The 228,321-nt window shown below is 34.2% G+C and overlaps 27 protein-coding genes, 2 long non-coding RNA genes and 3 pseudogenes across 58 annotated transcripts; 17 read left to right on the plus strand and 15 right to left on the minus strand.

Annotated features, from left to right (window-relative positions):
- The first annotated feature begins 8,581 nt into the window (after positions 1-8,581).
- LOC111008189 (ARM repeat superfamily protein) lies at positions 8,582-13,565 on the plus strand. Of its 3 annotated transcripts, none has more exons than XM_022280795.2 (6): positions 8,582-9,308; positions 9,825-9,915; positions 10,105-10,290; positions 10,507-10,614; positions 11,098-12,221; positions 12,433-13,565. In XM_022280795.2, the coding sequence occupies exons 2-6, from the start codon at positions 9,844-9,846 to the stop codon at positions 13,202-13,204; spliced, it is 2,262 nt and encodes a 753-aa protein (XP_022136487.1). In that variant the 5' UTR covers positions 8,582-9,308; positions 9,825-9,843; the 3' UTR covers positions 13,205-13,565. The 3 variants fall into 3 exon arrangements, with proteins under 3 accessions (XP_022136487.1, XP_022136490.1, XP_087974689.1); XM_022280798.2 differs by having other exon boundaries at positions 8,583-9,308; positions 9,825-9,900; XM_088118563.1 differs by lacking the exon at positions 8,582-9,308 and adding an exon at positions 9,338-9,632 and having other exon boundaries at positions 9,825-9,900.
- Positions 13,566-13,755: 190 nt separating this feature from the next.
- Positions 13,756-16,948, minus strand: LOC111008190 (tubby-like F-box protein 5). The gene is made up of 5 exons (XM_088118564.1): positions 16,541-16,948; positions 15,572-15,977; positions 15,395-15,482; positions 14,780-14,909; positions 13,756-14,705 (listed from the first exon to the last, which is right to left on the minus strand). Exons 2-5 carry the CDS (start codon positions 15,932-15,934, stop codon positions 14,036-14,038), a joined length of 1,251 nt encoding a protein of 416 aa, XP_087974690.1. The 5' UTR covers positions 15,935-15,977; positions 16,541-16,948; the 3' UTR covers positions 13,756-14,035.
- Positions 16,949-20,961: 4,013 nt separating this feature from the next.
- Positions 20,962-21,577, minus strand: LOC148208437 (uncharacterized). The gene is made up of 2 exons (XR_015788316.1): positions 21,409-21,577; positions 20,962-21,322 (listed from the first exon to the last, which is right to left on the minus strand). It is a non-coding gene; the product is annotated as an uncharacterized LOC148208437 (long non-coding RNA).
- LOC111008449 (laccase-11) lies at positions 21,414-23,755 on the plus strand. The gene is made up of 6 exons (XM_022281164.2): positions 21,414-21,547; positions 21,664-21,815; positions 21,911-22,155; positions 22,247-22,375; positions 22,470-23,393; positions 23,494-23,755. The coding sequence occupies exons 1-6, from the start codon at positions 21,437-21,439 to the stop codon at positions 23,622-23,624; spliced, it is 1,692 nt and encodes a 563-aa protein (XP_022136856.1). The 5' UTR covers positions 21,414-21,436; the 3' UTR covers positions 23,625-23,755.
- A 77-nt stretch (positions 23,756-23,832) lies between these two features.
- Positions 23,833-26,342, minus strand: RUG2 (Regulator of chromosome condensation (RCC1) family protein). Its single transcript, XM_022281165.2, has 4 exons — positions 25,931-26,342; positions 25,075-25,291; positions 24,642-24,954; positions 23,833-24,558 (listed from the first exon to the last, which is right to left on the minus strand). Exons 1-4 carry the CDS (start codon positions 26,245-26,247, stop codon positions 24,074-24,076), a joined length of 1,332 nt encoding a protein of 443 aa, XP_022136857.1. The 5' UTR covers positions 26,248-26,342; the 3' UTR covers positions 23,833-24,073.
- A 734-nt stretch (positions 26,343-27,076) lies between these two features.
- PIN1AT (peptidylprolyl cis/trans isomerase, NIMA-interacting 1) lies at positions 27,077-29,237 on the plus strand. The gene is made up of 2 exons (XM_022281274.2): positions 27,077-27,519; positions 28,806-29,237. The coding sequence occupies exons 1-2, from the start codon at positions 27,276-27,278 to the stop codon at positions 28,928-28,930; spliced, it is 369 nt and encodes a 122-aa protein (XP_022136966.1). The 5' UTR covers positions 27,077-27,275; the 3' UTR covers positions 28,931-29,237.
- Positions 29,238-29,898: 661 nt separating this feature from the next.
- On the plus strand, positions 29,899-32,027 carry LOC111008465 (GDP-mannose 4,6 dehydratase 1). 2 transcript variants are annotated; one of them, XM_088118647.1, is made up of 2 exons: positions 29,899-31,311; positions 31,599-32,027. In XM_088118647.1, the coding sequence occupies exon 1, from the start codon at positions 30,165-30,167 to the stop codon at positions 31,278-31,280; it is 1,116 nt and encodes a 371-aa protein (XP_087974773.1). In that variant the 5' UTR covers positions 29,899-30,164; the 3' UTR covers positions 31,281-31,311; positions 31,599-32,027. The 2 variants fall into 2 exon arrangements, with proteins under 2 accessions (XP_087974773.1, XP_022136884.2); XM_022281192.2 differs by having other exon boundaries at positions 29,901-31,311; positions 31,623-32,027.
- On the minus strand, positions 31,980-35,544 carry LOC111008467 (uncharacterized). Its single transcript, XM_022281193.2, has 6 exons — positions 35,391-35,544; positions 35,220-35,303; positions 35,002-35,086; positions 34,025-34,113; positions 32,399-32,510; positions 31,980-32,290 (listed from the first exon to the last, which is right to left on the minus strand). The coding sequence occupies exons 1-6, from the start codon at positions 35,430-35,432 to the stop codon at positions 32,070-32,072; spliced, it is 633 nt and encodes a 210-aa protein (XP_022136885.1). The 5' UTR covers positions 35,433-35,544; the 3' UTR covers positions 31,980-32,069.
- A 956-nt stretch (positions 35,545-36,500) lies between these two features.
- Positions 36,501-39,612, minus strand: LOC111008530 (alpha/beta-Hydrolases superfamily protein). Of its 4 annotated transcripts, none has more exons than XM_022281272.2 (7): positions 39,373-39,612; positions 39,171-39,272; positions 38,890-39,028; positions 38,391-38,561; positions 37,476-37,716; positions 37,256-37,347; positions 36,501-36,944 (listed from the first exon to the last, which is right to left on the minus strand). In XM_022281272.2, exons 1-7 carry the CDS (start codon positions 39,473-39,475, stop codon positions 36,668-36,670), a joined length of 1,125 nt encoding a protein of 374 aa, XP_022136964.1. In that variant the 5' UTR covers positions 39,476-39,612; the 3' UTR covers positions 36,501-36,667. The 4 variants fall into 4 exon arrangements, with proteins under 4 accessions (XP_022136964.1, XP_087975386.1, XP_022136965.1 ...); XM_088119260.1 differs by having other exon boundaries at positions 39,114-39,272; XM_022281273.2 differs by lacking the exon at positions 39,171-39,272.
- A 2,697-nt stretch (positions 39,613-42,309) lies between these two features.
- LOC111008446 (Galactose mutarotase-like superfamily protein) lies at positions 42,310-46,246 on the minus strand. Of its 2 annotated transcripts, none has more exons than XM_088119214.1 (10): positions 46,049-46,246; positions 45,827-45,946; positions 45,519-45,632; positions 45,066-45,117; positions 44,534-44,671; positions 44,227-44,325; positions 44,041-44,138; positions 43,256-43,363; positions 43,068-43,149; positions 42,310-42,558 (listed from the first exon to the last, which is right to left on the minus strand). In XM_088119214.1, exons 1-10 carry the CDS (start codon positions 46,114-46,116, stop codon positions 42,550-42,552), a joined length of 888 nt encoding a protein of 295 aa, XP_087975340.1. In that variant the 5' UTR covers positions 46,117-46,246; the 3' UTR covers positions 42,310-42,549. The 2 variants fall into 2 exon arrangements, with proteins under 2 accessions (XP_087975340.1, XP_022136851.1); XM_022281159.2 differs by having other exon boundaries at positions 42,310-42,563; positions 46,049-46,244.
- Positions 46,247-48,347: 2,101 nt separating this feature from the next.
- On the minus strand, positions 48,348-51,009 carry LOC148208438 (uncharacterized; annotated as a pseudogene).
- A 4,192-nt stretch (positions 51,010-55,201) lies between these two features.
- On the plus strand, positions 55,202-66,097 carry LOC111008342 (FAD/NAD(P)-binding oxidoreductase family protein). 7 transcript variants are annotated; one of them, XR_002601095.2, is made up of 16 exons: positions 55,202-55,621; positions 55,732-55,893; positions 56,256-56,435; positions 56,715-56,772; positions 57,223-57,273; positions 58,928-59,010; positions 59,283-59,370; positions 61,385-61,426; positions 61,493-61,567; positions 61,710-61,778; positions 62,338-62,453; positions 62,944-63,056; positions 63,708-63,787; positions 64,697-64,798; positions 64,998-65,064; positions 65,619-65,693. XR_002601095.2 is itself a non-coding variant. In XM_022281001.2 (16 exons), exons 1-16 carry the CDS (start codon positions 55,365-55,367, stop codon positions 65,752-65,754), a joined length of 1,698 nt encoding a protein of 565 aa, XP_022136693.1. In that variant the 5' UTR covers positions 55,205-55,364; the 3' UTR covers positions 65,755-66,097. The 7 variants fall into 7 exon arrangements, 2 of the variants coding, with proteins under 2 accessions (XP_022136694.1, XP_022136693.1); XM_022281001.2 differs by lacking the exon at positions 64,697-64,798 and adding an exon at positions 64,558-64,678 and having other exon boundaries at positions 55,205-55,621; positions 65,619-66,097; XR_002601094.2 differs by lacking the exon at positions 65,619-65,693 and having other exon boundaries at positions 64,558-64,798; positions 64,998-65,045.
- An 808-nt stretch (positions 66,098-66,905) lies between these two features.
- On the plus strand, positions 66,906-70,099 carry LOC111008469 (DnaJ (DUF3353)). Of its 2 annotated transcripts, none has more exons than XM_022281195.2 (5): positions 66,906-67,065; positions 68,026-68,216; positions 68,296-68,399; positions 69,010-69,454; positions 69,650-70,099. In XM_022281195.2, the coding sequence occupies exons 2-5, from the start codon at positions 68,077-68,079 to the stop codon at positions 69,798-69,800; spliced, it is 840 nt and encodes a 279-aa protein (XP_022136887.1). In that variant the 5' UTR covers positions 66,906-67,065; positions 68,026-68,076; the 3' UTR covers positions 69,801-70,099. The 2 variants fall into 2 exon arrangements, with proteins under 2 accessions (XP_022136887.1, XP_022136888.1); XM_022281196.2 differs by having other exon boundaries at positions 68,299-68,399.
- Positions 70,100-70,838: 739 nt separating this feature from the next.
- On the minus strand, positions 70,839-77,244 carry LOC111008474 (putative serine protease EDA2). Its single transcript, XM_022281203.2, has 12 exons — positions 76,855-77,244; positions 76,491-76,616; positions 75,569-75,724; positions 75,005-75,184; positions 74,782-74,898; positions 74,643-74,696; positions 74,490-74,561; positions 73,435-73,640; positions 73,227-73,321; positions 73,068-73,142; positions 72,680-72,763; positions 70,839-71,328 (listed from the first exon to the last, which is right to left on the minus strand). The coding sequence occupies exons 1-12, from the start codon at positions 77,053-77,055 to the stop codon at positions 71,207-71,209; spliced, it is 1,488 nt and encodes a 495-aa protein (XP_022136895.1). The 5' UTR covers positions 77,056-77,244; the 3' UTR covers positions 70,839-71,206.
- A 1,295-nt stretch (positions 77,245-78,539) lies between these two features.
- Positions 78,540-84,908, minus strand: LOC111008473 (putative serine protease EDA2). Of its 2 annotated transcripts, XM_022281202.2 has the most exons (13): positions 84,508-84,908; positions 83,903-84,028; positions 82,837-82,992; positions 82,250-82,429; positions 81,984-82,100; positions 81,848-81,901; positions 81,695-81,766; positions 80,552-80,757; positions 80,344-80,438; positions 79,970-80,044; positions 79,610-79,693; positions 78,796-78,900; positions 78,540-78,690 (listed from the first exon to the last, which is right to left on the minus strand). In XM_022281202.2, the coding sequence occupies exons 1-13, from the start codon at positions 84,691-84,693 to the stop codon at positions 78,683-78,685; spliced, it is 1,464 nt and encodes a 487-aa protein (XP_022136894.1). In that variant the 5' UTR covers positions 84,694-84,908; the 3' UTR covers positions 78,540-78,682. The 2 variants fall into 2 exon arrangements, with proteins under 2 accessions (XP_022136894.1, XP_022136893.1); XM_022281201.2 differs by having other exon boundaries at positions 78,540-78,900; positions 84,508-84,907.
- A 3,995-nt stretch (positions 84,909-88,903) lies between these two features.
- LOC111008519 (B-box zinc finger protein 18) lies at positions 88,904-91,997 on the minus strand. Of its 2 annotated transcripts, none has more exons than XM_022281258.2 (5): positions 91,288-91,997; positions 90,293-90,389; positions 90,073-90,188; positions 89,745-89,990; positions 88,904-89,326 (listed from the first exon to the last, which is right to left on the minus strand). In XM_022281258.2, the coding sequence occupies exons 1-5, from the start codon at positions 91,378-91,380 to the stop codon at positions 89,318-89,320; spliced, it is 561 nt and encodes a 186-aa protein (XP_022136950.1). In that variant the 5' UTR covers positions 91,381-91,997; the 3' UTR covers positions 88,904-89,317. The 2 variants fall into 2 exon arrangements, with proteins under 2 accessions (XP_022136950.1, XP_022136951.1); XM_022281259.2 differs by lacking the exon at positions 91,288-91,997 and adding an exon at positions 90,871-91,279.
- A 3,705-nt stretch (positions 91,998-95,702) lies between these two features.
- On the plus strand, positions 95,703-100,246 carry LOC148208439 (cytochrome P450 CYP72A219-like; annotated as a pseudogene).
- Positions 100,247-110,418: 10,172 nt separating this feature from the next.
- On the plus strand, positions 110,419-118,314 carry LOC111008261 (kinesin-like protein KIN-7H). Of its 3 annotated transcripts, none has more exons than XM_022280903.2 (16): positions 110,419-110,643; positions 110,762-110,910; positions 111,072-111,202; positions 111,552-112,008; positions 112,258-112,347; positions 112,444-112,544; positions 112,634-112,747; positions 112,832-112,913; positions 112,995-113,062; positions 113,141-113,206; positions 113,285-113,409; positions 115,064-115,400; positions 115,970-116,074; positions 116,169-117,179; positions 117,420-117,745; positions 117,823-118,314. In XM_022280903.2, exons 4-16 carry the CDS (start codon positions 111,795-111,797, stop codon positions 118,148-118,150), a joined length of 2,967 nt encoding a protein of 988 aa, XP_022136595.1. In that variant the 5' UTR covers positions 110,419-110,643; positions 110,762-110,910; positions 111,072-111,202; positions 111,552-111,794; the 3' UTR covers positions 118,151-118,314. The 3 variants fall into 3 exon arrangements, with proteins under 3 accessions (XP_022136595.1, XP_022136594.1, XP_022136593.1); XM_022280902.2 differs by having other exon boundaries at positions 110,788-110,910; positions 111,539-112,008; XM_022280901.2 differs by having other exon boundaries at positions 110,788-110,910.
- Positions 118,315-119,996: 1,682 nt separating this feature from the next.
- LOC111008366 (uncharacterized) lies at positions 119,997-124,265 on the plus strand. The gene is made up of 8 exons (XM_022281034.2): positions 119,997-120,223; positions 120,325-120,346; positions 122,033-122,089; positions 122,177-122,258; positions 123,295-123,390; positions 123,475-123,599; positions 123,677-123,695; positions 123,772-124,265. Exons 1-8 carry the CDS (start codon positions 120,121-120,123, stop codon positions 123,994-123,996), a joined length of 729 nt encoding a protein of 242 aa, XP_022136726.1. The 5' UTR covers positions 119,997-120,120; the 3' UTR covers positions 123,997-124,265.
- A 695-nt stretch (positions 124,266-124,960) lies between these two features.
- On the minus strand, positions 124,961-126,140 carry LOC111008316 (DUF4228 domain protein). Its single transcript, XM_088117734.1, has one exon. The coding sequence runs from the start codon at positions 125,758-125,760 to the stop codon at positions 125,122-125,124; it is 639 nt and encodes a 212-aa protein (XP_087973860.1). The 5' UTR covers positions 125,761-126,140; the 3' UTR covers positions 124,961-125,121.
- Positions 126,141-128,066: 1,926 nt separating this feature from the next.
- LOC111008296 (uncharacterized) lies at positions 128,067-131,486 on the minus strand. 2 transcript variants are annotated; one of them, XM_088118899.1, is made up of 7 exons: positions 130,888-131,486; positions 130,558-130,720; positions 130,022-130,198; positions 129,828-129,911; positions 129,127-129,208; positions 128,988-129,041; positions 128,067-128,846 (listed from the first exon to the last, which is right to left on the minus strand). In XM_088118899.1, exons 1-7 carry the CDS (start codon positions 131,229-131,231, stop codon positions 128,401-128,403), a joined length of 1,350 nt encoding a protein of 449 aa, XP_087975025.1. In that variant the 5' UTR covers positions 131,232-131,486; the 3' UTR covers positions 128,067-128,400. The 2 variants fall into 2 exon arrangements, with proteins under 2 accessions (XP_087975025.1, XP_022136640.1); XM_022280948.2 differs by lacking the exon at positions 128,988-129,041 and having other exon boundaries at positions 130,888-131,482.
- A 7,957-nt stretch (positions 131,487-139,443) lies between these two features.
- On the plus strand, positions 139,444-143,424 carry LOC111008453 (uncharacterized). Of its 10 annotated transcripts, none has more exons than XM_088119221.1 (8): positions 139,444-139,660; positions 140,311-140,490; positions 140,577-141,071; positions 141,749-141,890; positions 142,008-142,144; positions 142,724-142,798; positions 142,883-142,951; positions 143,238-143,424. In XM_088119221.1, the coding sequence occupies exons 3-8, from the start codon at positions 140,868-140,870 to the stop codon at positions 143,301-143,303; spliced, it is 693 nt and encodes a 230-aa protein (XP_087975347.1). In that variant the 5' UTR covers positions 139,444-139,660; positions 140,311-140,490; positions 140,577-140,867; the 3' UTR covers positions 143,304-143,424. The 10 variants fall into 10 exon arrangements, with proteins under 10 accessions (XP_087975347.1, XP_022136860.1, XP_087975348.1 ...); XM_022281168.2 differs by having other exon boundaries at positions 140,594-141,071; XM_088119222.1 differs by having other exon boundaries at positions 140,400-140,490.
- A 2,492-nt stretch (positions 143,425-145,916) lies between these two features.
- Positions 145,917-151,811, plus strand: LOC111008274 (ARID/BRIGHT DNA-binding, ELM2 domain and myb-like DNA-binding domain-containing protein). The gene is made up of 2 exons (XM_022280917.2): positions 145,917-147,320; positions 150,232-151,811. Exons 1-2 carry the CDS (start codon positions 146,295-146,297, stop codon positions 151,120-151,122), a joined length of 1,917 nt encoding a protein of 638 aa, XP_022136609.1. The 5' UTR covers positions 145,917-146,294; the 3' UTR covers positions 151,123-151,811.
- A 1,250-nt stretch (positions 151,812-153,061) lies between these two features.
- On the minus strand, positions 153,062-156,472 carry LOC148208440 (uncharacterized). Its single transcript, XM_088128341.1, has 3 exons — positions 155,286-156,472; positions 153,622-154,167; positions 153,062-153,439 (listed from the first exon to the last, which is right to left on the minus strand). Exons 1-3 carry the CDS (start codon positions 156,150-156,152, stop codon positions 153,341-153,343), a joined length of 1,512 nt encoding a protein of 503 aa, XP_087984467.1. The 5' UTR covers positions 156,153-156,472; the 3' UTR covers positions 153,062-153,340.
- A 3,776-nt stretch (positions 156,473-160,248) lies between these two features.
- SP1L5 (SPIRAL1-like5) lies at positions 160,249-161,252 on the minus strand. The gene is made up of 2 exons (XM_022281099.2): positions 160,919-161,252; positions 160,249-160,693 (listed from the first exon to the last, which is right to left on the minus strand). The coding sequence occupies exons 1-2, from the start codon at positions 161,144-161,146 to the stop codon at positions 160,619-160,621; spliced, it is 303 nt and encodes a 100-aa protein (XP_022136791.2). The 5' UTR covers positions 161,147-161,252; the 3' UTR covers positions 160,249-160,618.
- An 8,464-nt stretch (positions 161,253-169,716) lies between these two features.
- LOC148208441 (subtilisin-like protease SBT3.4) lies at positions 169,717-176,607 on the plus strand (annotated as a pseudogene). Its single transcript, XR_015788559.1, has 10 exons — positions 169,717-169,915; positions 169,997-170,088; positions 170,162-170,258; positions 170,776-170,937; positions 171,087-171,740; positions 172,961-173,025; positions 174,595-174,839; positions 174,993-175,105; positions 175,721-175,913; positions 175,983-176,607. The product of XR_015788559.1 is annotated as a subtilisin-like protease SBT3.4 (transcript).
- LOC148208442 (uncharacterized) lies at positions 171,873-172,949 on the minus strand. The gene is made up of 2 exons (XR_015788560.1): positions 172,386-172,949; positions 171,873-172,105 (listed from the first exon to the last, which is right to left on the minus strand). It is a non-coding gene; the product is annotated as an uncharacterized LOC148208442 (long non-coding RNA).
- On the plus strand, positions 174,920-176,607 carry LOC148208443 (Subtilisin-like serine endopeptidase family protein). The gene is given in 4 exon segments (XM_088118722.1): positions 174,920-174,935; positions 174,993-175,105; positions 175,721-175,913; positions 175,955-176,607. Coding segments are annotated over 4 exon segments (897 nt in total). The 3' UTR covers positions 176,530-176,607.
- Positions 176,608-187,396: 10,789 nt separating this feature from the next.
- On the plus strand, positions 187,397-191,271 carry LOC148208444 (subtilisin-like protease SBT3.6). Its single transcript, XM_088118723.1, has 10 exons — positions 187,397-187,498; positions 187,635-187,726; positions 187,806-187,903; positions 188,294-188,455; positions 188,627-189,291; positions 189,406-189,470; positions 189,830-190,081; positions 190,175-190,289; positions 190,373-190,565; positions 190,648-191,271. Exons 1-10 carry the CDS (start codon positions 187,397-187,399, stop codon positions 191,199-191,201), a joined length of 2,298 nt encoding a protein of 765 aa, XP_087974849.1. The 3' UTR covers positions 191,202-191,271.
- Positions 191,272-198,337: 7,066 nt separating this feature from the next.
- LOC111008500 (subtilisin-like protease SBT3.6) lies at positions 198,338-202,193 on the plus strand. The gene is made up of 9 exons (XM_088119263.1): positions 198,338-198,558; positions 198,701-198,792; positions 198,869-198,966; positions 199,488-199,649; positions 199,794-200,455; positions 200,545-200,861; positions 200,972-201,092; positions 201,273-201,465; positions 201,547-202,193. The coding sequence occupies exons 1-9, from the start codon at positions 198,457-198,459 to the stop codon at positions 202,098-202,100; spliced, it is 2,301 nt and encodes a 766-aa protein (XP_087975389.1). The 5' UTR covers positions 198,338-198,456; the 3' UTR covers positions 202,101-202,193.
- Positions 202,194-211,862: 9,669 nt separating this feature from the next.
- On the plus strand, positions 211,863-218,154 carry LOC111025797 (subtilisin-like protease SBT3.6). Its single transcript, XM_088119264.1, has 10 exons — positions 211,863-212,072; positions 212,155-212,246; positions 212,327-212,424; positions 215,017-215,178; positions 215,330-215,988; positions 216,286-216,350; positions 216,607-216,858; positions 217,030-217,144; positions 217,228-217,420; positions 217,503-218,154. Exons 1-10 carry the CDS (start codon positions 211,971-211,973, stop codon positions 218,054-218,056), a joined length of 2,292 nt encoding a protein of 763 aa, XP_087975390.1. The 5' UTR covers positions 211,863-211,970; the 3' UTR covers positions 218,057-218,154.
- Positions 218,155-222,040: 3,886 nt separating this feature from the next.
- On the plus strand, positions 222,041-225,510 carry LOC111008315 (subtilisin-like protease SBT3.6). Its single transcript, XM_088118726.1, is given in 11 exon segments — positions 222,041-222,159; positions 222,243-222,334; positions 222,420-222,517; positions 223,042-223,184; positions 223,186-223,879; positions 223,975-224,116; positions 224,362-224,407; positions 224,409-224,477; positions 224,658-224,717; positions 224,720-224,852; positions 224,941-225,510. Coding segments are annotated over 11 exon segments (2,121 nt in total). The 5' UTR covers positions 222,041-222,057; the 3' UTR covers positions 225,483-225,510.
- The last annotated feature ends 2,811 nt before the right edge of the window (positions 225,511-228,321 follow it).

Here is a 228,321-nt window from a genome sequence, read left to right on the forward strand (position 1 = left end):
TTGAAATTTTATCTCAAAATCAATTGATAATGAAATGAGTAATTTATGTCTATTATAAACTTTTGTAAAATAATATATTATGGGAAAGAAACGTTGAAAGTGATTAGAAGAAAGATTATTTTAGTATATAATTTGAGCATAAACAGTGACTGAGCGAGATTGTTCCAGAATTCTTTGGTGGGTTTTTGACATCACAATTATGTTATTAGTTTTGAGGGACTCTTGTGCTTTATATTTTATGCCATAAATCCATTGCGTACATATTTAAAATATGAACAGTGGAAATTGGGAGTTGAGAAGAAAAATCGAATGAATATATATAATTTGAAGGTAAAATTAAAGTGATATAAATTACACCACCTTCGCATATAAACAGATATTAGATTTTGAATGTGGGCGTTCTTTTTTTTCTTCGTTTTTTTACAGTTGAAAATCGAACTCATCTATTCATTAGAGATAAGTGTCAATTATCGTGTACATGTGGACTTTCTTTTATTTTGGAAATGGATAAAAGGTTCATTAAACATGGTGTGATAATTTATTCTCATTTATTATCATTTATTCTATTAGACGTAATCCATGTTTTGTTAGGGGTAAAATTCCACCTTCCATGTGGTCACACCCAAGAAGCCACGTAGGCTATGGGCTCCGCCTAGTCACAAATAAGCCAAGGGATAAAGGCTTGCTTAGCCGGTCTAGGGGCATAATTGTCCGCGTCAGAACCCTGGGGAGAGAAGCCCAGACCATGCTTTGATTGGCGACGGAAGAATTGTTTGTCGCCGACAACTTTTGAGGACTCGCCGATACACTATGGTCGATGGTATGACCCAGATGTAAGAAAATACACCGTCGAGTATCTTTCGCCCATAAAAGGTGAACGAAAACCCTCCTACAAGCTACACGAACTTCTAGCACACAATTTTCTTACTCTTCCACACATTTTACTCTCATCCAAGTACTCATTTAGCATCAGAGAATGTTCTGACAAACATCATACCAGCGTTGAGTCTGATTGATTGCAGGGGATCACTATAACGAGAACATCTAAGTCACCCAAGATCTCGTCAACCCATCTCAACCAGGTATCAACACATGTATTTTTATTTTCTTTCTTATATCTGTGACCTCCTAATAATTAAAATTTAATTAAAAGAAGATTTCGTTAGAGAAAGACATTGATATTTCTTGTTAATCGCTTTTTCTTTTTTAGTAGAAAGAACATAATTGTTAGAGCGAACATATTTAAGTGGTAATTGACATATATTGCTGATAAAGAGATTGTGATCTGAGTTCAAACTCTCACCCTATTTGTTGTACTAAAAATAATAATAAATAAATAAAAAGAACGTAATTATATTTCTTTTTTGTTATTTTATTTTTATAAAAATAAAACAAAAATATATTTGGTAATCATTTTTTATTCCTTATTCACTAAAATTTTAGATTAAGAAAATATATTTTTTTAATTTTAAAAATAAATATTTAAATGTTTTGTATTGTATTATACGTTTCAAAAATAAAAATGATACAATTTATATTTTGAAGGAAAAAAAAACTTCAAACCGGTGAATAAGAGGCGTTAAATATCAGTTAAGTATTTTGGAAAGGATAGATATCTATTGTTAAATTTATACACTTCTACTTGTTTAAAAAATGTTAAATTACAGCTCACTTCTCGAACTTTCATAGTCAAATCTCTATTTAAATAAGTTCTCGAACTTTAATAGTTAAATCTCTATTTAATATCTCGATTTTTAAAGGTTTCAGTGATATATTCGAACTTTCAAGTTTGATTATAATAAATAATAATTGTGATGATTAATATTAATATTCAAGCATTGACATGAAATGTTAATTAGATTAAGATTGGTGATTGGACACAACGTGATTCAAGGGAGTAAGTTAATTGGATAATATTTATGCAAGTTCTATTCTCTCATGCCACATGCTATTGCATCATGTCAAATCATCATTTGTTAATAAAATCAATAGTATATGCTAATTGTGCATATCATGCTAAGGTAAGGTAAGACAAACATCTCTTTTCCTATTTTATATTAAAACTTGACTTGTTTTCAGTACAAGAGTTTTAAATATTTAAATCTCCGACCTAGAAGAATGGATTACCTCATGCAGCTGAAGGGTATATTTTTTGGAACATATATATTTGCTCATGGTCAATTATACGTGCATATTGTGGGGATAAATTTTAAAGTATGGTGGGTAATATTTTCTTTTTTATTTTTCTGTCTCCAATTTTTTAGAAATATAAGCATTGGATTACTGTATCTATTTCTTTTTTCTCGTTCTTAAAAACAAAATCAAGTTTTAGTTTATATATATATATATATATATAATTTACATAACATTTTTACTTTTTTTAATTGAAAATTTTAGAGAAACGAGAAACCAAATTCAGTTACCAAACGCAATTTTTTTCAATAAAAAAAAAGAAATAACAATGAACAATTAAATAGTTATCAAGTTCAATTTGTTTTTCTTTATTAAAAATAATAAATGAAAAATGAGAACCGTGAAATAACAAACGACGAAGCAGACGACCACGGGATTGTAAAACAAGCCATCGAAGGATATGTGGAGGAAGAGTATTAAGCCACACTCGATCATTTATTTCACATATATTACTTAATCAAATGATTTATGTACTAAAATTTGATTATTTTGAAAGATCTCATCAGCTATGATCAATTTCTTTACCAAAAAAGAGTGAGAATAGTTATTGTAAAATATTATCATTAAGATTGAATATTGAATATTTGTTTTCGTGGCAATTTATTTTTTATTTTGTTTTCAGCATAAATTTTCAAAAAGCTTTGGAAAATAGATAATGTAATTAAAAAAATAAGAAACACGTAGATGGTTTTAAAAAAATCAAAATAGCAGTTTATTTATTTATTTGAACTTGAATGGTTCAAAAAAATTGAGAAGTTATTAAAAAGCTAAGGAGATAATTGTTTTATCATCTAAGAATTCAAGTTGAGGTTGAGACGTTGATTTTGACTACCCAAGACTATGATTCATACCATCTTTTGTTTGAGCTTTCTCTTTCGCTTTCTTAACGGCTACTTCTATTTTCTTTAACCAGACTACTTCTATTTTGATAGTTCAAAAAGTTTTTCATATCTTACAAAAGTCACATACTTCATACTTGCAATTTGTGTAGCTGTGATCCCTTGAAATCGGCCCATGCGGAAGTTTGATCCATTCGCAACCAATTTTTTCAAATGTTTTATGTTATATTTGTTATGCATTTTAAAAATAAAAATGATAAAATAATATCTTTTATTTATAATTTGAAAAAAATCTGGAAACAAAAATTTGATTTTATTATTTTTTTAAAATTTCTAAACAATTTTAGAAATATTTATTAAAAATGAAAAATGAAAAACATGAACAGAAAACTTATGTTTTTTAAAAATTGAAAACAAAAAATAATAAACCAGGAATGGAAATGTTATTACTAAATAAGCTGTTAAAAATCATTTTGACAGCTTAGAAAATTTCGCCTATCTTACAAATCAAACATATTTGCGATTTTTCTTTCTTTGATCCTTTGAACTAAATTCACTAGTTTTTTTGCATTTTATTTATAACGCAAAATTTTAGAGTGAAACTGAATATAATATTACTTGGTTTTCATCTTTTAAAACTCAATTTTACTTATAGGTATTAACCTTTTATATTTAAATATTTATTCAACAACCCTGCTGAATTGAAATTGAATAAAAGATAGTGACATCACATTCAAATTTATTATTTTCTACAAGTTTGTTTTTTTATTGTTAAATATCTCCACCTACTGGATTAGAAAATGTTAAATTACATGCTAGTTCGTGGTTAAATCTCTATTTTGTCTCTAAAGTTTTAAAATTTTCAATTATGTTTTTAACTTTCAAATTTCATTATAATAATTCGTTATTGTGATTAATATTAATATTTAAATGTTGATATGAAATGTTAATTAGACTAAGAGCGGTGATTGGACGCAACATGACTCGAGGGAGTAAGCCAATTGAATAAAATAAGAGTGTAAATCATAGAAATAGAGGAGTAGACATGTATGATACCTTTTTAATTACATTTTTCTTCCTCTCCACTCTTATAATTTTATCCAAACTACCTATTCTCTTAGCTACAGGTTACCACATTATGTCAAATCAATTAATAAACTCACGCTGACATGTTTAATAGAGCCAAGTTAGATATTTTTCTAAGATTAATCTTTCAATATGGTCCTAGTAGCTTGATTAAATCTCTTAAAATGTCTGTCATTGTCAAATGTTGAACAATTTTCTTATATATGACACTTTGTTTGGACATTCTACGATAATATTTAATATAGGTTATATATATATGTAAAAACTAAATTAATTAATGGTACATATTAGGCTAAATATTCCAAATTCATCTCTTTTTTATCTTTTATCCAATTCAAACTTTTTTTAGTTAAACAAAAGTGGGATTCAAATACGTGAGTATTAATATTCATCAGTTTCATATTAAAATCAATCAGAAAGGACAGAAACACACATATCTATTATAAATCATTGTAAGGTTCATTTTCTTTATACCACAAAAACAAGACTCGTAACAAAAGATATTAAATTCCCTCTGTTTGTCTCTCTTTCAAAGCATTACGCACAATAAAGTGAGTCAATTAGGCACATGATGTGTAGGGAACCTCTCTTCGCCTCCTCGGCCGACGGCGCACGCAGCCTCTCACCAATATTATTCTCATTCTGACGCCACACTCAGGAGTGTCCTTTTATCGTATAGGGCTCCTCATTTTGCTTGATTGTCCAACAGAAAGAGCCAGAGGGGTGACTGGGAGAGAAGAGTTGTTCGACGCCATTGATTGGAGGCAGTGATGGTGCGCGTGGAGATCCAACAGTGGTGAAGGAAAGAGAGAGTAAAAAGGGTGAAGAAGTTGGTTGAGGCATTAATACAAACAGGTGGTGGGCAGAAGAGCATGGTGGGGTGTAGGGCTCCGCCAGCCAGTTGGGCCAACGTTACTTTCAAGAGGACAGACTTTGAACTCACTTTTTCCCCATTAACGCCACGCGACAGGGAAAGGGCAAGGATATATGCTGGGAAGTTTACTCTTGCATCTGTCTTTGTTTATTATTTTTTTTAATCTCAAATCAATATGAATTTATTTTTCTTCTCGTTTTCTTTTTTTTTATTTAATAATTAAAGTGCACAAATGTGTTAGTTTTAACCATGAGTATTGTTGAATTAAGAAATTGTTCAACTCTGCGAACGTCGGATTAGCAAGAAAGAACTAGATTGTGAGCTTAGAATGTCGAGCAGACGACATGCAAGACAGAGCGAACACTTCAATGCCAAATTTAGTGAATTGTCAAACTAAATTTGAGAGAGAATTTAGTGTTCGAGTACCTCAAAGTGGAACGGAATGGTTCTATTTATAAGCAAAATTCTCGACAGGTATTCCTGACAAGGCCTCAATGACTCTTTAAAATTGTCGTGAACTGCTGCGTGTTATCATGGAGTGTGTCGGGGATGGGGCTGAGTTGAGGTAGAGCAATCGGTCCAATCAGTAATATGGGAACATGATTATGAGCAGACTTGGTTAGCTCAGTCACCAAAGGAGATCGGTTCGGCACATAGGACGTGCCGATGCGATGGTACTTTTATTCACATTTATGAGCCCCGTGTAATGTTTTAGATCCATCAATCTCTTACCACATGTAAGTTGAAATTCCACCTCCAACAAGTAGAAATATTACATCAACTTTAGGACTTAAAAGTGATATAAATTCCTTTAAAAAAAAAGATATAAATTATGTCTTAAACCGTGGATTTTTTTTTTTAGTACAAACATGAAAACCATTGAGTTAGGTTTAGTTGGGTAAATGTTTAGCATTGTTAGCAACAGCTATAAATATCTATCCAAATTTGATAAAGGAAAATGGCGATTAAAAGATTTAAATTTTGATTGCAAAGGTTAAAATTATCTACATTTTGAGATCCATCACTAAAAATATCATGGTGAAAAATCTAATACTACATTAGCATGAAATTTTTTTTATACTATCATTGTTAACATAAAAGGCTAAAAGCAACATTTACTTAATAACATGTTAAGAGATGTGAATTGAAATAATAGGTACTGTCATGATACAAGCACTAAAAATTTGATAGCTATTCGACAATAAATGATTGACTAGATTTTTTTTTGGTTAATTTTATAATACTGATGATTCACATTGTTTTTCAGATTTTTAATAAAATTTTATTCTTATTTTACACTTTTTTTTTCTCTAGCTTCCCCAACTTGAATCCTATCTCTCCTCTCTTTCTTCCTCCTCCCATCACTCAAATCCCTTTCTTATTTTCCCTCTTTGAAAAATCTTAAATTACCTACAAACATGAGAATTATGACTGTTGATAAATTTGAGAGGTATTTATATATAAATAGAAAAAGTCAAAGTCAAAACGCTACAAAATAAAATTCAAATTCAAATATGATGTAAAATATAATAAGAAAAGTTATATTTTCACTATGCTTGAAAAATAAATTGAAACGTTGTGACATTTTTTTAGAATACAAATTAAACTTGTGCTATCCAATAAATTTTCTCTAAATTTTATATTGAGAATTAGCAATAAAAATAAACAATAGATTAGTGATTTCATTTCCTTTCTATTGAATAATGAAAAATAAAATGAAACAAATTTATTAAAGCCAACTACTCCCAATTTATTATTATTTTTTTAATATGGAAAGATTAACAAGTCAAGCATCAAAAATAAATCGGTTTACCAACTCTATGAAAGCCTAATAAAATTATTTTATGGTTAATCTAGAATATTACCTTATTAGTGTCGTAAATACAATCAAAATTTCGCATTGGCCAAATAAGAAGAAGATCGTAAGAGTACAAATGAGGGATAAAATCTCTATTGGTACGAGACCTTCTGAATTAAACAAAATTTTTTATTTGTTTGTGTCTACATTAGGGTAAATCACAACTCGACCCTACCAAATCATCTATCTTCTAGATTCGTGTGGTCAATTAAGTCTCAGTACATATTCTTTCCTAATGAAAATTTTTCTTATAAGAAAAGATTCCCCTTTCCCAATCAATTTTTTTTCCCATAAGTTAAGAAAAAGAATTGTCAAATTATATACTTTCTAAGAAATTTAATTAGGTACTATTATTAATATTGATCTGTGTGATGGGACAAGTATAGTTTACAAACAATTTGGCACACACATGTTCACGTAAAGAAATCACTGTTATTGGTCAACATGCAATTAGTAAAAATTGACATTTTTAGTAAAGCAGTTTGAATGTTCGAGTTATATGCTTTTAATTACCAATGAAACTTTTTTTAGTAGAACGTGTGTCGGGTGGAGGATCGAACTTACGACCTTTCAATTGGAGATATATACTAATTACCGTTGAGCTATGCTCGTTTTGACTTTTCAAAATTGACTTAACCAAACTAATGGTGAAGGATTATTTTAAAGAGAAGTAATTTTTCGTAGGATTTTGATTTTCTGTGACAATAATAAATAAGGCATAAGGAAGACATATTATATACACCTCATGTAGGGTATATTTTCTAAAATATATATATATATATATATATATATATATATATATATATATAAACGAGAATAGTTATTATAAAACATAATCATTAAGAACTGAATATTACGCCTTTCCTTCTTAGTTTGTTTTCATCACAATTTATTTAATATATTTTTCTTCTTTTTCAAAACACACTTAAATTATTAGTTAAATTAAAAAAAAACAAAAACATATTTTTAATTTCTAAAGTTTAGCACAAATTTTGTAAATGTTTTAAAAAACAGATAATGTAACAGAAACAAAATAGATTAAGATGCTTAAAATTTTTTACCATCATTTTCAACTCATTTGGATACATATAAAACTTAAGTATTTACGGTTGAGTAGTTATCTTTCTACTTACCTCATTAAAAAATTGACAGCTATTTTTATATATATTTTTTCTTTTATCTTTTTTCGTTGTCATTTCTTTAATTGTGATAAGTAGAAGATATCTACTGTCGGTAATTCGATAAGTACCTACATTTTATCTTTACGAATGCGGTAGGAGATTTCTTTTTTCTTTTCCATCCAAAAATTTTAAAATATGATGCAAAGATAGTGGGATATAATTTTATTTATTTGTTTAGAATTAGAGGGGTATACTTTTACTTTTATCACTTTGAATAATAGGAGTTTGTTTATTTATTCTAACTTGACTCTCAATCGAGGCGTTCATTAGCGGGTCAGTATTCGAAAGTTGATAGAAAAGGGGGAAGATCCTGTGTGTGATGGCACACCAAAGCATTATCTGAGAATTCAATTAGAGCCGTTGATTTTAATTACCTTTGACTCATCCACAGCGTATGTTTGTTCTACTTCAAGCAAATTAACGGATGACCCAGCAAGCAACGGAAACCAAGTTGACGAGTTCCGTCTCTGGTGGGTTTCTTGTACTGATTTTCAGCCTCAGTTTTTATTGGAAATTTTGAACGACATATGAATTGATTTGAAGTTGAACTTTCTTTTGGAATTAACTGCAATCATTTTGGCTTCGGCTGCTGTAGATACGCGAGAACTCTCTCTCTCTCTCTGTGGTTGTCCTTTTTCATGGCTATTTCCTGATATTTAAATTTTGAAGACTGTTGTTCGAGGGAATCATTTGCTGTTCATCTTTATTATGGGGGTTTGCTTTTAGTTGAGCTTTTTTCCACATACTTATCTTATTTTATTAGCACAGAGAGCTCTTTCGCTTTTTGCCCGCGGTGTGTAAAGAGCCAACGGTCCACTGTGGTAGGAAGATTCGGGTGCCGCGTTACGCTATTTTTATTAAGAAAGGGGTTTTCTGGGTTTTTTTTTCAATTCTCCTTCAAAGAGGTTGAAGAAGAAGAAGAAGATAAATCGCTTCGATCGGTGAAATCTGAGTTGGAATCATTTTGGACGGGTGGGGCTTTGAGGGAGATGATTTGGGTTATTGAGGCTGTTCCACTGTGCGGGTTTTTTCTTTTTCTCTTGAAGCTAGAACGAAGCGAAACAGCTTGGAAACTGTTTGAAATTGAGTGATTTTGAAGGAATTCTAGGAGTCAGAGGACTGAGTTTGCTGATTTTTTTGGAGGATATTTGATTAAGAATTTTCTAGCATTTAATTTTCATAAGGGCTTCTGGTGGATTTTTAAAGTCTCTCTATTTGCCTTCTCTCACAAACGGCAAGGGATTCTTCCATTTTGGTTCGAATTTCTGCATCTCAGAGTAAACTTCTCTCTCCAACTGTTTATGTTATAGTTACTTCATAATTTGTGTGCCATCTTTTCTTGAAACACAACCTTCATTTGGACTGTTGTGTTGTGGTGTGTTGTTAGTCAATGAGGATTAATTACATGGAGTTGGACTAAAATAACCTCCTGAATTTGGGTGATTATGGTGATTCCTGGCCCCGTTTGAACTTGTCAAAGTTCTTTCTTCTGTGGCCCTGGCTGAAAATTATGCTTTGATTCAGTAAACTGATCTAAATGAAGATTTGATCAACTAAATTCTAGCGTTCTTTTCCCGGGTGAAGGATATTCATGATATTAGGTTTGATTTATATTCTGTGATACTTGAGAAAATTCATGCAAAGAAGAACAACCAAAGGATTTTGATAAACTATTTGTTAAGCATACCTCTATGTCAAATCAGATGCACTATTCTTTGAAGTTCTATGATTGAAGCCTAATTTTCAATCTGTTGGCAATGCTTGTTACTGACTATTATTTTGATTTTTCTCAGAGTTGGTGGTCTCTCGTGAATGGGAACTGATACTACCGAAGACGTGGAAGCAGTTTCCAATATCCATTCCTTTAGGGTATCATTGAAATCTGTAATTTCATTTCCTTTTGTAATATATGGCTTATGTATTGAAATGTCATGGAGCAGAAGAAGTTAGAATTTGGATTATTTCCTTACAACTATGTTTCTTATCCAAAAAAATAATTAGTCTTTTGTTTTTAAGTTTTAGAATTTGGATCATATATCAAACTGTCTCGGTGTAATTCATTTGTCAATTTAGGTTCATTGTAAAATGTGTACTGAGCTAATGGAACTGGTTGGCCGGGTCTCGAAGATATTACCAGCGATTGAAGCAGCTCGGCCTGGAAGCCCGGAAGGAAGAGAGGCACTGTGCGACTTAAACAATGGAATAGAGAAAGCAGGGTTACTCCTACAGTATTGTCGAGAGTCTAGCAAACTTTATCTGGTGGGTATATCCTCTGAAAAGCAGACTTTTATGTGGTCTACCTTCTAAGATCCTCAATGATTAGATGGTTGATATTAGACCATCAAAATTAATCATTTATCAAGTTGGAATTAATTTAAATTTCAATCATTGAAAAAGGGTTTGGGTTACTCCTGCAGTATTGTCGATACAGGTTACTTAGCTAATTATCGGTGTTGATGCTAATATTTCTTTCAGGCATTAACTGGAGATAGGATCGTCTCTAGATGTCATAGAGTGAGGGCTTTGTTGCAGCGCAGTTTGCGTAAAATTAAACACATGGTTCCTGTCGCATTGGCTCGGGAGGTTTGTTGAATTCACTTTCTTCATTTCTTTTCTCTCTTATCCCCTTTTTGTGAAGAAAAGAGCCGCGCTGTTTTACCATTTTCATTCACAGAATTATGATATCTTGGTGCAAGAACCTGCTCACCGAATATCTCAGATTCTCAACTAGTATCATTAGCCATATTTGTCCATGCATTTATTTCATAGCAGCATACCAAATAGAATAGAATTGCTTGTCTTATTTTATGTAATTAAAATGGGAGTTTTCCTTGCCCTAAGGTGTGTCCCTATTGTATCCTGGAGTTGGCTTTGGGTGGGCAGAGCCTCTAGTGGGTTGAGCCATGAACACAATGCAAGGAGATATATCTTTTTGGAATATTATTACAATCAAGCTGTCTGAACTCAAATTACTTTTGACCCTTTAGCTGTGGCTGATTTCTCTTTTTATATATATTTTGTAACTCTACTCGGTTATTAGGATGACAATGAAATCATTATTTGCAGATCTCTCACGTAGCAGATGATCTTAGGGGTGCAAAGTTGATCCTTGACTCATCTGAAGAAGAGACTGGGAAGGCTATGCGACAATTACTGAAGCTAGGTGCTTCGGCTTCGGATGCACTGGAAAAGTCTGAAATCATGGCTCTTAAAATTGCTGCTTTGAGGCTTAATATTTCTTCATCCAAGGAAATGTTGATGGAGAAACGATCAATCAGAAAACTAGTAGATGATGTTGGTCATGGCGATCCCCTTAAAAAGAAGATTTTGATATACCTTCTATATCTTCTGAAGAAGCATGGAGACTTGATACTGCAAAAAATCAAGGAAGCTCAAGCGGATAGCTCTAGATGTAATGGATTTGGTGAAACTGAAGTTAACGTGAGATATAGGAAGAATGCTTCCCAAATTGATATAATACTCAATAGGGCCATCCCCCCAGGGGAATTTAAGTGCCCCATATCAATGAGATTGATGTATGATCCTGTTGTAATTGCATCTGGATTGACATATGAGAGGGTGTGGATTGAGAAGTGGTTTGAGGAGGGTCATGATACGTGCCCACAAAGCAAAATAAAACTAACCGATTTTTCGATGACTCCTAATGTAGATATGAAGAATTTAATCGATAAATGGTGCGTAAAGTTTGGAGTCACAATTCCAGACCCCAGTGTGGAACCAGAATGTCCTGAGGTTTGGGAGGATTCCATTGCTAGCTTTGGAAGTTCGATGAACGATATACGTTTACCCATCGATTTCAGCAATGTATCACTCGGAGGTCTTGATAATTGTTATTATCCAGATTCATTGAGCCTCAATGGTGGCAATGGATTGGCTTTCAAGTCTGGGCAGAGTAAAGATGATGATCCGCAAAGATTTCAATCTGATTCAAATGCTGAGGAAACAGAGTTGGAGTTTCCATCTAGCATAACTGAGCTTCCGTGGGAACCGAAATGCAAGGCGGTCGAAGATATGAAAAATTCCATTGTCAAAAATGGAGATGTTCCGACCTTATCTGATGCCGTCATGGATCAACTTGCCTTATTTTTAAAGGATGCATATGATCAGCAGGATTCCAAAGCCCTGAAAAATGGATGCGAGTTATTTCTGTTACTTGTTAGAAAAAGCAGGTAATTTTTCCTGATCTTTCGGCATCTTAGTATCTGCTAATGGTATTTTATGCTTTTATTTGCTTTCCAAATTCAAACCATTACTTTATCATAATTATATACTGATGCATCAGTCATGTTCTTTAGTTTCAAGCTCATACATTTGATATCCTTACTGATTTTCACATCCTTCACTGACTAGCGTGTAACGGATTGTTCAATCTTATTGCAGGTTCAACAAACTGAGTGTTCCTGAGAAGATTCTGACAACTTTGGCTAGTTTACTTCATTCAGAAGTGACTTATGAAGTTCTTGCTGTTCTGGAAGCGTTGTCCAGCCACCATAAATGTGGTTCTAACTTTGTCGCATCTGGTGTCCTCACTTCAGTGGCAGAGTTCCTCGACTCAGAGATCAAAGACTTGCAGGAATTCGCTATTAAAGCTTTTTATAATTTGTCCTCCAAGAGCAACATCTGCTCTGACATCGTATCTTTGGGGTGCATCCCAAAACTTGTTCCCTTGCTAAATGATGAGGTTCTCTCTGGAAAATGTATGTTTATTCTGAAAAATCTCTGCCACACTGAAGAGGCTAGGATTTCCATTATTGAAACCAATGGCTGCATTACCTCCATTGCTCAACGACTTGAAATGGGCAGTCTCGAAGACCAGGAGCATGCAGTTACTATTCTTCTTTCACTGTGCTCGCAACGAGTCGAATACTGCGAGTTAGTCATGGCAGAAGGTGTTATCCCTCCTCTCAACAATATCTCTGTCTATGGGAGTAAGGAGGGAAAAGCAGGTGCCTATGAATTGCTCCGACTTCTAAAAGACGCTCAGGATCAGGAGGAGCAACAATCTTGTGTGTCTGATCTTCCTTCCCCGAACGAGCCGAACGAGCCGGAGCCCCCCAGCTACTCAGAGCATAAGAAGCCTAGCAAGAAGTCTGGATTTCTTGGAATGAATATATCAATCTTCTCAAAGCACAGTCCACTAAAGAAGAAATAAATGTGGTCTCGAGCTTGTAAACGTTGTCTCGAGCTTGTTTTTTGACCTTGGAAAACTGCCGGAAGAACTGCATTTGATATTCCAAGTTGCTAGCAAGTTTCTGGTGATGGATTGATATATATTATATGTAATTAGTGTTAATAATCAGGTTTGTACATTTGTTTATCTTTAGGGGATTGTCCAATGATATTGCTTTCAGAAAGTAGCTTTTGGTTCGCCTATTCATTGGTAGTGTATTGAAACTTACTGATAAAACTCCTTGCCTTGGACTGACAGTGAGTTGTGTATAATTTTTGGAAGGTTGAGAGTTTTTTTTATGTAACTAAACAATAAATATTGTTTATTGTTTATTTATTTTTAATGATGTCTGAAGCCATAATTAAAGTATTGCGATATAGATTTAATCTATACGCCCTGTGGTACATTTTATAATTTATCTCTCATACATCTAATGGCATAAAATTACCAGTTACATTGTGACGGTTCTAGTAATTTATCCAAAAACACACATCTCGACTTTCAAAATGTGTGGCTGAACATTGGGACAGAGATGACCGAACAACCAAACAATAATGTTAAAACCATTTCCAATCAGAATGTCTCGTAAGAGGAAGTAACCATGAAGAAATCTACATAGATAATACAACGGATTGACATTTATAATAATGTATGCGTTTTAGAGCCAAGGAGATGATACAAATTACAAGTCAAGCCTCAGAATTAACCACTCTTGGCGACGATATCGATCACATAGCCATCTTCTCAGCTGTTGTTCTTCCCCAACAAGCTCCAGCATTTTCTTACTTTCCGATCACTACTCACAACATGATGTCATTCGCAGGCTGGCTTCGTGTCGAAGCTGCTCAAGCAGATTGCAAAGGCTTGGAAGGCAGAGAGCGGGTAGTGGTAATCCATGGTGAAGATGTCTTTTCCAATTTTTCCGAACTGAAGAAGTACCTTCTCTTGCTCTTCCACCGAAACATTATGGGATTGATCAACAGCTGCAACGAGTTGGAAGTTCTTAACAGATGCCACAGTCACACGGCCTCTGAAATTTAGGCACCAGCACTGCAGCTGCTCGTGCCATCTCGGTGCCTTGTTTTTAAGTACCAATGATTCATCCGACCCCTGAACTGCTGCTGGTTCTGATAGGCTCTTTGAGCCAAAGTCCTTGGATGGATCCTTTCTTATAGAATTGGATGTGGAAGAAAGGTGGTCGTCGATAGAGTATATGAACGATGTAGGTGTTGGGGCAGTGCCTCCCTCCTGAATTGAAGAGACTGGAATCGACTGCATGATGCACTGCATTCTCCGAGGACCTCTAGTACGAAGAACATTAAGTTCATAAGAAATTGTGCCTACACTGTAGTTACAGGCAGGTACTCTAGGAGAGACTTGCTTAGAGCGAAATCTACGGCTCGATCGACTATTTTGCCAAGCTGCAGGGTCACAAGGAGGTTGGCTGTCATAAATTGAGAACTTCGTGCCCAGGAAATTAGACCTACAAATATTGATGAAGTAAATTATCAAAAGAAGAATACAAAGACAAAAGTGTGCAAGTCTATTAAGGCTTACCTTAATTTACCAACATAGGTACTACTTGCTCGAGAAAAATCATCGGCAGCTAAAGATATGATGAAGTCGGTGCCAGCCGCTCGTCTGACCCTCTTGGCTGCTAACAACAATTTATCCTTCTCATCCTCCACTGTCAATCCAATGCTTGTCATTAGTCAAAAGCTAGCACGAGCATACATATTCCATAATTTTCTAAAATCTCATTTCCACCAATGCATTAATAAGTTCTCTATCAAGTATTAGTTTCGTTCTAGGAATTAATGACAGTATTACAAAGGTACATGGTTCAAAAAATGTAGTTGTCCAAAAGGATTCTAACGAATTGCCCAATTTCATCTATCTATAGCTGTTCTTCTTAAAAGAGGAAATTGCCAAGGAAATAAAGAAAAAGTAATGCTAGTTAAGCTAAATAATAGACAAAAACTCTATTGAATAGTAAACATTGAAAATTGGATTTCCTAGAACGATGATTGCAAATACCTTGCCATCTCTTTATATGCTAAGCAAAGCGACAACTCGGTTGTTTAAAACTCCTGGACAAGTCAAGCTTTTTTTTCTCTCCAAATTTATGAACAATAAGAAATTAAATGTGTGAAAAAGGAAGACATGACTTACAAGGTACCAAACCGAAGTACAGAAGGTAAGTCGAAGTTGCTCTGTCCCTTCTTATAAAGCACTGAAATGGAGACTCCCGAGGTCCAGGCTTTAATTGTAAAAAGAAAGATCAGAGACAGAGTTAGGAAATGAAAAGATTTGGCAAAAAAGAAGGGAAAATGGATAAAATCCCATTACCTGCTTTAACGAGATTGGAAATGTGAGCCTTCCACATTGCTCAGGTGTTCTGATAATCTCCTTTGTAATGGCCCTCCAAGACCTACAAACTGAAGCACAAAAAACAACTACAGCTCGAGCAGGCCATGAGGTTTCACTCTCTTCCACTCTCCGGATGATGTCTAAAAGCAATTCAGGGGGCAGATTTGCCCACCGGCCTTGCTGAATTATCTCCAATGGGGAAGGTTCTTGATCGGGTGCAATATGCGACATCGTGCGGTTTCGCCAATGCCTCCCAGTCCCCCCTTCTTCTCCTCGCTTTGAAATGCTTCCAATTCCATCTTTCATCTCTCGCAGCTCTCTAACAAAACTTTTAAGCGACATCTTTCAACAGCATAAGCAAGCACCCTTTGTGTCAAAATCAAACCTGCCAGTGACCACCAAAGTTGAATAACGAAGCGAACCATAAAAGGAAAGGAGCCAGTCTCATAAAGTGGAAAAAGCCCAAATGCGTGTTTTCACAACCAAACGTTGCACTATTTATTGAACTACAGCCTTTCATACAGCTTATTAACTTGAAAAATCAACGCTCTCTCTAAGTTAAAAGGTTTTCTGATTCCATAGACATGATTCGGCTATTCCATCATTAATAAGGTCATGGCCGATGACGCAAACAAGGACAGATCACAATCTCCTCTCTCTCAGCAACCTTGAAAGGAAAACTTCACGAAGCTTTCTCGGCTTCTTATGAATTTTTTCCTCCATTTCCAGACAACAACAGGACACCTTCGTAAATGTCGACTTAAAATTCGAGGTTAGGTCACAAATCCTCAGCAGGGATCCGGGAATCTTTCTAACCCCAGAAATTACGGTTTCGGTAACCTCTCACATAAAGATTAGCATTTACTCCATAAAACACCCCCCCCCCCCCCCCCCCCCCCCCCCCCCAACTATGAAAATGCCGCTAAAAATTTCGAAGGAGGAACCAACCTGTTCAAAGATCAAGGAGATCGATCACACAAAACTAGCTCAAACACAGAACTCCACTTCCACAATGCCCCCCGAAAACGATGCAGGAGGTTGTCAGGAAAGCAAAAACTTCCGGATCAGAAGAAGAACATGGATCAAGTCAGAGAAACACGGCCATACATGAAATCGTGAAACAAGCATCAATCACCAATTGAACTCCATCAAAATTCCAGATCCCGAGCTCGTCGCTACAAAGCCATCCGGAAGTGAAGAATTGGAGGAGAGGAGGACGGAGCGGGCGAGGCTCGACCAGCGAAGGAAAACGAGTGCTTGGCCACCACCAGAGGTCGAGAGCTTCAATCAGAAGACATGGCCCAGCATTCTCGAGCTTGAACGGATCCAGCCAATTTCTTGTTCAATTCTTCTTTTTTTTTTTTCCACTAATCTTTAATATTAAATTTCAATTTGTATCTCCTCTTTCGTACTTTTCAATATCCATAAATTTTATTTATATATTTTAATTATTCTTTTGGATTGTATCAAAATTTAAAGTATATAATCTGATTTTTCAATTTTTTTAAATTACAAAAAAAAAACCCTTCAACTTTTCCCTTTCTTTAAAAAATATTGGTATTTTTTTTTTCAAGTTTCAATATTATCTGTAAACTTTTCAAAAATACTCTAAGCAAACATTTGTTCATTTTTTTAATGAAAAATTGACGTGACAGAATTTATAACGACGTAGAAAAGTTTACATGAATTAAGTCTAAAAAAGGAAATGTAGAAGTAACAATTGTTTTTTAAAGCAAAATTGGGTAAACAACAAATAATCAAACTTTGTTAATAATGAAATAAGGAAATGTTTAGAGTAAAATTGGATAGACAACCTAGTCAAGCTTCTATGTTAATTGTCGAGTCAATTGTTCGTTCAAAATAATATTTTTTAAAAATATTTATGAAAATCAATAGTAGCATTGAATCTTTTGAAAAGTAGAAGTATTCTTTTAAACTAAGGTTCAAGGTGTTATAAACATAAAAATAAAAAAACAAGGTTCAGGTTTTTTTAAAAAAAATTTAGGAAAAGTTTTTAACGATTTTTGCCAAAGCTAGCGTCGATAATTGGTATAATACTTATAATTTAAAAAAATAGTAGAAAATTATTTCTTTTTTTTTTTCTGAGAGCTTTTGTTTGTGGGTCTAACCATATCCCTTAAAATTTATTCTTTTATTGAGTATTTTTTTATTGTATCAAATTGAAAATATTTAGTCTAATGTTTTATTTATCTTCTTGTCAAAAAAAATAGATTTTTTCTTTGTCAAATGTTTCTAAACGGTTTCAAAATTAACGTTTTAAACTATTTTTATTACTTGCAAATTTCAAAATGATAGGAAAATATATTTTTGTTTTATTTTTAAGAATTTGATTGTTAAGAAAAAGTTGTAGGATTGTAAATCCTAAGTGGCCATGACTATTAAGCTAGTGTCCCTTTTTGGTTGATTAAAATGATAACACTTAAATTGTGTTATTTCATTTTAGTTTATAAATTTATTAAATATCTATTATAGTCCGTTAATTTTAAATAAATAACTATTTTATTCTTATCATTAATTGTATAATGAATACATGACGTCAATTGGAGTAAGTGTATTAATAGGCTGACATATGTATGTATTCGAGCCACGTAGATGGATTGTAAATGACAAAATTAAAGTATCAAATTTGTTATTTTTCCTAAACTCACGTCCGATGTAAAACCAAAATAACTATTTAAAAAAAGTTAAATAGATATTTTAAAAGCTTAATACTATAATAGAATGAACTTGAAAGTTTCTGGATCAAAATAAAATTTTGACCATATTTATTTATTCTAGGTATTAAATAGAAAACAAAAGTGATATTTAAAACTCAATTTATTATACACCGTAAAATAAATCTAAAATACATTAGAATAACATATAAATATTTGTTTGTTTTGAAATATATTTTTTCAAATTTTAAATAAAAAACCTCTCTCCTCCTTTAAAAGAAAAAAATGAAGATTTATTTGTAAATATAAGTTTCGAACAGATTATTAGATTGATAAAAATAGGAAAGTTGTTATTATTAATTGGAAATTAGGAGAAGCGGATCTACTGCCATTCGCTCAGACTTCCCCAAAAGTCACACTTTAAATGGCACGTGTGGCTGTGGGCTAACTGGTCTAAGTATAAAATAAATTGTTGTAAAAAAATATAGTTTCTTCAAAATTAATTTCGAAAATATTGTAATTTTGAAATTATTATATCCTGGCAGATGATTTATACGCCTAATAATTAATTTCTTTTTATTTTTTTTGGTACAATATAGAATTTTTCAAGGGGAGTGTGTTAACCGTTAAACTATGTTCATAGCATTTAACAGTTATTTTTCTAGTATAATATATAAATTTAAATTTAGCCACTTTTTAAAAGTTTTTTCTCAAAATTTAGATACGACAAACATGATGGATTACCAAACATGTATATTTCTAAAAAAAAAAAAAAACAAACACAAAAAATAATAAACATAACCTTATCAAACGAGTCCTAAATTTTTTGTTTATCGCAGAATATATGAATTTTGTTTTCTATATTTAGAAATGAAGTGGTGACATTAATTAATGATCCGAACAACAATACTTTTTAAAATTTGTTTTTAAAATAATAATATTTTTAAAAAGTTCATGTGACTGTGAGTCAGTACGTAATTTAACCATATCCTATTATCCTCTTGTTTATTTATTTATTTTCTCCTTTTTTCCTCCTTAGCTGGCATCCATTCTATCTACATCAGGGGAGATATGAACGTCAAATCATAACCGTTGGATTGTTGTCCGAATCTTTTGTTTACCGAAATAGCACAGCCGTTTGATGACTCGTCCTCGGAACGTAACAATTATAACTATTAAGGGATAAAATGCAAAAAATTATTGGCCAGTTATACTATAGGATTTATCTTACCATTTAAATTGTAAAGTTTTTAAGATTATAAAAAATTGTGTTAATTTTTTATCAACTACAAATAATGAAAAATGTGATTGGATATTTATTTATTTTGTTGGAAAAAGGGGCTTAAATTAAAATTTTAATCATTCAGGTTTGAAGTTGTGTTTTATTTTGAAATATAAACTTAAAAAGATTACCATTTGAAAAATATCCCCATCACTTTTGAAGACAGTAAATAAGGAAGAGGGAAACGGGTGGCAAAAATGGGACAAATATATCGTTAAAGTTTAAATCTCACTTTAATCAATAAATTTATTTTATTTTAGTCTTTAAACTTTCAAGTTTATTCACTTTTGGCTAAATTTTCAAAATGTTTATTTTAATCTCTAAATTTTGAGTAGAGGGGAAAAAAAGGATCGTTTTAGTCGTTACATTTAATTTGATTAATAAATTAATAACATGACTTCGACTTTCCTCCCTAAATTTTCAAAAGATTTATATTAAACTTTTAGAAAGTAACTATTATGGTTCTTAATTACTTTTTATTTTGATTCTAATAAATTGATAACATGGCTTTAGGTACGTGTCAACGTCGACATGTATCCAAGCCATATAGGTCGATACCAAGTATTGAGTAAACGAATTTTAGGTAAAAAAATAATTTAACAACGACCAAAATAGTTATTTTTTTAAGTTGAAAGATTAAAATAGACATTATGAAATTTGAGATTTTAAAATGATTATTTCTTGACATTTCAAAGACAGAAAAAATAGAATCGAAAAAAAGTAACATCAAACATCAAATTGATCCATTTTTTAATTCATTTTTTAATTCAATTGTAACTTCTAAAAATTTAAATTGTCATTATATATATATATATATATATATATATATTGGGAGTGGGGTTAATGAGTTGTGAAAAGCAAAGTTGCAGTTCTAGGAAGAAGCTTAGAAAATAAGGGAGTCCATTCCCTAGATAAGCAATGTAGCCATGAATCAAGGGGAAAAGGGAAGAGGGAAAACAAGCTTTAAAGTAAACCCTAACTAATTTCCTCCTTTCAACCCTTCACTTTAAGGCTAAACATTTAAACACTTTATCATTAATCAACCTTAATTCAAGTGCTACATTACATATTACATATATATATATATATATATATATATATATATATATATATATATATATGGTATAGTAGGGTTTAATCTTTCCAAATTTTGTTCGGAAAAAACTTATATTTGTTAAACATTTTTAGAACATATGATTTGGATTATATTCAAATGCCAACATCAATATGCATCTAGCGGTATAAGAATTTGAACTTTCAACCGTATGAGAAGAAGTTATATGCCTTTTCTGTTAAGCTATACTCCCTTATAAATCATTATTGTAAAAGAATCAATAGAAATATAATTTATGAGCCAAAAATTGTAGCAACAGTTCAATTAATATCTCGAAAAATTGGAAATGAGAAACGAATGAGAAAAAAATATTTGCTTTTTCAATCTATAAATGAGAAACAATGAAGAATAATGTTACCAATGGCACCTATTTCTCAAAACATGAAAATGAGAAATGAAAAAACACCACCAGTTGTCTTCACATACTTCTCAGATTCAAATCCTTTTGTATGACACTGTAACTTTGTAATATATCAATAGAACATAAGTTCAAGTGAACATCAAGTCTTTAGCATTCGTCTTTGGTTTGGAAATCTCAGCCTCCAAGTCAGTCAAAGGCAAGGCAAGTCTCTATCAGTGATTCAGTATTTTGCTTGCAAGCTTTGGCTGTGGAGCCCCTTGGCACAATTCCAAGTTCCAACCAACTTGATCTGACAGACCTTCAAATCAGAGTAGTTTTCTAAACAGTATAAATACTTAAACATTGTTTGCATTCTATATCATACATCACCCGTACTTGCATTACCTCGAGAAAAAACCGTTGTCGAAAGACAATGGCCAGCTTGGTTTGCCTTGTTCATCATCTGGCCTTTCTCTTCTTTGCTTCTTGTTTTGGCTTAATCTCATTTTCTGCAGAAGCTGCCATAAAGAGATATCAGTTTGATGTGAGTTATTTACATTCATGCAATAGCTGTAAAATATAAATATGCACAGTAAGGTCTTGAATCTTGATTCAGTTCTACAATTTAACTGACTTTTCTTCCGAGGTTCTCTTTCTTAGGTTCAAGTGCAAAATGTAAGTAGATTATGCCATGCAAAACCAATTGTCACTGTAAATGGGAAGTTTCCGGGTCCAACCATATATGCACAAGAAGGAGATCGGGTTCTTGTCAACGTTACAAACCTTGCACAATATAACATGTCGATTCACTGGTAAGAGAGAAAGGACCTAACATAACACGAGTAAAATTTGACAAACTTTCTTCCATTACTTGGGTCATCCAAGTCTCCTTCTGCATATTCTACAGGCATGGACTGAAGCAGTATCGAAGCGGCTGGGCGGACGGCCCTGCTTACATTACACAATGTCCTATCCAGAGAGGGAGTAGCTATACCTATGATTTCAATGTCACGGGACAAAGAGGCACATTATGGTGGCATGCACACATTCTTTGGCTAAGGGCTACAGTTTATGGTGCAATTGTCATCTTGCCCAAGCAAGGAACTCCATATCCATTCCCACAGCCAAACAGAGAATTTGAAATTCTTCTGGGTTAGTTGAGAAAATTTACTTGAAATTATTATAGTGCTTGGATCATTGCAGGAAAATGAAAATAATGATGGAATTGATACCTCTGGTGCAGGAGAATGGTGGAATAAGGATGTAGAGGCAGTTGTCAACCAAGGATCCAGCATGGGCGTGCCACCAAATATGTCTGATGCTCACACAATCAATGGCAAGCCAGGGCCGCTCTTCCCTTGCTCGGAAAAACGTAAGCGATGTTACTTGGAGACAGCTTTTGACACCCAGTTTCAGGGAACAGAGCACTGATAATGACTTGGTTTTCCTCTTTGGTCCATTTTTAGATACTTTTGCTATGGAGGTTGAAGCAGGAAAGATTTACCTCCTGAGAATAATCAATGCTGCCCTCAACGACGAGCTTTTCTTTGCCATCGCCGGTCACAACCTGACGGTTGTAGAGGTCGATGCAGTTTACACAAAACCATTCACAACACAAGCTATACTAATTGCACCTGGACAGACCACAAATGTCTTGGTACAAGCCAACCAAGCGCCCAATAGATACTTCATGGCTTCCAGGCCATTCATGGACGTTCCGATTCCCGTGGACAACAAAACAGCCACCGGTATTCTCCAATACAAAGGCATCCCTAACACAATCCTCCCGATCCTTCCCCAGTTACCGGCCTCAAATGACACATCATTTGCTTTGAGCTATAACAAGAAGCTCAAAAGCTTAAACTCACCTCAATATCCTGCTAATGTTCCACTCAAAGTTGATAGAAAGCTCTTCTACACAATCGGTTTGGGCAAAAACGCTTGCCCCAGTTGTCTAAATGGAACCCAATTCGTTGCTTCATTAAACAACATCTCTTTTGTGATGCCCCAAATTGGTCTTCTTCAAGCTCATTACTTCAATATCAGTGGGGTATTTAGAACTGATTTCCCAGATAGACCTCCGACTCCATTCAACTATACTGGAGTACCACTGACTGCTAATTTGAGAACTGCAGTAGGCACAAGGCTTAGCAAGATTGCGTTCAATTCTACAGTTGAGCTGGTACTTCAGGACACTAATCTTCTCACTGTCGAGTCGCATCCATTCCACCTCCATGGCTACAACTTTTTCGTCGTTGGAACGGGAATTGGAAACTTCAATCCAGCCAAAGATCCAGCCAAGTACAATTTGGTCGATCCCGTCGAAAGAAACACAGTTGGAGTTCCCACTGGAGGATGGACTGCTATCCGATTTAGAGCCGATAATCCAGGTGCATATTAACTTTATAAAATGAACAAATTTTAAAATATGCCTTTTAAGAGTTATATATTGTTATAGCTCATTTTCTCATGTTGGTAATGAACGTGCAGGAGTCTGGTTCATGCATTGTCATCTCGAGGTCCATACAGGATGGGGTCTGAAAACAGCATTTGTGGTTGAAAACGGACCTGGAAAAGATCAAACGGTCCTTCCGCCACCAAAGGATCTTCCACCGTGCTAGCCTCCGTATCTGTCAACACAGCAACAAAAGGAGAAGAAAGAAAATGCAGTGTACTTTTTGTTCCTGCTCAAGTTGCAGGAAATTTCTTTAAAACTCAAAAATTATAATAAAATGCCAAAAATATTGTATATTGTGATCATTCTTCGGCAAGTTTATTCATTCATAAATTTAAATAAAATACATGTTTGAGAAACAGAAAAGAAATCAATTGCAAGAAGCTCAGTCAAATGAAGGCTTATTTTTAAAGAAAGGTTACATATCCAAGTTCTAAAATTAGAAAACACACTTGAAAACGAATATATAGTTGGGGTAAACTAGAGTCTAACTCAAGAAACACAAAAAAGCCCAATAAATTTCTTCTTTTTGTACAACTGGATGCAAGGAATCATAGTAAATACATTCTAAGAAGCAAACCGTAGAGAAATCTCTCAGCAACTGCCTAAACAACATCAATCAGCAACCAGGACTAGATTATGATCAAACCCTGACACAGCCTGCACAACATTGCAATTCTCAAGGCTGTCAAGAAAAATTGGCTCAGATTCATCACTGGAACTACCTAACCCAAGTCTACCATCCTTTCCGCATCCCCAAACCCACACTTCTCCCCTAGAGCCAAGAACAATGGAATGTGCACGACCTCCTGACACTGATACTGGTATTTCTCCTGCTAATTCTTCAATCGCCAATGGGATGCTGTTTGGTCCTTCTCTTCCAAGCTGAGGCGTCTGATTCCATCCCCATGAGATGACACTTACCACGTCTCTTATTTCTCTGTTGGAAGTATCTTGGCATAATGCCAGAGAATGACCAAGCCCTGCTGCTACAGATTTGACATGGAAACTTGTGTCAACTGGTAACAATCCCAAATCTTGCCTAGCTCTTCCCAATTGCCCATATATGTTGCTGCCACAGCTTAAGAGGGTGCCATCACCTGAGATTTTGATATTGGCATCAAACAAACACAGACAGATGATTCAATAGTAATATGAATGCGATTCACTCTAGTGTACTTACGGCAAAGAACCAAGGAATGATCAAGTCCACATGCAATGTCTACCACTTCAACACCAGTAAGGTCTTCCACAAAATGAGGTTCCCATATTATTGGCATATTTTTCTCGTCTTTCATTGATTCCAAAACCAACCTTTCGGCAAGTTCAATTTTTTGGAGTTTTTGGCCATTTGTAGACGTACATGAACTTGAATCCAAAGGAGACATCTTCAGCGTTCTACCAACATTTCCCAACCTACCATCAGCATAATAACCCCATCCAAACAATTTTCCGTCCTCACTACATGCAAGCGCATGTCCCCAACCAAACGAGACCTGCCAAGAATACAAAGTTCTTTTACATCAAAAGGTTTGAAATGGTAGTACAAGAGCTTATGCAATTATTTTATCCTGCTATTATTTTGAATTCTTAAATAAGAATATCGGCCAGCCAACCTTAACTATCTTTTCACCTTCAAGTGCTTGAACTCTGGAAGGTCTAACAGCCTCCATTACGTCTTTCCCAAGACCAAGCTGCCCACGCTTAGATTTCCCCCAAATCCACAGACTACCATCATCCCCAATAGCAGCTGAGACGACACCTGAGGCAGATGCTGATCGAACGTTTACTAGGTCCAGGCCTATCACTCTCTTTGGTACATTCCAAGAATCTCTGTCAGAAATGATTCAAGGAAATCAGCAACACAGCTTTAAATTTTAAACTGGCTATAACGAAATATAAGCTCTAATCCACAATATATAAAGCTAGTAAGAATTGTCTAAACACTAAGAGGTAAAAGGAGAGTTCTTTTCAGCTGATGCACTCACGCCCATCATGGCAAACGGCAACTATCAAAGCTGAAAATCTGCTAAAGATAAGAGACGACTGAATCTTAAATAAGTAAAATTTAAAACTGGTGAGGGGAAAAAGAACAAATGTCACAAAGAGCCATCGAATTTAAATTCTTGTGGTGTTTAAACGAAGCTTCCCCTCACAGATAAAGTAGTAGTTATCCACGAAAAAGAAAATAAACATAAATCAAATAAGTAAATAGACTAAAACTTAACAATATATATTGCTGCTTAATCTTCAATATATAACAATTATAACCGACGACAACAAATCTATGAACATTACAACATAAGATGCATTTCTTGGGCTTCATATTCCAATTTCAACTAGAACTTCTGAACATCAAACAATGAAACAACTTAAAACGGCGATCGCATTTCTCAACAGCAATAAGAAAACCAAAATGGATTAGGGAAGCATTCTAATCGTATTTGAGAGAGAGATGTAAAATCGAAGTACCTGGGGGAAGCAAAGCCCCTTCCAAGCTGCGCTTCGTGGTCTCTGCCCCAAGCCCAGAGATGGCCCTGCGAATCGACGGCGAGGGAGTGATAGTGCCCTGCGGCTACACTGGTAACATCGGGAGGAAGCCCCGGCACCGTGATGGGCTCGTAAGCGGCGCCACCGATGCCAGTGATCGAAGTGGGCAAGCCGATTGCGCCATGGCTACCATCTCCAAAGCTCATAACCGCCCCGCTGCAGATACATCTTCTTCCATAGGGGACGATTGAGACAGCCCTGCTCTGTCCCCGCGCCAGAATCCGAATTCCCCGAATCATCGTTCGCCATTATGGATTCTCAACTCTCAACTTTGTTTCTTCAAATTCAACTCCATCGTGCGGATCGACACCGAAAGCTCAAAGCCCACAGGCTTTAATTTCGAAATGGGTTAAATATTTATGCCCAATCCATTAAAAAGAACAAAAAAAAAAAAAAAGAAAAAAAAAGAGCATACAAAAATGTTAGATTCCTGCTTATTTCATCGCAGGTAAAATGATGGTATTTTTTAGTACTTAAGATTGCCTAAATATATTTAGGCAATCTTCTATTCTAAGCATAGAAGATAGTAAACTTTTATTTAGTTGCATTGATATCATGAACATTAGAAATAAAAAGGGAATAAATTTTCACCTTAACCATTTAAGCGTCAATTCACTTTTTTTTACATCAAAATCATTTTTTTTTTTATACTAAATCATCTAACCTTTATTAAATATCATATCATACCATAATCATAATCGAACAACATTAATAATTATTATTATATAAAAAGTCAATCTAAACATAATTAAATAGGTTAAATTAGGGTACCTATCTCCAATTGGCCGATAGTAAATTTGATTTTCTTACATAGAGACTTTAGACTTACTTTAACAAAATTTTTAATTTTTTAATATAATGTAAGAGTAGAGATTCGTACGATATCGTGTTTTAACCATTTGAGTAAGGTTGCATAATATTTTTATAATTGGAAATGGACAACCACAAGATATTTATCAACGTGAAAATGGACGGAGGAGATTGGATCACAAGCTGTACTCAACCGCAGTGGAAAAGTCTCACCTCAGTTTCGGGAAGTATCCAATAATATATAAATCTTCCACTTCTCTGGTACCCACCATTGTGAAGAGCTCGCCACTGTCTCCACCAATCCAAGCGAGAGGAAAAGCGAAGGCGGCGGCGGTACCGTTATCCGTCATCGGTTGCCAAAATAGATTCCGATCGGAAGCGAAAGAAATTGTCTTCTTCGATCTCATCCGCAGATCGAACTGCGAAGGACAAGCGTAGCAGCAGCAAGAAGAACAAGATGTCCTCTTCGACGGCCGCCGGTCAGGTTAGGGCATCGCACATACTCATAAAGCACCAGGGATCGCGGCGGCCTGCTTCATGGAAGGATCCGGAAGGCCGAATTATCAAGAACACCACTCGCGATAGCGCCGTCTCTCAGCTCACTGTGCTCCGAGACGATATCGTTTCCGGCAAGTCCAAGTTTGAGGACATTGCCTCTCGCATCTCTGACTGCAGCTCTGCCAAGCGTGGCGGCGATCTAGGTTCGCTAATTAACCTCCTTTCTTTTTCACTTGATTTTCTGATCGTTATGTAGAGTACTTGTTTGTTTTTATTCGCCATTTCATTGTTTGATTGCTGTAATTCTCATGTTATCATATATCGTGCCCTGAGCCCTAGACTTTAATTTTGAGAAACCTTTGTGTTTAGATTTCAGTTTAGGTAGTTGGAGATTTTATTTTTAGGTTTCAAACAGACGAATTTTATACATAGGTGAAGATTCTTTGTATCTCGCTTCGGTTTGATTAGAGATGTATGTCTATTTAGTATACGTATTTCTTCGTACAAGGGTTTGGAATTCATCCTGTTTTGCTTCTGATTGAAATTTCGTGGAATACGCTCGAATATGATCATATACTGCCACTCTCGTGTGCCATCAAGCTAGTTTTCGAGTTGTTCTGTGTATGGTTGAGGAGCTTTTATATATTTCAGTTTATTAGTGCTTGCTGACTTTTTGGAAACTTATTATCCTTCGTTGTTTATGCTCAACAATTATCACAAGACAATAAAAGATTTAACCATCTTCTTACTTTTTACTCTGCAACCAAGTTGTGTGATACCGTGATCAATATAATTAGTACAGTGGACCATTTTACTTGGAAACCAATTAAAGGATAGTTTAATCAGTGCTTAATTTTGACTATGTAGTGTAGGTTTCCTTTAAAACACCCATTCAATTGGTATGAACATTGAGACTTTGAGAGCGCCACTATCTGCCTGCTAGTGTGAATAAATTTTTGGTACAGCATCTAACATTTATAAATTCTATGAAATCTGTGAACGTATTTTACTTGTTACTGGTATTTCACTAAACTGGTACAGCAAACTCTTATATTTGATACAACAAATAATCTACAGTTAAATGGAAGCTTTAGAAATCAAAGGGAGGGGTGGAGAACTAGCAATGCCTAAACAATCCCAGTTTGATAGTAGTGGCTGCTAGTAATTTGTAGTTTTGTACTCTTGTCTGCCCCAACAAGCACAGTTGGTATAATCCCAAAGTGTAATGTGCTCGGTAGTTCCATAGCAGGGTTTTCTTTGGACGTTTCTAGATCATAAGGATATGTTATATGGCAGTTGATATTCTATTCTTGAAACTCAAATGGTTGAGGCATATATCTCTGACTAAAAGATTATGGATTTGAATCTCCATCCCTATATGTTGTTACTGAACTCAGAAAAATATATTCTACTCCTGCATTCATTTTTGTGTGGATTAAGATTTAGGATCTGATGCATCTAAATAAGCAACACAATAATGTTTCTGCAGGTCCTTTTGGACGTGGCCAGATGCAGAAACCTTTTGAAGAAGCAGCATTTGGCCTCAAGGTTGGAGAGATAAGTGAGATTGTGGATACTGACAGTGGAGTTCACATCATCAAGCGGACTGCTTAACTTCTCTCTTTAATTTCCTGGCTGTACTGGTGAAACATTTAATCCCATTGCCTTTCGGGCATGTCGACGTTGTTCAAGTGGATTTATTTCTGCTCCAGGCGACACGAATTTCTTACTATGATACTCTCTGATAATTCATGTTGTGATTTGCCTATAGCAGCTACTCTGCACTTTCAGTGACCTAAGAAAATTTTTAAAGTTCTATGCTTTTATGCCATTGAATTTTTGCCTTTGTAAACGTGACAACATTAACATTATAAGTGGTTGTGTTGTGGTTTGAATTGTTAGCGTCCATTATTATGCCTCACTTGTCTGCTCAATCTTTTTGGCTTATTGTGAATGATATGGAAAGGGTAGGAAATGGAGTTGGTACATTTTTGTTATTTCTCGAAATGATAGAAAGGGATTTCATATGAAATCAGAATTATGCCTTTTGTCAATATGTTTTTCTCATTTATGACCATTTAATTGGTATCTTTTGAAAATTAAAGTCTCACCTATGTTCATCATTAACATATTAATACCAGTGATTTCTACTTACAGTAGAGATCAATTCAGAAAAAGGTACTTATTGATCTCCCTTCATAAAGTTCTTCAATCATGAGTAAATCTTATGGGCTCAATTGGTAATGTTCCTATATCTCAAAATCGATGTATTTAAGTATGATAAAACAATATTTTCAAGAAAACAGAAATGTTACTGAACGAAAATTAATCAAATTAGTAAATCAATACTTTAGTTAATCAAATTAGTAAATCAATATTTTAGTTGTTAGCTGGGTTAGAACAATTTCTTGATTAGATTTTTTTTCTTTTCAAACTTTACACCAAAAAGAAAGGGAAAAAAAAGCCTCAAAATTTCCCCCACTAAACATCCTTACATTGCAAGTCATACACATTGGATCTAGCAATCAAATTTAAAAGACAAACAAACCAAAATCAAAGCAATCAAGGGAAAATGTTTATCAACTGGTTATTGACCATCAGATCAAGCCTTACAAGGAAAATAAATAAAATTGACCATACTGCCCTCCGTAGATTCTGAGGTGGCGCGTGTTTATTGGCTAGCCAGCTGTGAGAAGCAAGAAATGCGTGCGCACTCGATTCAAACCCTTCTCCAACGCGGCTATTAGACCTTCACCTTCCCCTCTCTCTTCCACATTCGTCGTTTCTCACTCCTCTCTCTCTCTCTTGATTTCTCTCAGATCCGACTGATCAATCGGGTTGATTCCCAATGGCATCCATGGCCGACGATACCAGATCCGCCTCCGACACCAACGGTGAAGCCGCCGCACCAGTGCAGAAGCGGCGGACGGCGTTAATTACCGGCATTACCGGCCAGGACGGTTCCTACCTGACTGAGTTCCTGCTCGACAAGGGCTACGAGGTCCATGGATTGATCCGGCGATCTTCCAACTTCAACACTCAGCGAATCAACCACATCTACATCGACCCGCACAATGCTCACAAGGCTCGAATGAAGCTTCACTACGCTGACCTCACCGACGCCTCCTCTCTCCGCCGATGGCTCGATACTATCCTCCCCGACGAGGTCTATAACCTCGCCGCCCAATCGCACGTCGCTGTTTCTTTCGAAATTCCGGATTATACGGCCGATGTTGTCGCCACTGGTGCCCTCCGTCTGCTTGAGGCGGTTCGATCTCATATCGCTGCCACTGGCCGGCATCATATCCGGTACTACCAAGCGGGATCGTCAGAAATGTTCGGGTCCACGCCGCCTCCCCAGTCGGAGACGACTCCATTTCATCCCCGATCCCCTTACGCCGCGGCGAAATGCGCCGCGCATTGGTACACCGTGAATTACCGCGAGGCGTACGGGCTGTTCGCCTGCAATGGCATACTTTTCAACCACGAATCGCCGCGGCGGGGGGAGAATTTCGTGACGCGGAAGATCACACGGGCTGTGGGGCGCATCAAAATAGGGCTGCAGAGCAAGTTGTTCTTGGGGAATCTGCAGGCGTCGAGGGATTGGGGTTTTGCCGGGGACTACGTTGAAGCCATGTGGATGATGCTGCAGCAGGACAAACCCGACGATTACGTGGTGGCGACGGAGGAGTCGCACACGGTGGAGGAGTTCTTGAAGGTGGCGTTTGAGTACGTCGGATTGAATTGGAAGGACCATGTGGTGATCGACAAGAGATACTTCCGGCCGGCGGAGGTCGATAATCTGAAGGGCGACGCAAGCAGAGCGAAGAAGGTGCTGGGATGGAAACCAAAGGTTGGATTTGAGAAGCTGGTGAAGATGATGGTGGATGAAGACGTTGAAATGGCCAAGCGGGAGAAGGTTCTGGTCGACGCCGGCTTTATGGATGCTCAGCAGCAACCTTGATCAGATCAGATAGAGCCGACCCCCTTCAACTGTATGCTGCAATTTTTCCCTACCGTAATGTGCTTCAAATGCCAATCCTTCTTGAATAGAGAATATAGTTTGATTTGCAGAGTTAATTATTTGTTCTCTTCTGTGTTATCTAAGCTTATACAAAGTTCTTTCCATCAGTTTTTGCATCTGTTCTCAACTCAACATGTGTTAACAACAAAAATATTATTAATAAACATACTTCACTGCTACGTTTTCTTCTGGGTGCTCCTCTTGGATCCTGATTTCATGTTTTAAAAAATGGAGTTTCTGACCCTTGTTTCTAACCAGACATTTAAAAACTTGGAAATTCAGGCCAAGTAGAGATTCTACTGAAGCACCGACACAATGAATGTGATTCTACTGAAAATGGGTCACATGGTGGATTCTAAAGGGCAAAGGAGAAGGCTACGTCGGTGGATGAAATGGCCTGAGGAAGGTTCTTAATATGGCTGTGGCCTCTGCCTGGGCGGCCGGTCGGCGGGTGGTGAGACTAGGGGGAGCCCACTCTTACAGGGGGGTGACACTGCTCTGCTGTAGGACAATTTTTTTAACAGCTCAATTTTGCTGCAAACTAGCAATTTTTTTGACAAGCTGCCCTTCTTATGTTTTCCACAATGTATGAATGCTGAAAAATAAAGTCAATATACATATATATGGGCAAGATCGGACTGATATCCAATGTTTCAAGTGGCATATATATCATCCTTTCATATGGAATACTTCGTCTTATTGAATTGCAAAATGATTTTGAATAATGAATCAATCTAATTTGGGTTCTTGGGGATGTGGATTTGTATTTGAATCTACTTGCGGAGAAGACGAGTTACAGGAGGACCTGGTGGCGACTACTAACGGCTTGATAGATGACCGGAGAGACTCTGGACCCTCTGAAGCAATTCTTCTGCATAATGCATCGCAGTTGCTGATAACCTCTGTCAATCTTCCCTTAAGCTCGCCAATTTCCACTTCCAGTGCGTGAACTACATTACACACATATTCAAAGGCAGATAATAGTTCATCTACTTTGTAAGACATCAGCGTTTATGAACGGATCTACTGGGAAAAACACGGTAATGGTGTATCGGTACCTTCTGAAAGATGTTGGGAAGCTGTCTTCACTGCTGAAACAGAAAAATTCAAGCGTTGAAGAAGTTTAACAGCCAAAGCATCGGTGACTTCAATCTTGTTTTCGATATCTTCCTACAATATAACAACCACCAGCAAATTAAATCCATGCACAACAATCCTTCCTATTCTTCTATTGGAAGACCAATTTAGGCTGCAAAAACATGCCAAGGGTGATAAATGCTTGTCAAGAACGATCCGGTTTTCTGATCAGCGAAAAAACTAAAATTTCAACAACAATAGTTGTAATTGGAAATTATGGTATTTTAGATATAACAGAGATGATTCGCAGCGAGCTTTTAGATTTATACTACTTTTTTCCTTTTTATTTGTAAATGGTAAACCAAAACTATCAACGACCGTGAAAATGAAAGTACAAGGTGCGACTGACAAAAAGCCATGCAAGAACATCATAAAGAAAAATAACAGTACCTGCAACCGTCCCACTGACATGTAGGGCCCCCAACTATTTACCATTAAAAAAATTGGAACTTCGAAAATTGAGATAGAATGGACACTAAGGAGACATGTTGAGCTGTCTAATGCTCCACGTCTCAAAGATTTCCTGTTGTAGTCCAACCAAATACTCCAAATTGAAGCCAATACAACCATTTTACATAAACTCATCCTTCCTCCCAAAAAAAGGAACTCTACCAAGAAAAACCTACCCGACTTTGTGATATATTCTAAAACAAAAGACAAAAAATGAGGCATCTCAACCTCTTATTAGAGATCATTAGGTTCATATGCCTATTTCTAAAAAAAAATATATATGATGCTAAGCCCAAGATTATAAAGAACCCACTACCAATGTTGAAGTCCAAACCTCCCTGAATAAAGTCAGAAATGACTTGCCCTTGAATAACCAACTAAAAATGACCTTCATAAGAGTCTAACCCCCCCAAATTCTCCTGAAGAGGATAGGGCATTGTCTTACACTGGAGAGGATGAGGTATTTTGAGAGAGAAAAGTACAATAAAATAGCAACTTCAAAACCCACTTCCTTTTTCCCTCTCTACAAAGGTAAAAGAGAATCCCTTGAAGAGGTAAAGATGACAAAGATACTGAAAGATCGATGAACTTCACACTAATTTTCAGAATTGAAGCGTACAATTATCATAAGAATGGTATATTGAAGGGTATTGGGCATACCAAACATTGTCCATTTTAAGGGAGCTCTAAATGAAGTCTAAAGGAAGAAAAGGCAAATAATAGCAACAGTACCAAACTCTATCAGGACAGGACAGCGTATTTGACTTGTTTAAGCGAGCTCTAAATGAAGACTAAAGGGAAAAAGATGTAAAAAATAGCAACAATGGCATCTTCTGTACACGCTTCAGCAGTAGTTCTGGATTTTGGTCTATCTATATTAGACAAGAAGTAATTATGAGGAATCAAACAAAAACAGTTGGAATAAGATATAATTTTGCAACTTCATGAACCAGCAAAACCTGAATGTAGTGATATGATGAGTTTGAAAGCAATTAATTGTTAAATGAAACAATACAGGAATCAAAGAAACGATGCTATAACTCAGAAGCATTTTCATTCACCATACAAAAAACAAAATATTTTTGAAAAAACCAAACCTGATTTTTGTTGATCTTTTGGACCTTTTCATCCTGCCAACTACGGTACATTGAGAAGAGCTCCAGAAGAATTTGGGGATCCACAGTACCTACCACATTGAATAATAAAAGAACAGTCGAGCCTCATCCTTTGCAAAAATATTGCAATGGCATAACGTGACACAGAAAAGGTCACAAGACAAACACTACACCCAAACTACACCGGAAGTCGTAAAACTGGAAAGAAGCCTACATTAGCAAAATGGTACCCTCATTCACATAAATTAAAAAATTATCAAATGATTGCAGGCTCATACTTGAATATGATATTCTACATAATGAAGAATTTTACAACTTGGATGAAGGCTGCATCATATCGTACAAACAGTTAAAAATTAGAGAAGGAAGTGATGCACTAAATTCTTTTTAAAGTCAACTTACCAACTCCAATATAGAAAATGAACCAATATATGCTAAATGCTCTTAGTTCATACATTTGTCTACAGCTACCTAGAGACCGAATTATCAATCCATCCCCAAAGTGTACACAGCGATCAGTATATGGAGCAATAGAAGACTGGCAGGCTGAACAGAAATTCTTGAGTTGTTATTATAACATCTACTACAACCCTCGATAGCTACCTGCACTTAATGTGATTTACAGACTGAGATGCTTAAGACCTAATAACCACTGTGTGCTTACGATTCTTAGTTGTTCAGAAACAACCATTATTCACTACTCTTTTGCCAAGCAAGTGTTCTAGGTGGTAGTGAGAGACTGATTATCACAATAATTGAAGTGATCATGCTTGTTAAATTCAACTGAGTTTCTCCCGTACCTCACTGAGCCATTTTTTTGATTCTCTACTGCTCAGATAGGTACAAAGTGTAGTTTGAAAATTTTAACAACTCATTATAATGAAACGAGAAAAGAAATTCCACTTTTTAGACCAAAATGCAAACTAAACAAACAATAAGTTCAATCCTAAGAATCCTACCAGCAGTTGTAGAAGAGGGCGGTTTCCTCACTAAGATATCTGTAAGGCTACCTTCCGTAGGGGGTGATTGCAATATTGGCGTTGTCTATAATACGAAATAAACCAAATAAAATTCCAAATTCAGATCCAAGTTCGCGTAACTCCAAAGAATGAGGCGTAAAAAATCCCTAGCTCTCCTACGGAAAGGGAATTTGAAGAAATATCAAAATTGAACTCACAATTTGAAGAGACTTGAGCCTCTCTAAGACGGGATCAACAGCTTCCGATCGCTCCGACACGGTGGAGATTACATCAGCTGGCCTCTTCAGGGGTAACACAAACATATTAAGAAAGGATAGAGAGAAGAGAAGTGATAAATGCAAAGAGTTAATGGAAAAACTAAGCAATACCGCTAACTGAGAGCTTGAGAGTGACGATTCAGAGGCTCCCATGGTCGTTTACTCTGCTCTCGGAGATAGTTTCCGATCAGTGGATGCAACCGAAGGGGATGAATAAGCCAGCGACTCGGAGAGTGTCTTTTGCCTACTCTTTAAACCGAACCGCGAACAAAAATCGGTTCGGCCCAACACTACCGGTTATTTCTTTATCTTTTTCTTTTCTTTACTTTAAAATTGAAAGGAATTGGGACCATCAAATTTTATTTAATGACTTGATTTCTAGAATCAGCCACCACATGTTCTAATTGCAAATTTGTAGAATGTTGGAGAAATATTCTTTCTTGATAAATTATAAATTCACTAATACCTCCATCCAGTTTTTAAATCTATAATTTACATCTACAGTATATTTAAGAGGAAAAAAAACTAAAAAGAGGGAACATTCCCTCGTTTAATAAATATTTTCTCTAAAATAATGAAGTTTCTTTTCAAATATTCAGTACACTTTAGTAATTTACACTATCTTATTACTTTAAAAATCATTTTTGTTATATAAAATCTGTGTTAAATTTATTACAAAAATTTATCACGGTTTCCTAAAAAATCATTATTAATAGCAATTACATATTAATTGATTTTTTTAATATACGAAGATAAAAAGTATAATTTTAAAGTATCAAATATTAATATATTGCCTCTTAAAAAAACAAAAAATAAAATAAAATTATAACATGTATTTTTTATTCAATACAATAAAAAAAATTATTTATACCATGCGTACGAAAATGTCAATTTCCAAGTTCCGAACAATTTTTAATTACATCTCTAAAAGCATTTAGTCTCTCATTGTCATTTACATCTCTAAAAGCATTTAGTCTCTCATTGTCATCAACACTATCATCTCATCTCTCCCGGCTTGTATATCATTTTGTCCAATTTTCCATTCCCTTTGGGAGATCGATTTGATAACGTTTTTGTTTATTGTTTCTCATTTTCTATTTTTAATTAAAAAAAATTGTATTTAATAACTAAAAAAACATATTTGCCAGTCATTTCTTGTTTCTTATTTTCTAAAATTTTAAATAAAAACTTGATTTCGTTGTATCCAAGATTTCTATACGGTTAGACAAACCTTCAAATTCTCATATCAACAACAACATGCATTCATTCTTCATGCAGAACTAACTTACTCTCTAGTTTCATATAAAGCATTTAAGTATAAAAAATCTGAAAATGTGCAGTTCAGTTACAAAAGTGAAGTGTGAGTACAATAAAATTTGAGAAGAATGTCAGAGTGTTGGAAGAGAGGGATGAGGTAGTTGTAGGGTTGATAGCCAATCCATCAAAGCAGAATTGACAAGCTCTGGAACTTCATCATGTGGGCAATGCCCTGCTTTCAAATTGACAAGAGTTGTATTGGGATACAGTTCTCTGATTCTGTTGGCCTTAGCAGGACCGACCCATGGATCTAATTCACCCCACAGCAACAACAGTGGGGAACGCAGCTCATCCAGTACACTGTTTAAAGTATATTTGCTTTGATTGAACATGAATCTTGTCATCAATCTGCACCACACAAAGAAATGACATGATTCATAACACACACCAATGTCGACCAATTTCACGTTTTCGGCAATTGTCGACAGAAGCAAGCATGTTGCCTCTTTTGTATTAAACTACTATTAGACCCAGAAGCTTTAAGTGGATATATTAGGGTGTTTCTAATCTTTTATATATATTCTTAACAATTTTCATGGACAAAAAACTATAGCAGGGAGTTCCGAGTCCAGAGTTCAGCAGGCCATTCCATTAAAAAAAATATATACTAATGTTATGGCGAAAAATGATGATGGAGATAGTGAGACGAGAAAAGGTACCTGTAGTAAACTTCTCTGGCATTCGGATCGGCTGCTGGCCTTGATATAGACTCTACCAGATAGTCATCCACATTTTCAGAATTTATGTATACCTGTGTAAGGGCAACAAAGATGAACCAAAGAAGGGAATCATTCATGATTTCTAGGATAATATTAGTTTTTGCCTTTACATGAATATGATCTCCAATAGTTTAAACAAAGAGCTTAGCCAGTCACTTACACTCTTCAAAACAGAAATAATTCTAGCCGGTTGTTTAGTTTGCCAGAAAAGAACTCCAAGAAATATCCGCTGGAAAAAATCTTTCAGTGGCTTCAGAATGAGCTTCTGGAAGCTGGTTTCTTCTGGTTGATCTGCCAACTTATTCACATCTCCAAACTGCCCAGCGGAGTTCAGTAATACAACTCCGCAAACTTGCTCAGGCAACCCCACTGCTGAAACCAAAGCAGTAAATCCTCCGAGGCTACGAAAGAACCACAAATCAGAGTCACTTCAAATATGACATCCATAATTAAAACCATCATTCTTCTCTACCCATACTTGTTAACAATGGACATGGGCAAATTTTCACCTTTTGTTTTGCAATCATAACAATAGATTAAAATATCAAAAAACAAACCATAATGAAGAAAGGAGCTAATTTTAACCATGGATCATTATGTACAGAAATATGAAGAAAGGAAACAACAGTATTACAAAACAGGTTAAGACTCGAGACGAGACTTGTTCATTAGATAGAGACATGCCAAGTTAAGACATATACTGAATCAGGCTAAAAATAGTTCGAAAAATATAAGTAGAAAGCTATTTTCATAACATCTCTCAAATTTTAAACAGCCCCCTACTCTTTCAAATCTTAAAAGATGTATGAACGTGAATTATATTTCCAAGGACTAAAATGCTAAATAGTTACACAATAATCAAAATGTGATGATAATGATGTAGAGTACACAGCATTTTATAAAGCAAGTCTAAACAGAAACGTTTAAACCATCCAATTAGTTTATTCTATTAAAAACTTATACTTGAGATTCATGTTACTTTAGAATTCAAAAACAACGATCGCCAAATTCCATACCATGAGACTGAACCTGAAAAAACATCACAAATACACACCAGTAACTCCAGATTTGATACCTGTTTCCAACTAAAACTGCAGGCTGTTTCACTATTTCCTTCATAAAATCGACAACTTGGTCCCTCCACACCATGGCATCATACTCAATAATTGCTTTGTCACTCCACCCAAATCCCAGCAAGTCTAAGGCATAGACCTTGTGCGTTTTAGCCAGCTCTGGTATGTTATACCTTCATGTAGGAAAAAAGAAAAGGATAAAATACCACAGGATCACTCAATTGACACCAAAAATGAAGAGATAGTTAATTTTCAGCAAGACTCAAAAGTTTAAGTTGTTAGGTTCATTTCATTTTTCAATACAATAATTCAGCACGACCTCGAATATTAATTTTACTTCAAAGCCCCCATACGTTGATTATAATATGAAATGGAAACAAAATGGTATGGAACTTGAAATTAAGCTATTAGGTTAAAGATAAACTTAGTCTTGTCTTGTTACAGCTTATTCATTAAAGTACAATGACAAAATGCAGACAGAAAAAGGCAAATAAGTCGGACCTCCAATGAAACACAGAAGCACCAAAACCATGAATAAGAACTATTGCAGGGCCTTCTCCTTGAACAACATAATGTATTTTGTGACCCCGCCATGTCCAGAAGTTATACCCCTCTGGTTTGAAAGGTAATCTTTCCATCCCTACAAAATTCAAAAACCAAAACTTAGCAAATCTGCATTTAATAAGCCAACACGTAGGAGGCAATTTTTCAATTCCTTTACTTACAAAACCAACAAAAGAGATCAAATACGAAGAACCAAGAATGGTCAAATAAACTATGACCTTCAGCAGGTTGGATAACCGCAGAAGAGCCCATGACTGAAACTCCAGAAGCCACAATTCCCCTAAAAGCAAAACTTCTCCTATTCATTACACATTTGCTTCCTCCAAGCACAAACCCCAACTCAAAAAATTCAGCATAAAAGTTTCCACAAATAGAAACGCAGAGAAAAAGAAAACAAAAAAGTACCCAATAAGCTCTTACTGTGTTGAAATGTTGTCCTCACGGGGACAGAACCCCGATTAGCAGTAGGGTTATAAAGCTCTGTCTTGAGCGACGGCGAAATGCCGCCGGGCGAGGAAATCATCGAGAGGGGAAAATAATAGAATCTACTACAATGTTGCAGATGCTAGAGAACACACGGCATTTGAGAAATTATAGAACCTGTACTATCTGTGGCTGGCGTGCATTTGCGAGTTGTGGCGAACTTCTGGCCAATGCTCCTTCAGATTTATACCTTTCAGTTCTTCTGAAGATTTTTTTACTTGAAGGGGCCACCAAGAAAATGACGGCTTCTTCGCAAGTACAAGTATTTTTGGAACCAGTTCTTCTGCGCCCCCTCCCATATAGTGGAAAATCCGAGGGAACTTGGCGAAGACGATGGAGCGAGACGTGGCTGATTATAGAAAGGTACCAAAATCAGAATGTACTCCAATTATAATTTGAGTACTTAATTTATTTTCCCTAAAAAAAGTATTGTATATTTTGTATTTGGTTTCCTTTATAGAAATTAACGCAGGTGCGAGCTCGCACGTTGTTAGTGAAAAAAAAAACTTCCTTATTAATGATTTTCTTCGTTTAATTATTACTTTCTAAAAATGAGTTTGAAATTTTGGCAAACTTTGAGAAGTTTTGACATTTAGAATTTTATAAATGTTTTTGGGTAAAATTTAAGGAATGACAGTAGATGTTGCTATATTGTAAATATATATGGTCACATGATTGTGATAACCATTTTTAAAAATTTGGTGTAATCGTTGAGATATTTTTATGTAATTCAAATTTTACACTCATATATATCAATATCAAACATCTTCACTACTAGATGTCTAACATTAGTTGATAGACCAATAGACGTCTATCAATTAATCAATAATAGACGTTTATTAATATCTATCAGTGAAAACGTCATATTCACTAATAGATGTGTAACACTGACATATCATGAAACAGATAAACTATTGTTAGTTTCAAAATTATTCTACATTTTTTTCCTTTTTACTATATTTTTGAATCTAGAATATTATTATTATATTTTAAAATAATTGATCCGTATTTTTATAGATAACGTAGATGGTGTTATTTATTGTCAAATTCGAAGAACCTAGAAGAGAGAAAGAAGGCTAGCAACATTATTGTTGTGCTTGTGTTGGTCAAAACAGCTTCGGCAATCAAGCAACAATGTAATATGTGAGCATTTAATAAAGGAAAATTTATTGTAATATGAGCATGTGTAGTCTATTTATTCACATTATCATTGTCTCATTATAAATAAATTTTTAATATTGTCAAATCGAGCATAGCTCAACGATAATTAGTATATATCTCTCGTAAATAGGTTGTTTCGATGCACGCCCTACATGTTGTACTAAAAAAAAAAAAATAATAATAATATTAATGGATCTCGTATCATTCTTAAATGACGTTGACATTACTTACCATAAAATTTCTAATGCTCTCACGGTATTAGAAATTTTCTCCTTCTCAACTTGAATAGAAAACATACATGTGCCAAAATAACCTTACATGCCCATGCTCGATATATGTTGTCTTGTTTACCTTTGGATCTGCCATCCAAAACCAAATCTCTTAACAAACATAGCGAATCATTAAACATATAGTACGATATAATCCTCATCTTTCCAACACATTATATGCAACATACACCTAATCATACATCGTGGAATTTTTTCTCTTTAAAAAAATACCTTAAGCATCATTAAAAATGATAGAGAGCCTAGTAGCTTAAAAAAATACTTGTAAACAAAGGGTAAAGGCACTTTCTGCTCTGAAGTTCATGAAGTTTCAAAAGTTACACTTTTACTCCTAAACGATCTATAAGAATCATTTGACAATTACTTGACCAATAAATAGAATGACATTGAGCTTATTCTTCGTTCCCTCTTTTCTTCCTCTGACGACCTTTGCCAGCATCATTATAAAGTCGAGATAGATAAATTAAGGCTTATTTGGTAGTGTTCTCATTTTCAATATTTTTAGAAACATAAATGTTTAATTACTTTTTTATGTTTCTTTTTCCCATTTTTTAAAACTATTGTTAAATTACGTAGAAACAACAAAATCAAATTTCTTATTCATAATTTCAACTTTTTTAAACTATTATTGACATAAAATGTATATTAAATATTAAATATATAATAAAAATGTGAATATTTAATTTAAAATTTAATTTAATTTAAAAACTTTACTTTTTATTTCAAAAGTTTAGAAAACGAAAATAAAAAAAATGGTTATCAAACTTGTTTACCTTTATCTTTTCAATAAACAAGAAATAATAAACTATTTTTATTTACTAAAAAAAGATAAACAAGAAACGAAAAACAAAAAGCAACAAATAAAAACTCCTTAAACAAACTACACAAACTAGAAACAAATTAGATCATTTTCAAATAAATATCCTAAACAGTTGATCAAATTAAATAATTTTCCACAAGACAAGAAATGATGGAAAAAACTCATTTCATGTTGTTTGATTGTAACCTTCCTTGTGTCAGTATCCTGTGGTCTTTTTTTCTTTCTTCTCTCGATTGAATTGTTATAAAAGTTTATTCTATTTCCTATCTGTTACAAGTAAGCGTTTTCGTTCTCTCTATGGGCATTTGGCTCATTGGTAAGTTTATATGGTATCTTGCTACAAAGTAAACCCATATTTAATAGGTGGCTTTGTTTGATCCCTAAATATGTGTCTTATAATCATACAAATTACACAAACTCAAGCTACAAACCAACAAAAGACCCAAATTCCGATAATTCATTCCTCTCCCAATCCAAACACAGCTCCACAAATCCAAGCTTCTCAATTCTATATATACAAACTTGAACTGATTAAAATTACAACACAAACATGAAACATCTCCTTAAATAAATGTAATTATAAATTTATCATTCATCAGAAAAAGCTTTCATAAAAGTACTTTTATTATATAATTATATTGTTCAAATGGATTTAGCCATGTGGTTTTTCTGAGCACAGTATCCTAAAAAAAAGTATTTCAGTGCCCCAAGCTTTCCAGATCTTGAATCAAAATATATGGTGATAACGAAGGAATCTAAATATCAGGGCGCTTGGTCTTACTCTCAACCAGGATTCAAGCAATTCTAAGATGCTGCAACGCTGTCCAAGACTGATCAGGCTCTAGCTCAACCTTTCTGATCTGTGTGGCTCCCCAGAAAAGAGGGGAAAAAAGAGTTTAATTAAGTGTTGCTTTTGAGTTTTGTGGTTGTTTAACGATGTGGGAGAGTGTGCTGGAATTTTTAATGAGATAGCTTTTGAAAAATAATTCAGTAATATAACACAGTTGATTTTTTAAGATAAAAAGTTTAAAAGCAATAAAAACAAAATTATTGAGGATAAAAATATTGTGAAGAAAAGTATCGGCCCTGTTTGGTAGAAGGCGGAGCCTCCACTATAAAGGTAAGCTCTTTCTTCATCAAAGGTAGAGCTCATTCTTCTTTGGTTCTCAAGGGAGATAGAGATTATCCTTGGAAAATTTTTGTTTTTGGTCAGTCAATTTTTACTCTAAATTTTTTATTTAACCAAATTAAACCTAGATTTAAACTAAGTAGTGCAAATATCTTTCATAAGGTTCATGTTTGAAGCACCATTAAACATAAATTCAGGTAATACTTAAAGAGACTTTTCCCAAATATCAAGTTACCTTGGCATTTTCAACACAAACGAAATCCCTGTAGCATGCTTCCATCTGCAAATGTGGGTTCCATAGCACAGCATCTGACCAACTGCATTGAAAATGAAAAACAGAATCATAAGTTATATACAAACAAAGAAAACTGACGACGTCCCTGCAAACACATACCAACCGAAGCATCAATAAATCCTACTCACTTTGTGTTTTTGATGAGTATGGTATCACCCAAGCCATTATCCAAACTCAACTCTCCAGGTGCATCAAGATAAACACAATCAACAAATCCAGGAAAACTGACGACGTCCCTGCATGGTTAAAAATTCCGGTAAGAAAATTGTAACAAACCTTTCCTATTTAATAACTTTCAAGTGTCGAGACCCGCTTACATACATTTTGACTAAACAATATGAGGTACCCCATTCGTTTCACGAATTCTAAGAAGAGAACATGAGGAAAATTGAGTAAGGGTGGAAGGAGTTGGTATGTGTCAGGACTCGGGAGAGGATATTTTGTAATATGGAAGTTGTGGTCTGAGGGCACTTTAGTCATTCTATTATACAGACTATGTATGCATATGGGGAGTGAAGTCACCGGCAATAGTCAGGCTGATGATGTCTGAAAACCTTCGTACTTTCTTTTTTCCTTCTTTTAATCAATGCATTGGTAGATAATCTCTCTCCTAATTGTTCTATCAAAATATTTGGTTAAAGAACTCAGGTAGGAGTTAAGACATCATGGATAATTAAAATTGATTATTTCCATTTCTTGAAAGATCAAGTTCCGAGTGAAGATAATTCCAATTAATTTCAAGACATAAATGAAATCTCTCGGACCACAGTTGTCACTCATGAAAGCAAAGCAGAAATTGCTTAGCACCAAGTAACAACTACAAGGAACAGCTCCAGAGGAATCTAGCTAGTAAACGAACAAGAGAATCTATATGCAATTTAATACAGTAGCTATTTAAAAGGACTACTTAAACCTTTCTTCCACACCCTCCAATGGATTGGTGGGATCTGGATCTTTGTTCAATGTTTTACAACCCTTCAATCCCTCAACTTCTACTCCAGTTATAGAGGCCTGTGTGACAATAGAAGGATTGAACCATACATATCAATGATAAGATTTATATTGAGAATACAACTCAAATGAGTTTTTGTGCTCTCACACGGAAGTACGTATGCAACGCTGTAGTAAATGAAAATGGCTTCTTGTCAGTATTCTTAATTATTAGCTCTGTTGAAAGGCTCTTCTCAGTAAGAATAATCTGCAAACAATTGAAAATAATTATTAAAACAACTGCTGATCACAGAGAGTCCGAGTTACATTTTGTAATCCACGAGGCAGAGATTCTCAGAACAAAAAAGTAAAACCCAAGCACAAACAAGCAACCTAATCATTTCTAATAGGCCCATTCAAAGTTTTTACAAGTTAAAATGTCGTTTATGTTTTTGGTAGAGCAAGTAGCAACTAACCTTGTACGTAGCTTGAAAACTGAAATCCCACATTGAACGACTATATGCATCATCCTTCAGTTCAAGAGTCACACCAGGATTGCCTTCAACGCTTTCGGAATCAAGGATGGACCAGTCCACATTCCTTGCAAATCCATGCTGTCAAGTATCACAGTCATAATCATCTCCAAGTCACATTAACTTAATGAACATGATAAAAAGTACAAAATAAAATAGAATAAAAGGTCAGTAGGAGTTAAAAAAAGAAATTTCACATTTCTTAATAATTAATATCCACGCTGTGCGTTTTCAGCTAGAGAATTGAAAGAATAAACATAACTTAACGACATGATTTTAGAAAACCATGCAATGATGAGATTTTTTTTTTTGAAAAGGAAACATTTAGATTGAGCAGAGATAACTAACATATTCTCACACTGGTAACTATAGAGCCAATAGCTCGTTTTACTAGAATGATTAATTCAATAGGCCCCAAAGAGACTAAAAGCACTACTCGCAGTAATAAAAACATACATGAAGTGAATCGTGATACCTGCTGTATAGGGCCAGGTCCAAATTGTGGGAAACAATGTGGAATGCCTCCACTATCATAAGAGGAACGTTGTCAGTATTTCAACAGACATATCTTTTTCAAGTAATTTAGGCCTTATGCTATTAATTAAACAGGAATCTCGGTCTTAAATAAATGCTACAAACAGATTCAACCTCTTGTCAATCTTTTGATCCAATCATGTGGGATTCGTCAATTTCCCTCCATTGCGCATTTTTTCTCTCATCATTAGTAGAGTATACAAAGCAAATCTGATTTAATTTTCTAGGAATACTGGACTCAACTATTAGACATTGAAATCGGAACATGTGGAGAAATATTACAGTTTCAAAGTTTCAATTCGTAATGGAAGAGGAAAGTCGGATGACGAACATTCTACCGATACATTAAGAAAATGAGAAAACGAAAAAGAATGAAAATCAGGCAGTAAGAAACCTGATTGGTTTTTTCTTGTTAAAAACAGCATCTGGGCGAACAAATAGGAGATCCTTGCCATTTGCGAGTTTCCAAGATGTAATGCATCCTCCGAACAAGTATACATCAGCCTCACTGAAAATCGATAAAATGTCATGTACGTTTCACAACTGCATTCTGAAAATCGATCAAATGTTATGTACGCTTCACAACTTCATTCCTAAGCACCACAATGCAATATGAAGTTTTAATTTGCAAAATGTCAAACAATTAGAAAAGTAGAAATCAAAAACCGTTCTGAAATTGAGGTGAAGATCGAAAATCCTCACCTACCACTCGTAGAAGTGAGCACAACTTTGGGTAAATTTCCTTCACCTTCAGTAACATTCATCCCCAAAGTAGCAAAATCTCCTCTCAGACTTGCAGCAGCAACTCCCTTATATTTGTGCCTGAACGCTCACAGTTTTGAAAGAGATTCCTCAAGGATATTCAAATGAACTTTCTCGCCAAAAAGCGATTACAAAAGAATCCACGCCGAAAAAGGAACTTACCGGTTAACTCGACGAAAGCACGGAGAATACTGAGTGGGGAGGGCGATTTTCATGGAAGAAATCGACATTCTTCTGTTTCCCGAATCTCGAAGAAGAAGATCGAAATTGCTTGATTTAATTTCTATGTCGCGGAATTAAAATTCGCCTCAAATCCATCTTACTTACAGTCGCTATGGTCGTTATCCATTCGTTCTATGGATTTATGGAATTAAATACGGATATTCTCTCCGTTTTCTACAATAAAAGCGTATCTGTATCTGTATTCTGTATCTGTATTCTGTGTTGGTCTTTTCTCTTTTTTTCCGCCTCTGAAACAAGTATTGGTATTGGTGTCAAGGAGAAATGTGGTTGTCCAAGGAGAGGTCACGATATTATGGACATGCATATGAACTACACGTTGATATTGATAGATATTTAGAATAAGTAATTACAGAAATTGTGAGTATTCGTGTAATTTTTTAATTAGTAAATAATATTTTAATTATAACTTAATTAGTCTATTTGATCATTTTTTTATCATCATATCTAAATATATAAGTAATATACAATGAAAATTTCGAAACAAAACCATACCTAGAAATTATTTGAATCAGTAATTTAAGGTTTAAAGTTGCTTGATTATATTTTGTTGATAATTTATAATCCAATCTAGTCTTTAGTTACATAATTGAACAAAATACGTTAAATATATATAAATAAAAGGATGTAATCTATACTATATTAAAAAGGTAAGAGGTAGGAAAAACATTTTTGGACACTTTTGCCCTTTACTAAATTTACAAATTACAAATTATACCATTAATATATTATTACAAATATTAAATTAATTATTAACTATTAATTATCCATACTATAAATGCATGGAATATAAAAGGTTAGAATGCAAAAAGCTTTCTAACAACCTAAAATTAATTTATTCTTTAATTAAAATTCATACTAGAATTTTAAGAGTTTTAGAATTTGAAAAGCTTTTGTAACGTTTTATCTTCTACTACTATAAAAATAGGTTTTCTTCTACATGTTTTTCACAAGTTTCAATACTTTTTTATTCTTAGTTCCTTCAAACATCTCTCAAAGATAATTCAATCATGAAAACATCTCGAGATATTTGTGACATATTCATTAAGTTGCAAAGGAGACATATGTTGAATCTACATATCTCGAATACTAGGTTTGTGACATTACCATTCCACAATTTTACAAAGTTGAATAATAGTATATGTCAAGCAATCTTCAAGAATGAGCATATTTACTCTAAAAGATGAGTGTATAGTAAGTATTTGGATTTTTTTTTTTGTTACTATTGTTATTTTTCTAATTAGTGTGTTTTTTATTTGGAATGTTTCTTTTTTTAGCAATTTTATTTAGTTTAGGATTTTGATTTTTCTTTTTGTTACTAATGTTTTTTTTTATTGTTTAGTGTACTTTTTTTATTTGGACTGTTTCTTTTTTGAGCAATTTTATTTAGAATATTTGTTTAAAATATAGATAATTACAATCTCATGTTTTTATTGTTGAAAAAAAAAACAATCACAGAAGTCAATACATAAAAAAATGTTTAATTAATAAATTAATTATAAACAATAATTTGTATAGAATCTTAAAAGGTGGAATATAAAACTTTTGGTCATTTTATTTTCTAATAATATAATTTGAAGAATTTTTCTTTAATAATTTTAATTATAATATAAAATTAAATCAACAAAATAATTTATATTTAATTAAAAAATTCAACAACTCTAAACAAATATCTAATAAACAAATAAAATATTAAAAAAATAAAATAAAGGACCTATGTTGAAATAATTTAAAAATAAAAATATTAAAATACCTATTTACTTTTTTATTAATATATAATTTTTTCCTTTACTTTTAATTTATTTATTTACAAAATATATCATTAACAATTAATTATAAATAGTATATTTAAAAAATAATTATAAATAGTACATTTTATTATTAGTAATTAGCTGTCAATAATAATAAATATATATAAAAATTAATCTTAATTATTTTTAAAAATAATTATACTTAAAATATTTTACATGAAATTATATAAAATTTAAGTTACCTTATAATTAAAAAAAAATTTACGTGCATGGCACGTGGTAATACACTAGTAATCATAAAAGCCTTGAAAATTAAAATTATTATACCCAAGTAGTGGTGATACAGAAAGTAGAACATGTAACTTTTTTAATACAAAAAAGATGACCTTGTATGATCTAATGAACTATATAAGAACTTCCCCGACCATAATTATTTTGTGTTGTGCTGCTCATAGCTCTCATACTCGATATTAATGAATTCTCATCATAATGTCTCGATTTCTATAGAATGAGTTACCAATAGCACCAATTTCATCACCACCCTCTCGAGATCCGTGGTCCTCGTCTTGGGTGACATTATCGAATCCAACCTCACATAAAAAATGACTTATTCCTGGATTATTTGAATGTCCTTCTTCGGTCTGGTTGTAAGCATTTTTGTCCCCTCCTCCACCACATGTTGTGTCATCATCATTTCCATCATCAGTACTGTCATTCTCATCATTGCTATTCTTTGCAATTTTGCGCTTCCTAATATATGGTCGACGAAGTATTTGTCGAATAACTTGTAACTCTTGTATATCGTAGCATGCTTCCTTACATATATTCAAATCACGCTCCACATAAAAGTTATATTCGTTATGTACACCTACCTCTTCACGAATTATTTGTTATACATTGATACCAACATTTGCAGCCATGTCTGAGACTGTAGGATCCAGATTGCCTAATTCATCATCAAGATGTGATGGTCGAACCCATTGAAAAAATGGGTCATCACTATCATCATTGGGGTCCGCTCTAACTTCCACAAAGTCAAGATAGTTTGTTTCTACTACTCTTTCATTATCAGCCTTCATGTCTCTAATCTTTAATTTCATGTTGTAGTAGTAGTAAACAAGTTTATGTAGTTTCTCGTAGGCTAGCCGATTACGTTGCTTTGTGAGCACTAAAGCAAACGTACTCCAATTTCGCTCACATGCAGATGATGAAGCTATTTGAGACAAAACTCGCATGACTAACTTACATATGGTAGGCGCACTAGTACCATACATGCTCCACCAGTCCCCGTAAAAACAAAATCAACAATAGTTAAAAATAATAATAGAAAAAAACTATACCATATATGTTAGAATTAGAAATAATTTAAAATTACAATAGTTTTTAATTCTACTTACATGCTACCATTTTTTTCCTTCATCCAATAGCAGCTCAATTACCAAAACTCTTTTTTTATCTCTAAAATATATGAGCTACATTCAAAATTAACATATTACGTAAATTCATATAACAAAAAATAAATATAATAAAATTGGTTTTATAATTACCTCTGATTCCAGAATCCCCAAAATTAAGACATGTTGGAAATAATTTATTATAAACTTGGTGTCCAGCCTGAAGTAAAATAGCATCCTCACCAATATTCATACCATATTGATGTTTTGGATTCAAAAAATGAGCTATGAATATGATTTGGTTAGTAACTTAGTATTCGATACTAAAGTATGTATGCTCATTAAAAATATATATATATTTACGTTAAACTAATAGAATTGACTTTAACTCCTTTCAACATAGTTCCCAAGTAGGGGTATTCTTTTATGATCAGCTTAAATATCTTAACTTGAACAAAATTATCATTGATGAAAGTTAATTATGGTCAATTTATTTGACTAACTCATTTTTCATATGGCTTTCCAAGTAGAGTTGTTCCCTTACGGTCAGCTTAAATATCTTAACCTAGATAGAACCATGTTTGGATAATATAGTAGAGCCAAATTATTCAAATTCAACACTCTAATACAGATAGATACCAATGAGTTATAATTAGAATGAAAAATTATCAGCAGCATGAAGAGGGTAAGATAGTGTCTTATCCCATCGGTTCTGAATTACCTTATTGACCCAACCTCTACCTCTGATCTGACAGATAATGTCTTATGGTCTTTAACCTGATTAGAAGCATCAACTGACTTTAAGTAAACAGTGGTACCTTTTTACAGTATACCATGAAATTAATGATAGATAATTTCGTTGGTCCAATCTATCCATCACACATGATAGTGCATCCGTAAGTTCCCCACTTTGATTTTTGTTTATTGACATATTCCTTCATCTCCTCAAACTCACGATCTAAATATTTTGTATGAATTTCATATGACATCGGCGTATCAATTCTCATACCTACAAAATATTAAAGTATTTCAAGGTCTATGCAAGTACAGTAGTATTAAAAAATTTGATCAACATAAGTTAATAGACTTACCAGTTTGTTGTGCTACAACTATCATATTTTTGAAATGATGAGATTTTGCTTTGTTGGCTGGGACATTATCATAAATGAAAAAACGCGAGATAAGACCACCCAATGTATGTTTAGGTCCCTCTTTGGTGAACATATTTTTTATTCTCTTCTGTCGAGAACCTACTGACTTGTAGTATGAAGGCTCACGCATACTACTCGACTTTTTGAATTGACTTGAGCCTTGACCCTGCTCAAATCCACCCCCACGAAGCTCTTACTCCACTTGTGCAGTATTTCTTGAAGTACGCATGACTTCACGAAAATGTTTTCTTTCTGTGGGGGTCAGTTCTTCTAGGTACATCTCAACATCTGACTCAGAATTATCTTAATTTTGATGACCTTTCAAGTTATCTTGTAGCCCATCTCGTATTTCTTTCATCTTTTTTGTTTCCTTTGCTTTAAAACTAGCTAGCATTTGTTGTCTAATTTCAGGTGGCACATTAGGACATGGTCTGGTATTTTTTTTTTTTGTCCTTACCATGATGTTTGAATCTAGTGATCTCACCCCTTTTAATCACCACATTGCAAAAGTTGCATATAGTTCCATATTGGTTCTCCTCAATTGGACGACAAAAAGTCCAAACAGAGCTTGCACGTCCCCCTCCCATCTATAATTGAAACAAAAGAAAAACACAAATATCAACAAAAATAATTTTAATATAAAATTATGTCTAGTATAATAGATAAATCACTATTTAAACTTACAAAAAATTATTTAACATTTGAAATAGTTAAATACATCCATAGTAAACTCTTAACACAAACTATAAATTACTAATATAATAAAATTAATAGTTAAAACCTAATAGAGATATTTTAGACGTGAATTAGGGAGAAAAAATGAGTGGTATTTTCATTATATCAGTAAGTTAAAAAACAAAAAGAAGAAAAAACTCCTCTAAATAGCAGATTGAAATATAAAACTCGTAAATTAACCACTAATACAGTGTGACTAAAAACTTGAACTAACTAAAAATAACAATGCAACTCTAATAAAATAGGTAACAAGCTTTTAAGTTTAGTTAATGAAATAACTTATACGGGAACAATGTAACTCTAATAAGATAGGTAACAAGGTTTTAATTTTAGTTAATGAAATAACTTATACGGGAATAATGTAACTCTAATAAGATAGGTAACACGCTTTCAACTTTAATTAATGAAACAAGTAATATACTATTAGAGATAGATAAAAATATTTCAACTTAAGAAACTAAGAAAGATAGGATAATTACCAACCTTGAATTTTGAGATTAAAGTGTGATTGAGTGAGTTTGGAAGAATAGTAAGAAAGAAAAGGAGAGTATTGAAAATCTATGAGAGAAATAATAAAGCAGAGCACGAGAATAAAAGAGAGGATTGAAAATTTGAGTTGGAGTGAGTGGTGCAGAGTAATTCAAAAGTAGGGGTATTTATAGTTGGTAAAAATAATAACAAATGTAAAATATATTTAAAAAATAAAAATAATTAAAGTGAATTAGAAATATGTCTGGGAGTTGTGTAAATTTGATTGGAAAATTTAATGGATGATTGATTTAGAAATATGTGAAAAAATTGTGTAGATGTAAATTTGAAAAGAAAAGTAGGTAAAAAAAATATAATAAAAATAATTTGAGTGAATTAGAAATGTGTTTGGAAGTTGTGTAAATTTGATTGGAAAGTTGGATGGATGATTTATTTAGAAATATGTGAGAAAATTGTGTAAATTTAAATTTGAAAAGAAAAGTAGGTAAAAAAATAAAATAAAAATAATTTGAGTGAATTAGAAATGTGTTTGGAAAGTTAAATGAATGATTGATTTAGAAATATGTTAGAAAATTGTGTAGATTTAAATTTGAAAAGAAAAGTAGCTAAAAAATAAAATTTTAAAAATATTTTGAGTGAATTAGGAATATGTTTGAAAGTTGTGAAAATTTGATTGGAAAGTTAAGATGGATGATTGATTTACAATTATGTTAGAAATTGCGTAGATTTAAATTTGAAAAGAAAGTAGGTAAAAAAAAAAAATAAAAATAATTTGAATAAATTAGAAATGTGTTTGGAAGTTGTGTAAATTTGATTGGGAAGTGAGATGGATGATAGATTTAGAAATATGTTTGGGTAGATTTAAATTTAAAAAGAAAAGTAGGTAAAAAATAAAATAAAAATAATTTGGTGAATTAAAAATGTGTTTAGAAATTGTGTAAATTTGATGGAGAGAAGATTATTTAGAAATATGTTTGAAAATTGTATAGATTTAAATTTGAAAAGTAAAGTAGGTAAAAGATAAAATAAAAATGATTTGAGTGGATTAAAAATATGTTGAAGTTGATTAGAAAATTGGATCCATGTTTGAAAATAGTGTAGATTTTAATATTAAAAAGAAAAGTAGATTTAATAATAGAAATTGAAAAAGAAGTAAAAAGTAAAAAAACAAGAAAGTAAAAAGTAAAAAACGACAAAAGTAAAAAGTAAAAAATGAGTTAGGGTAAAGGAAAAAGGAAAAAGGCAAAAAAGGCCAAAAAAAAAGAAAAAGAAAAGTAGAAAAAATGGGTGACTCGACAGAAATTCTTCTTATTTTCAAATTAGTTTTCAAGATAATTCCGACTGATTTTTAAAGTTAAAAAAAAAAAACTTTAAATGTTTAAAAACTTATCTTAGAGCCACATGGATTAGGAAACCTATTCTAACCTAAATTTTATTTCAATTACCATTCCCAATGATAAGAGTATCATCCATTATGTTCTTAATAAATATGCCAATGAGTTTGTCTTCTGTACTACCAACACCATAAATCCATAAATCTCAACATTTTTCTTTCTACCAAAACAACCTCAATCAAATCTCATATGGCTAATTGGAACGATCTTCCTATAGAACTAGCGGTAGTAATTGGAGGTTATTTAAGTACATATATCGATTATGTTCGATTTCGAACCGTTTGTAGTTTATGGAGAAATAATTTGTCCAAATGGCCCCAACATTTATGTTCACATCTTCCATGGCTAATGCTTCCTCACTATCACCCCAATCACCAAAATCTTCGAGGCTTCTACAACCCTTTAAACCACGAATTTTTTTACTTGAGTTCGTCTGAATCTAGGGACCAATTTTGTTGTGGCTCGTCTAATGGCTGGTTAGTGATTTTGGAGAATGGGCTCAATTTGAAACTCCTCAATCCTCTTACCAAGTCCCAAATCATTCTCCCTCCAATCTCTTCTTTTCCTGACATTGGAGAGTATGAGTATTCAATTGTCCATCCAACCATCAACAATTTTACCTTGAGCCAAGTTCTTGTTCATGTTGTTTATTTGGATAAAATCATCTTCTCGCATTGTTCACCTTCGTCGAATGATTTCGTAGCCGTTGCCATACACGGTAGATCTTCAAATCTGTCTTTTACCAAGTTTGGTGATGAAAAGTGGACAACCATTTGTGCATCTTCGTTACAACGTTTTCAAGATTGTATAATTTTCGATGGGAGAATTTATGTCATTGATACTCATGGGGAACTTACATTCTCTCATATCGACACTCCAACAAAGATGGTGAGTATGGGTTTAAGACGACCTAAGTTGATGGAAAAATCCAAGTTGTATTTGGTCAAAACGGATGATGATAAGTTGTTGCTGGTTGAAAGACTTTTAACAATTGAAGTCATTGAGGTTCAAGATTGGAATTGTTGTAACTACAAAACAACTGGGTTCAACATATTCAAATTAGTTTCGGGAATGAAAAGGTTTGAATGGCTCCAAATTACCAACTTGGATGAGTATACTATATTTTTGGGGTTGAATACTTCCATTTGCATCTCGTCGAGATGTTGCCCTAAATTAATGGGTAATCATATTTATTACACAGATGATCAAGCAGAACGACATATTCAAGACAACATTGGTAGCCATGATTTTGGCATATTTGACATTGCAAATAAAAGTTGTCGAAACATACTGGATGATTACGGTCCTCCCAATCTCTTTGCTTGGCCTCCTCCTATTTGGGTAACGTTTAATCCTTATTAATCTTCTTTTTCTTTTTAAATATTTATTGTCCCTGCACTTGATTGAGTGTAGTAAAATAAAGTTCTTCAATTTTGGGTAATTGCCTAATTACTTTAATGGTTTGATTTTGAATTATTACATGTATGGAGAATATGGAAGATAGAAAGAATGCTTAATTACTTATTATAAAACTAATAATTTTGGTATTTTAATAAACCTAAATTATATAGGCTCTTGATCCAACGATCTATTTACACTTGGTTCAACTAAATTGAAACAAATAGATTATTATACAATTATTTGTACAAATAACTTAATATTAACCATATTAGTATATATTGCAATGGTAAAATAAATCCACATTAACTTTAATCCAGTCATTTGGAGGTAGACCAAGGAGTTTCACAATTCCTAGAGCTACCGTGAGTCTCCGATTGCAAAGGGATTTCAAGAACGTATTGTTGAACTTGGTCGCATTCTTGTCCATCAAAATTGCTCAAATACTATTATAAATGAGTTCGAATTCTTCCGTATGTAACGCCTCTATCAAATGAAATAGTATCTCTTAAACCGATGGTTGAAAATTTCAAGCAAAGGAGAGTTAAAATCTTCCATTGTACTTTCAATGTTTTAAAAATCTCATTAAATCATTTCATAAAAAAAAAAAATAGAATTTAGTCACCATCATTTAATAAATTTTTAAAGGTCATAATTATAATTTTATCTCCAGTATAAAAAAATTATAACAGGAATAATAGAGGGGTAGTTACGTTACGTCTCTAAATAAGTAGTTAAACGATTTCAGCACCAAACCAACATCGATCGAAAATTATTCGAGGGCACTGGTTTATTCTGTATCAGTTGATTTTCATTATTCACACAGTATCTGGGTGGGCCCATCAATAACGACCTGAACTCGGACCTGAGCTTCGGTTCACTCCCACCTACTGATTCATCGGTTCATTGTCACACACTCGAAAAAAATGTGGCGGCGGAGTTTCAGCAGCGCCGCCGGATCTACGGCCTGCTTGAAGAATAAGAAATGGGACGCAGTGGTAATCGGCGGTGGCCACAACGGCCTCACCGCAGCCGCGTACCTAGCTCGGGGTGGTCTCTCCGTCGCAGTACTTGAGCGACGCCATGTTCTTGGCGGAGCCGCTGTGACCGAAGAGCTCTTCCCGGGCTTTAAATTTTCCCGATGCAGCTACCTACAGAGTCTCCTCCGCCCATCTGTCATCAAGTCGGTTTAACTGCTTTCATATTTAATTCGTGTGTTCGTTTTTCTTGATTTGGTCGAGTAATTGAGTTTACTTATCGATTATGTTTTGTACCACCTCTTACGGAAGTCAGGGAACTAGAGCTGGCGAGGCACGGATTGAAGCTTTTAAAGAGGAATCCATCGTCGTTTACGCCTTGTTTGGATGGACGATATCTTTTGTTAGGGCCTGATAAGGACATTAATTATTCAGAGATTTCCAAGTTTTCCAAACGAGACGCAGACGCTTATCCCAGGTGTTTTTCTTTGTTCATATCAAGCTGGACTTAATCCTTCCATCTTATTCATTTTGTTATTTTAGATATATTTTAATCGGCTAATGCAAAATCAAGTTGTTCTAATATAGTACTTATGTTATTTGAGCGAGAGTAGTGTACTTCCGAAACCACTTACATCATCCAGGAAAAAAATAATGGAAGAAACGTTTTGTTGCTTTAATCCTCTAAGGATAGCAAATAATTCATGTGCTTAGAACTTCGAATGCTACCTAAAATTGACTGACAAGAAGATGGGATCTATTGACATAGTTAAGTCAATAGTCCGATTACGTTTAATAGATTAAGTATAAACATCTTATAGTTTTGAATTTTTGGTGTAGATATGAGGCTCAATTAGAAAGATTCTGTAAATTCATGGATCTTCTTCTGGACTCACCCACGCCAGAAACCCTGCATGGTGTTTCATCCTTAAATTATCGGCTGAGGGATAAGTTAAAAAGTTCAGTTTTTTGGGCTAAATGTATTCGGAGTGGCCTTTCTTTGGGCCAAAAGGACTTGGTGTAAGAGCTCTATCTCTATCCTTTATTTCTACATGTTGATCTAATCTTGGTTTCTTGCAAAATGTTGAAACTTTTGTCAATTTATTATTGAACTTTGACTTTAAGAAGACTGCAATTTAGCAGTTTAGCCCATTAAAAAAATATATATATTTTTTGAAAATACAATTCACGAGCTGCCTTAACATCCTTTTTGATGTATGTTTCTTTTTAATAAGATCCATTTTAAGTATGTCTTTTTTTGAGAATATCATTTTTAAGTATGTTTTTTTTTTTTGGCAGAGACTTCATGGACCTTTTGTTTTCTCCAGCTTCAAAGGTTTTGAACAACTGGTTTGAGGTTGTCATCTGATTTTTGAATGGTTGCTCTGCTCTTACAAATTCTATGTATTTTTTTGGGATAAGTTGTAAAGTTCATATATTGAAAATTTAATTGTTCGATTTGTATTTGATATGAGAATGATCAACTCTCTTTCCCTCCAGGCTCCACCTATGCGGTTAATTTTCTATGTTGCAGTTAAAATTTAAACTATGTTCTTATTTCACATTTCTTAATTTTGATTATTTAAATATATTTTTCTCGTCTTTCCAGAGTTGCTGCCCGTTTTGGTTCCAATTTTTCAATTGACCATATACGAAATTGGAAATTATTTTTAGTCCTTGCTAATTCACTTCATAATCTAATAATGCTGTAAAGTTCACTTTGGTAGGAACTTTTTCTCTGTTTGATAGTTGATGCCTAAATTGCTTGTTTGTTGTCTCAACTCATCCTTCATCATAATTTTTTTAGGAAGATGTTCTGAAAGCTACACTTGCAACGGATGCTGTCATAGGGAGTGTGGTAAGAATTCTTATATGTCAACAACCTTTTTGTTTTTGGTATTGTTAATTTCACATGATCAGAATGTAATTGAAAAACTTCTAGTTTAAACTTGTGAAGTCTCATACTATCATGGCACCCATTCTCCAGGACTCCTTCGCTTCTTTTTAGCCATGACTACTTTTCTTTTTGCTTCCTGGTTTTCTTATGACTTCCTCTGGCCAGAACTATGCTGCTCGATTAACTCTTATTCAGAGAGATTCTCAATTGAGATAACTCCCAAACCTCACCTCCTCCTATTCTATTAATCATTTCCTCAAGGGAATCTCAGGTTCTTACTTGCTAACCTCGGTCTCTTATTAGCCATTTTCTTGAGCTAGAAATTATTTTTAGAGGATGTAGGATAGACTTATTTGAATTGGATGGAAGAAAAACCCTCAACAATTGCTTGCTTCATTATACCAACCAAATTCATGTTTCTGGAAAACATTTACAATTTAATCATTATGTACGTGAAAGAACTAACTACCCATTTTTTAAATTTAGAAAAGATTATTTGAACAGCATTTCTCATCAAAATTTTCTTCACCACTATTACTTTCAGTTAAACTCTATGAATTAGTATCGAGTCTAGTGGATGACAGGTAAACTATAGACTTCGATCTCTTTGACACCATGAATTAAATCCTTAGTATCCACCTACTTGGGATATCAAATACTATGTTAACTTTCTTGCTACCAAACAAGGTTTTTGAATGTCAATGTCAATGGAAATGTCGAGATATCAATTTTATGAAAATGTTGATGGAAATATTGATATGATATCGAAAATTCATAAAAATACAAAAAATTTATGAAAATACTTAAATTAACAAATGAGTATTTCCATTTTTAAACGAGTTAAAAATTCTTATTTTTGATATTATGTCCATATTAGTGATAATTTGTTGATATTTTTTATATTTCGTTGATCTTTTAGACATTATAAATATATATATATATATATATATATATATTTTTTTTTTTTTTTTCTTTTTGATGAGAAACTGCACTTTCATTGAGAGACATGAAAAAAGGAGATACAAAAAGAAACGGGCATACACAAAAAAAGCCTAGCGAAGGGAACCCTTGAAGAAACGGGCTCCAATCCAAAAGAATAAGACCTAATTGATAATTACAAAAGGCCTTAGTGACCGAACCCCAAACAGAAGTATGTTGATGAAAATATCGATTCACCTCTTACGTTGATGTTGAACTCATGAACATGCGATTGAAATTTAATACCCTACTATGAAATCCCATAGAGTTTGAAAAGAGCCAGTACATTGAGGTACTCTCCCAACTTTCTCACTCAGGAGTGAGAACATATAATACCACTATTTGCTCATATTAGTTGATGTACTATAGAGCTCAAGATCATTAACATTCTTACATTTTATCTCTCAACAGTCAGCTCTCATTTTCAAGTTTCAAATTTTCATTGTCAAGAGGCAGATATGAAGGATCGGTTACTTTTGCATGTTTTTGTCAGTTTGTTTGTTAATGGCTATTATATAATTAACTGACAATGGCTATTATATAATTGAACCAGAGGGACGTGCTTAATATTGTGAACTATACAGTATAAGAATTTGATCACTAACATCTATCTTTCTTACTTGATTTCGTATTGTAGGCCAGTGTGCATACACCAGGCAGTGGATATGTGCTACTTCATCATGTGATGGGTGAAACAGATGGTGATCGTGGTATTTGGTCGTACGTATCTCTGTTGTTGGTTTGACATGTAAATTCCACATATCAAAAGCCGTAAATTACCTGTCATTCCTATCCATTTTATGGAAAATTTAAAAGCATTGATTTTTCAAATGGCCAACTGACCCGTCCAATTTCATAAAGGCTGATATATGAATGATCACTCCTTTCCCCTGTCAAGGCTGATGTATGATTTAGTATAAGGTCGCAATTAAATTCTAATTTATGAAAATATTGTTCATTTAGGATGTAGTTTAAATCAAAGGTTCTGCCAGGTATGTCGAAGGTGGCATGGGCTCTGTATCAATGGCGATTGCTAATGCAGCAAGGGAAGCAGGTGCTCATATTATCACAAATGCTGAGGTACAATTACTCTGTTTTCTTTCTGTAATTTTTTCTTTGAACACGCAAACTTTTTCATTCAAATTTGAATTTGAGGCAATGGATACTTTGTAATCCAGTAATTACTCTTCGTTCTTTTAATTAACTTCTCATTAATAAAAGTATTGAGCCGAATACAATACTTATTGTATATCATTTTGCTAGTTATATAAAATTCAAAATTGAATGATTATTGAAAAATTACAAACTCAAAAAAAGAGATTACTAGAAAACTTGCCAATTACAATATGCAACATATAATATTACCAGAAAAACTGCAAAAAGTATTGAATTTACACATGAAGAAGCTACTTGAAATTAGTCAAACCAACAAACCCATGGAATTGAAGTTTTAATCATGCTTTCCCTCACGGTGTTTGTTTTGTCTTTGTAGACGTTTTTTTTTTTTTGGATAAGAAACATTATATTGACAGAAGGCGTAGAGCCTCAAAATAACAGCTAAGGGCAAGGGGAAGAGGGTTTCCCCTCCCAAAAACTAATGAAGAATAGCTCTCCAATCTTGCATAATCGTAAATCGATGAGAGGCTATAATGCTTTCCCTCACGGTGTTTGTTTTGTCTTTGTAGACATGTTGAAAGTTTGCTCTATAGGAGTTCTGCCTATAATCACTTCAAAACCAAAAGATTGATAACTCTGAGTTAACATGCCTTCTTCCCTGATTTTTTTTCTCGGTTTCTCATTGTTTGAAGTTTAATCATGGTTATACTAATGGATATTAGCAGTTGCAAGAAGTTCCTCTTCTTCTTTTCCCATATATATACAGTAAACAGACTTTCATTAGGAAGATGAAAGAACAAAATTCTAGGAAAGACCTACTAGAAGACGGGTTTGAGCGAAGGAAGGGGAATACCTTGCAAGACAATTATAAAACCAGCCTCAAGATTTAGCCACAAAAAATAAAGAATAATTACAAAATAAATTGGAATTTTGAACCCAACGAGAAGTATTTGAAAAAAGCCACATCTTATACATTCTCCTTAGAAATAGATTGATGTGGCTTTTTTCAATACTTGGGATGGAAGAGGGACAGATGCCCTTCACAAGAAATATATCTCTTATAAAGAAGTATCTCTTATATGTAGAAGAAAGATGTTCTCAGCGAACTCATCCTTCTTCTTACCGTTATATCCAATCTTTTGGTCCTTGCGAAAGAAAGAATTCGGGATAGTTGTGCTGCAGACTAGATAGATTCCTACTTTCTAAGGATTGGATGGATATGGTTCTCCAAGCTAAACAACCTTTGGGTCCTGGAATTACGTCTGGTCATTGCTAGTTTGTCTAGATTTTTATCTTGTTAAGTGAGATCCAAGTCCGTTCAGGTTTGAAAATATGTTGCTCCTCGCGGCTCCTTCAAGCCTCTTTTCTTTCGTGGGAGATTCTCTGGTCTCCCAGAAATAGAATTGGGATGGTTTTCGCTTGATGAGAAAGCTGAAATCTCTTGAAGGTTTCTTTAAAAGAGTATGTGTTTTGAAGGTGTGCCTAGGGCGAGGCATTAGGACCCCTTGTACTTTGAACACAGCCATGGTGCCACCTTGGCAGTTGGCACGCTGTTGCCACGAGGCAAAGCAAGCACCTGGTTGAAGGCACATCTTTTTTTTTCCCTCTATTTTTTAAAATGGTTTTAAAGACCCACGAATCTTAAGTTTTTAACCCAACAGGTGCAAAAAACCCTGAAGGCTAATTTTTAAAGTCGTCAAATGATTATTTGGCTATTGTTAGGCTCTTCTTTTGTAGTTATTTGGGCAAGGTTCCCTCCACCCCTGACCCCTAGGATGTTCTTTTGTGGCCTTTCTTATAAATATATCTCTCTGTTTCTTATTTAAAATAAAAAACAAAGGAGCAAATTATTAATCTGGCTTTTGTTGTCCTCTTCGTAATAAAAATCGCAGATATGCATATAATTCACAATAATTTATAAAATTGCTTGCTGTTACAAGTTTTGTTTTTTGTTTTTTGTTCTTCTTTTCTTTGTTAGGTGTCAGAATTGATGGTTCAGGACTCTGGCAGAATAGAAGGGGTCAGTATCTGTATCCTGTTGATTTTGAAGTATTGATCAGAAAGTGATGACGCTGAAATTATATAGGTTCTTCTAGCCGATGGGACATATGTGAAAGCTTCAACTGTTCTGTCAAATGCAACGCCTTATAAAACGTTTATGGTATGCAATGTAAATTTTGTAAGATTTTAATTCTGCTTGTAAAAGGTGCGGTCACATTAGCACTTTATAAATTGTAATAGCCTGTCGAATTTGACCACAAATTTCAGAATATCAATTGCATTTTGTGCTTTTATGCACCCAGGAACTAATGCCTAGTGATATGCTTCCTGATGAGTTTCTTCGTGCTATTAAACATGCTGATTACGGATCTGTAAGATCTCTTTCTTTCTTTCCTTTTTTTTTTTTTTTAAATTTTTATTTCCCCCTGATTCTTCTCTATTTGAGAGTTCTGTATATTTTTGAGCATTGTTTGCCAGGAATGTTATTGGTCAAATTGGTTTTTCATTGTTTGCTATGATTGTAGTTGGGTTTAATTGTAACAACTTTTTAAGTTTGAGGGTAGAATCATAATAACCTTATAGTTCAGGTGTGATTTTAGATTTTATTTATTATTAATATTTATTGTTTATTATTTGTTTGATAACTGGGAGTCGGAGTTGCGTAATAATCATTATGTTTCATGGGTCGTTTTGCATTTTTCAAGTTGCTACTAATGAAATTATTACAATAGAATTTGATGTTAACAACTTTTTAAGTTTAGGGGTAGTTGCTCAAATTAAAAGTTGAAATTGAGATTATACCAACCTCTTTCATGGGTGGTTTTTTTCACTTTCCCCAACATTTTATTACTTATAAGTGAATTTTTTGCTTCTTCTCAAGAAAATTGATTCAATCTCACTTGATGCATTTTTTGTCATCCAACAAAACAGGCAACTACCAAAATTAACTTAGCAGTTGAGAGAATACCCCATTTTCGTTGTTGTAAGTTGAGTCCAACTGAAGCGGGACATCAGCTTGTAGGTACCATTCATATTGGTTCAGAAAGGTATGTTAGAGTAGCCTGTCATCTAGTTATCAGCTTCTATTTTAAATTTGGGGAAGTGGTGGAAACTGATAATCTTCTAGTTTATGCTCAAATAACCGCCAATAATACAGGATGATACATTAAATTAGTATTTGACTACTTCAAAGAATTCTCTTCTTAGACGGCAAGTGTAAGCAAAATATTCAGATTGTGAAGGGAACTGTTGCACGTCATTTCTTCTTTCCTCTTTATCCTTGCCACTGACATTAAGTTGTACTGAAAAGATGAGAGATTGATGTAGCTATCTAAAACGTGAGCAGTTTTTAGATAATACATTTGCTAGTGTTGGTTATCTCAGTGTAATGTCTTCTTGCTGGTCAGTTTTTTTGGTAATTAACAATTCGGCATCCAACTTCACCATGCAGGATAGAATGCTTTTCTTTCAGTGTCATGCAACATAGCATGTAGTTCCTTACAACTTCAGTAGTTAAACCTTGTGTTTCTGATTTAGTATGGAGGAGATTGATTCGGCTTGTCAAGATGCTGTGAATGGCGTACCGTCTAAAAGACCCGTTATTGAGATGACAATCCCCTCAATACTGGACAAGACAATATCTCCTCCAGGTTTACAACATATTTAGTTCGTTCTACTTGAGACATTTATATATATTTGTATACTGCATTCTTCCAAAGGCGTATGCTTATTCTATTAACTTTTATTGTTGGTGCGACCAAACTGGAGAAAAGAAAAATATCTATAGTGCCTTTTAATAATTTTTAAAAAACATTGCACAAACTACCCTTGAACTATGACTCTCTCTACTTTTTTTTTTTTTTTTTTTGAGAGATGAGATGGTTGATGTACAGTACAATTAGAGATGGTTGATGTATTATGGGATATTTACTGTTGGTTGTTAATTGCACCTTCAACTTGTTATGTAAAGTAACATTTATAGTGAGTTTGAAAAGAGTACTTTCAACTTTCAAGCACTAATTAGGTGCTTCTCCAAGAGCACGTCCACGGCTTTCCTTTTTTGTTGTGTTCTTAAGGTTCTGATGATTACCTAACCAAACACTAAAAATTTTGGAAAATGCTTTTAATGGCTGAAGGTACCTTTCACCCTTTCAAAAGTCATCTCAATTTCATTCTTACTATTTGGTGATCTGTTAGCTATGCATACTTAACTAGGATATGACCTTCCATCTATGTGATAAGCAGTTTGAATTTATCTACAGCATATTGTGACTGAATTGATGGAGTCTTTCGTCTTGTAGGCAAGCACGTGATCAATTTATTTATTCAGTATACTCCATATAAACCCTCTGATGGTTCTTGGGAAGATCCTGTTTACAGGGTGAGTTCAATTCTAGAATGAATTTGAAGCTGTTTACTTTTTGCACTGTAGTGAGCATTGATATTTTGTAGAGTTCCCTGTTTTGGTACCTATGCTTTCTTTCATCTCTCTTCCAATTACTCGCTCAACACATACCATAATTCATATATATGCCAGTTTGATGGCTCCATGGAAATCCTATTTATAGGGTAAGCTTGGTTGAAGATATCTTGGATTCTGTGCTTGTAGGTTTAATTTGCATTATATTAACTTGTGTGAAACTTGTTTCTAATCATCTTTATTCCCATCGAGAAATAGAACTGACTAATCCTAAGGCAAAGGGTCGAGAAACTCAACGCCACTATTCTTGAACAACTTGGAATTGAGCATTCCTTCTTTTCGCACTTCCTTGCCCGGGAAGGTGGATCAAAGAAAGGTAGCTTGCTTCTCTCCTGAACTGATGGCAGCTTATGTAGTGGTAGGCCTGCCGGTGATAAGTTGGAAGAAGGTGAGGATGACGTCAAGTCATCATGCCCTGGGCGATGTTCCGACTCGCCAGTCATTATGGATCTAATGACATGGCGAGGCAAAGATAAGAAAACGCGAAGCGTTCTCTTGGTTTCCTTTCATTCCCTTGTTTCGTCGTGGCACACCCCACACACAAGCACCACCTGGCTTAGGGGACCAGAAAACGCCTTTCGTTTTCCCCCCTTCGTCGGCCCTTGCGTGAATTATTTAATTTCATTAATTTTGGTGCATATTATCCAGCTTATTGAGTTCTCTCTCAACAGGAATCGTTTGCTCAAAGATGTTTTGCCTTGATAGATGACTACGCCCCTGGCTTCAGTTCATCAATTATTGGCTATGACATGTTAACTCCTCCTGATCTTGAAAGAGAAATTGGTCTGACAGGTAAAATAACTTCTGCAGGAATCGAGTAATTTGGAAACAAGCTGGACTGACGTAGTTTCCTGATTAATTCATCTATAGTCTTCAACTCTTCCTCGTGGAAAAGTTTAGTAAAATTACTTCGTAAGTATTTTAGTAAAGAGTACCTAATAAAATAACAAATCCTTTAAATTTTTGTTCTTGGAGTAGTACTTTGTTGCGCTTAAATTGCTTCTCACAGAGCACTTAAAATGCTTCTAAAGTTTTCCAGAAGCACCGGCCTCGACAATTGTTGACTGGAAAGTGTTTTAACTTCGAATTGTGTCAAAATTTCCTTTTGCAGGAGGGAATATCTTTCATGGCTCCATGGGGTTGGATTCGCTCTTCCTTTTGCGGCCAGTTAAAGGATGGTAAGTCAGTCAGTCATTCTTATAAGATCATGGGGACTAATTTCTGAAGAAAAATTTAGAAATGGGAAACCTTAAATTTTTACCTAAACTTAGGTGGGTAAGTCAATTTGAACCACCTCTAATTTCATCCATTTGAATCCTCAACTTGCAAATTAGAATTAATAAACTAAATTTAAAAATTACATATGAATCAACCAATAAATTATACAACTTTCAACTAACAAAATACTCAGATCATGTAAAGAAATACCCAAATCCAATCAGGAAAATCTAATCCATCCACAAAACAGAGCAAATAAAAATGCTCAATATTTAGCTACAAAATATCAAAATTCAACTAATTAAAAGGATTTTGTACCTATAAAAATAGTCTCATCCAACTATAAATGTTCATAGCTAGCCACAACTTGATAGTTGACTTATTTAAGTATATAGTTTGAATTGCAACATTTATTTAAGTTCGAACAATTAATGTTAAAGGTACTCACCCGTCCAATTTAGGGTATATTTAGAAATTTGTGTTTTGAAATTTGTGGTGGGGCTTGTAAAATCAGGTCAAACTACAGAAGTCCAGTTGGAGGGCTGTACTTGTGTGGAAGTGGCGCCCATCCTGGAGGTGGTGTGATGGGGGCACCTGGTCGTAATGCAGCACTCGTGGTTCTTCAAGATTTGAAAACACGACTTAGCTGAGCTCATTAACATATACAAAGCAGACCATCATTTATCCAAAATCTCACCCTCTTTTCTTGTGCGCTGAGTTGCTATGTGAACACTGTGAAGGGACAAAAATGGCTGATGTTAGGGTGTAGTTCGGAATCACTTTTTGGGAGGGTGGGAAGTGTTTTCAGTCGAAACGACCATGGATTAGTTAAGCGAAAAAATTTCAGTATTACGGTAGTACCATATTCCCTTTGAGCAGACTATGAATAATTTTTAATGTTGATGAATTTCACATCATTCTTAATATGATGTTGACATGACAAATAGTGAATGGAAGAGTATTCATGCTCTCGTAATACCTAAATTTTTTTCATTCGTTGAGTGGTTGCTGGGGTTCATAAAAAAAAAATAAATGGATTTGAAATGAGTTCAAACCAGGTGGTTGCTCATCTAGCAATCACCAACTGGTTGCTCATCTAGCAATAACATTTGTGATTTTGAAAGCTTGCATTATAAATTTGACTAAAATTTGTTGTCTTGATTATCAATTTTGAATTCACCATTTGTTCAAGTCAAATTGGGTTGTCTTGATTATCAATTTTGAATTTACTTATTTTTCAAAACTTAACACATTCTTAGCGCATGTCTTTTTTTTTTTTTTAATTTTTTTGATACAAAATGCATGTCTTAATTGTAGAGTAAAATTATAATGTGAACATAAATCAACTAGTTAAAGTAATATTTACTTTTCTATTTTTTTAATTTTTTTGATACAAAATGTATGTCTTAATTGTAGAGTAAAATTATAATGTGAACTTAAATCAACTAGTTAAGGTAATATTTACTTTCTAAAATTGAAAATTTTAATATTTCTACTTTAGAAAATGATTAAGGATTTTTTGGTTGGCCATATATTCAATCTTTATAGAAATTTTTGCTTTAGTTTTCCTGATAAATATCGAAATCATTTGCTACCACCTTAACCTTTAAATAATATTTAATAAACTTCAAAATGACCAGAATAAACAATCTTTACAATAAATAAATAAAAGATACACCTACCAAAATATTATTTAAACCAAAAACACGACAAGTTTTTGAAAATCACATCTAAAAATTGTAATATTAAAATATGATTTTAATTAATTAATTATTTATTTATTTAATTGTCACAGACTTTCATAATTGGGTTCTCATTTTACTGAAAGCAGGGTTTACGGGTATAGTAGCGCACGCGAAAAGGTCTAGGTCAGCGTCTTCCCTATCCTTAACCAGAGCATTTGAGATCGACCCAATTGAAGGTTTGGCTCATCGGACCCGCCCTGCGCTTTCACCCATGAGGTTCTTCTTCCAAATTTTCTTATGTTTTGAGTTTCATTTCGTTTCGTGTGCTTTTTCGAGGTTGGTTTTGGGTGTTGAACTATGAGAATTTGTCAATTGAAGTTCTGCTGTAATTTATTACTGTTTCATCATGTTTCGCATTAGTCTTGCTCTTTTGTAGTCATAGAATTAGTTAGCGTTGTATAGCATTTCCTTTGATTGGTTGATTCTTAACTTTATTTTCTGGCTCATTTGTTTGACCCTGAAAGTGGAGCGAATTTTTTAGGAACATTTGATTGCGGGTTGAAAATTTCGAAAGGGCAACCAAGGGAGGATATAAAAACAGATATTTTTTTTGTTCTACTTACCTCTCTTTGCATTTTCATTTCTTCAAACAATTTTGGAGACCGAGAAAGAGGGTGTCTTACTGACGATTGGGAAAATAAAGTTGGGTCAATTTCTTATTTTGCAGAAAGGGATAAAACACCTATGTGTACTAAATCAACTAAACCAAACGTCTGATCCCTTTTCTTATTATTTTCCCCAAACTGTAGTGTTTTGGGGAAATTAAGTCTCTCTAACAAACCAAATGAATGAGGGAATTGTTTGGCTCCTCGGCATTTGATATAAGAAATTTGGTCGGGTATTTAGTTAGCCAACATGGACCACGGGCTAACTTCATTATACAACATATTTAACCTCTGCTGCTCAATAGAACAGCCTGGAAGCTTCAAGATATGCTTTAATAGCCTTGTTTCTCCATGGCTAAATAATGGAAAATAATCTATGTAGCTACCGATTCTATATCTTGTTGACTGGTGCCTAAACTCTGCTAATCCTAATTTATGGCTGATGGTTGGATTCTTATAAGTTATAGTTATAGAACGATATTTTCCTTTTTATTTTGCTCAACCTTTACGGATTCTGTTTGTTAATCTTATTTAAAGGTATATTTGATACACTGATTTAAAAAAATTGCAGCTGCTGATTCTGTAGCTCAGAGAATAAGCATATTAAGGACAGAGATTTTATATGATGATTTTGTCGGGGTTGAGTGGCAAACCCTCAAAATGTTGTCTTCTGAGACCTAGTCCCAGGATTCCACGTGAGCTGGTCTCATCTTTTCCCAATGGGAAATTTAGAGAGAGTACTGATTTGCAATATCTCAAAAGGTTCGGATCACTAATACACATTACTGATCTGATGTCATCTTTCCAATTCATCATTCATTTACCTTGGTTTTTAATGTAGAAGTTACTGGACGGGTCCTCTTAGACACAGAAGTCTCCAAATTCAACGCAATACTAAGTGTGCATTTGATGCTTCCTCCGGAGATTTTGCAAATGAGTCTGCCGGTAATGTTCTTATTCCCACTTTGAAATGGTATAGATAATTAGCTGTGTGGCTTGGCTTGAAATGGAGCATCAAAAGTTGGGTTCTGTCTAATGTGCAACTTGACATTGTCAACACATTGCCTGATTAGATGGTTGAAATCTTTCTGTTGCACATCAAAGAAGCTTAGATTTATTTTACAAAATCCTTGGGTTAAATTATTGGATCTAAAAGCTCAGGGATCAAATAAATATGAAAGGTAAATATTCATGACAAAAATGTAATTTGAAAATTTATTTATATAAACTATTGGCGTGCAATGTCTATATAGGTTAAAAACTTTGATCCTCGGGACCAGAAACATGGATTATCAATCTTAAAATGGGGAAATTACAATGGTAGGATCATAACATACGATTTTAATGCAACATCGCGTTAAATTAGTAACAAGTTTAATAAATCTGCTCATTGATATATCGATAATGTACGACTGTATTAAACAAGCTTTGCATTCCATTTTGACCCGAGCATCTTGTTGATTTATTCATTAACACACTTTCCTTCGCGATTCTTGTTCACAAATTAGCTTAGTTCATCTCTGAGCTTCCTTCTCGACTTTCTCTGCTGGTGCAGCCATATTCCCTCGAATTCATGTAAGGGATCCATACAAAAGGCTCGGTATAAGTAGGGAGGCATCTGAGGATGAAATTCAAGCTGCCAGGAACTTCCTTATTCATAGATATGCAGGGCACAAAGAAAGTGTTGATGCTATTGAATCAGCTCATGACAAAATTATCATGCAAAAGTTTTATGACAGAAAGAACCCGAAAATTGACATCAAGAAAAAGGTCAGAGAAGTCAATCAGTCTCGAGTCGTGCAGGCTATAAAGAGCAGGTTCCAAACACCATCCACAAAGTTCATAATCAAGTCATCTATTGCATTTTTAGTTCTTGGCGTTCTCACCATTTTCTTTCCAACTGAAGAAGGCCCAACCCTTCAGGTTGCCATATCCCTCATAGCTACTGTATATCTTATATACGATCGTCTGAAGAGCAAATTACGAGCATTCCTTTATGGGTATGTCTAGAATATTCATCTCGTTTCTTTTTTGAACTTTATGATAGAAGATAAATATTAACGGAGTACGAACTGTATTTTTTTGTTGAGTGGCTGGTTACTCTTATTATTTCCTTCAACTGCATATAGAACAGAATTTAATGGTATCTGATAAGATAACTGGGTTTGATTTATGTGCGTTTTTCAATGGTGCAGGGCTGGAGCTTTTATATTCTCATGGCTGTTGGGAACCTTTTTGATGGTATCTGTGATCCCCCCTTTAATAAAAGGATTGAGAGGATTTGAAGTAACTACTTCATTAATAACCTACATCTTACTCTGGATTTCATCCACTTATTTAAAGTAGCAAAGCAAAGGTTTTCTTCTATTTTGAAAGTCCAATTTTGCTGCGGCAGAGCTTCTGATTCCCTACTGTTCTGCTTCCGTAGGCCTTGGGTTGGTCTATGGAGGGAATGATATGCTGAAATTGAAAGGGTTCTTTGTTTCAGAGTTGAAGGATGTAAAACCATTACAGATGGAAACTGTAGGTTAGCTGTTTGTTATTATCTGTATTTCATCTTTTGTTGCAATGATAATCCTTCTTGTGCAGAATTTTTGTAAGCGCGAAGCGTATGGAGGTGCTAAGGCCGTTTAATTTTTTTTCAAGTTCATCATGGAGATTCAAACCTCCAATCGTGTGGTCAAAGCTACATTTAGGTGCCTCGAGTTAAATCAACAAAGTGTGTACTATAATTGTAATGATGCTCTTGAGTATAGGAGAATAAAGCTTCAACCTCCATAAAAAATAAAAAAATAAAAAAATTCTAGTTCTTGGTGAATGGGTGAATATAGGAGAGCAGAAGCATCGACTTCCAACTATAAAAAAAAAAAAAAAAAAAATCTAGTTCTTGTTGGATTAATATTTTCCCCTATACTTTTTGACTGATTTAATTTTTGTACTTCTAGAGTATTAATTTTTTGTCCCCTATACATTTTGATTGATTTAATTTTTGCACTTCTAGAGTGATAATGACGAGACTTTAATATTAATTTCCTAAACAAAGTTCCTAATATTAATTTCTTCAATAAAAGACATGTTTATGTATGTGTTTCACTTTATAATTAATAAAATAATTAACGAATGATTTTTATATCAAAATTTGGGACTAACCATCAATAATCTTGATTAAAAAAATTAATATAGTACAATTAGAAATATTGTTAACATTGAAAAAGTTCAAAATTTTCTTGAATTCTCTCATAGACGACAATATGAATTTTAATTTATAAGTATATAGAACGATTCTATAAAGGGATAATATAGAATTAACTATCTAATTGTTTACAATTAGTTACAAGTACCAAGTCAGATATTACACATGTCAAATGATTACTGGCAAGAAAATGGATCAATTAAAAGTCCATCCATTATTTAAATATGCTAAGATAATTACACAAACCCACCCACACAATTTGTTATCCTTGGCTGCAGAAGGTGAGAGGAGAGTAGGTGACACGTCCTCAATGGAGCAATTTAACGTCTGTTTTACAGATAATACATACAGATTTTTTTTTTTTTTTTTTTTTTTTTTGATATCTGTGAGTGTCCAGACCAACTTACGTGTACCTCGACTAATTTCATGGAGTTGAAACCCGAACTTGAGAGCTTCGTTGTTGTCCGGGCCTCGCCTGACCCTTAATACATACAGATTATGATTAAGACAAAGTGTGATTAGCAGTCAGAGTTGAGCTTGAGGGCTTCGTTGTTGAGCTTCATACATATTGCCTACCAGTTTTGGGTTGGCTACACTCTGATAACCAAAGGTCTATCTTTTCCACTAACTGCTGCCTAACTTTCTGAACTGCATCAGGGGAGGTACAGTTATGAGCATCACCTGAAGGGGGAGAGAAAGATCAGATAAAGAGGATATAATATGGCAACAAATGGCAGGGAGGAATAAATAGACTGTATTGTATGTAGGTTCGGTTCGGTTTGTTTTGTTTAGATGATTAGTGTTCATCTATTGTTAATAATGTATATAAAAGATTAAATACATTCTAACGTACCCACTTAAATTTTTATGTTTTAGATTTAGTTGTAATTTCACATGGTGTTGGAGTAGAAAGTCCTAAATTAAACTTCCTACAATGTCATTTCGAACCTATTAATATCTAAATCTACATGTGGAGAGGAGGGTTAATAATATATCGCATTCAGTCACATACTCCCAAGTTTATTCCGACCAAAGAGTGTTTTTTTAGCCCAACAAATATTGGGTGAGAGGTCGAACGTTTAACCTTAAAAAGGTATAGTGACCGATAGATTTTACTTGAGTTGTCTAAACCTTAGGGGAGTATAAGTACTCGAATGTGTAGATGACAAAATGTTGGCCGAAAAGAAAAGCAGGGAATGGATACTGACCATTAGAAATTAATAATAGCAACTAATAAAGGAGTGACATCAAACGGTCGAACGTTGTAGCTTAGAAACCAAATCTCAAGGAATCTAATAAAAGGGGTTTCTTGGAATTTAAATACCTAAGAGAAGCAACCGAAATACATAATATTTCATAAGAGGAGAGGGAGAGGGAGATAAAGCATTATCTTCTGGTGTAGAGTCCGTAAATGGTGGGGAGAAATTGATGATCCTCTTGAATTGGTCATTAGCTTAATAGTTTGTAATTCCTACTTGGGAATTGGGATATCTCTAAATAAGTAAAGGGTACCTATTGGCTACCATATCTTTTCTCTCTCCCACAAAAACCCCAAGAGAGAGAGTACTGCTTGAAAGAGCAGGCTGTTGGACGATTCAAAACTAATGTAGTCTTTGAGGATCCAAATACCAAATACGTGGCCACTTCAGAACGATAAAGATAAGATGCAAGTGCAGAAAAATGCATGCAAAACTTGATCCAACAGTAGAGGAAAAAAGAGAGGCTTTTTCAAAGTGCATTTTGGGCTTCACATTTGCACCATAAATTTAGAAGTCAAAATTCATATAAACAAACATTTGATTTACTTAGGATCGTCAACCTGGCATTGGATTAATGGCCTCCCTCTTCCTCCACTCCCATAAAGGTTGGAGGTATAGTGAGATGGAGAATGGAGATTGACTTCCAGAAATCTCAATGCTCGAAATTCGATTTGATGATTTGTATACAGAGGGAAGAGGAGCATAACAGTAGATCTTTTCTTAATAATGAGAAATAATTTGAAAGAAGTGAGTCGACCGCTAGAACTACATACCTTCAATATTTAGTGGCGATTGAGGACATCCTCGCAAATCAGTTCCATGGCCACAGTTGTGACATGTTATGAGGAACGATGGCACTGAGTTAAGATTAAAACTATATATTAAAAAAAGGTAAGAAATTGTAAATAACATTGTGAATGATAGGCCTAACAAATTCAGTATCAGCACTACTTCAAATTACAATGGCATTCATTTACGTAAAATCTTTTTTGATATAATTTTAAAAAATCAATGAAAATCTTTAGATGCAGCAAAAGGTCTACCAGGCACACCCACAAAGCAATTCAGAGTAATTAACCTGGCCTAAGATCACTTCAGGGCTGGAAAGTTCACATAACCTAAAGGAATGAGTATTAAGGGTCAAAATAATTCAAAACTCACTGTCTGGAGATGATTCTTGCTTGGATGCATGGCGCCAAGGATCCTGCAAACCATTTGTAAAAAATATTTTTGAACCTGCAAAAGAAATTATTTTTTCATAAGACATGTAAAATAAGACTGAACTGTGTCATCGCCAAGAAAAGAATCCCAAGTACGCACCAGCAATTCTTGTGCCTCCATAGTAAATATTTGTGGCAGCTACATCAGGATAAATTCCCTCTCCAAAAACATTCTTGCAGAGATCCAGATGATATCTGTCATTATGTGAGCTATTCATAAATCACAGCAGAAAAAACAGTACACGGAAATGTGATAGGAATTCACTGCTAAAAGCATGGAATCCATGAAGAGGAGATTAGAAGGATACTTTGTATCAACTTTGGAGGATCGAATGCTATCATTTGCTGGTGAAACCTGGAAATATGCAACTTCGGTGCAAACTTGAAACCACCACAACCTGTCAGCACTATCTCCACCTGGAGTGGTGTTTTTTAAGTGTTTCTGATTGTAAGTCTTAACATTAGTACCAAAACTTCCGATGAAATAATCTTTAACATATTTGGCATAGGCATCCTGCAAGAGGAAATATGTGTGATTCAAAGTGTAAGGTTTCTGAGAAAAAGTTTATAAATATAACCTGTATGTTATGTGCAAGCATGCATGTTTTGAACAGAGAAGAAACGAGTAGATTATCCTTAAAACTTAATGGATACGTTTGGCTCAACTTTAGGTTAAGCCTTCAAGCAACAATTTTCTATAGACCAACCAAAAATTTCACCTATGCTAGGAGGGATAAACAGGGGAATTTATTGGGGGAGGGGAACAGAGTTTGATGGATGTCTGGGGATAGAAACGAGTATATCAAGGTTAGTGATAGGCAAGCAGAAGTTAATAACTAAATTGGGAGAGAGATGGCCCCTTCGAAAGGCCATCACTTTTCTTGTACTTTAAACTCGTTTCTTTTCTTTTTTTTAAAAAAATAATATTGTACTGTTAGCCTGAAAACAAATTATTTGGTAGTAGAGCAGTAAGTCCCAATGGCAGAGAAGAAAACGGAGGCATGTGCAGGAGTCTCCAAGTAGCAGTTTGAGATGCAACACTTTACCTGGGATGGAGAGTACATTTAAACACCTCAGGAAGATCGTGGCCATGGTTTTGCTTATGCTAGATAACACACAATGGTTCATTTCCTGGCTTCTTTTTTAGGCTTATTATAAAAGAATTTCATAATATTCCTTCTTGATTTTTAAGGATTGACATCTAATTGCACTTTGTTACCTCTAAAATTTTAGTTCTTGTCCAATTTATTGCTCATTCTTACTTCTAATACGTAATATATTTCCTCCATTATTATAAGGAAACAAAACACACTATAAACAAATAAAGCATATAGGTGAGAACTAAGAATAAAGGAAGCCATACCACTAAATCATTTCCAGCATTCTTTGCTTCAACAAGAGGAGAGCACAATCTATCTGGATTTCCATACTGAAACTGCACAGTTTTATCAAATAAAGATAACCAACAACGAGAATTGAAATTTCTTACAAAAAGGCTTAAAAAATTGAAAATTACCGCCATAACAGCAGCATCTGCCAGGAAATAAAAGAAATCTCCATCTATTTCCATCTGCGAACACAGGCTAGATATCAGCAGCCAAATATGAGACTGAAAATACAGTGTACTATTATAGATGATTAAATGGAAGGTAAACCTCTGCTGCACCAAACAATGCCTTCACTTCTTTTTTGTTTGTTACAAACCTTTGTTCAACAAGTCGATTAGTTTCTTGTAAAGCAGCCTTGCACTTTGGACCAGCAGACTCGCCAACCTGCATAATATATTTGACAACACAGGATGTTATTCTTGCACAGAATATAATGGTGATCGAATCAAAAGGCAAGAATATTGTAACCAAAAACATCATAATTTGACACCTGTTGGTCAAATTCAGTGAAGTTATAGACAGCAAGAACGACTGCAGAACTTGCGAGACTTCCACAAGTTAAGTGAGGGAACTTAAGTCGAAACCATGCACTAAGAGCTCCAGGATATGAGACGCCAAAAAAGAACCACATATTTTCACCCTTTTTGTTCAGCTTAAGATTTAAGGAATCCTGCAAGTATATCACCAACAGAAAAGCATCAATTTACATACGATTTGAGCAAAAAATAAATCAACTACTATTCTCAATAACAGAATGTAATGTGCTTAAAATGCATGTGGACGCAAAACACTAGGCCAGTGAAGTCATTTGTTGTTAAGAAATAAATGATGCCTTCAGTAGTGAAGTGTGCAATCCAATTTCATGTTTTTCTTTCCTTTCTATTATTCCCTTTAATTTCAAAAGAAGATATAGTTTCACTTTAGATTACGAGTCGTTTGACACATGCAAACAAATAAGTAACTCAATCTGATTTTTAAATCACGTAATTAGGAGAAGGAAAAAGAGCTTTACCTTCTAATTGATGATATAGTGATAAATTGGATTAATAGTTACCTGGTAATACTGACGGAAAGCAGCCAAATCAAACAAAGCTTGCTTGGATGAAAGATATCTCAAGTTATTTGTTGTCAATGACTTGAAAGGGGAACTCTTCCCATAGTAGCGATGCTCAAGAGAAACAATGGCTGCTCCGAACTTCTTTGCCAAAACCTGCATAACATAAATAAGCAGGAAAAAGAAAAGAGATGACTTCTTCGAGTAACATAAGAAACTTGAAAAGATGATAGATTTCTCTCTTAATCTTCTCTCACTCACTCACTTTCTCTCTATCTTACTCTATATCTATCTACAAGCACTCCTAAAATCTATACGAACAACACCCTCCTCCTTTTCTCTAGGACATTTCTACAAGCACAGTTCATAATTTTGAACAAGACATGCGTACAAGGACTCCTAAAATCTACACGAAAAACACTCTCCTTTCTCTGGTACATTTATACAAGCACAGTTAATAATTTTGAACAAGACACGCATACAAGGACTCCAAAAATATACACGAAAAACACCCTCCTTTCTCTGGCACATTTCTACAAACATTCACCAGTTCATAATTTTGAACAGGATGAGGTTGAAAGTGCATTTTACACTCTTCGAATTGCAATAAACAGACTCTGGCACCGGAGTGGATTATTTTAAGAGAAAACAAAGAACAAAATCACCAAAAAGGGAAGAAAATTCTAGAAAACTCCACCCTGAGTCATAAATAGTCAAGCTCCTAGCGTCATACGAGTATCTGACTGCAAAATCTACATCTCCTTGGCTGCCAGTGTAATACACTCCAACTGAACTAGAATTCTCTATTAATTATGTAAACCACCCACAAATACCACGTCTGCAGATCAACCCTGAATTATCATTCCAACAGAAATTATAAACACGTCACTTCAGATATGATTGGAGATATTGTGGAACTTACTGTTAGGTAATCGTTGGCTATCCCATTGCATGTGCCTTCACCACAGATTTTTAAAAATATCGGTCCATCTGGTAACCGAAAGTGGTCAAGGAATTCAAAATAGCGCTGCTGAAACTTATTGCGGTTCTGCACCCAAGATGAGTAAATTGATTAAATTGTAAAAATACAGAAATTGAAAGATATGTTCCTTACAGGTCAAAACTTAAGCTAACACCACTTATTTGAAGTATATAGTGAATTCCTCCAGTTCATTTCAAACAAACTTGAATCAAGCTAAGTACAGTACACAGAACAACTATCCGTAGTAATGTGACGAAGCCCAATCGAAATAGAAACTAAGACTTGACAGAGAAGGCGATTTTACATATGGAGAGAAGTGATCGAGCGTCTGGGGAAACCAAAACTCCTTCTGGGTTAAGAACTTGCTGCTTGTAGTTGTAGACAATCGCTGAAGCATCAAATGGGCGTTTACGAAGGGCGACGAGGAAACCGCCACCGCCGTCACCAGCAACCACAGCCGAGCAACCGCCACGGCCTTCCCCATTCTTGATGGTATCGACACCATTTCCAACTGAAATAACAAATTGTGAGTTTCTCATCCAAACAAGCACATAGATATGTATATATATTCTTGCTCTCCTCCACGAAATTATCGATGTGCATGCTGATTTTGTCCTTCCCTCTTCTTGTATCCATTTGTGTCCAACTTTCACCGAATACATGTGACTTAACTGGCTGAGAGACATGGTCGGCGTATCGTAAGAGAAAGTATTGGTTAAATTACATTTGTTAAATTCACGAGTTCAGTTGAAAGTTGGGATTTTGGATCCCTTTTTAATTGCATTCAAACTTTTGACTCATTTTCTCAAAATTCTTATTTGTAACTCTCCTCATTTTAATTTTGAAAATTTGGGGTTTTTAAATTTTGACCGTTTCCTAAAAAAAAATTTTATTTGTAACTCATTCTCAAATATGAAAAAAAAAAAATCTAACATTTTAATTTAAGAATCAATTACGAATTGAGATTAACAATACAAGACAAAATCTATTAAAAATTCTCCAATAACTAACAGAATACACCAAAAATCTCCAATAACCAAACCAAAAGCAGAAGGTCGAATTGATTGATGAGTAAATTCAGCGAAAACTCGAAATTAGCCTAGCAGAATGAGACCAAAACATGTACAAGAGAATAAACCGATACTTCGAGAGAGAGAGATAAGTCTTACTGAAAGTCGCTCGAGAGGTGGAGCAATTTTCTACCTTAGCAGAAACCTCATCAACGTTCATACAAAAAATTTAAAAAAAAAGAACGAAATTACAAGAATCCTGACCCGAGATTGCACAATCCTGTCTCAGATAGCAATAAATTCTACCCCAATCCGGGATTGTAAAATACTAATTAATAATATTTTAGATTAAACTAAATATTTAGTTGGTAAACTTACCAATATATTAAAAAAGATGTCGAGGTTGTTAGTTCGATCCCCCACCACCACCCCCCTTGTTGTACTAAAAAAACACATATTACACACACCATATGTCACTTCTCTTTGATTAATGTCAGTTCATGATATCGTAGCACAATGCATGTTACAAATGAGAGCTGCATGACAGCATTTTAATCAAAGGATAACACACAGAAAAAGAGAATATTAAGTAAAAGTTAGGCTTCTAAACCTATTGTTTAACACAAAATAACCCTATCATCCCGAATCACACTATATGATAGAGCTTACAAATACCAAAAACAAAGAAAAGACCTCTATACGAAGTGAATTCTCACATGCATCACAACGGTGAACCTTACTAAAATACACATTAAAGTTCGAGACCAAAATGGGATATCAGTTACAAATGTGATCGGCAATTGCTTCGTACATTCTCTTATTAACTCTATCATATCACAACATGAATTTTAATTTATAAAATGTATAGAATAAACATAAAATGATTCTATGAAAAGCAAAGTATAAGATTAGATTTCTAATGGTTCATAATTGGTTAACAAAATTATCAGATCACACATTACAAATATCAAATAACTAGTGCACAGAAAAGGGAAATATGATTGTATAAAATTCTACGTACTATTTAAATATGCTAAGAAAATTACACAAATGCACACAGTCTGTGATACTCGGTTGCATCAAGAGTGAGCAATGTAGGATGATATGTCCTCAATGGAGCAATTAACCATCTGTTTTAAGGATAATACATACAGATTATGATTAGAAAAAATGTAATTTAGCAGCCATAGTCAAGCATGAGGGCTTGGCCGTTGAGCTTCAAACATATTGCCTACCAGTTGTGGGTTGGCTGCACTCTGACAGCCAAAGGTCCATCTTTTCCACTAACTGCTGCCTAACTTTCTGAACTGCATCAGGGGAGGAACAGTTCTGAGCATCACCTGAAGAGGGAAACAGAGAGATCAGATTCAGATGATGCAATGTAGCAAAAAAATGGAAATGAACAAGTATATTTTTTTATAGATTTGGTTCAGTTCCCTCTTATATGACCCTACCGTTAGGCATTAATAATATATATAAAAGATTAAATATATCATTTAAAAATTTATCCGCTTGAGTTTTTTAGTAGAGTTTTAACATAATATCGAAATAGGAGATTGATTCTGGATTCAAATCGCTACAATGTCATTTTTACTTCAATTGATAATAGTGAGCCCACAAGGGAGTATTGATAGTATCTGTCACGGGTTCAGTAAGCATTCTAAAAAAATGAGTCTGAATTTAAGCATTCTAAAAATAATGGTTAGAATTAAATGTGGGGAATAGAGCAAGCAATGACCATGTCCAAACTGCCTCAAAAAGATAAAGATAGGTGCAAAACTTGATCCAACCGGGTGGGAATGCCTTTTTAAAGTGAATTATAGGGTTCACATTTGCACCATAAGTTTGAAAGTCAAATTTTCATATAAGAAAACATTTGATTGATTTAGGATCGTCGGTGTGGCATTGGACTAATGGCCTCTTCTTCCTCCTACCCCAAAGAGGTTGGATGTCTATGGAGATTGACTCCCAGAAAACCCAATGCTTGATCAAATTCAATTTCATATGTGCGGAAGGAAGAGTAGGATATAACGGTAGATCTTTACATACCTTCGATATTTAGTTGAGATTGAGGACATCCTCGCAAATCAGTTCCATGGCCACAATTGTGACATGTTATGAGGTACGATGGCACTGAGTTTTGAGAAAGAAAAAAAAAAGTAAGAACGGAAAAAAGAAAGAGGAATTGTAAATAACATGATGAATGAATGTCCCGAATAAATCCAATATCAGCACTAGTTTAAATTATAACGGCATGTTCATTACGTAAAATCTTTTTTGTATTATTTAACAAAATCGATGAAAATCTTTAGATGCCAACTCTACCAGGAAAACACACAAAGCAATCAAGAGTAATTAACCTAGCCTAAGATCACCGAGTATTGCGGTCAAAAGAATTCAAAAACTCACTGTCTGGAGATGATATTTGCTTTGATGCATGGCGCCAAGGGTCCTGCGAGCTATTTATAAAAACTATTTTTGAACCTGCAAAAGCAAATTTTGTTTTCATGAGACATGAAAAATAAGACCGGAAACAGTGTCATTGCCCTTATTTACGGCAAAACGAGCAGTTGGCTACTGAAAGGTTCAGCTTATCCACACGTAAAAAGCTTTGCATATTATGTTGAACTGGCCATAGAGTGCTTTGATTTGAATTACACTAAGAAAAATAATGAATTACAGGGATGAGGCTAAGGTGACTGACTTCTCAAACATAAGAGCATAGAATCCATTGTATAATAAACTGAAGTAGAGGTGGCCAGAGAAGAAGTCCAGGTACGCACCAGCAATTTTTGTGCCTCCATAATAAATATTTGTGGTGGCTACATCAGGATAGATGCCCTCTCCAAAAACATTCTTGCAGAGATCCAGATGATATCTGTCATTACGTTAGCTATTTATACATCGCAACAAAAAAGAGAACAGTGGAAATGTGATAGAAAATCACTGATGAAAAGCATGGAATCCATGAAGAGGAGACCGGAAGAATACTTTGCATCGACTTTGGAGGATCGAATGCTATCATTTGCCTGTGCAACCTGGAAATATGCAACTTCAGTACAAACTTGAAACCACCACAACCGGTCAGCACTATCTTCACCCAGTGTGGTGTTTTTTAAGTGTTTCTGATTGTAAGTCTGAACATTAGTACCGAAACTTCCAAGGTAATAATCTTTAACATATTTGGCATAGGCATCCTGCAGGAGAAAATATGTGGCACTCAAAGTGTAAGATATCTTAGAAAAAAAAATGATAATATAACCTGTATGTATGTGCGAACATGCATGTTAACAAAGAAGAAATCCGTAGATTATCCTCGAAACAGGTCCTCTGAGAGGACAATGCTCTATAGCAGGGATATGGGGGATCATTGGGTTGATTTTCTGATTTGTTGAAGGATAACTTGTTTGATATCTTTTGCCCAACTTTTTGGTTAAAATCATCAAGCAACAAGTTTCCTTTTCAATAAATATAGACCGCCCACATTTGGCACCAATGCTAGGAGGGATAGAAGGGAAATTTATATTGTGTGATAGGAACAGAGTTTGATAAGGATGTTTGGGGAAAGAAACAGGTATATCAAGGACTAAATTTGAGAAACTATCGTAAACCGTCACTGGAAGATTTTGCATGTTGTAAAAGAAATGAAGGAACAGAACTATTTTATATTGCACCATCATGGTTATTCAATGGTTGTATACGGAAGGAGAGGAAAATAATAAGTTTCTGATGAAAGAGTGGAAGATACATTTTTGGAGTGGCACAAGGTCCACTTTCTGGCTACGTGTTGTGCGTTAAACTTTATAAAGAGTTCATTATGTTCCTTAATTCTTGACTTTGAAGGATGGGATGTTTAATTGCACTTCATCAAGGAAATGAATGGCAAAATTTCTGAGGGAAAAGTGAAAAGCTAATTTTAGAGTGGCACAAGGTTCATTTCGTGGCTTCTTTTCAAGGCTTATTGATATTGGACATCTAATTGCTGCACTTCATTACCTCTAAAATTTTAGTTTTTATCCAATTCCTGCTGCACATCCTAATTTTTAAAGTGTAATATATGTCCTCCATTTTCATTGGGAAACAAAACACGCAATAAGCAAATAAAGTTAGAACTGAGAAGAAAGACATCAATACCACTAAGTCATTTCCCGCATTCTTTGCTTCAACAAGAGGAGAGCACAATGTATCTGGATTTCCATATTGAAACTGCACATTTTTTACAAATAAAGATAACCAATACTGAAAATTTAAAAATCTTACATTAAGGCATCCAAAACTGAAAATTACCGCTATGACAGCCGCATCCGCTAGTAAATAAAAGAAATCTCCATCTATTTCCAGCTGCAAACACAGGCTAGATATCAGCAATCAAATATGAAGACTGCCAATATAACTGTTATAGATGATTAAATGTAAAGTCAACCTCTGCCGCACCAAACAATGCCTTCACTTCGTATCTGTTCTTTGCAAACTTTTGTTCAATAAGTCGATTGGTTTCTTGTAAAGCAGCCTTGCACTCCGGACCAGCAGACTCGCCAATCTTCATATACAAGACAACACAGGATAATGTTCAAAGGAACACATTTAAAAAAAGTTCGAGAGACTAGAATGTTATTCTTGCACATAACCTGAAGGTGGTCGAATCAAAGAGCAGAAAGCATATAACCAATAACATCATATTTGAATCACCTGTTGGTCAAATTCAGTAAAGTTATAGACAGCAAGAACAACAGCAGAACTTGCAAGACTTCCACATGTTAAATGAGGGAACTTAAGTCGAAACCATGCACTAAGAGCTCCAGGATATGAGACACCAAAAAAGAACCACGGGTTTTCACCCTTTTTGTTCAGCTTCAGATTTAAGGAATCCTGCAAGTAGATAACCAACAGACATGCATTAATTTACATGCAATTCAAGAAAAAAGTAAAGCAGTGACTATTCTCAAAAACAGAATGGTAATGTACTGAACATACTGTGGACCCAAAACACTATGCTAGTGAAGTCATTAATTGTTAAGAAATAAATGATACCTTCAGTAGTGAAGTGTGAAAATCCAATGTTTTTCTTTTCTATAATTCCCTTTCTTTTTTCAAAAGAAGATATGATTTCACTTTAGATTGCGGGTCATTTAACACATGCAAACAAAGAAGTAATTCAATCTGATTTTTCAATAACAGAATTTGAATATGAACTATATTTCAACTCTTCCAATGAGAAGGAGAAGTAGCTTCACCTTCTCACTGCTGATATAGTTATAAATTGGCCTAATAGTTACCTGGTAATACTGACGGAAAACAGCCAAATCAAACAAAGCTTGCTTGGATGAAAGATATCTCAAGTTATTTGTCGTTAATGACTTGAAAGGGGAACTCTTCCCATAGTAACGATGCTCAAGAGAAACAATGGCTGCTCCGAACTTCTTTGCCAAAACCTGCATAACATAAATGAGCAAGAAAAAATAGATATGACCTCTTTGAGTAACAAAAGAAACTTGAAAAGATGATAGATTTCTCTCTTATTCTTCTCTCACTTTCTCTATCTTGCTCTTCTCTATATATCTATCTATCTATCTATAAGCACTCCTAAAATCTAGATGAAGAACACCCTCCTTTCTCTGATACATTTTTACAAGAATCCACTATTTCACAATTGTGAACAAAAAATGCATGCAGGCTTTCCTAAAATCTATATTAACAACACCCTCGTCCTTTCTCAGGTACAATTTTACAAATATTCACCGAAGTTCATAATTTTGAACAATACATGCATACAAGCACTTCTAAAATCTATATGACCAACACCCTTCTTTCTTAGACATAAGTACAAACATCCACCACTATCATAATTGTGACCAAAACATGCATATAAGCACCCTGAGATCTAGATCCATGACACCCTCCTTTCTCATATACATTTTAACAAACGTTCACCACTTCATAATTTTGGGGTTACACACCCCTTTTTGTAATTTCACTCGTTAATGAAATTGTTTCTTACAAAAAAATATATATATATTTGATCAGGAAGTGGTTAAAAGTGCATTTTGCATTCCTCGAATTGTGAATAAACGGGCGTTAGAACTGAAGAGTATCTGAACTTTTAAATACAGAAGGAAGAATAAAATCACCAAAGTGCGAAGCAAATTCTAGATAAATTCCACCGTGAGTCATAAATAATCGAGCTCCAGGAATACTTTCCAACTGAACTATAATACTTCATTAATTAATGTAAACCACCCATAAATAACATGTCTGCAGATCGACCCTCATATTATCATTCCAACACAAACAAAATCATAAACACATCTCTTCAGATATGAATGGAGATATTGTTGAACGTACACCAAGATAATCATTGCTTATCCCAGAGCATGGGCCTTCACCGCATATTTTTAAAAATATCGGTCCATCTGATACCCGGAAGTAGTCAAGGAACTCATAATAGCGCTGCTGAAACTTGGCGCGGTTCTGCATATATTAGCACCCAGGAGTATGCATAATTGGATTAAATTGAACTAGTGAGCATTAAATTCACAAGTACAAGAAATTCTAAAAGAATTTAATGACAAATTGCTACTGTTGTATAGTGACTGTATAATTCAATACAGATGAATTGATATATGACATTATTTAGTAGGGGGGTCAAAAAGAAGCAAATAAAAAATTCTCGTTTTCGTTGCAATAAATTACCCTAGATCATCTTCATACCGACTAACAAATACAAAAATTGAAAAATACGATCCTTATAGGTTAAAACTTTAGCCTAGGCCACTCTTCCTCAAATTCAATTGGTCTGAAGACATTTCAAACAAACCCGATTGAATGGAGAACTAGGAGCCAAACTAAGTAGGCACGATGCACAGAACAATTATCCCGAGTCAAATTCAGCAGTCATTGAATGTGATAAAGCCAATTGAAACGGAATCTGAAAGAGAGAGCGATTTTACATAAGGAGAGAAGTGATCGAGGGTCTGATCAAACCAAAGCTCCGTCCGGTTTAAGACCTTGCTGCTTGAAGACAACTGGTGAAGTACGGAGCGAGGTGTCACATGACCGTTGGTGAAGGCCGGCGAAGACACCGCCACCGCCGTCACCGCCAACCACAATCGAGCAACTGTCACGATCTTCCTCATTCTAATTTCGCGATTGTATCGATACAGATTCGAAGTTCTAACTGAATCAACAATTTGTGCTCTTAACTTTCAAACATACATAGAAATTCCTGCACTCTCTAGTCTTTCAAAATTATTCACGTGAATTGTGAACGCAGACGGCACAACTTTTATCCTTTTTTTCAGTTTTTTCCTGAAAAAACCACCTGTTGAATCTCATGCTCTAGTACTCAAATTTGTATAATTTCTTTTTAAGTAAAATATGCTCAGTTGGCGATTATTATAACTCTGTTAATTTTGCATTAATCGAAAATTTTTAATAATTTCAATGGGTGGACTCACTGAAAATCCTCTTTCCCAAGGCTCCAACTTGTCTTTGGGAATTTTTTTCCTAAACCTTCGATTCAATGGAAGAAGTATTCTAGCACGAGTTCATCATTCAACAACTCTCGCGAATAAACTACCACTCGCTTAAATTGATAAGTTGAATAAATTTAATTCATTTATAAATATTCGACATTTATTTACGTAATAGTTCATTTATATTATAAATCCATTTCAACATGGATCTAACATTTGAAGATTTTATTCTTTAGCATTTGTTCGAGCTTCATAACGGGTGTTATCCCTACCTGCATTGTAATGATTTCTATAAGTTTGGGTTATTTATATATATATTATAGTTTTATGAGTTTTTTTCTCTCCAAACAAGAATAATATTTTTCATGCATCTGTGCAGTTAAAAAATGAATTTAAGGACGAAATATTGAAAAGAAGTTCAACCTCCATTTGGCATAAAGAACGGTAGTTAAAGAAAATAAGTTAAAAGGTTGCGATTTGAAATTTAAGAAAATTTTTAAAATTTTTTATCTTGTTTGAAACAAAAATCTTCTTTGATGCTCGCCAGACTTGTAGCTTGATGAAGTTATTCGATTTGTAGTTTAATGAAATTCATAGCCTAGTGAAGTCTTCGACTTGCATCTTGATAAAGTTCTCTAACTTACAACTTGTTGAAGTTTTTCGATTATTAAACTTGATGAAGTTTTTCAGATTGTGCAATATGATGAAGTTGCTTTTTGTTTGATGAAGAGAAGATCCAATTTTTGAAGTTTTGTAGTCTTCGATTATGCTTGTGAATGATTAAATTTGTGATCAGACAAAAAATATAATTTTGTCATTTTATTTAAATTGACGAGTAACTTAATAATTAGATAAAATTTATTATTAACACCCCTATTGGAAAGAAAAATAAAATAAAATAAAAGGTTTATTGGCATAAAATAAAAGGTTTCTAATTAGTTGTTGTTGGATCACAGGGACTCATGAATCGGGGTACCTCAACCAACGAGAGAGGAGGGAAGATGGGCCAGGTAAATGGGCCGAGCCCTGCTCGACGCCGAGCAGGGGTCGGAACCTAGTCCTGGTTGGCTCGATCTTCCTTTCGTCGTTGCTTGGTTGGGCTTCTTTGGTCTGTAGAGGCCTATTTCTTTTGATCGATTTCTATTTCACTAACACCTTTTTTTCAACAAACTTTTTTCTCTAATACATTTTAAGAAAATGACACCCAAACTATTGTATATCAAAAGGAAAAGTTAATTTTTTTTTGTTAAAAAAAAAAGGAAAAGTTAACTTTTATTAATATATTATATACTATCAAGATATTTACCATCATATACTTTTAAAATTTCAATTTCAACATGTGTCATCCTCTAAAATTTACAAAAGCGTCTGAATAAAAATGTCATTATAATTTTTTTTTAGTCGGCAAAATTGCTGCAACTTAATTTAACAAGTCTCACAATTGTTGTTTATGCATTTCTCAAAGTTGTCACAGAAAGAGTTATAATAACAAAGGTCAAAAATAAGGTTGTATAAATTTCCAAAAAAAAAAAAAAAACAACAACAACATTAGACCAACCCACAACAAAATAAAAAATTATAAAATTAGAAGCACAACAACTTTTCTAAGCAAACTAAATTATTAAGATGAATAACAATAATATAATAAAGAGAAAAAATTGCAACTAACAAAAATTGAAGGAAAAAAAAACAAACTGTACTTAAAAAAGCCAAAAAAAAAGAAAAATAGAAAAACAAGATGGTGATAAACATTGCTATTTTGTTTTTATTTAAAAAAGAACTCTGCTTATTTACCAACTTTCTTTCGTTCTCCTAGTATATTCTAGAAAACGATATTTCAAGCCCTAGCCAAAATGTGAAAACTAAAATAAAATAGTTTTCACCTTCTTTTTACTTTTAAATTTTGATCAAGGCATTTCTCATAGTCTAAAATCATAGGGAATGACTCATCTAATAAAAAAGTAAATTAGAAAATTCTTTGAATACTTAGCAAACAAGCAAAATGTTTCCTCCAAGTCAAGCAAGACTTATTTCTAAGTATTCAATTCTACGAACTTGTTCTTTTGATTGACTTCAAAGTCACATTATATATGATCAAGGTCCAAATTTTAGAGGTGTATCACACAATTTTTTTTAGTACAACAAATGTGGGACGAGAGATTTTTGCCCCTATATCTCAGGTATACACACTGTTCTCATACCCGTAGATTTGAACCCAAGACCTCAAGTATATTCCTTAAGGTCCTAAGCTATCCGAACTATCCCTCAAAGACTGGGCTGAGAGATTGGATTTTCGATTTTTAGAACTGAACAACATGCTTTAATCGTTGAGCTAAACTCATATTAGCATCTATCACACAATTATATAATATAAAAATTATATTGTAATTTATATATTACATTACTAAAATTTGGAATTACATAAATATATTAACACTTCGGATCATAATTCACTCTTCTTGTTTCCATTTTTGGATAAGGATCACAATTAACACCAAATCAATAAATCCTATATTTTAATTTTTTAAGAAAAAAATCATTTTAGTCCTAACTTTGAGCTGGAAATTAAGGAGGCACTTGAATCAAACTCGATAAGTTAAATAAAGATGTGACTGATTGATTTAATCTTATAAGTAAAGTTACATAATAATTTAATTTATTTTAGTACAACAAATGTAGGGTAGAGATTTGAACTTCCGACTTCAAGAGAATGAACAAATGTCCTGACTACCGAACCATGCTCAAATTGACACATAATAATTTAACTTTGGTTTTAACCGACCAATATCAATTTTTTCACCCACTTAAAAACGGCCTAATTGGCATTTAAAATTTTAATTTGTATTTAATAGATTCTTGACTTAGTAGATTTTACAAATACTCCATGAAATTAGCTTAATCAAAAGCTAAGGTTTAAGAAACAATTTCATAAGAATATTTTCAAACTATCTTACCATTGCAAATTAAAGATTAAAATTTCCACTCTAATCCCTTACGAACTATAATCAAATGATATGTAAAAGTTATATGCCTGAATATATTAACACTACTATTTATAAATTAATAACCACAGTAGCAGAAATTTTTCATTCATTCTAAAATATAGATTTAGATTTATCGCGAGAACTTACAAAGGAGAAAGGGGAAAAATAAACACTTGATTTCTTTTTTACTAACATGTGGGGGAGATCGAACTCACAATCTTTTGAATTGGAGATATATGTCAATTAAATGACTTCCAAAAAAAAAAAATCACAATAACATTTTATAAAAGTGTAACAAGACCTTTGAAACAAACCTGAAATTTAATTTCAGTCGGAGAATCAAAACAAATTTTAGACTAAATATTATGTTTGAGTCATAGGTGAATTTCAATTGAGTTTGGTATGTTTTAGCATTTTTCAATGTACTCACTCGTTTTGGTAAATGTTAAAATTGACATGTCATAAATCTATATAGCATAATACTTACGGAATTAGCCAATATTTAGAATTGGGGAGGGGGAATTCTAATTTATCCTCCAAATTTCTAAGAAATGGATAGAAATTTCATGATAACCTTTCTTTCTCTTTTAAATTTAAAGTATCATATCACGTAAGTTTATCGTTATCCGCTATAAGCATGCATAGACTACTTGAAAGCCGTTAAAGACTTAGAATACGATGGATTAAATTAAAATTATTTAAATAATAGTAACTAAATTAAGAGGAAAAAAAACCTTAGGAACCAAAAACATATATTTAGCTTAAATTTTAATTAATCACTCGTCTAAATATCCTTTCATGATTTTTTTTTTTTTTTGAACGGAAAAAATATTTTGAAGACAGTTGCAAAACAAACCATGGGGCAATGAAACAAGACAGAACAGCAATGAATAAAGGCAAGCTTCTTCTATCCATTTTAGTTCTCACCTGAACTACCGAAGTAAAATCGAAGCAGCCGCTTTTTCCAACCAAATACAGAAGAAGGGGTACATCCTTAATTTTACACCACCCGCCCCTCCCAGCAATTACTGTTGGGTCTCTGTCTCTAAAGTTGTAATATTACAGCACCTGCAAATGTGTTGCTTCTTATCTTATCTTTTGCTTTCAAACCGATCCAACCACTTCTCTACGATATTAAACAAGCTCGACACCATGCGTGTTCGCGCCCGAGACCGAAACAAGCAATGTACGCTTCCCACCAGGAGCAACCGCGACAAGTTCTGCTTCGAATTGGAAGCGAGAGGAAGTTTGGATGTGATTGTGTCAATGGGTTATTGAGATTTGTGCTTCGTAGTTCTTGATCATAGATCCTGAAAAAGAAAACTGAGTTACTCAAATACTATACGGATATATGTCTCGAGAAATAGCGTCGTGTATCTGCTAAGATATTACTTCAAATATGGATACCAGCAAGCATAACAGGTTTGACTAAGTGCAACTATATTTGCAACATTAGTAAAAACAGTAGTTGATCATGTGATACTTTATAACAGAGAAGGATAAGAACATGCTAGCCATTCAATTGGCATTAGTTATCATTTCAATGGTAACTCAGTTGGTTTCATCTGATTTGCAAGTTGTAGCTCCATATTAAAGACAATTGGGCTTAGGAATTGAAACCATTACATGTTTTGGAATCTCCAAACGAATAAACGATGTTAGCGTATGTATATAAACAGTTGATAGTTGAACACTATGGAGGAAGAGATGAGAGAAATGCATTTGAACCTGATTATTAGCAGCCTGCCCATGGACCCTTTGAGGCTTCATATTCAGATCAATCATTTTCGTATCAGTCTCGGCATGACCATCATCGTTAGCCTCTTGAACAGGTGATAGCCGGTGATGATTTTGCTTATTGTCTTCCACTGTCACTTTATGCGTTGGTGGCTGACTATGTCTATTACTTATCTCATTGGAAACATTAGCATGTGGACACGGATCCTCCAGATTTATAGGTTTGTCCCCTGGAAACTGAAAAAAAACAAGTAGTTCAAAATCGGATTCTTACGTATCGATAAAATACACGAGGTCATAATGCAGTCTATCAACCAACCTCAACCCTCTGCCTTAGCAAAAGGTATCTTTTATGTGTCCTTTTCCCTCCAACATGAACGATCATATCACATTGTAAACAAAGGGAACTGCCATCGATCTCACAGTAAAAGAAAGCTACATGCAATTTCCAAGGCGAAAAATAAATTTTTCATACCATCCCAAATCACAATACATGACAGAGCCAACAAGTACCAAAACCAAAAGGAAAGAATCCATACCAGGTGCATTCTCGCATATATCACAACGGGGTGCGTCACTGGGATTTGCAAGGCCAACTCTTACATGTCGACTCGCAAGTTTATTGCACATATGAACCTATCATACACAGTTAGAACACACGATGAACTCGAAATCCAGTCTTTTTGTTTGAAACATTTATGAAATTTACTAGGACAGTAGGTCAGTTTTCTGAACACACAAGAACTCAGCAAGCAAGAGAGAATGAGAAAGATGGCATAAAACTGAGAGAGAACTATAATACAGCCACACCAAATATCAATCTACTATTCTTAAATTTTGAGAAGGTAATCAGTAATACGCCCGGGCTATGCTTCGACAACAGCCACACGACTGATGTCCCAACACTGAAACTAAGTGCCAAAGATCAATAAAATTTATCATCCAAGCTGACAATCCTCGTGTTGGAAACTCAACAGAACTGCCAAAAGGTACTTGTTTTCTGTAAACTCAATGAGTGTTTGGCGTTATGCTTCATATTGATTATGTTTCTTCAATAAGAAAAGCCACTTGGTGTGACAGTCAACATCAGTAATTTTGTCCTTTAAACATAGATTACCGAGTAAGATCCATGGCAATGCAGATAGGGAGCAGATTTCTTTCCAAATTGACAGCAACAAAAGCCATCCTCCAAAGTTTCTTAGCAGCAAGTGAAGTGAAATTTCGCAGCAAATTGAAGTAAGAGACCCCCTCCTCAAGTACAAGATCCACCAGCATTACAACAAACAAATGCAGGCAAATTTCCAAGGATAACCCAAAACTTTAAAGAGCCAATAATCCACGACTCAATTATCATCCACCAGATTCTCATCGCCATAGCCCCAGCAGAATAGAAGTGAAGTAGTCACAATCAAGATAGCGCAAAATTAACCCAGGTAAGGAAGATGGGCAGAAATCAAGAGCAACAAAAAGAACGAAGAGGGGAAAACAAAAGAAGAAGAAGAAGAAAGAAATAAAGAGAAGAGAAGAGAAATACCTTCTCGTCGCAGGCGCGGCAAAGGGCGGCCTCGTCAGCAGCGCAAAAGACGATAGCGGCAGCGCTTTCACAAGCGTCACAAAGTGTTCTCATAATTTGAAGCTCCCAAATAAACCAAACCCACTCTCATTTCCTCTCCCAGCAAAATCAACCGCACAACAACAACGCCTTCATATCATACAATATCCCCGTCTCACCCACGAAAAAAGAAAAAACCCCAACCAAATAAATTTGCCCCAAATAAACCAAACCCCCCAACAAATCAAACACCCAAAACCCCCAAAAACGCAACTAAAAAATAGCAACAACGACAACAAGTTCCTAAGCTTTCCAAGACCAATTTATAGCTCCATTACAGATGGGGGGGCTCGACGTTTGACAACGAAAACGATGATGGTAATGAATAGGAAGAGGAGAGAGAGAGAAGGGAGAAGGGGGATTGAAATTGGGAATTTTGATGTATGGGGTAGGATTAGCGGGGCCTGGGGGTGTAAAAGGAGATTCGAGAAGGCAATTGGTGAATCAGAAACAATAATAAATCTGAAGAACAGAACATGGCAGCCAATGAAAAGGAGAAAAAGGGTAGTAAATGGATTTGATTTTGATTTTTTTTCTTTTGAGGAGGGGTTTGGTGTTTGTCAACTTAGCACTGAAGAGGGAAAGCGGAGTGGATGACCACAAGTTCTGTAAGATGGGAAGAGTGGGGGAGTGGAAAACGAAATGAATGGCCTTTCTCGGATTATTCTCACCCACCAGTTACATATCTGACGCGGGTCCCAAACTTTTCTTCGTTTTGTATTGTTTATTGCGAGAGTCTCTGAAGGAAGATGGATGGTTGGTTGAGGCCGGCCTTTGGCGATGGATGTCGCCATTTTCTTTCCTCTGCACGTGGCGCCCGCTTCATCCCCAACATTCTCGTTTGTGGTTCAGATCAATCCCACTCCCACGGTTCAATCCAAGAGCCGTGCTACGTCCTACTTCCTATTCTCTCTTTAAGTCTTATATATAATCTCTTTGCTTTGTCTCTCATTCTTATGAGAGGGGAGCATATGAACTTAAGAAATCGAACCGATTGATCAAAACCAACCGAAAATAAGTTGGTTGGTTAATTTTTGGGATATGCAGTTTGATTGTCGATTCTGAAAAATCAGTATTGATTAGTTGGTCGATCGACAATCATAAACCCATCGACATCGACATCGATCGATTGATTATATTATAATTTTTTAAAATGCTACATTTTACTATTTTATAATTATATTAAATAGTTTGGACTTGTTTTATTTGGATCAAGACTACTCCATATTTTACATTTGGATAAGAACTAATATGTATTCGCAACGATTCTGGCATTTTATCGGGGGCGGGCTATCGGTTTATCCCTTTTCCTCACTCGCCTTTTCTTGCTGAACTTCTAACAATTCGAGAGGGTCTCCATTTCGCAATGTCTCTTGGCTACTCTAAATTAATTGTGGAATTCAACTCCCTCACGACTATCTCTCTCCTTCGTGGTGATTTAGAAACCCTCAAATCTGAGTAGGTGTGGATACATGACATTCGTGCTTTGATTCTCCAATTAGAAGATTGCAGGTTCATGCATGTACACGGGGAAGGAAATCAATCAACTGACATTTTAGCAAAACAGGGTCTCTATAGTTCATCTTCATCCTCTTTAACCTATAATTTTCCTCTCTGACTTCTTCGTATCTCAGAATGGGAAAGACGCTCTCTTGTTGCCTCCATGGCTCTTGTTTCATAAATGAAAGTACTATTTTCTAAAAAAAAAAAAGAACTAATATATATTAGTATAGTATTAGTCAAATATTTATTTTGAATTTTGTTAGGACGTGTATTACTTTTCTATAATAATGAAAAATACTGTATAGAATAAAATTTAAATGAAAGTAATAATGAAAATTGAAAAACACTATATAATATATGGTATATACGATAAAATTTGAATAAAAAACATGAAAGGAATCGAATTAATTAAAAAAAACGTATTTGAAAAGTAAATAAATATAAATCATTGTCGTTTTAACCGACAAACCAACCGAGTTGATCGGTTGACACACACTGAAACAAAAAAAAAATTCCGATTTTCAAGACAGTGTTGGTTTTCATCGATGGGGTTGGCCAAAAATTGACCTCGACCCATCCATGATTCGCCCTAATTCTTATTTGATAATTTTTCAACATACTTTAATTGCACCATCACAACATTTGTTTTTTTTCCTTTTGCTTTTTCTGTTCTTCAAGTATTTTTGAAAATTTTCAGTTGTTTGATATAATAATTTGTTTGTGATTTCATAGGATCGTGGTACGAATGGAGTTTAAGGTCGGGTCAAGGTCAATTAATTTAAGGGTGGAGAATGGAGTTTAAGGTCGGGTCAAGGTCAATTAATTTAAGGGTGGAGAAAAATAGGGAATGTATGTAAAACTAACGATTGGATCTCTCTTAGAGTTACAACGAGCAAGACCAACATTCAAAGTTACTATCTATAAACTTTTCTGATAGAAAGTTGTGATTTTCTATATGGTATCTACAAATTCTCAATTTTTCATTTGGCTATCTTTTTAAAAGCCAATCTAAATATAGTTAACTGGTTAAGACATATATGTTTGGTCAGTTCGAATTTCACTCACGTACTGTTGAACTAAATAAAACTTTTAAAGTAGTAAATATATTAAATGTGCTTATGAGACTAAGTTGTGGATGATCACGTCATATTTTTGTATTTTATTTAACACTATTATAAAAAAAAGTCACAAATATATTTTAATTCAATACTATACAATTATGTTGTATATGATACTACCAAAACAAGCATAACTCAGCGATAATTGACATATATTTTAAAATAAGAGGTTGTGAGTTCGAAACCTCACCCCACATATTGTACTAAAAAAATATGATATTGATTTTTTAGTACAACAAACGTGTGAATGGAGGACTGAACCTCCAACTTTTGAGGGATGAGATGATGTTTTAACCGCTGAACTATACTTATAACTAAATAATGATCGAAAAGTATTTTTAATTGAGTTATTAATTATATTTCCCAAGGTTGTTTGCCTAAGTATCTAGATCATATGTTGAAGATGAAGAAAATAAAATGTGTTTGAAATTAATTTGATGATGAGTTTTCATCACAAAGTGTTGAGATTTCTTATTTATCACTTTCTTTGTCCTCCAAATTCCAATGTTAGAAGAATCTGGTGGGTGGGCCTAAAGTAACAGCAGTCCAATGCATGATTGGGCTTAAGAAAGTAACCCACCAGTCCAAACTGGGAGACAAACGAGTAGTATTGGGCTTGGGTAACCTTGGGTAAAAGATAAATTTTGAGCTATATTATTTTTTTTTATTATTATTATAAGTATAGGGTGAAGATTTAAACCTACACTTATTAAATATTTGGAGCTAAAACCTAGAATTTGAATGTATGGATAATAAATATATGTGTTTGGATGGATAGTAAAATTAATTTCATGGGGAATATCTGGGAAATTAAAATCCAAGAATTTGAATGTATGAGAACAATAAATGTATGTGTTTGGATAATTAGTAGAATTAATATATGAGAATTAAATGTATATGTTTGTTCTGCATGTTTTTTTTTTTTTTTGGATTTAAATAATATGTTTCAAATCCTCCTCCCACATCCACAAATTTTTAACAAAATTGGATAAAATAAAGAGAGATTTGCAAAAATATGAGTACATCTAAAAATGATAGGCGAAAACAAGAAATGAAGTCAACCTGAGCTTAGCTCCACAGGTATATATATGTCTTTGATCGGAAAGTCATGAGTTTTAATCATCCACTAATTATTTTACTAAAAAAAAGAAAAAACAAGAAATGAAAAAAGATGTGCTCATCTTAGCCAAAAAATGATCCTGCGAGCTCCAAAATTGTAAGTAGAATGAAGTCCCCCACTTCATCTACAACTGCACTGACTTTTTCTCTGCAACATGCATAGTTTTTATGGTTTTGTTTTTGTTTTACTCAAAAGACATCATATCAATAGAGATAATTCTTTTTTCTTAGATACCATAAGTCATTTTCTTCCCTAAACGATATGAGACTTTGTTTGCATTTCTCTTACAAATCTAATAGAAACGCCATAGATATGGTGTGGACATACCCAATCTATGGTGTCTGCCACCGTTCTCTGTCAGCCATTCATAAAAATGCGTTGGCTGCACATGCAGCATTCCTTCTCTCATATTTGATAGATACCAATATTTTTCCTTTCTAATAAGCCAAAGCCTTTGACAGTATTTTCTGCCGCTAACAAATGGCAGAAAGTTGTATTAACACCAAAAAATTTATTTGAAGCCATAACACTATCTCCTTTTTATTATTATTTATTTTTTCCAGAATATCTCTATTTTTCTTAATTATTTAAATCAATTAAAGAGGGTGATCGGAACCAAGCTGTGCTTCAAAACTCTCTCAAATAATTTGATATTTGTTCTTCCTTGTGCATGGAGATGATGTCAGTTGTTTGGATTTGGGTGGTGGTTTTGGTGAGCTTAGTTGTATTATTATGGGGATGGAAGTGTTGTGAACTGGATTTGGGTGAGGCCAAAGAAGCTTGAGAAGTTGCTCAGAGACCAAGGCTTCGCCGGAAATTCTTACCGGATTTTCTATGGCGACTTGAAGCCGATCATCAGCCATGTCGGAGCAAGCGAACTCGAAGCCGATGAACATCTCCCATGATAATTGCTCCATGTACCATCCCTTTCGAATATCAAATCATACTAAACTATGGTAATTTACGTCTCTTTATCTTTTTAACCCATCTGGCGGATGCCAATGGATTCTTTGTAAAAATAACATTTAGGTGTTTACGAGCTCCTACTTACTAACATTAATTAGGATGGATAAAACTTGATAAATATTAAAAAAAAATTAGACAACTATTTATTAAACTTTCCCTCTTTTCGTTGAATTCATATCTGAATTGTCATTTTTTTTAATAGTGATCTTATTTACCAGTAAGTACCTAAATCTTTTATCCTTCTTTAAGTAAACGAAGAGGGATGTTTAAGTAACTTTTCTCGAGAAGTTACCCCACTCTTCATGGTGGATCATGTGGATCTATTTCAATGAGTAGTTCTAAGATTTCTTCTCAGAGAGAATTTAGGATGTGAACAAAGAGAGAAATGATTTTCTTTTGAGCATGGATGATACAAGTCATGGGATCCTTTAGTTAAGAAGAATAATATTTTTGGTGCTTACCCCTAAGTCTCTTCCAATTTTTCTTTTTTTTAAGAAAAATCTAGTTTCTCTCTTAGTTGTCTATGTCTATCATTTTGATATACTCTACAGTCATGCCATTTAGTTTCTAGTATACTATGATGATAGTCATACGACTATTTAGCGTCTGATATATATTGATATATCTGAAAGTCATATCATTTGTTTTTTTTTATATCATTGATATACGTCAAAGTCATACCATTGATATACCAAAAATATTAGTCTTTTTTACACCATTGATATACCTCAAAGTCATACCATTTGTTTTTAATTTACCATTGATATATCTTATAAAAATTATCGATATATATGTATCATGATATACCATTGATATATTATTGAACCTTTGATATATCATTGATATACATTATTTAATTACTGATATATATGATGTGGGCTGATATACATCATTGATATACATGATTTCATATATAATTGATATACTTGATATGAATGTCGATATACCAATAATATACTAATTGGAATGTTGATATGGTAGGTTTTACTCCAAAAGGTTTAATTTGCAATTATGAGTTTAAAGTTCAATTTTAATCGAAATTATAAATTTTAGATAACATGATAGAAAATTTTTTCTTAATCTGAATGAAATTGTTCAAATAATGACTCTTTATATACTTTTTATTATTTAGGACAAAAAGATATACTTTTTATTATTTAGGACAAAAAGATGTCATTAGGAGGTTAATCTAATAAAACTTCGGCCTAAGAACAATAACAGAAACTCCATAACGTACAGAAAACTAAACCATACATTAGTTATAACTACTAATAGTGAACTTATACAAATTTACTAATGCTTAATCTTAACAAGCCTAGTTAAAAGAATTATATTTTTGATCATTAGTCTAAGTTGTGATGAATACCTAAATTTGATGAAATTTACTAGGAAAATAAAATAATTCTTCACAAACACATTTTTTAAGTACTGTGAATAAAGGGATATCATAACAACTTTTATTATATGTTTTGGAAACGATGAAATCATAGTAAACATTATCAATTTGATGTACATTGACGTACTTCAAATTAAGTATTATCAAGTATATATAATGATTTATACTTCATATAAGAGGTATTTTATAACTAATATATTTTGATGTACTTCATACAAGATATATTAGTAGGTACTTCATATAAGGTAAATAAATTATAACTAAATATACCTACCTTATATGAATTATAACTAAATATACATAGTATGCAGTACATCAGGGTATATTAATATATCTTGACGTATATCTTTGATATATGAAGTAATGATAAATGATACGATATCAAAAATAAATGTATCTAGTATGAAGTATATGGTATATCAGTTAATTGATGTACCTTATATTATAATACATTAAGGTAAATCCATCATAATGATATACCTAATATGAATGTTGATATACCAATGATATATATCTTCAAACAAAAAAATATACTAGGATATAACTGATTTGATATATCATTGATATATCTGAAAATGTAAAAGGATAACAAAAAAATTTCAAAAATCAAATTTCAAAATTTTTGTCATTTTTATGAAACTCAGATGTTGTTACTATATCGGTGAATAGGACAAATATTTTAGATTCTCATTACAAATTTCCTATAAAAATTAACAATTAATATAAATGATTGAGAGAAAATATTTTTATTTTTTCAAAAAAATTAGCAGTAAGTTTCTTTTAGTGGTGGTAAGTAGGAAAATGCCCACCAACCGTTAAACACATCAATATTATTCTATTAAAATTATTTTAAATCATTCAATATGAAATATAATTAATCCTATATTTCTTTCTTCTTACAAAAAATATATATATATATATATATTTTTTTTGTGAACTAACATATATATTATGTTTGAGGATATATGAAATATGTGAGAATTTTATTGTTGAAGGTAAGAATTCATTCACGTGGTTTGGCCCGTATCCAAGAGTGTACATCATGGACCCAGGCCAAACTTAAACACATATTTTCTCTAGTTGATGATGTTCCAAAGCCAAATGTAAACCCCACGATCAAGCTAATTTTAGAAGGAATTGTAAGCTACCATAGAGCAAAATGGGCCAAACACAAGAAGATAATTGGCCCTGCATTTCATTTCTTAAGGTTGAAGGTATGAACATTATTAATTATTGTTATATTATTCTTTTGGAGTAATTAAATTTGTTGAATTCTAATGAGTAATAGTCACCCTTAAATCCACGTATAGGACATGTTACCAACATTCTTTGACACATGTAACAAGATGGTTAGCCAATGGGAAAGATTAGTTTCGACAAACGGGTCGTGCGAGTTGGATGTGATGCCTTATTTACACAATCTAATGGCCGATATCATCTCTCGAACGACATGTGGGAGTAGTTATGAGGAAGGACAAACGATCTTCCAACTTTTAAAAGAATTGACGTCTCTGATAATTAAATCAACATATGAGTCTAATATTTCAGGATGGAGGTACATAAAATTAATCATTTTCTAATTTAAAATTTCTCTTTCCCATGTCAGCTATTATTATTATTATTATTATTATTATTATTATTTTGTGTAGGTTTGTACCAACCAAGTCAAACAATGAAATGAAAAGATTAGACAGAGAAATACACCGTTTGATTTTGGGTATCATAAAAAAAAGGCAAAAAGGCATAGAGAAAGGTGAGTTAGTAGGACAAGGAGATTTATTAAGTCTTCTCCTGCATCGAATTTAAATGAAATTCGAGAACATGACAATAATAAAGATGTTGGAATAAGTTTAGAAGATGCAGTTAAAGAATGCAAGATTGTTCATCTGGTTGGCCAAAAAACCACAGCATCGTTACTAGTTTGGACGATGGTTCTGTTGAGTTCACGTACGGAATGATAAGAGCGAACCAGAGTAGAGGTCCTTCAAGTCTTTGGAAACAATGAGCCAGATTATGATGGTTTAATTCGCAAAGTCGTTAGTCAAATTATTTCATGATATTTAATTATTATTGTTTATCTTTTAAATTGTGTTTTCAGTTAAAAAAGTGTAGTCTATAAGTGAAAAATAAAACATTAATAGTCAAGGTTTGAATCTCCATGATGCATTGTTGAACTAAAAACAAGAAGAATATATTGTACAAGATCTTGAGAAATGATGTGACTTTTATGTTAATATTCCTAATTGGCGATAAGATAGAGTAACTCATGTATCTTATAGACCTTGTTAGGTCCTTCAGTTTTTTCGACGTGTGATCCTTAACATCTTACAATATACTATAGGTGACTGTGATTTTGAACAAGGTTCTACGACTATACCCACCCATTAGTATGCTGGAACGTATTTTTAAAAAGGAGACAAAACTTGGAGAATTTATAATGCCAAGAGGAGTATTCCTGGACATACCAATTATCCTAATCCATCGTGATCGTGAAATATGGGGTGAGGATGCAAATGAGTTCAAGCCGGAGAGATTCTCAGAGGGAGTTTGTAATGCAGCAAAAGTTCAACCTGCTTTCTTCCCACGTGGATGGGGTCCTCGAATGTGCATGGGCCAAAACTTCTCTATGATGGAGGGAAAAATGCTATTATCTTTAGTTATCCGATCTTTTCATTTGAGATTTCTCCATCATATACTCATGCTCCCATCGCATGGAGCTCATATCCTCTTTCACAAATTGTAATTGTAGTTAGAAATATTGTGATAGATGTGACTTGATTTTAGAGTTACTTTCTAGATGCAATTTGTGAGGTTGCCCAAAGGGGACAGGTTTCATGGCTCCATTTTAGGTTTTGGGATATGGCTTGAATCTCATTATCTGTGGTTAGAGTTAAAATAAAAGGGACAAATTCAATTTTCCATATGTGTTTTTATTTTATTTTAGGTCTGATTCAGTAACTATTTTATTTTTGATTTGTGTTGTTTTTAGAATTAGATCGGTAAACATTACTTTCATCTATGTATTTCTTTATTTTGCACTAACATTAGTTACAACGTGTTTACAAGAAAGGTTATGACAATTTTTTTTTTTAATACAACACGTTGGGGAGATGATTCGAACTCACAACCATTTGGTTGGAGGTATATACTAATTATCGCTGAGCTATACTCGCTTTAGCAGGTTACGATAAAATTGAATTTGAAATTTTATTGTCACATTTTGTTAGTTGGAATTTTTTATAATATATATATATATATATATTTTCATTTTTGGATAGAGAATTTTTATGATATCTCTTTAGTTGATTCATAGAAAATTTTCTTGGGTTGGTTTTAAAAAGATATTAGTTAGTTATTCAAATTTAGAGATAAAATTGATCTCGTCATAAAAAAAAAAAAAAAGATCAATTTGATAAAACTGAAAAATTAAGGTTAAAATTGACTTTTATATATATATATATATATATTAAGGAAAAGATGATAAATTAATTGATCGAAGAAGATGCCACTTGGGCTCCAGGATGAAGGGTGTCACTCTTTACAAGATTTGAAAGTCGACCAATGATACGTGGCTGATTTGTTGAATAAAATTGACTTATATTAATCAACCAAGTACAAGAATAAAAATAAATTTTCTCTCAAAAAAAAAAAAAAATAGTTCATGAACATGATCGTATCTACTTGATTTCTAAACTATAAAACATGTTACCTAAACTTTAGATTGGGAATTTCAATAACTTCCAGTGCGCCTCAACACCATTACTTAAATGTTAATGTGAATTTATGTGAACTAGCAAGTAACGTCCGACACAAAAAAATATGTAATTGAATAAAACAAATATGAACGGGCTAAAATACACTAATAGAAATATTCTTCCCATATTTTGATTATCTTCTTCTAATTATTATTATTTTTAACATCTTTTTTTTTCCAACACGTTTTTTTGTCTAATAATATGATAATCATATACTCGTTCAGCATGTTGTATAATATGTTGGTATATACTAAACCATTATAAAAAATTAGAGGTATAAATATACTTTTAATGGTATGATAATAGTTTTTTTTATCTAACTACAGTATGTTAATAATATACCTTTTAGTGGTATATAGTAAATTATTAGCATATACTCTTCCTAAGATTTTGAGTTTTTCATAAGATTCGAGTTCATAGAGACAATAAAAAATAATTACATAAAATTCAAAACATGTAAACTAACATAACCAATAATCAATAACCAACTACAGCTCGTGTATGATGATATGAGCTCCATATTGAGGCCGAGTAGTCATAATAAAGGTAGGAGCATGAACATGCGAGGAAGGAAACTCAAATGAGAAGCATACTATTTTATCCTCCATCATCACAAAGTTCTGTCCCATGCATATTCGAAGGTCCCATGCAAATGGGAGGAAAGAAATCAGGTTGAACTTTTGATACTTTAAAAATTCATTTACTCAATTTTTCTGGTTTAAATTCATCTGCATGCATCCTCACCCCATATCTCACGACCACGATGGATTAAAATAACTGGTATACGCAATATTATTTAAATCTTAAATCTCCAACTCTGGTTTCCTTTTGAACAACAGGATTTATAATATTTGATGGTGAGTATAGCCTTGTAACCTAAAATCATGATTACATGTGATGATTGTAAAACTCACTTGCGTCAATGGTATAAAAAACAAATTAAGTACAAAAAAAGCCGATATAATTCAACTTACAACTTTTAAGCAACTTAAATCACCAAAAGTTGGATCCTCATTGCCAAACACTTGTAGCACCTCTGTTCTTACTCGATCTTGACATTCCTTGAATAAACTCAAATAAAGCATCATCGAAACTAGTAAGGTAACAATGGTTTCTTGGCCAGCAAGATAGAAAACATGATCTCATTCCATCACCTTTATTGTTTCCATGTTCTTCAATTTTTCCTTAGATTCGATTCTAGGAGAATGCCTAATAAATCACCTTATGCACCCAACTCACATTTCTGCATAGCATTTTACCTTTTGTTTATGATACCCAAAAGCAAAGTGTTTATTTCTCTATCTATTTTCTTCATTGGCACAAACCTACACAAAGTTATCTTGTCAAAGCTTAATCGAAACAAAATTATAATGAGAGCCAGTGTAAATGTTGAAAATAAGTAAACTTATTTAATTTACACTAATAATTTTTAAGAACAAATCTTTTAGTTCTACTTCCATCTTGGAATATAAACGAGAGTTGCAGCTTCAACTATCAAACCAGTCCAATTCTTTTAAGGGTTTGAAAATCATTTGTCCTTTGTAGCTATTCCCACGTACAGTTCAAGAAATGGAATCAACTATTAGATTGGGTAGGCATCACATCTATCTTACACTACCCTTCTTTTGAAATCAATCTTTCTCATTCACTAACCATCTAATTACAAGTGTGAATGAATCTTGGTACCATATACTCCATGCATGTCAACTCAAAAGTATGACTTACAAGATTACAACAATTTAACTCGAAAAAATTTTCGATCAAAAACTTTAAATTTCTTTTTTTTTGAATGAGATTAGACATATACCTTCAACTCACATGTGTGAACTTTTACCTACAATTCTCTTGCATATTTTACAATTAGGGTTCTAAATATCGAGAACCATGTCGACTCTTTTTTTAATTATTTTATAAATAAAGAGGTTCCAACAAAAAAGAAACAAAATTTTTTAATTTGGTTTTAAAAAAATCCCTATCCGCAAAAGAAAATTTAACCAAAGATTTCTCATTTGCGCAAGTGCAAGTTACTCGAATCCACCCGTCCCATTGAGGAGACGGCAACAACAGCGCACGTGTGGAAAGATATCTGTAAAACCATAAGAGACAACCACGAGCAACCAAAGGTCCAAAGCATTTCCAACAACTTATTTAGTTTAGATTGCAATTGCATTCAACAATTCAAATTATATATTCAATTTGACTTTTATCTTCTTGGCTTCTAAATTTCTCATTAGTTTTTAACTTCTCTACGCATCCTCCGAACATGTTCCTAAATCAATCATCCATTCCAACTTTCTAATCAAATTTAAACAATTTCTAAATACATTTTTAATTCATTCAACAACTATTCTTTAACTTTTCATTAATTTCCATTATTTCGTTCCCACGATTCATCACGACGACATTTCTATAAGTATATTTCTTATATGTTTAAATATGATGGTCAAAAGTGATAAATTATAATCGAATTAAACTCTCATTTACTAATTCAAAAAATTTATATCAGTGTCCACAATTTTCGTGATTTTTACTGAAATATTCGTTGACATGTTCATAACGACATTTCTATAAATATATTTCTTATATATTTAGATATGATGGTAAAAAAGATTGATTATTGGTTAATTAAGCTATAATTAAAATCTTATTTACTAATTCAAAAAATTTGCATAAATATCCGCAATATCCGTGATTCTTTCTAAAATATTTGTCGACATCGACATGTCCGTAAAATTAGGATCTCGACATTTCCATCGACATCCGACATTTAGAACATTGGTTATAATCTCATTTCATTTTTATTAAAATAAAAATGAAAATATATATTATAAATTATATAATATGGTAAAATAATTATTCTACAAAATTTATAATATATTTTTTAATTAATTAATTAATATTATTTTAGATTAAAATAAATATTTAGTCATTAACTACAATAATTTGTAAATATATTACTAAACAGCTCGAACAAATTTTTAAAGTAGAGTTGAATGTTAAAATCTGGTACCAAATACATATCTAAAAATATAAAAAATATGGAATATTATGTTCTTCATGAGATCCCTTTTTTTTCATATCACCAACTAAACGCGTTCTAAATTTTTCTACATGAAACTAAATTTTAATAGTTTTAAAGGATGTATTCCGATACATAGGAAAATTTAGTCCTCTCGAGAACATGAAAGAGTTTTTTTTTTTTTTTTCCGGCTCAAAATCAATAACATTATTTATCCGTCTTTATTCCTTAATAATAATAATAATAATATAACATTGGTGAAACTTTGCAAATGATACGTCTCCATTTGCACATCTATCAATCATTTTCAAAGATGAACTCAGAATTGTATTGATAAACTGTATACAGCACTGCCATCCAAGATTAAACAATGCGCAAATCACTTTAAAAAGTATAGTTTAGTAACTTGTAACATGATTAGTTTCTAATTAATTAAAAGACCAAGGCTCAAAATTTGCTTATTAACTAAGGTAGGTTTTTTTAGAAAGTGAAAATAGCATTGTCTAATAGATTTACTTATTAACTTAATGCATAATCAGAGAGATGATTTCTAATATATGCATGACCAAGTCGCTTCTAGAAAAAAAGTATGGTTAATCACCCCTTTCTCCATTCCATTAAAAGTTAAGATCCAAAATGATAAGCAATCAGCAATTTCTTTTATAGGGATGGAAAACTTCTTTGTGACCGCAAGAACTTGCTACGATTGGCTATTCAAATTACGTTAACTTTAAGTAGACTTGGTGAGAGAAATACCAACTAGTCTCTCAAATATTTGATGGTTAGATGTGGATGTGAAAGAATCATAAATCACCAAATAAATTCTACCTCTAGTGAAGTTGCCAACATGAGTTTAGTTCAGTGATAATTGGTACTCTTCTTTGGTCGAGAGATAATAAGTTCTTCGAATCCTCCACTCCACTCTCATTTATTGTACTAAAAAATTAGAAAAAAAAATCTTCTGTTTCTTGAATAAAATTGACAAATTCAATTTATATTCTAGCAAATTTAAAGTTTCAATCCTAGAAAATAATCTACTTTTAAAGATCCAATTATTACGAAAAAAAAATAGAGATTATTTTAACTAGCACAAAGATATTAAGTTAGGTACTGCAGCAAACTTTTTGTTACAGCCATCTATATATCTGTTGGAAAACAATATCTCATTTCTGCTGTAGGAATAACTAAAAAATAATCGAGAAGTTAAAAGAAAATTAAAAAAAAAAACATAAGAATGTGTATGGAAACTCCAAAATGAAAGAAAGAACTACAGTCCACCAAAAAGAAAATTTTATTATGCGAAAAATATTAGAATCACACATAATTTTGTTTTCGACCTGTAATTACATAAATTAAAATACTCTTTCAGCTTTATATGCCATTCAGAATTAGAAAGGAATAAAACCAAAAGTCATTAAATTCAGTGTGCGTGGATATTTGCTCTTTTAATATTTTTTCCAAAAAATCTAACAATATCTAAGAAATTCCTGTCGATTTGATAATATAGTGAAATATATTGGATTTAAAATACCGCATGCTATAAACTACTAACAGAAGAAAAGGGAAAAAAACATCTTATTAAAAGTCAATGATTTTTCACAATTTAAAAAATGAGAAAAAAGAAAATAAAACTATATGGCTCCGAAATGCTAAATCAATTCGAATCCTAATATTAAAATATAATTTTAAAATAAAAACATGCATAATAGATAAAACAAAAGAAGGATGTTTGGAAGAAATGAGGGAAAAAAAAAAGAAAAAAGAACAAACTCGAATTTCAACTTTCATCGAATCATATTTTGTCGGCAATGATTGAAAAAGGGAAGCCAGAAAGAAAAATAGAAATAAATAAATAAATAAATGTGGAGGATGGTGGGTCATGCATGTGCAGCTCACAGCGGCATGGACACATGCATGAGGTGGCCGGGTCGCTCGCTTTTATTATTTATTATTCATTATTTAAAAAATTTAATCTCATCATTTATATTTTAACACTTTAAACTTAGTTATCTCAGTAATAAAATTGATTGATGATATACTTCCATTTTCTAATACTTGGTGAAATTTTAAAAAAGAAAAAAGATAAACAAGAGAATAAGACTCAAAATTTATACCAATCACTTGGAAATTTGGAGGAGGAATTATAAATTTTCATCTTTTTACTTTTTCATCATCTAAATCATACTTATTATATTAAAAAAAATTGAATAAAAAATTTGTCCCTTCTAAAGGATAACTTTACTCCACAACTTAAATGTCGCTTCAATATGTACCCATATCAATATTTTAATAGACGCATATATAAAGTCATGTTATTCGTCTATTAAATAGCTAACAACGGAATAATATAATAATTAAATAAAATATGTTATCAGGTAGAATTGAGATGTCACTGCAATGTAAGTCTCATTCAACTATGTGAGTATGGTTAAAGAATTACTATTAGAGATAGAGAGCATTGGTTTCGGGGGCTGAGCGCACTTGGATGAGATATCGAAGGATAGCCAGCATGTAGGGTGCTGCGATATGCCACAAAGAATTGTCTAAGGTGTCGCCACGCCCCCCATCTACAGCATATAAATGGGGAGGGACAATGTTGGTGGTCCCCCAAAGGCAAGACATGGCATGCCGCCTCCTTGTGTGCGCCTCTTGTCACAACCATACTAGTAGAGAGTAGGTTGTGACGCCCACGTAGTGTGCAAGTGTCAGCGACAAGCATATGTCGCCCATCGGGCCATGTCAAGGGCCGAGAGTGAAGTGTCGTGATGCGACCAAGGAGGATGGTGCATCACCTATCACACCATATGGATGTACTCAAGAATGCCTAGAGAAAGCATATGCAGAATGCAAAGCGAAGGCGACGTCAGTGGTGTCGGTGACAAGCTCAACGGGGGCCAGTTGGGGCCCCGGGCCACGACCCTAGAAGTTGGGGTTCCGTCGAGAGTTTGGACGAGCGGCTTTAAAGTTCGATGCATATAAGTGAGATATGTAAGCACGCCAAGTTTCGTGTCAATCGGAGTTCAAACGTGCACTCTACGTTGGCGAGTGACTCCTCGCCACTTTCGACGTTCATGCCTGCCAAGTCAAGTTTGCCTTAGAATGTACCTTAGGAGGAGGCATGGTGTTGGCTCTCCACCACCCCTGGGCCATGTCAGGGCCTAAGTGAGCCACCCCATGGCACATGCGTGTGTCATGGCGAGGGCGAGCGTCTACAAGACGAGTGTCTTGGGCGACTTCCGTCGAGGATAGAAAACTCGAGGACAGTGTCGGGCGGCACGGGTGTGCCGGCATTGCGCCTCGGTCCATGTGTCGGAGGTTGCACCACGGGGGTCCCTATGCGGTACGGTATGCTCGAACGACACGGCACGAACGCAAGAGTCGTCGTACCACGATAGTGTCTGGATGGCTGGATGTCCGGAAGGTCCCGATCATTAAGACAAGCACATGGGTCGGTTCTCGGTATGCGTGCCCAAGTGAGCAGCGAAGCCCGATGACATCCCGACGCTCGGGGTGACATCCTAAAGTACCGGTGGGCACCCGGTAAGTGAGAAAAAGCTAGTCTTGGCCCGGTAAGCGGCAAGACTCATCCCGGCAGTACCCGGTTAGGTCGTTTAGCCCGTTATTGACTAGTTTCTCGGCAGGAATGGTCTTAGAGGCGTCCGATGGGCCCGATAAGCTAGTTCTGACATAGTTAAGCGGCAGGAATGTCCCGGTTGTACCCAGTTGGCGTTTTAAGCTCGTTCTGGCCTCGTTATAGGTCAGAACTCATCCCGGTAAGGTCCTGGCTCATCGTAGGAGCGGGACGGTCGAGTGACCGAGAACCAAGATGGTTGAAAACAAGTTGCGACGTCGCGTTCAGAAGACCTTGGCTTAGAGTAGAGGCAAGGTAGAGTCGTGGGACTTGGCCTAGTGTAGAGGCAAGCCGGCTAGAGTCGCGTTAGAGTTTAAATGCACGTACGGGCGACGTGCATTGCCGAGTCAAGTGAGAATTCCGCTGTAAGTGAAGCTCGGTCGAGGAAGAAAGAACCTCGCCTAAGGTCCGACGAAGCCACAAAGGGGCGTGAAAAGTGGATTGGAGCTAGAGTTCCTCGTAAGGCTGGCCATGGTCCAGCTTAGATCATGCCGCTGCACGGTTGAAAAATGTACGACCGTGACACCTCTCACATTCGAACATGCTCACTCTTTCTCCATATATATAAGGAAGAGAGTAACCCTAATCGAGATAAGCTGACTTTTCTATACAACTGCTTGCAAGAATTCGGTACACACTCTCAAGTGGGTACTGTTCTTACCCTTGATATTATTGTCCTTCTACTCTATTTGCTCTGTATATTAGATATCCAATAAATGAATTAAATTTACCCAACCCATCAGCTTAAGTTTTTGGGTTGAGTGGTGGTTTATTCATCCTTAAGATGATATCAGAGCGGGAGATCCTGTATTCGAATCCATGCGTAGTCGTTTCCTCCCCATTTTATATCCATCCTTAAGACTATATACCTGACATCAACACAATATTTTAAAAGTTCAAAAATAATCACAAAATGATACTAGAAGTTTTGGTCTTCTTATTTTTAGTTTGGGTTAATTTTGGTCTCTATATTTTAAAATGTCAATTTTCCTCACATTCATATACTTTCAAAACATCTATTTTGATCCTTATAATTTTAAAAAATGACTATTTTGATCTTTGTTTTTTTTTAGTTTGGGTTAATTTTGGTCTCTATATTTTAAAATGTCAATTTTCCTCACATTCATATACTTTCAAAACATCTATTTTGATCCTTATAATTTTAAAAAATGACTATTTTGATCTTTGTTTACAAAATTTTAACATAAATTTTATGCAAAATAAAAACTCTTTAATACAACAAATTTATGGTTATGTTCCAAGAAATTTAGCGAGTAAGGTATGATATTAAAATTATTATAAAAAGAAATTAAGAGAATAAAATAATCATATTTTAAAAATAGAATACTAAATTAAACCTTTTAAAGTACAAGAGTTAAATTAAGAAGATGTAGTCTTAAAAAGAATAAAATTAGTACAAAACAAAACCCGAGATTTAAGACATTTTCTTCTTTATTCTCTCTCAGACAACTAGAAAGGCCAATGGATGGTTGGGATTGTCGGGTGTCTGTGGCCGTGCACGTGGGTTGCGTGGCCCAAACGTACATCTTTTTTCTCTAGTCAAAGTTGTCCCCACACTCTCTATTATAAACTTACAATTGCTTGCTCTTTTTTCCCCTTTGCTTCGCAATATGGTGGAAAATCTATTTAAAGACCCTCTCCCCTCTTCGCTCTTCCTCTACTTGCTTGATTTTTGTAATAAACGTGTCAAACGAATGGAAAAAATAAACAAACTATATGTATATGTATACAATAATTTAGAATGATGAAACCAATAATTTCATATGTCCTTCCCAAAAAAATTTAAAATTAAAATTAAATAAACGTTTAGGTTGAAATATATTAAATACATAATATTTTCTTTTAAAATTTGATCAATTTAATGTATAAATTCTAAAAAGTTTCTAAGCTCATGTTGGCAAAGTAACCAATAGGTTTAAGCTCCAATAGACTCTAGTTGCATATTAATTAGAATTAGAGAAGATTTTGGTATACAAATAGGGATGATATCTAAATTTTGTGAGAAAAAAAAAAATCTACACGAGCTCAATCCTGAAGTAAATAGCATGATATTGAGAGACCTAAAGTTTAAGTTAGCTATATAGTATCTCAAGTTTAAAAGTTAAATGAATTACTTTAAAATGTCTCATTTATTGTTGGTTATGGCTTCTAACCATAATCAATTAAATTAAAAGGATAGGCCAAAACGAACTTAACTCACTAGTAATTGACATATATTTTCAAGAGGATCGAACTCATAACTTTTTGATTGTAGATAGATGCGAATTATCTCTATATCTCACCATTTATTTATAGAATAATTATTGGGCGAAAATTAAATCTTCTCATTCAGACATATGTTGAGCTATTATATATTTAATTTGAAGGAAAAAGATTGCTAGTAGCTTGAGTCTTGAAAATAGGATAAACTAAAAAAATATTTGGAAAGGTTGAAGTGGTAAATTGACAAAAAAGCAAGCAACTGATTCAACCCCTTGGCGCGGCCGTTTTAATTCGAAAGGGCTAATAATAATAATATTTTACGGCAGATTAGCACCAAACCCAGAAGTAGACGCCATAACCTCTCTCTGTATCTGCTCTCGTCTCCACCTCAGAAACAAAAAGCTTCTGTCCCCCAAATCGACAGAAAAATCTCCAAATCCAGATCCAGAACATGCCATTGCCCTTGCCCGGAGTGAGATTGCGCTCATTTTCAGCAACAGTGCCGCACAGATTCTGATCTGCGTTCTCTAGATTTGACGTCTTTTCAGTTCAGTTCCACTCAACTTTCACTGCTTTCATTTCCTGCTTATTTACGTTTCTCTTTTACTTTTTCCACTTCCCGATTCCGTTTTTCTCTTGTTTCGCATTATAATTCCTGTTTACAGTTTCTGCTTTCCGAATTGTGGCGCAGGATCGGTTCGGTCCGGGCAGAATTACTTCACAGGGAACTGAATGTTTCTACTCGGTCTCTTGCGCTGAAATGGTCGAGTTTGACTTCAAGGTTTTCGATTCGGTTTGAATTGCGTCACTGTAGGTATGCGGCATTGCGTGATCTTAGATTCTATTATACACGTTTAGTGTTGCAGGAAATCAGTGGAACATTTCGTTTATTTTACCTCTATTCTGGTAACATTGTTTCAATTTTGTTATGATTTTCCTATCGGTTTTTATATTCTGTTGTGATTTTGTTAATAGCGCCAAATTTGGGATAAATTGTGAGACTGCTAGAAGAGAAGAAACTGAATTCCTAACTTCTTTATTGGAATCGAATGCCGAACTTCCTCTGCGTCGCAATGAGTATCGAGGTTGTGAAGAATCTTGCCAAGGTTGTAAACATTCCTTGAAGTTGATTGCCGATTATTCGGAGCTGAGATGAAAGTTCATGTACAATTATTTTTATAATTTGGAAAATGATTTAATATGAATGGGAGACTCGGAGTCTTCTTTGACAGACTGTTAACATGGACCATTATCAGAAAACTCCAAAATGTTTGTGTAATATAATAAATCGACGGCTGGTTGTTTGTGATCCTGAGTATGCATATGTTCTGTCGTTTTTTGCTAATAATAAAAAAGACAAAGAATTTTAGATTCATGCTTCTGACGAGAACACTGAAAAAAGATGTTTGCGAATTTGCTCTGATCGTCTGACCCATGATTAGTTTGTTGATGCAGATCATTGAGGAGGCAAGGCAGTGAGGTTCTGTCGGCCCTACTGCTTCTTTGGTCCTAACAACACTTGGTGCATCGTGAATCTAAATTTCAAATCAGTAGAAAGTACTGTTGGTAGCTGAAGGAAGAGACGCCGAGGAATGCTGTCAATTTGCACTAATAGATCTCTTTAAGAATGGTCTTAGACTCTTAATTTCTGAGTTACATAAGGTTTACGGCTTTGAAGCCGAGAGGAGACGGCGAGAAATGGGAGCTGTCGGTGAGGACGAGCTAATAATGGAAGAGACAAGTGGGCGTGAAGAGAGAATTTTGGTATCAGTTCGTCTGCGCCCTTTGAACGAGAAGGAGGTTTCAAGGAATGACGTCTCGGAATGGGAATGCATTAACGATAACACTGTCATATGCAGGAATGCGCTTTCGGTTGCTGACCGCTCCTTGTATCCATCTGTGTATACATTTGGTAAGTCCACGCTCTTGTTAAAAAAAAAAAAAGAGACCAATTTTTATCTACTTTTTCCATGAATTCTCTGTTCTGGATTTTAATTTTTCATTACCCATCATTTTGAGACTTCCGAAACAGGGGGCTCTTGAATCTTCCCCAATTTATGGCCGCAGTGACGGCCCTGCTTTAGCTGTGATCCTGAATATCTATTTTTGTCTGTTCTTTGCTCTCTCGCCGCCATTTGCTTCTATGAACGGCTGGCTATAGACAGGGTATTTGGTAGCGATTGCACAACAAGGAAGGTCTACGAGGAGGGCGCCAAGGAAGTTGCTCTTTCTGTTGTCAGTGGAGTTAACTGTATGGACGAACCTGAACCACTTTTTCCTCTTTGTATTCGATTATATAACGTGAACTTCATATTCATTTTCTTTTCCACTGGATTTTTCCGTACAGCAACTATTTTTGCTTATGGACAAACAAGTAGCGGGAAAACGTACACCATGAGTGGAATTACCGAGTTTACTATAGCAGATATATATGATTACATAGAAAAGGTAAGGATAAATAGTGTCAATAAATGGTTCGGCATAAATTTTTTCCTTTTTTCTGGACTAATTTTACTATTCTTCTACTTTTTGTTAAGCACCCGGAGAGAGAATTTCTTTTGAAGTTTTCTGCCATAGAGATATATAATGAATCTGTGAGGGACCTCCTTGGCATAGATAGTACTCCTCTCAGACTCCTGGACGATCCAGAGGTGAATAATCATTTCCGACTTTTCTCACCCTTCTCTCTTAGTATGTCCATTTCATGATCTTTGATTTTTAAGTTATTTTGATAGAGGGGAACCACGGTTGAGAAACTCACAGAGGAAACTCTGACGAACTGGAATCATTTTAAACAACTTTTATCTATTTGCGAAGGTATTGAGAGTATCAAATCTTCTTGCCTTTACAGGATCGAGTTTTGTTTGGTTACATGATGTTATTGATATATTTTTGCAGCTCAGAGGCAGATTGGGGAGACATCTTTGAATGAAGCAAGCTCCAGATCTCATCAGATTCTTAGATTGGTATTGATATTGTTGTCTTTGCTGTAGTCAATTCTGATATTTACTTTAGAAATACCGTTGAGTATTCCTTCATTTCAGACAATTGAGAGCTCAGCTCGTGAATTTTTAGGCAACGACAAGTCAAGTTCTCTCACAGCTACTGTGGTATAAACACTTGATTTTGGGATAGATTTGATTTAATTGGTGAATAGATCAACAAAATGAAATAATTCTTCGATGCAGAATTTTGTTGATCTTGCTGGAAGTGAACGTGCATCTCAGTCGTTATCAGCTGGTACACGTCTCAAAGAAGGTTGTCACATAAATCGTAGTTTGCTTACTCTTGGGACTGTTATTCGTAAGCTCAGGTACTTTGTGCTATTTGCCTCTTTCTACTTTTGTGTTAAGCATATAATTTTCTTTATTCGCTGCGGTTTAATGTGCATGTGATAATTGATTTGTTTATAATGTCATTTCTATTGGTCCGTCCAAATATTTCTGAATTTTCTATAGAGTGAAGAAATTAGAACTGTTTGGTCCCTTGACCTTAGAGGAGACAGCAACTTGTCATTTACCATAGTTTCTTAATTTCTCAGAGTTTAAACTCAACCTTTCTTCTTGTTTCCTTTGTCACTGCAAATTTATGGTCAAATTTTTGAAGGGTTACAGATGATATGGTAATTGAGACAGAAAGGAGTGTACTGTTCTCTTGCCTAAATAAGAAAGAATGTACAAAACTCGAACTATTCGACAGGTCTGAACACTCCCCCACCCTCATCCTATAGAGAGGATTGTACTGTTCTATTGCCTAAATAAGAAAGAATGTACAAAACTCAAACTATTCGACAGGTCCGAACACTCCCCCTCCATCATCCTATAGAGAGGATTGTACTGTTCTCTTGCCTAAATAAGAAAGAATGTACAAAACTCAAACTATTTGACAGGTCCGAACACTCCCCCTCCATCATCCTATAGAGAGGATTGTACTTCTTGGTGGTGTTCTAGGCATAGAAAATTCTTTTGTAATTACAGCCTCTCGTCGATTATGCAAGATTGAAGTGCTTTACTTCATTAGTTTTTGGGGGGGGGGGGAGCCCTCTTCCCCCTGCCCTTAGGCTGTATTTTGTCTATGCTTTTTTCTATATATTAAGTTTCTTATAAAAAAAAAAGTATGTAAAAAACTCAAACTATTCGACAGGTCTGAACACTGCCCCTCCCTCATCCTATAGAGAGGATTGTACTGTTCTATTGCCTAAATAAGAAAGAATGTACAAAAACTCAAACTATACAGACAGGTCCGAACACTCCCCCGCCCTCATCCTTACATCACTAACTATATTTTGACAGAACTAACTATTTCAGGGGGACCACCTATCCTACCTTTTCGAAAGATACCCAAGTCTAGCTTAACTAATAGGAAGTGCACATTAAAACACCACTTTGTTCTAGAATATGGAAATTTTACTAAACTGCTTCCCAACTCTATCCAAATTGCCTTGCCCCAAGCTTCACCTTGGCTCAGGGTGGAAACTGGAAAGAAGGAAAATATTGGCGCATTAGGTCATAGGGATCCCAGGATGCTTCCTTTGGATCTTGTCCCTCAATTGGATTAGTACCTTTGCATTATTTAACTCCTCCCATTTATGCAAAGGTCACCATTTTGTCCCTGGCCATGCACAACTTAATTGCCTCCGTCTTAGCCAATTCAGATGAGTGATTTACCTTGAAGAATCATTCCACTTGGAAAATTTATCCATGGGATGGCACACATTGAGTATTTCTTATTCCCAAATCAGATGAAGGTTCACTGAGTTAATTGAAAACTAATGGTAGGGACTCTTTAAAGATTTTTTATAGTATAAGGTTGGACCTCTAAAATGGTAAAGATTTGAAAAGAGAATAGGTAGCCAAGTTAAGTAACAAAAGTAGTATTTTAACCTAGTCTTTTATACAAGCTCCTAATTACATTTTCCTCTTATATTTTGGTTCTTACTGACATGTATAATTCCTTGTTGGATGCAGTAAGGGAAGAAATGGACATATTCCTTTCAGGGATTCGAAGTTAACTCGTATATTGCAATCTTCCTTGGGAGGCAATGCTAGAACCGCAATCATCTGTACAATGAGCCCTGCACGAATCCATGTTGAGCAATCAAGAAACACACTATTTTTTGCAAGTTGTGCTAAAGAAGTTGTAACTAATGCTCAGGTGAATGTAGTTGTATCTGATAAGGCACTAGTAAAACAGTTGCAAAGAGAATTGGCTAGATTGGAAAGCGAGTTAAGAAGTTCCGGACATACTTCTGTTACTCCCGATTCTACTTTATTAATTAGAGAAAAAGATCTCCAGATTGAAAAGGTAATTTTCTTTCCTTTATTTATTTTTAAAATTTTTATCTTTTTTAACTTTATAATTTGTTCAATTTTAGCAGATGTGGATAATTTTAATTCATATTCTAGTTTGACTTTGATCAAATTATATCAATTAGATGGTGCCAGTGACATGCATATAGCTCTCTTCAAAAAAATATATATCTAAGTAAAAACTGACTTGGTACTGTAGCTATCTGATGTTGCTGCATCGTCCATTTTTGGTTATTGCTATTCTATTTCTTCTGGGACAGGCTTTTTCACTGTAAGACAAAATTTGCTCCCCAAAACCATGTCGAATAAAAAATGACATTGTGTTTTGTGGTCAGAGGCATCCAACTTTTTCCACGGGCATAATTAGAAACTGAAACTATATGATTAGGTTTGTAATTGTATTTATTCACCCTTTTATTGATATATGTTTTCTGCTGCCATTGAAATGCTTCTCTAACTTTTACTTTCTTGGAGGGCATTGGAGTGTCCTATATATCGAGGTAGGACCGTGGGAACTTGATCTAAGTTATTCTTTTGCTCTTCCTTATTTGTTCCATCATGCAGCTAAAGAAGGCCTTAAGAGAACTTACCTTGGAACGAGATTATGCTCAATCTCAGGTTAAGGATCTACTTAAAATGGTTGAAGATGATAAACCTTTAATGCCATCGGTATGGATATTCTATATTTTGAATAGTCTCCCATTGTGCTTTCATAAAACGAAGCTTCTGTATTTGATGTATAGTTATTTGCATCTTCTTTCAGACAGAATTGGATGATCACTACCCAAGATTACGGGTGCAGTCTTCATGGGACTTAGAGAATCACCCAGCTGAGACAACAGTGATGACAGATTCTCGAATCCTGGGTGATGTTGCTGGATCTTTTGATGCATCTCAAGATTCTGGTGGACATAGCAGTAGGTCTGATGATAATTTTATGCATCTTGTTGAATTTGAAAAGAATTCCCTGCAAGGTAAATCCCCTCCACGAGTAGCAGCAACGGTTCCTTCTTTGGTTGATACTCAACTACATATGGAGGAGATAGAAGAACTGTCCTGTGATAACTCTGAGGATCTCTGCAAGGAAGTTCGATGTATTGAGATGGAAGAATCAAGTATAGATAGATACTTAGTTTCAACCATGTCAGGTTCTAGCCCAGAAAGATACATTGATTCGACCACACAGTCTCCTATAGCAAACACAACAACCTCTAGATTGAAAGTAGCTGATAACGAGCACAGTAAAAAATGTAAATTAGAATCATCCCCTTCAGTAGAAGATAATAAGTCTAACAACTTCAGTCCCTTTTATGTGGTCCCATCTCCGGAGAAGCCTTCTCCATGGATGATGGAGAAAGATATCTGTACCTCTGGAGGATTACAGTTAACTAGGAGTAGAAGTTGTAAAGCCAGTCTTATGAGAACCATATCTATAGAGAACATCAAGGAAATCCAGGGCACACCACCAATTTGCTTTGGAAAAGACTTCATAGGGAGACCTGAGGGCTTCCAAATAAAACTTGCTGCATTGCGATACAATATTGAGACGGAGAATTCGTCACAAACTTGTTCTCAAACTTCCCAGAAGAGCACTTCTAAAGGCGCGCCCGGTGAACAGAATGTTGATGTGTCAGAAGACGAGAAAAGTGATGTTACTTCAGCTATTGAACCAGAACAAAACCGGATATCCAACCTCCACAGTGAAAATCAACTTCTCAACGCAACAAAGCCGATATCCAACCTCGAATCTGAAAATCATCTTCTTGATGCAGCGGTGAGTGCTTTGTTTGGTTTATACATCTTTCGCAATAATCTAATATATTGATGCTAAATTTTTACTCATACAAGTCATGGGTGCAAGCCAGGCCATTATAGAACCAAAAGCTACTGACTGCAGCTTATATTTTTGTGGAAATCTTAGAATAAGGATCAGATCAGTTTGCTTTCTTCCGAGCTTTCCTATTCGAATGTTTTCTAGAGGGTTTTCATTTAGCAAGTTTGTCTTGCATTCTAGATGCTTGGGGCTAAACCAAATCCCCTTGAATCCGATGAGAAGAATGTGGAAGATATCGGCATGGATCCAACCCAAAATGACATGAGAAGCGATTCAAAATGGCCTTCAGAATTCAGAAGACTTCAAACAGACATCATTGAGTTGTGGCATGTTTGTAACGTCTCATTGGTTCATAGAACCTACTTTTTCCTTCTATTTAAAGGCGGCGATCCAGCTGATTCTATCTATATGGAGGTAGAGTTCAGGAGGCTGTCCTTCCTCAGAGACACATTCTCTCAGGAAAATCAAACCGTAGAAAATGGCCAAACTTTGACAGCAGCATTGAGGTAAGCTATTTATAATTTCAATCTATAACTTCCATATGTTCTATTGAAATCCACAAACCCCTTCTATGATGTCACAGTATGAAGGCTCTCCGCCGGGAGAGGCAGATGTTGAGCAGACAAATGCGGAAGAGGCTCTCAGAAAAACAAAGAGAGACCCTGCTCGTAGAATGGGGCATTAGTTTGAATTCTAACCACCGGAGGTTGCAGTTGGCTCATCTTTTGTGGAATGATACAAAAGATATGGATCACATAGGAAGGAGCGCAGCCATTGTTGCTAAACTTGTTAACTACGTAGAACCAGAGCAAGCCTTCAAAGAGATGTTTGGCCTCAATTTCACTCCACGCCGCGGTGCTCGAGGAACCACCTCGTTGGAGACGAAGCATCAACCTTGTCTTATAATGTAAGCTTCTCGCTAATCATCTTTGTACAGATTACGTGTTGTTACTCAATCGGTGTATTTCTTTGTTCTTCCTTGGATATTTCTACCTTTTCTCGACCCGGTCTGATTATAATTTAATTGCAAGGATTATGTAAACTTGTGAATTTCTAATGGAATGCGACTTTATTAGTTTTTTTTTTTAATTTTTTTAATTTTTAAGTTTTAGTTTAAAACGAACAACTTAAATCAATTTTTGCAGGCAATGTATATCAATTTTGTACTTATTTTTATCTTTTATTCAATTTTCGCTAAATCTTTGTGAACTCATAGATTCCGGTAAAAGCCTAGTTTTGTACAAAACTATGCTCGGTCAATGTACATAATCGACTGTTGAATAGATATTTTAAAATTCATAAATTAAAAAAAAAAAACCTTTTAGTGTCAAATCTGCAACTAACTCAAAAAAAAAATTGAAATAATAGTAAAAATTGCAATGTTAATTCAAGTTTAGTCGAAATTATCGCATTTATCTGTTCAAGGTCTAATTTGACGAAATTGAACTAACTAATTGGTAGTCAGAGTTTGGTTTTGCAAAATGCAGCCTCACATCTAATTGTTTAGTGTATTAAAAAAAAATCTACCGCAATTAGCGTGACAAATAAGAAGGATAAATATAGAAAAGATATTTTTTTTTGTTTTAAGAAAACTAAAAAATAGTCAAATTTTCATAAGTTACAAGTATGACCATTGTTCCAGGTAAAAGTAAATTGATACCCTTATAAAGAGTTTATGACTAAATTTATAAATTAACTTTAATTTTAGTTAAATAGAATCAATGTTTAAAATAGGACATTTAAATGAATCATTTTATTTTCTAAAGTATTTGCACATAGGTTTAAACTTTCTTTTGATGTCTAAGCTTCAAATTTATTCCATTCTAGTTTTCCATCAATGCTTGCCTCAACCAATCTATGCATCAAAACATGTTTATGTCATCACGAGTCATAGGATTAATTGGTTAAAAGTAAAATAATGGTAAGGACAAAATCAATATTAAAAAAAAAGTTCAAGCAAGTACTCCTATTATATAATAAACATTTTGATCAAAATATAATACAATTAAAAATTTTATGATTGAAATAGACGAACAAAAACAGAAATAAAATAGCAGAAAAATAAAGAAGAAAACGTGCAGAAAGCTAAGAAGAAGTAAAACAGAAATTGCTTAACATGAAAGGAAAAAAAATTGAAAAAAAAAAACAGTCAACATACTTAAAAGAAAATGCAAATTTACGATTCATATATATTTTTTAACACAAAAGAGTTGGAGATTCGAACCTACGAATTTTATAAGTCTCTAAATTCAATCAATTATGCTCGGTCAATTTAGAAATTTAAATTGAATGGTATAGAATAATACAAAATTAAAATAAATAATTTCTTATGAAAAAATGGTTATATAGTACAAATTGTATAAAATATATTTTCTAATCTAAATCTAAACAGGTAAAAAAGAAACAAAATAATAATCACGGTCAACCTGGATTATAATTTGTACATAAATGTTAAATTTCAACCCAATGGACAATTAAAAATGCTTGTTCTAAATGCTCTAAACTCTAAACTAAAGCGTTGAATTTCTGTTCCTTTTATTTGATTTGATTTACTTATATTATTTATTTTATTTTTTGTATCAGTTATTACCCAATTGCTGTTTTATTTGGGTGCTAATTTTGAATATTTTATCTAAAAAATATGTTAAATTTGATATTACAGTTGTACCAACCTAACTGGTTTGGAAATTCCGCTTGCACGATGGTGGGCCATCTCCCCCGCCTCCAAAGTTCAAAGTTCAAAGTTCTCTTCTACGCTTAAAAACCTCTTTTTCCCAATTCCGATATACTTCTTCTGCAGGCCTACTTCTCATACTTCCAAGATTTTTCGAGGAAAATTTAGAGCCGATTCAGCTTCTTTGAAGATCCTGGTGGTGCAGCCATGTCTATGCAGCAGCAAAACCTTGATAAGATGCAACTCCGCCAGAACTATCGTAATCTCTGGCACTCTGACCTAATGCGTACCATCCAGGCTGACCCTCCTTGTACGTTCTCGCTTCTTCAATCACTCTTTGGTTTCGAATGTTTTTGCTGATCTGCGCGTGAGTTTGTTTAATTTCTGATGAGGGTGAATGCTTGATTGCAGATTGCTGCCTTTCGTTTTGGTGGTAAGTGCGATGGGGGTTTTCTTTTCTTTTTTCTATTGTTTTGTTATCCTTATAGTTCTGCTTGGAATTTACTCATGGATCTGCTTTGTTCGCCTAGTTCAGTCATCTGTCTCCATTGTGCTATTTGCTTGCTGTCTTGTTCGAGGGTTTTGACTTGCCTCCTTTCTGATTGAGGGGGTCTTCTTGCATTTTCTCTTCGAGATCTTGATTTCAAGTGAAATGTCGAGGCGTTTACTTGTGTTTCTTTGCGTTGACTTAGTCAATCATGTTTCTTAAAATTGAACTATACATCAGCTGGTTATGAATGCACCGATCGAATTTTGTAAATCTGGCGTGTCTTGTGTGACTGTTGACATGGGCGATGATATTTCTGCTCCTAGGTATAAACTGCATACAGATGGATGAGATTGGATGAACCAGCCTAAGAATGCAACTCATTAATTATACAGTTTAGAAGGGCCAGTATCTACAAATCGATACTTGAGCGAATTGAATTTAATGGTCTCAATCAAAGATCATCCCTATTAGCATTAGTTGAATCCTTGCTAGGAAGTGCCATCGTGTGCCCAGAAAATGGTTAGGAAGATGGATTTAGTGGAATATATTGTCGAAGTTAAAGATGATTGTTGAGGGTTCTTATTGGCAGAGGTGGAGTTGTCATCAGTCTATGGTGTTCGTACTATTGTTCAAGTGGTGGCTCATTCTAACACCCCATGGTTAATCAATAGAAATCCTAAAGTCTATGGTACTTCTACAGAATAGGTTGCTGATGGTTTTGTTGAGTTTGACCTTCTACCCAAATGGTATTACACCAAGTTTTGTGGTCTTCCCGTTTTCAACTTTAAGTCTTCTTTGTTTGCATTACTCCAAATTTTGTGGTCTTCCTGTTTTTGGCATTAAGTCTACTTTGTTTGCATTACTCCAAATTTTGTGGTTTCCTATTTTTGACATTGAGTTTACTTTGTTTGCATTGACCAAAAGATGATGATGTGACTAGTGAATTTGAAAGCTTGGTTGGTTTGTCGAGTGTCGGATTTTTGGCTGGCACTTTAAGGTGGTCCGTTGGTCTTCCGAAAACTTATTGCTTTGTTCAAGGCTCAAGCTTTTGGTAAAGAAAGGAAACCAACGGATCCCCATTTAGTAAAGAAAGGAAAATTTAAAGAAAAAGCTTTTGGTTCTCCTTTGTTCAAGCTTCTCACTCAAAGTGCACCCCTTTGTAGTAATTTGATGTTGTTCCATCACGTGAATAAATAGTGCACATAATTTAAGAATAAAGTATAAGAGCCTGGGGTTTTAAAAATGAGCTATTCATGCCTTAGCATTGCTAGCATACCATGTATGGTCGATGACCGGGATGCTTTTACGTTGCATGTATCTTTTGCGTGCATGTATCAGTCTCTCTTTTATTTTTTTTTTCACTTATTTATTTTAAATACTATACATATCCTAGATGCCAAACAAGATCAATTTCCAAGTTCCATATGTTAGTTTATGCAAAATAAGTTTGTGCCAAGATCTCTTTTCTTGTACATCCCAGAGATGTAATCCCTTATTTCCGTATTTGTATCAGTTAGAAATAATTAATTTTCTATTTTTTCTATTAGTTATCATCAATAGATTGTCACAGCTAATTTTTAAGAGCCAGAACATGGGTTTCATGTTGTCACTTTATCTTTTTTCTTGTAGTGGGCCTTGTGTATCATATTTGCTTCGTAAAAGAGCTCTATATAATGACATGTCAAGGTAACTAATTTTGTTTTAGTGACTTTCTAAAAGGTTAGAAAGTGAATTGATTTTGTTGAGTCATTTTCATGTTTTCTTTTTCCACAGATATGTATGCTGTGCAGGCTATATGCCTTGTAGTGGCAGGTGTGGAGAAAGTAAATGCCCTGAATTTTGCCTTTGCACAGAGGTACAAAATATTTCAGTTGTAATGTTTTTAATTACTGAGTATCAGTTATTGATTTAATTCTTTCCTTTGAATGTATTTTTATCAATATATCTTATGGTTTTCTAGAACATGGTGAATGCATACATTAATCAATGCTACAATTTTCAATGTTTGTTTCCATTAGGAAGTCAAGAAAACAAAACTATTTACCCCTTTTGTATTGGAGCTGTGTGTGGGTGTAGTCCTTTCCTATCAATTACTGTGTAGAAATTACTGTAACTTGTAATGTAACCTTGGTAATGAGCTAGGATTTGGTAGTTGGGCTGGTTAGGTGATTTCTGTTGCATTGGCTAAAGCTTTCCTCTCTTTCTCTCGTTCCTCTTTCTGGGTTACTTCCCTGTGGCGTCCTCCTTTGCTTAGGTGGGGAGTTCTAGTGTGGATTTGGAAGTAGGAGCTTTAAAATGACACTATATACTAAGGTTTGAATAGCAGTCGTGGTTGTGCAGTCTAAAAGGAATTGGGGGTCACTTGTGTAGACTGTGAGGTGGATATGGATATCCCTCTACTCAAAGGTATGCTGCTTTGGTTGAACTGTTGAAGGATGGGAAATATATGTAGGGAGATTCCTCCCTTGGTGAAAACCTTTTTTATGGATAGATGCTAGAGAGAGATCTATCTAACCAATACTTTATTATTTTTTTCCGAGTAAAAACTAATACTTCTGTAGCCATACAATTATGTCTTCTGAGTTCTGATACCTATTTTAGAAAAGTGCAAGTCGTCAATGGTGTTGCAGAATTTTGAAGGCAGGACTCTTGGTGAAACTAATTAGATTTAGAAATGTTTATAAATATTTTACATATATAATAAATGTTTATAAATAAAAAATAAAAGACTGACAATTGTATTCAGAGGAACTATGAATAATTCTGCCATAGTAATGATCAAAAGCACCTATTTCTGCATATTATGTGACTTAAGACCTGTAGATACTCCAAATTTATTCTTGCTTTCAGCATCCATTGTTAACTTGAGACCTGTTGATTTGATCTTCAAGGTTTTCCTCTGCTTTGGAAATTCAGTGGCCTCAACTCGGTTTTTGTTGCAAGATGAATTCAATATACAGACAACACAATGCGACAATTGCATTATCGTATGTGCCATTAGTGCCGTTTCTCAATTTTTTTTATATAATTCCCAGTGCCCTCTACTTATTATGTGTTCTAAAATTATTCAGGGTTTTATGTTCTGTCTACAACAATTAGCATGTATATTTTCCATCATTGCACTGATAGTAGGAAGTGAAGAAATCCAAGAGGCTTCTCAACTGCTCTCTTGTTTGGCTAATATGGTGTATTGCACGTAAGTATGTCCTTCCAAATCCTGCTTATTATTCTCTGTCGCGGTGCTCAAGATCCTAATATCTCTTCTTTCAACAGGGTCTGCGCATGTATGCAGGTAAGCAATGAAAGGATGCTTCAGCTATCAAAATTTAAATGTTAGATCATTAGCAGCTAACTGGGTTGATTTGCAGACTCAACACAAAATCGAGATGGACAAGAGAGATGGCATGTTTGGGCCGCAAGTAATGGCAGTTCCTCCTGTTCAACAAATGTCTCGAATCGATCAAGCGGTTCCTCCAGCAGTCGGATATCCACCACAACCTGCGTATGGGCAGCAGTATGGTTATCCTCAGCCTCAAGGCTATCCCGCAGCGGGCTATCCGCAACCAGCTTATCCCCCCTCTGGATATAGGTAAAGTCAGTACCGTTCCACAGATACCTGTGTTATCCACTGTGATGCAATGTGATTTGTCTATGCCATGTTCATATTTTGTGATTTTCTTCCGAGTTTGTTGCTCTCACCTGTATGTGTTGATTTGTGTAATGATCAGTTCAGGGCATAATGTGAAGTTGGTTGAAGAATGACTTGGATGTGTTAACTTTCTTTAATTTGGAATTGTTCTGAGGGGTTGCATACTATTGAGTTATTGGCGAAAATGGAAGTATTCCTCTTTTTTTTTTTTAATGTGAATTTGTGGCACACATTTATTTCGCTAACATTAGTGCTACCCAGTTTTCCTCAACCTGCAATTATTCTGTTATTCTTATGGAGAAAATACAATAATTGTGCAAACAATGAATCAATGGATAATTATTAAATCCAAACAAGATAATGATCTTTCAGCTAACGCATGCATTCTAATTATAAAGAGAATGCAATTTTAGGTGATGATGCATTGATTTCAGAATGCGAACCATAGGAAATTATTTTTCTGGACATATAATAATAATAATGTTTAACAATATTATTGTTTGGTTGAAAATGGGGAATTGCGAATTTTGATAACTGGGATTCACGGTGGCTAGTTCTATGCTAGTAGCTTTTGTGGATAGAGGGTTAAATGATTACTTTATTTGAATCTTGTGAGTTAAGACTGACTAAACTTTGATGCCTTCTGAATCTTTCTACCCATTACTTGACTTTGCCTACCATATTTTTTACTATTTTTTTTATTCTTTTTACCTTATTTATCACTCTAGAAAAAAACATATAAATAATGACAAGTCTCTATTAGTTTTAGAATATCAAGTTGAGGTCAAAATCAGTTTTCTCATGGGAAAAATAAATTTGGGATATGTGAAGAAATGTTGACACCATAATTATTCAGATTTCATCTCGACCAAACGGACCATAGAATGCTATGAACAGCACTATGAACGTACTTTGAACAACAATGAATCATATTTGATACTTCAGTCGAAGGAATACATATTTTGAAAACTAAGAATTAAAAAAAATAATAATACACCCTGTACTCTGCTAAAATAGAATTTAAAGCTATTAGATAAGAACTTGTATGTACTGTTAAATCAAATGAAATCTAGCCCAAAAAGGCGCCATTTTTGGAGGAAGAACTGGGAGTGGCATTGGTGGACAAACTCCAGTGGTCGGAAAACGGCATGGAAGAGAAGCTACTGGTGGTGGTGGTTCCACATTTGGCCACAGTCCTTACGCTCTCAATCAGCTCCTGCGTGTGGCCTTCCTCCTCCAATATCTCCACCAACCGTTTCGGACTGATCACCAATTTCACCTTCCAAATCTCACCGCTCCTCGAAAACACCTCCGTCTGCGACCGCTTCAGAATCCCCTGGTAGTCCAACGACATTCTGTAAGGCGCCATCGCCGCCGCCTCCGGTACGCTGTTCGATCTCACGTGCCCCTCACGCACCCTCATAATCTCCCTCTCCCTCTCCCTCTCCCTCTCGCTCTCGCTCTCGCTCTCGCTTCCCCTGTTTCGGGGGAGCAAGTAATAGGACTTTCCGGGCACAAGCTCCTCCTGGTGGGGCAGCGGGTTCCAGAACAGATCGTGGCTCCGGAATATCCCGTACCCGGGGAACTCGTCGGCGATGCACCCGACGGTGATCGGAGAACCCAACTCCATGATCCCCCCGTTGGCGGTTATGACTTTGATCTTCCCCTGAATCTGGCCGGAGCCACCGCCGAATAAGCAGTTGCCCATTGAGGAGCTCTGTTTCTGGCAGGGACTGGAGAATGTATCTTTTTGGGGAAGACAAATTGGAAAAGATCAGGGGAGTGTCGGTGGTGGGTTTTCGGCACTAAATTAAATGGAATTGAATTGAATGGTGGATTTGGATTATAGAGCTACAGCTGTGTGGGGTTGGGATGGAGTGGAAACAAAAAGAAAGATGTAAAAGAAAAAGGAAGAGAAAACAGAGTGGGATTCGGATTGGAGAGCAGACCAGAAGCAGAAAACGGAGTAATGGTGTCTGTGGACTGTTGGTTTTGTTTAGTGCGATGGGAAAGTGGCCAGTTCATATTCATGTTCATACGCGCAAACTCGTATTTAATTGGGGTTTTCTGTTCTCCAACTGCTTCATGTACAACTACAAGTTGTTTTCTTTTAATTAATAATTGAAATTTTAAAGTTCAAATATTCGACTTTGATTTATTTTTGTCATGTGACTTTAAAAAACGATTATTTTGATGTCTTGTCACAATTTTAACGGACACTACAATCGGTATATTTCTTTCTATGTAACTACTACTTTATATTAAAGAATTTTCATTGTGTGTAGAATTTATGTTAGCGTTTTAGAAAATATGGATAAAAAGAATCATTTTTTTAATACATAGATCAAAACAAAAAATTTTGAAAGTATAGGAACTAAAATTAACCAAACTTAAAAATACTGGGACCAAAATAAATCAAAGCCGAAAGTATATAGACCAATACAATAACGTCATTGTTTATCATTTTTTTTTATTTTGAAAACACAGTTATTTGGTAATCTATAGTTTTTTTTTTAATACAACAATACATCAAGATATTTTAATTAGAGATAAGTATCTTAACCAGTTGAATTAAATTCAGATTGGATAGCTTCCCTCTTAAATTATATTATGGTCCAAAATTTGAAAGTAAAATAGAATATACTTTGAAAGGGCTAAAACAAGGTTATTTAGATTTTTTTTTTTTTTTTAATGAAGAAGATCGATTATTAGGAGTGAGAAAGAATAATTAGTTCTGAGGTCAATTTGATGTATTTTGTTATTTTGTTAATTGAATTAACATTGGAGTTGAATATGTAATTAGATTCATGAAGTAAAGTAAAATAAGGAGTCAAGATTTTGGATGATTCTTTGGTGCAACTTTATGTAACCTCAAAATCCAACTGGTGGGACCCGCATGTTGGGCACTTAATTTAATGCGAATTGACCAACTTTTGGTCAAATTTCTGTGCCACAAAGTTCCAATTAAGCGAAGACATTTTTTAAAGACGTATACTTATGAATCATAGGTTAAATTATTTTAAAATAAATAATATTTAATACTTCCCAAATCTATTTAATATTTTTTTCAAAATTCATGACATGTTAGACACAGAATTAAACTATTTATGTCATTTTAAAAACTAAACTTGTTAGACTCAAAATAAAAATGAGAGAGACAAATTTGTAACATATCAAAAGCAAGTCTCTTGTTTCATGTTATGTTAAATTACCCCATTAATTCAATCAATGTCATGTATCAACTTTTAAATAGCAACGTTAATTATATTATTGGATAAAATACATTTTTGATCCTTGAAGTTTGGAGTAAGTGTCCATTTTATCCCTGAAATTTCGAAAAAAAAATAATTTAGGGACGCAAATTTACAAAATGGTTATGTTCCTTAAATGCTTTGACCGTTAATTGACCAAAGTTAAGATTTAATATCTCCTTTTCATCACTGTCGTCATCATCGTCGATGTTGTCCCTCGTCGAATCTTTGCTGGCTGGCGACATCAATGTTGGAGGAGGGAGAAGAGAGAGGAAGATGGAAATTCCGATCACATAAAAATATTATTAAATTAATATATTTTACTAGAATACTTGATCAGCAATATACAATCAACAACTATACACCATACCATCTACTTAGGAACCATTTAAAATTATTTAACAAATTTTAAAGACAAAACATTCCTTTCGGGACTCGGGACTCTAAGGACCAAATAAATACATATTCCAAACTTTAAGATTAAAAGTATATTCTGCCCCCGAGTTGAGAATTAATATGTAATTCAAACTTTATAGGGTTTAAAAACACCCCAACACAAACAATTTTGTGATCCAGCCTTTTATTTTATAATACTTATGGTAGTGCTAGGATAGCTTCTTCCAAAAATATTTTCCTTTTTAGAGGAGAAACTTCAAAATTTTTAAATTTTTTCCTCCCTCATAGTTTTGATTCTATGCTTTTTCTTCCTTTTTGCAGTCAAGCACACAAAATATGTTTAAAGGCTAAATAGACTCACGAAATATATTCAAAATACCTTCACTCTGCTTGTTGGATTTATGCTGTACCATAGCAGTGAGGTGGTTACAAATACCAAAAATTTCTGCCCAACTGAGAATGAGATTCACATCTGCCATTATCATCTTCAGTGAAGGATGAGGCACAAAGTTTTGATCCTACACACTCTGATTGCTGCTTAAAGACATTTAATTTCTATGTGCGAAAGCCCCGACAAAGTCGATCTTCTTCCGTCCACCTGGGTGGTATAGACATTCTATTCTCTTTCTAATCCGGGGTGAACACGAAAGAAAAATATAAACAAGAAGAGTAGAGCAAATAAGCAGGTTATAAGCATCACTTCACAATCTCCTCCCGATCTTGGCGAATCGTCTGCCTATTCCAAATATGACCGCCTTTGTTAATAGTCCTCGGTCAATAGTGCAGGCTAGAACAATAGCTCCACCAACCACAAGCAGTTTGGGAATGTTCTTCCCAACTGGTTTTTCATTTGAGTTTGAACTTTGATCCTCCAATGAATCATTATGAGTGCTATCTTCCAGAGATCTCAAGTAGTCTACATTAACTTTGGTGTTGATCTGAGCCATGAACACGCAATGTGGTATGGTTGATCTTAATCCTCTCTCTTTTTGGTATGCTCGTAGCCCGGGATCGATCTTTTTAACAGTTCCCCACATTCCCTGCCGAACTCCAAGCTTAGCAATTTCCCAAGGAATGCCCATATCTTCGTAGTGAAACAGCAGAACTTCGCATGCAGTTAACTGTCCATCACCCTTTCTTGATTCAACTGTAAAAGAAAGGAAACTCACTCTTAATCACATCTTAAAAGGGCTGCTGCTGTGAAGAAAAAGCAACTAACTTCTGACTAGAAAAGAAGGATGGAAGAGGAAAGGTAAAGAGATTCTGAAATATTTTAGGGCCCCATTACATTTTCTTTCAATTCCAAGGACAGCTACTTTGCAACCCCCCAACCAACCTTCATCTAGATGAAATGAAAGAACAACATGACAGCATGCGGTGCCAAAACCCTAATGATGGTTAAATAATACAGGTAAGAATTTAGTTACCTGCACGGATACGCCAGCTTGAATAGTATAAATCAACTCGTCTGGGTTTGTTGCGTCTGGGTACAGAGGAACATGGTACACTCTAAACAAAGAGAAACAAACCAATGAATTATTGCCAGAATAGTGATTAGGAAAAAAATTGTGGCAGAACAACAGCAGTTAGGACTACTTTTCCAAATATATCTACAGACCTGTTCATGAGGGCAACGCAACAATTTATTTTGTAGGAGTGACAGCAAGTCAAGAGGAATGATGATAACTAAAATGTCTCGTGCATCACATTTACTGGTTTACTAATGAACTTGGACCGAATAAAACCTGATTGTAATATCAATACAAACATACCCTTTTTGGGTCAACAGACAGATTGTAATTTCATTCGTCATAAATATAGTGATCTTATTCTAAACTTTTCACAACATCAAAAAGGAACAATGCTTTCTGTTATCACACACACACACAAAAAAAAAATAAAAAATAAAAAGGAAGGAACAATGCTTTTAGTTATCACACAGATCATAACCCTGGGGGGTGGAACACAGATGGGCTAATGTAAGAACCAAACTTCAAATATTTGAGACGGCATCAGTTTAATCAGAAAAATAGTAAAATTCAAAGAGAAAAGAAACATAAGAATAACTTGAAAAGAAACCAGGGGAACAAGCACAAGATATCAGGCTAGGGATGACTACTCATTATACCTTTGTGACACAGTAATATGATCGTCCTGCTTCCCAAATTCGTCGCCCAATTATGTATTCTCTGTCACTACAGAAGAAAGGAAACTGAACCACCAAAGAAAAAGGAAATGGTAAACAAAACAGTAATCACCACTGAAATAAAAAAAGAAAAAAAAAATCCAAGGAACAAATTATAAAGAAAACAGCTGCCTCACCTTGCGCACCCAATGGACTACCATTGTTCCTGTTGTTGGGCATTCTGCTAAAGCTTTAGCAGAAATAAGCATGTCATCCCATTTTGACCGAAAATCATCATCCCAAAAGAAATCCCTCACCATCTCCGGAGTTGCATTTTCATACACTGTTCTACTTCTATATTGTGGAGGACCAGTCTGGTAAGACCACACACGCCAAAGCAAAATAATACAGTATGTTACTAAGTGTTATGGGCAGCAAAAGGAACAGAAATAGGACTTGGATAAAATCAAGGCTGATAAAACAATGTTAGACAGTAAGACTGCAGTGATCATTTGGAACAAAATGAGTTGAATAGGGAATTCAGTTTACATAAATTTCACACTAATTCTATGATTTAAGTATATATAATTCAACTTAATTGGTAAGCAAACAGCTGCACATAAATTTCAACATTATTTTTCACCTAAATTATGAAGATAAAACCAATTTTTTAATCCCTTAAATCGTATCACCAAAGTTCCATTGAGATCATTGTGTTGCAAAGGGATGATACCTCAGGATCTCTTCTCCATGCTTGATAACCCATATTCGAAGTAGAACGATCCATCATTTGAATCCATGCTGGACCTCCATCTTTCTCTTCAACTAGCTTATATATATACTCCAAATCATTTCCATTCACAAGTTTCAATTTGTCCACTTCAAGTTCTGACAAACTGGTGAAAAACAGAATCAGATGTTAGAAATGATTAATAATGGATGAACAAAGTTTCAACTTCATCCCACCAAGTATCAATAACTATACTTCACCAGCTAAATTTACTCTGTTTAGAAAAGGGGGAAAAATCAACTGTACTATTGCTTGTAAGAACAACTAAAGAACCTGGAGTCGGAATGGGAGCTTGGCGGCGGAGGGGAACTTTCCTTCTCATCTTTTCCATCGAAGGTGGTAGATATGCAGCTGGGCATCGGAAAACTCAAGGAATTGAAGCTCGGGAAAGATCCCAACAACGAAAAAGATGTCGATGAGGGCTTAGAATCATCAGAAACTGAAGAATCCAACATTTCTCTTCCCAAATTAGCCCATTTCGGCTTCCACGTCCACCCAACCAAAACCCCAACAACAACCGCAACCCAAAGAGGAGCAATAAAGATCATAAGCTCGCCAAGTACATCAACAATTCTGGGTCTCCCCAAAATCTCCGCCAAAACCGAAATCAAAGCCATACCCAATCGAAGAAAGAAAAAGATGAAACAAAATAAAAAGAAAAACCCTCAAATCCAATCAAATAGATGGGCGTCAAAGCACATAGATTACTCGAGGGTTTCAAGAGAGGAAGAGAAAAACAGAAAAAAAAGAATAGGGAGGCCTTAATTCGAAATGGATTCCAATGATTAGAACAAGGTAGTGGGAAGTATAAAATGAATTAAAAAAAGGGGAAGAATAAGAAGTAGATGGACGATTAGATTTAGATATAGTTTGTGAGTATGAGAATAGAAATTGGAAGAAGAGATAAGGAAGAAGACAAAAACTTGAGAAGGGTTGTGGATAAGGATTCGAAGATAGCGGTAGCGGAGGATGCCCTTAAGATTGCCGTAGGCCCAAACAATTTTGGGTCTTTTATTTCTTGCTTCCACGAGTGGTAGACGCAGCACACTGAGGAGCTCCTCAAAATATTTTCATTTTAAGTTTAGATATATTTTTGTTTCTCGTTTCCGCTACCTACTTCTAAAACGAACTCTCGAAATATTTATGTTAGTCTCTGTAAATTATTTTCATCGTTCATTTTTATTTTTATCTCATTTTTATTATAATTTTGGTATGGTATTTCATTCACAAATTTTTTTTTTAAATATATTCATAAAGATTTTTATTGAGTATAATTTTATGTTAAAATATTTGCAAATAAATACCATTTTATCCGGAACAAAATTAGATATTTTAAAAATATAGAGAAATATAATAATCAAAATAAATATTTTAAAAGTATGAATATCAAAATAAAAAATCAAAAGATCTGAGACGAAAATAATATTTAAACTTATCTTTTATTTTTACAAATTTTCTTATGGTTGTTAATAGATGATATGCTTAAATAATATTGCATATGATATGAGGCTATTCTCTCTTCTGGGGAAGTATCTTCCAAAACTTCTTCGAAAATGACAATCTCAACCTTGTCAATAAACTCTCCAAAAAGAAAAAAAAAATGTCAATAAACACTATTTAAATATCTATTTTTTTTTAGTTTCATAAATTAAAAATCTCCTCACTAGTTCTGTTGTAATAATAATAATAAATAAATTAATCGATTTTAGTCATAACTTTCAAATGATCTATTTTAATTTGTAAACTTAAAAAATCAATTATTTTAGTATTTAAACTTTTCTAATTTTTATTTTAATCTTTAAATTTTCAGAAATGGTTTTATTTTATTATTCTATACTTAACATTTGAGTTAATTAATACTTGTCCAAACACATGTATTGAGAGAGTCTACGTTATCGTTAACAAGAACTTAGTTCAACGATAATTGACATCTGTCTCTGACCAAGAGGTTATAAGTTCTAATCCCTTACTCTCACTTGCACAGTCCCAACACCCATGAATTCAATATTTATTATATATGTTATGAAACAAATTGAAAATAAGAACATATTTTTAATGTTTCCAAAGTGAAATCAATAAACATAAATAATTAAAAAAAAAACTTAGGTCTCTTAGTAAAATTGAAAACAAAAAACGAAAACAAATCGTATACATGTTTATGACATTTGGGGCGGATGCTATCCATAAATCAATTTAGATCGTGGAGCCTAATCATCCAATAGACTTGGTTTAAGTTTAAGTTGAAGCTCAAGAGAAGTTGTAGTCTAAATTTAAGATAAGGAAGTACTAATTAAGGGCATGTGGGTTATGTACCTTAAGAGTTGTGTCATCGCATAAGTATGTTAAGTGCAAAAGACCTATAATACTAAGCTATAACACTAGCTTGATTGAGTACCTATCTCTAGACTGTCTCATAGTGTGTGTATATATATACAATTTAATACAACAATATGTGAGATGCGGATTCAAACTCGTCGGATCTTATCGAATTTTGGTGCCTTTAACTAGTTGAGCTAAGTTTGGATTGACACGTGAGTGAGGGTGTTCAAAAAACCTGGTGATCCAAACAACCCAATCCCTAGGTTGGTTGAAAATTTTAAAAACCGAAAATTCGGTTCAGTTCGTTGGTTAAATAACATTTTGGTCGGTTCACCCCGAATCAAACCAAACTCATTCAATTAAAAAAAAAAATACATACATACCTACTATAATTAGGGCTTTGTTTTCTTTCTTGCCTCCCTCTCCCTCTCCCTCTCCCCCTACCCCCTCCCCTTATGTCTCCCCCTTCGTCTCCCTCCACACCCTCTCCACTTACTATACCGATAACCCTTAAATCGTTGCAACCTTAGATCCACCATTGAAAGCGCTCTAATATCCATGAATATCGACTTTCTTCGTGAAACCTTCCCTCTTCTCCTCCTTTCCTCTCCTGATTTCATCACCTCACTCATCGATCTCTCTCACGCCATTGTGTCTCACGATTCTTATCTCTCTCTCGAACTCGTTGCTTTCAGTCTTTCTCGATCTCACTTTCTCTTACCTCTCTCAACCCGGTGACCTAACCCGACCAAACTTGAAAATCTTAAATTGGGTTGGGTTGGATTGACTATTGTGTTCGGTTCAATCGGTTCCTTGATCTGATGGGTTGGTTCAGAAAACTTCCCAAACCCAACCTAACTCAACCCGCGAACACCCTTACACGTGAGAGTAATATTCAATCTATAAACAAAAGCTTTCAACAACTTGCCATCATTAGGTGTTAAGTAAAAAATATTAGTAACATAATAATAGTTTTGGAGCTTGATTTGTTTTGAGAAAATAAAGATTAGAAAAACAAATTTCCTTTGAGTGGTTTGGACCAAAGGTTAGACAAATTTGAGGAAGTGCGTCAAGATCTCTATGGTTTTTTTTTCCCTTAATAATCTTCATTATTTTAGTAGAATCTCCATAGTTTTAGTTTTTGCAAAGAACAACATGTGTTAGAAGTTTCTCACGTGACTCTACTAAAAAACGTGTTTCACAATGTGGCAAAAGTGAACAATTAAAAGTAGGATTGATGAAAGTTTTGTCAAATATGTCCAACAACTTTATTTATGACAATAAAGTGTGTGTACAATGCAACTTAATTCTTATTCAAGTGAGATTATTCATCACCTAAGCTATATTTAGTATTTTATAGTTTTTTTAATACAATATATGGGGTGGGGGATCGAACTCGCAACCTATTTGTTGGAGATATATGTCAATTACTGTTGAATTATGCTCGTTTTAGCAGTATTTGATAGTCAGTAACGAATAAAAGTAACTATCTCCAAATCTCAAAGATGATAACAAGTTTCAAAGTCTAAAAAAATAGGAATATAACCTCCATAAGAGAATATCATAAGAAAAATATGATTGTATGGCTCCAACACCCGCGTGAATGATGATCAAATAATATTTATATTTATGTTTCGTAAAAAATTGGAAAGGGAAACAAGAAACTTGTTTTGATTGTTTCCAAAATTTCTATACAATTTTAAGAATGTTTTATGATCCATTTGATAACATTCTAGTTTACTGTTTTTGTTTCCTCATTTTTAATAAAGATAAATATAATTACACGGTTTGGACGCCTATGCATTCAATAATGATAAAACAATATTTTTATTTATGCTTTAGAAAAAATTGGAAACGGAAACCAGAAACAAAAGAAAAAAAAATTTGATTCTATTGCTTCCAAAATTTTATACAATTTTGAGAAATATTTCAAAAATGAGAAACAAAAACATAAATAGTTGTCTTTAGATTTTTTTCATAAAATTAGAAATGAAAGACAAAAAAAAATATAAACGTTAACAAATGAGTCCATAATTAATTGGAAATATTAGATTTCTTAATAAAATTTGGAAACGTAAACGTCACTAATCCATAAATTCCATTTTGTCACCAATTTTAGTTGAGGAAGAAATTTTAATTGGTGGGCCAAGTGAAAGGCAAGGGCAAGAAGCAAACAAGAAAGCTCGTGGAAAACACAGAGGTAGTTTGATTTTGGAGAAAAGACAAAAGAAAGAGGATACCTTAATGATCATTGATATGCAATTAAATTCATTAAACTTTTTTATTTCACTGCATTCCAAAATGTTTGTGCCCTTTAATTTGAAAATATTTATCACTGCATTCTACTTTTTTTTTAATTAATTTATTGTATTCTATGCATGACACAAATGTTAGTATAAATTTTTAATTTATTTCAAATTTTTAGTACTATAAAACTTATAACCTTTGAGTGGAAATAGATGTTCAACCATGTTTAAGTTGGCAGTATAATATTTTATTTTGTTATTCTAATAAGTGAAATAGTCATCTTTATTAACTATCTTGCAAAAATAACTTTAATAAACTCAACATTTTTAATTATTATTCATTATTAAATAAGTATCAATATGGAATTTTGTTTTAACGGTCAAAATAAATATTAAATGCGATATTGGGACTCTTTTCATATATATATATTTGAATACATGATATGATTTAATTTGAATTATTTTAGTATTAGTTTTGTCTCAAATTATGATTGGGATATAATTTAGAATGTGATTTAGATTTCCAATTCATTGATTTAGGTATCTAAATTTATTTGATTAAGATATTACTTGTTTTAGTTTTGTATCAGAGTTTAGGGAGCCTAGTGCCGATTTGAAGTTGGCCGAAGCTTGTTGTTGTTGCCGTAGACCACTCCTCCACTAGCATTAATAAGTGGAAGGGTGGTTGGTTTGTTTGTGATTCGATGATGGGTTTGTGTGCTGATGTTGCTTGACTTGATCCTTGTTGGATTTTTTTTTCTTTTTAAATCGGTTGATTTTCATTCGTATTCGAGTTCGTGGTCCCTCGTACCAGAAAATCGAGTTCGTGGTCCCTCGTACCAGAAAATCGAGTTCGTGGTCTCTCGTATTAGAAAATCAAGTTGGTGGTTTCTCGTGTCAGAAAAATGAGTTCGAGATATGGTCATCTTGATTGTGTTATGATTTGCATTTATGACCAGCATTCTCCAGCTCGAGAAGAGATATGATTGATATAATTTAGTATTGATTTGTATTAGATATCCAATTATGATTTGGATATAATTTAGGATATAATTTAGATTTTCAATTCCTTGATTTAGGTATCTAAATTTATTTGATTAAGATATTACAATTTTAGTCGTATTAAATGGATGGGTCGAGTTGTATTAAATTTGAGGATTTCAATCAATAAAATTGTTTGGTTATTCTAACTATTTTCAAATATTTTGAATTTATAGATCTAAAATGCTTAATCACGTGCAACGACAAAAGTAGTTTAAATGATATAAACTTTGTAATTTCCCCTTTTTCTTTCTCCGTTGGTATGGTTGGATAATATATTTTAATTGTGAAATCTTGAAAATAAGATTATAATTTTCAAAATAATTTTAAGATAAGTAACAACCACCCTACTCTCACGTCTTTAAAAAAAAAAAAAAAATCAACCCACCCTACTTCATGGGAAATTGAGATTTTTGACCCTTTCAATAACCACTTTGGACTTTTGACCCCCTTTTGATTTTTACTATTTATGACTCCTCCACCTCAGATTTCTGACCCCTCCCCTTATTTTGCTTTGTAAAATTACCAAGTTACCCTCAATTTAAAAAAAGAATCAAACTCAGCCCTCCCCTCCTTTCCATCCCTGTCTCGGTCCTTCCCCTCCCTTATTCACTATCTCGTTGTCCATCACAGTCTTCATCCCGGTCTCTCCCTCACAACCAGAAAGTTCATCTCCGTCGTTTCTTCTTCGTCTCCCTCACTTCGTCTCTATCAGAGCTTTCCCCTTTCCCTAATTGAGGTAATTTTTCTTTCGAACTCGCGATCTTATTGTGAATGATTTTCTACCTTTTTTTTCTTCGTTCTTTGCGTGGGTGTGAATGATTTCAACCTTCGGCTCTATCTGAAGTAGCCAAGATTATTATGAAGTTTGATTTATTGTTGCTTCCATTGTTTTGTTTTAATTTTTGACTTTCAGGGTTCCATCTCGGCTTTAAGCCCGGTGGATTTAGGACCGGGATGAAACCCTGAAAGTCCATTGGGATGGACTTTCTGGATTCCATCTCGGGCCTCATCCCGATTCGAAATAGACCGGGATGAAGACCGAGATGGAATCCAGAAAGAAGGATGGACTTTCTAGAATCCATCTTGGGACTCATCCCGGTTCGAAATGGACCGGGACAAGGCCCGAGATAGAATCCAGAAAGTCTTTTTGGATTCCATCTCGGGCCTCGTCCCGGTCCATTTCGAACCGGGATGAGTCCCAAGATGGATTCCAGAAAGTCCATCCTTCTTTCTGGATTCCATCTCGGTCTTCATCCCGGTCTATTTCGAATCGGGATGAGGCCCGAGATGGAATCCAGAAAGTCCATCCCAATGGACTTTCAGGGTTTCATCCCGGTCCTAAATCCACCGGGCTTAAAGCCGAGATGGAACCCTGAAAGTCAAAAATTAAAACAAAACAATGGAAGCAACAATAAATCAAACTTCATAATAACCTTGGCTACTTCAGATAGAGCCGAAGGTTGAAATCATTAACACCCACGCAAAGAACGAAGAGAAAAAAGGTAGAAAATCATTCACAATAAGATCGCGAGTTCGAAAGAAAAATTACCTCAATTAGGGAAAGGGGAAAGCTCTGATAGAGACGAAGTGAGGGAGACGAAGAAGAAACGACGGAGATGAACTTTCTGGTTGTGAGGGAGAGACCGGGATGAAGACTGTGATGGACAACGAGATAGTGAATAAGGGAGGGGAAGGACCGAGACAGGGATGGAAAGGAGGGGAGGGCTGAGTTTGATTCTTTTTTTAAATTGAGGGTAACTTGGTAATTTTACAAAGCAAAATAAGGGGAGGGGTCAGAAATCTGGGGTGGAGGGGTCATAAATAGTTAAAAATCAAAAGGGGATCAAAAGTCCAAAATGGTTATTGAAAGGGGTAAAAAATCCTAATTTCCCCTTCAGAGGTGATTTAAATAAGTTTTTATATATAAAATAAAATAATAATTTTTTTTACAACAATTTGAGATAATAGGTGATCAATTTCCGATTCTGAGCACATATCAATTATGCTATACCAATTAAATTCGTTAAATTGCTCGTTTCTTTTATACTTCAATTGCTTGTAAATATAAATGCAATAGTCTCCTAAAAAAATTAACTCAAAAGGTAATTAATATTTTAGGTAATTTTTAATTTGATACTTAACCTTTACCAACTTGTATGTATTAAAAATCATCAATTAGATTATTCAATACAAAATTGTTAAAATTGGTTAAGAAAAAAGTTGATGTTTCAGTTTTATGTTAATTTATACATGAAACTTAATCCGTCCATTAACAAAATTTAATTATCGTCCATCATATGTACTAACATAGACTTAACTCAAATGTAGAGGTTATGAGTTAGAGTTTTCTACTCTCACTTGCTTCCACAGTACCTATTGTATTAAAAAAACAAAAACTATCCATCACAGATTTTCAAAGAAGTTAATTAAAAAATTTTAAAACATTAAGGATCTAATTAAAAGTGGTGTAGAAATTAGAAATTAGATAGATTCAGACAAGGTTAAAAAACACATTTAGTTGTTGTACTTTCACCAAAGTAACAATTTACTCCCTGAACTTCAGTTTTTAATGATTTAGTTAATGTACTTCTCTAAACTAACAATTTAGTCCATGAACTTTAATTTGTAACGATTTAGTCTCTGTAGTTTAAAATTTGTAACAATTTAGTCCCTATCGTAAAAAATTTTATCAAAATTAAATATCAAATTTTATCATATAACAATTTAATCTTTCTAATTCATAAACATATTTAGTACCTTTTTAATTTATCAATCTATACATACAAGGAACTTAACAAAAAAAAGTTTGGACTAAATCGTTACCAACTTTAAATTATAAAGACAAAATTATTATATATCAAAATTTAAGGGATAAATTGTTACCAATTTAAAAATATCAAGACTAAATCGTTATAAATTAAAGTTTAGAAACTAAATTGTTAGTTGAACGTTACAACTAAAACTAAAACTAAAACTAAAAGTGTTTTTTCACCGTCGGACAATTACGAGTAAACTGCTGCTCCCACCCCCACAACACACGACAGGGACAAGCAGGATCATTGGTTGGCTCCGGCTCAGCCAGCCGAGCCACAGGCTCAGACAAAGCCGCCACCGGCTACACCCGGTGAAACCGGTTTCAAAAAGTGTGGCCGTACGGCATTTGGCAGCCTGGCAGGTCGCTTCCTTGGCAGTTAGCAAGCATTTAGTGTGTGCCTTCTTCTCTCTCTCTCTGCACATTTCGATGCTTCATTCTCTAACAGAGCTCTGTTTCCTTGTCCCATTGATCACTCTCTTTTCCACACTTCTTCTTCTTCTTCTTCTTCTTCCCCCTTTTTCCACCTCCAAATTCCACCTCTTATTCCCTTCTGAATCTCTGCTTCTCTGTGTTTCTCTCATCTTTTCCACCTCCCATTGCGCTTCCATTCAACCTCCTCCAGGTAATCTAATCGCCCCGCATTTAGTGCTTTCTTTGTAATGTTGCCTGTCTCTGCTGCATCGATTAATCCATTTCAATGAGTTTTGTCGCTGATCGCGATTCTGTAACTTTATTTTTCTTGGGTTCTATCCTTTTTTTAACTGTTCCCCTAAAATCAAAATTAGATTTGTATTAACGGGTATTTCTGCTTTACCATATATGGGGCAAATGCAAACTTTGATTAGAAATGTTTTCTTCCGTGGACTTCGGTGTCTTGGAATTTAATTTCCAAATTCAGGATTTGAGATTTCTATTAGATTCCGCGCAGAGAATAAGTGACTTGAAAAAAAAAAAAGAATTCGATTTTAGGTAATGGAGGTGAGGTTTCGGAAGGAATTAAAAACATTATTTTCATCTTCTTCTGTCAGAAAAACATATGTTCCATATTCCAATTGAGCTTCTAACTGTTTCCATTCTTGGCTTATCTTTTGGAAATATTTTAATAATTATATGATTTCATTTTTTGATTTCATATGCTAAGGTTAGGGAATGTAAGCTGTTGGACAATCATATTTGCAAATCCATAGAAATTTCTCCAGTTTTTATATGGTCTATTTGCTTCAAATTTATTTTTGGCTTTCGGGCATCAATGCAATGCCTATATGATGTCAGCATGTGATTTCTACTCGAGAGATTTCAAAGAAGAGCCTATTAATGAGCACCAATCTTATCCTGTCTTGCCATGCTTCATTTATTATCAGTAGAATATGCCCGTGAAGTATAGATATTGGCTGCACTTCTCCGACGCTAACGGCATTTATCATTTCCTGATGTTGTTCGTGTAGACCCCAGGTACTACTCCACGATAATTTCTCTTCCCCCCGAGAAAAAAAGAGAGAACACTAGAAATCACTTTCCCATTTTCTGATACTGTTCAGCTTTTGTCTTTTACTAGATATAATATACTTCATGACATCAACATCTCTGAAGTTAGATTCCACTGATGCAAGAAAAATCCATAATGCCCTACTGATCAGCAAAAGGGGGTTGTTGGTTATTATTGCTCCAGTTGAGCATGAAATATTGCACTATGTGGACCACAGGGCTTTGGGTATTTTGGCTGCATTGTTGAAGTCTTCTGTTCTTGCTTCTTGGTTTGGTTAGGTGCTATTTAAATTATACTTGCTTCGTTACTACCTGGAGGAAAGACGCTTAATAACTTTCAAAGAATGATGGAACCAGAGTTTTGTTCTTCTAGAATACAGTCTCCTTTCCGCGAGGAGAGTGGGGATGAAGAGCTTTCAGTTCTTCCAAGGCACACTAAAGTTATTGTCACTGGAAATAACAGAACGAAGTCTGTTTTATTGGGATTGCAAGGCGTAGTTAAGAAGGCTGTTGGTCTTGGAGGCTGGCACTGGCTGGTATTCACATTTGTATCCTCTCTTTTCCCTCTGTTCTTTCTGTCTCTTAAGCTGTGTATTATGCATTTTTCTGTCTGCATGTTTGCTAATTTGTCGTGAAAGTTACACCAAAAGTCATTACAGTGAATTAACCATGATTGTGGAAATGCTACTATCTAGTTTTAGCTTATAGCTCTTTAAGCTTAGAAGTTTGTAACTGGAAGGAATTTATGGATAATGTAGTTTTTCAGATATATTGGGATTGGCTGCTATCTTTGTGCGTGTTGCATTTTGATAATATTTACTATTAGTATCGTCGGCTGTGTCATTTTATCTGGGTGAATTTTGATCAGAGGCTTGGAGACTTTGATTTTGTTTAAAGGGTTGGTTGGAATTTCTTGCGGCTTACAATTTTTTTTTTTTTTAACAAGAAACAACTTTTCATTGTAGATGAAAAGATGCAAAGTGTTCAAGGATACAGCCTCCAAAAGGAGAAAAGCAAAAACCAACTACCATCTTAAGAAAAAATGCCAAAACAATTCCCCCCAGAAGAAAAAACCAAAAAAATACAAAAAACGAGCCAAAATACCAACAAACTAACCAGAACTAGAGATAACACTAGCTTTGCTGTTCTATTGTTAGGTTTTCAAAAATTAGATCTTGATTATAAAGGAGTTTGTTTGGCTATGCTGGACTTTTTTCCATGCAAGGTTTTGAAAAATGGGGTTGAAGTGAAGCTACAAAGGAATGCATTGAGTGTGCTGGAACATCCCACAGGAAACGAGAATGATGATCATGATTTTGACAACTCGAGTTGTAGCTCGGACATTGGTGAGAAGGACAATGATTTCTGTAAGTCACATTTCTCTTGAAAATGATGGACATGGGCCTCCCTTCGGTTTTTATTGCTTTTTTAAAGCTAACGTTGTGTTGAAGACTATTACTATAAGTGTCACCTTTCATGGGCAGCTAGCAGCATTGTTTTCCACAAGCTTAGCAAACATAAAGTGAGGCAGATAAGGCCATGGGCTCCATCTTCATCGGCAAAGTTGACAACAGGTCGGGGCAGCTATGGAGAAATTCAGTCAATTCACGTGCCAAAGCTGGTGAGAAATCTGAAAACTATTTAAACTTTTAGGTTAAATTACATGTTTAGTCTAGAACATTTTCAAAAGCTTCTTGTCGAACCGGATTCTAAACCGGATTCTAAAAGCTTAAAAGTTTAATCCCTTAACTTAAAAAGTTTTAATTGCATCATAAACTTTTAATTTTAGTTCTAATAAACTAACATCATTATTGAAATGTTGACTTAACATATTAATTGGACCAATAGGTGACGATTTGACATGACACGACACAAGAGAGATCTATTGAATGGTTTTTAAATGAATCTTTTGGCTTGTCCGTCTTTATTTTATCTACTTGGCCTATTCTCTCTTATACTACATGTTATAATGTTGTTCGAATCATTACTTAGTATCATATGTTATTCAAGAGCGACTTGTTAAAATCAAAATCAAAAGTTCAGAGATTGATCACTTCTTGAAGATCATAATTAAACAAATACCACCATCAAAATTTGGGACAAAACTTGTATAGTAGCGAACTTCTTATATTCCTCAAATGTAAAGTTTGTGATTTTGGACCAATGATAAAGTTTTTTCTTGAATGTTTGGATTGTACAGCGGGTCAAACTGGGGAAACTAGGAACAGAGTCTTTGTGGAGATATATCAGGCACTTCAACCTTGTGGGTATCACTGTAATCTTCAACTTTAATCATTTTCTTTCCCTGCAAGCTTCATTGGATCAACTCGATTCAATGGTTTCAAATTTTAAATTCCAGGTGAATAGCATTTCAAATGCTTCAAGGGACCAAGTCCTTCATGTTGTGCAGCGACATTTTGCTTTACAGGTCTCTCTCTTTGTTGTTTGTCTGTCAAATTATAAAATAATAATATTTAGGTACTCACTAATGAGTAGTATGTAGCAAGTAGGATATCTTACTACTTATCACTATTAAACAATTGACAACTATTTATTATATTTTCTCTCATCCTTTATGCATTCATCTCTTTTAGTTGTCAATTTTTTTAATAATGCTAAATAGGAGATACCTATTCATGGGAAATACCTAAATATTATTCATTGTGAAGTACTTTTTGAAAATATATATTTGTTTGTGTCTTTGTGCGATACAGACAAATTTGAACGAGGCATCGGTGATGACTGAATTCATTCGTGCAGTAAAGAGACGAAGGGAGTGAGTCACTGATATTGAAATTAGAAGTGATGCAAGTAAATGTATGTTTTGTATAGTAATTATGCAAATTAACTATAACCTGTAGACTTCTAACTTCTAACAATCTAACATTGATTTGATATCTATTTATTCTCTCCATGTAATTCTATCTGCTTTTGCTAATCTAAGCCATAGCTTCGATTAAGGTAACTTTCCTTAATTTGAATGGTAATACTTTAAAAATCAACTATTTCTATTCTACCATTAAGCATTCTTTAAAATTGTCAAATAATGAGAATCATCCAAATATGTTACAACTCACAAATTTTGGAAAAACTGTCTCCCTTTGGGAAGTCTTTTGTTCTCGACTTTTTTGAGATGTTTTTGAAGTCTTAGAGAATTGGAATTGGCATATTTATAATAATTGTCCAAAAGATCATTCATTATATAAAATTTTTAATTGTATATTCAAGTTTATTCTAGATTCTTAGGGATTTGCCACAATAAGATTGGCTTTTTTTTAGAGTACAAGTGGAGATAGGGGATTCGAATTCATGACCTATTGATCAGAGATATGTGTCAATTAGTTAAGCTCGTGTTGGCAACAAGATCTTTAAAATAATAATAAGATAAGGATTTGAATGTTTATTTTGGTGGGGCGAGGATGGGGAGGAAGAAATTTTATTTCACCGTATTCTGAAATAGGATAGAGGATGAGATACTTTTCAATCTCCACCCACCACTCAACTCACCATATATCTCCGATCTAAAAAATTATGGATTTGAATATTCACCTTGTAGTATTAGAAAAATAGAAAAACAAAACCATTATGTTGAAAAATTTGTTCAATGTATTTGACATTTAATGTTTTAATTTATATAATTATATAGATACTACTAAAGTACATGCTATGTACATTTAAACAATACAAATAATTTCAATGACATTAAATTATAATTAAAAATATTTATTTACTTAATTAAATCTTCAATTACTAACCGCTTAGCTAAAGACATTTGATTTTTTAAATTTCTGCAGGATATTTGTTGCACTGAAAAAAATAATAAAAAACTTAAAAATTGTCAAATATGATAATTTGGAAAGAAAAAAAAATTATGGTTGGCAATTGTTGTTCCTTGGAAATTTTATAATTATTTGATTCATAAAAACTGGAGATTTAAATATGATTTTTGTGGTTTAAAGTTTAATATCTATTTCATTTTGAAACAAAATTTGAAAATTTAAGTACTAGTATAGACATGAGCACATGCTTGCCTCGAGAATTTAGGCATTCCATTTCTTGTTTGGAATAAGTATCTATTTAGTCTTTAAAATTGTAAAAATGGTACTTTTGATCCATAAAATAGTTCTAAATAGTGTTTAAGATGCTTTGATTGTTACTAACGTTAAAATGATGGGGGATTTCTAATATGATAAAATATATTTATTTAGTAATATTTTTCTATGGTGATTGGATTTTTTGTCCCCTCGACTCTTCTCCTCCTTCCCTCGTTCTCTTTCTCCCTTTCTCCAACGGACTTTGCTGTTGCTGTTACCGATCCTTTCGTTTTTTGTTCCCATCTTTTTTCCGTTCCTCTCGTCCATATCTCATTCCTCTTTCATATTCGAACAAGGAAGCATTATTTGTTCCATATTTGATTAAGAACACGTTCCTCCCTCTGTAAGAGAGTGAGGCTCTTCAACAATGACGATGGCTTTTAGCATCACCGACTAAAGAGGAGATAAATGGGGGCAACGACAAGGTTCGTTAGAAAATGGGAGGACGAGAAGAAGAGAGATGAGAAGAGTGGAAAGTCTAATCACAATTAAACTTTTTTATTAAATCAATATATTTTACCAAATTAGTAATATGCCTTCAATAACGTAATCATGATCAAAGCATCCTCCGGATCATTTGAACCACTTTATAAATCTTATGGACCAAAAGTACAACTTTTTAAACTTCAAAGCATCTTAGGGATCACTTAGAACCACTCTATAACTCTTAAAGACCAAAAGTACAACTTTTTAAACTTACACCTACTTCAAATTTCATAACAAAAAAATGTAATTTGCCCTGATATTAAGTAAAAGAAGTAATAATAAATATAAAATATTATAAATTTTGTTTTAATTTTTCTTTAAATTTAATCTTTTTGTTCATAACTAACATAAATATAAATATTTTAAATAATTACTAATTATTTTTTTAGAAAAAGTGAATCATATAAAAAGAAATTATAATTCTGATAGGAGGAAAAAAGTTATTATTTCAAATTTCATAATTTTATTTGTACATTTATATAGAAAATTTAATCATACTTCTTACCGAATAAACTAGTATATGTTTTTTTTTTTTGACATGACTAGTATATGTTAATACATATCAATAAGCCTTTGCAAAAAAAAAAAAAAATCAATAACATTAGTAATTTCAAAATATGAAAATTTGTCAAAGATAATTGGATTTGTTAAGTTAATAATTTAGTTTATTTATAAATCATCAAAATTACTTGTAAATATTTTCTACTAAATTTGATCCGCCACTAGACAGAGATCCTAATTGAGACCTGGAGCCATGATCACCCACATGTAATTTGTTGTGTAATAATTATAAAAATTCAAAGCACTATAATGTATTTGTATATGCGCTGCAAATTCTTAATGAGGGAAACCAAGCTCGGGAGACCACCTGCGTTGCGTTGTGTTTTTCCCCTGCTTGGTTTGCGTTACGTTGCCCCCCACTTCCCATTTTTGAAGTAATAAAGTTCATGTTTTTCAAACCACCCATCGAGTTCAATCTGCGTCTTCACAACGAGTAGCAGAAAATGGAGTCCCAGATTTCGGAAACGAGGTAGAGCCGTTGAGTTTTGGGTTTTCTCCCTCCTTTGCCCTAATCTTGTGCTATTTTCTACTTGCTTCATTTGTATGTTTAACGAGAACGAAAAAAAGAAAAAAACAATAGGGAAGCGTGAAGTGCGAATTGGGTTTGATTTCTAAAGTGGGTTCGAGTTCATGGGGAGATGGCCTATTTCATCCAATGCTTCCATTTTAGATTGCAGCAAAGATATTGACCCTTCGTATTCCAGTAATGGCTGTTGCATTGCCCCTGATTGTTTGGTAGAGGAAAGTTATGCGAGTGTTGATTATGGTGATTGCAAAGCAGCACTTAGATGCTCCTTTGAGAAAATTCTTTCGTTTTTTCTGAAGGAAATTGGTCGGAGAGGGATTGTTAGGCCGGTGCCAGCACTGCTTGGTGAAGGGGGATCTTTGGATTTGTTTGAATTGTTCATGGTAGTCAGAGATAAAGGTGGTTATCAAGTGGTTTCAGAAAAGGAATTATGGTCCTCAGTGGTTGTGGAATTAGGGTTGGATCTTGAGCTGTCTGCTTCGGTGAAATTGGTTTATTCCAAGTACTTAAGTGAGCTGGAGAAATGGCTTATGGTGAGATGCGGAGGTAAAAAACTGGAAAATGGGAACTCTGATTATCACTGCGAGAAAAGTTTTCCTTTTTCTTCGGAATTGGCGGCAAAGATCAAGGGTATGTTATACGGTGTGCTAAAACAAAAGAGCTTATATGATGAATGTTCTGGATTCATATCTAGCAAACAGATTGGGAACATCAATGTTGCTTCCGCTGCAGTGGAGAAGAAAATAAAATTACCTGAAGTAAACAAGAAAGAACCTGATCTAAATGGGAGTGTTACCCAAAGTCAAGAAAAGCTAAGCAAGACACCTCAGGATGATGACGGAATAGAACATATCCGTGTTAATGAAGATTGTAGAAGTTTGGCTTCTGTTAATGTTGAAACCAAGACAGACTCTTGCGAGAGTTGTCGAGAATCGTTATTACGAATGTTGAAGTGGGCGAGACAGATTGCAAAGTATCCTGCAGATCCATCAAATGGTACAATACCGGGGCCATCCAAGTGGAAAGAGTATACTAGCAACAATACATTCTGGCTTCAAGTAGTCAGGGCTAAGGATGCACTTCTAATTAGGAAGGATGTTGAAGAAAACAATGAGAAACGTCTGTTGCAGGTAGATTTCACCCATTTATTCTGCTTGTCAGCCGGTTCTTTCTCCCCCCTTCCCCTTTTCTCCTGGACGATGAATATGCATACTTGGATTCTTGCTTTGGGCTGCAATTATATGCGCAAACTGACCTATGCAGGTATTATGATCTTTGGCTTTCTTTTTCAGGATAGATGTTTCCTGATTACAGTCAGCGCCCTTTTCATTCGTATATAAAGTGGGAAAAGTTTCCTCTTGCTATTAGAACCTCGGGCCTCCATCCTCGAAAGAAAGCAGCACACTTCTCCTACTATGTCATCCCATCTTGCGTCCTACTTGATAACATGATGGATGCAGTAAAGAAAACTTAGATCTTTGTTATTGGAGTTGTAATTCATTAGTTATAAAGTCTTCATTGTCATGTTGTGTAGGGTAGTCTATGCTCATGGTGGGCGGGAGTTTTGCGGCTGCTAGGAGGATTTCAAATTTATGTGAAGGATGTTATCTTTTAGAACTAAGCTTAAGGCATGAGTAAAAATGCATTTGGGAATTTTAGGGTTAGGGAGGTGGATTTTGGACAGAATTTTGGAGCTAGGACCGAAAGGAGGAGAATTTCATATGAGGTTTCTGAGGAGGATAGAAGAAGGCTCAAGAGACTGTTGGAGGAGCTGCATAGTAGTGAGAGGTCTAGCTGGAAAATATCAAAGTCAAGTGGATTTAGGATGGTAATGCTAATAGTAGCAGAGGAATAGATGTTTTAAAAGGCTTTTAGGCGTAAAATGTTTTATAAGGCTTCTGAGGCTAATGGCTCATATCACCTTGAGGCTTACACCTCGCCTCTTCAAGAGGAAAAACCTCAAGGCCACCTTTAGCCTCTTTTATTTTATTTTTTACCTTTATTTTATTTTATTTTTCTTCTGAATACAACATATGGAGGTAGAGATTTGAACTCACGACTTTTTGGTCGGAGAGAGGTGTCTTAATTAGTTGAGCTATACTCAGGTTGGCAAGGCCATTTAGCCTTTTAAAATATTAACCTAGAAAATGTGAGTAAGGTTGAAGATGGCTTGTCTTGGAGGATGATATGGAAAGTAAGTTTACTATTATTATTATCATTATTTCTAATGTTTATAACCTTTTAATAAGGAGTAGGCTGTCCTTTAACGTATGGAGTGGGCCCTTGAGACAGGGAGGGTTGTCTTGGTTTTCTTCGATGTATGAAACTACATTTACCATGTGCCTACATTAGAGTGAGTTACTTCTGTCTTCGGTATAAGATCCTTGCTCTGGTGTTGGTTGGTAAGATAGGTCACGGACAATATGGCATTCCGGTATCTGGGGATATTTGTTAAAGGTAGACAAGTGTTGGATGAAGCTCTTATGGCAGATGACGGCTCTATGGTGAGCATCACTTTGAACATTTCATTTGAGTAAACTGTAAACTTATGACCATACATGGATTAGAACTCCCTTGGTAGGATCCTAGGATGAAGGGCTGCTGTGGTGATTGGTAGTGTACGCCTGGAGATGGGGATGTGTCTTACATCCTGATCCTCTAACGTTTGTATTTTCCTTCATGGAACATTGTGTTTAGATATTTAGGCTTGTTAGATAGGGGACCTTTCTCTCCTTTTCCTCCTTCCATTTGCCTGTGGATGGTCTTAATCATCTATTTGGAAGGTTCTAGAGGAATCTTGTCGATAATTTTTAGGTTGGTGAAGGCTGAGCGAACCAATTCCACCTTCCATACATTGATTCTCCATCCTGTTATGGAAGAGATTGATCAAGTCGAAGAAAGCCTTCTCTAAAGAAGGAGGCTTACTCTTATCCAATTGATGTTTCTCATATGCCCATTTTTTAAATATGTATTTTTAGAACTCCTATTGCCATTGTCCTTGGAAGTTCATTTTCTCAGGCTTTTGTCCTCTTTGTTTTTGGAGGATGGAGAGTAATGTTTGTTTTTAGGACAAGTGATCTGGCGGAAGCCCATGATCAAACTCTTTCCCCTAGTCTTTTCACACCTTTTCTTGACTGTTGGTTTCTCTTTTAATTATTATTATTTTACATATATGTTTTTTTATATGAAACAAAAAACAACACATTTCATTAATATAAGGAAATATATAAAATGGGAGACAAGCCTTGGGATTTGCAATCCCAGGTAAGATCGGTTCAGGATTATGGGTCCTCACTTCTTTCTCTCATTAAAAACCGTGCATGATACTTTCATCTCGCACGGCTCTAAGCTAAGTGATAAAAGAAAGAACTTATATGATTTCCTTTTTTGATTACCTTCCTCACGAATCTATAACAACACAACTAAGAAGGTTACAGGGATGTTACAAGAAAGCTCTCCAGTTAACTAGAATGTGAAAAATTGAATAGAAACTAACTTAATGGGGCTTTCCCATGTGTACTAAATGTATGTTACTAGATATAAATATCTATGTTGGCTTTTAACTTTGGAGCTTATCAAGTAAAACAACCCCAGTTTAGACGCACACCAGATACCTGATATTTCCATAACTGTGTAACTATAAATTTTTGTGTTGGATCTTTCATAAATCTTTTATTTTCCTTTTTGAAAATTTGGGACACATTGTGAGCCTGTTTTATTCAATGACGAAGCATGCTCAAACACTTGTTTTATTTGAGTATGTATGCCCTTTATTAACCTAAACATTATAAGTTATGTTTATATAATTAAATTTATCTCTTAACCTTTTCATCCATAACTTTGTTTTCCAACATGTCAACGTGGCTATTCTAGTGTCATATTTTTTTTGAGTGTAAGTGCCTATGTGCTTGCTTCATAGGTTGGAGAGCATAATTTTTAGATGCGAAGAAAGAAGCTTATATTTCAATGGATTCTTTGTTTAAACTAAATTAAATGAACTACTGAGTTTGAGAAAAAAAAGATTTTGGTTTAAACTTGCAGAAGAAAGTAAAGGTGCATCCATCCATTTATGAGGATAATATTGATAATCATCACCTCTCTACAGAAAGGATCAGATGCAGCAAAAGATTTAATGCTTTGGTCAAGTCTATATTGGTCTCGTGTAATAGTTCATGCCCAACCGTAGGAAGTAATTTGATCAGTAGTCCAACCACAGAAATTGGGAAGGGGCTCGATAAGCAAGCATTTATGAATGGTGACTTACCATCTGAAAGGATAGACACTCAGCAGAACGAAGATTCAGTCGAGAAGCCAGTTCTCGTGGGTTCTTCATTTCAAGCAGTTGTACCTGAATGGACTGGTGAAATTTCCGAAAGCGACTCCAAATGGCTAGGGACACGATCGTGGACTTTCCAACATGAAAACAGTAATTCTGTGAGCGACAGAAATCCCATTGGCAGAGGGAGACCGGATTCATGTAGGTGTTGGTACCCAGGTTCTGTTGAGTGCTTTAGATTTCACATCGCAGAGGCGAGGTTGAGATTAAAGCTTGAACTTGGTTTGGCATTCTATGAGTGGAGATTTCATCATATGGGGGAGGAAATATCTCTGCAGTGGACAACTGAGGAGGAAAAGACATTTAAGGAGTTGGCAAAGTCAAGTTTCAACTCCCAGAGTAAGTGCTTTTGGAACTATTCAATGAAGTGGTTTCCAATGAAATCAAGGAAAAACTTGATAAGCTACTACTTCAACGTGTTTGTTCTACGGCAGAGAAGCTACCAGAATCGCGTGACTCCAAATAGCGTCGATAGTGATGATGACGAGGTAGAGTTCGGTTGCCTAAGTGGTGATTTTGGGGGTAAGGCAATGCAAGTTTTAGGCACAAAATCTCTAGAATGTTCCGAAAACAAACAGTGCACAGATGTGGAATAGTGGAGTTGAATCTATGGAGACTCAGAAAAGTTTGAAGAAAAGGAGAGAATTGAAGAATGAAGTCTAAAACTCGAGCATTTCTTCCTCATATTAACTTTTCTCAACACGCTGCAGGCTGCAGCAGCATCTGTAGTATCCAAACAGGAGAAGAAAAGAACACCCAATTTTGATGAGAGCTCCGAGATACGTTTTAGCTGTACAATACCGATATGGGTGCAATACGTTACGGACTACTGTATTTATTTTTATTTTTATTATTTTTTTTTGGGATTTGTATGCTATCGGCTGGGAAGAAATAGGAGGAGAAAAGAGAGGCATTGGCCCATTTGTTTGTCCTGAAAATGTAAACGTGTGGAACTCAATGGTGATAGTTCTTGGCTTAGAGTTTGGAGTTTGTGGTAGTCATATGAAGTGAAAATTTTGTTGAGAGTAAAACTAGTTATGTACTTTAATTGTTACACAATTACAGTATCGGTTGGATGCTCAAAATTGTTCTTGCGAGTTTTTTTAGCAGGCAACTTCAGAATCCAGGTGCAGGCAACTTCGGTTGGATCTTTTTACTCTCTCAAAGTTGCATTGCAGGAGATAGTCTTTGGAAGAGATTGAGTATTGATTAATTAGCACCTTAAAAGTAGGTTGTTTGTATACTTGGTACTAAATAAATAATATATATATAGTTTTCATCATCATTTGATTTTGGTCTTTATTTCATTTTCAAGAGTCAATTAATTTTTTTCTCATGGTTATTTTGATGTCAATTATTTAATTAATAGATACATATTAATATGTTAATAGGGACATACATGGAAGTCAATAGGTTGGTTGATGCTGGTAGAATATAACAAGACAAATGTCAAAAATTTTGATGGGTGGCAAAATTGGTTGTCATACTCGCAAAATGAGTAGAAAAGTAATTTGTAAATATGTATTTTTTTCTTTTAGATCTTTCGCGTGTAAGTTATATTTTTTATCCTGTATATCACTAATATACTATTTTTACACTTGATAGAAGCTATTGTCGATAAACTTGTATTAGTGATAGACCATATCATTATGATGATGAGTATCGTAGAAAAACATAGCGAAATTAAGGAAATAAGAATTTGTAACCCAATCCAAATGGTAGTAGGATACTCTTAAGATAGTTTTTTTTTTTCGTAGAACATGTGGAGTGAAGATAAAACTCACAACTTCTGGAGTGGAGATAAAACTCATAAATTGCTGAGTTATGTTTATTTTACCTTTCTATAGTGTTTAAGATAACACGAATATGATGAATTACTAACATGTGAATACACACTTTAAATACATGACTCGATACCTAAAAAAGAGGAGGAGAAAAATTTTGAGGGTAGATTACTCTTTTCCTTGTGTATTTCAAAATAAAAAATAACCACATATTTATAGACTTTTGTAGTCATTCAAATTAATAATCAAGTCTTTTCCAATAGAGTTGTGTTTTTTGATAAAATATGTATCTAAAGTTGTGTAAAACAACACACTATCTCACGAAAAGATGTGATTCTTTATTTATTATTAAAACTTTTATTCATAGAAAATGAAAGTTAAATAATTATTAATATATTATTTTTATTCTAGTGATATAACATATTAGTAATAAAGGTCAAAACATATTAGTAATAGACAAGACGATGTGATCATGTTTAGACTCCCTATATTCACTAATAGTGTCTCATCGATGGAATCACTGATATGATCATGTTTAGATATGTTGCTGGACGTTTTCAACTTTTCATCATTTTTGTTAGACAGGGTTAGAAATTGTGATATAGTTGCAACTTTTTTAAATTTGTCCTAATTAATTTGCTTATTTTGAACCAGATGGCTCTATAAATATTTATATATTTCTTAATCTTAATACAGACCTTAAACATTGCGTTGCATTGAATTGTTTCCCATGAATCACAATACAGTGCAATTAAAATCAAGCAACAATTAATAAAAACCAAGTTAATTAGCAATCTAAAACTTTCAACTTAGAGATTACCAATGCATTAACAGTTGAGCTAGTTGGCCTCAATTTTTTCTAATAAAATGGATATGAAACGAAGCAGAAAATGAATAATAAAAAATGTATAGTTGAGTGAATATATGGGTGTTGAAAATCAAGGCATTCGAGCGGGTCAGGTTTGGTTTTAAAATTTGAGGGTCGGGGCAAAAGGGTCTTAAATTAATTCAATGGAATTAAAAAAAAAAATTACTCACTGATCTCCCCTTCTCTGCAGGCACCCACGTCCACACCCAACACTCCTTCCTCCTCCATCCCCACCACTCTACAGCAATCCCTTCTCGGAGCCTGACAACAACAACCACCAACAAATCCGTTATAATTAATTTCATCTAATAATAAAAGAAAAATACTTAGCTTCTCGTCTATGTCCTCGGCAGGAGTCGAAGTATTTTCTATTTTTCAAAATAGCGATGAGTACCTATCCACGAAGAGTCAAGTATTTTTCTATAATAAAATATGCTACTCACCGCATCCCAACGGCGTGGGTTGGGTTTCTTGAAAACGAGGACGAGGCGGAGGCGAGCAGGATCGGGCATGTTCCACTTGCAAAAGGGAGCAGCCTCAGGCTCAGTGATCAAGTAGTGGCTGACCGTGACCCCGGCGGAGGAGTTGAAAGTGGCGTTGGTGAAGTAGAAGACGAAGGGCTTCTGGCAGGGGTTGCGGGTGACGGCGCGCGTGTTGAAGGCGTATCCACTGTAATCCGCTTTCTTGTACCAGTTCAGGAATGTTCTGGAGGGCATTTCCAATTCTCGCGGCGTGAAAATGCCTCGGAATATCTGCACCGCGAACCCCCACGACACCGATATGCTCCACCCCCTGCCTCGGTCGTAGCAGATGGATTGCTGCATCAGCGCCGCCGAGTCCAGCCGCGCCGGAATCAACAGCCGCCGCAGGGCCTCCACCCTCGTGGCGCCCGGGAAGATGGGCTCCACCACGTCCAGGTGGTGGAGTGATACCAATGGCGTCACTGGATGCGCCGCCAGTAGCCCCAATAGGCTGCCGTAAACGTCGTACTATTACCGCCCACAACACAACACACTGCGTTCGTTAGTCTTAACAAATACAAAAGTTTTTAGTAAAAAATTTAACAATTTTTTTCAAAAATATTTATTTTGCTACATTTTGTAGTTGGGTGCTGACCCTAGACTAACATATTTTTCCTTGTGCCTATCCTCTTCTGATGTCATAATTTTTCATGTTACGTCAAAATTCAGAGAAGGTAGTTAGATCTTTTTGGAAGTAAGGGATTAAATAAACAGTAACAACAAAAGCCTTTTTTTAAGGAAAAGTACTCATTCATTAACACACGAAAAATGGAAAAACATTGTCAAAGTAAACCTTTATTACATGGGTGAAGCTTAACAGAACTTTTGGATAAGGATAACTTTCCTGTCAAAAAAAAGATTTCATCCTTGTACTTTTTCTGACATTTCATCTTGTATTTTCTTTTCTATCTAATCTATATATTTTTACTAAAATAACGATTTAATTCCAAACTTTAGTTTATAATGATTTAATTTCTATAGTTTAAAATTTTGTAATAATTTAGTCTATGAAAAATTTTAATAAAATTAAGTGACAAAGTTTTATCATATAACAATTTGGTCATTGATTTATCAATTTATATATAAGAAATTTAACAAAAAAAAATAAAAAAAATCACGATAAGAATTAAATCGTTACAAATTTTAAATTACAGATACTTTATTACATATCAAAGTTCAATATAAATATTAAATTGTTACAAATATTTTTCTTCACATAACTTTTATCTTCGGTGGTGGAGAGAGAACTTTATTTTTTAAAAGAAAATATCTAGGAAAACACTCCTCTCCCCACCATCATACATGATTCTGACCATTAGAAAAGATTTGACAGTTCATTATTTTTATTAATTTTTTTTTTCTATTTTTACATTTCTGGAAGTGAAGTATTTTATTTTTCTATCAAATTTTGGATAAGTCTAGCGTAAAAGAGAAAAAAGAAATAAGACGAAACTAGTGACCTCACTTGACCAAAACAACGACACTACCTACCAAATATTCCAGTTTTCAAAAATTCATCAAAAAACCAAAACCGAAACCAAGCGAATAATTAAAAAAAAAAAAAAAAAAGTAAGCATAAAACACACCTGGTGAAAGCCGAGTTCCTTAGTGAGTGGGACACCGAGTTCCGCCATACACGCCTGCATCCGATCATCGGAGCCGTAAAGCCCCGGGTACCTCTGCAAGCACCGGTCTTGCATTTTCTCCACCGCCTCCGCCAGCGCATAGCTAATGGCAAAACCTCCTCCGCCGTACGCCATCCCGTACGACAGATGAATGTTCTGCAAGTGGCTCTCCGACGAGCTCCCGATGTAATAAAATTGCCGGTGGTCGTATTTCCTCAGAACCCTCACCAAATTCTCCCTCACAAACACCGTGTCGTCGTCCCCCATCACCACCCACCGCACGTTCTCCACCCCCAGCCGCACCGTCTCCGACACGATCCGAGATATCCGAATCGCCGACCGCCGCCCCTGCCTGTTCCTGTACGGGAACCCCGCCGTGTCGCCGGAGACCATCACCGGCGGCAGCGATTCATCCGGCTCCGTCCTTACCGGCTCGTCCACCCACACCACGGCCCGCATTTCCTCCGGATTGAACCACAGCTTTATGTACTCCTTCCTCTGTTCCCACAGCTTCGCCGACGCCGCGATTCCGAACACTATGTCGCCGATTTCTGTTTCCCCGTTGGGTTTCCGCTGGAAATTGGGGACCATCCGATTTCTGACGAACAGGGGCGACGGCGGCGGTGGAGGGGACGCGGTGAATTTCTGCTGTTGCGAGTTTGTGGAGAAGGGCTCGTCGGGGCAGGGGCCGTCGGAAAAGGCGAGCTTCAGAATGTAGGCGAGATAAGTAACCGCGACGAATAGGATGAGGAAGACCAAGAGTTTGGGCAGCGTTCGGGATTGTCCGACGGCGACGGCGGCCGGAGGGGGCTTCTCTGGATCTTTCATTTCGGGGAAATCAAGAAATTGAATCGAATTTGTGGCTGAATCAGAGCTGCTTCCCCATTGTGGAACGATGAAGATTGGAATGGATTTCTCTGTTTTTTTGTTTTTCTTGTTCTCATTTTTGTTTTGGTTTCAGAGAGAGAGAGGGGAATTGTGAAACGTGGAGGAATGTGGAAGAGTTATGGATTATTGTAGAGACATGTCAAATTTTGGTTCTGAATTTTGAGTTTTGGGAGTATGTGATTCATCACTAAGGTCGGTTTTCTTGGTGCTGGCGATTCTTGTCAGTGGTAAAATTTCAAGGCTTGGGACGCGAACAGGATTGGACTAAACGGTCGGTAAAAGTTGAAAATAAATTTGAAAGATTTTTTTTCTTTTGGGAAATTGTAATATATAAATGAGTTTAGATTTTGATCCTCTCTTTATTTGGTATACGAAATTTGATATTAATTTTTTCAAAATACAATAGCCGTATAAAATTTTAATTATTTATACAAGTGTGACATAATTACTTGGGCTGATTCTTCTCATCGGATTCTACTGAATTTGCTTGGATTTGTCACATTAGTGCTTGAAAGTCTGCTCGTTGTTGTGGTGATTGGTTGGGATAGGTCGGTCGCGTTCTGTCTTCTTACGTGCTTTGAAAGGTGAGGTTTATTATCGTTGTACTACATGGTCGGGAAGTTGCTTGATTTCGGGGGTGAGATCTTTTTTTTTTTTTAATATAATTTGCCTTTATAATTTTTTTTAATTATTTACTTTAAATAAAATTAATAAAATTTCAAAATATTTTTAATTTAAAAAATGAAAGTTAAAAAGAATAAAAGAAAATAAGATTTAAAAATAATAAAATTTCAAAATGTTTTTTAATTAAAAAAATTAAAATGAAAAGAATAAAAGAAAAATGAGAATTAAAAAACGTTGGCGTGGTACAAGGGTCAAGATTATGCATGCCCAGGAGCAGAAAAGAACAGGTGAAGAACTTCTTTGCGAACAAGTGTTGACAATATATTTTATTTTACTTAATTTCAGAGGGGCATGCCCAGCGCAGACCCGCCACTAGCATTTTTCATTTCGTGATTTAGATTCAGAGCACGAATCTGTATATTAATCTATTTGGATCTTAGTTCGTAATGGCATTTTTATGAATTTTGACGATAGAATTTCTCTGTGAATGAAAAAGAGGTGCTGTCTCACCTAGTTGGCTCCCGCAAGGTAACGACTTTAAACTCAATCAAAGAACGTTCTTCTCCGAAGTATGAGTCAAAGAAAATGCTGTATGTATCGATCTCAACAAGTACTGCTTTCTAAGAAGGGCTTGATTTGGAAGAAGAAAATGAAATACGAACAACTGTACTGGTCGTAATAGATCAAATTCATGCTAGTTCTTGCTCTAGTATGAAAGTTCCACATATCAGGGAAGGACGACGTACCATGATACTTTCTATTTTGTCGAGTCCAACTTTAGTCTCTGGTTTGATGGTTGTATGTGCATCAATATCAACAACATGGTGTGACCGATTAAGTTGGGTTGATTTTGTCAGAAAAGAAAGTCGGTTTCGGGGGTTCATTGATTAGTAAACTTCTGGTGCTAGTAAGGTTGTGACCATATGGTCATCCGTCTCTGGTTTGCCCCCTATAAGATTCTCAGTAAACTCGGGTTCGAGGAGTTGCGTGTTCCTCGAGTCAGGAGGTTAATAAGACGTGAATAAGAAACCAAGAAAAGATTGGAAAAAATTTGTAAATCAAAATGACGAACTCAACCGAAGAACTAAAATTGAAACAAGACCAGAATTTGAAAGAAGAAGAACAGAAAACTCGTTAACGCTATCCACTACGGGTTAGCGACATAGAGTGCAAATAAAAGTTTATCGGGACATTTGCTTCGACAATTGAATCTAAAATATATAATATTATACCGAGGTGAAAATATGAAAAGATGTATTATAACATATCGCATTAGTTAGCAGAGTTAAAAGCCCTTTTTAGAAAGGGAACACATTTTACAATATAATCTTTCAATTCTAAGTTAAATCTTCAGAAGCCAGAAATATTAAACGAACAAATTTACAAGATCTTCGGTATATATTCCAAATACAGTTTTTGAATTACGACAAATTTTGCCTCCTTCCATGGACAAATTAATGAAGAGAATCGAGTACAAACAAATGTAAAGAAAACAGAAAAAATTGTTTACTTGTTTATTAATTGTAATGGGACATAGCTTGTTGGCTCTTTACTTACATTCTCCGCAGAAGGTTGAGTTTCATCATTATTTTCATTCTCTCTTTTTTAAAACAGCACTTTTGAATGTTAAAAAAACTCACGACTGTTTCTCTCTACATATGATTTCACAAACTTTTGTAATAATATAGCAATAATATTCTATTTGTGTGTGTAAACACAAAATGTAGACAATATAAGTAATGTTTGGGCCATTATCCTACCATTTATTTCTTTGTTTCTAATGCGTTATTAAACAAAAGTCAAATGAATTTATGGCTACATTTCAAGAAATTAGGGAGTGAAGAGTTATGTTAAAATTATGATCAAAGAGATAATGAAAATGAAAGGATCAAAATTATCACTTTTAAAAATAAATGAATCAAAATATACGTTTTGAAAGTACACAGACTAAAATGAACCAGAGTAAAAAGCATAGATATATCAAAATTAACTTTTTGAAAGTACAAGAACTAATTTTGTGATCATAAAAAAAGCGTGTTGATTAATGGAAATAAAGCAGTTAACAATGATACGAGACTCTCCAAAATATACAATTAACTTTAATTTACAACATAGAATCTTGAATATTATTAGACATCTTCTTTATATGCCAAGTCTAACAAAATAATATGTAATGCTTTAAGAAATGTGTCCACAAAACACTACACATGTAAACTAAAGGGGGGTGCCCATTGATGTATTTCTTATTTAAATAAGTACCCAACAGTGCTATTTTAATGCATCATACAAAGAATTATTTTTTTTTTCTTTTTCAAATAGGTAGGTGAGTAACATACCAAAGAAGAGGCTATATAAAAATACTCTAATAGAAAAAATTAGGGAGCATGGGATGAATTCATATATCTAAAAATCGAGCTTAATTATATTTAGCATGTCAGTTTACTTTTTTTTTTTTTAGTACAACATGTGGGGTAAGAGATCGAACTTACAACCTCATGATTGGAGGTATATGCCAATTACCGTTGAGTTATGCTCGTTTTGGTGTATGTCAGTTTACTTAATCACAAAATTTGTATAACCCACCACTATCACTACACATTAATGTTTATAAATTCCAAACAAGTAAACTAAGCACAGATTCAATACTTTGAAATTAAATTTATTTCTTCTGTCCCAATTCAAACTCAAGCCATCTGAAACCATAACTTCCAATGTGAATCTCAAACTATACCACCTGGTTTAAGTGAGACTTACCTCAAAAGCAGGTAGAATGGTACAATTTTCAACACATTTATAAACCTAGTAAACCAATTACCAAATGATGAATTTTTGTTCATTTTTCTCAATTAATAACTTCATAATCAGATTCCGAGAACAAAATATTTTCAACTTTGACAAATTTTCCCCGACGATTAGGCCTCTGCTTCACACAACAAACTTTCTCAAACAGGAGAATAAAAACTAATATTTCATTATTTTCGTTCTGACTTTTAACCCTTCCACACAGATAACCTATAACAAATCTATAACCCCTCATGTTTGAAATCCAAACTATTATATATATTGAAAAACATGAACATTTGATCCAATAATACTTTTCATCAAAATCGATATAATATATGGGAGAAGACAAAGAGATTATTAATTCAGTTCTATGTAGGCAAGTGGAGAGAATTGAACAACAATGAAGTGATCTTCCGAGTGCTTTTGTTTAAGCCTTCATTCTTTTTTCTTTTGTTTGTGTATGTTTCTCACATACATCAATTAAGTGATCTTCCTTCCAAAAAAAATAAAAGAAGAATTGGACATCCATTTGAAAGTGGGTTTAATATATATAATCTAAGCCTGGGCAAAAAATATCTTTAAGAACAATCCTTAATAAAAGATCTGAGAATTAGAGAAACAAAAGGGAGAAAAAAGACAGTAAAAAATACTCCCATTTGTTTATTTCCTTACTGTACGACTTTACATAATAAAACTATAAGTCATGATGATATTCAATACATATTATATATATCTACTAGAAGCATCAGATTGTTTTAATATATATTCCACAAACTATACTGCACCAAAGTATACACATCAGCTACACACAAATCCAAAGCTAGCTATATGTTCTTTTGGGTACATAATAATTGTGTACCCTTTTTTATTTAGAAACCACACAATACACATACTAAGAAAAAGCACACCCTTAGAAATTGCCTTCAAGTTTCAATATATAAAGTTAGCTAGACAGTAAATCTGAAGAAATAAATGCTCTGATCATATGAATATATGAATCACTTATCTCCAAACAGGTACCCTAGCGATGAATCACCACCCGGAGCAGATTTCACCTTGGTTGATGGACGATCCTGATTCACCACAAACATACATACAAATATCGTTAACAAATTTGTGTTACGACGGTCCTCCGTTTGGGATGATTCAAAGATTCTAGCCCCATCCATGATATTTCTTTAAAAGAAAGTTTTAAAGAAAGTTGTATGAGATCCTGCTAAATTGGACCTCTTTTTAACCTAATTTGAAATTTGGAATAAGATAACAAACAACGAAATTCTTTTGAAATCCTCACGTACCGTTAAGAAGTTTCCGGAGTTTTGGCCGTGAGCGCGAGGGTAATTGTTGGAGACGAGTTGTTTTGGAGAGGGAGAAGGATTATTACTTTGATCATCAGGGCTAATATCAATTCCATAAGGAGGAGGAAGAATCACTCGAGAAACCTGAGGCTTTGTGGGCTGATCATCGTTTCCAAACAGATAGCCTAAGGAGCTTCTTCCACCGCCATAGCTTCCACCTCTACTCATGATATTGGCTTCTGGCTCGATCTGAAGCTTGCAAAAATGGCAGACAACCAAAAGAAAAAGAAGCCCTAATAGTGTTTATGATTATGATGCCTTTTATTAGTGTGTGTAGTGAATATACATTTATAAATGTGATTTGGGGTTTCTTTTTTCTTCCTTTTTCGTGGTTGATATGATATGATTTGTAGTTGAGTGGTCTATTCACTGTTCAAATTTTTCTGTGCAGATTTTCTTTTGTAACTTTAATACTTCTCCCTCTTGTCTGTAAATTGTCCTTGCAAAAATTTTGGCTAATTAAGTGAATTAATGAGCAGACAGTCTATATATATATATATAATGTATTTATTTATATTTATGCACGTGTTTGGTGAAAATGATCTTCAAGAAATTAAATCATTTTTAATTAATTTTTGTATTATGATTCTACAAATCTAAAAGTATCTAAAAGTTTCTATAGATACCTCTGTAACTACAACACTCTCAAAATACATCATTATTCAATATATTTATTATTATTATTATTATTTTTGTCTTCTCCATGTTTTTTATTATCTCTTTTACTTTTTTAAGAGCAATTGGCAAAAGTGTTATTTTCTTCGTTTTGGTATATATTAGGCAGTTTTTTTGGAATTTATTTTTATGTCATTTTTTTAAAATATTCTTTAAGAGTACTTAGTGGGTTGTTTGTTATAATTTGGAGCTCTATCAATGTGACAAAAACACTCATGACAATAAAGTTTAATAATATTTTAAAATAGTTAGTTAAAGAGATAATATAACTATTCGTAATAATTTGTGGATAATAATAAAAAAATTAATCAACAATTATCAAAATTTGACTCAAGTAACACTCAAGTTATTTTCTTAGGAAGTATGATATAAGGCGTGTTAATTACCTCACGTTGATGGTAAAAGTGATTAATCATTTAATTGCCTCATAGATGAGAGAAGAAAAAACCCCACCTCTTGAACTAATCTTTAAAATTAAGAGAAATTAGTACTATTGGTATTAGTATTAAGATAGTGTTGTTTAGAGAATTTGGATTAAAATTTAATTAGTATGTCAATTGTGATTGTCCATTTCTCAAAACATACCCATAAAAATGCAATTAAAAGTCGATAGTTCGGTCTCCCGTTATGTACTGTGTGGTTTAAATAAAAAAAGAAAAAAAATACATCAATAGCATATATGTATATTTTTTATTATTACCTAAATTTTAATCTTTTAAGGGCATACTTCTTTTTGATACCGAGTTAATTACCTTTATTAATATTCATGAGTTCTATCTCAAAACCAATTGGTCATGAGAGAAGTAGCTCATGTCTATTATAAACCTATGCCGAAGTCCATTTTTTGTGGATCCTTAACATGTCTTCTAAGATCGTGGCTTTTTTGCCTCATCAATCTTGATCGGATCTAATTTCTTTGGACCGGAAGCTCATTTGAGTGTTTTGGGCTCTGATACCATATTAGTATTCATGGGTTCCATCTCAAAATCAATTGATCATGAGAAGAGTAGTCATGTCTATTATAAACCTATGCAATATCCCTTTTATGTGGAATCCTTATTAACAACCTTCACCTATGTTTCGAGCCTTACATTAAACACATCATTTTCATCTCGGTCTAGACTTGTTTCGATTAAAAATCGTCTCAAAAAATCTCTTGAAGATTTCAAATTGTGTCTTCAGCAATCCTAGGATAATCAAAGTTTTGCTACACTAATTTTAAACAAGGGATGTATACAGAAATACAGCATATATTTTGGGAAACACAGGAGATCACACATTACATCATCAGTAGGTTAGTTCTAATAACCCCTCAGCTAATTAAATGGAAAAACACAAACCAAACAGTGGCTTTTGTCTAATTTCTAAACAAATTGGTGCTAATTAATTAAGTTGGTCGGATGTCATTACGTTGAGTAGGTTTAATCTGATAAATCAATCGTTTTAAAGCCACAACATGCTCTGTTTCAATTGTAACCGTACAACAAATCAGTCGCAATTAAAAAAAAAGGGGCTAATTACAAATTAATCTCCAATATAATATATATAAAACCTAAATTTCTAGTTACGTTACTAGATATATGTGTAATGTGTGTGTCTATATTATCAACTCCAAAACGAGTGAAAATTTTCTGCACACAACTGAGAGTCCATATATTTCCCACTAATCAGTTATTTCAACTGAAAATATAGGCTGGATTTTGAAAAGAAAAAAAAAAGTTTTTAAATTTTTGTTGGGGAGCTATTTCAAATATATTCCCTTCTTTTACTTTTGGGAATTTGATAAAGGACAGTTTATTATGGTCACTCGAAAACTTAGGGACTTAATTCGGTTGGTTCTTTTGCAAGATCTCGTTTTAGAGTCTAATATAATTTTCTAATTTTCTTACCCTCTATTTAAAATATGTTTTCGAGAGAGGTGGAAAAGTAATAAAATAGTTATCAAAGGACGTGGAAAGGTAATAAACAAGGCAATAAATCTTAATTAATTAGTTGGGTGCATCAACGGCAACAACATCTTCATTAGTACGAGACTTCTCGAAAAAATTAAAAATGAATTCGTGGATTTTGACCTAAAATGGACAAAATGTCATATATCATTGTAAAATTAACTATTTGTCTTCACAAGATTATTATTCATATTCCTCAAAACTATATACCATCACTTTAATTTTTAGTAAAAAGGTGGGTTGGTCTGCATGATCTTTAGCTTGGTGATGTTAATTGCTACCCGGGTTAGGTGGGTTGGGACTAAATCATGTTATTTAACCACTAAAGCAAAGATTAATTTAATTAGGGTTAAATAAAAAATAATGAAGGGAGTTTTTATGGGTATGTAACCAATTTAAACATAACTCAATTGATTAAATAATTTATTTTATCGGAGTTCAAATCTCGGCCTCCTCACGTTGTTGAACATCAACTTTAAAAGAAAAATAGAAAGGTGTGTGAGAATAAAAGCTTGGTTGGTATAGTGGCGCCAATTGGTCCCATTGATGAGTCGCATGCCTCTCAGGAAAAATAATGAAGCCAAAAGGAAGAAGGGGGTGACCCCACACGTGCGGGTCACACGTTGCAAAAGATTGGATTGGAGGATTCTTGTAGGCCAAACAAAATCCTTTGTTCAAATCCATGGTCTGTATTTTTCATGTCATTCAAACCCCACTTGTTTTATTTAGGGTGATTAAAAAAATAATAATGTTGATAAATTTTGCATTTTCTGTAATGATTGCTTCCTATGTCACCTTTTTAATTTCATATTTTTGTGCATGTGTATGGCTTCCATATAAAACTTGTTCTACACTAACTTTTATATATATATATGTTTGAAAAAAAATTATATATATAAATAAAGAGTGCGGTTAAATTTTAATTTTCACATTTACTGAATTAAATTGATTAAGTGAATATGCATTTATCAGTGGTTGACGGATGTTTGATTTTGAAAATTATTTTCGTATTATGTGATTCAAAATTCTGCCAAAGCAAATATACAGCTTAACTGTAATTGACATATATCTTCAATCAAAAGAATTCTGAATAAAAAAACATTTTAATTATGTCTTCAGTATTTTCAAATTTGAATTTGAATTTGAAATTTTAAAATGCAGAATTACAAAATTTTTGGATAAATATATTGTTGTATGTTATAAACTCATTTCATTTTTGTTAAAATTAAAACATATAAAATATAATATATTATAAATTATACAACATGGTAAAATAATGATTATACAAAATTTATAACAAAAATGCTAATAAATTAATTAATATTATTTTAGATGAAACTTGCTAACTAACTTACAAATAGATTGCTAACCACACGTTAAGAACTTTTTAAAATTAAGATCCAATTTATAAATTTGCTACACATCTAAAAATACATAAAATAAAGAAAAATCCCTTAGAAACATAAATTTGAAAGCCGAACAAACTCAAACTTATTATTAAATTTAAAACAATTTCAATTACCAAAAATTATATATATAGTTATATTTATTTTAATTTCAGTTCATTCAATAATTCTTTATGATTATTATTCAACAACTCCTTAAGATAACTTTTTAAGTTTTTTTAGTATAATTTTCTACCATATAAATAAACATAGATTTACATACTTTGATTCAAAGGTTAAAAAATAGGTAAATAAATGTTTAATATTTAAATTTTTTTGTTATACAAAATTTTGAACTAGTGACCCAAATAATCCGAACCAATTCAACTCAAATACCTCAACCTAACTCATGAGCACTCCAACGAAGACACAACACATATATAATTTAGTCATTATATTAATTTTATACTTCCCTCCTTTTAAATCATGAAAATGAGATGAAAAGAAAGTACAAAGTCCAGCTGTACATATAAAATCACTTTGTTTGATCACAGTGTGAATTATTAATGTGAAGAAGATTTGAACGAGTGGAAATTGGGAGATAGCCATTAATGAAACTCTGTCCATATTCAGAAATTAATATTCATTTGGACAAGGAAAAAAGCATGCTCAAAACAACCTCAAACAGTTCACACACATGCACATCAGACTAATAAATGTCAAATTAATTACAAGTTTACAATGCAACACAGTTCAATATTATGTCTAATAATTTTGTAGAAGGCTTTTCAATTTTGTATTGAATAGATCTCAACTTCAAAATATCTAACAAATTCTCGAACTTTTAAAATTTAGGTAATACATTAGACAACATTTTTCAAAATTTAAAGAACCCGCCAAACACAAAATTTAAAGGCGCCTACAAGTCCTACTTGACACAAAATTCAATCCAAATTTTTTTTTTTAAAATTTTGAATAGATCTCAAACCTATTAAATACAAAAAAATAAAAGTTAAAACATCTTTATTCGACATGTTTACAGAGGCTCGAAAGGTTCCAAATCTAGGCGCTTGATCCTTTGGAGCAATGCAGTAGGCTCAATCCTTTGACACCTTTGGTTGGAACGCAAAATAATCGAATTTTTGACAACAGTAAGAAGTCGATTATCCATCTTTGGGGACATTAAAGTTGCAGCTCCTCTCTGTTCCTCTAAATTAAAGCTCTTTTGTTATTAGAATGTATCTCCTATATTTTTAAATTGGGAAACCTTCCTTTAGCTTTCTTTTTCGCTTTGGAAAGCACGACCTCTTTAGCTTCCCTTTTGTATGTATGTTTCTCACATACTCAATAAATTGATGGTATCTTTTTCTTTAAAAAAAGGGACATATTTACATATACTTATTATCACAAAATTAAAAGTTCAAAATCCATATATTAAGATTTATTAGACTCTTAATTTTTGTATATATGTAGTTAATGCACTTATTTGTTATTGAATGTCAAGGAAACAGAGAGAGAGAGGCCCAAACGAAAAGGAAAGATGGAAGATAAAAGAGCAGTAGTGCACACTTGGGCCAAATACTTCCACTTGGCACGAGCCATCATTTTTAGAACAAATTTAAAAGCACACAGATTCTCAGTTCTCACTCATTCACATAGGGCATGACAGCCACATTTTTCTCTTCTTTTTGTTTGTTTTGTTTTGTTTGTGTATTAGTGATTATATTTACTGTCTCTCGTTTTGAGAGGTTCCACTTAGTTTATGGTGGAGAACCCTTCATCCATATTTCTCCCAAATCAAATGGGAGTAATGAACAGTCAGCCTCGTCCCATAGAAAAGTGGAAATGCCCAATTAATTTATTGGACTTCGCCATCCCCTTTAATTTCTTTGTGGGGAGTGAAGTCCGTGCATCTTCAGGATGACGTAGTCAACAATAGTTTATTTTTAGGATATGTATGTTCGTTAAAAAATGTCGTAGGTTTAAATCGGATGACGTAGTCAACAATAGTTTATTTTTAGGATATGTATGATATGTATGTTCGTTAAAAAATGTCGTAGGTTTAAATCCCTACCTATATTATTGCACTCAATAAAAGAAAAAGAAAATCTAAACTACAATATAAAAATTTTAGGTTTCATGTTGTCTGGAAGACAAAGTAGGGATAGAAAAGCTAACACTTTAGTGAACTAAAACATTAGTCTGAACTCCTTTCTGTCATATATCTCTCACACACTCTAAAAAGTAGCGTTGTTGTGCTCTTCTCTATCTCACTTCTCCTTGTTCGGCTACCCACGACTCACATAGTAATACACTTCTAAAGAAATGGAAAAGCGTTATTTGAATATAAAATGTCAAGGCTTTATTGTCAATTTTAATAGTTAAATGAGTATCCGGTCCAAAAATGTGATTTTGGCCAAAATTAGTGAGTCCAAAAGTACCACCATCTCAAGGGAACATGCTAAGGATCCGATATTAAAAAGATATATAAAAGATCTTAATAAGGGTTTAAAATTGACATGAACTACTTCTCTTATTGTCAATTAGGTACTGTTATCTTAGTGGTATGGTGTTCCAAAATTGGAGGACACAATTTCTAAGTCATGTACCATTATTTTTTTTAAAAGGTCATAAGGAGTAGAATATTGGGATTAAGTTATTATGTCCTTATAAGAAATAAGATATTTGACTTTCTGGGCCTTAGATAACCAAAGTCCAACTTTTGTCCCAAGAAGAAGATAGAGAGAAATTAGAAAGAAATAGTTATGTACATAATCATTTTCAACATTGATAGGAGGTTGTTCTGTGGTCCAATTTATGTGAAATTTTGACAGCATGTTCACGATACGAAAGTCTTAAATCTGAACGGTGGAGATTTCTTTTGGAGCTGCCTACCGTTAGATATATTGGGTAGTTTGATGCACCTTTAAGGGGAGATGTTTCTAATTTTCTTCTCCAGTTTTTTCCTATATGTTTGGTGACATTTATTACCTGAAGATATCTATTATTGTATGTCTTTAGTTGCTGGGGAGATCTGATGTAGACTATATTATTGATTATAGTGGACATTTTGATTTCGGTCTGTGGTTTTTTACTCTTCACCTTGAGGAAATTTTTTACGTTAAAATTGTTTGTGTCCTATGCTTGCTTGAATTATTATTTTACTTTTGTAGAAGACTGGACATAGTTCAAAGATTGAAACGAACTAGTATAATTAATGTGATGTTAAACTTTTCTACCCTACTTATATGTCTTTAACATGTGGAAGAGAAAAATCAAATAGTTCTCTAATCGATTGATCTATAATTTTTCCATCATTTCGGAGTCAAAATATGTTAAGGAGGCATAAAATAACCCTTTTCTCTTATTGTGACTTTATCAACTTTATGCAATTTTCTTAAATTCATTTGTCATATCTCTGTCCTTTCTGATCCAGCTTTTTCAATGTCCCATGAAGACACATTATTAAATCATACCACTAGACAGTGAGTTCCAAAGGTAAGTAGAAAAAAAAAAGTTTGTTCAAAGAAAATTAATACAAGATAAACCGAACATAAATATTTAAACCATCTATATTAACATGTTTATGACTCATTCAACACGACCAAGTGCGATACGTTTTCATGAAAATTACGTTCCATATTTCAATTTACTCAAAACTCAAAAAATGACATCCAACCTAATTGTGAATTTTAAACTAGAGATTATATCTTCTATGTTGTTTTAAGTAATCCAATTCAAACTCATAACTCTTGACTTTATAGAGTAGTAGACTTTCATATTTTCACAATCGTATAATATCATTAATTTTAGATCAAAATTCTTATAGGTAAAAGTCTCGTACCAATAGATTAAGCAGTTGTCCTGATCACTTATATATCAGTAATCTTTTTCTGTGTAATCGACGTTGTGGGCATTATTCGCACCTCTAAAAACTTCAACTTTCAGCTTTCTTATAATAATTGACTTTACTACATGCCACACAATGTTTTGCTCCTAGGCTCCACCACCTGCATAGGATACTTATCATGAGTGTGACAAAAGTTGTATTGGGATTCAGAGGTGGGAAACTTGTAAACGAAGAACCACAAATATCTTTATTCAAACTTTCTTAAAATAATCTTAAATTAGGTTAAATTATCAATTTGGTACGTATAAACGAGCTTAGTTTTAATGTGAATCTATAGTTTTAAAAATTTCAATTAATTTAGTTCATAGTTCATATAATTTGAATTGAGTTTCAGTTTTATCCTTATCGTTCTAAAAACTCCAATATAGTCTCTATAATTGGGTTAAACTTGACAAAATCATGCACAAACTATCCTTACCCACTCGAAATAATCCTAACTCATGTTCTCATTTATTTTTTACTCAATTATAGAATCTAATATACATAGCCAGACATAAAACACCCACCCATTATAGTAATTGCACAGGTAAAATATAGACTATTTGTGATGTTTTAGCAAACCCCATAAGAATCAAATTGTCCCTAGGAACTCATTGAAAACAAAATTCGAACAGGATCGATCGAGAATATTATGTTAAGGATAACGGTACCATCGTACCTTAAATGGTATGATATCGAGACTTTACTTTTTGTTTCACCCAAAAAGCCTCTCGGAGATAATTGTCCTTACCTATGTATCATGGATCATTATCTCCACGTGGGATTTGTTTGCACCCTTGCAACCCAAACATATATGAAAAACTAGGTACATGCAGGTCCCATCAACTCTTTCTATAAGCTCACAGGCAGCCAGTTCTTCATCACTTGAAATTTGATTCCTTTCAGATCTTTCAGGAAACAGATGCCGGGTGACAACATGGGGAAATCTCATTTCATTGTTGGTTTTATGGCATTTTATGCTTTGTTTTCAATGTTCGCCCACAAACCCACGGCAGAAGCTGATGACCAGAATCGCAAGGTACATATTACCCATGAAGTTGGCCCATATTCTACATTAAAAAATTTTACCAATTCCATCACTTGATAATTATCTCTTCAGGTTCACATCGTTTATTTGGGAGGAAAGCAACACGAAGATACTAAATTGACAACTAAGTCTCACCATGAATTATTGGCCACTGTATTGGGAAGGTAATTAATCTTGGGCTCAAAATTTTTATGAAAAAAAGTAGTGTTAATTATATTATGATATTTGATAATGAAGCAAGGAGAAGTCGTGGGAATCAATGGTGTACAGCTATAGACATGGCTTTTCCGGGTTTGCAGCAAGCTTACCAAGTCTCAGGCTCAAAAGCTAGCTGGTATATATATATATATATATATATATATATATATATATATATATATATATATATAAATTATAATTTTGTTCTTTAAACTTCCAAAATTTTAGTTTCTATATTTTAAAATAAAATTTAATAGGTCTAAAAAGTTGATGATAAGTTTAAGTTGTGTCTATCTAATCAATCAATTTATCAAAATGAGTTTAGTTCAATGATAATTTGTACATATTTTCAATCAAAAGATCGTGAGTTCGATCTCCACCAGGTATTAAAAAAATCTAATCAACTTATTTTATATATATTTGTATTAGGTGGTGTAAGAGCATTAAATTAATAACAATAATGAATTAAAACAATATTGAAATTTTAAGGAGTCTATATTAGAATCTAATTCAAGCATTGGGTATAATAATTCTAAAAGCTCGTAGATTTATTAAAAACTGTATTAAGAACTAAATAGGAAACTAAACTTATACTTTAATGTACCTAACTAAAACAAACAATTTCTTCTGGTACCAACGAATGGAAACTTCAGAAATGGCGGTTGTGGTTCGTGTTCTTCCAAATTCGCTTTACAAAATGCAGACTACAAGAAGTTGGGATTTCCTGGGCCTCTCAACTTCTCGCTCTCAATCCTCCAACCTTCTTCATCGCAGTAAAATGGGGGAAGATGTCATTATAGGCGTCGTTGATTCAGGTACAAAAACAAATTACTTTTGTCCTTATTCAATACCTATTCTATTTCTATCTCGACCCCATTTAAAAAATTGAATGTATCATTATTATTTTTTAAAAAAAAATTGTAAAATCTAAATGTTTTTTTTTTTATTTATTTTTAATAATCAGGAATCTGGCCGGATTCGGAAGCTTTTGGAGATGAAGGACTGGGGCCGGTGCCATCACGATGGAAAGGCAAGTGCAGGAGCAGAATTCAACTCCACAAACTGCAACAGAAAAATCATAGGCGCGCGTTGGTACAATAAAGGCTTCATCGCCGACTTCGGGCGCGAGGCACTGGCGAACGAGTACTTATCCGCAAGAGACTTAAGCGGACACGGAACCCACGCCGCCAGCACAGCCGCAGCCTCCTTGGTGCCGGACGTCAGCTACGGGGGCCTCGGCGCCGGCACGGTGAGGGGCGGCGCACCACGCGCGCGCTTGGCCATATACAAGGCATTGTGGTCGGCGACGGGGATAGGGTCGACGGCGGACATATTGAAGGCCATTGACGAGGCCATTCACAATGGCGTGGATGTGCTGTCTCTGTCGCTGGCGGGTGGGCTGCCTATTTTTCCCGAGTTCAGCGAGGAGAGCGGGGTTGCGATTGGGTCGTTTCATGCCATCGCGAGGGGCATTTCTGTGGTGTGTGCGGGTGGGAATGATGGCCCCAATAAGCAGACCATTGTCAACACTGCGCCTTGGATTTTCACCGTGGCTGCCTCTACAATGGATAGGGCTTTTCTTTCCTCCATTACTCTTGGAGATAATGCCAATTATTTGGTAAGCCCGTGTGAACTCAACCTAACTCTCAGGTTGGATATAATTTAGATGCCTGCTGGTAAATAGATATATTTTTACTTGCCACTATTTTTTTTTTGGAAAAAGATCACTTCATTATATATGGAGAACATACAACAAAAGAGGGAAGATTAAATAAAAGCTCTCCAATTTAGAGAAATTATAGAAGGATCATGATTACAAAATAAAAAGATTTTGATGAACAAAGAGATGCACATAGAATAATGTCTTCCCAGATGTTGGTCAAAGATTTTCTTTATCTAAAAATATGCGACTGTTTCCTCTCGAGCCAAAATCCATGATTCTTCTAGGCGAGAAAGACCAAATTTCATGATCCCCGTCCCATGCTTCAAAATCAGATAAATCTTTCCTGTTAGAAAGAGCATAAAATATGGGAAAAAGCAGGTAAAGAGGGCCTTTTTCCAGTCCAATTAGAAAAGGTTATCTCTTCCGTTGCCAATCCGCCACTGAATATGATTGCTGAAAGAATCTTTCTGTTTCAGAATATAGAACCAGGGGGATTTTGAACTTTCATATCTACTATATGAATGTATAATATCAAAAGCCTTAGTAGAGTATTTAGGAAATATAAGAGAAAACCAGAGACTATCTTTTTCAGTTAAATACCTCCATATCCATTTACTGAGAAGGGCCGAATTTGTAGCTGCAATGTTCCCAATGTCGAGGCCTTCACTGTCTTTTGGCACGGTGACAATATCCCAGCGGACTAAGTGGGAACTTTTGGAATTTTCACCCTCTCCCCATAGAAAATTACGCATCAATCTCTCTATATTTTTACACGCTGCTATAGGGACTTTGAAGACAGATAAGTAATAAATAGGGAGGTTACTTGCCACTATTAAACAATTGACACTGAAATAAGATAAATGCATGAAGAAATGTTAAGGATAAGGGACCACACTCGTGAGGTTTCGTTTTTGGTATCACCAAATAAAGACCTCATTTCCTTGGAGATTGTGTACTTAGCGTATATATCTAAGATCTTCCATTTCCTTAACTAATGTGAGATTTCGATTGTATTTCAAATTATTCTCACTTCAATCAAAAGATCATCGGTGAGATTTGATCCCACATTTAGCAAGAAGAAGTAAAAAAATATAACGAATAGTTGTCAAATTAAAAGGTTGTTGAAAGATGCCCACTTGATGAAGTTTATGGCTTTTTTTTCTTTTTCTGTATAGGGCCAAAGTTTGTTCTCTGCCAAAAAGGACGTTGCCGGCAATTTGGTGTGTTCCACGACCGGAAGGTTGGTTTTCATGAAAATTTTTGGGATAAGACATAAGTGCTTATGATTCTTCAGAAAATTACAACTCTTTATTTTATTTTTTTATTTATTAGTGTCTGGGTCAATTTAAGAAATAGATATAATATAGGGGTAGTTACAAATATGACAAAAAAATTTAAGGAAATAACGAATTTAGCCTCTACATTTTAGATTTGCAAATATAGCAAAAATTTTAGGAAAAACGAAGGTCCAATAATAAAATGTCAAATTTACCCTCGTAGCATTGATATACCATTGATATAGCGCGCGCATATATATACATATATACACACATATACTTGATATACATTTGATTTACTACTGATATATTATTGATATAACTATGAGATCTACTAATATATCTTCTTATATAATTATATTATTTACTATTTATTGATTTACCACTAATATATGTATAATATATTATTGATATGCCTTTGATATACCACTGATATAATACTGATATACAGTTGATTTACTTTTGATATATCTATGATATTTACCAATATAACTTTTAATATGGTTTACTACTGATACACGTATGATATAACTATGATTTCTACTGATATAAATTTTTATATGATTATATAATTTACCATTGATTTACCATGCTGATATAACACTTATATATCTGTGATATATACTTGATATGTTTTAAGTTACCACTTATATAACTATGATATGTACTAATATAACTTCTCATATGATTATATGATTTAACACTTGTATAACTTTGATACATCCATGATATATACTTAATACGTCTCTAATTTACCATTGATATAACCATGATATCTAACATTGATGAATCTGTGATCTATATCTGATGTATATCAGTGGCACAGATGAACATAAAATGTACATCAGAGATACATCGAATATATATCATATAAGATATGTATAGGTATATCATTACAAATATATTTAGTATATCATAAATTAGAGATACATTAGATGTATATTAGATGTATAATACGTACATCTGATGTATATCAGAGATAGATCGGATGTACATCAGATGTAGATAAGAAGTATATCAGAGATATATCGGGCGTATATCAGATATACATCCATTGGGCTTATATCAGATATACATTAGGTGTGTACCAGATATCACAAGGGTAAAACTGGAATAATAAAAATTTCGAAAATAAAAATTCAAATATTTTGTCATATTTACAAAATAGAAGAGTGGTTGACATTTTTGTAAATATATATAAAAGTTTAGGTGCCCAATACAATTTTCCTATAATATAATATAATATTGTAGGTTGGTAGTTAGATTTGAAATCACTGTCTCTAAATTCTTTTGAATATTTTTAGCGTCTTTTGGACCAATGACTGGCTGAAGATGGTTATGGATTTATCTTTCTTAATTATAGATTTTTTTAATGGTAATAAACAGGAGAATCTACTTATATCAATAGCCCAAGTTGCATCCCATTTTAATATCCAAGAGCATTTTTTTTTGTTGGTTGTCAGTTTTAGTGATTTAACTTTTGAATAGAAATTATTTTCTACTTTTATTAGTTGTTGAGGGTGGTGATGCAGGTTATGTTCATGCGATGGGATTTCGGGTAATGGCATTCTCTGGTTCTATGCTTCGATAAATTAGCGAATGCGGCGACTACATTAACAGCAGTTGCAGCGGTGGAAGCAGCAAACGGGATTGGGATAATCGTGGCCGGCCAACACGACGACATCTTGTTTCCATGTGGTCAAGCTCATCACTTTCCATGCATCGTAGTAGATCCTGACGTGGCCACTAAAATTTTTTACTACGCCTCGGACGCCACGTATGATGAACAAACACATTTTTCCTCCTAATCTAATAATGGAATAATATTGATCACTCAATTTTTGTTTGCAAACTTAAATGAATGTGGTATGTGGTATATATGGTAAGGTAATTAGTTCTGTTTTTGATTTTGTTGTTTGATCTTGTGAAGTAATCCACGGTGAGGGTGGGGCGCGCAACAACGTCGTGGGGAAGCATATGTCAACCAACATAGCAGTTTTCTCATCTAGAGGTCCTAATTCTGCTTCTCCCGCAATTCTCAAGGTACCTTCTTTATCATCCATATTATTTATGTGCCTAAGATTATAGTAATAAAAGTTAGGCCCTTCACTTTTATTGAAGAGTCTCTAGCTAGTTCCTAAACTTCTAATGAATTTCAATTATACCCATTTTTCTTTCATATATATATATATATCCTTTAATTTTCCTTTTAATTTTGATTTTAATATAAGGTCCTACCCTAAAAGAAAGAATATTTTATATACTTAAAGTGTCAGTATTCATCTGTGTGATCACCCCTAAAATTTTAACCGTTTTGTTTAGAAAATCTCTTTTTCTATATTCTTACTTCCCCTAAAAAATTTAATATTAATCAACAAAATGATAAGCAATAACCATTAAACAGTAATTTTATTTATTTATTTTTAATAATGTTTCGTTGTAAACTTATTCAAAATATATATCAACCCCAAATTATTTATATGAAAACGAAAAATTATAGGTCCACGACCACCTATGCCACCTTACACTTCCTCAATTGCCTTGCTGGCATCATGTCTGTTCGATCTACGATTTTTCAAACATTTTTATTTGAAATAGTTTATATTCCCGACAAAAAACTAAGACATTTAATAAATTTTGATCGGTGTTGGTGAGCAGCCATACATAGCCGCGCCTGGATCCAACATTCTAGCTGCCATTTCACGGCACCACATCTTCAGCGTCAAAGAGTTCGCGTTCGATTCAGGAACTTCCATGGCCACACCTCATATCTCTGGCATTGTGGCTCTCCTTAAATCCGTGCATCCCACTTGGTCACCCGCCGCCATTAAATCAGCCCTCATCACCACTGGTAATTAACATCCATTCCAATTTTATGATGCTCATGAACTTTAGAATTACCACCCTTTTTAAAATGCAGCACAAGAAAAAGACCACTGGGGGCGCCCATTTTGGCTGATGGCTCTCCTCCCAAGTTGGCCGACCCATTTGACTACGGCGGCGGATTGGTGAACCCCAACGCCGCTGCAGACCCAGGTCTAATCTACGATCTAGCCATTGTAGACTATGTCAAGTACTACCTGTGCGGCATGGGGTATAAGACCTCACATATTTCTCAATTAATGCAGCAGAAAACAGAGTGCCCGTCACAGAGGTTATCGGTGTCGGATTTGCCGAGCATTACAGTACCAGCTCTAAGAAACTCCACCACCGTGACTCGTACGGTGACGAATGTGGGAAATTCGAGCTCGGTGTACAGGGCAGTGATCCGAGCCCCATCAGGGACGAGGGTGAGTGTGGAGCCCCAGGTGCCGGTGTTCAACCCCGAAGTGAAGAAGATTTTGTTCAAGGTTACCATTTCTGATGCGCTCCATATGAATTACGGCTACTCTTTTTGAAACTTAATTTGGAGCGATGGAGTGCATCTCGTCAAAACTCCCTTGTCTGTTCAAACTGATCTCCTTTGACCCTGCGTCACCATAATATGACTGGAGGAATTAAATAATATATATATGAAAGAAGTGGTTATTGTCTTGTTATGTTAACGAGTGGAATTAAATAATGTAAAACTTAATCTCAGTATTACTCAATCCAATATCAATCTGATTACTAATTCATCGGCCACAACTATGAACTGTACTGATGAACTGTAACAGTTGAAGATAACTTGTAAAGAAAGAAGAAAGAATCGACACCAGAAATTATAGTGGTTAGATCCAAATTGATCTATGATGTTTAATAAAAGTATAAGGAACAGAGTACAGCTCAGAGAATACCATCTCTAAATCAAATATCGAATAACAATGCACTCTCAAGATAATTAAACGTAACAGGGATTTCTCCACACTACTAGGTTTTTGTGACATAATAAACAGGAAAAAAAACGTTGAAACTTATAAAAAATGTCACCATAGGTAAAAAACGAATTTTTGGAGTTAAAAAAATGGTGTTTTTCGGATTTTTTTTCATAATATTTTTTAACCGTCACGAAACGTTGGATGAAAACTATGTTTCTGGTGATGATTTTTTAACGTCAATGTTTGGGGATAAAAATACCCTGGACACGTGGAGGACGCTCATTGGTGTTTAAAAAATAAAAGAAGTATTACAGGTCCACCTCAAACTGTCCGAGGAGACTGGATTCGCCCATAAACAAGGCTATGTGTAAAAAGCCCTGGTTTGACCTAGAAGGGTTCGATCTGCTCAAACTCGACAGGTTTGACATGAAAAAGACAAAGGTAACTGTCGGTCGTGAGCACTGTCGGACCCGCCACCTATAAATAGAGGGTCTCATTTCACAGTCAGGTATTGAATCTCACCTCGAACTTAATATTGAGTCCGACCTGAACAGACTTGAGCATCGGAGAGTTTGCCCTTGTGTGCAGGTTCACTCTTGAAGTCACGTCGAGTCGGGGACCGAGTTCGAGCTTGGTTCGTTAAATAACATTGTGCAATTCTTTGCATAAACAGTCACAAAAGGGTGAGGTGCATTTTTGGCCGGAAAAGACAACCTTTTCCGTACTTTTTTTTAAACTTTTTGTGAAGTTTTTTTAACCATCTCAAAAATTTGGAAAAAAACATGTTTACCATGACGTTTAAAAAACATCACGAAAGGGAGAGACACGCGTTTTTGGCGGAAAAAGATGGAGTTGTCCATGTTACTGACTTTTCGTGATACTTTTTAAAGGTTATATGAAAACTTGAAAAACTAGATTTTTCATGACGTTTAAGAGGCACGTTTTGATAGGAAGAGACGGAGCTTTTCGAATTTTGAAAACTATCATGACATTTAAAAAATGTCACAAAAAGATAAAGACACGTTTTTGGAGTGAAAAAACAAAGTATTTTGGAAATTTTGGATTTTCGTGATGTTTTTTAAAAGTCATGAAAAGTTGAAAACTACATTTTTCGCGTGGTGCGTTTTTTTTTGTCGGAAAAGAGTTTTTTTTAAAAGATTTTTTACCTTTAGTGGAGTTTTTTAAACATTATAAAAGTTGGAAATTACATTTTTTGTGACATTTAAGGTGAGATGCATTTTTTGCGCGAAAATACGTAACTTTCTGGATATTTTTTCTTTTCGTGATGTTCAAGTGAAGCTATTTTTTGGCGGGAAAACATGAAGACTTACGAAATCGCTATCATTGGGGATGTTTTTTAAACGTCTCGAAATGGTGAGTTGTGTTTTTGGCGAAAAAATATTTATCTATTTATGTTCACTTTTTGTTGTCAATTTATGAAAATTTTTAAACGTCACGAAAAGTAAATATGAAACAACATATATTTGCAGATGCAAAATTTTTGGTACTTTATACGATTTTTTAATGTCACAAAAGGTCATAAAATTTCGGGATTTCATGGCAATTAAAAGAACGTCACGAAAGGTTTCATGACAATTTTTCCATTTTCAAATACTTTATTTCTTTATTTAGATCTTTTTGTTTGTGGATTTTTTGAGTTTTTCTTGTATTATGGGGTTCTTAATGAATTTTTGTTGGTTTGCTTAGCTTCAAATCAGTCCCCTATATGTCTTCCGGCCTATCTTTAATGTCATATGTTTTCATCGTAAACTACTGTTGATCAAGAATTTGACCAAGCCCATGAAGGTCGATAACGATGAACTGACTCTCTGGATGAGCTGAGACGAATGCAAGTGAATGTCCTGCAAAACAAAGCAAGGACTCCGATGCTCAAGTCAGTAGTTGGCCGATTTATACTCTAGAGAGAATATAATTACACGTACTTGAAAATGAGGTGGGAGGTCTCTATTTATAGGTTAAGTTTCTGATAGGACTTCATACAGGCTTCTAACGACTCTCCGACATCTTGAGAATCGTGACGTATTGTTGTGGACTCTGTTAGAGGTTTGTACATATTGAAGCTAACTCAGACGATCGAGGTATGATCAGTTGTTGGTCGACTCAGTTGGTATCTCAGACGGTCAAGGTATGAGACTAAGGTCAGCTAAGCATGAAATGTACTGCGATTTCCAGTAGTTTGACTCGATCTCCACAAAATTCCGAGCTGTCGTCACTTTTGTATATGAGTCGGGTGTGAATCATTATGCTGACTCATCGCTGTTGAGGCTATCAATGTACATTGAATTAAGTTTTTAATTTATATCTTCAAGTTCTTCTTTACTATGATTTTTTGTTATATTTCGTGCTTAAGTTATTTAATTTTAATTTTGTTCGGGTTAGTTTATGTAAATTAAATTTCTAGATTTTATGAAAGGGATTTAAATTCAAATTTTGATTTAAATATTAACCCAAAATAGTTGAAATTTTTATTTTTTTACTCTTTCATTATATCTATATATTTTGAAAGCAAAATTATTTATAGATTTTTTTCCTCCAATAAAAAAAATTTAATTAAAGCTTAAAAATTGAAAAAATTTTGGAGAAAAGAAATTAGTATTTTTTAATTGAATTTATAAATTAGAAAACAAAGAGAGAATTTAAAACCTTCATCTATCCCTCGTGTTTTCATCCAAGCTCTCCCCTGAGCATGTCCATCTACCTTCACCTTCACCTGGCGGAGGTAGCTTGCTTCTCTTCTCGTAGGCTACCAACACATGTGACATAAATAAGGAAGGCTACCAGCACATGTGACACAAATAAGTGGGAGAGACAGAATTCGAATCTATGTTGAAAAACTTCAAATGATTCACAGTGTGTCGCTTTTGACCATTCGGCCACTCTCCCCTTCTCGGACCGAGGTCTCCCGGCGTCCAGCTCTTCTGGAGAGGTCTAGTCTGATTTGAGAAGTGTTAATTCGGTTTGTCTTGACTTCATTCAAGAACGTCGCTGCCCCTAGAATCTCGAGATCAATGTCCCACCGAGGGAAAGAGTTTGAGCTTGATGCGCCTAAACCTCGAACCATCTTGACCTCAGTTAAGTCCGGGAAGCCGCTTACCGTCCGTCCACTCATCCCGCTAAGAAAGAAGAAGATCGAGACCATTTTTTTTTAGACAAAGGACTTGACTTCTATCAGGTCAGCGTCGAGGAAGAATACCCCTTCAGTCACAATGGTGTGGGGCGTCAGAGGTTGTTGCCTCATGGCCAACTCGAAGGGGCTGAAGTTCAAGGTAGAGCTTTTTGGTTGTTAAGTTATTGCAGTGCACGCCCACCAAAATTTCTATCTCCCTGATCGCGCTGGCCATCATCCATCTCGCCCAATATCGTTACTCAACCCGCTGACAGTGGCAACAACTTAAGTCCGACGAGACTTGCAGCTACACTGCTTCTCTATTATTAACGATTAACAGGTTCTTTCTCCCTCTATTTCTTTTGGGTTTTCTGCCTCCATCTATTTCAGGTATCTCTTTCCTCCATCTCTGATTTCGTCAGAGCTTAGAGTTAGGGCTTGACAAAATCAAATTAGGGCAAAAAAGGGGTTGTTGGTTGGGTGAGAAGTTTTTTTTTTTTTTTGTCTAGAAATGAAAATGGAAATTAAGCACGAGGAATATAGAAAGGGGATGGAAAGAATAGATGAGGGATAGTAAAGAGTTTCCCAAAAAAGTACGCAAATGAAGGGGAAGATACGACAAAGCAGATGAATGATTTAGAAAGAAAAGTAGAGTTAATAAAAGAATGGAAGGGATGAAGTTTTGTTGTACAATTGGGAAATTAAAAGAAAAGTGGAGAAAAAGCCAGACAATTAGTGCACTTTAAGTCCAACTCCAATTGTTAACTTTTTTTTGTCATTAGTTTTTGCTAACTTCACTTTACTCTTTGTTTGTCCCAAACATGGACACAGACCAAAAGCTTCATCACACACTCCATGATTTCTAAGGACTCGTTTGATAACGTTTCTGTTTCTTTATTTTTAACGAAAAATATTTTATGTATAGTTCAAAATACATATAGGACATTAAGGAAACGACATTTTTGGTTGAAAGTGGTTTAATTTTGATTTTAGAGACATATTATTGAACGATGATTTGAGTTTAGTTTCGTTCAATGTGATTCTCAAACTTTTGAGTTTCCAATCGTAGCCTTTTAAGATAAGATCCATTTATTTTGGAACTATTGCAGCCTTTAAAACAAGACTCCTTAATTTGATGCACATACATGAAAATTGAAAACATAAGCATCAATCAAACAACTTATTATTTAACTTGATCTCTCGAATTTATTCTAAAGAAGGTGACAAATGATGCATCCTTTATTGTACATAAGATTCATAATTGAATCAAATGTAATAAAGAGTTTATTGGAAAGGAAAACATTAAACAAAAGCAACATGGATATAGATCTATATTGTAAGTAAATCTATTTCCTTTATGAAAAATCTACGAAGACAATGAACTAGTATAAATGCAAATTACAATAACAAATCCTCTTGAAGAATTCTTTTACTTCCCTTTGTTTTCAATCCTTCTTCCAAAAGTAAACGAAAATTGTAACACTTGGATATAATCATTTTACCTCCAAGATTTGCCTTTCTGCAACAGTCAGTCAATAAGGCACTCACTTCTACAGTGCTAAGGAAATTAGCTAATCTTAACGTGATAATGCTTAGAGAAATCTGGACATCTTAGAATCTAAAACAATACCAATAAGATTTCACTTACGTCTATCCGTCCATACAAAGTCAAATTGGAATACCTTAGCTTGTAGAAGAACATATACAAGAAAAAGCATTAAGTATTCTCAAGAGACTACACATGTAATTAATCTTTATCTTTAGTGAAACTTGAAAGCCTATAGAAAATAGGACATGATCCAATTGAAATGATAAAGATATATAAATTTTGGTACATTCTTTTATTTTCTCTACTTTCGGTGAAATTACAAGTAAATCCAGCTGCCAAATTTGTATATATATATTTTTGCTTACACAACGTTGGAGTTCAAGGTTTTACATATCGATGAATTCTCACTCTTGTTGGACATGTTTTTTTGGACTTTAGGCTGCCTTATATTATCCTACTCATTTAAACTCACTCCTAACAAAACAGAAAAAACTTGTAAGTTGCTATTATCTATTTCCTTGGTCATCCATTTTAATGTATAGTAGTTATAAACATCCAATTAATATGAATATTGAAAATTTCTGGTAGGATTAGTAGTTTTGTCGGAGGTATTATTTTGAAGTTCTTAATTCAGTTTATATTCAGCGCATACGTGGTAACCCATTATGTTTCTATTTGAATTATATATTTTGTATGTATAATAGGATTTCACAATCATGTCTTATATTCGAACACTACACCCACCCCCTTCCCCCACCATAGTCTAAAATGTGCTCATTTGAATTATATGTGTACACATTTTGTTTTAATGTTATTGTTTATGTCAAATTTGTGAGAATTTTGGAGTAATGAACTTTTGGAGTTTGTTGTAAACATGGTAGAGATAGATGTTGATGGCTTTTTAGAATTTGTTTTAACTGTCATAGTCATTTGAAAGCTCTATTCTATTTTTCATATTTCATATTTGAGAGTTCAATTCTAACTTGTCAAGTAATATTCCTAGATTGTCCATGATTGCTAATGTGTAATAGGTATTGGTACATATAAGGTTAAGAATTATATGTTTCACTGGTATAATTGAGTTTTACTATCATATTTGATTTAAAACACCCTGAATTGCAAATAACGAGTGACCCCCAACCCCCCAAAACAATTATAAGTTGTAGTTGAAGGATGAAGTTGTTATAGGAGGTAACATCGAACAATATACTTCTAAATGTTGTTTATGTGTTTATGTCTGATTTTATGTTTTGATGTAGTCTTAACGTGAGACGAGTTAACTCTCGCGTGACAAACTTGAATATCCATGCTTCACAAAAGTTCTATAATTTTTTTAGCTATTTTATTTATTTATTCAACTATTACTTCAAATTCTGGGGAACCAAATTTTCTTTGTCCCGGCATCTCCCTGCATCCTCCACGACCCAACCGCGCCACCGTCTAGTTCTGAGCTATTTAGAAGAGTGTAGACTATCTCTATAGACTAACACGAGTCCTTTCAGCATGCGTTATCCAAAGATTGCTTCAATCCAAGCACGCTTAACTTTGGAGTTCATACGATTGAGTTATTGAAAAGGAAGGTGCACCTTATCAGTGTAGGTAGTGACTATCATTTCTTTTAAGCCTTTCTTGACTATTCCTCCATGATCTTAGGATCCCTCTCATTCAGATGTGATATCGGTTCATTCATGTATCCATTCTTTCTACTCGAGCGTCACAACTACATGAATATATTAATATGGTATTAGAGCTCATCACTCAAACCAACATCCAATCCTACATTAAAAAGATAAATGACTCCCTGCAAAGTAAAATTCTTATAGTGTTTATTAGACTTTGGAATCCCCTTTAATTTCATTTTGGGGAGTGAAGTACTCCCCTGCATAGCCAATAGTAATTTGATTTTAGTGAGATTGTTTTCTAAATTATAGTCAATTAATTAGAGCATGGTAAAAAAAAAAAACATCTTCAACCAAAAGATTTAGAGGTTGGAATCATTGGCCTGTCAAGAATTTTATGTTTGGCACAAATGCATATAAATATTTGGGGTATGGCAAAAACATTTTGCAAAATATAGTAAAATATTAAAAAAAAATGGAGTCCCAAGTAAGTAAATCTCAAAATTACTCTTTATTTAGCCAAAAAAAAAAAAACACGGAGGTCCAGTAGCCTAGACGTGTGAGATGTTGGGTTCAATTTCCCTCAGATTTCCCATGTCTGATATATACTTGATATACCTATATTTATCATTGATATATCACTGATATACCACTGATGTAACACTTAAATAACTATGATATTTACTAATATAATTTCTTATATTTTTATATGGTTTACTATTTATTGATTTACCATTGATATATATGTCTGATACATACTTGATAAACCTCATATACACAACTGATATATAACTGATATACCACTAATATAATAGATATCTACTAATATAACTTTTTATATGATTATATGATTTACCATTTATTGATTTACTACTTATACATATTTGATATACTGTTTATATACTACTGATGTACTACTGTATATAATTGATTTACTTCTGATATGATTATATGATTTACCATTGATATATCGCTGATATATGTCTGATATATACTTGATATACATTTGATTTACCACTGATATAACTTTTTATATGATCATATGATTTATCATTTAATTGATTTACTACTGATATACCAGTAATACATAACTCATGTATACTTGATATACGTTGGATGTACTATTGATATACAATTGATAGACTTCTGATATAATTAGAATATCTACTGGAATAACTTATGATATCATTATATGATATACCATTGATTTAACCATTGATATACGTATGATATATCCTTAATATACCTCTGTTTTACCACTGATATTTCTCTGATATAACTACGATATCTATTGATATAGTTTTAATGCCCATAAAATTCTCTCTTTCGATAGACTCAGAGCACAAATCTGCTAAGTTCTAAATTTGATATCAGTTATAGTAACTAATCAATATCAATATAACATAAATAGTAGTGATAATCAATCAACCTAGATGATATTGGTATATCGATGCCAATTGGAGGCTGTGTGTGCATTTTGTTGGGGTATGGTGATGATTAAAGACACATCCTCAATTGGTTCTTCATCCTGATCTTGGTCCAAGAGGGACAAAATTTGGTTGTATGATTATTAGTGTTTCAATTCTAGGCCTTCTTCACTTATCATGTATTCATTAATTTGGGTATCATTGTTTTGCTTTGAGATCTTTTCAAATAGATCGATTTAGATACGCACAGGATGTATGTGCAAAGGTGAAGAGAAAACAAAAATAAAGAGAGAGAATGGAGGATGAGGAGCCTTAACAGAGGGAGCCAACAAAAAAACACAGAGTTGTGGTAAAAATTTAATGGAAAATTGAAGCCCGTAGATATTTTATTGCATTTGAATGTGGCCAACACAACAAAAAAGTGTCCAACTTATATATATATAATTTATACTGATCAACAAATAGAAACGATAAACTACAATTTAAAACTCTGAAATTTTTGAAAAATTGAATCCTAGATTGTGAATCAGAATTCCAACAAAGAAGAAGAAACTCAACTTTCACGAATCTACTGAAGATGGCGAACTAGAAAGAACAAACGCGAAAGAGAAAGATGTGTTGAAGAAGAATCAATTAAATGAAGGAGAATTGTGCGAGATCTGCTGAAGACCCGAAAGAAGAAGAAATTAAATGAAGAAGAATCAATTGTGAATGAAGAAGAACCTGAAAGCTAATGTTGTGAACGAAAATAAGAAAGAGCGTGAAGAAGAAAGACCGCAAAGAATGACCTAAATGCGAATAAGGAGATTACAATGAGATCTGGAACAAAGGATAAAATTGGAATTCGAATATAATAATTATGATATAATTTTGTCATATTTGCAAATTAAAAAAGAGGGTGACATTTGTTTAAATATGACAAAGAATTTTGCCACCCAATACAATTTCTTACAATTTCTCTAAATATTTTTAAGTCTGAACTTTGTCATAGGCATGAATTTACATGTCAACTTAAGCATGACTCAATTGTTTAAATCATTAAAAGTTCGTGAATTCGAATCTCTATATCCATATGGTGTTGTACTAAAAAAATATCAACTTGTACCTTACTCGGGGGCACGTGCCCTCTGGTCCTTTCGTGAATCCACCTGCTTTGGAATCAATCTCTTTGTTGAAATCAAAAAAATAAAATTTTTCTAGACCTACAATATAAAAGTTTTAGGCTTCCTCTTCGAACAATTTTGACCGTGTAAAAAAAGCACGTTTTTTTAAGAAAGCTTTAGACCCTGTCAAGAATAACCAATCTATCTATAATTCTCTCTAATAAACATTCTATCTTGGAGATGATATAAATTTCTTGGTCAATATAGGTGTTAAACATAAAATAATATTCTTTTATATATAAATCTGTCTTTAATATTATCAACTTTCTGCATTCTCTTCAATTCAGCCATCATACATCTCTGTCATCTCCCCACATGATTCAATGTCCCACGAAGATAAATTATTATTAAATTAGACCACTAAACGGTAAACTCCAAAGGAAGGATGGCAAATTAAAATAAAGTTGCTCAAGAAAATTCATTTATACAACAGATCGAACCTAAAATATTACCATTTGTGTCTCATTCAACGCGAGAAAGTCCAATATGTTAACCACTTTCCATATTTAAAATTACTCAAAACTAGCTCAATACTGATATCAAACCACAATTTAATCAATTTTAAACACGAGATAATTAGCGATCAAATTCAAATTCGTGACTCTTTGACTTTGTGATATAGCAGACTTTCATGTTTGGTCAACTTTGGCCTGAGTAAAAGGTCTATTAAGGATAACGATATCCTAACTATTTTTACAATGGTATGATATTTGTCTATTTTAGACATAATTTTCATCGGCCGCTTTACTTTTGGTTTCACCAAAATGCCTCATATTGAAGGAACTAAATAAATTTTGTAAACCCTATAGAAGAAGAATGTCCTAATCTATATATCCAAGATCTTTCTTTTATTTAGCCAATGCGAGACTTTAGTCGCATTTCCAACCGTCTTATACCAATAGATATAGTTATAAAATTTTATCGTGTTTAAAAGGACGTGAGACATTTTTCGTACCCTAAAAAACTTCACGGTCTTAGGACTCTTCAATGTTTTGTCCCTAAGCTCCACCATTCACAATACGATACGTATCAAGAATGGACCAAAGTTGGATTGGGGTTAATAGAGATGGAGAAACTAAAACCACAATCATTCAAACTTTCTTAATATAATTTAAGATTAAGTTATCAATTTGGTGTTGAGGTTAGTTTTAATGTGGGTCCCATAGTATTAAAAATTTAAATTTAGTAGTGACGTGTATTGAGATTAGATTTAATTTGATCCCCATAATTTTAAAAGTTTCAATCCTAATTTCTACAGTTGGGTTAAACTTCAGAAATGGTAAATACCTCGAGAATCTACTCCTTTTCTTTGTCGTCATGTAAATAAGAAACATGAAAATATCGTAAGTTCTGCACTGGTGATTAGGTCTGGACGATTTGTGATGTTTGAACAAACCTAGAATAATCAAATTCTACAATAGGGATTCATGGAAAAAAAAATTTGGACAGGATCAATCGAGAATATTAGAATATTAATTACCAAATGGGTATGCAGTCCCATTAACTCTTTCTATAAAAACCAAACAACATATATGTTTCTATCCATGATCTACCTCACAGCCAATCGGTTCTCTCCAACTAGTTTCTATTTCTTCATCACTTGAAATTTGATTCCTTTCAAATCTTTCAGAAAACAGAGGCCGGGTGACAACATGGGGAAATCTCATTTCATTGTTGGTTTTATGGCATTTTATGCTTTGTTTTCACTGTTCGCCTTCAAACCCATGGCAGAAGCTGATGATCAAAATCGCAAGGTACCATAACTTCCCATCACGCCCCATTATATCTTTATTGCACTTTTTGTGGAATTTAGCTAGATTTTAAAGAAGTTGCACCTATTGTATGCATTAAATTTTACCAAATTCCGTCACTTGATAATTATCTCTTCAGGTTCACATCGTTTATTTAGGAGAAAGGCAACACGAAGATACTAAATTGACAACTGAGTCTCACCATGAAATGTTGGCCACTGTATTGGGAAGGTAATTAATCTACGCTCAGAATTTTTTTAATAGAAAAAAAGGTTTAGTGTTAATTATATTATGATATTTGATAATGAAGCAAGGAGAAGTCGTGGGAATCAATGGTGTACAGTTATAGACATGGCTTTTCTGGGTTTGCAGCCAAGCTTACCAATTCTCAGGCTCGAGAGCTAGCTGGTAAATATACTAATATAAATGTAAACCTAAGGAATTTTAGAAGAAACTTCCAAAAGTTGTCTATTTAGACTCACTTTTTAAAATATTGTGTTAATTATAATATTAGTTATTAAAAAATTTATAATTATTCAACTTCCAATTTTGTATGGTGAACTAATTCAGGTTCATATATTTGATGATAGTGTTACGACGTTAAATCAACGAAATTAATTAATAACAATTGATTGAATTAAAACAATATCAAAATTTTCCAGAAACAATACCCACATAATTATGAAAGATTATATATTTATTAAAATCCAGAAAATTAAAGAAGTAAACTTATAATATTTAACCTACATTACTAACACAAACAATTTGTGGTGGCACGACTAATGAATTGCACTTCAGAAATGGCGGGTGTGGTTCGAGTTCTTCCAAGCACGATTTACAAAATGCAGACTACAAGAAGTTGGAATTTCCTTGGCCTCTCATCTTCTCCCTCTCAATCCTCCAACCTTCTTCATCGCAGTAAAATGGGCGAAGATGTAATTATAGGCGTCCTAGATACAGGTACTAACTCTCCCTCCTTCGAAACAAAAGAACGGAGAACCTATTTCTCAAATTGACTACTCATATTTTCATTTAAAGAGGGTCATGACAAGATAGGTTCTCACCAGTCAAAGTATTTTCACGAAACAAATTAGATAGAAAATTGTGAAGTTTAATTTTTATTTGAATTAGGAATCTGGCCGGAGTCGGAAGCTTTCAGAGATGAAGGAATGGGGTGGGTGCCATCAAGATGGAAAGGCAAGTGCGTGTCAGGAGAAGCATTCAACTCCACAAACTGCAACAGAAAAATCATAGGCGCGCGTTGGTACAATAAAGGCTTCATTGCTGACATTGGGCAGGCGGCACTGGCGAACGAGTACTCATCCGCAAGGGACTTCAACGGACACGGAACGCACACCGCCAGCACAGCCGCAGGCTCTTTTGTGCCGAACGTGAACTACCAGGGCCTCGGCGCCGGCACGGTGCGGGGCGGCTCCCCACGCTCGCGCTTGGCCATATACAAGGTTTTGTGGTCGGGCAGTGGGGGAGGGAGCGGATCGACGGCGGACATATTGAAGGCGATCGACGAGGCGATTAACGACGGCGTGGATGTGCTGTCTCTGTCGCTGGGGAGTGGTGTGCCTTTGTTTCCTGAGTATAGCCAAAATGATGGAATTGCAATTGGGGCGTTTCATGCAACTGCGAGGGGCATTACTGTGGTGTGTTCGGGTGGGAATGATGGCCCCAATAAGCAGACCATTCTCAACACTGCGCCCTGGATTTTCACTGTGGCTGCCTCTACAATTGATAGAGCTTTTCTTGCTCCCGTTACTCTTGGAGATAACACCACTCATTTGGTATGCCTATATATATATATTTGAAACTAAGTATTTTTCCTAAATGAACTTGTATCGGAATTAAGGTTAATTTGTATTAAAATTAGTTTATGGTTTTTTTTTTTTTTTTGATAGGGCCAAAGCTTCTTTGCCGGCAAAAATGACATTGTTGGCAAGTTGGTGTGTTCGGCCACTGGAAGGTTGGTTTTCATCAACATTCTTCTTTTTTTCATATGAAATACTTGGTTCTTTCTTAATAATGGGAGTTAATTCCTCCTTATAATCATTAAATATATAAGACTGAGAGAAAAGAATGTAAAAATAATTTTTTTTAAAAAATAATGAGTATCGTGATAAAGAGGAAGTTGCTCTTACTCGTAGGGAGCCCATTATTTTTCTTTTTCAGCTGTTTAATTCAAGAAAATTGGAAATTAATTAATTAGAAATTATAAGAAAACAATGTATATAGTTTTAAACGATCTTATTTGAATTATTCTTTCTCATTAGTCATGAAGTTTGAAAAGTAATTATTTTGGTTGTTTGGGTGGTCTGATTGCAGGTTGTGTTCATGCAATGACATTTTGGGGAACGACACTTCTCTGAGTGGAAACATAGTTCTGTGCTTCAATAAATTAGCAGATGCCGAGACGACAGGAAAAGCGGTTGCGGCGGTGAGACAAGCAAATGGGAGTGGGATAATCGTGGCTGGCCAACACGACGACATCTTGTTCCCATGTGGTGCTGACTTTCCATGCATCGTACTAGATCCTGATGTTGGTACTAAATTTTTTCACTACCTCTTGGACACCAGGTAATTTAATTAATTCATCATTTTAATACTAAATGAATGTGTTATAGCAACGTAAATTTTGTTTTTGATTTCGTATTGTGTGATTTTGTGAAGTAATGCAACGGTGAGGATAGGGCGTGCAAGAACCATCGTGGGGAAGCCTATATCAACCAATGTAGCTTTTTTCTCATCTAGAGGTCCTAATTCTGCCTCTCCCGCAATTCTAAAGGTATATTTTTCTTTTCTTTTGATTCCAATAAGTTCCACCATTATAATAGTTAAATTGATTTTGAGATACGTGTTGGAGAGCAGCCGGATATAGCAGCGCCAGGGTCCAACATTCTAGCTGCCATTTCACCGCACAATGGCTTTAGTGACAAAGGGTTCGCATTCCTATCAGGAACTTCCATGGCCGCACCTCATATCTCTGGCATTGTGGCTCTCCTTAAATCCTTGCATCCCACTTGGTCACCCGCCGCCATTAGATCAGCCATCAGCACCACTGGTAATACATACATTTCACTTTTATATAATAAAAGAGAAGAATTTAAAAATGGTTAACCACCGTTTTCATTTTCACAATTCAGCACGGGTAAAAGGCCCTTCAGGGGCGCCCATTTTGGCTGAGAGCTCTCCTCCCAAGCTGGCCGACCCATTTGACTACGGCAGCGGATTGGTGAACCCCAACGCCGCCGCAGACCCAGGTCTCATCTACGATCTAGCCATTGAAGACTATGTCAAATACTACCTGTGCGGGATGGGGTATAAGAATTCAGACATTTCTCAACTAACAGAGCAGAAAACAGAGTGCCTGTCACAGAGGTCTTCCGTGTTGGATTTGAATTTGCCCAGCATTACAGTACCAGCTCTCAGAAACTCCACCACAGTGACTCGGACGGTGACGAATGTGGGAAATTCGAGCTCGGTGTACAGGGCAGTGATCCGGGCCCCATATGGCACGAAGGTGAATGTGGAGCCTTCGATGTTGGCATTTAACCCCAAAGTGAAGAAGATTTCGTTTAAGGTTACCATTTCCGCTTCGATCCATAGGAACTATGGGTATTCTTTTGGAAGCCTAATTTGGAGCGATGGAGTGCATCACGTCAAAATTCCCTTGTCTGTTCGAACTGATCTTCTTTGATATTTTGTGGTGTGTGTCTACATCATTATGATTTTTTCTTACACGTATTTTCCTATGTACACATGCTATTTATTATGTACGAATAAAATGATTATTGTCTATTTATTATTAATTATGTATGAATAAAATGATTATAATCATATTTATGTTGTACCATTCTTCCCTTGATTAATTACGAATCTATTGAACCTCGCTGTGGAATAAATTGTCAATTCTCGCTCATTGAATAAAATGTCAATTTTAGGTGGAATCCAGATTCGAACTTGATTAAAAGTGTGCAATATAAATTTAGGTTAGTGATAATTGGTACCTTCTCCGATCCGATCGACCACGTAATCATTAAAGTGATAGATATAATGACACTGAACCCGTTAGAGTTGAAATTAAATGTTTAAGAGTCCTTTTTTTGGAATACAATAAATTATGAATTCATGGCTGGATTACAATAAATTATGAATTCAACCCGTTGATGTAAACTTACCATTTTTCTTTTTTTCTTTCTTTTTTAAATTGTAAAGTTACTAATTCAATAACCAATTAGAAACTTTAATATTTACTAAAATTTATCTCTAATTTTCAACTTTTTAGAAATATAAAATATTTAATAGCTATTCTTATTTCTCATTAATAGGTTTCTTAAAATCATATAAGAATTTTAGAAACAATAAAATTAAAATTAAGTTTATGTTATTTCTAATTTTTTAAAAAATATAAATAAAAGTCTTATTTTATCATAATAAATATTTAATTTTAAAATTTAATATTTTCATATTAAGTACACTTTTCATTTTTGAAATATATTAATAAAAACACACTTTTAATTTTTGAAGAACGAAAAACAAAAAATAGTCATCAATATAGCAAAATGTCACTCCAACGTTTCAATGGAATGGAAACTCGTTTTTCCAGAAAGGCAACGATAAATCGTCGACCACTGAATTTATAGGCGACATATGGTAAAATTGAAAAAATGAAGCAAAAAGAATTATGGATTAGTACATAGATAGTCTATTTAGAAATCATAATTATGTGAACGGATGGAAAAGTATAGAATTTACACTTTTTTGAAACAATCCATAATTAGATGGTACCCATAACATAAATTACTAGTCTATCCTTAGGATCTATCTCAACATTAAATAATTATTAAAATTTACAATTGTTAAATTAGGGGTCAAATCCCTTGAAATGTGCTAATCATACTTTCCAAAATTAAAAAATCCTAAAACCCAAAAACCCATCCATTTTCGAAACTCACCCCTTTCTTCTTCATTGTTTTTCTTTTCTCCTGCGACCGTCGATTTTCCTTCCTCCGACCTTCCGTTCCTCTTCTCCGACCCCATCTGCCTTCCTCTCCAGCCGGCTCCACTTTTCTTAGTCGGCTCCGCTTTTCTTTGTCGTAAGAGCATTTCATCTCCGGCCGCCTTCGAAAAGAGATTTCTGTTGGTTCTTATTCTCCGGTCGTTTATGCCGGCCTTCGTCTCCGGCTAACGTTTGCCTGCCTTCATCTCCGACCACCTCCATTTTTTCAGTAGCCAAAGCAGTTCATCTCCAGATTGAAAGGTTTGCATTCCAACGGATGTTTTCAATTTCTAATTTGGTGTGAAATATTGTATATGTGAGGATATATCGTATAGTGATTTGATTAGGATATATGAATATACATATATATACTATAGTGATTTTAAATGTATATATATGGATTTATAAGTGGATATAACTCAACTTTTATACAAGATATATGTTTATCGAGACGATGTTTCTTATGATAATAATTTATGGAATTAGATCTTTTATATTTAAAAAAACTAATAACTATAATAAATATAAATACAATAAATAAAAGTAAAATCAGAACTAAAATCAGAAATCTAAAACTGTAAAATTAGAAAAATTAACATTTGCGTAAACAAATTTCTAAAACACCATTAGAAGACATTCTCCCGAACAATTATACTTTTAGAGGGCCAATTTAAGCCCAGAAGCCCAATACCTGTAAGCCCATTGAAGTGATACAAAGAGTTGGCATAAGAGAGTATATTTATAGACATGTTTTCTTCTACATGATTTAGTCGATGCGGGACAAAATTCTTTTATTTATTAATTTCAAAATTTATTAAACTTTAATTTTTTGATTCAAATCATTTCCATTAATTTTATCGACTCATAATTTTAGATATGATGGTTAAAAGTTATCAGTTATATATATAACATAACTAAGATACAATTAAAGTTTTGTTTACTAATTCAAACAAATTTCATAAATTTCTACAGTTTCCATGATTTTCTCGAAATTTCCATCGACATCGACATTTCGAGCTTTGGTCGTAACTAATTTACTTTGATATACTTCAAACTAGGTAAATAAGTTGTAACTGATATACCTTGATGTATTATATTCTATACTAGGTGTTTATGCAAAAACAATGAGTGAGGTATGATCTGGTCAATGTATGATCGTTCGGAGAGCTTGAGTGTCCATGGAAAGGAATGACCAGCTCAGAGGTCAAAGTAGGCTGACTGTAATGAAGCTCGAAGACCATAATGTGAGGAAATACCTGCACAAAGGAACAAACACTCCAACGACGCTCAAGTCAGTTTTGAACCTGACCTTAGTATGTGGACTTAGCTAGAATACGATACATGACTGAAGAGTGAAGTGTTCTATTTATAGGTTCGGGTACCAAACAAGGAATCCGATCGACTATTGAGCATGTCGGGATTAAGGTCGCCCTGTTGGAAGTAGCTATTTCAATTCATATGCTTGTCATTTGGAATTTGGCTAAGTATGGAAAGTCGTTCCTCTTTTGAATAATCTTCAAGAAGACCTTCATGTCGCCATTTAGGGAAGACCTTTAGGTCGACCACCAGGAAATACCTTCAGGCCGGTCTTCAGAGAAGACCTTCAAGTTGGCCACTAGAGAAGACTTTCAGGTCGGCCTTTAAGGAAGGTCCTGATGAGGTCGATCCTCAACGAAGATCTTCAAGTCGACCACTAGGGAAGACCTTCTAAATTGGACATCTCTCTGTCCTGCATGTGGTAGTACAATTTTCACTCCCAAATACTAGGTATATATATCAACTATAACTGATATACCGTGATATATTGCAACTAAGGATACATAAGTTAACTTCTACGATATACCTTGATTTACTACATAATATATATATTAGTTAATTAATATTCTAATATCAAATATAATCATTACCACATATTTGGAGAATCCGAAAAGATTGTAATGTTTTCAAATATAGAAAAATTTTATCTACCTATTACGAATATCAATTAAATAATTACAGAATAATATCTTATCTTATTACGAGGATTTATAATTTTCTATTAAAATGCCCGAAATGATAATATTTAAGGGACAACTTGACATATGGCAAAAAAGCTAAGAAAATAAGCAAAATAGCAACAAGGTTTGAGTTTTTCAAATATAGCATTTCTTTTGCAAAAAAACGGGGGCCGACATTCTAAATTACAAATATACCCTGCAGGCCCGAACTAACAATAAATTATTTCTGATATACTAATGATTAACAGATATACTCCTGATATATATGTGATATATGTTTGATATACATATGGTATGAAATTGATTTACTTCTGATATAACTATGATATCTACTACTATAGGTGACATAAAATTGATTGACTTCTGATATACTATTGATTTACTTATGATATAACTATGATTGACAGATATAATCCTGATATATATGTGATATATGTTTCATATATATGTGATACGAAATTGATTTACTTCTGATATAACTATGATATATACTATTATAGGTGATATAAAATTGATTGACTTTTAATATACTATTTATTTACTTATGATATAACTATGATTGACAAATATACTCCTCATATATATGTGATATATGTTTGATATACCTATGATATGAAATTGATTTACTCCTGATATAACTATGATATCTACTACTATAGATGATATAGAACTAATTGACTTCTTATATACTATTGATTTACTTCTGATATAACTACGATTAACATATATACTCTTGATATATATGTGATATATGTTTGATATACATATGATAAGAAATTGATTTACTTCTTATATAACTATGATATCTACCAATTATTTCGAACATATTACCTCTAATATATGTTTTATGATATACTACTAATATATGAAATAAATCTTTTTTTCAGATAAAAGCAATGGTACAAATATGAAAAATGAAATTAAAAAACATCGTCGAAAATGTTGATGTCGTTCATCCCAAAAGACAACATAAACCAACGCCAAAAATGTTGTCTATAGAAAAACGGAAAGTTTCAAAGATAGTATCTCTTAAAACACGACAATTACCAAGAACGAAGGTTGATGTCTCAAGCTTTTACCTAAATATTATACAAGAATGAAACTTACGCTTTTCTAGATTGTTGGAACTTATGCTTCTTCTTTTATAGAATTTTGAGAATGACATTGTTAGTCTACTTTTGGTTTATGCTATTGGTTCGTTTTGATGTTTAAACCTTTAAGTTTTTGGTTGAAGGACTTTACTACTGATTTGATGTTGATGTTGATGTTGATGTTGATACCCAAGAATGATATTTAAACACTTTAAGAATGACATTGTTGCTGCTTTTATTTTGATCTTTAAAACTTTAAATAAAACTTAATTATACTATTGATATATGTACGATGTATACTTGATATATCACTGATATATTATTGATATACAGAAAAACCCTAAGTTTCTATTTACCTCTAATTTCTAATTGATTTCTCATTCACAGTAATTTCGAAAATCACCATTGACGTTCACATTCACGTTCCTTTCAAGTTTTCTTTCTCATTTTCAGTAAGTATCAAATTTTTTTCTCATTTTCCATGCATGCCAATACCTACTAATTTCTAATTCATAAAAAAATACAAGACAAAAGGTTAAAGTAGGTAAAATAGTGATTTACTATTATACAACTGATATAGAACTGATTGACTTTTGATATACTATTGATTTACTTCTGATATACTAATGTTGTCAGATATACTCCTGATATATATGTGATATATGTTTGATATATAATAATGAAGCGATAACTGAAAATGGTAATTTGGGAATATTGAAAATTTTAAAATTAGTTTTTAGAAAAAAAAAATGCTATATCTGAAAATATCAAAAAGCATGACATGCTTTTTAATTGGGACTATATATCTTAATAACTCAAGTTTATGTTCAGTCATATAAATGTACATAACAGTAACTTCCCATTTCTCACTTATCCACAGAATCAACCCATGCCCCTCATCTTTCACCCTCTCCATCTTTTCTTGTGTATTGTGATAATGTTTATTATATATCTTTGTCAAAAAAGTTGTGTCCTGAATTGAATTTATGGAAGGTACAACGTGATTGATTTAGTCAATTGAGGCCATTATTAAACTACTTTGATTGTTGGATAATCTTGTTTGTAAATGTTCTACTCTAAGTTATTGAAATGGTCTACACAAGTGACCCATTATTTTTTGAAAAAAAGGGTCATTATTCTTAGTCCTTCCTCCATTCTCAATTTTTTCTCTTCAACTTTCACTATCCTTTGAGAGGTTGGCAGTTGGTTCTTTGAACAGAACCTTTCAACCCTTCTTTCTCCCAATTGTTCAAATGTATTAGAAGAGCAAACCTCTGCAATAATATAGACAACGAAATCTACCCAATTTTAATCCACTTCGCCATCCCCTTTAATTTCTTCTAAGAAAAGTGAAACTTCGGGCATCATTATCTTTGATGTAGTCAATTAGTATTAAATTTTAGTCAAATTGTTCTAGACATTCATTTCGTCCCGAACATAATTTAATTGATTAATATATATATATATGTATTACACAAATTAGAGATCAAATCTCCAAACTATAGCATAAATGCTTTAGCTTAACAATTTTGATTGTGAATTAAAAGAAAAAAATGAGTGTTTTTTAGAAAACCTTGACACTGTAAGAACCTCCAAGTCAATAATTATCTCTCTAATAAACAATTTATCTTGACATATTCAATGATATAACTTTCTTGTTCAACATACGTGGTAAAAACATGTGTCTTTACCAACTTTAGGCAATAATTTTCATAAATTCATCATCATATATCTGTCCTCTCCCTAGCTTTTTCAACATTCCCATGAAAAAAATTAATAAAGTTAGACTGCTAGCTGAACACGAGCAGTAGACTAACATAAAATCAAATACCATGTATATATTATCATTGTGTCTCATTCAACGGGACTGAGTCCAATAGGTTCCCTTGTATTCAATTCATATGAATCTTGATTTGGCTAGAAACGACATACTTTTGTATATATTTTCACAATGGTATAATGTTGTCAACTATTTTATATATCCATGATCTTTGTCTTATTTATTTGACGTCAACTTTTTTATATATCCATGATCTTTGTCTTATTTATTTGACGTCAGATCATCGACGAATTTTAAAAAGACATCACCTTTTAACTCCTTATAATAATTAATTTCCCTACTTGTGTCCCTAGACTCCCCACTCTCCATACACACTACCATATTTAGGGCTTTTGGCGTTGAAAAAAGTTGTGCTCCGCAAGAAAAAAATGTGACCCAAAGTTGTATGGGAGTTTAGAGATGAGAGACTTGTAAACAAAAAATCACAACTATTAGGTTAAGTTATCAATTTGATCCCTATAGATTGAGCTTTGTTCAACATGGATCCTATGATTTAACAATTTTTAATTTAGTCCATATAATTTGAGTTGAGTTTTAATTTAACTTTTATTATCTACATCTCCCCTATAATTTGATTAAACTTCACAAATTGTGCACAAAATGTCTTTACCCACTCTTAATTACACTCATTTTTTCGTTAATTTTTTACTCAATCGTAAGCTCTCTAATACGTACAATTAGCTAGAGATAAAACACCGTCTCATTGCCATGTAAATAAAAAAGGTTGGAAACATAGGAAAAAGGCTACCATATGTGATGTGTATTTGACCAAATCCACTCAAATCAAATTGTAGTGTAGGGACCCATTGAAACAAAATTCAAACATGGATCAATCGAGAATATTACAATATTAAGAAATGTGTTGTGCAGTCCCATCAACTCTAATTTCTATAAAAACCACATATCTGTTTTCTACCCATGTAGCTCACAGCCAATCCGTTGTGTCCAATAGCTGCTCTTTCTTTATCACTTCAAATTTGGCTCCTTTTCAGATCTTACAGAAAACAGAGGCCGGGTGCCAAAACATGGGGAAATCTGGTTTCATTGTTGCTTTTGTGTCATTTTATGCATTGTTTTCAATGTTTTCCTACAAACCCATGGCAGAAGCTGATGACCAAAATCGCAAGGTACATATATAATATATGGCCCCATGACTCCCTTTAGATATTTGTTGCTTCTTGTGGAATTTAGCTTTTGAAGAAGTTTGCCCCATAGTATTATACAATTAAATATTTTACCAATTCGATCACTTGATAATTATCTCTTCAGGTTCACATCGTTTACTTGGGAGAAAGGCAACACGATGATACTAAATTGACAACTGAGTCTCACCATGAATTGCTGGCCACTATATTGGGAAGGTAAATAATCTAGGCTTAGAATTTTTTATAGAAATTATTTTTTGTGTTATTTATATTATGATTTTTTATAATGAAGCAAGGAGAAATCGAGGGAATCAATGGTGTACAGCTATAGACATGGCTTTTCTGGGTTTGCAGCCAAGCTTACCAAGTCTCACGCTCAAAAGCTAGCTGGTAAATATATTAATATATAAGAAAACATAATGAATTAATTTGAGAAGAAACTTTCAAATATTTCTATTTAAGTCCTGTGTCTAAACTCTTGTCCCTATATTTAACAAGATTAGGTAGATTTCTTATGTACTTTTAAGATCATATTGTTCATCTCATTCTCTGTTTTAAAAAGTTTGTAGTATGTATCTTTAAATTTTTGGATCTTAAAACAGTTTCTGATAAATCCTTAACTTTCTCAATGGTGGCTTTTTTAGATTTACAAATCTCACTTGACTTCAATTTTTAGATTAGATTAGCTGAGTTTTTTTTAGCTCCATATTATATTAATATTCCTAGAATTTCATACCGTATCAATATTTATAAATTTTTATTAAATCTCTTATATTTTTATGTATGCTTACCAATAGTTTCAAAGTATTATATTAAAATTAATTCAGAAAATCAAAGAAGTAAACTTATAATTTAAGCCTTCATCACTAAAACAAAAAATTTGGGGTGGGTACGAACGAATTAAATTTCAGAAATGGCGGGCGTGGTTCGAGTTCTTCCAAGCACGATTTACAAAATGCAGACTACAAGAAGTTGGGATTTCCTGGGGCTCTCATCTTCTCCCTCACAATCCTCCAACCTTCTTCATCGCGGTAAAATGGGCGAAGATGTCGTTATAGGCGTCGTTGATACAGGTAAAAAAAAAAAAAAAAAAAAAATTCTTTACTCCTTATTCAATACCTATTCTATTTCTATCTCGACCCCATTTAAAAAATTGAATGTATCATTATTAATTTTTTTAAAATTGTAAAATCTAAATGTTTTTTTTTAATAAACAGGAATCTGGCCGGAGTCGGAAGCTTTCAGAGATGAAGGAATGGGGCCGGTGCCATCACGATGGAAAGGCAAGTGCGAATCAGGAACAGAATTCAACTCCACAAACTGCAACAGAAAAATCATAGGCGCGCGTTGGTACAATAAAGGCTTCATTGTTGACGTGGGGCAGGAGGCACTGGCGAACGAGTATTTATCCGCACGAGATTTCCAGGGACATGGAACCCACGTGGCCAGCACAGCCGCAGGCTCTTTTGTGCCGAACGTGAACTACCAGGGCCTCGGCGCCGGCACGGTGAGGGGCGGCGCCCCACGCGCGCGCTTGGCCATATACAAGGCATTTTGGTCGGCGGCGGGGCAAGGGTCGGCAGCGGACATATTGATGGCTATTGACCAAGCCATTCACGACGGCGTGGATGTGTTGTCTCTGTCGCTGACGGTTGGCCGGGTGCCTATTTCCCCTGAGTTCAGCGAGGACAGCGTGGTGGCGATTGGGTCGTTTCATGCGACTGCGAGGGGAATCTCTGTGGTGTGTGCGGGTGGGAATGATGGCCCCAATAAGCAGACCATTCTCAACACTGCGCCTTGGATTTTCACCGTGGCTGCCTCTACAATGGATAGGGCTTTTGTTTCTTCAATTACTCTCGGAGATGATACCACTCATTTGGTAAATCCTTACAGTTATAGCACTGTTAGATTTAAGGTCGATTTATTTGCATTAAAAAGTTTAACGCTTTTCTTTCCCCTTTTTTATAGGGCCAAAGCTTGTTCACTGCCAAAAATGACATTGGTGGCAATTTGGTGTGTTCCAACAGTTTGTGTTCATGTGAGGGCATTTTGAGGAACGACACATCTCTGAGTGGAAATGTGGTTCTGTGCTTCAGTAAATTAGCGAATGTGGCGACTCTATTGGTAGCGGCAGCGACGGTGGAAGCAGCAAACGGGACCGGGATAATTGTTGCCGGCCAACACGACGACATCTTTGTTCCATGTGGTCAAGCTCGTCACTTTCCATGCATCGTAGTGGATCCTGACGTTGCCACTAAAATTTATCATTACTTCTGGGATGTCACGTATGATAACATTTTCCTCCTAATTAGATGCCTAATTATGGAATAATATTCACTCAATTTTTGGTTTCAAACTTGAATGAATAGTAAGTTTTGTTTTTGATTTTGTGAAGTAATCCAACGGTAACGGTGAGGCTGGGGCGCGCAACAACAGTCGTGGGGAAGCCTATATCTACCAACATAGCATTTTTCTCATCTAGAGGTCCTAATTCTGCTTCTCCCGCAATTCTCAAGGTACCTCCTTTCTTATTGTACTATTCTCATTCCTAAATTTTATAAAGAATTTCATTTATTCCCTTCAATTGTGTCTTTTCTCTTTTTCATTTTAATATACGTTCCTATCATAATTAAAAACCATAATATAGTTAAATATGTTGAGGGGTAAACTAACTCGGATTTGGTGATGGTGAGCAGCCAGACATAGCAGCGCCTGGATCCAACATTCTAGCAGCCGTTCCACCGCACCACCGCTTTAGCGACAAAGGATTCGCGTTCGATTCAGGAACTTCCATGGCCGCACCTCATATCTCCGGCATTGTGGCTCTCCTTAAATCCATGCATCCCACTTGGTCACCCGCCGCCATTAGATCAGCCATCAGCACCACTGGTAATACATAATTTCAATTTTATTTAATAAAAGAAAAGACTTTAAAAATGGTTAACCACCATTTTCATTTTCACAATGCAGCACGGGTAAAAGGCCCTTCAGGGGCGCCCATTTTGGCTGAAAGCTCTCCTCCCAAGCTGGCCGATCCATTTGACTACGGCGGCGGATTGGTGAACCCCAACGCCGCCGCAGACCCAGGTCTAATCTACGATCTAGCCATTGCAGACTACGTCAAGTACTACCTGTGCGGGATGGGGTATAAGAATTCAGATATTTCTCAACTGACAGAGCAGAAAACATTGTGCCCTTCAGAGAGGTCGTCGGTGTTGGATTTGAACTTGCCAAGCATTACAATACCAGCTCTCAGAAACTCCACCACTGTGACTCGAACGGTGACGAATGTGGGAAATTTGAGCTCGGTGTACAGGGCAGTGATCCGGGCCCCATATGGCACGAAGGTGAATGCGGAGCCTTCGATGTTGGCCTTTAACCCCACAGTGAAGAAGATTTCGTTTAAGGTTACCATTTCCGCTTCGATCCATAGGAACTATGGGTATTCGTTTGGAAGCTTAATTTGGAGCGATGGAGTGCATCACGTCAAAATTCCCTTATCTGTTCGAACTGATCTCCTTTGATCTTTTGCTGTGCGTCTACGTCAAGCGAAAGTATTTTCCTATATATATACACGATATTTATTATGTATGAATAAAGTGATTATTTCCTATTTTTATGTTTATGTTGTGTCATTAAACCTCATGGAATAAAATGTTATTTTTGAAATGGACTGGATTGAAACTAAATCCAAACTTAAACGTGATCACAAATGTAATTTATACTATTTATTATGTGAGAGAAGGAAAGTAATTGGTTGGGGAAACTTTTAAAGTCATCAAGAAATTTATATATAATTTTTTTTTCAATTAAATCTTATGGGACGCAAATTCCAGGCTATAGGGCTGCAGGTGGAGGTGCCACCCACTAATTTTAGTTTTGGTTTCATCTAAAAGATCTCATACTAATGGAGATAATTGTCCCTCTCTTATATACCCATGATCATTCCCGTCCTTAGTCAATGTGGGACTTTGTTTGCAATCACCTTACAAACACAACAATCCTCCTCTCGAACAAAGTACCACCCGAGCCTCCTCTCAAGTAGTCACTCATACGTCTATTCTCGGAATCCAAAAATGAGCGCTTGTTCTTATCCAAGACTCAAGAATGCAACACAACCTTGATAAAGCACACCCACGGATTACACTATGACCACACCTTCCGAGACTTCCACTTCTTTGTTCGGCAGTCGATGATTCACCAACACAGCTAGTTTGAGACCATGACTCTGATACCACTTGTAAAAATTAATATACCTAGAATTGAAACTGATTACCAAAAACAGAGAAGAAATAGAACAATCAGAAGCAACACCATGGTTCCACCAATTTATTGTACATCTACTATCCAAACAAATCTTCAAACCTTTGTTCAAATTGTGTAAGAACACTGCATCAAGAACACCCACACTACAAGAAATCTTAGTTTTAATGTCGGACAAAAAAAAAATGCGGAGGAAATGATGTCGCACAAGAAAAACACGGAGACAACCATGACGGACACACTAAAAAACAAGCCCAATTTTAATTTCAAATTTTTTTAAGTATCCATGTCGGGCCTAGCCCGACATTGTAATTTTAATTTTAATGGTGGGCCTGGCCCGCCATGAAAAGTGCCCAATTTTAACCCTAAATTAAAATTTTCACCCAAAATTTTTACACCCGAAATTTTTTGCCTCCCCAGCTCCCTTTGTCAGCGAACCCTCTCTAGCCTCTCGTGAAACCGGCGCAAACCTTGTTCCATTGCTGTGGGAAGGGGAGCAAAAGACTACTTACGGGAGGCGCGAGCGAGACTCAACGGTGAGGAGCAATTTTCGACGGCCAAGAGCAACAATCTACAGCGGTGACCTTCGATTCGGTGGCAGGGAGCGAATATACGGCAGCGGCGACAATATCGAAGGTTTTTTTCATCTTCCCTTATATTCGCTTGTTTTCATCTTCTTCTAATTTGATCGGTAATTTTCTTCTGGTTTGAGTTTGGATTATTTATCGATTTGGCTCTTTTTCATCAAGAATGAGTTTGAGTTTCTACTTTAAGTTTGAGTTTGTGTGGTGGGTAAATGAAATTTGCTCCACATCTGAGTTTGTGTAGTATATATATATGTAGAACAATTTCTCTTCTCTTTACCTTTTTAGTTCTACAGATTTTGTTGCTCCTCGGTTCTTGAAAAGTAGAAGAAGAAGAAAAAAAATAAATGCAGAGCCTCAAAATTTGGATTTGAATAGGTAGTCCAATCATGTCTGATTTTTCAATCTGGTTTCATTTTCCCCCAAAATATAAAAGACAAAATCTGAAGTTTGGTCTTTCAATGTGGTGGGAGGGGTTTGTGTAGCCAAATATTAGAAAGTCGTGAAACTCTTGTTTTCTGCCGAAAAATATTACTGGGAAACTGACATTTACGGGCTCTCATGTGGGAAACATGTAATATAGCAATATGCTTTTGAGTTTTGATTTTATTGCACGTCTTAGTTAAAATGCTCTGGCACCCTGATATACTTGCCTTTTGTTTCCAACTTTCTGATCATCTGTCTATTTTTCTGATCTCTGTGTGTTTGTGTAACTATTTTGGTTAATTTTTTTTCTTGGAAGAATCAATCTGAATTCTTAGGTGATTTATGCAAAGAATGAATTGAACCATCTATAACTGTGGAATGTTTCTCTTATATAGAACAGGTTGAGAGCCCTAGCATAGACTGGTCATGTGGTCTAACAATTCAATTCAATACAGTACAACTCAATGCCCAAAATTAATGAATACACACTTTGTCTTGACCTCTGCGTGTGGAAGAGTCTTAATTAATGGTCAAAGGTATTGAATTTCCTTTAATTAATTGTTATGTGCATAATTTGAGATAATTCTATATACTCTCGTGATAAATAAATAATAATAATTGATTTCTCAAGGATTTCTTAAAAGAATATCCAACTCTGTGTTTTTTTTATATGGAAAGAGCATAAATTTTTTAAGAAAATATTTATGATGTTTGAATGCGAAAGTGATTTTTGCATATTGAAGTTGTAAAGGGAGAATCATAAACACGTAAGTGCCTTGAACTCTTATAATTGAAATTTTTATAATTATGTTATTCTAATGTTTCAAATTATTTAGATCATTGAAAATGTGGCAAGCAAAACATTCTACTCAACAATCTTGCAGTAGTACAATTTGGAAACCTGTGAAGGTAAATTTGCATAACTCATATCAATGTCGCAGTAAATCCTTTGTATAACTCGTAATTTTGTTATTTTTCAAATTTTCTATATGTAGTGTCCTCGACAACCAGCTTTTATCGAGTGTGGGTACTATTTGCAAAAGTATATACGAGAAATAGTGCAGAACCCTCATACTCCTATTACTGAACTACCTTTATGTGTTTATATATGATTTGTCATTATATTAGTATTATCTTTCTTTTTCTTTTTTTGTAGTTTAATACAAAAAGTGCCTATCAACAAGAAGAAATCGACGAAGTTCGAATAGAATGGACATCTTTTGTTGGACGATTTGTGTAGTACCTATGGATTCATTAGTTGTGTTTCTTTGATATAAGTATTTGGTTCAGACTACTTTCTGTGTAGTAATTGGTAGATTAGAAATACTTTGTCTTGTTTTTAATATGTAGAAGTTTGAAGTTTGAAGTTTGAAATGTATTGCATAACATATTAGTTTTGAATAATTATAGAAATATTTGACTGGATGATGCTGAAATCTGGATTCTTATGCTGAATGTAGTTTTGTTGGAGGGACAGGCGGTCCCATTTGTTCTTGTGTGGAAGGGTGTTTATATAGAAGTGTTTGTTTTGTTTATAACCATGCTGGTTTTGAGTTATTCTAAAAGTGGAGAGGTTTTGTTGAAATTTGTACTTTTGATTATTTGTGTTTTGAGTTTAAGGTTAGTTTTTGAGTTAAGTTGGAAGGAGATATATTGATGGGTTAGTTTTGAGTTATATTCTATAGTGGGGAGGTCATGATGAAATTTGTACTTACTCTTGATTGTTTGTGTTTTTGTTAAGCTTTTATAGAATAGGTTGGAATTGAGAGATATATTGTTGGCTAGTTTTGAGTTATTCTAAAAGTGGAGAGGTTATGTTGAAATTTGTACTTTTTGATTATTTGTGTTTTGAGTCTAAGGTTAGTTATTGAGTTGTGTTTTAGAAGATTATGATGTTGCACCATGCAAGAACCGCACCCTCACAAACTCAAGAAATTCAAATGGATTATAATAGTCAAATTTGTGCAATATAGACATAGATAAAATCTACCCAATTTTAATCGACTTCGCCATCCCTTTAATTTCTTTTGTGAAGAATGAATTTGGTGCATGGTCATCCTTGATGTAGTCAATTAATAGTAAATTTTAGTAAAATTATTCTAGATATTTTATTTCTTAAACTACTTTCTGAACCTAGCTCAATCCATTAAAACATATATTTTCAAACAAGAATTAGAGGATAGAAGCTTAATAATTTTGATAGCGAATTAAACAAAATTTTGCAAGTCTTTTTTAGAGAGCTTGGACAGTGATGGCAAACAAAGTCTCATATTGATTAGGGGAGGGAATGATCATGGGTATATAAGAGAGGACAATTATCTCCATTGGAATGAGGTCTTTTGGGTGAAACCAAAAGTAAAGGCTCGCATGATTCTTGTGCTATCAATTTTGTGCAATTCGGTAATTGAATTGATGAAAATTTGAAGTTTATATTCTCTGTTGGTGAGAATTTACTGAACTTATTTGGATCCAGAAAGATTATTTTCCTGTTTTATGGTTCTGTGCTTTGTGCGTGGTTTCTTTTTGCGCGCGTTCCGACCACAGTGTACATCGGCTTTGTGCATGCATGATCATGGGGAAATTGGTTAAGGTGTTGTTTTCGTCACTTATGTGTGCCAGTTTTGTTAACCATTAATAATTATTATAATTATTACTATTGTTATCGCCCATATTCAATGCAGTGAGCAAAGGTTTCTTTCTTCAGAAGAGACTAGGAGGGACGACATTTTTTTTCTTTCTTTCTTCTCCCTTTTAGTTGTTACTAGTGCGTAAAGTGAATTAATTTTTGTCACCCCCGTTTATAAGTGTATTTGGATATATATTGAGCGATGAAACTGCATTATTTTTATATTCTGCATGATGTTGTTTCGTAATATATATTTTTAAATTCAAAAAATTCATAAATTCAAATTTTGGTGAGTTTAATTTTATGGTTAATAGGTTTCTGAGCATGTGAATAATAAATCGACCCAAAGATAGGTTTGTTATTTGTCATGCGTTTATTGTCAATATTTGATCACTACGCCAAGATTTCCACTTACAGTCGATATTATTGTCCAAAGACTTGATGTTAATGTTGTGTTAGGTATCTTGTGAAGGGATTAACCATTATTTGAATTTTAGGATTATTATTATGACTCATTGTTAAATATTAACAATTACAGATATGAGCATTATTGTATATTTAACTTCTTTTTCTTATCAGCTACTATTGGTACAATTTCTGCTATTCTCAACAATATTCCTATTCTTAATGGTTCCACCTTCAAAGATTGGAAAGAAAATATAGTTGCATATTTAGGCAGCATGGATCTGGACCTTGCATTTAGGATGAAACAACCCTCTCCTCCTTCACCTGAGAGTTCTCTTAATGATAGGAGTCTCTTTGAGAAGTGGGATTGTTCAAACCGCTTAAGTCTATTGATCATAAAGCGCGGTCTTCCTAATGCATTTAGGGGTGCGTTATTCAAAGGAATAACAAATGCCAAAGATTTCCTAGCTGAAATAGAAAAATATTTTGCTAAAAACTATAAGGTTGAAATGAGCATGCTTTTGCAAAGCCTAATTTCAATGAAGTATAAGGGCCAAGGGGAGCACATTATGGACATGTCTCATCTTGGGTCAGAACTAAAGGCACTTAAGGTAGAGCTATCTGATGGGTCGCTCGTGCACTTAGTTTGGCAAGCATCACCAAAGACAAAGAAAATAAAATTCTACAACTTCTAAAGGTCCAGTTCTCAACTTTTGTGGACATATAAAGAAGATTTGTACCAAGTTTCATGCCTAGAGTGTAAAGAAAATGTACACCTCTTATTTGGTCTGTTCTTCAGGACATCCAACTTCAGTACCTTGAAACACGTCATGGTGAGATTTTGGTGCAATTACTCACATAAGTGTTTCCCTGCAGGATTGCCTAAGTTACCGAAAGCCAATTTATGCTAAAACACACATCTTTGTTGGTGGTGGCAAGTCGGTAACAATAGAGGCCATGGGCATTTCTTGCTGTTCTTAAGTACCTATTTTATTTGAATTTTAAAGACACCTTTTGTTGTACTATCTGTAACCAAACTTTTGTTTGTGTTTTCTATGTTCATAAATATTGTTATTAAATATTTTGGTAACAGTTTTTTTGTTTAGTCTTTGAATTCAAATATTGTTGGCATGGTTTTCTTGATGCTTTTGCAACTAGAATAGACCAAAATAAAGTGTTTAGCAACCTCTAATGGGTATAAGTTTTTATGATCCCACACTTAAGGAATTTTCGGATGTTGAGTTTGGGGGGAGAAATAAGGGTAAAAACGTTGTCCTTTGTAAGGAGGAATTAGTTTCTATTCCTATTGTTGCTTTTTGCAGTGTGCAAGTTTCTATATTTGTCACTGAAGATTAAACATATCAGGATTTTAAACTAGACAATGTTGAACAATTCCTACTACCGATGAGGTAGTTGGTCCTCATGAGCAAACTCAACAACCTCCAGAATTAATGTCCTTTGAGATGGTCCACTATATAAAGATCAGAAATATCTATTTTTGATAATTTCATTACCTTTCTTAAGGAACAATGAGAATCATATATGATACTATATAAATGTCATCAAGTTATTATCTGGTTAGGTCTTGAGATAAAAATTGTTGATAATTGTGCGTATCACAAGTTCAGTGGGAGTAAGCATAAAGGATATTAAAGTAATTTTTTGACGTCCTTGTCACTAAGAAAACAAACTTAATCTTAGTTAATGCCCAAAACAATCTAGAAGTTGAGAAAATGGAAAAAGGTTCCTTGTTCACCTGCAAGGAAACTAATGTAAGCTTAAGTATGTGTACATGTGTGGTATTGTGTACATTGTTGGGATGTTATACTTAAGTAACCCTGATATGGATATTTTTGGTAAGCAGCCAAATGGGGTATTGTAAAGAACAAAAATTATATGCTCACATATAAGAGATCAGATCAATTTGAGATCATTTGGTATTCCGGCTCTTATTTGATGGATGCAAAATTGTGGTAGATCCACCTTAAGATATATTAAATGGTATCTAATCCCATGGAATCTAGCTACAAGTTTTTTGTCACATGGCTGCAAATTGTAGAGGGTGTTGAAAGACCACTTGAATTTACTGTGACACGGTAAATAAGCTATATTCGATTAACATTAGAAATTCATAAATTTCTAATTGTGAAAGAAAGAGTGCATAGTATACACAAATCTATAGAGTATATTGGGACACGCTCCATAAAAGCAGATCTGCTTGTAAAAGCATTACCACCCCTAGGTCTTTCATCTTTCGTGAGCATATGACTTATATGAGTGTTACTGGAAATGAGAAAATTATGTTTCAGTGGGAGTTTGTATTGCTCTAGGATTTATTTTGGACATATTTATTATGTGTTTTGGATTCTGATCAGAAATATGAAAATTAAGTTCATTATACTTTGTCCAATTAGGTTAAAGATTTTGGTCTCACTAAAGTAAGGAAGGACTAGTTGGAAATAGGCATGTATAGATCACATTTCATGTAATTTTCATATTGTACATCCATGGTTTGATCTGTGTCATTTAGTTATATTGGTATTTGTGACCAATGATGGGTTTAGTTGCATTTCATTGCAACGAAAACCTCTTTGATCCTTACTAATGTAACTAATGGACAAAATTGTTTAAGTTTACTCCTTTTTACGATAGCAATTTTGGAGCGCATAAAGTCAAACACATTTGTTAGGTTACATATGTGGCCCACTGGGAGATTGTTGGAATTTTCAATAGCATAGGACCACACATGTATTAATTTAATGTGTTTTTGCTATTTAATTAGATCGAGATAAGTGATCTAATTATGTGTAAGTTTTGGTTTAACAGAGTAATTATAAAATGACTATGGACAAAATGTATTGATACCATGAAATAATTTCCAATTTGATGAGGGGTCAAATTACAAATATGAAAACGTTGTGACCAGTGGTTTTTGGTTGATTACATAGGGGTTATGGTCCCCAAGTTAGATCTTCTTCACGTCAGTTTTCTCTTATCCCTTCATAGAGAATCTTCTCCCTGTTCTACTAATATACAAAGTAAAACCAGAGGAAAACGTGATTCATCTAGACTTGGAAGATCAAACCTGTCAATCCGCATTCAATTATGGATCAAGGTACGCTTCCGCTTCTTAAATGTTAATTCTCTTGAATTGAAATGGGAAATCGATCCATGGCTTTTAAGTTTTGGATTTCTTTTTTTCCAACATAAGAACCTCCAAGTCAATAATTATCTATCTTGACATATTCAATGATATAACTTTCTTGTTGGATATACGTGTTAAAAAAATGTGTCTTTATCAACTTTATGCAATTTTCTTAAATTCATCCATCATATCTCTTGTCCTCTCTCTAGCTTTTCCAACGTCCCACACGAAGAAAATTAATGAATTAGGCCGCTAGATGAACACGAACAGTAGACAGTGAAAGAGCTGCCCAAGAAAATTCATACAATGAGGCGAACATAAATTAATTAATACCCTGTAAATATTATCATTTATGTCTCATTCAACGCTGCTAAATCCAAGTTGTTCCCTTCAATTTAATTCATGACTCTTCACTTTGTCTGCATATACTTTCTTATTTCCACAATAGTATAGAGACAGCATGCTTTTATATTTCCACAATAATATGATATATTATCAAATATATTTTTATATATTCGTAATTTTTCCCTATTGGAACTTAAAAAAAAATCACCTTTTATAATAATTAAGTTGCTTACTTGCCACACACAATGTTTTGTCCATAAGGTCCCCACTCCTACACTACAAAATTTTTGGGTTCTTTTTCCAAGATTCGAAAAAAGTTGCTCTCAACGAAAGAAAATGTGACCCAATGTTGTATTGGGGTTTGGAGACTTGTAAACAAAGAACCGCAACTAGTAATATTCAAACTATTTTCTATATATATATTAGAGATAATTATTTTTTAAAAAATATTACCTACAATAGAAATGTATAAGAAACAAAAATTAAAGATACAGAAGTCCGAATTATTTACTTTAACGAAATACAAAGGAAAAAAAGAGAGGTTTTAAACAAAATTAAAATTTATATAAAAATAGTTTTTAATGAGTTTTGTCAATTATTTAGACTTTAAAAAATTAAATTAAAATTTATATAAAATAAGAGTAATCGAATCTCGAAAATTTGACGATTGATAGGGAAGAATTTTTTTTTTTTTTTTTTTTTGTAGAGGTACCATATAAATTGAAAATAAAACCAAGCCAGGAAGTTACCAGTAACAATATTAGACCAAATAGAAGACATATATTTGTATAAATTTAAAATAATTTATTTTAGGTCCAGAACAGTATGCGGTGTAACTGCACCAACGATAAAAGTTCTTTTATAAAATTATGGTTTTAACATTCCATCGATATATATCTTTTCTTTATAACAAAATTTAACATATTTGTATAAAGAAAATTTCCAAACTTTTCTATAAAAATGACATAAAATCCTAAATTGTATGATTTTTTCCTTCATTTTAAAAAGGCAACATATTAATATAACGAGAATTGTTTCAGAGGTAAAAACGAGCATAGTTCAGTGCTAATTGACATATATATCTAACTAAAATATTGTGAGTTTGATCCTCATCCCCACATGTTGCATTAAAAAAATAGCACACCGAAGTGCTTAAAAAAAACCTTAATTATACGGGCTCCAACACGGCCTGGCAGCGGAGACTGCAAGAATTTCATACAAAAAGGCTTAAAAACATAATAAAATGCTATCAATTTTCAACTCAAACCAAACTGTACTGTAGGGGGTCAGGATTTCGGGAAATTTATAAATTAATTGTTCTGTGTTTCTGGTATCAAATATGGTAGGGTACGCGGTTGTCTCGTAAAATTAAGGAAGATGTGCATAAATGGGCTCGAACACGATATTTATATATAAAATAAAAAAATAATCAATATTATAATATAGCAAAATGGGTCTTCAGTCCCATCAGCTCTTTCTATAAAACCACAGATGTTTGTACCCCATGTATCTCACAGCCACTCCGTTCTGTCGAATGGTTGTTCTTTCTTCATCACTTTAAATTTGGTTCCTTTCAGAAAACATAGGGTGGGTGACAAACATGGGGAAATCTCATTTCATTGCTGCATTTGTGTCATTCTATGCATTGTTTTCAATGTTTTCATGCAAATCCATGGCAGAAGCTGATGACCAGAATCGCAAGGTACATATTACCCATGGAGTTGGCCCATATTCTACATTAAAAAATTTGACCAATTCCATCACTTGATAATTTTTCTCTTCAGGTTCACATCGTTTACTTGGGAGAAACTCAACACGAAGATAGTAAACTGACAACTGAGACTCACCATGAATTACTGGCCACTGTATTGGGAAGGTAATTAATCTACGCTCAGAATTTTTAATTGAAAAAAAAAAAGTTTAGTGTTAATTATATTATGATTTTTGATAATGAAGCAAGGAGAAGTCGTGGGAATCAATGGTGTACAGCTATAGGCATGGCTTTTCTGGGTTTGCAGCCAAGCTTACCAATTCTCAGGCTCAAAAGCTAGCTGGTAAAATATATTAATGTATATAAAAACCTAATGAATTAATTTGAGAATAAACTTTCAAAAGATTTCTATTTAGTCCCTCTGTCTAAACTCTTGTCCCTATATTTAAAACGATTTGGTAGATTTCTTATGTACTTTTAAGATCATATTGTTCATCTAATTCTCTGTTTTTCAAAAAGTGCGTAATGTGCCTTTAAATTTTTTAGGGGATATGTAATCGTTAGCATATAAGTTTTCTATATTTAACAAAATAGCATGCATTTTTTATATTTTCAGATATAGCATTTTTTTGAAAATCCTGATTTTAAAATTTTAAGTATTCTCAAATTACCCTTTTCAGTTATCGCTTCGTTATTATATATCAAACATATATCACATATATATCAGGAGTATATCTAACAACATTAGTATATCAGAAGTAAATCAATAGTATATCAAAAGTCAATCAGTTCTATATCAGTTGTATAATAGTAAATCACTATTTTACCTGCTTTAACCCTTTGTCTTGTATTTTTTTGATCAATTAGAAATTAGTAGGTATTGGCATGCATGGAAAATGAGAAAAAAATTTGATACTTACTGAAAATGAGAAAGAAAACTTGAAAGGAACGTGAATGTGAATGTCAATGGTGACTTTCGAAATTACTGTGAATGATAAATCAATTAGAAATTAGAGGTAAATAGAAACTTAGGGTTTTTCTGTATATCAATAATATATCAGTGATATATCAAATATACATTGTACAGATATCAATAGTACAATTAAGTTTTATTTAAAGTTTTAAAGATCAAAATGAAAGCAGCAACAATGTCATTCTTAAAAGGTTTAAATATCATTCTTGGGTATCAACATCAACATCAAATCAGCAGCAAAGTCCTTCAACCAAAAACTTAAAGGTTTAAACATCAAAACGAACTAGTAGCATAAACCAAAAGTAGACTAACAATGTCATTCTTAAAATTCTATAAAAGAAGAAGCATAAGTTCCATAAGCATAAGTTCCAACAGTCTAGAAAAGCGTAAGTTTCATTCTTGTATAATCGTTAGGTAAAAGCTTGAGACATCAATCTTCATTATTGGTGATTGTCGTGTTTTCGGAGATACTATCTTTGAAGCTTTTCATTTTTCCAAAGACAACACTTTTGGCGTTGGTTTATGTTGTCTTTTGGGACGAACGACATCAACATTTTCGACGATGCTTTTTTATTTCATTTTTTGTGTTTGTACCATTGCTTTTATCTGATAAAAAATTATTTCATATATTAGTATATGATAAAACATATATTAGAGGTAATATATTCGAAATAATTGGTAGATATCATAGTTATATAAGAAGTAAATCAATCTCATATCATATGTATATCGAACATATATCAAATATATATCAAGAGTATATATGTTAATCATAGTTATATTAGAAGTAAATCAATAGTATATAAGAAGTCAATCAGTTCTATATCACCTATAGTAGTAGATATCATAGTTATATCAGAAGTAAATCAATTTCATATCATATGTATATCAAACATATATCACATATATAAGAGAAGTATATCTGTTAATCATAGTTATATCATAAGTAAATCAATAGTATATCAAAAGTCAATCAGTTCTATATCACCTATAGTAGTATATATCATAGTTATATTAGAAGTAAATCAATTTCATATCAAATATATATGAAATATATATCACATTTATATCAAGAGTATATCTGTCAATCATAGTTATATCATAAGTAAATCAATAGTATATCAGAAGTCAATCAATTCTATGTCACATATAGTAGTAGATATCATAGTTATATCAGAAGTAAATCAATTTCATACCATATGTATATCAAACATATATCACATGTATATCAGGAGTATATCTGTCAATCATTAGTATATCAGAAGTCAATCAGAAGTAATTTATTATTGGTTCGAGTCTGCAGGGTATATTTGTAATTTATAATGTGGGCCTCCGTTTTTTTGCCAGCTATATTTGAAAAACTCAAACTTGTTGCTATTTTGCTTATTTTCCTAACTTTTTTTGTCATATCTCAAGTTGCCCCAATTTTTTAATCTTTCCTAATAAATCTTTTAACCGCCTTAGGATGGTTGCTTTTTTAGGCTTACTAATCTTGGTTTGTTGGAAAAATTTACTCACCACTAATATTTTCTCCTTCCATAATTTGGTAGTAAAACCTAAGCCACACACAATAATAAGAGATAGAGTATTGTCTATGTTTTCATGGCTCTGATATCACTTGTTGAGGAAACGGTACCCCTCGGTTCCATCCAAGAGGCTTCATATCAAGAGATAATTGTCCTCTCTATACTCATGATCATTCACTTCTCTATCCAATGTGGAACTTTGTTTGCACTCCTTACAAACCCAACAAAAATAAATTGAATTAAGAGAGAAATAGTTCATTTATATTATAAATTTTTATTAAGCCTCTTGTATTTTCAACTCTTGATATATGCTTAGTAATAGTTTTAAAGTATTATATTAAAATTAATTCAGAAAATTAAAGAAGTAAACTTGTAATTTAAGCCTTCATCACTAAAAAAAAACAATTTGTGGTGGTACGAACGAATTGAACTTCAGAAATGGCGGGCGTGGTTCGAGTTCTTCCAAATTCGCTTTACAAAATGCAGACTACAAGAAGTTGGGATTTCCTTGGGCTCTCAACTTCTCCCTCACAATCCTCCAACCTTCTTCATCGCGGTAAAATGGGCGAACATGTCATTATAGGCGTCCTTGATTCAGGTACAACTCTCCCTCTCGTGAAAACTAACAGCTCATTATTTGTATTTTTACGCTAATTAGTTGTCAGACATTTAAGAATGTTCCGAGTCGGAAGCTTTTCACGAAACAAATTAGAAAGAAAATTGTGAAGTTTAATTCTTGTTTGAATCAGGAATCTGGCCGGAGTCGGAAGCTTTCAGAGATGAAGGAATGGGGCCGGTGCCATCACGATGGAAAGGCAAGTGCGAATCAGGAGAAGAATTCAACTCCACAAACTGCAACAGAAAAATCATAGGCGCGCGTTGGTACAATAAAGGCTTAATTGCTGACGGGGGGCAGCAGGCACTGGCGAACGAGTACTTATCCGCAAGAGACTTCCAAGGACACGGAACCCATGTCGCCAGCACAGCCGCAGGCTCTTTTGTGCCGAACGTGAACTACCAGGGCCTCGGCGCCGGCACGGTGCGGGGCGGCGCCCCACGCGCGTGCTTGGCCATATATAAGGTGCTGTGGTCGGAGGGGGCAGGGTCGGGAGCGGACATATTAATGGCCATGGACGATGCCATTCACGACGGCGTGGATGTGTTGTCTCTGTCGCTCAGGTTTGGTGGGGTGCCTATTTCCCCTGAGTTTAGCGAGGACAGCGTGGTGGCGATTGGGGCGTTTCATGCGACTGCGAGGGGAATTTCTGTGGTGTGTGCGGGTGGAAATGATGGCCCCGATAAGCAGACCATTGTCAACACTGCGCCTTGGATTTTCACTGTGGCTGCCTCTACAATTGATAGAGCTTTTCTTGCGCCCGTTACTCTTGGAGATAACACCACTCATTTGGTATGCCTATATATACATATATAGTCTCATCAAGTTAAAATACTCTGGGTCATTATCGGTAAGGGCCTATCTAATACTAACTACCATGGTATGTTTGACAAAATTAATAGAAAATAAATGTTAAAGCAGATAATTTTTCTTTTTGAAAAATGATGAGCTGCATTGCATGGTAGTGATAGAGATAACTTGTTAACGGTAGTAACTTTAAGTATATTTCCTAAATAAACTTGTATCAGATTTAAGGTTTAATTTGCATTAAAATTAATTTATGGTCTTTTTTTTCATTTTTTTTTATAGGGCCAAAGCTTCTTTGCCGGAGAAAATGACATTGTCGGCAAGTTGGTGTGTTCCACCCGTAGAAGGTTAGTTTTCATCGACATTCTCCCATTTTTCATTGAAAATGAGCAACTTTTCCCTTACGACCATTAAACCTATGAGAGATAAATGCAAAAATGATTTTTAAAATTTTTTTTTCTATAATGAGTAATAGGAATCTAATTAATTAGAAATTAAAAACACCACATCTTCCGATTTGATCTTATTTCACTTATTCTTTCTCATTAATCATTGAGTTTGAATAATAATTCTTTGGTTTTGTTGGCGGTGGTGTGATTGCAGGTTGTGTTCATGCAAGGACATTTTGGGGAACGACACTTCGCTGAGTGGAAACATAGTTCTCTGCTTTAATAAATTAGTAGATCTTGAGATGACACAAAAGGCGGTTGTGGCGGTGAGACAAGCAAATGGGAACGGGATAATCGTGGCCGGCCAACACGACGACATCTTGTTCCCATGTGGTGCTGACTTTCCATGCATCGTACTAGATCCTGATGTTGGTACTAAATTTTTTCACTACCACTTGGACACCAGGTAATTTAATTAATTCATCATTTTAATACTAAAGGAATGTGTTATGCATACGGGATGTCACGTATGATAACATTTTCCTCCTACTTAGATGCCTAATGGAATAATATTCACTCAATTTTTGGTTTCAAACAAAAATGAATAGTAGTAAGTTTTGTTTTTGATTTTGTGAAGTAATCCAATGGTGAGGATAGGGCGTGCAACAACCATCGTGGGGAAGCCTATATCAACCAATGTAGCTTTTTTCTCATCTAGAGGTCCTAATTCTGCCTCTCCCGCAATTCTAAAGGTATATTTTTCTTTTCTTTTGATTCCAATAAGTTCCACCATTATAATAGTTAAATTGATTTTGAGATGCGTGTTGGAGAGCAGCCGGATATAGCAGCGCCAGGGTCCAACATTCTAGCTGCCATTTCACCGCGCAACCCCTTTAGCGACAAAGGATTCGCATTCCAATCAGGAACTTCCATGGCCGCACCTCATATCTCTGGCATCGTGGCACTCCTTAAATCCTTGCATCCCACTTGGTCACCCGCCGCCATTAGATCAGCCCTCAGCACCACTGGTAATACATATATTTCAATTTTATATAATAAAAGAGAAGACTTTATAAATGGTTAACCACCATTTTCATTTTCACAATGCAGCACGGGTAAAAGGCCCTTCAGGGGCGCCCATTTTGGCTGAGAGCTCACCTCCCAAGCTGGCCGACCCATTTGACTACGGCGGCGGATTGGTGAACCCCAACGCCGCCGCAGACCCAGGTCTCATCTACGATCTAGCCATTGCAGACTATGTCAAATACTACTTGTGCGGCATGGGGTATAAGAATTCAGATATTTCTCAACTAACAGAGCAGAAAACAGAGTGCCCTTCACAGAGGTCGTCGGTGTTGGATTTGAATTTACCGAGCATTACAGTACCAGCTCTCAGAAACTCCACCACGGTGACTCGGACGGTGACGAATGTGGGAAATTCGAGCTCGGTGTACAGGGCAGTGATCCGGGCCCCATATGGCACGAAGGTGAATGTGGAGCCTTCGATGTTGGCCTTTAACCCCACAGTGAAGAAGATTTCGTTTAAGGTTACCATTTCCGCTTCGATCCATAGGAACTATGGGTATTTGTTTGGAAGCTTAATTTGGAGCGATGGAGTGCATCACGTCAAAATTCCCTTGTCTGTTCGAACTGATCTCCTTTGATCTTTTGCTGTGTGTCTATGTAAGCCAAAGTATTTTCCTATATATATACACGATATTTATTATGTATGAATAAAGTGATTATTTCCTATTTTTATGTTCATGTTGTGTCATTGAACCTCATGGAATAAAATGTTATTTTTGAAATGGACTGGATTGAAACTAATTCCAAACTTAAACGTGATCACAAATGTAATTTATACTATTTATTATGTGAGAGAAGGAAAGTAATTAGTTATGGAAACTTTTAAACCCATCAAGAAATTTATATATAAAAAGATTTTTTCAATTAAATTTTATTGTTATAAATTTATTATTGGGTTGGTGCATGAGCACAAGGAATTTCATACCAATCCCAAAACACATGGCTGCACCTTTTAGAGTTCAACTTTTCAAAATACTTATTAATTTTATCAAGTAATTAATACTTCACACCCCGAGAAGAAAAATTAATGGACTATAAAAGAAAAAAAGAAGATTAGAAATCATTAACATAAAGCAATTACCAAGTTTCGTGATTCATCACATTGTTTACCCGCAACCTAATACATAGAGGTCAAGAGAATATATTTTGCTTAGTATGAAGTAAATCAAAGTATATTAGCTAATATAGATTAGCTCAAAATATATCAGCTACTAATATATACCAATAGCAGATAAATCTGAAAATATAATTGGAATAATAAAATACGAAGAAAAAACGGGACAATTGCAATATACGAAAAAATTTAAGGAAATAACAAATTTAGCACCTACATTTTAGTTTTTCAAATATAACATTCTTTTTGGGAAAAAACGGAGGTCTAAATAATAAAATGTCAAATTTACCTCGTAGCACTGATATATATATATACCTCTAATTTACTATTGATATACAACTGATATAATTTCTAATATGATTATATGATTTACTATTTATTGGTGTACCACTTATGTACATGTGATATATACTTGATATGCCTCTGATATACCATTAATATAATATTGATATACAATTTTGTGTATTAGTAATTTATGAATAAACTATTTATTCAATAAAGAGTTATCTTATTATTTCTTTGCATTACTCATATTCCAATAAACTAAGATCCAAGGTTATTTAATGTAACTGGAATAGTAGATATTTGATATATAGTATATATGTAATATACAATATATATATTTGATATACAATATATATTTAATATACAATGTATATTTTTTATATATAGTAAATATTTGATATACAAGTGGATAATGTTCCAGTAATAACCTAAATGTTCTATAGTACATGGATAAGGTTGGGTACCTTATCCGGGTAACACTATGAATACGGCCCACTGTATAATAGTTACAAACGACTTTATCCAGGTCGTTCATGTACAGACATGTAAGTGGGGTATTCTATACAATGAGTTTATATAAGACCGGACCGTGAAATAATTAATCATTTGCTCTAACACCGTTAGTCAATAGATTGTTATCTCATAAGATGATCAAGTAACTCGATCTTAATCTTAAGCGAGTTATGGACTCCTGCTAATAAGGGATCGTCCTTTGATTTGTATGGGTGAGAGTGGCCAGGGTTGCCGATTCAATAATCCTACCATTTTGGGGACAAGACCGAGTGGGGAGCTGGGAATATAACTACACAAGATAAGATTCACCCCTTCCCAACTTTAGGGAAGTATATGAGTGTTCCCTTACATGCTGACTCTGGACTTGAACAAGGGGCCCCACCCTCTGATCACTGGCCTAAGAGGGACTTTCGGTTCTTGGTCGGACCAAAACCAGGTTGTTCATTAGATGAGCAGTGGTATTTAAGGAGCAAGATGTAACTCAGGGGTAAAACGGTAATTTGACCCAGCTAGAGTTAGGAGCACTCGTAAAGGATTGACTTGCCGTTAATGGTCGTACATCCTTGGACACGAAAATATTCTGTAGTGAGAAGAGTGCAGTTGCGGGTGTTTAGTGGAGTGACCCGCAATTAACGAATGTTGATTAACTCGGTTAAATGAGTTTGACTGATTAATCTCGTATCTTTGGAGCTTCTGATCTGTACGTCCATTAGGTCCCCTTGCTAGCTGACAATGGGTAAAACCAGGATCAAGATTTTGAGAGAATTTGAAATGTTCAAATTATATATCAGGAAATATGTATAATGTATATATTATGATACATTATATATATAGTTTATTTTTTTAATAAAGATTCAATAATTAAACTACATGTTAGCAGAGAAATATCTAAATAGGATTCAAATAATTAAAACATCTTGAGGTAAAGCGTGATGCACCCATCTGGGGGTTATCCGCTGTCTCTCCCTCTACTAGAAGGTGAAGACTTACAGAGTCAGGGATGTTATAACCTATACGAAGGGGATCTAGGTAGTTCTCGTGTATTTTAGAGGGGTACTCATTCCCCTTGTTTGAGGTGGAAGCATTGTTATTACTTCCCTCCTCTTCCGAGGCCCTGAAATTCTCTACCTCCTATAACTCATCATTTAACCTATTTACTAAGTCCTCACTAGAGGTAAATCTGCTAGGGACGAGGTGCCCGCCGGTTCTGATCTAACCTATCAGACGAGCTACTACTGGAACTAGACATGACACGAAACGGAAACAAAAGATATTACGAGGGAAAAAGACTGACCTAGAACGAAGTTTCGAGTTGCTCAGGCCGGACTCAAGTATTTCTCAGAAACAAAAGGCGTGAAAGACGGAGTTGGATCTTGAAAATTATCTGTGGTAAAGCAAAAATTCATCCTAACCTTACACGTGTCATCGAGTTAAAGGTTCAGATCGGATATGGTATACCAAGCGTCAGAGCACTCAATTACTCTGACATGCCGACTATTTGTCTTCTCCAATGGTTATATTATTTCATCTCGATCTGGGAAGTCACCACTTAGGGAGATTTTCAAACCCAGCAAAAACTTATCTACCAAGTCTAAAAATGTTTAAAAAATTACCTACAATAGATGAAGAGCTAAAAGATATCAACGTCTAAATTATATACTTTAATAAAATATAAAGAAAAAAAGAGTTTTTTATAAAATTAAAAATAATATAAAATTGGTTTTAAAGAGTTTTGTCTGACTTATTTAGACTTTTAAAATATTAAATTAAAAATTATATAAAATAAGAGTAATCGAATCTCGAAAATGTGGTGATTTATAGACAAGAAAAAAATATATTTGTATTTATAGTGAAAAAAGTCCACATAAAACGGTAACATGTAAATTGAAAATAAACCAAAGCCTTCAAGTTACCAGTAACAATTAGACCAAAGAGACCATAAACATATTTGTATAAATTTAAAATAATTTATTTTAGATTCAAAACAGCAGGAGATGTGGCTGCACCAAGAATGAAATTACTTTTGTAAAACTATGGTTTGAATATCCCATAAACCTATTTCTTTTATTTTTTAAAAAAATTGACATATTTGTACATAGAATCATTAATTGTATGATTTTTCTCTCCTTTTTCAAAAACCGACATATTAACATAATGAGAATAGGAATAATAGCACACCAAAGCTGGGTTAAAAAAAAAAAAAAAAAAAACCTTAACCATACTGCCAATATGAAGCTCGAACACGGGCTGGCAGGGGACACTGTAAGAAGAATTCATACAAAAAGCTTAAAAACATAATAAAATGCTATCAATTTTACACTCAAACCAAACAGTACTGTAGGAACCATTGAAACAAAATTCAAACAGCATCTTGGAAAATATTATGAATTAAATATTTTAGGGTCGAGCAACTATTCCATAAAATTAGTCGAGGTGTGCATAAAGAACAGTTACTCGGTACAAGAGGGTACTAGAAAATTAAAAAATCAATATATTAATATTGCAAAATGGGTCCGCAGTCCCATCATCTCTTTCAATAAAAACCGCACATGTTTCTACCCCATGTATCTCACAGCCTATCCGTTCTGTCCATTGGTTGTTCTTCCTCCATCACTTTAAATTTGGTTCCTTTCAGATCTTTCAGAAAACAGAGGGCGGGTGACAAACATGGGGAAATCTCATTTCATTGTTGCATTTGTGTCATTTTATGCATTGTTTTCAATGTTTTCATGTAAAGCCATGGCAGAAGCTGATGACCAGAATCGCAAGGTTCAAATATTACCCATGGAGTTGGCCCATATTCTACATTAAAAAATTTGACCAATTCCATCACTTGATAATTATCTCTTCAGGTTCACATCGTTTACTTGGGAGAAACTCAACACGAAGAGAGTAAATTGACAACTGAGTCTCACCATGAATTACTGTCCACTGTACTGGGAAGGTAATTAATCTACAGCTCAGAATTTTTAATGAAAAAAAAAAAAAAAGGTTTAGTGTTAATTATATTATGATATTTGATAATGAAGCAAGGAGAAGTCGTGGGAATCAATGGTGTACAGCTATAGACATGGCTTTTCTGGGTTTGCAGCCAAGCTTACCAAGTCTCACGCTCAAAAGCTAGCTGGTAAATATACTAATATAAATGTAAACCTAATGAATTAATTTGAGAATAAACTTTCAAAAGATTTCTATTTGGTCCATCTTGTCCCTATATTTAAAAAGATTAGGTAAATTTCTTATGTACTTTTAAGATCATATTGTTCATCTCATTCTATGTTTTAAAAAGTTTGTAATGTGTCTTTAAATTTTTGGATCTTAAAAAAGTTTATGAAAAATTCTTAACTTGAGAAATTGTAGCTTTTTTAGGCTAACTAATCTGAGTTGAATTCAATTTTTGGATAACTAAATTTTTTGAATTCTAATACCATATCAATATTCATAAAATCTGTTTTCAAAATAAGGGAAGAATAACTCATATATATTATAAATCTTTGTTAGGTTTCTTATATTTTCAACCTGTATGCTTAAGAATAGTTTTAAAAGTATTATATTAAAATTAATTCAGAAAATTAAAGAAGTAAACTTTTAATTTAAGCCTTCATCACTAAAACAAACAATTTGTGGTGGTACGAACGAATTGAACTTCAGAAATGGCGGGCGTGGTTCGAGTTCTTCCAAATTCGATTTACAAAATGCAGACTACAAGAAGTTGGGATTTCCTGGGGCTCTCAACTTCTCCCTCACAATCCTCCAACCTTCTTCATCGCGGTAAAATGGGCGAAGATGTCATTTAAAAAATTGAATGTATCAGGAATCTGGCCGGAGTCGTAAGCTTTTGGAGATGAAGGAATGGGACGGGTGCCATCAAGATGGAAAGGCAAGTGCGAATCAGGAGAAGAATTCAACTCCACAAACTGCAACAGAAAAATCATAAGCGCGCGTTGGTACAATAAAGGCTTCATTGCTGACGTGGGACAGGAGGCACTGGCGGAGGAGAACTCATCCGCAAGGGACTTCAACGGAAACGGAACCCACACCGCCAGCACAGCCGCAGGCTCCTTGGTGCCCAACGTCAGCTACGGGGGCCTCGGCGCTGGCACGGTGCAGGGAGGCGCCCCGCGTGCGCGCTTGGCCATATACAAGGCACTTTCGGTGATGGGGCAAGGGTCGGGAGCGGACATATTAATGGCCATGGACGATGCCATTCACGACGGCGTGGATGTGTTGTCTCTGTCGCTGTCGGTCGGCGGGGGTGCCTATTTTCCCTGAGTTTATAGAGAGTCGAGCGGGGATGGGATTGGGGCGTTTCATGCGACTGCGAGGGGAATTTCTGTGGTGTGTGCGGGTGGGAATGATGGCCCCAATAAGCAGACCATTCTCAACACTGCGCCTTGGATTTTCACCGTTGCTGCCTCTACAACTGATAGGGTTTTTCTTACCTCCATTACTCTCGGAGATAACACCACTCATTTTGTAAATCCTTATAGTTACAGCCCTGTTAGATTAAAGGTGGATTTATTTGCATTAAAAAGTTTACGGCTTTTTTATTTATTTTTCCTTTTCTTGTTCTTTGCCAAAAAGACATTGGTGGCAATTTCGTGTGTCCCAACATTTTGTGTTCATGCGAAGGCATTTTGAGGAACGACACATCTCTGAGTGGAAACGTGGTTCTATGCTTCAGTAAATTAGCGAATGTGACAACTCTATCGGCTGTGCGAATACGGTGGAAGCAGCAAACGGGATCGGGATAATTGTTGCCGGCCAACAGGACGACGTCTGGGTTCCATGTGGTCAAGTTCGTCACTTTCCATGCATCGTTGTAGATCCTGACGTTGCCACTAAAATTTTTTATTACGCTTTGGACGCCACGTATGATGAACATTTTTCTCCTAATCTAATAAGCGCGGAGATGTGGTATATGGTAATTAAGTTTTGTTTTATGATTTTATTTTGTGTGATTTTGTTAAGTAATCCAACGGTGAGGCTGGGGCGCGCAACAATCCTCGTAGGGAAGCTCTATATCAACTAAGATAGCGTTTTTCTCATTTAGAGGTCCTAATTCTGCCTCTCCCGCAGTTCTCAAGGTACCTCATTTTTCATCCATATCATTCATTTATTGCAATACTATGTTGATTCCTAAATTTTATAAACAATTTCAATTATACTCTCTTTAATTTTCCTTTTTCTTTTTATTTCAATAAGTTCCACCATGATAGTTAAATGTTGAATAGTAAATTGATTTTGAGATGGGTGTTGGTGAGCAGCCAGACATAGCAGCGCCAGGGTCTAACATTCTAGCTGCCATTTCACCGCGCAACCGCGCTATAGCGACAAAGGGTTCGCGTTCGATTTAGGAACTTCCATGGCTGCACCTCATATTTCCGGCATCGTGGCTCTCCTTAAATCCATGCATCCCACTTGGTCACCCGCCGCCATTAAATCGGCCCTCATCACCACTGGTAATATCCATTCCAATTTCTTGGTAATAATAATAAAATGAAAGAACTTTAGAAACCGTTAGAATTGCCACCCTTTTCTAAACTGCAGCACAAGAAAAAGACCCCTTGGGGGCGCCCATTTTGGCTGAGGGCTCTCCTCCCAAGTTGCCCGATCCATTTAACTACGGCGGCGAATTGGTGAACCCTAATGCCGTCGCAGACCCAGGCCTCATCTATGATCTAGCCATTGCAGACTGCGTTAAGTACTACCTGTGCGGCATGGGGTATAAGACCTCACATATTTCCCAGCTAATGAAGCAGAAAATAGGGTGCCCGTTACAAAGGCCATCGGTATCAGATTTGAATTTACCGACCATTACAGTACCAGCTCTCAGAAACTCCACCACCGTGACTCGTACGGTGACGAATGTGGGAAAGTCGAGCTCGATGTACAGGGCAGTGATTCGAGCCCCACCCGGCACGAGGGTGAGCGTGGAGCCCCGAGTGTTGGTGTTCAACTCCAGAGTGAAGAAGATTTCATTTAAGGTTACCATTTCCGCTGTGCTCCATATGAATTATGGGTACTCTTTTGGAAACTTAATTGGGAGCGATGGAGTGCATCCTGTCAAAACTCCCCTATCTTCAAATTGATCTCCTTTGATCTTGTGATCTTGTGTTGTTTGTTTATCTGCATCTTTATGATTTGAGTGGAGAAAATAAATAAATAATCTGTATTGTCGTATCTTTTACTTTTGGCTTCACCTAAAATATTCTTATTTCAATTCAGATAATTATCCATCTATAAACCATATATCATTCTATTTCTTAAATAGGAATTTATTTGAATTCCAACATTTTTTTTTAACAACAGAACAGGGGACAAGAGCCCTACCTCTTCCAAGGATTATGGGATTTCTTGACACAATCATTCTATAGGAAAATTAAAGCTCTAACCATTTCTCCTTCTATACACAATATAGGAGAAAAAGAGGAAAATGTAGAAACGACGACGTAAACAATTTTATACTGGTTCACTCAACAATAACAACGTTCAGTGCGGATTCCACTATATATGAGATTGGTACAAGCACTCAAATACCTCCTCCAATATTCACCCACCGGGTCCTAACAAAAGCCCTCTAACTTCTAAGTATTCTAACAACACTATACTTATATGTATAGGAATGAAAAACTTACAAGAATTAAGATCTAATTACCCCAAATATTTCAATCTTCATCGGCCCAACTCTCCAATATTCTGAGTCGCTGCCTCAAAACTGCCACAGAAAATTGATATATTCAGCTCAAGAACCCTAAAATGCGAAAAAAACTGCATTTATATATATAACATCGCTACAGCGTCATGACACTACGGATGGAATACGTCCGCACTCCCCATCGCGACAATGTCGCAGTACTGCCTCCTCAGCTCCATTGCCTGCAGCTACGCTTTGACTGTTTTTCACCCTACATCGTATCAAATCGATCTTGACTTGTTCGGACGTCAATTTTAAAATAGAATTTATTATTATTAAATATTATAAAAATAAAATTTAATAATATTTTATATTAAATAATGATGTTTCTAATAACAAAAGCATTTTAGTTGATTATTTATTAATATTAAATAAATTGTTATAATAATAAATATTTTAGTCGATTATTTATTAATATTAAATAAATTGTTATAATAAGAAATATTTACTATCAAATAAAATTAATTATTATTGTAATTAAAAAACATATTAGCACAACATTCTATTTGTTATTAGCTAGAAATAAGAAAAGAATATACTAGTAATGTTATATATCTGATTTTGATTCCAATTCTAGAAGTTTTAGTAAGGAGTTGATCTGATTTCGATTTCAACAAATTTCTGGTAAACAACATCAAAGGAATAAGATTCTTATTCCGATTGATTTTCATTCTAATTTATGTTCATTTCGATTCCTAGCAAGAAAACATAGTCTCATAGCATTGCATCATAGTGGGAAAGAAATTGGGCGTTGAAAAGAATCCAACTATTCATAAACTTCATTATCGGTAAGGTGTAAATTGTAATAAAACTGTAAGAAATTATGATAACCAAAAAATTGTAAATTCACTGGTATAATTGCAATAATTAGGCTCCATTCGAAAGAAGAGAATGCAATAATTAGATATATGAGATGAAAGGTTGTGACAATTAATTCAATGTCTAGTGGGTGTCGTTGTATCACTATCAAACATGACAACAAACCTTTATACTTTATTCTAACTTTTTTTTTTTCTTAAAAAATTTCTTCTTTTCTTTTTTCTGCTTTTTTTTTTTTGGCTCGAGTCCAACAAAATAATCATCAATGGCTTGAATCAAAATAAACAACATAAACGCCACTTTATATTTTGGTGCAAATTAAAATTACTATTCATTTGAATAGTCTAGTTTTTATATAATGAGTTGATTTTAAATTTCATTTCAATTTGAATTTAAAGGGGTAATTAATAATAATTTCATCCAGCTCCATTTTTAAAGAAACAAAAATCTAAACTTTCACCCTAATTAAAACTTAAAAAGCTTCAAATGGAGCTCTGGTGCAAGCAACAAGGTGTATATGAGACGAACGAAGCTAGGGGTTCGAAATTCCCCTCGAAACAGATTCCCTAGAAGTGGCAAAGTTGCTGAAGGAAGAAGATGATGATATTACCAAAATTGTTTGTATCGTGGACGAAATTAGAGCTCTTGTGGTTCAGAAATCGGTGTTCTACATACGTTTCATCGGGCGAGAGATAAAAATTTTGGTCGTTTCAGGCAGATGGGGAACATATCGTGTGGAGTTTGGGTTTTGCTAAAATCCCTTCGTGTATTAGCACATTTTTTAGATATCAGTCCATTTTTTTCAATATATTTTATTCTAAAAAAAACAATAATAATAAAAAATAAAAAGATTAATTGATATTTTTGCCTTAAACTTCTATATTTCATTAAACTGAACGAATGATATACACTTTTTACTTTTTCTTACATTTACTTCTCTAATTTCAATGAAAAGCAATGAAAAAAATTCTCTAATAATTCACTAATTTCAACAAGAATTAAGCATTAACAAATTAGTATATTGTCAAAGCGATCATAGCTCAGCGGGAATTGACATATATCTCCAATCATGAGGTTGAAAGTTCGATCCCTCAGTACCCCACATGTTGTACTAAAAAGAACAAATTAGAAAATTAAAGTCAAGGCAAACCAATACATAAAAGATCAACATTTTCAACCAAATCAAGTTTAATATTACTTTCTCAAGGTCTCGTTAATTTCATATTATCATGCCTTTATATTGTAATACACTAAACACACCAAAATACTTTCTTTTTTTTTAACAATTATCCAAACAAAATCTAATAAAAAGTAAAAGTTATCCTACTCATCCAACTTAAAGTGTAAAATTGAAAATTTATAGTAATAATGGACTCAAATTAGCATAGAATAAGATAAAAATAGGAGATTTCTCC

The sequence above is a fragment of the Momordica charantia genome (assembly GCF_013281855.1).
Source record: "Momordica charantia cultivar OHB3-1 chromosome 10 unlocalized genomic scaffold, Mcharantia_2.0 BLBB01000010.1, whole genome shotgun sequence".
Taxonomy (NCBI): domain Eukaryota; kingdom Viridiplantae; phylum Streptophyta; class Magnoliopsida; order Cucurbitales; family Cucurbitaceae; genus Momordica; species Momordica charantia.

Bases quoted from the DNA above. Each gene is read 5' to 3' on its own strand.
- LOC111008467 (XM_022281193.2), bottom strand. From the start codon at position 35,432: ATGGGAGCCTCTGAATCGTCACTCTCAAGCTCTCAGTTAGCG. The intron at 32,511-34,024 runs GTTTGGTTTTTT...GTTATATTGTAG, and splicing joins AAAAGATCAACAAAAATCAG to GAAGATATCGAAAACAAGAT. The intron at 32,291-32,398 runs GTACCGATACAC...TGTGTAATGTAG, and splicing joins TTCCCAACATCTTTCAGAAG to TTCACGCACTGGAAGTGGAA.
- LOC111025797 (XM_088119264.1), top strand. From the start codon at position 211,971: ATGGGGAAATCTCATTTCATTGCTGCATTTGTGTCATTCTATGCATTG. The intron at 216,859-217,029 runs GTAATTTAATTA...GATTTTGTGAAG, and splicing joins CACTACCACTTGGACACCAG to TAATCCAATGGTGAGGATAG. The intron at 217,421-217,502 runs GTAATACATATA...TTCACAATGCAG, and splicing joins ATCAGCCCTCAGCACCACTG to CACGGGTAAAAGGCCCTTCA.
- LOC111008446 (XM_022281159.2), bottom strand. From the start codon at position 46,116: ATGTCGATTTCTTCCATGAAAATCGCCCTCCCCACTCAGTATTCTCCG. The intron at 44,672-45,065 runs GTATCACGATTC...GATACTTGACAG, and splicing joins GACCTGGCCCTATACAGCAG to CATGGATTTGCAAGGAATGT. The intron at 44,139-44,226 runs GTGAGAGCACAA...ATTGTCACACAG, and splicing joins CGTTGCATACGTACTTCCGT to GCCTCTATAACTGGAGTAGA.
- LOC111008296 (XM_088118899.1), bottom strand. From the start codon at position 131,231: ATGGCTTTGATTTCGGTTTTGGCGGAGATTTTGGGGAGACCCAGAATT. The intron at 130,721-130,887 runs GTTCTTTAGTTG...GTTTTTCACCAG, and splicing joins AGCTCCCATTCCGACTCCAG to TTTGTCAGAACTTGAAGTGG. The intron at 129,912-130,021 runs GTGAGGCAGCTG...TTGGTGGTTCAG, and splicing joins TAGTCCATTGGGTGCGCAAG to TTTCCTTTCTTCTGTAGTGA.
- LOC111008190 (XM_088118564.1), bottom strand. From the start codon at position 15,934: ATGTCGCTTAAAAGTTTTGTTAGAGAGCTGCGAGAGATGAAAGATGGA. The intron at 15,483-15,571 runs GTAATGGGATTT...TTACAATTAAAG, and splicing joins TTCCAATCTCGTTAAAGCAG to CCTGGACCTCGGGAGTCTCC. The intron at 14,910-15,394 runs GTAAGTCATGTC...TTGGATTGACAG, and splicing joins GTACTTCGGTTTGGTACCTT to TGGAGGATGAGAAGGATAAA.
- LOC111008465 (XM_088118647.1), top strand. From the start codon at position 30,165: ATGGCATCCATGGCCGACGATACCAGATCCGCCTCCGACACCAACGGT.
- LOC111008274 (XM_022280917.2), top strand. From the start codon at position 146,295: ATGGGGAGATGGCCTATTTCATCCAATGCTTCCATTTTAGATTGCAGC. The intron at 147,321-150,231 runs GTAGATTTCACC...TTAAACTTGCAG, and splicing joins ATGAGAAACGTCTGTTGCAG to AAGAAAGTAAAGGTGCATCC.
- PIN1AT (XM_022281274.2), top strand. From the start codon at position 27,276: ATGTCCTCTTCGACGGCCGCCGGTCAGGTTAGGGCATCGCACATACTC. The intron at 27,520-28,805 runs GTTCGCTAATTA...ATGTTTCTGCAG, and splicing joins CAAGCGTGGCGGCGATCTAG to GTCCTTTTGGACGTGGCCAG.
- LOC111008366 (XM_022281034.2), top strand. From the start codon at position 120,121: ATGTCTATGCAGCAGCAAAACCTTGATAAGATGCAACTCCGCCAGAAC. The intron at 122,090-122,176 runs GTAACTAATTTT...CTTTTTCCACAG, and splicing joins CTATATAATGACATGTCAAG to ATATGTATGCTGTGCAGGCT. The intron at 122,259-123,294 runs GTACAAAATATT...TTGATCTTCAAG, and splicing joins AATTTTGCCTTTGCACAGAG to GTTTTCCTCTGCTTTGGAAA.
- LOC111008519 (XM_022281258.2), bottom strand. From the start codon at position 91,380: ATGAGAACACTTTGTGACGCTTGTGAAAGCGCTGCCGCTATCGTCTTT. The intron at 90,390-91,287 runs GTATTTCTCTTC...TGTGTATGATAG, and splicing joins GCCGCGCCTGCGACGAGAAG to GTTCATATGTGCAATAAACT. The intron at 89,991-90,072 runs GTTGGTTGATAG...GTTTTTTTTCAG, and splicing joins TGCTAAGGCAGAGGGTTGAG to TTTCCAGGGGACAAACCTAT.
- LOC111008500 (XM_088119263.1), top strand. From the start codon at position 198,457: ATGGGGAAATCTGGTTTCATTGTTGCTTTTGTGTCATTTTATGCATTG. The intron at 201,093-201,272 runs GTACCTCCTTTC...GATGGTGAGCAG, and splicing joins CTTCTCCCGCAATTCTCAAG to CCAGACATAGCAGCGCCTGG. The intron at 201,466-201,546 runs GTAATACATAAT...TTCACAATGCAG, and splicing joins ATCAGCCATCAGCACCACTG to CACGGGTAAAAGGCCCTTCA.
- RUG2 (XM_022281165.2), bottom strand. From the start codon at position 26,247: ATGATTCGGGGAATTCGGATTCTGGCGCGGGGACAGAGCAGGGCTGTC. The intron at 25,292-25,930 runs GTACTTCGATTT...CATTTCTGACAG, and splicing joins AGGGGCTTTGCTTCCCCCAG to AGATTCTTGGAATGTACCAA. The intron at 24,559-24,641 runs GTAAGTACACTA...TCAAAATCTCAG, and splicing joins TCATTCCTTGGTTCTTTGCC to GTGATGGCACCCTCTTAAGC.
- LOC148208444 (XM_088118723.1), top strand. From the start codon at position 187,397: ATGGGGAAATCTCATTTCATTGTTGGTTTTATGGCATTTTATGCTTTG. The intron at 187,904-188,293 runs GTAAATATACTA...ATTGCACTTCAG, and splicing joins TCAGGCTCGAGAGCTAGCTG to AAATGGCGGGTGTGGTTCGA. The intron at 190,290-190,372 runs GTATATTTTTCT...GTTGGAGAGCAG, and splicing joins CCTCTCCCGCAATTCTAAAG to CCGGATATAGCAGCGCCAGG.
- LOC111008449 (XM_022281164.2), top strand. From the start codon at position 21,437: ATGGCCAGCTTGGTTTGCCTTGTTCATCATCTGGCCTTTCTCTTCTTT. The intron at 22,156-22,246 runs GTTAGTTGAGAA...CCTCTGGTGCAG, and splicing joins AGAATTTGAAATTCTTCTGG to GAGAATGGTGGAATAAGGAT. The intron at 22,376-22,469 runs GTAAGCGATGTT...GTCCATTTTTAG, and splicing joins CTTCCCTTGCTCGGAAAAAC to ATACTTTTGCTATGGAGGTT.
- LOC111008189 (XM_022280795.2), top strand. From the start codon at position 9,844: ATGGGAACTGATACTACCGAAGACGTGGAAGCAGTTTCCAATATCCAT. The intron at 10,291-10,506 runs GTGGGTATATCC...TATTTCTTTCAG, and splicing joins AGTCTAGCAAACTTTATCTG to GCATTAACTGGAGATAGGAT. The intron at 10,615-11,097 runs GTTTGTTGAATT...CATTATTTGCAG, and splicing joins CTGTCGCATTGGCTCGGGAG to ATCTCTCACGTAGCAGATGA.
- LOC111008453 (XM_088119221.1), top strand. From the start codon at position 140,868: ATGATGGAACCAGAGTTTTGTTCTTCTAGAATACAGTCTCCTTTCCGC. The intron at 141,891-142,007 runs GTAAGTCACATT...TTTCATGGGCAG, and splicing joins TGAGAAGGACAATGATTTCT to CTAGCAGCATTGTTTTCCAC. The intron at 142,952-143,237 runs GTCTCTCTCTTT...TGTGCGATACAG, and splicing joins AGCGACATTTTGCTTTACAG to ACAAATTTGAACGAGGCATC.
- LOC111008530 (XM_088119260.1), bottom strand. From the start codon at position 39,475: ATGATTTCCTCGCCCGGCGGCATTTCGCCGTCGCTCAAGACAGAGCTT. The intron at 39,029-39,113 runs GTAAGTAAAGGA...TGAATTTTGTAG, and splicing joins TGATCTCTTTTGTTGGTTTT to GGATGGAAAGATTACCTTTC. The intron at 38,562-38,889 runs GTCCGACTTATT...TCCTACATGAAG, and splicing joins GCTTCTGTGTTTCATTGGAG to GTATAACATACCAGAGCTGG.
- SP1L5 (XM_022281099.2), bottom strand. From the start codon at position 161,146: ATGAGTAGAGGTGGAAGCTATGGCGGTGGAAGAAGCTCCTTAGGCTAT. The intron at 160,694-160,918 runs GTACGTGAGGAT...GTGGTGAATCAG, and splicing joins ACTCCGGAAACTTCTTAACG to GATCGTCCATCAACCAAGGT.
- LOC111008316 (XM_088117734.1), bottom strand. From the start codon at position 125,760: ATGGGCAACTGCTTATTCGGCGGTGGCTCCGGCCAGATTCAGGGGAAG.
- LOC111008261 (XM_022280903.2), top strand. From the start codon at position 111,795: ATGGGAGCTGTCGGTGAGGACGAGCTAATAATGGAAGAGACAAGTGGG. The intron at 112,914-112,994 runs GTATTGAGAGTA...ATATTTTTGCAG, and splicing joins ACTTTTATCTATTTGCGAAG to CTCAGAGGCAGATTGGGGAG. The intron at 113,063-113,140 runs GTATTGATATTG...CCTTCATTTCAG, and splicing joins CTCATCAGATTCTTAGATTG to ACAATTGAGAGCTCAGCTCG.
- LOC111008473 (XM_022281201.2), bottom strand. From the start codon at position 84,693: ATGAGGAAGATCGTGACAGTTGCTCGATTGTGGTTGGCGGTGACGGCG. The intron at 82,430-82,836 runs GTAACTATTAGG...ATCTACTTGCAG, and splicing joins TTTTCCGTCAGTATTACCAG to GATTCCTTAAATCTGAAGCT. The intron at 82,101-82,249 runs GTGATTCAAATA...TTGTATATGAAG, and splicing joins TTACTGAATTTGACCAACAG to ATTGGCGAGTCTGCTGGTCC.
- LOC111008469 (XM_022281195.2), top strand. From the start codon at position 68,077: ATGATGATTTTGTCGGGGTTGAGTGGCAAACCCTCAAAATGTTGTCTT. The intron at 68,400-69,009 runs GTAATGTTCTTA...CTGCTGGTGCAG, and splicing joins TTTTGCAAATGAGTCTGCCG to CCATATTCCCTCGAATTCAT. The intron at 69,455-69,649 runs GTATGTCTAGAA...TCAATGGTGCAG, and splicing joins TTACGAGCATTCCTTTATGG to GGCTGGAGCTTTTATATTCT.
- LOC111008342 (XM_022281001.2), top strand. From the start codon at position 55,365: ATGTGGCGGCGGAGTTTCAGCAGCGCCGCCGGATCTACGGCCTGCTTG. The intron at 61,427-61,492 runs GTCAGTATCTGT...GAAATTATATAG, and splicing joins ACTCTGGCAGAATAGAAGGG to GTTCTTCTAGCCGATGGGAC. The intron at 65,065-65,618 runs GTAAGTCAGTCA...TTGTAAAATCAG, and splicing joins TTGCGGCCAGTTAAAGGATG to GTCAAACTACAGAAGTCCAG.
- LOC111008474 (XM_022281203.2), bottom strand. From the start codon at position 77,055: ATGGTGTCGATACCATCAAGAATGGGGAAGGCCGTGGCGGTTGCTCGG. The intron at 74,899-75,004 runs GTGTCAAATTAT...TATATTATGCAG, and splicing joins TCACTGAATTTGACCAACAG to GTTGGCGAGTCTGCTGGTCC. The intron at 73,143-73,226 runs GTGCGTACTTGG...TTTCTTTTGCAG, and splicing joins TGGAGGCACAAGAATTGCTG to GTTCAAAAATATTTTTTACA.
- LOC148208440 (XM_088128341.1), bottom strand. From the start codon at position 156,152: ATGAAAGATCCAGAGAAGCCCCCTCCGGCCGCCGTCGCCGTCGGACAA. The intron at 154,168-155,285 runs GTGTGTTTTATG...GGGCGGTAATAG, and splicing joins AGGAACTCGGCTTTCACCAG to TACGACGTTTACGGCAGCCT. The intron at 153,440-153,621 runs GTGAGTAGCATA...TGTTGTTGTCAG, and splicing joins ACCCACGCCGTTGGGATGCG to GCTCCGAGAAGGGATTGCTG.